The sequence below is a fragment of the Melanerpes formicivorus genome, unplaced genomic scaffold, assembly GCF_026170545.1.
Source record: "Melanerpes formicivorus ecotype bairdi unplaced genomic scaffold, bMelFor1.0.p_v2 SCAF_50, whole genome shotgun sequence".
NCBI classification, from domain to species: domain Eukaryota; kingdom Metazoa; phylum Chordata; class Aves; order Piciformes; family Picidae; genus Melanerpes; species Melanerpes formicivorus.
The window spans coordinates 1,349,780-1,638,137 of NW_027142402.1; the positions used below are offsets into that span (position 1 = coordinate 1,349,780).

The 288,358-nt window shown below is 46.3% G+C and overlaps 3 protein-coding genes across 6 annotated transcripts in view; 1 reads left to right on the top strand and 2 right to left on the bottom strand.

Annotated features, from left to right (window-relative positions):
• Positions 1–1,936: 1,936 nt before the first annotated feature.
• SIM1 (SIM bHLH transcription factor 1) lies at positions 1,937–52,763 on the bottom strand. Its single transcript, XM_068160440.1, has 12 exons — positions 52,604–52,763; positions 50,957–51,636; positions 39,594–39,676; positions 38,521–38,610; positions 38,287–38,395; positions 38,081–38,166; positions 36,759–36,958; positions 36,541–36,647; positions 35,537–35,684; positions 18,200–18,365; positions 9,529–9,934; positions 1,937–8,747 (listed from the first exon to the last, which is right to left on the bottom strand). The coding sequence occupies exons 2-12, from the start codon at positions 51,129–51,131 to the stop codon at positions 8,017–8,019; spliced, it is 2,301 nt and encodes a 766-aa protein (XP_068016541.1). The 5' UTR covers positions 51,132–51,636; positions 52,604–52,763; the 3' UTR covers positions 1,937–8,016.
• Positions 52,764–69,390: 16,627 nt separating this feature from the next.
• On the bottom strand, positions 69,391–214,120 carry ASCC3 (activating signal cointegrator 1 complex subunit 3). The gene is made up of 42 exons (XM_068160441.1): positions 214,087–214,120; positions 211,621–211,764; positions 210,776–210,926; positions 209,404–209,987; positions 199,812–199,932; positions 198,908–199,115; positions 198,013–198,154; positions 197,356–197,481; positions 189,982–190,182; positions 189,364–189,504; positions 176,664–176,828; positions 167,081–167,257; positions 165,141–165,212; positions 161,579–161,713; positions 150,378–150,569; positions 149,825–150,049; positions 146,259–146,378; positions 144,875–145,039; positions 143,931–144,017; positions 140,590–140,766; positions 137,424–137,649; positions 135,839–135,993; positions 133,997–134,095; positions 133,342–133,510; positions 130,894–131,114; positions 129,715–129,800; positions 129,326–129,492; positions 129,039–129,184; positions 128,812–128,932; positions 126,457–126,599; positions 115,442–115,579; positions 115,207–115,327; positions 111,935–112,067; positions 109,958–110,083; positions 103,614–103,725; positions 103,188–103,322; positions 87,470–87,694; positions 77,546–77,697; positions 76,780–76,930; positions 71,154–71,351; positions 69,915–70,090; positions 69,391–69,815 (listed from the first exon to the last, which is right to left on the bottom strand). The coding sequence occupies exons 2-42, from the start codon at positions 211,708–211,710 to the stop codon at positions 69,668–69,670; spliced, it is 6,627 nt and encodes a 2,208-aa protein (XP_068016542.1). The 5' UTR covers positions 211,711–211,764; positions 214,087–214,120; the 3' UTR covers positions 69,391–69,667.
• A 69,485-nt stretch (positions 214,121–283,605) lies between these two features.
• The window catches only part of GRIK2 (glutamate ionotropic receptor kainate type subunit 2), a 203,657-nt gene continuing 198,904 nt past the window's right edge, over positions 283,606–288,358 (top strand). For all 4 annotated transcript variants that reach the window (XM_068160442.1, XM_068160443.1, XM_068160447.1 and 1 more), the window contains exon 1: positions 283,606–283,677. The gene's annotated coding sequence lies outside the window, so the exon portion shown is untranslated. The remainder of the gene's footprint in view (positions 283,678–288,358) is intronic.

Sequence of the window (288,358 nt, forward strand, 5' to 3'; positions counted from 1 at the left end):
AATGCAGCTAAAGTAGTCCCTGTAGTTGGTATGCTGAGGGCATCTATCATCTTTTGTTGAGCTCTTCTGAGAAGTTCATCACCTCCATTCCCTCAGCCAATAGCTTTCTTGTAGCAGAACTAATGCCTGTGAGAAAAAAAAAGGATTGCAGAGGCCTGGGGCTGGCATTTACACCAGCTGTACAAAGAAGGCAAATGGTGAGGGGAGTGCAAGGCATGGAAACTGTAGCCAGAGAGGCATTTTCCTCGTGAAGAGGAAAACATGAGGTTCAGGATCAAGAGAGGACACTTGCTGGCCAATCTAGGTGGCAGGATTGGTGAAATCACAGGCCAGGGCTTGGGGCAGAAGGGAGGAAAGGGAAATGGAAGAGATACTGCCTGAAGGAGCCTAAATGAAAGGACTGAGGGAGGGAGAGAGACAGTGATGGGCTGTGGGCAGGGAGAGATGTGTGTAAGGAGGAGCAGGCTTGCTGATGGTTAGCACCAGCTGTTGCCAGGTATAGAGAGCCTTGCACTCTGGACCATGGTCCTTAGTGAGGCTCCTTCAATGTCCATTAAGAAACCATGCAGCCAGTCAGGCTGTGGTGGAGAGCCCCTCTGACTCACACAGGCACAGCAGTAGCAGGCTATTTGTGACCTCCTGACAGAGAAGCTGCACCAAATGAAATCCCTGATGGTCACCATATGGGGGTAGAGGAAGTTCCTGATGGTATTGCACACTTCCAGTGGCCATGGCAGCAGTTTTGCTCAGTGCAGAGCAATTTGCCAACGAGCAGATTCCCCATCTCTGCTGCTTACATGTTTTGCTCTGAATCTTGTCAATGGGAAATCTGTGAGCAGCCACTTTCATCGCTGGGAAAGCTGCTTTCTCACTCAGGCACAGCATCAGGCTGCTCTCTGACACCATCAGTCTCACCTGCAGGGAAGAACCTCAGTGAAAACGATTGAGCTGAAGGGGTTTGATAGCTCAGAAACCGGTCTAGGAAATGAGAGCTGTGACCCTGAACCCCTGAGCTCAGGAGGACTTAAACCCCAGACCAGGCTGGGGCTGCAGTGGCCAGACTGCTGCAGAGTGGCTGGGGAGAGACAAAGGCAGGCAGTAATGGTTTGAAACTAGAGCAGGGTAGATTTAGATTGGACATCAAGAAGAATTTCTTCACTATGAGGGTGGCAGAAAATTGGAGCAGGATGTGTGGGGAGGTAGTAGAAGCCCCATCCCTGGAGACATTGAAGGCCAGGCTTGATGGGGCTCTGAGCAACCTGATCTAGTTGGGGATGTCTCTGCTGACTGCAGGGGGAGTGGACTGGTGACCATTAAAGGTCCTTTCCAACCCAGTGCTTTCTATGACTGTGCCAACTGAGCTATGGAACCACACAAGCCCAGGTACCAGCAGCTCTCAGCTCTTAATGCAGTTCAGAACTTCTCACCTCTTCCTTTGTCCTAAACATTGCCTTTGCTTTCAGCAGGGTATTTTAAGCACCTAAGGTGCATCATGCTCCAAGCTGGTTTAGCTGAAGCTGAGGAGTAGATGTCCTCAAGAAACATGGAAGGTTATTCATAAAGTGGACAATTAATCTTAATTAAGCCTCTGTGAGTTGGCTCTTCCTGACAGGAGAGTAGCTGAGCAGCTCCAGACCCCATTCTTGGGTGGACTAGCAGCATATTGTCAGTGTCCTTTCCTATTTTGATAGGCTGCAGTCAAGACTCAGAGAGCATTTAGAGCCCACAGGGATTAAAATGGATTATTTTACCACGCCCCCTCCCAACCCCAAGAAGTATATTCATTCAGATTAATTCCTCAAAATAGATCCTCTATAGGACAAGCCTTTAAACTGTAGAAAACCAGACCCAAAAAAAAAAGGGGGGGAAAAAATTTGCATATTGGTAGCTATATTTTAAACCAAAAGGAGAAAAATCTTCACATAATAAATACATCTTATGCACATTAACTTCAAATTTACTTCAGAAAGCTATTTACAATATAAATAATTATAAATGGTGAACACTTTGCAGGATATGGTTGACAGAGCTAAATTGCCTCTCCTACATGACCATTCCAGAGGAAACAAACAAAACCAAGAGAAAATAGAATGAAAGAACCCAACCCAAAACTTCAGCTTACAGGTGGTTAATGCTACAAAGTCACCAGGCCCTATGCATGGCAAGGTGTGGGATCTGAAATGCTGGCAATCATCTCGGCCTCTTTAGGGCTTTTTTGCTTTCCCCCCCTCCCCTCTTTTCCATAAACACAACCCACTGCTTTAAAGCAAACATGAAATGCTTCACTATGCCTCAAGTGCCTTATTGTTATTCTTATTCCTTTTGTTAGATTTATTCTCCTTTATTTACTGAAATATTTACCTTGGGGGAGAAAAAAAAACCCAAACTAAGGAGTTACAGTGCCTTCAAAAGTCCTGTTCCTAACAGACTTGATTTCCTTAGAAATGGAAAGGTGCCAATGGTTTATAGGGTGTGAGCAAGATGATTTCTTGCATTTCTGAAGTTCCCACTGTATTGGTAGCTGGAAAGGAAGGGGGGAGGAAATGGTATTTATATATATATTTATATATTTCCATAAATGCATGCAGCCCAAACTGCAATAAATAAAACTATCTCTTCAATTGTATTTTGGCTCCTTAGAGCAACAGGAAACCTTCAGCACCCTGTGTGAGAGAGGGGAGTTAAAGAGTGAACACAGGCAGACAATAAAAGCTTTGTTTCTTCCTGTATTTGATCTTTTCCTTTCAAATAGAGCTTCAGAGATGGAGCCATAAATTACCCCTTCTGAGAGAGGGATGTGTGCCTCGCAGCACAGAGCCACGTTTAGCCACACAGCCCTTGTAGACACCAGCTGAATGCCACACTCAAGTTTAACCTCACATCATTTATTATTGTTGTTTGTTTGTTTGTTTCATTAGCAAAGGCTCTAAGGAAATGAAGTCTCACACCACTGCTCTTACCACTCAGAAAACCACTTCGGTTTTTGGTCTTAATGACAGCTTGCTCCTCAGCTACAGCTCTAGCAGGCTTTTACTAACACCAAACTGAAGGCTTACCAGAAACACTTTGGGGTTTCCTGGGGTTGGTTTGGGGATGTTTTGGTGAGGGTATTTTTGTTTTTTAGCTTCACAGTGCACACAGCTGAAATATTTAACCATCCATCCTAACTGCAGATAAAACAAAACAGGCTCTCCTCTGCACCAGTGCAGCTAGAGGAGAGCATCTTCATCCACCACCGTTCCTGGTAACAGAGGCTGCGTTTCCTTCTGCTTAGGTGTTTTAAGTAAGCTTGCAGCTCATGGAGAGACCAGAGCCTGAATCCATTTGCTGGCAGGCATTAACTACAGCCACCTTAAAAGAGACATAGCTAGGTCTAATCCTGGACCTGGGTGCTCTAATCCCCTTTGTACACAGCTCTGTCTGCAGAAGGTCTGAAACCAATGCGTCTGCCACAGCTTTGTCCCTTGACTGAAAGGTCAACTGACCTCTGGAGCAGCCAGGCTTATTGTCTGGGGTGGCTGCCCCCTTTTCCAGAAACACTATGCACCCTTTGCTTTTCCTTTTTTCCCAACTGAGGATGCTCACATAACTGAACATATGGCAGTTAACATGCTGGGGGACATCGATGAATGAGCGCTGCGCGGCCAGAGATAAAAACGAGATTCGGGTGAGAGCGATTAGAGAGCAGAATTTCACTGTGGACACACCAACAAAAGCCATTTAAAGCTTAAGAAATACTTCTGAGGCTCTTCAGTGCACTCTTCTTTCTTTCTCAAAGCATGTATAGATAACCTCTGCTACAGAAACACAGCCACCACAGCTATTACCTCCTTTAGCTTCCACACGCACATCTTGGGATAGAAATACAACAGAACTGCAGACAAACCCCAAGCTTATTGCCGCTTCCCAAGCCAGCTTTAGGGGTTTTTGTGACCCTTGCCCATACTAAGCAGTACCTCACACCACAAACATTCCCATTTGTCAAAAGGACAAAGTGCTGAGTAAGGTTCTCCTTATGATTTGATTGATTGTTTTTTTCTCTCTTCTTAGTCTTCTTTCACTTTGCTTTGCAAATCTGTCCGATTTTGTCCAGGGCCCTGAGGTGTCATTTGGTCAAAAGAAGAGAAGGGGTTTGGTCTTCTTTAAAAAAGGCAACAATAAATTAAAAATAAAATAAAATAAAATTATATGTCCCCCAAAATCAGGATGCAACAAAACAACAGTGCACCAAACCCCACAGCGCACCATCCCCTGGCCGCAGCCAGATGAGCCTTGCAAGAGCTGTGCTCACTCTGTGCTTACAGCACCTACAAACCATTCCTTTGGTGCTCCCAGCAGGACACTGCTGTCTTAGGCAAAACGATGCAGCACAGCAGTTTATGCTGTTGCTGTTCCAAAGCACTGCTTATATACCTTATCTGAGTGACAGCTTTTAGGGATGCATGTTAAAAGCATTTGGCACAGCTGCCTTTCCCCCCTCCCCAGTTTGGAAAATCTCTCACCTGATTTTGCAACAGGAAGACACAAAACAGAATGAAAAAGGAGGAAATTATGGCCTTGGAGGATACTCAATGAAAAATGTGAATTTAAATATATAGATGTAGTGAGGAAAAAACCACCACCCAAGTTTTCTACCCTATTGACAAGTACAGGCAATGAGCAGTGATGTCATAGGATGTAATTAAGGTGGCAAACCTCCCCCCATGCAGAGTCTAGGTTCACAACACCCCAAGCTTTCTGTCAGTCAAGAAGAAAATCCTGGCTGTCTAAAGAAGCAGGATGGCAAATTAGCTGGCAAAAGGCACTCACCTCCAGCAGACTGTACTAAAGTGCCAAGAAGCGCCAGATGCTGGAATTCCATGAGGGAAGAGAGCAATCAGCCTTTGCTAGTGCATGCCCAGACCTCTCTGCAGCTGAATTCTGTTCCTTGCAGTGCATTTTGCTGGCTTTTTGTGGTCATAGTGGACTGGAGCCATTGAAAAGAGGATAAATAACTGCAGCATGGGAAGTTTTATTTTGGGATCCTAGTAAATAAGGATGGGGAATTTTTATTGCATAGCACACTGGCTTTTTTCCCTAGGTGGAACCATCCAGAGTACAAGCACCCTGCATCATGCCTGTTGGGTTTAGAAACCAGGAGATTTTTCAGAAGTGCCTGGCAGATTGCAAGCACAACAGTGCCCACACTGTCATTTCCTGACTACTTGTGGCCATTAGACCACAACCAGGGAACTGCAGCTGGTCTGCAGAACTCTGTTGCCTTCTGATTAAAAGCTTGATAAGGAGAGTGCATGGTGACCCCCAGAAAAATATCCCATTCGTCCAAAGAGCCCGGGAAATGCTTCTGGAATACAAAACACTATTGACATTCAGACTTCTTTTTGTCTGTGCTAGTAGGGATCATATCAGACCAGGCACCTCTACCCTAACTTCCTTTGCAGATTGTGGTTTCATACTGTACACTGAGACTCCAAAGACAACTTCCTTCATATTATTCATAGGAATAAAGGAAATAAATATGCATCCAGAACAGGGTTTATCAAAAATACTTTCTCCTTCCTATGCTTCAGGAATATATACAATGGTTGGGCTGAAAGCAGTCAGTTTTTGGTCCATTCCTTCCTCTGAGCTCACAGCTCTCAAAGTTTTTCTTCCTCTTATTTCCCTCTCTATTGTTTTGTTTTTAATTTTCCACCCCCCCTCTCTCTCTCCCAACAAACAAAACTCCCTAGCTGCTCCTCTTTATGACCTTTGTTATTCATTTGGCAGTTAGTCAGGTAAAATTCTGGCCAAATAAATTTGTTCTCATTGTACCTTGGCTAACACTCAGTGCCCTGTCTCTCATTTCTGTCGCTAGTTCAAACAGTTTTAGGCCATTATTTCTCCCTCCTCTGGGCAGAGCTTGGTGCTCACCAGTGACACTCCCCCTTACTCTCTTCCCTTGCAAAGATGACAGACCCAGTTTATTTTAAGCTTTTATTAGAGCTTTCAGTCTCTTTATCTTTTTGCTGAGCTCTGTTCCACCTTTGCTATTCTGAGGTTTGGATAATGAAGACCAGACTGCCTTGTTCTCCCTCGTGTTCAATGTTCGTTTCACCAGGAGTGATCAAGAGAGGTTGCTCGTGGAGTAAGGTACTGCTCAGTTCAAGATTCACAATCTGCCTTGGAGGGAGCAGGGCTAGGCACAATATTCCAAGTTCAGAGAGGTAATTTCCTCTGCTTTCAAGTGCATCTCTACTTACGTGGCCTATAATGTTATTATTTAGCTTTTGCTTCTGATTAGTTTTATTTGAAAATAGATATTTTTAACCCACTCCTAACATGCTGGTTTAGATTTAGTCCCACTGATGACCCAGTCCCAGATGTCGAGCTCCCTAATGTTACAAATGAAGCTACATTTAATGTTAATCTCATTGCAGTAACCACCTCGAGCCCCACCACCTCCACTTGGTATAATGGGGAGAGGTGGTCCTGCTCCTCTTGCAGTCAGCTTGAGCACTTCGTCTGCACACCGAGAGAGGCAGGGCAGGGGTAGCAATGATGCCTCCAAGTGCCCTAGCTGACTTCTTTTAGCATGTGGTTCTTGTTTACTCTTTTCCAATCAATTAGTGTGTCCCTGGTTGTGAGATTATTAAAAATAGCAAAGCGTTTCTCTGCCTCCTTTGATGTCTCTTTGATGACTCTAGGACATGCCCTGAGACTGTCACCGTTCTTAACACGACTGAATTTCGTGCAACCCTGATTTCCCTCACTATTTCATGCGTGCACTGAGGATGGATGTTGATATCCCTAACATCTTCTGATACTCCTTCAGTTTTCTGCTTCAAGTCAGAAAGGAAGGCACAGCTCTCTCTCCAAGCCACACCTCTTGTTTTCCCATAGAAAGCTCTGTCTGAGCTACACTTACTTTACTGCAAAACATTATCAGAAGCAGGACAAACCACAAGGGAGTTGATGCCTGTTCTCATCTCTCCTCTTTTTGCACTCATGCAACTGCCTTTGCATTTTACAGCAACATTTCTGCTGGGTTCCTTCTCTGTTTCAAATTCATTCTTAACTCTTTGGCCACTTAGAGCAACTTTTCCTTATTTATAATGATTACTCTAGGGCATCCATAGCCATGGGTTTAAATGTGCTTCTCTTGGACCACTCCTAATCCCAGCCTGTTCTCCTTGTTTCTCCTGACTTTCCCCCCCGCCCTTTCACTCCATTACCCATCCTGAACATCCTTTCAGAAACAAGAGGGCAATCTCCCATCTCTACATCAAGACAGCCAAGCCCTAGCTATTTCTCAAAGCCCTGCTGAGAAAGGCTCTCTTTCTTCCAAATACAGCAGCAATAAATATTTGATCCTGCTAATTATAAGGATACTGCTCATGGGACTCCTTTTGGATCAAGCATCTGTAAGTGGCCATGCATGTGAGCACACAAGGAAATAACAGCAGGAGTAGCTCTCTTCTTTCTTCCCTTTCCTGCTTTTGCATTGGTTAGCCATGGATGCTTTACACCATGGAGCAGCACAACACACCTGGCCTTTAGGGATCACCAGACCCCCAGGAGTACACATTTTGATGTGTATTTTGAAGGAACACATCCCAGCTTCCTGCCTAAAAAGAGTGCATAGCAGTTTGGTTGGCTGGGACCTGTGGGGCGCACGCAGTTCAGGTCTGCCCTCGGCAGCCTTTCCAAACAACCCCCCCTTACACAGTGTGCACAAATTGCTCTGCCAGCCTGCTCCAAGCACTCCCTGCCTAGACCTCTTCCATCCTTCTCACCTTGCCATTCAGTTCCATTCACTCTCACCCTGCATGCCAGGGCATTGCTATTTTTTGACAGCAATGTGTGTTAACAAACTATCCCCCCCAAACCTTACAATCTCCTTTCTAGTGCACTGTGGTATATCAAATGCTGGTAATGACAAGGGCATGAAAACATAGGATATCTTCCAATTAGATCTCAAGGGTGGTTTGTGTTTTTAAAGGACAAAAGTTTTTAGAAAACAAACAAACAAAAGTGTCAGCTTCCGTTGGTGATTATGACAGATGTGCCCTTGTGTCCCTGTGCAGGGTCTTGCTGCATCCTTAAGTGAGAAGTCACATCAAAGTGTGATCCGTTACAGCCTAGCGAATAGTTCCTAATGGTTTCAGTGTCATATAGATGCTCCAGGGCATAGCCAGTCAAGGTGTAAGCGTGCTTGTCAAAGTACTGCCTGTGGGAGCTGTAGTAATTCGGAGAGGCTGCTGGGTGGTCCCCTGCGTTCTGATGAGGGGACAGGTCTGAGTGCAGGTAGTCTTTCGCCAGTACCAAACTAGACTTGGATATTCGGTCAGAGCTGGGGCTGCTTATCCTCGAGAGCGTCGTGGGGCTGTTGTCATAGTCATTTTCATGGGGGCTCATGATCTTCCCATCTCGTTGCTGGAGGTGCTCACAAGGGGGAGTGTTGGCCACCGTCGGGACGCGGCAGACGTCCCCTGCCAGCTGCTGCTGGGGGTAGCTTGCGAAACACAGAGCATGCTTCTTCCCCGTGCCATTCATGGACACCAGGGGGTCAGGGGTGGTTTTCCGCAGCTGGAGTCTGTTCTCTTCCTCTTTAATCATTTGCTGGGTGGCTCGGATCAGAGTCTCGATTTTGCTGGGCTCATGGGGGCTGCTCTGGTATTGCTCAGGCCGGTAGCGGTCGCCTGACTCGCTGGCAGAGCCAGGGTCAGGTGAGCTAACGACACTGTCCTCGTCCCAGTGTCCTCTCCCTAGGAAAAAGAGAAAGGGGACAAGTGTTCAGGTTGAAGGAGGCAAGCAACCTTGAAGAGCAAGATGATCTTCAGGTCCCTTCCAACCCAAGCCATCCTATGATTCCATCAAGTACTCTGAACTTTGTTTTACAGACAGAAAACTGAGAGGCAAGTGGCTTGTAACAAAGCCACCAGGAATGACCATGGCAGACCCCTTGCTTTTCAATGACAGCTCCTAGCTCCCAGTGCCTGCACACAGAACAAGTAGCACAGCTGAGAATACACAAAGAGGAGCTGTAAGCACCTCACCACAGACGTCCAGTGCTACCTGAGATGCTTTAGGGTAACGAAGCACCTGCACAGGCCCAGCAACTATGGAAGGAAATATTTTCAGCCCAAAGAAAGTGCTCTGACAGCAAGATTCACAGAGTGTTGTCAAAAGGGTTCATCTGTAAAAGGCCAAGGCCTGAAGCTGCCTAAATCTAAGTGAAAACAGCACAAGGGAAGCTGAAGTGCTCCTCTCCTCAACAAAGACCATGTCAGGTCTACCTCCAAAGCTACTGCAGACTGAAAGCCTGAGACTTGATACAGCCAAGAAGACAACTTTAGCAGCTGGAACTGCAGCAAAAGCAAGCACCACACTCAGATGACATTACCCATTTGCATTAATTATTCCTTCAGAAAGGGATGCAACAAACACTTCTGGCTTTGTACCTCCATGTCTGCCTCTCACACAAACAGCTGCAAGTTTACTTTCCCTGGGATGGTGCCACTCCTGCAAATCCTTCTCATCTCTTACCATGGATCCTGTGTGCTGATGTGATGTGGGGCATGCTGTTTTCATAGGCTTCTCTGCTCTCAGGTGATGCCTTGGTCAGGGGCAGTGCTGCACGGGAGCCCCACCAGCTCTCCCGTCCCGGCTGCGGCGTGCCAAGGAAATAGCGACCAGCCTCACACCTGCCTCCTTCACAGGCCTGAGTGTGGAAATGTCTGTCCTCAGCCAGCCTGGAGTGGTCCAGGGCAAAACCATAGCAGAGAGCACTGCGGTCTGAGTACTGTCTGTAGGCACAGGAGACGTCGTGGTGCTGGGAGCTTGGTCTGTCTGCGGGCTCCAGGAGCTGGGGAGAAGCTGTGTCGGTCAGGGGGCTCCCACCCCACTGGCTTTCGTGGTCCGACTCGGATCTCTCTGTGTGAAATCCAGAATACTACAAAAGAGGAGAAGCAGTGGGGAAGTTACCATGCTTGGGTGAAATCTGCAGGTGCATTAGCTCAAAAGGCAGAGGAGGGATGTGACAGGGTGGGGTTTGTGGGCATGCCCACGCCTGCACCTTCTGATTGGACTCGCAGTCCTTTTCCATACAACACTGCACAATGAGCTCACAGATTCATAGATGCATGATTTGGGTTGGAAGGGACCTTAAAGATCATCCAGTTCCAACCCCCTGCCATGGGCAGGGACACCTTTCACTAGCCCAGGTTACTCAAGGCCACATCCAGCCTGACCTTGAACACCTCCAGGGAGAGGGCATCCACAACCTCCCTGGGCAACCTGTTCCAGTATTTCACCACTCTCATTGTGAAGGACTTCCTCCTGATGTCCAACCTGGATCTGTCCTGCTGCAGTTTCAAACCCTTGCCTGTAAAGGTCCTGGGACTAGCAGCACTACAGCAGAGCAGAGTTCTGAAGTGATGGTAGTGGTAGGAAGCTAAAATCCGCAGCTCTGTTGCAGTGTTGGAACAAGGAAAATCCAGGAGCTCTTTCTCAAGAGAGGTGAGTGCTGGCCAAAGCAGGCAGGGTGGGCATCTGGCAGCCTCTCTTGAGCAAGGTCTTCCCAAGACATTAAAAAGCAACAAGCAGGCAGTTGGAAGAGCAGAGAGAATGGGAGCATGGACATTTCTTTAGAGAGGGTTCAGTTAAATGCCACAGGGTTCTAGATATTCATGAAAATGCTTCAGACTTTTAGATACTTCTGGGGAAAGAAAGGGAGGAAGAAAGAAAATGAGAGAAAGCTTATTAAACCTCCTAGGATTTAGCTCTCCCATTGTTAAATCTTTTTATTTATTGGAACTGTCAAATTCCATGGAACATCTCTAAATCAATTTCACCCACCATTACAGACAGGGATGACACCAAAGCTGTACTTGCTCACCTCTTCAGCGCTGCACACTGCTGTCACAAATCAATGCATTACAGCATGAAGCCCTGGAATTCTCCCATTCCATCACTCACCATCCCGATGCCCACTCTGCCTGTGCTTTTAGCAGGCATTAGAGCTCTCTTCTGAGAGCACAAGCTTACCTGCCTTTTCATGGCATGGAGTTGCCATGGAACTCCTCATTATCAGCCAGCATCAAGGTTTTATGGACTTAACCAATTGAAAAGTCCTGCCCAGATGTTTGACTTGCAGAAACTTAAACCATCTGTGCACCACCAGTAGTCTCCCTGGCATTTAATTGGGAGTTTCTTTAGTGCTCCAGTTTCTATTTGGGAGCACTGGTTGTTAACACCACAGACTCTGCAAAGGAAAGGAAGCAAGGGTCGTGGCTTTGAGGAGCTCAGCTGCATTTGGTTATTAGGAGTCAGAAGAACACCTTCAGGCAAAAATGTAGATATGGAGGAGGTCAATGAGTGAGTGTCACCATGATCATGATATCCCTACCATGGGCAGGGACAGCTCTCAACTAAGCTCAGCTGCTCAAGGCGTCATCCAATCTGGCCTTGAACATCCCCAGGGAGGAGGCAGCCACAGCCTCCCTGGGCAGCCTGTGCCAGAGTCTCACCACCCTCACACTGAAGAACTTCTTCCTCAGCATCAGTTAACCCTGCTCTCCTGAGCTTCAAACCATTCCCCCTTGTCCTGTCTCTAGATACCCTCAGGAATAGTCCCTCTGCAGCTCCTCTGTAGGATCCTTTCAGGTACTGGCAGGCAGCTCTAAGGTCCACCTGAAGTCTTCTCCTCTGCAGGCTGAACACTCCCAGCTCCCTCAGCCTGTCATCATAGCAGAGCTGCTCCAGCTCTTGGATCATCTTTGTGGCCTTCTCTGGACTCCTTCCAACAGCTCTGTGTCCTTCTGGGGATGCCAGAACTGAAGGTGAGGTCTCAGCAGAGCAAAGAGGCAGAATCACCCCTCTTGACCTGCTGGCCACACTCCTCTGGATGCATAGAGGGAAGATGGTTACAGAGCCACAAGAAGGTTCTTCTAAATGCCAGTAATTTGGCATACATTAACAAGAACCTTCAGGGAGCCAACACAGTGTTAGATGACCAGCTGAAATGCCTAACTCTGCTATCAACAGCTCTGATGTCTCCAGACTGCTGGGTCACAAAGATATCTTCACAAACACAAAATTTTACAGGGAAGATTAAGTTACCCATTAAAAAAAATTGGTTACCAAGGCTTTGAGTGTGAAAATGTGCAAATTTAGTTAAAATGAGACTTTTTCAGAAGGAAAACTACTTTTGTAGGCAGGTTTTAGTGGTTTTTTTTTTTGTTTGTTTGGGTTGTGGTGGTTTGGTTTGGTTGTTTTTTTACTTTTCTAGTCTTCATTTTAGAAACATCTTTAGGCCTCTCTTTGATTTGGCTTTTATAACCTAGGGGTTTTTTTAAATCTAAAAAAAATATGAAGGTTAATTGTAGGATAATTGTGAAGCATAAATATATGAAGCATAAATAATTGAAAGTTCATTGCTGATTAAAGCCCAGACTCACAGTTGTGTAATGATTGCATGAGGAGGTCAAGCCAAATGAATGCCCAATCATATCATGATGAGATTTCTGCTTTTGGCTGCCAGAGATCCTTTCAAACTGAAAATTCTTAACCTCATTTTGCTTTACCAGACATTCCTCCACGAATTCTCCGTTTCTAAAGACACCTCAGGGTGCAAGACAGCTTCTCTGGAAGGGAATTTCTGCCTATCACTGAAAAATTGCTCAGTTGTTTGTTTATTTAGTTTTAAATCACGAGCCCAGCCACGAAGGTTTCAGCTGCAGAGAGCTTCATGCACTTCAAGGCAGGGGAGACCATTCCAGAGGGCACGTGTTCGTTAGCAGAGGTGCACCACGTAATGCCACCTAATCATGTCATCAAGACCGACCATACTTCATGCCCACTCTTTGCACTTGATGTAAATGATGATTATTTGAGATCTGACCTGTAGCAGCTGCTGAGCTGGGGCCAGAAGTGAATTAAGAGAGTGAATTGCCTCTGACCCACGTTGTCTACCAAGGTTTGCTATGACTGCTTGCTCTCAGGGTACAACATGAGCAGAAAACATCTCTAATTGCCTTTAAAGCCAATCACATCCCTATTTGGCATGGTCAGGCTGCATCTCCCACCACAGCCCTGCCACTGCCCTTCTGGGAATCTGATGTTGACAGGTGGAGGCTCCAAATGCAGGCATGTGTGACATGTTGATGAGGAGAAATGAAAGGATGATCAGAGATGCTGCTGTGCTGAAATGGGAGTAGAAATCCTATCTCCCAAGTCAGAATTAGACTCCCATACATCAAGTGATGAAAGACTATAAAAAATGGAATCAGATTTAATTAAAATGATGGCCAATCAAAATTAGTGACTATATGATTGGGGTGGTTTTTTTTCCCTTCCAATTCTAGTCCTGCCTCTCCAGAAATGTTTTTCTTTCTGCTAATTTTTGCTTCCAGAGTTTATGGTTTTGGGGGGAGGGGGTTGGCCATTAGGATGACATGACAAAAGTTAACAGGAACAAGTTAAACATGATAAAAGATCTTCAGACAGGCAACATGGAAAACCCCTCCAGGGGATTCCTGCATTCTCTTCTGGCATAAACAGCAACAACAACAACAAATAAATGATCCTCCAGCTGCCACCTGGATGTTAAACCTTCACCTCTGGATACTAGGAATGCCTTTCAGAGTGCTAATCCAGTGTACCCCCACAGTGAGAGCACCCCAGTGGGATTAGCAGTGCCCTAGGAAGGGGCTATAGCCCATCACTGATAATATCTTACCACAGGTTTCTCAGCATATCTCAGTTTTGATGCACATGTGAATATCTCTGTAGAGAGGAGTCAGGCCTGATAGTTAGCTTTCTTCTATCCTTGGGCTTAGCAGCAGTGGTGGGATTGTGAGCTCTAGGTGAGTGGTTGGGCTGGCTGATCTCAAAGGTCTCTTCCAACCTTCACAGTTCTCTAAGTTAATGATATTTGCACTCCAAGACAAACTCTGGGAGGGCTGAAGGGACAAGGAAATGGGAGATGATAACATTCCATGTCTAAGGAAACCTTAATTTTTGAGAGCCCAATGAGGCATGGCAGGCTAGCAGGCAACTTTCAAGACCTGTCTGGATGCATTCCTGTGTGACCTGCCTTGGGCAGGGACTTTGGGCCGGGTGATCTTCAGAGGTCACTTCCACCCCCTACCACTCTCTGATTCAATCAATCTAAATTTTTTTGGGGTGAATTTCTTTTGCCTGGCTTTCCATTTCTACAGGTGTCTCACTGCCCTAAGCGCTCGCTGTCAGGCACAGCAACATCAGCCTGCTCCCTGCAGCACGCCAGATGTTCCAACAATAGCTGTTGGGGAGAGGGAGTTTTCTGGCAGCCTACTCAGGTTTTTATCATTAGAGACATTAAATATATAGTGAAACCCTCTCAGAGTCCTCTTTGCCATGAAAAACTTTCACTACACCACCATTAGCAGCTTTCCTCTTGATTTGTGTCCTAAGCAGGAGGGAGGGGGGAACAAAAAAAGCACACAATCACAGATGCGAGCTGCATTGTGCTGAGAACATATGCATGCTTTTAAATCACTTTTATCTTACTTTTTTACTAATGTAATCCCGAAATGTAAAATATGTTCTCTTTGCATTCGCTGTTATAGGCAGAACAGATGGTGAAAGGCTTACATTAAAGTAATACAGCATGGCCATTAAAATAATCCCCACTGCTGGTGACTCCTCACCAGAGCAGGAGTTGTGCTTTAACTGTGTAAAAAACAAGACAAAACAAAAAACAGAGAGGAGTTTGCTTTGCTTTTGAATATGCTGGGAGCTGGCAAAGCTTGGGGCTAGAGGAAGAAACGGGGAAGAAAAGAACCAAACCAAACCAACCAACAAACCAACCAACCAAAGAAACAAACCAGCCAAACCCCAACAACAGAACAAACCACCACAAACAGAAGAACAAACAACCAACCCCCCCAAAAACCTCAACCAGCCAAACCACTGAAAATAGGCTAACTAAAGTTCAGCCTAATTCATTCAGCTTCACCTCACCAGGAAGTAAAGCTACAGCCCAAAGAGAGGTGGGTTGCCAAATCAATCCAGATTGTCTGTTTAAAAGAGCTAATCAATTTACCTCCAAAAATCAGGTGTACTAATTAATATACACCTGTAAGGGCAGGGAGAGGACAAAAGGACAGGGACAAGTGGTATGTGCATTTGAAACCTCCTAGGTGCCCTTAGCTCTCAGAGATACTCTGCCCACTGTCATTATTTCACTAATAAACTTCCTGCGTCCTTCCTCCACCCAAACCCAGGCTCCTGTGTAAATGAAACCCCGCAACCTCACTTTTCAGTCCTGACTTCTCGAGTCACTGACTGGCAAGTTGCATGGGCTGGGGCCTGAGGGACATGGGCCACAGCACCTGCTGCATGCTCTTCACAGCAGCTTTTCTGAGGCTTTCAACAGTTTGTTCAGTGGTGGAGAAGGATGAGAGGGACGCAAAGCCAAGCTGCCAGCCTTGCCTGTGCTGATGTGCTACAATGAATGGCATGACCATTTCTCAAGATATTGGCAACTGGCACAGCTGCTTCATTTTGAATGATGGCAGTGAGGATGGGAAATGAAACTGGAGACTAAACACCCTAAGCTTTCAAACAACAGTCCCTGATAAAGCACCACTGCAAGTTCAGGATTCCTTCTGGTGGCAGAAGGAATCAGGAGGTCCTGGTGAAGTGTCACCTTCAGAAAACACACTGATGGGGGCAGATAACAGCTCTACAGCTGGGATCATCCTGCTGGCAAAGGAGGAATTCTGGCAGGATTGTGTAAAGGAGGACAAAGGATAACTTCAGTAAATCAAAGACAGTAATCCTGAAGATCTAATTTAGTATTATTGTAGGTATCTTTCCCAAGTCTTTAAAGCAGTTTGATCACAGTTGTTTGGTGTAGCACATTCAAGGGATAGACTCTTCTTTAAGAGCCCACAGAAATGCATGTGAACAAGGATTAAGCCACAAGAGTTGTGGCAACCTCTGGGAAAATCAGATGCCTAGAACCTGAGGATCTGAGCTCATATCTAGGAGCTTGGTTAAACACCCCCTGTGCCAAAAGTAGATGTCAGTTGACTGAAATTCCTACCCTTGGCACTTCTGAGGGGAAAAAGAAGGAAAACAAGGAAGTGATTTAGACACTTGGGCTCACCCTGAGAGGTCAGTTCAGAAAGCATTGTAGCTGCAGAGAAACCATAGCCAGCAAGGGCGTTAGCGGTTAAATATTGACCTGGGCTGCTTAAGACTACACAGCTCTTCAATCTTAAATCATCAATACATGCAGTTCTATCCCCTGAGTGCTGGCTTAAGGGCAGTGAGACTTGCATCACTGCTTAGTAGACATCATGGTCATTTCAACAGGCAGATGTATTTGAGCTAAGGTGTGGACGATGTAAGCACGCAATGGCTGTGGCACTGTCTGCAAAAGTCAGTTGCAGAAATGTATTAGGTGAGCTCCAGTTCAGAGACCAAATCAAGTGTGGTTCATTCTCCAGACAGGGACAGGTTCCTTACACATCAGACCTGAGAATGAAATCTAGGGAATTAAAAATCTGCTGACACCAATGACCACTTCCTGCTGCTTTCTCCCTTCCAAAGCTTTGTGCATCAGGAATCACTGAATGTTAGGGGTTGGAAGGGACCTCCAGAGATCACTGAGCCCACCTCCCCTGCCAAAGCAGGATCACCTAAGGCAGGTCACACAGGTCATCCAGGTGGGTTTTGAAAGTCTCCAGAAGAGACTCCATGACCCTTCTAGGCAGCCTGTTCTAGTGCTCCATCACCCTCACCATAAATAAATGTCTCTTTGTGTTGAGGTGGAACCTCCTGTGTTCCAACTTGCACCCATTTTAACTTGTGCTGTCCCTGGGTGCCACTGAACAGCGCCTGGCACCTGCATCCTGACACCCACCCCTCAGATATTGATAAGACATTGACTGGATCTCCTCTCACAGTATCACAGTATCACTTAGGTTGGAAAGGACCTCGAGGATCATCGAGTCCAACGTATCAACACAGACCCCATGACTAGACCATGGCACCAAGTGCCACATCCAATCTCCCCTTGAATGCCTCCAGGGTCGATGACTCAACCACCTCCCTGGGCAATCTGTTCCAATGACGAATGACTCGCTCGGTGAAGAATTTCCTCCTCACCTCGAGTCTAAACCTCCCCTGGTGCAGCTTGAGACTGTGTCCCCTTGTTCTGCTGCTGGTTGCCTGGGAGAAGAGGCCAACCCCTTCCTGGCTACAACCACCCTTCAGGTAGTTGTAGAGGGCAATGAGGTCACCCCTGAGCCTCCTCTTCTCCAGGCTAAACAATCCCAGCTCCCTCAGCCTCTCCTCATAGGGCTTGTGTTCAAGGCCTCTCCCCAGCCTTGTTGCCCTTCTCTGGACACTCTCAAGTGTTTCGATGTCCTTCTTAAACTGAGGAGCCCAGAACTGGACACAGGACTCAAGGTGTGGCCTAATCAAAGCAGAGTACAGGGGCACTATGACCTCCCTGCTCCTGCTGGCCACACTATTCCTAATGCAGGCCAGAATGCTATTGGCCCTCCTGGCCACCTGGGCACACTGCTGGCTCATATTCAGGTGGCTGTCGATCAGCACACCCAGGTCCCTCTCTGGGAGCTCTCCAGCCACTCCGACCCCAGCCTATAGCTCTGCATGGGATTGCCTTCTCTTCTCCAGATTAAACAAGAGAAGTTGTCTTGGTCCATTTCATCAAGTTAGCTTGCTGCTTTCCTTTCTGAAAGCTCATTCCTCCTGGCTAAGACTTCGCTATTAAGCTGCTGACAACCATCTGACAGCTTTCTAGCTAAACTGGAATCACTAAAGAGCAGATAAGCAGCAGCAAGCTTTCCCCAGTGGCAACGCTCACCACCCCCTCAAACCAAGTGTTTCAGACCCAACATTCCTGCTCACCCTCCTGTCCACTCCTCAGGAACTCTGAGCTCAGTTATTCTTGATGATGCTAATTTATTATTCATACAGAAAGCATAAACATTTCCAGCTTGGTAGAAGCAGTTTAGAGAAGCAATATTCCTGTCCCAAACTCTTGTCACCTGCTGTCCTTTATGAGTGCTATTCTACTCAAAGTCAGTCCTTCACTCACCCGTTTGCTCGGATGGACTAGCAGTCAAAACAACTCAAGGTATTCATAAGGATTGAACTTTAGAGGTGGTTTGGCTTTTTGTTTTTTTTCCAAAACAACTACCTGTGGGTATGGTGATGTCCTTGATTTTGGCTTTGTGCTTGAGAGGCGAGATTTGCTTCCTTTCCTGCTGTCTGTTATGGTTGGAGTGGAATTCGTGTACGAGAACGTCGGCTTGCTGGCGGCGACCTGATCCAGGGAGAGCTGCAGTCCTTTGTATTCAGTATCCCTACAGAAAAGGCAAAAGTAGGGAAAAGCAAACTCACTTCATATCTTAATGAGAAACATTCCTGCCTTCCTGGTGAGGGGTGGAAAGGAAAGATATTTTTAAGGAGAAAAATATATCTAACCACCCAGGGCAAAGCAGTATATCCCCTTAATGCACCGAGAGCCACCAGAGCTCCCTCAACCACAGCACCGTTTATGCTGATTGCTTTTTGCATCCAACTGTTAGCATCCTGATCTCCTTTCTTCCCTAATCAAACACAACAGGATGGAGATTTCTGACATTTCTCTTCCAGTTCTGCATTGCTAAGCAATAAATAGGACCTGCTGCCCTCAAAACTCTCTTAGCCCTACCACTATAAACTTACCAGGTGTGCATATATGTGTGTGTATGTGCTCATGCACATAACAGCCTACAGAGGTAACTGAATAAACTGAACAAAATGAATAATTTAATGGACAGCACTTCATCTTTAAGGTCTTTAATTATTTGGCAACGTTTCAGGCAAGTGGTGAAAATGTTTATGGTTTTTTTCCTGAGTTTTGTGTTTATTCCTCTGTTTGAAGTTTCTTGTACTGAAGGAGTTTAGCAGTCAAACAGCTCAACAAATGCAAATCTCGGGGCTTATTTGAGGTCTCATTTAAGGTGGTTGGTCTCCTCTGAAGTCATTGGTGTCATTTAAGGTCATTCTCACAGAGGTTTTCCACGGGGAGCAGTTGGTGAAGTTCAGTGTTAGCTCCTTTAAACTTCCTGATGGACACTCAAAAGCAAGGCAAACAGGCGGCATTCCCCACATCCTACTAAGCATAATGAGGGCATATGCATCGGGCTGCACCCCCCTGCACACATCTGCAGGTCTGCTGATACCCAGGGGAGTCAGAAATGATCTCTCCAGCTTTCATGTAGTCATACGGAACCTATTCTGACAATGATTTATTACAAGAGAGCAAAGCAAGAGTTTCTTCCTGACCTACCTACCTGGAGGAAGAGAGGAAGGATTCATGGCTTTGCTCTTCCTTTGTGTTAGTCAGCAGAGAAGTGGGAGAGCAAGGGAAGCATAATGCTTCTCTTATGCAGTCAAGGAGGCGACAGACTCGTTCACATGCTACCCCATACTCCACCTAAACCTAAAGACTCATCCTTACTGAATTATGTCAATAACAAACTGTTCACCCAGTTTTAGCAGCCAGAAGTTGCCCTGGAATCACACACACATTGGTGTAATCACACACACATTGGTGTAATCACGCCAGTTCCACATTTTTTGAGGAAGGAGCTGCACCACAACCTGAGCACATCACAGCTCAGTCCACTGGAACTCTTTCAGATGAAAGCCAGGGGCAGAAGGCTAAATTTGACAAAACACTGGAGTCAGTGAAATGTTAGTCAAAGCTAAGTGGATGAGCTGTTCACAGCCTCAGGGACATGAGGTTTCTGAACCTGCCAACCCTTTGCCTCCCTTTTTGCTGGAGAACCCATAGCTCTGCACTCCTGCCATCACCTCCCCATCCCTGGTGCATGCCACCCTGTGACACTCTGCTGTTTTCCTATGTCAGAGGAAGAGTCTTAACAAAGGAGACTAAATACCACCCCAGTGTTCAGACCACAGACTGTCACTCCAGCACTACTGTAACCAGCTGGATGAGGGCCAAGCATTCAAATCCTCAAGACCACACTGTACAATGTTTCCAGGTCATGGGAATCTAAAACACCCAAACAAAGCAGGCTGCCCAAAGCTCTGCAGGCCTTTATGTGTTGCTTCTCTAAGTCCTTGGTATCGTTGTGGTGAGGAGTCAGCCTCCCAGAACACCAAGCATTAGAATGAGCACCACAAGCTGCTCTTTGCAGCCAGTGCTTAGATGGTGACATTGTCAAAGGAGAAGAAAAGTGCCTGAAGCTCTTGCTGCTGAATGCAAAGTTTCCCCTTAGAAAACAAACCAACCAAAAAAAGAGCACATCTGTACTCTCCTTGCAGATCAAGCACCTGGACTTTTCAGCATCACCAAGGCATGATTCAATCCCATCTCCACCTTGTTGTAGCACAGCTACCCTTCAGAAGAGCCAAGATAGACACCAAAACACCAATTACCGCAGGCCAAGAGAAATGCTAGGAGGTGGATATAGAAAATAAATGAATATATGGAGAGCAGGTCCTGTGGTCTGTGTCAGAGGCAGGAGATGTTCCACCAAGACACGAAAACATTTGAGTATACCCACGTGCACTGTGAGGCAAAAGATTAGGAAGCTCCTTAGTGGCACACTAACTGCAGATGGAAATTCTGACAGATTCCTGGAGGAGTTTGTAAAGCCTCCACCAGCCATGGAACTCTAATCTCCAGGTTCCTGTTCTCAGACGCATGAATCCTCTACCACACAGTCCCACCACGTCAGTAGTGCTGCACTTTGTGTTCTACATGTAACTCAAGAAGAAGTGGTGGGTGTGAGCCTCTCCCTCCAAGGTCTTCACCTTCAGGATCCCATGAGGATCCATACAATCTACATCTATCTACATGAGACTGCTGAGAGAGAGAGAGTGATATGGCATGTGTTCAATTGCTAACAGTATGTTGCTGACAATCTACTATTTATCTCATTTTCTGATGCAACTATCATCACTATAAAACATCAGAATAACTACAGGAAATTAGCTCTTAAATGAAGAACAGATGGATCAAACTGAATCCAGACAAGACCAAAGCAGTGCTTCTTTGCAAAGGGAAACACATTGAAGACCTCCACCTTTTCATGATGGGAAACAGCCATTCTGCCCACAGTTGGATGGAGATTCTAGGTCCTCTTTGACTCCTCACAAAGCTTGAATGCACGAGCTTTGGTAGCATATGCTTCCAAAAAAAAAATGTGTTATTTCTCCTCTATCTTGTTCCTTCCCCAAATATGGGAATCTGTCCAGCATGGTCAAAACATCAGGCACCTACAGACAGTTATCATGCTTCACTGTAAGCAAAAAGAACTCAGAATACAAAGCATAAAATCCTCTTGCTACAGTATGCTGCTTCCCATTTTCTCCTCAGATCTAACTCCCAGAAGCATTTCCACACTGTGCTGTGTCTCAGGCTCTTCCAACACCCACATAAACCTTGAGCTCAGTTTTGAGTTTGGGGATTGAAAAGCCAAGAACTGGTGGCTGTACCAACTGCACTTCTCTGCACTAAAGACCTGGAAGTGCAGTACAAACACTCTTTACTAGAGGGATCTAGCTACAGCAAGCTGCAGAGGTGGTGAAGGACAGGGCTTGAAGCCAGAAAGCACAGAATCACAGCAACCAGAGGATTTCATACAATCATAGAAGGCTTTTTGTTGGAAAAGACCTCTAGGATTTGGAAGAGGAAGCCAAATCCGCTCATGGCTTGGATGGCAGCTGGATCTGCAGCACTGGTATGAAGAGTTCTCACCATTCACCTTCAGAAGACACTTTCTGCCTACTGCCGCTGCCAAAATGTGCAATGTGAGCCAGGGTGGCAGCAGCCTGTCCAGTGAAAGCTTGAGGAAGAGATAGTGACTCATAATTAGATCAAAAAAGAACAGGGAAGGAGGATCAGAGCATCACCAAAAAAAGGGATTCTTGGGAAGGAGCTCACACAAATGTGGCAGCTGGGGGTGTGGGGGTTGGAGAGCTCACCATGAAACTGAAAAAAATCAAATCTTTTCATATAGCCTTTTTGTGGGGAAAAAAATGAGGAAAGGATAAGTCAGTGTTGAGAGGAATGGAATTAGTGGCAGAGGTCTAGTGGACACAGTATGCCCCAAGACAAACTGAAAGTGTCCAGTCAAGCCAGGCTCTTCTGCAGTAAGGTCTGGGATTGCTTTAACCAAAACCTAAAAACTGAAGACTAAATGTTGCCATTAGAGAGCTAAAGGCACAAAGAGTTTCAAAGATGCTCAGAGTCCCTGCTTTAAGGCAGTGTTGGCTATGGAACAGAAGAGAGCTTAAACCCTGAGAAATGCTTTCAAACAGAAAAACAGCAGCTCATCAGGAGGTGTCCAGAGGCAGGAGCAAGATAATGGTGTCCACAAATGAAGAATAAATATCCAGATGCAAGCAAAAGTACATAAGCAGCACAACCAGACGTAAGGACAGAGATCCAGTCTATCTTACACCAACAGGCAAAAGCAGCATAAGCTTCAGAATTAAAAGAAAACCTTCAAAAGATGCTAAACATACAAAAATGTACCAAGAGTGCTCAGTTCATGGGAAATTCTGCCACAAGGAAAGAAAGAACATCTTTTGGCACCAATGCCACAACATGCCAGAGAGGAAGAAGAAGCTGTCCATGGGGCGGCTGAGAAGACACAGATAACCAAGGAAGAGAGAGAGATTTACAGTGCCTTTAGTACCATCAAAAGATGCTAAATTTAGATTCACAGAAATTCAGTTTTCCACAGAGATTCAGTTCTCATAAGCAGAGTGAAGGCATTGGACTGGAAATGAATTTCAGTTCATCCTCTCCAGCAGCAACCAGCAACCCAATTTGCAACAGGGAACAGATCATGCTTTCAGGGATCTTTCAACTGATAGCCTGAACAATATGCAGTGGTCATAACGCCACTGGAAATCCCAGCAAATGAAGAGCAGGAATGACCACCTCAACCTGAGCGCCATGCCCCCACATCAACCTTTACACATATTAATGAAGTATACACTGAAAATAGGATGATCTAAAGGGTATTTTCCAACCAAAACTATGAATCTTTGAGTCTGGATGCTATGCTAGAAGCATTAGATGATCTTACTGCAGCAGGTTCCTACCTAGAATACATTGGATTGGAAAGGACCTTCAAAAGGCATGCAGTCAGCAGACATCAACTAGATCAAGCTGCTCAGACCCCTATCAAGCCTGATCTTGAATACCTCCAGGGATGGGGCCTCCACCACCTCCCTGGGCAACCAGTTGCCATTTTCCACCACCCTCACTGCAAAGAACTCCTTCCTAGTGTCCAATCTAAATCTACCCTTCTGTAGTTTCCAACCCCTGGCCATTGTGGAAGGCATTGCTCCTGCCAAAGAAAACAAGGTGCCGCTTGAACGGCTTGCAGCATTATTTGTGTTGACCACAGGTGGTCATCTTTGCCTCTGGTTTTGCCTGAAATCTCTCTGCACTCTGCATTTTCTTTTAGCTAAAAATAAAAATCAGGAACAGTCTCTCTGCCAGAATTTCTGCCAGTCCAGCACAACACAGAGCAGAAACTGCGAGGTGAGACTGGAGGTGTTAATTCATTAAGGCTCAGTTGGCTTCGCTCAGTTGCTGCGACTCAGTGAAAAATCAGCCACAAAGGTGGTAAAAGCCTGGCACTTCCTCGTGCATGTCCGACCACAGCCCTGCAATATATCACTCTCCTGCTTTTAAACAACTTCTAACACTTCCACACTCCAGCTCGTGCAAGGCTAACAGAGCACCATTCAGCAGGCGAGTGAAAAGAGAACAGATTCTGGCTGTTTGTCATCTTCATGGCTTTCGAAGTCAGCAGATGGTGCAACAAAACAGACCATTTCCTCATCTGCTGTGTCTTCTGTTCATGTACAATGTGTCTCAGAAATGTTTACAAAGGCCTCGGTCTGCTCAGAGCCTTGTCAGGAGGAGCGTATGTGATCCCTGTAGCATCTCTCACAACTGGGCAAAATCAGGAGGTTTCGTTTAGCTGATACAGGAAGACAAATTTCAGGACAAAGTAGGGGGAAAAAAACCTGCTGAACCTCACTGCTTGTTGTGAGACTGCACTGACACTCAGCTGAGCAACCTCAGAGATACTCCCTCCCCCAGGTTTTCCAACAGTGATTGAGATGTTAGCAATCACTGAATCACACAATCATGGAATGCTTTGAGCTGGAAGGACCTTAAAGGCCACTGAACTGTTGCAGCAGGTCCAGAGCAGGGCACAAAGATGATCAGAGGGCTGGAGAACCTCTCATGTAGGGACAGGCTGAGGGGAGTTGGAGCTGTTCAGCCTGGAGAAGAGAAGGCTCCAGTGAGACCTTGGAGCAGCCTTCCAATACCTGAAGGGGCTAGAGGAGAGCTGGGGAGGGGCATTCTGCAAAGGCTTGGAGTGACAGGATGGGGGGGGGGGGGAGGATTGAAGCTGGAAGAGGGCAAATTTAGACTGCAGATTAGGAAGAAATTCTTGCCAGTGAGGGTGGTGAGACACTGGAACAGGTTGCCCAGGGAGGTCATGGATGCCTTCTCCCTGCAGGTGTTCAGGGCCAGGTTGGATGAGGCCTTGAGCAACCTGGGCTGGTGGGAGGTGTCCCTGCCCATGCCAGGGGATTAGAACTATATGATCCTCAAGATCTCTTGCAACCCAAACCATTCTATGAAGCCATGAATAATCTAGATCCTTTCCAAAACTCAAGGGAAAAGTCCCTTACAGAGCTGACCAAACTGGCAAGACCCTCCAGAAATCTTTCAAGTGGTTGCTTACCATCAGTACACTTAGGCAATGCACCTACTTGGAGCAGTGTGAGATCTGCATACTGGATCCCTTCAGTAAGACCCATGCAGTCCTTCATACACAGCAGGAGCAATGCTATCTGCTCACATCTTGCTGACTCAACATTTACAACTTCTCCAGCCATCAGACTGAGATACATAAGATCATGTTTCTGTACTTGCTTTTAAAGGCAGGACAACCCAAATCAAGAAGTTTAATTAAATGATTTGAGGCATGCAGGAAAACTGAAGGCCAAAGTTTCCTCTCTGGATCGGTTAACAGCAGCGTCTGAGGATGTCCTCTGGAAAACCACTGTCAGAGAAGCTGTGTATGTTCCTTGATTGGCTTCTCATCTCAGCATGCAGTCATTTAACAGTCAATTGGAGCTAAACAAAACATCCTGGCCTCTAGATGATCATGGTATGGTGGAGTTCTCAGCACTCCGAAGGCACAGTTTGTCATTCCCAACCACACAATTAGCCTTCTCTGGCTCCAAGAGGAGCGCTTTTCACACCGTATTTACCTTTATTTGTTAGATCAGAATATGCACCAGGGATTTATTAGTATTTGTGGATAAAATGCCCAGCATACTCTTAGGCTAACCATACATAATGACCATTTTTAATGACAGAGAGCACTAAAGAAAACCCCAATGCTTTCAACAACTGAAATCCTGCAATCTCAGTGTGATTCTCTTTGTTCATACTGGGAGTTCCTGAGAGCACCCTAGCAGCACAACTGGCTGAAAGTCATGTTCAAGGTATGTTCAGTGCTTGCCAACGTAAATGTTTAGAGTTCAGAAGTGTTTGTACATCACAGAATCTGCCTGATAAGGAGAAATCTGGATCAGAGGGACACAGCCATGGTGGTTTTGATGGCCAGAGGGTTGAGAACACCTCCTCTGAAGACATATTAAAGCTTGAGCTCCATCAGCCTTTATTAAGTGATTGTGGTGAGTTCTCTGTAACCATTTGGGGTCTCCCATGACTTTAAATTCCCCTGCACTTCCAAAATAACACTGCTGAACAAACCAAAGACCTGCTAAGGAGACTTTTAACAGTTTAATTATATTCTTTTTTCTTCCAGCTAGTCCTTCTCAACCACTCCTTGGAAAGCAGAATCACCTCAGTGCGATAGGAGTTGAATGCATGCAGCACTAATGCCACATCAGCTCACATAGCCCTGCAAGATGGTTTCTTTCTGCAGAAAGCCAGACTGACAACAGTGCAACAGAAGCTGTTCTCCAGGGGAGATTTTCCCATCTCAGCCTTCTTAACAGTTTTATGTGTTAAAAGATAGACCTTGCATACCACTGACACCTTTAAGACAACGATCTTGTGATCAAGTGGTCTGGATTGATTTCTCAACCCTCCCCCAGGCTGCTGGTGCCATTCAGCAGACTGTTGTCACAGGATTTGAGCAAGCCCTTGGCACTTGCCTGAGCTTACCCTCAAGGTGGTCAATGGGACTTTTAGCTGTAGTAGGGTCACCTTTAGCCTAGCACCCACCACTTCTGGGAATCCCTCCCTTACCCTTGCTGGATATCAGCTCTGAAAGGGAGGGTGATGATGTGTTCTTGAAGGAGACACTTCTTTGGTGAAAGATCTTTGTCAGCCTCACCTCTTAAACTTGAGCTGGGTGTTGGGAGGAGCGATCTCCTCTCTCAGTGCACGGTAGCTAACATCACTAAGCTGACTCTCAGCTGCAGCCCCCAGCTGCACATCTACCACAGATCACACAAAAAAATGCGTTTGCTGAGACCAGTTCCCCCGTCACTGCTGATGCAGAGCATGTTTTCATCCTTTCAGAATCTCCATGTATTCCACACAAATGTTTTTAACCATTTCCTATGCCATTTATCCTTCATTAAACCTCTTCTGGATAGTTAATCATTAATGATTTCTTTACAGTTGCTGTGCAAACAGCTCATTCATGCCTGTGACACATCAAATTTCACAGACATGTCCTTTAATTGGATTCATTTATTTCTAATCTGCTTAAGCCCTCACTACTGTAATGCTTGACTAAATATACATTAAACTCACTTATTTGAACTGCTAAAATAAATTCAAGATGTTTTCTATGAATAAAACTCCTTGATTGAATACATGTAATGGCATTGTTGTTGTGTACCCAACTGAGCAGAAGGCACTGGCAATAGCCCTCCAGATAGCTGTGCTTGGACAAAAGGATCTGAGAGGCTGCTGGTGACTTTTTGGCAGAGATGAGGAATTCACAGGTTTCCAAAGACTAAGGATTCCTACTGCACTTGAAAGTGTGCAATAAGGAGAAGCAAAGCGCCTCGTGGTTTTCATGTGGGATGTTGGGTGTTTTCATTTCAGCCTCCAGGCACTTTTTATTTGTCAGAGAAGAGAGCTCCATGTCAGTTCTACCCTCCCATGGCAAGCAGAAGGGCTAAAATAGCCAAGATACTTTCAAGATTTGACTCCTCTATATTTTGTAAGTAACAGTAACTGAAAAGCCAGCCCAAAATTGCATGAAAGTCCTGCTTCTGGGGGTTCAGAAGCCATAAAGACAATTATATAGCTGTGGACTCTGAGTTCTTAGGTCATATACAAGACTCTCCTCTATGGGGCTTAAGAATGGTCTTTAAAACTTAGTTCTCCAGACCCTTCCTCATATGAAACAACTCCAGAGCATCACCCCTGTGCAAATGCTGTTCTGTGCCTTCTCTCCTGTTGCTTTCTCTATCACAGAAACATGGTCTCATGTTAAGTCACACAGATATGCAGTTTCCTTTGGACTAAAGCCCCAATGCCACCCCTGTTGCTGGTTTTCACAGACTAGAAAGCACTAAGGAGTGCTGATGACCTTCCAGAAGATGACACTTCAGCTTTGCTGGGCCATCTCATTTAATCTCCACTATCAGCTAGAAAGGTGGGGTCAGATGATCCTTGGGGTCCCTTCCCACCTGGGATTCCACAAATTTACCTACTCACAGCTTAAGATCACCAGAATTATTCTGGGTGACTCTTTTGAGCTGTTGGGCTGCAGGGAGAATGATGACACCAGGCTATTTCACCCCCAGATCTAGTGTTTATTGCACCAGATATTCTACTGGGACATGCCTGGTGAAAGAGCCATTGCAGATTATGATTCTCCTCTGTGCACAAAACAATCTTTGGAAACAGCAAGAGAGAAGTATCATGCCATGCCTTTGGGTGGATTTCAGTTAACCAGAGCCTAGAGGGAGAGAGCTTTGTGCAGCAACAGCCCAGGCTAGCAGCTGCCAAACTTTGTGCAGAGACGATGGAAAGCCACAGGCTACTCAGGAACAGGCTGCCCTCAGGGCAAGAGCGTGCGTGTTCGCTCCCCAGCCCACAGCACAGATGTAAGAACCTTGAAGGTTGGATGAGTTTAAAGATCTCCACACTCTAGGTTATGTCAAAATCGCCACACAATGCTAGGGGTGCAGCCAAACTCGAGTTAGGCAGGCATTTGAGTTTCCATGGCTGCCCTGGAACTCCAGCAGATAATAGCTGTTATTTTCAACATCGCTGCCCCCCAAGATTTATACCCAGCGGTTTGTAGCTGAACAGCTGCGGCTGGTCCTGATTAGCTCCCAATTCAACACAGTAACAAATGCGTCCTTCAAGCCATCTCTCTTTGGCAAAGCCAAGGAATATTCTTGCTCCCAAAGCGTGTGCCTGAGGGCTGGTTGTTGGTTGGGTTGGGTTTTGTTTTGGCTTTTTTTCTATGTCAGATCTGAAGTCACCAGGATCCAATCATGGACTGAAAGCGATGGCTAAGCACTTCTCTGGAGCCTGCCATGTGCTCCGGTGCTTTAGTAAATCAGGACTTCTCCGATTTAATTGCACTAAGTGGATGATACCAAAAGACAACAAGAGAGGAATAAATCCTCTGACTGTGTAAAAGATCAGGAGATTGACTCCAGACTTGAGCCATCCTCAGCCCTCTGAAGGGTCAGGTGCTGTACCCTTGTTCACACAGAGAGACGCCTGCCTCCATAAATAGTGTCATCAAAGTGAAAGGAGCTGCCTCTGAAGTAACCTACTGAGTACCAACATGTGTGCTGGAGCCTGGCCCACGCTGTAAAGTACAAAAGAGAGGTGAGGGAAGGAGAATTAGGTTTTAAACAGATACTTGCCACTACTGAATGGACAAAGGAGATTTATTCGTTAACACTTAATTTAGCCCATGTCAGAACACCACGTTTCTGTGTGCACTGATCACAACTAGCAGAAGCACCACAATGTGCAGGGAAGAGCTCAGCTCAGGAGCTGCTCAGTAACTTCTCACACCTGTTGTGTCTCATAATTGCAGGCAAGCAACACAGGAGCTGCGGGAGGACTGGGATGCAGCCCAGAGCAAAGGGAGCAAACATGCAACAGATGAAGGAAGCAGAGGTAGTAAAATTGTAAACCTGCTTAAGGAAGAGCCCATTGCTGCCAGGAGAGCAGGAGCCAGCTCTGCATTCAGTCTTGTGCAGAGCACTGAGAGCCTGATCGTGTGGAAGGAATCCTCTGGTAGCAGCCCAACTCCCCTGCAAGAGCAGAATCACCTAAAGCAGAGCACACAGGGACACATCCAGGTGGGCCTCAAAAGTCTCCAGAGATGGAGACTCCACCACCTTTGCACAGCAGCACTGGACTGGAGGCTGTAGCCCAGCTGTTCCTGCTAGAAACATTGTTCACACTTAGTCCTGTCCCTATTCTTCCATACTCTGAATGGCAAACAGCAGGCTTGTGAACACCACTCCAGCAGCTGGCTGCTTCGGTCCCTTTGGGAACCAGCCCTGCTGCTCCTCTTACATGTGAACCTGCCTTGGCAGAGAGGGGGTGGACTCAGTGATCCTCAGAGGCCCCTTCCAACCCCTGCCATTCTGTGAAAGCAAGAGCTGGGGCAGTTTACCTGAAGCCATAAACTGGGACATTCTAAGGGTCAGAGTCCCTGGCAGAGGCCCTGGAGCTTTCATCAGTGGAACAAGGCAGGCAGCTGGAGAGAAGAAGTGCCTCAGCCATGGCCCCTGCTGGATGTGTCTCAATCCCAGATAAGCATTTGACAAGATCCATAACCCAGTGTTTGGGAGCAGGGAGTTTCCAAAGCCCTGGAACAGGCAGCGCTCCGAATGGAAGAAGGATGAAGCGGAAAGCATTCGAAGCCACTTCTCTTTCTTGGAATACAGACAGTTATTTGCAACCCTGACTTCCATGCAGTATGAGACTATCAGCATGCATGCATTTAAACTAATGGCTGCCTCTTTTTTGTTTCCTGTGGAGCTGAGCTGCAGTCCTTTAATCCTTACCCTGGCGAATAAAACTTGCTCGCTACGAGCAGCGACTGTGGACTCTGGCCCACGTTTTTAGTGCCTTGGCCATTACAGTCACCTGGTTTAAATACAGGCATAGAAATTTGGAGTGAATTAAACAAATGGTAGCTAGGAAAAGCCCCTACATGAACAAAGAAGAACTGCAGAAACGTATTGTGGACACCTGGAAAAGCCTGTCTCCTATTTGCAGGAAACATATAAACAATGTTCCAGGGAGACAAGTCTGCAATAAAACCTAATGGTGAACAAACAGAATACTGCCTGGGCTTGGGCAAGAGGAATCCTTTTATACTTTTTGGGTGTTGTTTTTTTTTTTCCCTTTGAGACATGTGCTTCCCAAAGCATTTTGATTAATTAAAACAATTCCTCTAGTATTTACATTGCTAATCAAATCATGTGAATGATGGGAGGCGTTCCAGTCCTGGGAAAAGCACTGTGCAGATGGAGCAGATAAACCAGGACCAGGTTCTGTGCAGGATTAAGCAAATTCCAAAGGCCACATTGATACAGAGAAATATTTGTCTTTTCCTCCTGTTTGTGAAATTTGTCTCTACTGTTCACAACTGGGTAACAAAAAATATGCATGCACATCATCCTGCTGAAGTCACTAAGCCTCCTCTCCAGTATCAAAGTTGGATGGCTAAGCTTACTCAGACAATGAGTTGCACTAATGGTATGAGCAAGGGTGTGCAGGAATCCTTCTGCAAGTAGTAGCTCCCCCAGTGCATTCACTGTTTTACACACTCCAAAGCACACCTGAGCAACAAGAGAGCACAGATCTGCCTGAGACTGAGGAGGGGACTGTGTGGCAATCCCAAATAGCTCAGCCTGAGAGACACAATCAAGAAGGATAAGCTAGGAGCTGGGGAAATGCTGTTTGTGGAGCTTCCTGTTGACTAGGAAGAGAAGGAGGTGCAACCTGATGTCCCAGAGACAGGCCAGAAAGAAGATTTCTATGAAAAGCTATGAAAATATTTCACTGAAACTGTCCAAAAAAACAATGTGGAGGGAGTTGTGGGGTTTGGTTTTTTTCCTCACATGAAACACAGATTTCCCTGAAATCTGCTTACTGTGCCAGGGAGGAGCATTTCAAAGTCTGAGCCCTCACACACAGCGACAGCACAGTGCTTGTAGAATCATTTTCAACCTAGCAGCAGTTGACAAGCCTACAAATGGCAAGAATAACGTACAGATGAAGCATGGGGGAGGGACAATTAATGGCTAATTTACTCTAAATTGCATCTACCACATCATTAAGTAAAACATTTGTCTAGGTGGCAAAAGGTTCTTTGTGAAATAATCTTTCCAACAAACTGCAGTCCATTTGTGCCAGCTACACAATGCAGTGTGAAGGGGGCAGCTGCAACTCCCTCCTACAGGTACTGCCTCCCCAGAACAGAGGTGAGCCACAATTAGGCACCTAACCCATTTCATCTGTACCTGCCACCCCTGATGCTATTCTTTCAAATGCTAAAGGACAACGAGATGGCTCTAGGCAAGCTCCCTCAGCTTTCTCTGGGGGCAAAACATTATGATATTTGCTGGTGCTCAAAAAGTCAAAGGATTTGCACTTTGTGTTCCCCATTTGTTGAAAGGCAGGTTGCTGTTTGCGGTCTAAATATAAACTTCACTGCAGTGGCTGCCCCTCTATTAATTGACTCATCCTTGAGTCCCTCTGTGTGATAAACATGCACAGCTAATAATCAATGGTATGGCAACTCTGTGTACAGAACAAATAAGGACAGAAACAAATATTCTGTGTCTGCACTCACATATGCCAAGCGGAATACAAAGGAGAGTAAATATGTCTGCTTGGAAGCTGGAGTCCTTAAAGGGCATTTGTATTAATTTTTGACAAGCTGCTCTCACACACAAAAATAACCTTTCCTCTTGTTGCTAAAATGCTGCTGCCAGCCTACCTGGTTAGTTCAGCAGATGACAAACATTTGTTCTCAAGCCTAGAATTCACTTTCTCCAAGGTTGGGATTCACGGAAGATGGAAAGGACACCTTTTTGATTTCCTTAACTGGGGGCAGGGGTCCCTTCTGCATAAACCCTCTCTCATTCTCTTTTCATCATCTGTATCACCCAGGGGAGTTGTTAAGCTACAAGATCCTCTTGCTGCCCAGCCTGCAGTGAAACTGGGGCTCCAGACCAGTTTGGTATTTATGCCAGTATCACAGTATCACCAAGGTCGGAACAGACCTCAAAGATCATCAAGCTCAACCTGTCACCACAGACCTCATGACTAGACCATGCCACTCAGTACCTGCTCCTTCACAAAACATCACAGCACTCAGGCTCTTCCCAACAGCAACAAGAAGCTTCCTATCCCACAAGCAAACCTAAAAACCTCCTGAGACCTTCCCCGAGTGAAGGAGTCCTGTGTGAGAGGACCAGAAACCCAAAAGGTCAAAAACTCAAACTGTATCTTCCAAAGCTTTTGATCCCCTTTGCCATTGCCACCCCGGTTCAGTGGAAAGCCCTCGACACTTCCTACTTTCAGATGAATCCTTGGCAAGAGGCACCCCAGCTTTCAAGCTCCACCCTGCAACCCCAAACACAGCCCTGTTGTTTCAGAAGACGAATCCCCTAGCTTGCACATCTTCTGCTTTCTCCTCAGTACCCATACCCAAGAGTCAGTAGGAGCAGTTTGAGTTTCTCATCCATAAGCACTTTTTCTCCTTGCTGGGTTTATAACACGAGAAGGCTGCAGGGAGGCAGCCTGCACCTCTGCCAGGAACCACATCTGCAGAGGCGGCTCTGCCACGCACCCGCTGCTGGGTGGGTGAAGCATGGGCGGAACCCTCCATGCACACACACACTCACACATAGCTTGGCTGCTCCTGGGTTCCTGGAATAACCCAGGAACTGCAGTGGCTATGGGGTTTATACTGGAACAAAATATATTAAACACTTGCAAATTTTGAGTGCTACAGGACATTTACTTGGCCCTCCTGGCTTGGAGCTTACCTCATATCAGAAGAAACCTTGAGTGCTGGGTTCAGTTTCAGGGCACCTCACTCCAAGAAGGACATTAAAGTGCTGGAGCAGATCAAGAGAAGGGCAGCAAAGATGGTGAAGGGTCTGGAGAACAGGGCTGGTGAGGAGCAGCTGAAGGAACTAGGGTCATTTAGTCTGCAGAAGAGAAGGCTGAGGGAGATCACCTGGATCTCTACAACTCCCTGAAAGGAGGTTGGAGCCAGGTGGGTGTTGGTCTCTTCTCTCAAGTAACAAGCAATAAGACAAGAGGGAGTGGCCTCAAGTTGGGAGGCTAGATTGAATATTACAAGACACTTCTTCCCTGAAAGGGTTCTCAAAGCCTGGAGCAGGCTGCCCAGGGAGGTGGTTGAACCATTCTAGGATCCTACTCTGGCTCCTTTCCTGCCCTCTTGCCTTTCTCTGCACTTGAGGTAATTGCACAAGAAGCACAAGGGTGCTTTACACCTAGGTGTGAAATAGTCATGCTGGGTGTGACATTCTCCAGGAGAAATGCTGAAGAGCACTTCCAGTCCTCCTACTCATCAGCCTGGCTGAAAGCAGGTTGAAACACAACCTTGTCCTCGAAATCCATGGGCACAAAGAAACTGCCCCCAACAGCAAATCAGCCAAGGAGTAAGAATTGCATTGGTTTGGTACCACTCGCGGTGGGGAAGCCACCTGCCCTGCAGTGCCAGTGTGGGTGTGCACAGTGAGACACGGAAATGAGGCCCCCACAAGAACTGAGGGGACAGGGAGACATGGGAACAGGGATTTCAAGGTGGTAAAGGGATACATGGGTGCAGGAGGACAAGAGAACGAGGAAGACATAAGGACCCCGGGGGGACACGGGGCCTCGTGGGGGCGTTTACAAAGGGACATCTGCAGTTCGCCTAAAGCAAGTGCTTGGCCTTGACGGAGAAGTGCAAACCGTGAAACATACCGAGAGGGGCTGGGGCAGGGGGAGAGGCCACAGGGACGCACGGAGCAGCTGCGGCAGCGCTGCCGATGCCTCTGCGAATCCCTGCCCTTACTGGGTGACCGCCAGAGGATGACGCCGCCGCGCTCCACATCCCCTTTTAAAGCAAATAAGAGGGATTTTCCCCCAAGGGGAATTGGCACTTTGCTCCCCACACTTTCCCAAGTGTGTGCCTTGCCCCGCAGGCGCGATAAGCCCCCGCGTTATCACTCTGCGTACCCAAGTGATTACGCCCTGGCAACGCAGGCGCCGAGCCCCGCAGCCCTTTCCCCACGCCACCAGCCGCTCCTGCACGCACCAGCAGAGCCCTTGCCTCCGACCCCAGCCGCTTCGTTCCGACAAACACCTCTTAAACTTGGCCACCAAGTCACTTGTCACACGCGTGTGCACCAAACCTGCAGCAGCCAGGTCGCGACGCTGCCGTCGCCGCGACGTTAGGAACGGGGAGGGTTGTGCCTCTCCGACCTCTCCAACACCTACATTTGCCTCCAGGATGAAACATGAGCAGCGGGACTCAGGAATATTCGGTCCCAGCATCAAGGATACTCAGTCCTAAGATCAAGAAGGTGCCACCGACGTGACAGGCACAGTGATCACAATGAAGCATCAGTGCTTCAGCCAGCTGTTGCTGGCGTGTCCAGGAGAAAGTGAAGACAAAACCAGTGACAAACAGGACAAAAGCAGTGGCAAACACCTCAAACGAGTCCGAGCGAGCTTCCCCACCCTCACTGGGTCCCTGTGCTTCGGTTTAAGCAGCAGAGGCAGAGCACAGCAATCCCCATGTGCAGGAGATACTCGAGGCATCTCAGCCGTCACTCTGATTTATTCTTTAAAACATATTAATTTTTTATTGTATTTTACTTTTTTAGGGTTGTTGTTTTTTTTAAGGTTTCATTGACCCTTCTGGTCACCAACTTTCTTTGTGGCTCACTGTAAGGATCTCTCTCTCTCTCTCTCCGAGAACAAAAAAGAAATCTCGGAGCTTTGATAGAGACTCTGGATGAAATTAAGAACTTCAAACCCCAGATTTTTGAAAAGAAAAACAGATGTCCTGTTTGTTGAGTATAAATAACTCCGTACGTGGAGAGACTTTTTTTGGTGGTTGTTGTTGTTTAACTTTTTTTTTATGCTGCTTTAGTTTGGTTTTATTTAGTTATTTTAGTTTCGATTAATAATAATTATTTTTTTTTTTAATTAAAAAAGGTTAAAAGGTGGGGACAAGAGAAGCGGCAAACTATCTGAGTGACAAGCCCCTGAATCTTTTCCCCTCTCCAAAAAGAAGGAAGAAGCAGGCAGACGGGAAACCCTTCATCTAGATGAAAGTGCTCGGTGTGCTTCCTGGCAGTCCTGGCTGGGCACTGTGGCACCGGGGGGACTCAGCACCTCTTAAGGGGGTAAAGGGTTCGTCGGGCACGGCTTGGCATGGCTCGGAACGGCTCCGTGCAACCTGGTCTGACTTACGTGAGGACGTAGTTGACGCTGACGATGCAGTGCGGGCGGGAGGAGCGGCTGTTGTGCACGATGGTGGCGTAGCTCTGCACCCAGACCCAGCCGCCGTGCTTGGCCAGGAAGCGATAGTACTTGGTGGTCACTTGGCCTTTCACCAGCACTGCGGGGGACAAAGCGGGGACCACCTCAGTGCGGCTCCCACCTCCCTTTTGATCGGCCGTGGAAAGGGCAGGATGCACCACTACCACCCCCCTCGATCCCCCAGCTCCGTGGTTGGGAGCCCCCCTCAAGCATCACACGGGGAAGCGGAGTGGACCCCCCCGTCCAAGGGCATCCCCAACCCAGAGCTGATCTCCCCCGCTCGTTAGCAAAAGCTATTCGGGGAGATTGATTAGTAGACCGTGGGGGGGTCGAGTCCCCACCACCACCCCTATCCCCACGCATCCTCATCAAGATTTAATTCTATAAATCTGGCTTTGGGGTTTATCTCTGTTAAGGAAACTTACCGGAAATTAATATCCTTTTTATTCATCTATCCATGTATTAATGTCATCATGATATCAAAATAGAATAAAGAACAGCTCTCCGAATCGGGCTCACTACTGCAGTCAAAATTAGATACACAGATAAGACTTCGTGAGACTTGGTACAAGTGGAATAAAAGTATTTGAATTTCACTGGCATGGCTTTTTTGTTCTTTCTTTCTTTTCTTTGGAGCAAGAAAATTGGAAGTGAACTGAGAGCCTGAGATTTGTGCAGGGGAATTCTTATCCTAAGCTAACGAAGGAGGGGAAAAAAAAAGCTTTTCCTTGCCTCCCCATCTCCTCCATCTCCCAGCTCAAAGCTGGGTCTGTAACGTCTTGTTTCACTAAAATTTGCAGCAGATTTTGCTTTTTCTCCTCTCCCGTGAGCTGACTTTTCCCTTTCCGACCTAAAGGTCAATACCAAGAAACCCAAAGTCCAGAGGGAGAAGGTGAGGGGTGAGGAGCAGGAGAAAAAGAACAGCATCTCCTTACACAAGTGATGTGCACATCGCAGGTGGAAGGTGTCACAGCCATGGACATGGTGGTAAAGGGTCTTCTCTATCAAGTCCTGGGGCTCGTAACCCGTTAACTCGGCTACCCTGCAAGAGACACAAGCAGCAGAGATCAGTGAGTGAGAAGACACCAGCAGAGGCCTGAGGAGGAAGATGGGAGAGGCTAGGGATTAGGTTTGGAAATAATCCCAGCTCTACCTGGAATCTAAGAATATGAGCTTCATATCCAGGCTGGCCCGAAACATGAACATATTGCTGTGGAGCTTGATCTCCGTCACGGCGCTGGGTGGCAGCGAGTGGCCCACGGCGACCAAGCCAACGTTTTGGTAGCAGCCATCGAAGGGGGACATGTCCAGGCTATACTGGCGGATCTTCAGGTACCCGCTGCAGTGAATGACCTGCCGGAGACACAGGAAGATCATGGGGGCTGCCTAGCGGAGGGTAGGGTGGGCTGTGACAGGCGAGGGGACGCCGATGTGGCCCCACCGGGTGCCCCGAAGCCGCTGTCCCTCACCACCACCCCCCGCCGGCAAAGCTGCAGTGCCGGTTTCGAGCTCCTCTCTTAGGGGTTGATTATTTTTTCCCCATACGAGAGCTCAGCGCTGATCTAAGCCCCATTAAAGTCAACGAGGTTTTGGCGGGTTTTTTCCACTGACTTAAGTCGGGTTTGGACCACCTCCTACTAACGACGCTTTTATTATTCCTCTAAAAAGGCAGGACGCGGCAGTGCCAAGCCAGTTCCAGCTTTGTAATGAGGAGTGAATGAGTGTGGAAGAGTTGACATGTGTGCCTATGTCGCATGCGTGAGCTGTGTCTATTGTATAGATGGAGCAGACGAGATCCATAGCCACAACCTATCTTTTTGGGCATTGTTTTAGGTACGCCTCCTAAACGCGTCCTTGCAGCTGACTGCTTGGTGCTTCCACCCTCCTTTCTCTATTATTAGGGTGTTTCTTCCTGGTTCAATAGGTATCCTTGCTCTACAGCACGTCCAGGTACAACACCTGAGAAGATCTTATACGTTCCCACCGCTCCCTAGCTTTGTGCAGCTGACACAAAAGCGGGGAACAGATAGGAGAGCAGGAGGCGTCCCCATCGAGAAGCTCTGATCGGAAGTATGTGACGAACCAGAGCGAAACAGCTTGCGAGAGCGGCCTCTGAAGCTGAAGAGTTACCCAATAAAGAAACAAATTAACCCAAGGCTGCAATTGTGTCACCTTGGCAGCTTCCACAAGCACCGCGGGACCGCCAGCGGTCAGTTTAAAAGTCAAAAATTAAATAAATAATGAGGAAAAGGAATCGCGGGGAGCTCGATGGCTTGGTTTTGTGGTTTGATCTCTTTAACCTGAAATTCCGAGAGAAATTCTGGCTCTGAACCACATGAAAGGACGCCAGACTGTGGCAGAGGGTTCGATCATCCCCAGCTCTGTCCCCCTTGTCACCGCGCTGCTGGAGGAGGCTGCGGGAGGGATGGGAATGGGGCTAGGGATGCAGAGGTTGCCCTGGCCGTTGGCACGCACCTTGTAGCCCCCGCAGGTCAGACCCGCGTTCCTCTTGGCCAGGACGCACTTCATCCTCAGGAAAAACGACCTCTCGATCTCGTACTCTGGGAAGGGGGAAAAGCCACAGGGGTGAGCCGCGGGCTCCGCTGCCCCTGCGTGTTGCCCTGCACGGTGCCCTCCGCGGCTGCGCAGGCCAGGAGAGGGCGGAGGGCTGGGGATATTACCCTGCACGAAATGCGAGTGATAGGGTTGATGGGCTGTGAGCACTGCGGTCATCTCGTCGTGGTCGGCGGGGTGGATGTACTCGTAAATGCTGTTGCCGGTCAGCTCTACCTGTGAGAGAGGAGGAAGCGGGAGAGGAAGGGCTTCATCGCCAGCATCGCCCCCTGCGCACCTATCCCTTGCCAGCCGCAGTGGGGGGACAGGCAAGCATGGGGTTAGCTGGACCTCCAGCGTACCTGCGACAAGCCCAGGTGCACCGAGGCGGTCTCCGAGATGTACATGATCTTGCCATCCGGAGCCACGACAAATATGAAACCGTCCAAGGTCTGCAGAAAGTGATCGAGGAGTGGGAAGTGTAAATACATCAATAGACAGGCAGATAAAATCACCCCTGAAACAGATCCATCAAGTAAGCGCTTGTCCCTCTGAGTTATTTCAGCAGACAGGCGTTCCTGTCCCGGCTGTCATTATTCAGAACGCTGGAAGAAAACGGGCAAGTCCTGGGGAGGAATCCCTGTAAAGCTCCTGGACCCAGATACTGTATTCCCATACAACCCAATTCTCAGAGGAGCCGAGCTTGAGAAGTGTCCCAGAAATCCCGAATGTTTCTATCCCGTTCCAGATGTCACTGGGGAGTTTAGCGTGTGCGTGTTTGCTAAGGAGACTTGAAGTGGGCGAGAAGGATCTAAAACTTTCGACACTGTAAATAAGGGCCGAGACAACTGGTCAGGCATGTTTCAGCAGACAGAGATGGGACTCCTGGATGCCCCGAGGGCAGAATCGGCCCCTAAAAGGCCACCCAACGTCACCAAAAATGCGTGTTGGTGGTAACCACTACTATTCCTTGATATCTCAAACTTGAGTGGCTTTTCAAATGTGCTGTACCTGAGCTACGTCCACGCTAATTTCTGTGCCTCCTGAGCCCGCCTGTCCCACCCCCAACATGTCCCTAGAGTCTTTCCCTGGCTCCACACCATCCTGAGCTTCAGCCCGTCGGCGGGACTTGTCACCTTGTTAATTAACAGTTTGCGACAAAGTCATCGTGCTCCTGTATCCTGGCACAGCGGCGTTTATTGTGCATCCCTCAATGCGAACCCTGCTGCGGACGATGCTGGGGCCAAGGAGGACCAAACCACAGCCCACGCTCAACCGAGACAGTTCCTCTTTCTGTAGTTATTTCCCCCCACACCCCTTTTTGCTACACACGTGAACAGTTAAAAATTAGTCAAGGTGGCCATTAAAAAGCTCAGAAGAGGGAATGATTTCTTTAATCATTAATACCATATGGTTGTGGTTTCCAGACCAGTACCTGCAAAAGATGGGATCCTAGCTCCCGTCCAACATTATCCAGCGGGCTGGTTCGGCTGGAGTGGCCCCAGGCTTCTCCGAGTCCTGTTTATTTAAGACCAAAAGAGAAAGAAAAAAAAAAAAAAGTGAGGAGATGAAAAATTGGCTTCTGTTTGAGACGAACTTTTTGTCAATGTTTTGCTTGTGTCCGTTCTACAACTTGTACACAGAACAATCTTTGTGGGACTCGGCAGGGTTTCGTTGCACAGAGAAGCCTCTTTTGTGGATTTTTTTAAAAGGGGGAGAAAAAACCAGAAACCCCTAACCCCCGTGAGGGAAAACCACCTAAATACCTATTTTGAGTTAACAGTGAAGTTCATTTCTAAGAGCTAATTAGGGAAGCAGCCTGCCAGATTAAAAAAGGGGCTGTGTAGTGCTCTCCTCGGCTGCTGGCAACTGGCTGCTTCAACTTGTGTGAAAGCACTTTTTCTCTTCTCGTCACCGAAGGGATCCCGGACAGTTCCGAGAGCTATTTAAAATGAAAGAAAGAGGTGCGATGGGGAAGGCTTTGATGTGGAGAGAAGGATGCGGATAGCCTGGCAGGATGGTGTCTGGGAAGGGAAAGCTCTCGGCGGTGGCCGCGCGGAGTTGCGGGATCCATCATGGCAGCACCCTGGTGGTTCCTGTCCCTGCGGAAGGCAAAGCTTGGTCACAATCTGTCAGGCTTTGGTTGGAGATGGACAAGGATGGGTTAGACCCTCTGCTCGACAGAGATCACTTTCCGGTTTGATCTGTGACATTTTCTCTCACAGAATGGTTTGGGTTGGAAAGGACCTTAAAGATCATCTAGTTCCAATCCTCCTTCCATGGGCAGGGTTATCTTCTGCTACATCAAGCTGCTCAAAGCCCCATCCAACCTGGATGGTGGAAATCCTCTCACCTGGAAGGTTTGTAATCAGCTACTTCGGGAGGGACAGAGGAGAGACCAGACGTGACCCATGCGGCTCTTCCCGAGACCCGTGTTTTAAAAGGTTTTTTTCCCCTTGTAGTGATCCTCACAAAAACCTGGCTCTGAGTCGAGTGCAGTTTGACGGCTGCCAGAAGGGACTTTGGGATAGCCCAGGAAAGTCACTGTCTGACGGCATGGACCATCCTCCCTCATACCCCACGGAGCCGAGTCTGAGGGACTCACCTCCCGCCCCACCGTGTGCTCAAGAGAGAGGGATGGTTCTGTCTGCAGGGAGGGATGATCTGCCCCCAAGGAGAGAAGTTTTGTCTCCAAAGAAGGACGATCTATCCCCCCAAGAAGAATTATCAGCCCCCAAAGAGGAATCATCTGCCTCCTAATAGCCGCCTCCAAAAAGGAATCTTTCCAGTCCTCTCTAATGTTTCCGACGCCGCCTGTTTTCCTCCTATGCAAAGTGAGGAGGAATAAAACCCAGATGGAAATTACTTCACCGGCGTAAAACTATTTCTTTACTGGCGATGCCTTTTCACAGCTTTGTTGTTGCTAAAATAATGCAAACAGGGCGGTTAAAACCTTTCACGCTTATGGCATGAAATAAGGCTCAACCTGACACGCACACACACTAAGACAGAGGGAAAAAGAAGAAAGATCCAACTCCTGATGGACGGCTGCGGTGCGGATGGCCCGGGGGAGCCGAGAGCCGAGCCGGCGAGGTCTCCTTCCTGCAGTGGCGGGGCTCAGAGAAGACAAGACCCCGTTTCCCAGCTATTCTGAGACAAACAAGCGAGGTGGCGACAGCAGGCAACCGCCGGCATCCCCGGCTATTGACCGGTTTCACCCAGGTGTTTGCCGGTCTCGACAACACCAACGATTTCCTCCGCCCGCTTCGAAAGGGGCATCCCACGGCGCCCGCCCTGCCGCCTCCCCCACCGCCGCAGGGCCGCAGCCGTGTGTCCCTCTCGTCCCCGCCTTTCTCTTTCTCTCTCCCCCCTTCCTCGGCCACTTCTTCAACCTTGTCTCTCCTACACTTCTCTCCTTTCTCTTTAACTTCCCAGCGCTACAAAGGCAGGGGCACCTCTCTGGCCTGCCCCCCACCCCGCAGCCTCAACCAGAAGCCGGCTCCTTCTCATTGATTTCTCCTCCCCAATTAACGGGGACTTTTTGTTAATTCCCTGTATTTCCCTCCTCCAAACTGATGGACCTGTGAGGGATGCACCAGAGGTCTTTACAGGTACCTTTACCTCCCAGCCAGGAACCAGCTACCAGGACAGAGGGTCACCTTACCGCCCCCCCGCCCCCGAAATCAGCGAAGAGCTGGCAAATCCTGAGCAGCTTCAAGGGAAAGTGAGAAAAGAAGTCGGCTGTATCTTTGTTTTTCCACAGTTCCTCAGAGGGCTTCCCTGCTGGGGAAGCAGCACGGCCAGTTAGAGCAGAGCGGGGGCCAAGGCAGCCCCTTGCGACGTGCCTCCCCCCCAGGAAAAAAAAATAAAAGGAACTTTGAGTGACAGGTTTCTGTATTCAGACTAAACCTGCAACTCCCCACCTATGATTTAAGTTGCTTATTAATCGAAGTTTACGACTCTAATTATTCTCCTCCTAAAAGGGAAAACAACCCGACGCCGGCAGGTTAATGAACAGCCCCTGGGCATGGCAGGTGAAGCCCCCCCATCCCCCCCAGGAGGGCGGTTCGCCACGGGGCGCTGAGCTGCGGTGCCGCTGAGCTCTGGCTGTTACTGCTGGAAAATTAAACGCTTTTACTTCTCCACCTGAAGAGGCTCGCTCTTTCTTTCATTTTCTTTTTTCTTTTCTTTCTTTCTTTTCTTTTTTTTTTAGAATGCTGTCACCAGAGCATTATTTGTCCTTCCCAGATGTTTCAGGCACTTTCAAGTCGGAGACTATTCCTATTCAGTGCCAAACCCAGCCTCTCCCAAACCGACGGGCTCTCCTGATGCCCCTCAATTGCTGTTTTTAAAGCTTAGACGAAAAAAACCCTCTCCATTAATATTCTTTCTTTACCACATACCACCCACCCACCCTAGCCCCCGCCGCCTATTCGCTTTAACATCCAATTTCCTTTTATCGAGGGGGGCAAACTGTGATTTCTTGCACTTGACCTACCGCAGAAAATTCTGCAAATTCTTTGATTGTCTATTTAAAACAAAACAAGGAAATCAGCTCTCCCTTTCGCATCAGGATTACGGTCGGAAACAAGATCTAAAGATTCTCTTGTAATTTGGAGAGCCAACAGCATAATAGGTTTGGAATAGAAACAAGCAGCTTTGTGAGGGGAAGGATAACTAAATCGGGTTTTAGGCGAAGGATTTTCCCAGCTAAAGTGGCCGAAGACAAAGGAAAACATAATCTATTTTGGAAGATTTCCAAGATATGCCACATTAACCTTTAGGAGATAAAATTTGCTTTCTTCCCTGCGCCCCCTCCCCCTCCCCAGGTCTGGTTTATCATATTTACATAAGCAGCCTTAGAAGGGATGTATCTATTAGGGATCTAAGGAGCTAGCGAGCTCACATTTCATTTGGAAATAGAGGCGAAGTTTTACTGTTGCTTAATAACTCGCTGCATTGTAGAACCATTTCCATTTAAATACCCCCCGACCCACGGATTACCTCCACGGACTGGCTGCATGGGTTTTGTAATTTCCTGAAAATGAGATTTCGATTTATAAAACAAGAAACCAATTAGTAACCAAATGAGGCGAAGTAGATCCACTAAAATTGACCTAATCCCACAGGCACCATTTAGGCCAGTTCTTGGCGAATGAATGATGAGCAACCGTCTAGCATAAGCTGAAGGCATCATCCAGCTGTGTTATTCAAGCAGCAAAAATAAACGGATCGAGCTTTTCTTTCGGAATGAGTTTGATACTCTTGACAAAATGCAGATCAGAGGCTCCTTCCTGACAATCTCCTCCACTCTAGCAGTTTTAGTATTTTTTTTTTCCCCTCCTTAAGAAGTTAAACAATTTGGGCTGCAAGAAAGTGTCCGCTATCAGGAGAGAGGAGAAAAGGAGGGGGGGAGTGAGGTAGGGAGGGGAAGAGGAAAAATATAGGAAAAAAAAAAGAAAAAAAGAAAGAGAGGGGGGAATTAAGAAAAAAAAAGAGAAAAATAATTTCAAGAGGAGGGGGAAAAAAAGAAAAATAAGAAAACAATGGAAGAGGGAAAATAAAAAAAAAAAAAGGAAGAAAAGAAAAAGAAAAAGAAAGAGATAAAAAGGAAACAAAAAATAAAAGGGGGGGGGGAGGGGGGGAGGCATTTTCGCTGTTGCTTACTTTGTGAACAATATCCTCGTTACCTAACAGGGTGCGCAGAGTCTGCGCGGATCCTGCGCGCAGCCAGCGTGCTGACTCATCGTTTCCCCCAGCACTTCCCAGTGGAAAAGCCACTTCCCTTTCCACACCAAAAAGCATCTCCATCGGTTTCATGGGTCCGCCTCACCGGCGGGTCCGTGGAAGATGTCTTCCCCCAGGCGCGGCCGCCCCTGGCGCCCTGCACACTGGTCCCCACCGCCCACCTGCCCCCCGGGACGGCTGGAGGATGTGCTGGCCCTCTCCTTCCCTTGATTGATGCGAGCCTTGATGCAGCCAATGGAGGGGTTGGGTGGGCATCGTCCCTACCCAGCGTCGACAGTGGCGCAAGAAGCATCTCTGTCCCACGGAAGTGGGGAAGAGGATCCCAAATCATTCCTAATTTGATCTAAGAAAGACGAAGGAAGAGGGGAAGAGGCAAGAGCAGGGAAATGAAATTTTAGGAGGCCCGGGCAGCTCCTTGGCCCTGGCAGATCTCTGGGTTATTTATTTCTTGCCGAGAAACTGCAGTGTAGAACCCACCTCGACCCCCTCCTTTGTCTGGCAAGAGCAAAGGGGTGGTGTGGTGTGTGTGGGGGGGGTGGTGGGAATGGGATGGCCAGAAGATACAAGCCCTTATCTGCTGTGTTGATTTGCCGGCTTTTCAAAGCGGCCACTGCGCTTCCCCAGCGGACAACCCCTCCTGGAACCCCCGCGGAACCCGCGTTCACGGGGGCGAAAACAACCGTGGCGAGGGCGATTTGAAGCCCCCCGCTACTCCTTCAAAAAAACAAAAGCACTTAGTGCTGAGCCCAGCCCGCGCTCAAGATTCTTTAGGGGCCAGGGCTGAGTGGGCAGCTCCCTCCAGCCTTTAGGGACCCCCCCTCCTAGGGACATCTCTCTGAGCCCTGCCTGGCCGCACTGCCCAGGCGAGACACAGGCACGAGGGTGGGGGGGGGCTAGGGCCGGCAGAGCCGGATGGATGCGGGCTTGGGGCCGGGGCTTCCCTGGCGGAGTTTTGTTCTGTCGCTGAGGGCAGGAAGAGGCTCAGGGGGCTAGCCTGGGGCCACTGGGGCAGCAGCGGAGTCTTTGGCTGAGCCGGCTCCAAGGAATTCCACCGCCGTTACGCTTCTAGACGCTTCCTAAAACGCCCCCGTCCCCCCCTCTCTCCTGGGCTCGCCCCGATCCCGGGCCGTCTCGCTTTTGTTCCGGTGCGTTTGGTTTTTGCCTTTTTAACAGCCGCTCTCTGTCCATTCAAGGTGGAGGAGCGCAGCTCGCCCGGGATGTTGACCCCGCAAAGCACCTCCGCACCCGCTGCTCGCCCCTCCTGTGCCTACCCCTGAGGCAGACCGGTCCCCATGGAGCTAGGGAGACTGAGAAGGGATTGGGGCCCCCTCTCCCCTCCCTGCCTCTCAACCTGCTCGGCGAAGCCGCTTTTAAAGCTTGAAGGAGGGCCACAGGCATTTCACCTCCTCCCTGGGCAGCTGGTTAGAGTAGCACCTTCCCTATCGCCCCTTCCTGGCACTACTGCTGCGGGAAGAAGTGGGGCACGGAGGGTTGTGTGGGAAGAGGGAGCAGCTCGGTCCCCATCTTCAAGGTGGGTGTATTCTGTTCCCATCTTCAAGACGGGTCGTTTTCCCTCGCTGCCTAGGGAAAATTGACAAATAGAAGCCCCGGAACGGCAGGAACAGGAGCTGCACGTCCCGATCACCGCCAAACGAAAAGGCAACTGGACGTTGTACGGAGGAATTAGCTTGATTCGATTAACCATGTAATTAAATCGCCTACCGCCAGCGCTCCGCGTTGCCATCTCCCAGCGCCCGACGTGGCTGATTTCTCAGTTAATTTAGCAAGCAGTGGTTAATGATGGCTCCAAATCTCAGCCAAATGAGGCTTCTGTGAAAGAGTGGGTCGCCAGCGGAGGGTTCAGGTTAAATGGAATAAGATATTTAAAAATAAGTAAAAATATGAAGATAAGGGGGGGTGGGGATGAAGCGCTGCTCACTTCTAACTGCCTGCGGAGGCCATTAGCAAGGGTTTGTAAAGATTTATTATCTCGGTAAATCACATGCGTTCCCTCGAAGCAGGGAGAAGTTAACATCCCGCTTTCTTGATACCAAAATAATAATAGGGAGGGAAAGTCCTGTCGTCTAAACAGCCTAAACAAACAACCCTATTAAGAAAATGGTAGCGGAAATAATGCCGGGATTGAAGGAAATCCCAGCGTTTTTGGCACACGCGGGATAACGGGATTGCGCTCTGAAATGCAAACAAACGGAACCGTGGTCAGATTGGAGAGAGGAGGGGGGGAAAACACCCAACAAAACAAAGCAAAGCAAGACAGAAAACAGGCTGAAAAATCAAGGGAAATCTCGAGCGCGACTAATTCTTCGCTTCTACAGAAGACGCAGGTTTAAATCTCCCTATTCTGAGGAAACTGGGAAGGAATTAGACCAACGCACTTGGAACACACGCTTCAAAACTATCCTCCAGCATGACCACCGTTCTATGCTACTCAAAAGGAAGAGGAAGTTTCGAAAGAAATTACGATTTCCACCCCCCCGCCAGCACCCCATCTCACTTAGCATTCTTTCTAACACATAAATCTCCTTTTCCAACGATCACGTTAGTAGTTCGGTTGTACGCTTCGCGTTTTAAGTTCACATCAAAACCGGAATTAAACAGAGAGTAAACTGCAGCTTAAATGAGAAAAACTTCTGTAAGAAAATAAACACTGAAACCTAATGCTCAATCATTTCCCTCGCCAGTAAGAAAAACAGCATTAAATCACCTAGCCACGTGGGAAACGGATTCCTTTTTTCCCCTTTTCTTTCTTTCTTTCTTCCCCCCCCCCCCCCCCTCCCCCCGTTGATCTCTTCCCCCCCCCCTTTAAAATAAAACAAGGTTAAGGGTTTGGATATTGAAATGTTAACCATCCTGATTCGGCGAAGTTTATGTAAACAGAGCCTCCTCTGCTTTTTGTCTCGAAAAAAATCAAGCCCTTCTGGGTGCCGAAATGATCAATCCCCACTAGCACAGGGACTACGAACCCTCCTGTTCCCTTCTCTGCTCACGGAAAGAGAACAGGACCCTTAAAATAGTCCTACTGGAAAAAAAAGGGAAAGGGGCAAAAGCTCGCAAAAAAACCCAATCAACCAAACCAACCAACAACGCAACAAACAAACCCCCCCCAAAAAATCCAACCCAAACACCAGAAAAAGTACCCAAAACCCGCCACCAAAATCCAACCCCACAAAAAACCCCAACCCCCCAAAAAACCCCACCCCAACCAACCAAAAAAACCTCCAAGAAAACAAACACCAAGAACAACAACAACCAAAACCCCCCAAAACAAACCCACACAACCAAAACTCTGCTCATTGTGCCACTTGGGGCTTTGTTTGTGTCTTTGTTTTGAGGATTTTTTGTTTGTTTGCATTTTGTTTTGTGCCGTTTTCAATTTTGCTTTTTGCTTTGTTGTTGGTTTTGCGTTTGGGGTATTTTTTTGGGGGGTGGGGTGTTTTAGGGTTGGGTTTCCCCCCCCCCCCCCCCCCCTTCATTTTGGATACTGTGGAGGGTCAGGGAAGAATTACCTCGCTAGTTACAGTGATCAGATTGTTTTTGAAGGAAGCTCTTTGACTTCTGATTTATTTATAGATTACATATATATATGTAGATAGATAGATATATATATGCTTCGTTTCTTGCTATTAATTATTTCATGTTAAAGCGCAATTGTAGGATTTGTTTTTAAATTACCATTAACTGAGGCTTTAATTTATCAGGAAGTTCTGCTTTTAAAAGAAAACAAAATCTCCTTAAAGAAATAATATCTTCTTTACTGCCCCCAACGATCCTCAGCCTTTCCCAAAGCAGGCTGCTAGGTTTTCTCCTCCCGAGACAGAAGAGTTTTAGCACTGAAATAATACGAACTACCTAAGCCGCTCAACACTTCTTGCCCTTGACAGATTTAATCTTCCGGGGACCCAGTAAAGTGAAATCAGGGCTAGAGAGAACAGCCCAGGCAGTTCAACAGCTTGTAAGTATTACACAGCCGTTAAGAGAAGGAGCTCGCTTGGAGGGGGGTGGGGGGGGAAGGCTCTGCTCGGTTTATCCATTTTATTTGGTAGCACTGATTTGTGTTTAGATTTCTGGATGTGAGATGGAAACGGTACCAAGATTATTTGTTGTGCGGCTCTCCTGGCATTTTACTCCTAGAAAACTCTCTTGTTTCCAAACCGGAGTCGGAATCTACCGGCCTCCTCTCTCCCAGATGAACCCTTCAGACCTAAAAATAAAAGCACACAGAGAAAGGCGCCCTGATTCTTTCTGCCTGTCCCCCTGTCCTCCGCCCCGCGTGTAGATCTTCCTGTCCGTGAGCGCTCACAAGCAGTCCCCCAACCAGACACTCTCCGGGCAGCTGGAAATTCGCTCTGGTGCCGGGAAGAGGGATGAGTTAAACACTAGAAGGGCAACAGCGCTTCTCTATCCTGGCTCCTCCAGCATCTCTTCGAGTGGATGACAGGACGCCGCCGTGCTGCCGAGCCTCCTGCTGCCCACCTCCAGCTCTGTGCCCAAACCATGGAGCCTGTCACCATGCTCGTATTGCTCTCCTCCCCAGAGAAAAACAAGCAAACGAACACCCCCACCCCCGCCGCAACCCTCCCTCCAGTAAATCTATCCAGCACCGCTGTCCTGCCTTTCAGAGCGGCTTTTCCTTTGGGGACATAGTTTCCCCGGCTCCCACTACCTGCCCTCTCTTCCCAGCGAAGCAATGACTCCTTTTATTCTGGCTGGGGCCACAGAGGGACCAAGCTCCCCACCCCCCTTCCCGGGAACAACCCCAAAGGGCCGACGCATAAAGACATCTGCACGGGGACCCTCAGCCCCGCTCCTGGAGCCTCCGCCGCTCCCCGAGGTTGCGGGGAGAAACCCCAGGGTCGGGTTCCGCACGGCAGCAGCGCCAGGACGCCTCTCGTGAGCGAGTGGGTCGTGATTAATCGCGACATCGGGTAACCCGCCGCTCTGGTGCCAGGCCGGGGTGCGCTCTCTCTCCACCTCGGAGGTGCGTGGGAAGGGGATCCCGGCAGGGCCACGGCCCTACGCAGGGTGCGCGGCCCCGAGGGCTGGGGCCGCAGCAAGTTTGGGAGGGTCGAGCCCTTTTGGTGCCTGCTCGCTGCCATTCTGTTTAATTCGCAGTTTGGCTTTAATGAGGCTGCCAAGGCTCAGCCGCCCCCTCGGTCTCCGTGCTCGAATTAGCATCGGCGGCGGGCGGCAGCGGCCCCGGCCCTGGCGCACTTGGCCGCAGGGTTCCCCAGGGCATTCAAACATCCAGCGCGGCCACCGAGGAACGGGGATCAGCTATTCTTCTCTTCTCGTGATTACTCACAGCCTACAAGCAACACCATATGCTTCTTCTGATCAAACAACCCGCTACATAGGCAGCAGTAATTGACGAGACCTGCTGGAAATCACGCAGAAAGGTAGCCCACTGAGACCGCAGGAGTTGACAAATCATTGCTAATAATCCTTTTAGGAACATCACGGGCATCGGAGTTTGCCATAGCTTTATTTTTATAAAGTATGCGCAGACAATATAAAGGACAATTGAAAGTGTCCCGCATAATGATCTTCAAGGTGGCAGAGCGCAATGAAGTGGCTTGATGACCTTTAATTGTTATTAGCATTAATTTTCTAAAGGATTCATTTGTTCCTTTCCTCAGCTCTATGTGACTGGGAGGTATGGAAGGTTGTTTAAACAAACTATTGCAAGATACGCTAGACTAAAAATTACTGCCGGGGACTCCAAGTATAAACCTTCTTACACGACCGTGGTGGGTACCTCGAGTCCAAAGGAGCCTCCGGTTGCATAATTCACTTTTTAAAAGTGGAATCAGGACCGGCGGTTACCAGACTCGATCAGGTTGAAAACCAAAACCAAAAACCATCAACAAACCCAAACGACAGAACGAGCGGTCCCAAGCCCAAAGCAAAACCAAGGCAGGCCGTTGTAGCCACTCTTGATTTGTACAACACAGACAGGCAGACCGACCCAGCTCGAGGTACAGACACGGGAGGCGCAGGGGGAAGCGGCTCTGTTACTGTCTTATCTGAACACCTTCCAACAAAAGACACGGCATTTGTTTTTTTACTGGAGGGGTGTGGGACGAAAATATAAACAACAACAACAAAAGCTTTTAATGCTTTTTCTCTCCTCTCTTAATCGAATTGACCTAAATAAAAGATTCACGAAGTGGGTTTGATGTTTTGTTTTGTTTCCCTCCCCCTTCCCCTCATAAAAGCAACAAAGTGAGAACGCAGAACAACTTTATCCCGACCCTCATAACTTTCTGTGCTGTTTGTTTTTCTTGGCAGCCACTCTAGAAGCCCCAAGACACTGAGTTTAAATCCTAATTCTGCTCCAAAGCAGAACACGAGGTAGGACACAGCTATTGCTGGACAGGCAGGGCAGTGGAAGTCAATCCCAAGTTGATTGACCATGGAAGAGAATCAGGCCCAGACTCGGCGCAGTACAAAGCGATTGCTAAAAATTTCCGAGGTCGCTTGAGGCCCCCAAACCGCCCCAGGGATGCTCAGGGCGAGCCCCACGGCATTGGCGATGCGGTTGGGTGCCGTATTTATTTAGGCTCTGTGTGTGTGTGCGGGCAGGCGTGTGCCCTACCTGTACACCGCACCTTCGCTCCACACTTGAACTAAGCCTTGAGGACTTTGCATAGACTTATGTAAATATTTACCCATATATTAACTCCCCCCATAGCCCGACTATAAATAGGGGTGAATCGCCCCCTCTTTCTCCACACACGTGCTTGGCGGGGCAAGCACATCTTACTGGGGGAGACTGGGCTGGGTGGGGGGGAAGCAAACCCTTGTTTGCTTTAGCAAGGCTCAGTGCCTTCAAGTGTTGACAAAAGCACCTTAAGTCCGCAGACAAACCTGCCGGCAAAGTATTTACGCCAGAGAAAAGTGAGAGCGGAGAGCGCCCTGCCTCCGAGCACACCACTCCACGCCATTTACCTCTGGGCTTTTTTTAAGTAAAAACGACAAGAAACACCTAAATGGGAATAGAAGTAGAGGCCGACGAGCATTCCCACCTACCTTCTGGAAAAACCACCCTCATTTTTAAATAGCTGGTGGTGAGTCTGATTATGGATGCTTTGTCCAGCTGCGAGGTGATAGCGGAGGGCAGGGGTAGTAACTTAGCCAGTTCATAAAATTCGCTGTTTTCTTTCTCCCGTCTAGTCCGGGCGGCATTTTTGGACTTCTCTTTCATGATGTTTTTTTCCCCCCTTTCTTCCTACAATTTAAACTCCAGAGACTCATCCAAAGGCGGAAGGGAAACTTTCAGCTGCGTTTCATCTCTCCGGAGCATCAGGCTGTTATTCTGAGCGCGGCCATTGCTCTCACGCCGTTCAGCTGTGCAGAATGCAAACAAAAATTGAAGACCAGAGAGGTGTTCTTAGGAAAAAAATAATAATTAAAATAATTCTCTGAAAGCAGAGTCAATCGGACGGAGAAAGGCATTTATCCATTGCAGCTCAGAAACTCCAAGCAATTGCAGGGGAAAAAAAAATATATATCTAAAATTAAAAAGCTAGAAGCTTGCGGCACCACACAGCAACCAAAGGAGGTGTTTCTGGCCTTTTTTTCCTACTCATGGCGGGCAGCAAAGCTCCTCGGCAGAGCCTCATCATAATCCCGTTTCTTCCCGTGATCCGCTGTCAATCCGAGCCCCGAAACGCGGCTTCCCAGGGCGCTGGGTGACTTCCCGGGAGTCTCTGTGAAGACAACAGCAAGTCCTGGGATGAGAGAGCCGGGACACAACGAGGAGCTGCGGGAAATAATAACCAGCAGCCAAGGCTCCAGCTGGGGTAGGTTGTGTTTGCTCCCACCAGAGAGGAAAGGGGGAAAATAAAAAGAAAAAAAAACCAAACAGCCCCCCAAAAAGTCTCTTTTCCCCTCCAGCGCAGCGCGGAGCAGCCTGCCCCGCACCCTCCGCCCACAGCTCTCATACCCCCAGCCCAGGTGTGGGCTGCATGGGCCAGAAGGAAACCAGTCCCCGGCTGCCGGCAGAGGCGGAGGAGTTACCGGCTGCTCTCGGTGCTGCGCCGGCCCCTTCGCCCCGCGCTCCCCCAGGCTCGACTCTCCCCGGCCCCGCATCAGGGCAAGCGTTTCCTAACCCAGAGTAGTTCTGCTTTTTCTTTATTTTTACCCCTTCCTCCCCCTTTTTACTCACCCCTTCTTCCCCCCTTATTTTTCTTTTCCTTTTTTATTTGTTTGTTATGCTTCTTTTGTGTGTGTGTGTGTCTGTTTTGTTGCCATTCTTTTGTCTTTCTTTTCCTCCCCTTTCTTCCTTTCCTCCCCTGTCTTTGTTTCTTTTTTTCCCCTCTATCTATTCCCCTCCCCTATTTTTTTTTTCTTCTTCTTCTCTCTCTCTCTCTCTTTTTTTTTTTCCCCTTTTATTTTTACTCTTCTCTGTTCTGCTTCCCTCACTCCCCACCTGGAATCGACGAGCGGTGGGAGGGTGATGTTCTGCCTATCCCAACTGCACCCCAGCCAGGAGAACCATGCTCTGCTCACCCTTACCCCACACCCGAAACCCCCTCCATAACATCACATTTTCCCTAACCAAACTATATTTTTTCCCCTCTTTTTTTTCCACCGGCCTTGTCCCCCGCATCCCTGAGGATCCTCGCTGAGGCGGGCAGTTTGTGGGTGGGTTGTGATCTGCTGGTTTGTACCTACCTTGAGTCCCTGAGCCCGGCAGCCTGCGGAGAGCTCTCCCGGGGTGAGGAGCCCAACTCTTTAATTGGCTCATTAATGGCACGGGGAAAAGTTTGCGCCTGTCACTGCTCCTGACACCGACGGCAGACAGACATTGCCGCCTCCCCAGCCCCTTTATCGGCTCCCAGGCTCTCCCTCTCTCGCATAACGGGGGGGTGGGGTAAGTAGGGGTGGGGGGGGTGGCGGTGGGGGGGCGCGCTCGCTATTAATGAAGAATCCCTAATTTGCGGCTGAGAAATGCCTAATAACTTCTTGATGGCTAAAAGCCCTTTTAGTACAACTTCATTTCTGCCCTAGCCCCCCCCCCCACCCTCCACACCCCCCCTTATCGTAGCCCCTCCGGCCAAGCCCTCCCTTAATGCCACTCATGGACCCACCTCGCTTCCTATTGGCTACCACCACCCAGCGCACGGCAGTTCATTGGTGGAGGTACCATGACGTCACGACAGACCGGGCACGGCCCCCGCCCCTCTTTCTCCCTCTTTCCCCCGAGGGGGAGGTCGCGATGTCCCTCCCCGCTCCCCTCGGTGCGTACTGGCCCGCTCCACTTTATTGTTATTTATTTGGGGTTTTGGGGGCCATCGCCATCCAAGCGACTCTCCGGACTCCCCTGGGGGCTGTGGGTTGTGAGGATCGGCTGTTTTGTTGTCCCCCCGCCCAACCCCCCGAGGGAAATTAACTGCCCCCGAGAAAGTGGTCGTTTTTAGGAGAAATAAGCTGCAGCCGCGTCCCCTGTCACACCCTTTCACCTCTCCCTTAAGGGGGTACGGTTCAGCCCAGGGGTGATGCGCTGTGGGACAACGTGAGCCGACTTGCAGGGTGTCGTGGGGAGAAGAAGGGAGAATAAAAAACATCAACAAATCTTCTTGTTACACTCTGGAAAAAACCCACAATCAATCCTTCAAACAGACCAAAAAAGAACAAAAATTACCCCAAACTCAATCCTCCTGCAAGAGGAGACAGAGGTACTTTCAAACTGCCCGCAAAGTCGATGTGGAACGAGGTGGTGGCAGGGTCTTTCATTCACGTTGAGTGGGACTACTCCTGATGTCCCTAGTCCCCTGGCAACAAAAAATCCCCAACCACCCCAAAAAAACAAACCCAACAGAAGCAGCTCTTAAAACTGCTTGCTCCTAAAAAGAGTGGATGGAGAACACCTGGCGGGGTGGTGGAGTCTCCCCTGAAACCATAAGGGACCCTCAAAAGCCTGAAATCATTGCCAAACCACTCCGTGAGAGAGTTCAGCTAAAATAGTTGCTTAAAACGAGATTGTGCTGGCGATGCAGCCGTCGGGATACTTCGAGGAAGAAGAAATGATGTAGGTTTTAGAAAGAAAAATGTGGGGAGAAAAAAAAAAAAGAAAGAAAGAAATCCCAAACCACTAAAATAGCCTTGGAAGCGCAATGTCCCTTTTGCTCCACGGAGGGCTGCAGCTTTGCTGCTTATCACCTTAAATCTCCCTTCGCTTAACGGCTTTCCCTGTGTTCATTTGGGTAAATAAAGGAAGGATGGAAGGAGAGGCGTTCAACAACTCCTCTGGGTGTCCAGGCGCCTACGAGCAGCAGAGAAATGAATCCACCTAGCCTCAAATGTTCTTTTGATTGTTTTGTTTACCGAGGCGACCCGTTGTTAGACAGGAGCACGAGTCATTCAGTGAAGGTGTGGAAGGAAGGAAGGTAAGAGGGAACGAAAGATGGAAAGGAAAAAAAGGAAGGAAGGAGAAAAGGAAGGAAAGAAAGGAGGAAGGAAGGAAAGAAAGGAGGAAGGAAGGAAAGAAAGGAGGAAAGAAGGAAAGAAAGGAGGAAAGAAGGAGATAAAGAAGGAAAAAAAGGAGGAAATATGAAAGTAGAAGAGAAAGAAGGAAAGAAAGGAGGAAAGAAAAAAAGGAAGGAAGGAGAGAAAGAAGAAAAGAAAGAGAGAGATAAAGAACGAAAACATAATAACCACCCCTCTCCCCTCCTCTGTTATGCTGTTTAAACGATCGCTTTGTCAAAAAATGTTTCCTGCGCCTTACTGCCATCAGGTGTAAAGTGGGTTTAGGAGGGGAGAAGAAGAGAAAAAAAGGAGAAAAGAAAACACCCAGCATCTTCCTTCTGGTTTTCATTTGAGGTAATTCTCTCTCTAAACGCCCCTGACGTCTGTCGCAGGGTATTTAGACATATGGGCAACAACTGGCCTAACGCAGTCAGGTAGCTCACGAGTTATTTGTCACCGTGAGCCGCAGGGAATGTCCTTTATAACACCCTCGGGTTGGGAAAAATAAAGAAACCAGTAGGATACATTCTCCTAATTTAGAGCAGGGAAGGTGGGTGAGCATCCCCCTGACCAAGCCCACACAGCCCCGCTGAAGGCGGCAGCTCTCCCGCTCTACCGGGACTCGGTCTGCTTCCCGCTGGGTGTCAGCGGCCGTCCTGGTTCCCACAGTGGCAGGAGCCCGGGGAGCTTGGACTCGACGAGCCCCCCGTGTAGATTTTTGATATGTGAATGCCACGGTAGATAGTGCCCAAGGTGTGGAGGGAGCAGAGCACGGAAGGCGATTATTCACCTTGCCAAGTTGTACCGACCGTGGGGAAAGTCCCTGCGCTACGGAGTGACTGGCGTGGGGTCAGGGGACATTTCCCAGCAGTTCTCCAGAGGCAGTTCCCGAATGATGGGGGGATTTGGGGGCCGTTTCAGAGACGTAAACCTTGATTTCTGTCCTGAAAATACGCTACTTCTTACAGCGGAGATGAGAGCTGCACTGCCCTGCTGCAGGGACCGAGCAAGGCAGCCCACAGCAGATAAATCCGTGGTCTTTCTACCCACTGTCACTCGCCGTGGGTGCAGCGAGGCCACCACCACACACCACTGAGGCTGCTCGGTGCCGGGTTGGGGGTACACGGTGCTGTTTAAGACACAAAGTGGAGGCACAGCCACGGGCTGACCCCACCGCAGTTACTCCGCCGTCGGAGAAGGCTTTACAACAGCGAGAGTGCTGCCGGCGCCTTGGGGACACCTGCGAGCGGAGTGGCTGAGCCCTGGGAGGTGCAGGGGGGAGTCCCTCGTGTCCTCCCCATGCCTTATCTGAAGCAGGGACGGAGCGGCTCGGCGGCACCGCGGGCCGGGTCACCGAGGAAGGGGGCCGGGAGACCTCCTTCACAGAATTCGGACGTATCCATTTTTGCTTGAGAATACTCTGGAAAACAGAGAAAATTGGGCAAACTGAATAAACGGGTGCAGCAGCCCGATTAGATTGCAAAAGACGCGCAATAACATGGGCTCTCCGAAGAAAGGTGGGGTGAAAACAAAGCGTTTCACAGACAGGTTTCCAAGTCCCTGTAGCAGAAAAACTTGTGTGAGCAGGCACATTCTGCAGCCTGTAGTGCAGAGTGTGTGTGCGTGCGGAGAAAGGGCTGGGGGGTGGAGAGAACTGTGTAAATCAAAACAGGGATGGGGGAGAAGAAATCAAAACCCCACCGGGTCACTTCCCTGTAAGACAAGACCGATCCAGTTTCTCCTGCGGCACATTCTGGCGCACTCTGAGATTATTAAATGATTTTTAACTCTTAACGTTTGCTAACCCCCTCCTCAAAAACAAAGTGGCCTTTTCTTAGGCAGAGAGAAAAATCTTCTCAAGCATAAGCAGCTTACACGCCGCTTTCTTGAGGGCGTTGTGAGAAGGTAACTATTAGCGAATTAGCCACCAGAGTCAGTTCCATGATTGCGTAAAAAACCCCACATCAGCCTGGTGTTAGGAAGGGACAGGCAGGCACGCCAAACCCATCCCCCCTCCCCCGGCTCTGTGCCGGCGCCACGCCACGACCCGACCTCGCAAGGACCCGCGGGCTCAAGCGAGCGCACCGGCGCCGCACCGCTTCCCACGGGATGCCTTCCCCTCGGGCAGAGGGGCACAGCTTTGCGGGTGCTCAGGCTCCTGCACACCCAGACCGCTTTTTGAAGAGACCAGGAACTCCCAGACACAGGCACTCGGGTACCCTCTGGTGAATTGGAGTGTGATGTGAATTTCCATCCGTGCCCTCATCAAGGCTTTATTGACATAAATATAGATGGCAAATGCTCTTTGAGACCATTCAGAAGCAATTAATATGTTTTAACTGATCTAGATCTTAACCTCCAAGATTCAAGCCATGCTCTAGGTACTTCATTCCTGCTCTTTTGCTAATGTCATTAGGAGCGGGACGAGGGGAGAGCCGATTCTCTGACTACACCCAGGAAATAGTTAAGAGACCCTGGGATGGTAGCTCTCAGATCCAAGCGATTCCGAATGCACCTCTTAAAAATATTCACAGAAACATCGCGAAATTAGAGCACTCCAGCACCACCACGGCTGCTCCCCCTTGCCACTGACTCTTTGAAAGGCTTTTTGGCACTGTATATGTAGACTTTTTAAAGAGATGCTCCGTAGGAGGGACACACACTCACGGACACACACTCACACACTCACACACTCACTCACACACACACATCTCTTGACCACACACTCATTTCAGTTTTATTGTTTTTGGCATAAATGGAAGGAGATGATTTATATTCATTTCCCCAGTGGAGTCAGAGGTCAGTAACTTTTAGCCCTTATCTTAGTGGAGACACTCCTGCTAATGATCACAGGTCAAGCCTCCTTGCTGTTGCGTGGAGCAGGGCATGGAAACACAAGCTAAATATGAAAGAAAGCTTAGCACTCCCCCATCCCAACAGCTACTTTATGATCAGGAGCAATTACCCCCCAGGCACATTTTTTCCCCCCTTCTGCATTCCCAAAGGAGCCTGATGGACTGAAGTGAGCTGAGATGCCCTCAGAAGGGATGTTTGGGAGGGATGTGGGACTGGGAATCGACTTTGAAGAAGCTAGAAACTTCAAAAAGTGTTTCCTGCCCTCCCTGTATCTCCACAGACATCTTGCTCAGCCCTGGCATTCATTTCTGCTGCATGATTTGTTTCATTTTTCCTCTCTTGTTCTGGGATGGTGCTGCCCCGGGTCTGTCCCCCCCTCCCCCAGCCACACTGGTGCCTGTTGCTGGGGATGTGGCTTTGGGCACCTCCACCCTGCATCCTTGCTGTCTCCCACGGGGTCTCCTCCACACAGGGGCTGCTACTCTGGCACCAGTTGTGTGCTTTCCCCCAACAAAACCGAGCCCCTGCCTCAGGCATTTCAGGGGGAGGCTTCCTGGGGACACCACACCCAGCCCCACCCTGACCCCTCAGCCTTGGGCTGGACACTCCTCATGTTGTCTCCATGTCCCAATGAGTGCCCCCTCACCCGGAGTGCAGCCCCCAGGCTGGGGATGAATGAAGCAGGGAGAGGGGGATTGTACTTCTCCTTCCTCTATTTTTTCTGTATTCATCTGCCTGGGGTTGGACCTGCCCTCCTCACTGACCCAGCAATGTGGCCTCCTGGCCAAGAGGGCCAATGGTTCCCTGTAGTGCCTGAAGAAGAGTGTGGTCAGCAGGTCAAGGGAGGTTCTCCTATCCATCTACTCTGCCCTGTAGTATTGTCTCCAGTTCTGGGCTCCCCAGTTCCAGAGTGACAAGGAACTATTGAAATAATCCAGTGAGGGCTACAAAAATGCTGAGGAAACTCCAGCATCTCTCTTATGAGGAGAGGCTGAGAGACCTCTGTAGCCTGGAGAAGAGCAGCCTGAGAAGAGATCTCAGTGCTGATCAATTGCTAAAGGGATGATGGGGAAGACTTTTATGTTATTTCTTTTGCTTGGACTTTCCCAGTTGGATTTCACTCTCCCTGTCCCAAACCAAGAGTGTCCCAGCAAGGGCTGTGCCCTGGTACAGGCTGGTGGCAGGGAAGCAAAATAAGCTGCCTCAAAAGTTCTCAAACACTGGAACAGGCTTCCCAGGGAGGTGTTTGAATCCCCGACCCTGGAGCTGCTTATAAGACACAGAGATGCGGTGCTGATGGGCACCATGGGTTAGCACCAGACTTGGTAGAGCTAGATGAGCTTAAAGGGCTTTTCCAGCTGAAAGAAACCTGTGATTCTATGATCTATGCTTCATGATCCTATGTTTCATGGAAGGAGGAACCTCCCTGGGAGGCAGTTCTCCTCCAGCCCTCGGGTAGCACCTGAGGTCTGTGCTCACGTGCGCTGGTGGAGCTGGAGCTGCGTCAGGCTTCCTCCAGCCCCTTGCCATCACGGAAATCTCCTTTCTGGAGGCCTGGCTTTCATTAGCAAAGAAGTTACTTCATTAGTCGGGGGAAAATCTGTCAGCAGAAGTCTGTTTAAATTTCAGCACCCCAAAGAATAATGCCCAAAGTAGTAAGATCCATTCTTACCATCAACCTGGGAATGCAGAGGTTGCAGACAGACTTGCAGCACTGCTTTGTTTCAGTGGAGGAAAGCAGCTCAACCCACCTCGAGGACACCCTTTGCCTCAAAATTACACAAGCTGTTTCAGCTGAAATCAATAGCAAGAGGAACCACCCTCCTCTGCTGCTCTGAAACTCTGCCTTCAGCCTCCCCTCACCTCAGAGAAGAGCTTCATCAGACTCAAAAATGAGGGACGCAGGGTGTGAGGCTGTCTGGCAGCTCCAGAGCTGGTGCCTGTTGTGTAGCTCTGTTGTAAGGCAAGGTGGGAAGTGTTCCCTGTGTGGATTTTACTTGGAGCTTTACCTGTTTTAGTCTCACCCCTGTTTGTGGTTACAAGTCTAATTATCTTTATGAGATACCTTTAATTAGCTTTAACAATATAATAGTTAATAATGATCTTTAATCACAATTATGCACTGAGCTGGGGGCAATCCCTCTGTCACTGAACAGCTCTGGGTGCTCTGCAAGCTCACAGATACTCTCCTCTGCCTTCCCCATGTGATTAATAGATGCAGAAAGAAATTCTTTACACTGAAGATTGTGAGACACTGGCACAGGCTGCCCAGGAAGGCTGTGGGTGTCCCCTCTCTGGAGGTGTTCAAGGCCAGGCTGGATGAGGTCTTGAGCAACCTGGGCTGGTGGGAGGTGCCCCTGCCCATGGCAGGGGGCTGGCACTAGATGATCTTTAAGATCCCTTCCAACCCAAACCATGCTATGATGCTGTTTGCAGCTGCCCTCTGAACTGGCTTTGTGACCGTTTCCTTCACAAGTGATGCCAAGCAGATGATGTCTCCACTCTGGGATCTGCTGCCTACATTGGAAGGGGCAGACAGGGAAACAACCCCAGGCTTGTAGGACTGAACCCAGATTTAACCTATTTCAGGCTATAGTAAAGGGGTGTGGGGGTGTTTCCCAAGGCAATTCAGGCTCTATTCAAGTGGTTGCTTAGGGGTGGGGGCATTTCCCCAGGCTTGGCATATGCCCCTGATTCACTTTTATTGTATTTAAGTTTTGCCTCACTATTGAAAAGTTTTCTCTAACCCCTGGATTCTGACTATTCTTCACTGATGGTGGGACTCCGTTTACATAATGCCACAGCTGGCTGGAACCAGCTGAAGCCAGAGCCTATTAAAAGGACATTTTCCTTGCAGTGCCTCTCCTGAGGAGTGTCCACTGCTTGCAGCTGAAGGGAGGAAGCTCCAGGGCTTGCTTGCTCTGTGTAATTCCCAGCAGACTTAGCTGGTAAATGAGCAAGAATTGTCACTGCTTTGCTCCTGTAATAGCTTGGTGATGTTAATGCCACGGTTTTGGAATGTGCCAAAACCTTGGGATGTACCAGAGTCTGGTTTGAATTTTGGCTTCAGCACAAAGTGCTCCTGGCGCATAGCTCAACACAGCACAGCCACTTGCATGCTACAGAGCTGCCTCCGATTTCCTAGCAGGAGAGTTGGAGGGATAGAAACGAGGGTCAGAAGTTTGGTAAGATGATGGAGCTGCCGGAGCTCGGGCATAGCTCAGCTGCTAAAGGGCAGGAGTGGAAGGGATTATAAAGGCTCAGGCTCCCTGCACTGGAAGCTTGCTTGCTACTTCTCCATGCAGGAGAGTTGCACAGGAAGCTCTGATGGCCTTGAGGGGCTGGGGGGCTCCACAGGGCCACAAGAATCCATCTAACCCAGATCAGTGAACGAGGCTAGGACCATACAATGCAAGCTCTTGGAGGCAAGGGCTGTGTTTATCTCCATACAGTGTCGATCACAATGGGATCCTATTTCTGTTTAGAGCTTCCAGATGCAATGCTAGTCAAGGTTTATAATAAACAATAATATTAATAATGAGTATTAACGTGCCAAGCTGCAAATCACTGACATAGTTGTCTAATATTGCTGGTTGCTTTCCAGCATTGTCCTCCAGCAGAACATTGTATGCAGAAGAATGGGAGCCCCATAATCAGCATGTCAGGAGGCTGAAGGCATGGCCACTCGGTTTGGTTTGGTTTTATTTTGCTTTGTTTTATTTTATTTTATTTTATTTTATTTTATTTTATTTTATTTTATTTTATTTTATTTTATTTTATTTTATTTTATTCTGTTTTGTTTTGTTTTATTTCTGTTTTATTTTGTTTTATTTTTTGTTTTATGTTGTTTTATGATGTTTTATTTAATCTTATTTTATTTCATCTTATTTCATCTTATCTTAATTCATCTTATTCCATCTTATCTTGTTCTATTCTGTTTTGTTTTATTTTGTTTTTTGCTTCTGTGAAGTCCACCTCCTGAAGCTGACATCCCCAGAAGCCGAGTTCCTCCTGGCCTCCTGAACCCAGCGTCCAGCACGCAGATGGTGTGCCAGGGCAGCAGTGATGAGCAACTGGTATGGAGATGTGAAAAGTTTAAGCGTAATGGGAGGATAATTTGGGGGAAATGCAAACAGTGGCTACCAGGTATGACATTTATTCTCCCTTGTGGGAAGGCAGCTGAAAAGGCAGACTTGAGCCATAATTTGTTTTCCCTGCTTTGCTGAATCTATAAAAAGCCTACAATGATTCTGCCCCCGCCCTCCGCTCCCCCCTCCCGGTGCTGCTGACCGCAGTAACGCAGCTCCCTGCCCCAGCAGAAATCCAGCTGGAAATTTAGGTTTTAATTTCGCCTCTGATTGCAGGCAGAGGAGAAACTTTACCCTAAAATAACATAATAACATCTCCTCTGCAGCCAGCTCCTTTTGTGCTGCTGAAAGAAATAATAATGAGAAAGTATTCCAGCAGGAGGAGCTGGTTTAGAGGCAAATGGATTCCATGGCAACTCCTGACTCCACATGACACCTAATAACCAGCAGTGATCTTGGAAATTGGCTGTGGTAGCTTCTGCCCCAGATCTGAGCTGCTTTAGAGGGTTTCCCCCTCGGTTTAAAGCACACACAACAATCCCCCCTCCCCCAAAGCCTTTGGGCGAGCAGTGTGGGTGTGCTGCCTTGGGATTGTTGTTTGCTTGTTTGGTAGCGTTTTGTGATTGATTTTGTTGTGCTGTTCCGTGGCCTGGGGAGGTTTTTTCTGGAGTGTTTGTTTTGGTAATATAGATCCATGGCTTCCTTTTACTATAGATCCAGTGCTTCACAAAGGATAGCTCCAACAATTAGTTGAATATAAATACCAAAAGTATTCAAATATAGCTCCGAGAATTACTCAAAGATAGAGCCAAGAATTATTCAAAGATAGATCCAAGAATTCATTATAGATCCAAAAGTTATTCAAATATAGATCCAAGAATTACTTAAAGATAGATCCAAGAATTAATTACAGATCCAAGAACTGTTTAACTATAAATCCAAAAAGTATTCAGCTATAGGTCCAAGAATTATTCAAAGATAGATCCCATAATTGATTATGGATCCAAAAGTTATTCAAATATAGGTCCAAGAATTATTCAAAGATAGATCCCATAATTGATTATAGATCCAAGAATTGTTTAAATATAAATCCAAAAGTTATTCAAATATAGCTCCAAGAATTATTTAAAGATAGCTCCAAGAATCATTCAAAGATAGATCCAATAATTGATTGTAGATCCAAAAGTTACTCAAATATAGCTACAAGAATTATTCAAAGATGGATCCAATAATTGATTATAGATCCAAGAATTGTTTAAATATAAATCCAAAAAGTATTCCGATACAGCTCCAAGAATTATTCAAAGATAGATCCAATAATTGATTATGGAGCCAAGAATTATTGAAATATAAATCCCAAAGTTATTCAACTATAGATCCAAGAATTATTCAAAGATAGATCCAAGAATTATTCAAAGATAGATCCAAGAATTAATTATAGATCCAAAAATTATCCAAATATAGATCCAAGAATTATTCAAAGATAGATCCAAGAATTATTCAAAGATAGATCCAAGAATTGATTATAGCTCCAAGAATTATTCAAGCATAAATCCAAAAAAAATTATCCAAAGATAGCTCCAAGAACTATTCCAAGACAGCTCCAAGAATTCATTATAGGTCCAAGAATTATTTCAATGTAGAGCTAATATTATTCTTTTAAGTATAGATCCAGCAATAATAAAAAGGAATAGATGCAATAATTGATTAAGTACAGGTCCAACACTTAAAAAAAAAAAATGTATATAGATGCAAGAATTATCCAAATATAGATCCAATAATTGATTTATTTTTTCAATACAGAGCCAATATTTTAAAAATATAGATCCAATAATTGATTTCTTTTTTTCAATACAGAGCCAATATTTTAAAAATATAGATCCAATAATTGATTTCTTTTTTTCAATACAGAGCCAGTATTTTAAAAATATAGATCCAACAGCTTAAAAAAAAATATAAATCCAATAATTTAAAGGATACAGATCCCATATTAAAAAAAATGAATCCAATAATTTCAAGAATATAGATCCCATATGTAAAAAACAGATCAATCAAATAATTATTTAAAGGTTGAGCTACTATTTTTTTTTACAATATGGCTCCAACCATTTCAAAAGCACAGAGCCATTTCTTTTTTAGACTCTAAATCCAACAATTATTCAAACACAGCTCAAATCATGATTAAAAGTGCAGATCTAGTTTGGAAAACACAGATCCAACCACTTTTGCTGTTGGGTTTTTCTTTTGCCTATAGATCCAAGAATTGATTATATTTTTTTAAATGGAGATGCATAATTTTTAAAAACCTAAATCCAAGGAAATTTTTATTTAATAGAGGCCTAAGATTATTTTTTTTAACCTCCTGGCAAATGAATTCACTTTTGGTGATGGGGTTTTAGATCTTGGCATGGTCAGAGCATTAACTGTCTCATGGGGGGTGGGGGTGTTGCAAATCAGTTTGGTCAGTTCTGGATCTGGTGGAGTCACCACCCCTGGAAGTGTTTAAATATATCCCACACTTTATCTATCTATCTATCTATCTATCTATCTATCCATCCATCCATCCATCCATCCATCCATCCATCCATCTATCTATCTATCTATCTATCTATCTATCTATCTATCTATCTATCTATCTATCTATCTATCTATCTAATCTATCCATCTAATCTATCTAATCTATCCATCTATCTATCATCCATCCATCTATCTATCCATCTATCTATCTAATCTATCTATCTATCCATCCATCCATCTAATCTATCTAATCTATCTATCTATCTATCTATCTATCTATCTATCTATCTATCTATCTATCTATCTATCTATCTATCTATCTATCTATCTATCTATCTATCTATCCATCCATCCATCCATCTAATCTATCTATCTATCTATCTATCTATCTATCTATCTATCTATCTATCTATCTATCTATCTATCTATCTATCTATCCATCCATCCACCTACCTACCTACCTACCTACCTACCTACCTACCTACCTACCTACCTACCTACCTACCTAGTTGGTTAGTTAGTTATTTGCAATACAGGTCCATGAAGTGAAACGAAGAGAACAAAGAGGGGTAATGGAATGAAGCTCTTGGAGGTGGGGAGATTGAGGCTGGAGGTGAGGAGGAAGTTCTTCCCCATGAGAGTGGTGAAGCTCTGGAATGGGTTGTCCAGGGAGGTGGCTGGGGCCCTGTCCCTGGAGGTGTTTAAGCCCAGGCTGGATGAGGCTCTGGCCAGGCTGATGTAGTGTGGGGTGTCCCTGCCCATGGCAGGGGGGTTGGAACTAGCTGATCCTTGTGGTCCCTTCCAACCCTGACTGACACTGTGATGCTATGATAATATGAAATGATTTTGCCCCAAGGAAGTGCTTAGGGCAGGCTGTTTTTCAAACAAAAAATAGGACTTTATTTTGAGTAAGTCCTTCCAGAAAGAAGCTAAATGGTTTGGGACTGCCTGGATCTGTTCAAGGAAGCGCTGCGCAGCGTCAGAACACTGCAAGTGCCTCTGTGTGTGATGAGATATCCACATTCAGCGCCTGGAAACCCAACACAGGAGGATGCAGCTGAACCGGGGCAGCAGCTTGGTTCTCACAGTGCTGAATGCTCCAGGGCAATCCCATGGGGGGCAGCTGGAGGGTAAGCCAGTCCTATGGGTGTCCTGCCTGCAGTCAGTTTGACTGATTTATGGTCTGAAGAATGTGGATTTTTATCCTCCTGTGCCATGACCCAATAATGTGGTGCATGTGTGGGGCCTGACAACTGCTGCTGTTTGGGTGTGGAATACTGGAACTTGCTATTTTATACCTAAAGTGAAAGGAATCTGTTCTTAAGCTGTCACGTGCCAAGCAACCTTTGCCTGGGACAGTTCCAGCAGTGCTTCACCACCAACTGACCCTGGAGATGAACTTTTCTGCAGGCACTTGGTGGCCTGGCTGGTTTCGCAGTCAGCTCTTCTTTAACTGGTTCCTTGAGGGTCTCAGATGGTAGAAGGGCATAGTCTAGGCTTGGGGGAAAGAACGAATCTGTGTGTGATCAGCTGAAAGCTGATTCAGGTCTGTGTGGTTTCATCTGTTGGAGTGAAAAAAGGAAGAGAGTGTGGCTGAAAACCACCCCCTGGTTTCATGATTGCTTGGCTGGGCACAAGTGTGCTCACAGCCCAAGTTCTAAGGTGGAGGGCTCTGGGGCAGTCTGATCTCCTTGCTGGGTGTTACTGCCAGTGTGTGCACTGACATATCCATACCTCTTGAAGGTGCCAGACACCCTTTCACTTCTCACCCAGGGCAAGGAGTGCTTTTCATCTCCTCCTGTCCATGCAGACAAGATTGCTCCTGAAAACCAAGGCTTGCTGTGCTTCAGGAGGAGACAGGTCTGGTGCTTTCTTGTTTAAAAATCACCTGCATTCCACTATCCCATCTGCTGCCATACAAAATTCCCTCCCCTCTTCTTTCTTCCCTTTTCTTTCTGACCACATTTCCCCTTAATGTGCCCTCCCCACCAGGCAGGGACATGCTTTTGTGGAAGCTGAGCCTTTGTGCCAAAATAATTCGATGCAATGAAAGCAGATGAGATTGCTTAATCAAACCAAAGAGAGCTGCTGCCTCACAGCACCCCTGCCTGCCTGACTCAAAGCCCTGCCCCTCCTCAGAGATGGGATTCCTACCCTGCTTTTCTCATTAGGGATAGTTTTTTGTCATCTCATTTCATCCCATTAGCAATTTTTCATGGCTGTGAGACCTCAGTTTGTTCCTCTAAAGTCAATGGTTCCCAAGAATTAAATGACTCTGGGACATTACCTCCTCATCCAACACAAGAAAATACAATTTATCCCCGAATTAGAGATGTGATAAACCCTGCAGTTGTTAATCTCCGAGTCCTGGGGCTGAGTGAAGGATTAGGTGATATTAATGTTACTGTCTCTTCACCAAATCCTCTGAAAGTAACAGCAGAAACTAAATCAGACCTGCTAATAACATATGTTGGGGATGCATTTCATCCTCTGGCCTCTGTAGCAAAAGGGCAATTCAGCACCAGAAAAGAAGCTTCAGTGTCACTTAATGTGGGGGTTTCTTTCCAGGCTCTGTGTGTTTCCTCAGCACCACCCACTTCTGGCAAGGTTTTCTCTGCCTTGGTTACATTAATCCAGCTGCTCCCCAAGACTTCCAGCCAAGCAGGTAGGCACAGTGTGTTTGTCAAGTGAGGAAACCAAGCACTTAGTCTTCTTGTCAGCACCCTTCTGGTGAGACTGTTCCCTTCTCATGCCATGTTTGCAAAGAACAGAACATTCTAGCAACCCTGACTCTCTACTTCTGAAAAACCCAATCCCTTAAAGGTAGGGTTTGGGTCTTTAAGGTCAGCCTGGTCCTGGGAAAGTCTTGGCCAAAGTTCAGTTTAGTTGAGTTGCATGTCACCAACTCTGCTGTGTGTGGCTCTTCTGCAAGGAGGGCTCCCTGCCTTCTGCTTGAGGATTTTATGGGGAGTCCTGGCAGGACAAGATTCTGCTGCAGGGCAAAAGCCTAAAGCATGAACTGGGTGTTGCTTGTTAGGCTCTGTATTGCCGAGGAGAGGTTTGAGCAGAGGTGGTGGTTGTAGTTTTCTAGGCATAGAGAGGGGCAGAGGAAAGGCTGATGGCTTGGAGAGGCCTGGATGCCAATGGCACTGGGGCAGTATGGAGCTCATTAGAGATCTGAGACACATTGTAAACATTTAATTGCAGGGTGGCGTCATCACTGAGGAGAATCCTTTTCTATAGAGCTTGCTGCTTCTGCCTAGATGGAATCCTCTGCAGGCTCATCTTGCACAAGCAGCACAATTGCTTCCCAGAGAAGTTCCTTTCATGTAGAAGTTCCCTCTGCAGGCTTCGTGAACGCAGCTTAACCTCTTACTGCTACCAGGGTGTGACACGAATGACAAACTTGGTTAGCTCCTTCCTGAGCTCTTAGCAGATTGCTTCAGGCAAACATGCAGCCAGGTTTCTGCGGCTGTGAATCCTGGCGCAGCCTGCTCTGAGAAGGGGGTTTTAAAGAGACAGGTGGGAATCAAAGACAGCTGATGGAGTAGGGGTAGGGTGCGAGTAGAAAGGGAGTGACCCTTCTCGGCAGCAGCCCTCCTCACCTCTTGTCCTGAGGCAGGAGATTTCTCCCTTCTTATAAAACAGATTGTTTGACCACTTCTCCTGCCTTACAAAATGGCATGGACTTGACTAGCCAGTTAAGCTTGAGTGTGTGAACACCCACCCTGTGATACCAGCACGCCTGTCTGGGTGTAGCAGAAGTGATGGCACAGGCCCTGGGGGTGACTTGCTGTCCTCTGGTGTGGCAACTCCAACGTCTTTGAGTTTAAAGTGCATTAGATGCAGCTTTAGTTCAGAGCTTTAGGCTGTGGAGAGAAAAAGTATTGAAACCACCTATTGCATTACCTTACAGTGCAGGCTAAAAGAGCATCCAAACCACACCACAGAGAGGTGAGCTTTAAAAACTCCTTCTGTGACCTCCTCTACTCCCTGCCAAGTCCTGCTGTGACACCATCCTCAGGGTAAGGTTCACAGAATGGTTTGGGTTGGAAAGGATCTTGAAGATCATCCAGTCCCAACCCTCTGCCATGGGCAGGGACACCTCTCACCAGCCCAATTTGCTCAAGGCCTCATCCAACCTGGCTCTGAGTACATCCAAGGAGGGGGCAGCCACAACCTCCCTTTCAGGTGGAAAGGGCAGTGTCACACAGCAACTTAAAGCCATCTTGGTACACAAGGTGCGCACAGGTTCTCTTTCTCTTTCCAAGTTTTGGATGAAGTTTCACCCTTGAGCAGGCAAGAACCAACTGCAGCTGCTCCCAGAAGGGAAGAACCAGCACCCAAGCAGGCAGCTGGCAAACTGGAATGAGAACCTGCATGTGCTGTGCATTTGCTCCTTTCCCCATGCTGGTGATAATGACATCCTCAAAGCATTTATCTCTGGGCTCTTTTGTTTTGACTCTCTGTGTTTGATTTTCATACTTTTGTCAGACAGCTCTTCTCACTTCCCACCATTAGCTACTGCTGGATTGAAGATATTGATTGCTCCTCCTAAGCAGCTGTTTCAAATGCAGCAGAATTCCTTCCCTTGGATTTTTCTGATAAACACTGATTCTAATCAATTTACTCAAATTCCTTCTATATTACTCCAGACTTTTATCTTCCTGAATCCAATACTTTTGTAGAGGGGGGGAACAAAAGAGCTTCCAATAGGTTATTGAGAAATTTCAGTAAAGTCTCTCTCTAAACAATTAACAGAGATTAAAGACAAGATTGCCAAACCACAGCACAAATGCTACACATGCCACCACAGAAACTCCAGGTCTGCTGTCCCCAGCATGAGGAGGACACAGAGCTGCTGGAGAGAGTCCAGAGGAGGCCACACAGATGATCCAAGGGCTGGAGCAGCTCTGCTGTGGGGACAGGCTGAGGGAGCTGGGGGTGTTCAACCTCAAGAAGACTCCAGGGGAACATTAGAGCTGCCTGCCAGTACCTGAAGGGATCCTGCAGGAAGGCTGCACAGAGACTTTTCCTGAGGGTGTCTAGGGACAGGACAAGGGGGAATGGATTGATGCTGAGGGACAGCAGGGTTAGGCTGGAGCTGAGGAAGAAGTTCTTCAGTAGGAGAATGGTGAGACCCTGGCACAGGCTGCCCAGGGAGGCTGTGGCTGCCTCCTCCTTGGGGGTGCTCAAGGCCAGGCTGGATCTTGAAAAAGATTTCTTGTCTGTGTGGAATTTTCCCTTCAGATGAAGACATTCAACATGCAGAACATGAGGAGGATTTTGTTACTCTGCACCTCACATTGTACACTGAAAATTCGAATGCAAACCCTCCTTATGGGCATGCTTTAGTTGAACCTGGAGCAGAACTCACCCTTCAGTATTTGCAGCATTTCTTTGATGGAATTTCACATTTTTTCCCCCCTATAAATTAAAAAAGTTGATTCTTTAAACTCCATTACTGCACAGGCTGCAGAGCACTTTTCCAAATGAAGACTATGGCCCCAAGAGTGCAGGAACTACAACATCTTTGTATTTATTTATATATTTATTGTGATGTCTCAAAATTCCATTCCCAAGGTGACTTCTGAAAGAAGAAAGATGAAACAAGAAAAGTCAAATCCTCACAAAGGAGTAAGGCCACTGTGGCTAACTCTGCCTGCCCACAGTCACTACAGCAGTCACTTTCAACTTCCCAGCTGTCTTGAGGTTTGAAGTTGGTTCCACTAAGGCATTTGTTTTCTTTCAGGTGCCCAGATGTCTCAGCTGCAAGGCCAGTTCTTTGGAGTGGACTTTTCAGGTGGCCTTACTCCAGAGCCAGGTGACTCAGAGCATCTGACACCTCTGCTGTGGCCTGTGCTGAAGTCCTGGCTGGTACAACGTTCAGGTAAATATCATACTGCTGGTCCAGGCCAAGGTAGCTGTCACTCATGAGATACAAGGTGTAGATACACCTAAAACACAGAAAGCAAAGCCATTAGTTTGGGAGTTGAGGGCTTGGCTGCTTGGCTAAAACACTGATGAAGAGAACATCATTTGAAACTCGGCCTTACTTTCCAGGGGTCTCTGGGGTGTAGAAAGCAACAGACACAGTGCTTCGGTTTCTGACGTAGCCGGTTCTCTTCAGGGCAATGAGCTCTCTCTTGTCCACCTCTCCCAAGACCAGAAACCATCCTTCATCTTTAACCTTGGGGAACCGAGGAGCCACTGCTTTGCTGTCTTGCTTTCCCTGTTGGGGAAAAGACACAGCTGAGTAAAACCAGACACCACCTCCCCCAAATGTCATCCTTCCTTGCACTGAAAACCACCTCAGTGCCTTGTTGTCAATGGCTATGTGAGACTGGAATGTTCTGTCTCTGCAGAAGGGTTAATTGTAAACCTAGTGTCTTTAAATGAAGCTAAACAGTATTGTTCAAGATTAATATAAAGACAGAAACAGCACTTGAAGTCTTTACTTGAGGCTGATGCAGGAAAGGCAAGATTACTTCAGTGATTCTTTAAGACAGTGACTTTACTGCTGAAAGCTGAAGGCATTATGACACAGACTCCATCAGCATTCACTCAGTGTTCTGGAGGTGAAAAGCTTTTGCCTAAGATTTATACAGAAGGGAAAAAAAGCACCACCACAGCAATGGAGCTTCAGAAACAGTTTGATCCAGCTGGTTCTTACAAAAGAGGGATCAGACTCCAGGAGAGGTTTATCAAACAGCAATCACTGCACGAAACGCTCCTGCTCCCTTCTTTTCCATGGCTTCTGCTTAGGGGAAGTCTCTGTTGGTAACTGGCACAACAAACAGAATGACTAAAACTGACCTAAATAGTGCTGATAAAACTGATTCATGGGTTCACAGAATGGTTTGGGGGTTGGAAAGGACTATAAAGATCATCCAGTTCCCACATCTCATGCTAGCCCAGGTTGCTCAAGGCCTCATCCAACCTGCCCTTGAGCACCTCTGGTGAGTTCTTTAGTACTGCCTGTGATTTATCATCTGTGCTCACAGGACCCACACAGATGAACTCTGTGAGTTTCTGGTTTGTAAAAAAGGAGGTATTTTTCTCCCCCCTTGACTTGAACTGCTCTAGGATTTCACCTCAAGAGTCTATTTACTACCCTGTTGCAGCCTGAAATACTATTTGCTTCCTCACCAATGCAGAAAAGGCTTTGAGAGTGTTGCTGATTTACATAATACTTCAAGCATAAACCCCTGCTATGCTGCATGAAGCATTATTGATACTGTAAAGGGATTATCAGAAACTTGTGCACTTAGGAAGGGAATGAGAAATGAATCTACCTGATAGCCCAGCTGGGTTCTCTGCAGGCTGATCTGGAGCACGTACTCCTGGTCGGCGTGCAGCCTGAGCCACCTCTTGTCGTCTGCTGCCGAGGAAGGGACAGGCAGCTCGCTCTCTGCCTGAGCCTGCTCATTCCAGCAGCCCTTAATGCTCAGCCTGACGTTCAGGATTGGCAAACGACACAAGAAATTCCAAGCCTGTGGAAGCAGCAAACCAAACAATGACAAACCCATCCCAGATCCCTCTGGCTTACCGGACAGGTCTCTGCCGCCACTGCCGCTGCCACAGCCACAACTCCCCGTGCCCTCGACGTATTTATTCTACAGGAGTAAGGTTTTTATCATCTATTAGAATATCATATCTGGAGCTGTAGGACTCTCAATCACAGGCATAAAATACTTTTCATTAACCTCTTACTCTCCTTCCTTCTAAGCCAATAAAACAAACATGAAGCTCCTCAAGCACGCTGCAGATTGCCCTGCTAAGATTACTGCTGTATGAGCACAGGAACAGTTCCTCCCCGCTCCCCATGAAAGTATTTTTTTCCCTATAAGCCACTTAAAAACTTGTATAATTAAGTTTTAAATTAAACTTCCTTAGCATAATCCATAAAGAAGAAGTCGCTGCAGTGCTAATTAACAATGGGCAAACCTCAGAGAGTTCAGAGGATCAGTTCAGATAATTAACCAAAAGTTCAGCTGCACATCCAGAGTTATCCCCAGGTTTTTTCTCTTTAAGGTTCTCCAGCCCTGATCTTCACAATCCCTGCCTCTCACAGTCCTCCCGAGGAATCTGAAGGCTCTCTGGTGTCTCATGAACTGCAACAGCTCAGAAGCCCTCAGCTTTCACTCATCCTTGTGTGGAGAACTGTTTGTTGTTAGAGGCATAGGGCTGCAGCCAGAGGAGTGTGGCCAGCAGGACAAGAGAGGGGATTTTGCCCCTTGGCTCTGCTCTGCTGAGACCTCAACTCCAATCTTGCCTCCAGTTCTGGTGTCCCCAGCGTGAGAAGGACACAGAGCTGTTGGAGCAAGTCCAGAGGAAGGCCACAAAGATGACCTAAGGGCTGGAGCACCTCTGCTGTGGTCCATGGTTTCTGTAGTGGAACAGGACACTCTCTTCAACCTTAACAAAGCATCCTGCAAATGCAGCTCCTGTGTCTCTCATTTTGGTCTGCCAGACAAGGGAAAGCAGCAGTTTTATCTGGAAAAAGATTAAACCAGATTTTCTTTTTGGGTGCTAGTCCAACCAGCTTGTGTTTCTGCAAAATCCCTTTGCACTTGTGCTCCATGTGCCTCCCATGGCTTTTTCTGGGCTAGAAGATCCGGAGCCCCAGTAAAAGCTCAGTCTGTGCTGCGGTGACAGCACCACGGTGACTCATGCTGATGGGGACACCTAGTCAGGGACACAGCAGCCAGGGTGAGCAGACCTGAGACCATACTGCCACAGGAAAAAGGTGGAGCTGTCCCTCTCTCCAGCACTCTCCCCACCAGCTAGCTGTCCCCCTCCCCATCCCCAATGTGTTTGCACTACCATGCTGTGGTTGTGCAGCCAGCTGGGTCAGCTTGCTAGTCATTTGGTGACAGCATGAACAGAGACCAGCTTAAAAGCTGCTTGTGGGAGCAAGTTCTGTAATCCTGTCAGTACTCTGAGCCAGCATGAACCCTCCATGCCACTGAGAGCTGTGGTCCAGCCTCCTCCCCACAGGTCATCTTCACTGTCAGAGAGGGGCTTGATAGGATCACTCCTTCCCACCTCCTTGCCAGAGCCAGCCCCAGGGCTCATGCAGCTGTGCAGGGAGCTAGGTCAGGAGAGGTGAAGGTGGCAGGGAGAGGGCAGGGCTGCCCGTTCTGGCAGCAGTGCTGATTGAGGCCAGGTTAAAATGGCTGCTTGCCAGAGCCTGGCTGGAGCAAAGGAGAAAACCCATCGAGGCTAAAAACTACTCTCTCTTTCCCCTCTTGTGTGTGCTGCATGAGCAGCTGTGTCTGCTCAATGGAGAAGGTGGGGAGGGCCAGCTGTGAGCCCTCAGGAGCTGCAGGGTAAAAGCAGGGGATGCTGATGAAGGGCACTGCTGCTCTTAGTAGTGCTTTGGCTGAGAAAGGACAGGAAAACTAAGAGAAAATAACCAGCTAGAACGTCAAAAGAGCTCTCTTTGTCCAAACTCCAACAGGGAAAGGGGGAGGAGAAAAGGCAGCACCTTGAAGGAGGAGAAAACCCACAGTAATTAATTGGCTGTTGCCAAGGATTTTGCTACAGAGAACACTACTGAAACCACATCCAGCAGATCACACCAGCTGAGACCACCTGAGTAGCAACACCTCAGCTGGCAGAGGCTTTACTGTTGCATGGCAAGGTTTTTAAGATGAAACTTACTGCAGGAACTGTACAGACCTTACTGTGTGAGGCCCTTGGTGCACAGAAGCAGTGCACTGAGCTCAGCAGGGGCACCCCCGTGGAGAGCCACTCAGTGACCACCCTTTTGCTTATTCTGCAGATATTTACCTGGCAAACTCTTGGGTGTACAACCTTGGAGGACAAGGACAACGTTACAATGATGCTAGAATAAAGCTGAACTTCAGCAGAGATCAGAAGGTATTAACTCCTTCAGTGGTGTTACCTGCCACTGCTGAGACTGCATGCTAGAGCCCCAACATGTTCTGTTTGTCACAGGCTGTCATGTCCTCGGGTAAGCAAAGTCACTCTGAGTAGCTGTCTGGTTTAGATAAGCAAAGAGTTGTGAAATGTCACTCTCTAGGCTTTGTGCATTTGAAAGCTAAAGACAAAATTTACCACTGCTTGATCACTGATACAGTGTGGACAGCAGGCTGCATTTTTTGTCATCCAAGCAACCTGGAGAATCTGAAGAGATGCTTTCCTCACAGAGAGGAAAAGGCAAGCCAGAGCAGCTGCAAGTGAAAGGGAAGCAGCCAGGAGCACAAGACACTTCCAGAGCAAAGGCAGCCAATACCACAGCAGGGGCAATATTATCTCCTAGTATTGAGGTTTCTCTTTATTTCTTTCAATCAGATGAGTATCAGCTTAGTGTTTTAAAAGGTGCCTAATGCCTAAGTGACTTAGAAACTGGAAAGATCTGTTAAAGAGATGTGACTCAGAATGAATCACTGAGAGAAACACAGAGCTTAGGCCGAAGACCAGAGGTACAGTCTAAATAGCTCTTGAATTTCAGGGAGGTTTAGGATTGTAACTAACCCTGGGAAAGTTCAACTCAGGCTCCCACATCACTTAGATATTTCTTGGCTATTTTACTGTTTTGTTTGGGGTTTTTTTGTTGCTGTACAGGATGCTGACACAAGCCCACATCACCTCCTTTTAAAGATATCAACCATCCCCTTTTAAACATACCACCATGCCCAAAGTCTGCATGCACATACATTTGACACATATATGTATTTACCTACCACAGGCAGAGATTCAAACCACAATCACATGAGAAATTCTCCCTGAACCCTCTGATAACATCATTAGCATTTTTGCCAATAATCTGTCTCTCTAGGACTTAGCCTAATATTCCAAATCCAGGAGCAGCTTCAAGAGCTGCTATTTAAAAATTAATTACCAATCTGCTCAGAAGACAATTTCCTTCTTTCCAAATGTGGCCTTTTCTTCCTTTTCCAGCCTGCCTCAAATTGATGTAAAGCTCAGGCATCTGATTTTAGCAGTTCCATGGCAGGTTTAAGAGAGAGGTTCAATACACTGTGAGTGAGAAGGAAAAGGTTTGGTAGGAAAAGGATGGGTTTGGCGATTTAGTGGTGCTCTTACCACTGAATTTGACTTTGGTCAGGTTGGGTGCCACAACACTAGGCTTAAACTCTGTAAGATTTTGTCCTTGAAAGAAAATACATCATTAAAGGTGAGGATTTTTTTCCTGGTGTGCACTGGAAGATTTTCTGCGTGAAGACACTCAACAGGCCACCTCAATCTGAACTGTAACTCTCTGCAAGGGGTTAGAATATTCATAGGGGGGTTTTTCCCCCACCCTGAAAAGAAAAACCAATGCCATAAAGAATATGAAACATTGGCACCAAGATTTCCCATCTGCAATGGTGTCAGTGCTGTGGCTTTGCCTTTCCCAACTGAGGGAAACCAAACTTTGTGCTTCGCTGCTGCTGAGATTCTGCTTCCCCGTCTTCTCTGCGCCTGTATTTACAAACAGATCTATGGAGGCAGAGAGTCCCTGGCAGTGTGAATGTACACAGCACATACACACAAGCTATTTTGGAAGAAACTGCTAAGACATTTCAATACCAGCCAAACATATTTATCTGAGGATTAATCTTCATCTATTGAATCAGACGAGAACACTGCCATGCATACAATTATTTAATTAGCAGCCAAATCCTCTGCCAGTCAGCAGCCGTTCCAGGCATACTGATGGGGCAGGAGATGCAAATCTCACAGTAGTACTGCTTTTTCTCATTACTACTGCAATTAGCACTTAAATTGATGCTTTAAACATACTAATTTCTGGAATAATTCAGGATTTGTATGTTACCTGGAATCGCCTCACTGCGGAGACGCCACCAGATTGCTACGCAAATTGAAGCACTTTTGAGCCAAATAACCATCATCATATCAGACAGAGCCAATTTGCATTTGCTTTTAAAGATAACAGAATGGCAATTTATGCAAATAAATTAACTAAGTTTACTTCTGAGTTCTCCCTGAACTAATTATGACAACGTTCTAATTTTTTTTCCCTCGCAGCTAGAAGTTGGACAGGAATCAATGTGCACTGTGGCAGGAATCTGCTGTCAGAGGAAGCCTTCTTTTGATGTCAACACACCCTCTCAATTCAGAATTTTGATGGTAATGTAGTTGCAAATGCAGATGTCTCTTAGCAGACATTTCAGCACTTTTCTGGCTGTTTGCAGACCGGTGAATGGTTTAGCTGAGGCTGAACAGTCAAACAGGGGACATATTGTTGTCCCTTTAAATATTCAGATCAAAAAACCACCCCCCAGCCCCATCTGAAATATGGCTTTTGGAGCTTTCCATCTTTGCTACATTTATTTGACATCAAGAGGCTTAGCACGTGGTGAAGGCTGTGGAACAGAGCTGTGCCTTGCTGGGAATGGCTGGAAAAGCAAATTGGAAAGAAGGCTCCGGCAGCATCAACACTTGGGAGCAGCAGCACTGTGTTTCTCCTCCCCCTGCCCTTTTTTTTGGGGTTGTTTCAAACAGACAATGAGTGCTGGGTCTTTGGCTAATGGTGTCTCAGAAAAACTGGTGTTTGACAGAGCACTTCAGCAAGCAGCTATGATGACATTTGCAATGCATGGATTCCTCCTGCTAGGAAAAGGTGGATAACACTCAGCAGATTGGATGACCCAGAGAAGCGTCTTTAGAGCAAAGAGATGTGGTAAAATCAGCCCTAAACCAGACTCTGGTACTGCTTAGTAGGGAATAAGTGAAAACAATATTCAGAAAGCAGGCAGAGAAGGACCTTTGCAAAGCCAGCAGCACCTGGAAATTAGAGCAATGAATGTGTTGCACTTTATACAGAACATCAGATGGTATTTGCTGAAGGGAAATGAGGAGAGGATTTCTTTCCCCAGCCACTCTTCCTTTCCAATCCCATTGATAATGACCAGGGATAGGAAGTATTACCTGTGAAATGTGTGCTGCTTGCAACTCGCTGCCCACAATGGAGGCAAAAACATTTTCCCTTCCTTCACAGGCAGCCATTAGTTCGGGAAGACACTCGATAGGTCCTTGGTAACCTCCGTGCACACTCTTCCTTTTGCCTTGGCTCCACTTCCTGACACAGACAGCAAAACATATGCACAGGGGGGGAAAGCAAACATTTGTTTTCAGTTGTTTTGGTGCTAAAACTTGATAGTGGTTTCTGTTACTATGTCTGGGTAGCATTAATGCATCATCCAAGCATCTAGAGAGCTTGGCATTACCTATGACACTAAGATGGATACTAATGTGTTTTAAAATGGGTTAAAACAAAGAGAAAATGAATACACAGAGTTGGAGTTGTTAGGACTTGGAACCCTTCCTCTTGTTCATTTGTCTGGAATCTTGAGTCTCAAAATTACCTCTGGAGGTTAATTAATCAATGAATATTGAAAACAAACCCAGAAACTCCCTTTGGGAGAGCATCACTGTGGAGAATTTGATTCAAGGTGAGACTCAATAAAGCTCTGGGCATCCTGATCCAGTTGAGGATGTCCCTGCTGGCTGCAGGGGGGCTTGGTCTAGATGACCTTTGGAGGTCTCTTCCCACCCAGACCATTCTATGATTCTGAGAAGAATGAGTTCTGCTCCTGGTGCACCAATAAACATCCTCAGGCACACCAGTGACACTCAGACACACTCAGCAGTCAGAAGGGGGATGGCATTGCAAAGGCTTAGGAGAGTTACCTACCGGAAAAGGTAGAGGTGGTGCAGTTCTACATTGGGCAAAGTGAGCAGGGAAGAGTCATGGATCCACCTGCCCTGAACCACCATCTGCACCAGGGTGGTGATGTTGAGGGCGGTCACCAGCCAGCCATGGTGTGCTGCAACATCCAGCATTGCCTGGTCAAAGGAGACACACACAGACAGAGAGCAGGTAAGCTTCACTGTGGATCTGGATCACAGAGTGCCAGGCTGGCAGGGACCCCCCAGGGTCATCTGGTTCAACCTTACACACACAAGTGACAGCATTTACTTACTTCATGCTTAATGTACAGCAGTGACTAGGCTTTTGATTTAGGAATCTACTTCAGTCTCTACTGATGGCAGTAGGCACCTTTGGAATCAACCTTGAGAAAACATGGGTTAAATCCTGCAGCATCATCAACTCCCACCCTTGAAGAGGGAATCTGCACCACACTTTTGAGGCTGAGAGCAGGAAGTGGGATTTTGTTTTCCTTACAAATAATGTCTCTTTTACCTAATCTAACTCAGAATGAAAGGAATAAATCTCAGTGTACACTGTCAAGGAAGGAGTTACCATTAACTGCAGGACTGGTTTGACAGAACTGCAGAGCTACTCCAAAATCTTTCAACCACCACATTTGCTCAAAAAATTAATACCAATGGCACTTACCAGCAGCAGTTATTGGTATTTTAACCCAAACACTAAATCAAACTCCTCAATCTTAATGAGAATTTCTGAGGATTTCTTCAATGCTGATACCTACCTTGAAATCTTGAAGAAAGAAGAAAACAAACCAGCTAACAGTTTACCTAGGGTGAGTAAGGACAGGCAGAAATAATGTGGATTTCACCCTGTGCATTGTTAACAGTTGGCTGTTCTGGACTGAGGGATGCTTGGCTGCCTCTTCTTAGGCATCTCCATCCTGAATCTGGAAATCTTTCCCAAAGTACTTAAAACCCCCAAGCAAACCATCCCCCCTATCCAGCTGCACATCAACCCATCATCCTGCCTTCCATGCCCCGTGAGGCTGTGTTGCATTTTCACTCACCCTGGTTTTGCCAGCACAAGTAAAAGATGCACTCTAAGAACTGCTGCCATAGAGACCTAAAACTGCAAAATTCCCTGGGGATTGAGCATTGCAAGAGGCCCAACTGACCTGAGAAAAACAACTGCTCTGCTTTTTTATTTCCTGACTGGACTTAGGTTCTGTTTGGTTAATCAGAACTTAGGAGCTCTTCCAAAGGAGCAAGCACTAAATGAGCTTTTGGCTTCACCTATGATTATCAAGGCAGTTTTTGTGAGTATATAGCACAGCTTTCATCCTGCCTGGACCACGTTAAAATAATTATTGTGGTTTATAGAAGCAGAGAACAAGAGGACACAGTCTCAGGCTGCGCCAGGGGAGGTTCAGGTTGGATGTTAGGAAGAAGTTCTATACAGAAAGAGTGATTGCGCTATGGAATGGGTTGCCCGGGGAGGTGGTGGAGTCGCCGTCATTGAAGGTGTTCAGAAGGAGACTTGATGGGGTGCTTGGTGCCATGGGTTAGCTGTTTGGGTGGGTTGATGGGTTGGACACGATGATCTTGAAGGTCTCTTCCAACCTGGTTTGGTTTATTCTAATAAAGGTTTATTCTAATATCAGCTGGTGAAGAAAATGATGCTCTAATATTAGCTGTCTTGCTCATTTCCCTGTCTAACACCATTGCAATCACAATCAGCTGAGGGGTCTTGTATGACAATGCTCCAATCCAGTCAAAAGCCACGAGTTTAAAAGTGGCTTGCCAGGTGGGAAATAAAGAATTTGATTAAAAACACTAGAAAATGATTTTGAAAGAAGGTTAAGGAAAGAGGCTGCTATGCTGAACAGCTCCAAGACTTTCAATACCATCTTCTGGGTATTAGGAGAGTTGCATTTGGATTTTAGGACTAGGCTGAAGATGTTTCCAGGGAGATTTTCCTTTTAAAGACAAATGCTATTGTTTGATACTTCCTCAGGCAGCAGGTACCTGCGTGGCTTGAACTTATTTTCCAGCCAGTGGTGTAATGAGGAGAAGCTGTCTATGGAAGTCTTTACATTTAATCAAATGTTTTACAGACAAACAAAAGGCAGCATTTACTTAAGGCAAACTAAACAGTGAAATCTTCTTTAAACAAAGGAGTTGTTTACACACCCAGAGCTATTTCAATTAAATCACACTGATTCTGGAGAAATACTGAGTTTTAAAGACACAAGGTAGTTCCAGTCCTGGCCCAGCCACACAGTTTATTTTAGCAGTTTACAAAGCAATTCCAACAGGTTTGATTCCAGGTCGGGGTGACGAGATCAGAGGCGCTTAGCAAAATATTTAACGTCTTAGCCTGCATAGCACAAATGTTGTCTCATTTCTCAGCGGCGGTGGATAAAGTGCCTCCCAGCTCATAAGGAGCAGGACTTAACATTTAACTTGCCTGGTTTGAGGGAAGGGCCATGGTGCCCTGAAACACTCTAAGAACATTCCCAGTGACCCTCAAAGTCAGCACCTCACAGCACACCACCAATGGTTTTTCCTTCCCTGCCTTTTCACTTTGGGTCACCAAGATGATTTCCAGGTATGGTTATTTTTTTGTCCCTAGTAGAAAATTAAGTCAGGTCAGACATCACATCTGAAAGGAGCAGCTTTGTGGCCTTATCTTTTTGCCTACTAGGAAACAAAATTAGGTTAAAAAAAATATCCCATTTGAAAGGAGCAGCTTGGTGGCCTCAAGATTTCCGTGCTGGTTCACAGGAGTTTTGGTCAGATAAAGAGGGAACTCTTCTCAGCATGTAGAGTGAAGTGCCTCTTTCAAACTTCCCAGGTGAGTCCCTCTTTACCTGCTCCCACACTTTAGAACACATGGAAGCCTGCACACAGGCTACAGCCCATGTCTCTGGGTGTGCTTCTGAGACAATGGGGAATCCTTTACTCCACTAAATGACTCTTGTCCTTTCCTTCCTGCTGCGCTGATACAGCCTGAAGCATCATTTTCCTCAGTGTTGAGTGTATCTGAGGAATAATGGCTGACAGCTACCCTGCCTGTCCCATGAGCAGCAAGAAGAACCAGGAAGTTTTCTTTCCAGCCAGCATGAAGCAGTGGTATTGTCACAAAATGCTTCTGAAGATGCATGCATAACACTCTTCTCATTGTTGTCTTTCTTTTCCTGTTTTCAAATCTGTTTCCCTACCCCCACCCCTCTTTTAACAGAGGTTTGAAAAGGGGAAAGGAAGAGAGAGAGGAGGTAAGAGACAGATAAATCTAACCCAAGCTACACAGTGAAATTAACTGGAGGATCCTTTCACACAGAAAATCTCCTAGAAATTGATAGAGGCCTCCAGACAGATATCCTGTAGGGAGTGAGGAAAGCCTGTGTGTGTGAGACTCTGTGTTCCACATTGTTAGAATGAATCCACATGGCAAATCCTCTTTTCCTCCTTATTTTCTGCTTCTTCACCCATAGAATTTATTCACAGCATCTCTATCTGGATGTGAAATCCAAGACAGTGACATTGTGAAGAAGTCAGAACAATGGTGAAGTTGGCTGGTTTCAGCTGCTGCCTTGGAAACCTGCACACGTTTCGTTTTCCCCTAAGTGTAAAACACACAGAGGCTTGAGACTTAAACGGTCACTCAGATTCCTCTGAATACTCAAGGTAACAAACTGAGTCACTCCATTACCTCCAAACCAGCTACATGAAAAGGAGCAGCTAAATAAAGAACCCAAAATGTGAAAGGAAAGTGTGCAAGCATTTAAGTCAGCTGCTGATTACTGTTTACTCCCTCCAGTTTCTCCACTTGTTTGGTGTGTGGTTGTTTTTCAGCACAAACCAGCACAGTTTTCAGAAACTGGTGGCTTTTTAACTTTCACCTTGCAAAGAGGGAAGCAATTTCTAGACATTGTGTAGTACAAATAGGTACAAATTGGTTATCTACCTTTCCAGCCTCGGAATTTCATGGCAACACAGGGTAAGTTTCATCACAGAGGAAAAATTAAGAGGACAGCGAGGAGAGAGGCTTTTACTTACAGAAAAACCCCCAAACCACCCAACACTTTCTGCAGCACCTTCATCTGGGTGACTGAGGGCTGGTACATTAATGTGCACAGCCCTTCTAAGCAGGATGACATTCACCTCAGACTTGAAAGTTCAGTTCATGTAAATCCAGCTAAACTAACAGAAGCCTTATCCTGCAGGGATGCTTTGAGGAAGGCAGTAGGCATTTAGAAAACCTTCAGAGGTTGTTATTTCAGAGTTACATCAGCAAAAAAGAGCTAAGGTTGGTTGGGTTTTGCACCTGAATTTATGGTGCATTGTACTCCAACAGGAAATAATCTAAACATCCCCACTCTTGTCTTTGCTGCATCCTAAGGGCTGCTGTCTGGCACTAGACTTCATTTCTGGTGAGACCTCACCTGGAGCACTGCATCCAGCTCTGGAGCCCTCAATACAGGAAGGACATGGACCTGGTGGAGCAGGTCCAGAGGAGAGCCATGAAGATGATCAGGGGCTTGGAGCAGCTCTGCTACAAGGACAGACTGAGGGAGCTGGGGGTGTTCAGCCTGGAGAAGAGGAGGCTCTGGGAAGACCTAATAGCAGCCTGCCAGTACCTGAAGGGGCTATAAGAAGGCTGCAGAGGGACTGTTCCCAAAGGCCTGCAGTGAGAGGATGAGTGGCAGTGCCTGCAAACCAGTGCAGAGCAGATTTAGACTTGATGTGATGAACAAGCTCTGCACCATGAAAGTACTGACAAACATTTATAGCCAGCAATAAGCCAAATGAATGCACTTCCCCCATGCCCCTGAAAAGTGTGCCTATAGAACATTAACTCTTCCTTGCAGATGCTTCAAATGTAAGAAGCCTTCCAGTGTGAAACATTGTGCTCCACATGTGACTCAAGATCACACTAATGCAAGGAAAATAGTTTTCCAGACGTTAAAGCAAGCCATGGAGCAGATTTCATGTTTTCATATGCATCACCACTATGATCCTTCACTTCTGTACCCCAGAAACAACAGACTTGGCAAGTTGGGATCTACATGGAGAAGCCTTACAGAGGGGTTTAGGGTCTGTTATGTGTTGGCAAAGCAGGTATCCAGATGACCTTTAAGGTCCCTTCCAACCCAAACCATCCTATGAATCCACAGAACCTTTGCACTTCAGAGCTCTGGTCCAAGGTTACTTTTTGGAACTGGGGATTGTTTCTATTTGGGGAGGGGGAGGAGTTTTCAGATCAATTAAATGAGGCTCATACAAGCTGTATAGTCTCAGCCTACAGACCACATCCACTCCCCCTTATACTTTATCAGAGATATAGTGAATAAGATGCCATTAATCCTACTGGGGAGGCACTGCCCTCTGTGTCCCCCTTCCCTTCCCCTCTTTTTTCTGTACAAGCATATTCAGCTCCCTTTTCCATATGCTCTGCTACCCACTATGGGAGACTAATTCTTCATTCTCCCATCATCATAAAGGTCTCACTGATGTATGCAAATGATGACCTTCCTAGCTGCTTTGTAAGATTCCTATCCCTGTGCTCATCCTTTAGCCTCCATAGTAACATTATTAGTACGACCAGAACCAGGGGAAGGACAAAACTGTCTGCATTTAGTGGAGTGCAGCCCTTGGGTTCTTGCTGAGATAAAAAAAGGGGGAAAAAAGGAAGATAAATAAACAGTATTACAGAGATAAAAGCAGCTATGGAATGTGATACCAGCAGTGTAACCTTGGCAGGGCATAACCCAACAGGTTCAGAACTTCTTGAGTCCCAACATCCAATTTATTTTCAGATCATCAGTTAATAAATTGCTGTTCTCCCCCAGTGCTAGTCAGCTGCAAACATAGCAAAATGCTATGGATAAAAATCTCCTGGGAAGAAATCTCAGTCTCCTACCATAAACAATGTCTTAAAGCTGGCATTGGATCCAAGCCTCACAGAAACCTACCAAACCCGTGAAAAGCAGGCAGCACCTTTCCCATGGTGAAGCTGCCCTCTTTCAAGTCAGTTTCAAAGCAGCAGTGCAATATTTTGTCAATAATTAGAAATGTTTGAGTGCATTCACAAGAATCCTTTTCAATGGCAACAGTTCTTCCCAGTAACTTTCTCCTGAACTTTTAGCCCCATAAGGTTAGCATTCAGGAAGCTCAGCTGCTGTCTAACAAACTTAATTAATCAAAAAGTCATTTCCGAGCTGTAACTATGAGTAAAAGTGCTTCAAGTGTGCTAGCAAGCCTACAAGTTAATCAAAATGCTAATGCAGTACAAATTAAAGTTGTGATTAACATTTCACAGTAGCTGCTTAAGTGAATTGATCACACAAATGGGTTAAGCATTACTCATTTCCTCCAGCCCCAACTGGGAAAAGGTTTGTCATGGGTGGGGGAGGGATTACGTCTAAGCAGCTCCGAGTCACCATTAACCTGCCACCAAGATGCTCACTGGTACCTGGAGCAAGCAACCCCCCAACACCAGTGCCACAGAGGTGCCCCTCCCTTCTCCCCCCCACATCCCTACAAAACACAAGCAGTGAGTGATTCCAAGACGCCCAGGCAGCTTCACAACAAAGCCAACCACTGCTGGTTGGTACTGGAAATGAGGGCTGGACAGGGGGCTGGAGCAGCTCTCCTGTGAAGACAGGCTGAGAGCATTGGGGCTGGTCAGCCTGGAGGAGAGAAGGCTCTGGGGAGACCTTAGAGCTGCATTTCAGTATCTGAAGGGGACCTGCAGGAAGGCTTGGGAGGGACTGCTCAGAAGGGCCTGTGGGGGTAGGACAAAGGGCAATGGTTGGAAACTGGAGCAGGGCAGGTTTAGGTTGGACATCAGGAGAAGTTGTTCACAATGAGTGGTGAAATGCTGGAACAGGTTACTCAGTGATGTGTTGGAGGCCTCAAGCCTGGAGACATTCAAGATGAGAATGGATGTGGCTCTGCAGCACAGTTGGACCTTTGAGGCTCCCTTCCAACCCAAAACTTAGATTCTGTGGAGGAGGAACATGATGGGAAAGGCAGAGCTGTCAGTGATAGCAGCATGAGGTCCTTGCCGGAGGGATGTGCACATTCCTTGTGCAAGCCAGGCTTTGGAATCTGCCTTCATGTCCATCTTCTCTCAGTGCACAGCCACCCTACTGAGATGTGTTTAACACCTCCATGGGTAAACACTCCTCCAAGGTTAAGGCTGAGTTCCACAGCAGTTCTACTCCTGGCAATACTAAAATATTTTATCAACGATTATCCCACAAGTGGAGGCTTGTGGCCAATCCCAGTGCAAAGCCAGCCACTGCCACATGAGTGCTGAGCAGAGGCTGCCCTGCTGGATCCGAGACGGGCAGCATTACTGCCTCAATTATCCATTTCAATTAATGCAAATACAGGCCACAGTCTTAGGGCTGCAGAGGAAGAACTGAGCACTGAATACACAGTCACCAAATATGAAGCTTGACAAGAGAGGTAGAAAAGAGATTAGACTGAGTCTGCTGCATACAATTCTTAAGTCAGAGGTAGGGAAAAGGGTGTGGCCTTGGCAAGCATTACAGCCTGCAAAAATAGCAGAGAAAGCATGTCATTAGAATTCTTATTGTTTCACATGTTCTTCTGGGAGAAGTGGAGGAGTGTTTGGGTTTTGAGCAGCTCCTGGAGTGCTCAGCACCATCTTACTGACACCTCTCTCTCTTTCCTCAGTAAAAGTGATCAGAGAATGGGTTGGGTCGGAAGGGACCTGCTCATGCAGAGTGCCAGGCTGCCAGAGAACGTGCACCCTGCTGTAGTTGTGTTAGAGGTGACAGAGGCACTGGCACAGGCTGCCCAGGGAGGTGGTGGATGCTTCCTCCCCTCCCTGGAGGTGTTCAGGGCCAGGCTGGATGAGGCCTCGAGCAGCCTGGGCTGGTGGGAGGTGTCTCTGTCCACGGTAGGGGGTTGGAACTGGATGCTCATAAAAGTCCCTTCCAACCCAAACCATTCTATGAATCTATGAAAAAACAGAGGAGTGGAGAAGTCTGTGATGAACAGAAACTAGAGATGGCAAATTTGCTCTGCAGGGCAGCTGGGATGGAGCCCTGCTGTACACACTGAGATACAACCCCTTGTAAAAGCTCTCTTGCTTTCTTGTACCAGATGAGCAGTGCTGACAGGGGAAGGCTGTCACCCACACACCTGCCAGCAAAGCTAACAGTTTGTGTTCAGGTCACAGTTTGCAGGCTAGCTCTACACCCTCAACAGCTGAAGTACTTTGTAGGCAAATAAACAAAAGTTCAACACAAGTCAAACCCCAGCTCCTGCCTCCCTGCTGAACTCCCCCTTGGGTGGTGCATGCTCCTGCCCAAGAGAACATCTCCCACTGAACACCTTCAGCATGGATCCTTCCATGCTTCAGTTCCTTTTCTCACAACTAACATCTCTCTTTCTTTTTTTTCCTTTTCCACCTCTGTTGACCCAGAGTTCATCAGCAGGTCAGGGCTAAGGGAAAAGGTAACAACCAGGATGGAAAGTGTAACCCTGCCCATTGCTTAGATTCTGGGAACTTTAACCTCCCTTTGGAGAGCGTGACTAATAAGATGGAACAAATATTCTCCCAAGAGATGTAAACCATGCACCAGCTTCAAAATACAGAATTGCTGGCATGGTTCTTCCCTTTTTTTTTGTTTAGTTTAAAGAGGAACTTTCAATTATTTGAAGTTGACTGCATCTAAAGTTGTGTGGTGGTTAACTGAAGGCTTACCAAGGCACAGTACGCAATGGGATTCTTCTTGACTCCCAACTGTTGAATATTTTAGTGGGTTTATTATTTCCTGAGTGATTATTGTTTCTGAAACACCTATTATATAGTAAGAGGATTCAAAAAGTCCACTTCTTAGCAAAGCAGAATAAATATTGAGCAAAATATTTACTGAAAAAGCCTTCAGTTTACATTTCTTTCCAGATCTGTAATTACCCCCTCAATGCATTTTCCCCCCACTCATGTTTGGCAGTGACCACAGTGCTTTTGGGTGCTGTAAAAATAGAAGTACCCATGGGAGACAGGTTCCTGGGGGGCAGCACAACAGTCTGCAGGCAACACATCCATGCAGGAATGACTTGGGTACAACATGCCAAGCTACAGAGACAGAAAGCTGTTGTGTGTGAAAGCAGTGGCAATCCCTATGGCAACACAGTACCTCCAACCAGTCCACCAGTCTTTTACCCTAAGTTTGTATACCTCCACTTCTGTAAAGAGGACATCTTTACAGACTCATACTACTGTTTGGGTTGGAAAAGAACTCCAAGATCACCCAGTCCAACCATCCACCCAATGTCACCATGGTCACTGAACCATGTCCCCAAGTGATATGTCCCCACATCTCTTGAACACCTCCAGGGATGGGGATTCCATCACCTCCCTGGGCAGCCTGTTCCAGTGCCTGACCACTCTTGCAGCAAAGAAATTCTTCCTCATCTCCAACCTAACCCTCCCCTGGCACAATTTCAGGCCATTTCCTCTCACCCTGTCATCTGATACTAGACAGAAGAGCCCAACCCCCTCTTGGATTCAACCTCCTCTCAGGGAGTTGTAGAGAGCAATGAGGTCTCTCCTCAGCCTCCTCTTTTCACACTCAACACCACTGGGTCCCTCAGCTGCTCCTCCCCAGCCCTGTTCTCCAGACCCTTCCCCAGCCTTGTTGCCCTTCTCTGGAAATGCTGCAGACCCTCAACATCTTTCTTGTGGTGAGGGGCCCAAAAGTCCCTTAAACATAGAGGAATCACCTCCCTAAACACTGAGGAATCTTTTCCCTAAACACAGGGGAATCACCTCCCTAAACACAGGGGAATCACCTCCCTACCCCAGTGCTATCACACTGTGTGGTACCAGCAAGAAACGCCCAGGGTTTTCTACATACAAAATATCACTAAAGCAAGAGTTAGGCCTGGAAAAGCAGCACTGTACCTGACATATTCTAATTGCTTGGTCCAGCACTGTCTTTGTATCAGTTGCATAATCTGGACAAGGCAGCATGGCACGGCTGAAGTGGGCTTGCAGCAGGAGATGTGTTTTTGTGTGAGAGCTGTCAAAGGAATGGGGATTGACTTCAATGGGGAGATGCTTTGCCAGTTCGCTGTTCATCTGATCCTCGTTGTGTCTCACAGGCAGATCTGCATACTCCTCAGCATTCTTTAAAAAACACCAAAACAAACAAAAAGAAGTGAACCACTGCAATGAAGGACAGGATAATCAGTATTTCTCACTGAGGCATGAAGAGGATATGCATTTCACTGACACATGGCAGATTTCACTGTTAAAACAGCAGCATGTTTAGGAAGTGTCCTCATTTGTGAGAATCAGGTGTGAGAAGAGCAAGAGCTAGTCAAATACTCACAAATATTCACACAACCATAGCTCATTTTTCACTCTCCCCCCCCAGCTGATTTGAACATTAGAGAAAAAGAACCTAAAAGCAGTGAAATAAACCAATTAATTGGATGACCTCAGTCTTTGAGATGACCTTCTAGAGGCACCCTGCCCTGGCTGGCTCACAAAACCGCTGCAAGGTTGGCTATAAAAAGAGTCAAGAATTTACATTTTCTGTTGTCAGGGTTTCTTCTTTTTGCATTCAAAACACAGAGGGTTTGAGGCAGCTCAGGTAGGGCTCTCTTCAAACACACTCCCAGTGTGTGAGCAGTCAGTGTGCAAGCAGTGGACGATCAGCGATCAAAGCAAGGAGCAAAGGTGTAAGTAGGTGCTGAAAAGTGTCCTCTGTGCTCCCGAGTGGGACTAAACACCATGCACTGCAAATGAAACTAAGAACTTCCTCCCTGCTGCAAAAAGGAGCTGCACACCAATAGGCAATCTAAATAGAGCAGCTATGAGCAGACGTCCTTGGGGCCGAGAAGAAGAAATCCTGTTCTAGTAGCCAGAACGAGAACTGTTCTAGCAGCCAGAGCAGAGATGCTCATTCTCTGCCAGGGAGATCACTGCCTCCGAGAGAAGGAAAATTCAACAGAAGCATCCTGAGGACTTTAATTTGAGCTGAAGAGTCAATTCTGTGCCTTAACTGGTAATTTTTTCCCCTCCACAAATTCCTCTTGTGTGTGCATGCTCACCTATTCTTGTGTGCCATGAGAATGGTCTTTCTTACAGAGCTTCTCCAAGCAAAACAATTCTGTGATTCTAAAATGTCCAAGTAAAATAAGAGTTTAATACTGTGTGACATCATTTCCAGCTGTAACTTAAGCAAGTGCATTTCTCTGTGTCATGAACTAAAAATGCATTTGGGTAGCCAGAAGGGCAATCTCTTCTGAACCATGGGCTCAGTAGAGACTGTTAAATTAAAGTGTGCAGGGGTTTATATTCTTCTGAAACTACAGATCCAATATTATGCATTTTAGTCTTCAACCTCCAGTCAGGCTTCCTGCAAATCCACATTAATTAAATGCCCACCACAGCAACCAGCACAGAGTGATGTAAAGCACAATGGCAATTTCAGAACACCCAATGGAACTCACAAAGTGTGTACCAGCTCCTTAATCTCCTAATGCATAAAACCTGCTTTGGCAATTCCTAAACTCAGCTATTTAGCTGGCTTGCACCCCCTGGGAAACTGGCAGCACTGCATTTGCTCTTTTCTGAAAGAAAGAGAGGGAAAGAAAGAGAGGGAAAGAAAGGAAAGAGAGGGAAAGAAAGGAAAGAGGGGGAAAGAAAGGAAAGAGGGGGAAAGAAAGGAAAGAGGGGGAAAGAAAGGAAAGAGAGGAAAGAAGGGAAAGAAAGGGAAAGAAAGGGAAAGAAAGGGAAAGAAAGGGAAAGAAAGGGAAAGAAAGGGAAAGAAAGGGAAAGAAAGGGAAAGAAAGGGAAAGAAAGGGAATGAAAGGGAAAGAAAGGGAAAGAAAGGGAAAGAAAGGGAAAGAAAGGGAAAGAAAGGGAAAGAAAGGGAAAGAAAGGGAAAGAAAGGGAAAGAAAGGGAAAGAAAAAGACAGAAAGAAAAAGACAGAAAGAAAAAGACAGAAAAAGAAAGAAAAAGAAAGAAAGAAAGAAAGAAAAAAAAGAAAGCAAACCAGTACCTAATTTGTGATATATATGTAAAATATATACATATAAAAAAATCACATATAAATGGCAATTTTAGGACAGCCAATGGCACTTGCAAGGTGCTGTATCTCAGCTATTTTAGTTGGTTTTCTCCCCTTTGAAAACTGCCAGCACAAAATTTTCTCTTCTCTCCAAAGAAGAAGCAAGCAAACCAGCACCTAAGGTGTGATAGAGCTGTAAAAGAAAAGACAACAACCGGAGAACTGAAGATTTTGGAAAGAAAAAATCAAGATGCCATTAATTTATTTCCTATCCTGGCTGCAGATTAGAAGGGAAGCCTGGCTACAGACAACTGCTGCTTAATCCTGGATGCCTCTCCGAGATCTCTTGTGAAAACCGTGGCCATTTATTCTCTGAACCTGAGGTCACAATCTCTTTAAGCCCTATAGAAGGCTGCATGTTTGCTTCACTCTTTTTATTTAACTGCCTTCTCCTTCAAAGATATTTTAAAGAATATTTACCCAGGAGATTTTTGACTTGGTTTTGCTTGGCAGTTTAAAGTAGCAGCAAGAAGAAGGATCAAGCCAAGTCACTCCAGCCCGATCGGCGCTCCCGAAACTGTGTTTTCTCTAATTCTTCCCCAGCACGTTTTATTTACCTCCCAGCCACTCTGCAGATTCTAAACAACTTGCCTTACTTAATTTCCTGTTTGTGATCATTGACTGTAAGTAAGTGAGGTTCATTTTCTTATCTGCATCATGTAGGTAATTAAAGGAAATTGAGAATGGGTAGTGAAGCTTTTATACAACTGAGAATGAAGCTGAATGGAGGGCACTGGGGTCAGCAGAGTCCATTATATTTTTATGTGAGAGGCCAGCATGTCTGCCCTGTCCTTGTTTGCTTAGTGTAGGCTGGACAGACTACTAACTGCAAATCTGTTTCTCTGATTTGCCCAGCTGTCCTTGAATAAAGACATCTTCCATTGCAAAATGTTAAATGACAGTGATTGACAACTCTGTGATGAACTCTGCTTGTAACCCCCTGCTACTGTTTTCAGGTTGCACAAGAAAAGACAGAATACAGAAACATCCTTTGTGAGCACCTCAAATGGGCCCTGCTGTTCACTCAATATTTTTTCAGTTTAGTTTTACTTTCCATTGTGAAGCTCAATCTGTCCTGCAAGGGCTACAGCCTCAACTCTTCCTCACAAGATATAGTACATGTTGTTTTTAGTGCACTGCATGTGAATCCCATCCTTAGTTCCATGGCTGAGGAGGCAGATCAAATTACCTATCAATCATTAATCTTCATGCTGAAGTCAAGAAACTTCACACAAACTTTACAGTTAACCCCCACAGCACTGCTGTGCATTTCTCACTTGCCCCTCTCCAGTCAGGACTACTGTAGCCTGGGACACGTTCACAAGCACCCACAGGGTTAAGTGTAACCATGGAGTACACCAGGAGCTAACCAGGGATGTTATGCACTTGGCAGTCATCTCATCCCTCTCTTTCCTGCAGGTCAGTGATGGACTTTTCCAGGAGTGCCTTCTTTTGAGGCCAGAGACTGCAGCACTGTTTCCAGGGTGTCAGAGTCCTCTCAAACCTCCTGTTCACCCCCTATATGCTGCAGGGTCATGCAGGAGACAGTGACTTGCTTTGGCAGGGAGAAATATCACAGGCAGACCTGCATAAACTCCACAGCTGTATTTTACAAGGCCAAAGGGCTGCTCTGATAATTGAATTCTGTCTCCTGAATAACACCAGCCACAGAATCACCTCAGGAGTCCTGTCTGCAGCACGGCGTTCCAGACGGGCAGCTCATCATCACCCTTTATTTGAATTGTTCCAATTATTCCCAAAGTAAACAGCTCATCCCATTTTAAACTATGTATTTTGCAGTCCTCTGGTGCTGTGAGGCATTTGAGGAGTCAGAAAGAACTAAAATTTAAATGAGGTATCCATCATGCTGAGGACTATGCTCTGCAGTGACCACAGGGCTTAAAAATACTCCAAGGCTTTCTTTCTACTCACAAAAGGTTTGGCTGAAATTACTGCTCTATGGTGAGATAGAGAAACCCACACCACAGGTAAATCCTCTGAAGCATTTAAAATCTCAACTACACCTAGCTAGCTGTGTAGAAAAGAGAAGAGGATACTCCTGGAGCAAGACAGAAATGAGACCAAGTGAAACAAACTTGAGTATTTTCAGCTCAGCTCAGTCCCGGGAACAGTGAAACTCCCGAAGTTAATGAGTTCTAGACCTTAAAGAGCAGCTGATTAATTTGTAACAATGAGGGTCCAACACAAACCAAAAATAGTTTCTCACATTCCAGGGCTGAGGCTTTTCCTTAGCACTGTTGTTACTCAAACTACCTCAGAACTGACTGCTCCCTGTCTTTGCAAACCCAGACACATCACATTTCCAGCTTAAACCTGCAGGCTGCTTCGCTCTGAGCTCCTGATGTAGAAAGAAACAAGTCTCACAAAAACTGATAGCAGAATTAACAGTTGTTAAGCTAAAGCACAAGAAAATCTTGCCATGAAAGAGTAGTAAAAATAACTACCAGAGTCATAAAAAAAGGAGAAGAGGTGAAGCTCATTTTTAGCTAATAAAAACATCCTCTTTGCCTGAGCCTTGGTTTAAGTTACGTGGACTCGAGGGGCTCTGTGTGCATGTTAAAGGACTGCTGCGGTAGTTTCAGGCTATGCCTTTGAAAGACATTAGTTCACAGAATGAAAAATCAAAAAGGAGCTGCAATAAAGAAATGTGGTTGGGTTTTGTGGGTTTTTTTGTTGGTGGTGTTTGGTTTTGTGGGGTTTTTCACCAGCTCTTCTGCCATTACCACTGTGTTCTGCAGTAAATGTTACTTCTCTGCTATCAGAAGTTCAAAGGTATGCCAATATGAAACTGATTTCCAAGTGAAGATAGCATATTGTGATCTTTAAGTAGCTGGGCAGGCAAACACAAGCTCAACAAAACATTATGCACTGGGCTTTTGTCTTTGTTCCACTGTACAAAGCTCCACAGAGGCTTTTAGTGCAGCCTCCTGACCTGCCACTTCCAGACTGCTGTGGTGTGCACGAAGCAGATGGACTCCAAGTGTGCAGGAGACAGGGACACCTCCCACCAGCCCAGGATGCTGAAGGCCTCATCCATGATGGCCTTGAACACCTCCAGGGAGGGGATATCCACAACCTGCTTGCGCAACTTGTGCCAATCTCTCACCACTCTTGCTGGAAACAATATCTTCCTAATCTCCAGTCTCAATCTGCCCTCCTCAAGCTTCAATCCACTCCTCCTCATCCTGTCACTACAAGACCTTGTAAAAAGTCCCTTCCCAGCTTTCTTGTAGGTCCCCTTCAGGTACTGGGAGGCTGTTATCTATCTCCATTCATGTGCTGCCAAAGGTCTCCTTGATAACTCTATTAGAAGGAACATGAACAAATTGCTGAAGCAAAGCTCACAAGTTTCTTTGGCCACGCTCTTCCCAGGAACACAAGCCCCTATCATGTGACACAATAATGACACAAGCATACATTATGAAAATTAAATCAACCAGCATATTTGGCCTATATTTTACCATCACATTCTCAAGTTTGGGTTTGATTTGCAAGGAAGGACATTAAATTTACCCAGCTGTATCCTGGCAGGCAGCTGGAACACAAGCAAGCTCACATTAATCTTCAGAAAACAGATAAATGTGAGGGGGAAAAAATAATGTGCTTGAAAATAAAAAGGGAAAGAAGAACAAAACCCCCAAACTGACCACAGACTTTAAAGTTGCTTTTCAGCTCATCTGAAAAAGTAAATTGAAAACTGGAACTGGTAAAGTACTTGCTAGAATTACTGCTCTGAAAATGATAGCTGTGGTAGTGATTCCATTATAAACTCCTATTTTAAGGAGGTTATTGGTAGCCTATAAATGGAGATGCTTTGGTCTCACTTTTATTGGACATAATTCAATCTTCCAAAGTTTAAAATGTTTTGGTGTTTCTTTTACTCTTAGACATAAAAGGTCCAGGACAGAATCCCAGTTAAAGACAGTTGTAAACAGATATTACTAGTTATAGGTTTTAAGAATAAACACAATCCATGTTTTCAAGATCCACATTACAGACTAAAAGAAGCAGAACCCAGCTTAGGGAGCTGCTGCATAAGATGAGGATATTTAGCTTGGGAGCCCTCTCACAGCCAGCAGACACTTGCACAAAGACCTTTCTCACTCTGTCAAAATACCCTTTTAAAACAAACTTCACAGAAGTGATGTTCCAGATTTTTAGGGCAGCCTGCCAGCCTCTTCTAAGCCACAGAGCAGGCTGAAGTTTTGCAGAGATCTACAGGAGTGGCTGATATGAGGCAAAAGAAGAAACCCCAGATTGTCAGGATTAGAACACATTTACTGCATGACACTGGAGTCCATCACAGAGACCATTCCTGCAGAAGCCACTTGCCTTCATACACCTTGGAACAGCTCTCCCTGTCTCCCTCACGTGTTTGTGGCAGTGCAGTCACCCAGCATGGTGGACTCTGTGATCTTGGAGCTCTTTTCCAACCTTAATGATTCTGTGATTCTGTATCAGAGCCAACCCTGTAGAGCAGCTCCTTTCCCATGGGGCCTTCCCCTCCCTTCCTTTCAGGGCTGGTGGCAGGCAGGGAGGAAAGGCAGGAAGCACAGCCCTGTGCCAGCCCCTGGGCTGCAGGGCATGGATGAGTCAGGACCACAGTCTTTGGACAGTGAAAATGGGTCTTCCTCTGTGGCACTGGTGCCTTGCACTGGGACTCTGCCTGCCCTGACTCTCCACTTCAGCTTGGGTGCTGGGAAAATGATCCTGCCACTGCCCTGGTGCTGTGTGGGGGTGCTCTCCACTCTCTGCTCTTGGTCAAATGACAAGAGGATGATAGGTATGTGCAGGGTGGAGAGCAGCAGCCAAGGGGTGAGGGCTGCTCAGTGTCCTTCTGAAACAAATATTCACATTTATGTTCACTCTCTAATTGCAGCACTTTTATAGCTCAAAGATATATGTTTAAAAAAAAAAAGAAATAAAGAAATAGAAAAAGAAAAGAAAAAGGGAAAATCTGGAAAAGGGGAAAAAAAAGACAGAAAGAGAATAAAAGCAGGGCTCTGTCTCTAGTTTTAAGACTTACCAGAGCAGGCACCTGAAGTTTCCAGGTGAGCTGAAGAGATGAAGTGGTGAAGCCAGCAAGATGCAAGGATGTAAATCCTTTATTTAAAAATGAGATAAAATTGACTTCTAACTCTGTCAGGATTGAGAATGGACACACACCAGCAATGGGACCTACGAACACAGCTGATGGCAACATCCAAGTCAGGAGTTCTTACAGGTCCTGCAAAGTCCTCGGGTCAGCGAGCAGAGAACTCAGACCTAAATGTATGCTCAGACTTCTCACTTGAGACAGACAAGGGCTTGATTTTTGCTTTTAAATAGCTGCATATGATAACCACCTCCAACTGTACCATTACAGGCATCATAAAAAGCACAAGGCAGGGCAATGAAACAGTTGAGTGATCACTTAAAAACACCCTGGGGGGTTTAGATTTCACAAGTTCACCTCTTACTTAAAACATCCAAACAACAAACTACTGATGACATTCCTGATGACCAGAGGTCAGGAGTCTGAAAGACCTTTGCCACTGTGCACAGAGCAAGAGGAGGTCAGCAATATTAGCTACCAGTGGCAGAGTGACCTGGCAGATCTGGCAACTTCTGAAGTGCTGCTTAAAGTTAAATTGCAGACCTCTGGAGTTGCTAAAATGCAAGCAAGCTAGCACATGCACGAGGGAGGATGATAGAAAAGACCAAGAGTTTGACATGGAGAAAGAGCTCTGCAGACTTTGATACTAACTTGAAAGACAATTTCCCCTTTATTTTCCTCGAGTTTCCCCAGCACAGGTTTCAGTGCTCAGGAAGATGCAGTGACAGAGAGCCACCAGCACTGTGATTGGTTTACCACATGGTAAGTGACAGACTTCCAGGACTGTTCTGTTTCAGAATCCCTTCCTTTGTAAACTGCATACTCTACTCAAGCATATTCAAAGAAGGAATGAATTCATTATTTGAAGCCTTAACTAGCACAACCCATATTTCATTAACTTTATGATCACAATCATATCTCAGTGCTCCACTTTTGGCCAGTCCTAATAAAAACCATCCCCACAAGACATTCATTTCCCCCCCAGATGGGAAGGGACTTCCACAGCATTAAGGCTGTACAACTTTCACAGAGGTGGCTTTAGTTCGTTCTCAGGTTAAGTTAAATTATTGATTCTAAGTGAGGCTGTCATGCTTGCACAATTTGAGGGAAAATAAATGCAAAAGGAGGCTGAAGTAGGACAAAAATAAGAGCAAACATCTGTAACTGGTATCCCATATGCATTATTCACCTAGAAGAAGTTACTTTGACCACAGCAAATAAATATAAATGGAATGGGATAAATTGCATTTATAAAGTGAATTACAGTGCTGTGAGAGAATTACTGCATTTTCTCACTGGCAAGGGCAGACTGAGGATTTTCACCTCTCCAGGATGTCTGACTGCTCCTATTACACTCCACGACAACACTTTGAGTCCACACATTCTGAATGCATTATCATCACTCCTCTTTACAAATCCTTAACACCTTGATGGGGCAGGGACCCACAACCCTCTGCTCCTTTGATCTCCAGTCCTATCAGGCTGCAAGAGTTGGGGTTGTCCAGCCTGAGGAAGAGAAGGCTGCAGGGAGATCTTAGAGCAGACTTCCAGTACCTGAAGGGGGCTACAGGAGAGCTGGGGAGGAACTTGGCAAAGGCTTGGGGATGAGAAGGAATGGCTTAGAGCTGGAAGAGGGAAGACTGAGATTGGAGATGAGGAAGAAATTCTTTACAGTGAGGGAGGGGAGACACTGGAACAGGCTGCCCAGGGAGGTTGCAGATGTCCCCTCCCTCGAGGTGTTCATAGATGATCTTTAAGGTCCCTTCCAACCCAAACCATTCCACAAATATATGAATATTACAGGCAAGATTTAAACCCAGCTGGGTTTGGCTGTACTGAAAATGATTGTGCTGCACTCATACAAAGCTTTCCAGTGCAGGGAGTCAGTAATGTGCTAACACCAAACTGGGAACATCTCTCTGAGTGGCCATTCAAAAGTCTGACTGTCATGAGAAATCTCCTTCAGGGCCACTTGGATATTTGTCCACATTTGAAGCTGAGCTTGGCTGGATCAGCTGCTCAGCTGCTGATTGAGATGATGATAGCAATAAAAGCTGGAATAGCAAATCTTGGCACACAGCTTTCCCTGGGAAAGCGATCAGTCATTTTCCACCCTTGGCTTTCCTCCTCCACTGGGATCTTCCAGTGCAGAGCCCAGACCCAGAGAAGAAGTGAACAGATCTCTGCATTAAGTTATTGCTTCTTTGCATGCAGACAGGAGTCAGAGCCACCAATTCCTCACGTGAGACGGAGCCCATGCACACTGGGGATGTCAGTGCAAGCTCTAACAGCTCTGTGCTGGAAAACAGATCTCAGATTTGGTGACCTGTGGCAGCTCCCCTAGCAGGGAGCCACAAATCCAAACCACTGCATTTTTGTACCAGATTAAATTCTGGATCTAGACTGCACTATGACCAGAGACAGAAGAGGATAGAAGGCTGGCAGGCACGAATACCTGTCATCATGTGGTGAAGTGCCTAGCAGCCTCTGAGCAAGACAGGCTCAAGCCCAGAATAACAGAACAACAAAATGAACTGGCAGGAAGAGATGGGAAACTTGGAAGGTGCCTACACACACAATGTCTTCTCAGCAAGCCAATGCTACTGGTCTCACTCTGAGAACTTTTAAATGAAAATAGTTTAATGTAATAATAAAATAAAAGACAAGCCACAACTCTAAGAGGAAGTGACAGCTGCTGCAAGGAAATTTCTGTAAGGGTAGCTCCCTGCTGATAAAAACTGGCACATCTCCACTCCCTTCAGTGTAACTGTGTGGATTAGCATGGCCTGACAAAGCTGACACCACGTTTTGAAGAGCTCAGGAGCTACAAGGGAATGCAGAGGTGGAAGACACTGAGAATTACCAGGGTGGGGAGGAGAGGTAACCACTGAGGAAACAAAAAAGTCAGTAAGAGGAAAGCCATGGGAAGCCTTTTAAACAAATAAATGATCTGTCAGTGTTTTGGTGTGTTTGATTTGAGGAAGTTCTATCAACACTTCTGTCCTGCATGACCAGAGGTCTGGTACAGTGAGGAACATGGCAAAATTGTCCTTGTGCCACACTTGACCTTACCAGAACATCCCATCATGTGTGGGACATACTGGTGCAGATGTAGCGCTTGCAAAAGGCAAGAGGTAATTTTTCTCAGTGATGTTCACTGCACACAAGGGTGGGAGGATGCTGCAAAGTCAGAGTTCCTCCACAGTTAGCCCAGGTCTCTCCTACCTGCAAAGAGAGGCACTCAGCTAAAGCACCTGGTAAAGAGCTGAGTTAAAAAAGAAAGAAGTGGAAAGAGAACTGATGATTAAGAGAGCTGCAGATATTTTGCCTTGGGTGTAAAGTTTTAAGAACTTCTTTTAAAAGACAAAGAAAGGAGAGATTTTCAGGACCAGATGTCTAGCAAGATCCCATTTGGATTTGAGCTACTTAAATTTGCAATCATGTATTTATACATCTAACAGAGCTTCTGTTTCCCCTAGAATCTGAAAATTAACTAGCTTTGTAGCATCTTTCTTGATCTGCCACCCGTGCCCTGAGGATTAGAGACTCCACCTGAGCTTGTTTTACAAGCATAACAGAAAAAATTAATCTCTGCTGGCAGTGATCCCACTGGGATACTGATGAATAATGATATCCCTCTCTTGCTGCCCTCTCAGTCCACTAGAAAAGCCACTCTAACCCAGCAACGTGGAAACCGTTGAAACCATTCCAGCTGTGGATTAGCAGGCAGTCAAGCATCCATCTGTTCTGTGTGAATCAGGAGAAAGCAAACATGCATTCTTACAGCTAAAGAAGCAGTGCAAATTAGCATCCTCTATGACTGCAGATAGTAACTACTGAGGCAATCATACACAAAAGTAAAAAGAAGCTATTGTCTATTGCTCGTGCTCTTTGCGTTCGCTCGCTGCCTTCGGCAAAGGATAAAGCAGTTGGAATTCTTCTCATTAACCTGCAGAATATTGGGATTTAGCTATGGTTAAGAGAAAATTTCTTAATATCATATCCATCAGTTGCACTTACAAACATTTTGGAGGCAGAGATGCTTACAGATGCTAAACAAATCGGAGCAAATGCAGCAGCATGCCTTCAGCTTGACAGGAGAAGGATTCCACAGACCTCTTGTGAGAGGTTTTTTAGCCATTTTCTCACCCTCTAAGGTGAGAAGAATAGACCTGAGCTCTTCTTTCTGAAAACCAGCAGTCTGAATAACCTCTGCTGGCTTGCTAGTCTTTGCCACTGCAAGGCAGAGAGGAGAGGCAGTGGGAAGTTGGCAAGAGGGCAGCACAATCAAATTGGCGATGCCTGATTTGACTCTGCCATGGGAAACAGGAGAATGATCTACTGCAACTTCAGGAGAGCTGCCCTCAAGCAGCATCCCAGATAAAATCACTTAGAAAAGTGCCTAATTTGATAGTTCTCACAGACAATTCCAACACTTTGCTGGATGCCTGGATGCCTGGCTGCCACTCATGCAGAAGAGAAGCTAATCTGCCGCTGTTTGTTCTCTCAAAGCAAGCTGACTGCGCTATCCCAAATTCACAACTATCCATATCAACTTCTGCAAGTGCTAAGGAAAGTTTTTGCCTTCAGACAGCAAGAACCCACCCATCTGTAATTTCTTCTGCCATTATGGCTACCTAAGTGTGAAATCAAGCAGCACCTTGTAAATACCAGGCAAATAATAGGAGCTTGGCTGAAAAGCTCAGCTGTGATAATACAGAACAGGAGCAGTTAAAATAAAATGCAACCTTCTCAAGCTAGGCAGGTTCCAATAGGAAAGGAAAAAGGAAAGAAAAGAATGAGACAAAGGAAGAATCTAAATGTAAATAGGAAAATACAAGTGTCAGATACTTCATTAAGGACTGAGCAGTAATCCTCTTACGTCCTACTATGCTAAAGGAACAATATCTGCTGGACAGCAGTCCTGTATGATGGAATTATTGCAGCCAAACCAATCCTTGGCCTGAAATTCCCATTTCAGCCAAAGCAGCAGCTACAAAATGCCATCCTCTTTCTTAATTATTCTGAGCAATAACTTCTTTGCTGACAGAGAAAAATGTTTGTGGCAGTGAGGCTGAGCTGGTGTCCCTCAGTGAACTGGGTTCTGTGCAAATTCAGCAGCAGTGTCACTGGCATGGAATGGTTCAGGTTGGAAGGGACCTTCAAGATCATCCAGCTCCTGTGCAACCTGCACTTGAGTCTATGGGCCTGTCCTGGCATTGGGGCTGGACTCAACAATCTCAGAGGTCCCTTCCAAACCCTAGATCCTGTGACATGATCTCCAGGGATGGGGACCCAACCACCTTCCTGGGCAACCCTTTCCTCTGTTCCACTACACTCATGGTGCAGAACTTACTCCTAACATCCAACCTAAATCTGCTCTTCTCTAGTAGATTAAAACCCCTTAATCCAAACCTCTATTTCTGAGCTCTTGAATGCATTTTGGCCTTTTTTCTGGTTTTGTTTCAAACCTTTGCTCCTTTTCCAGTGACACATTGACAATTTGGCAAAAACTTGGCTCTCCCCCATTTCAAACCCACAGCAGCACTGTTTCCTTTGTGAACATCACTCATGTCTGCCTTCCTTTTGTACATCAGACAACTTGTGAATGTCTGAAGGTTTGCAAGACTATGAACAAAGCCAACAGCAGCACCAGCAAGACGTGCCACATCCACAACCCCCTGCAGCTGCATGTGAGAAACGTTTTGGACACTAAAACAAGAGAGCTGAAAACTCAAACTGTTAAACCTGAGTGCTCCAAACTGAGTGCTCAGCAGAACAATCCCAATTATAATGATGTTTTGCAAGGCTAACAGGTCCTTTTGTAACTGCAGCTACAGCCTTCGGTTCCAGCATCATTAAGAGATTCTTCAAATTACTTTTTAAATATCCTTTTCCCTCAGGATTTTCACTTATACCTAATTAGACTACTTACCCCATGCCATGCAATTCCCCATGGCCAAAACTGCTAAATGCTTCACTGAGAAGGAGGAGGGCACCAGTGGAGCAAGGCAGATGCAATGTCATTGGTTAACAATAGAGGTGTGAAGCAACTGCCATAATTAGAAAACTCATTAATTCACAGTGTTTAAGGGGAAGGAAAAAAACCACCTCCTTGGCAATAACTCTGTTGAAAAGGCAGTTCTTTTCAACACTGCATCAGACTGGAAGGAAAAAAACCAAACCCACTTTGAATTTACACCTTAAACAAGGCAGAATAACAATTCCACAATTAGGAGAACCAAAGTCTGCATGGAAAGGAAGGCAAAGCTGTCAGCTATAATGGCATCCAGCATTCATGCATCCTTTCCATCCCTCACACTGACAAGTGACACATTTTGACACTTATATGATCTATTTTGAGTCTCATTCCTCTCAAGACTGTAAATGGACAAGTTCCATGACTGTATTTCCAGGGAAGGACAAAAAAAGAAATAATACAAAATAAAAAATCAGAAGGAATTAAATTAAGATTAATGAATTCTGAGTGCCACAATTCTGCCCAGCAGTAGGTTTTGCTTACAACACCAATATTTGCCACTTACCTTTGTGCCTCCTGGATGTAAGATGTTTAAACAGATTGAAATAGAGAAGCCCTGCTGCAAAACAGACAGCACCAAGTTCTGCTCCCACCATTCATCTTTTGCTTTATTTCAGACTGGAGATTAGGAAGAAATTCTTCCCAGTGAGGGTGGGGAGACATTGGAACAGGTTGCCCAGGGAGGTTGTGGATGACCTTTCCCTGAAGGTGCTCAAGCCCAGGCTGGATGAGGCCTTGAGCAACCTGGGCTGGTGGGAGGTGTTCCTGCTCATGAGAGCTGGCTGGAAGGGGATGATCTTTCAGGTCCCTTCCAACCCAAACCATTCCATGAATCTATGAATCTTGCAGGAGCTGCCCACTAGCTTAGTGCCATGAAAGGTCCCTCATCTCTGCTAATGCTGTTCTCAAACCTTTCCTCTCCACATTTCTGTGAAAAAAACCATAATCAAAAAATCTGAAGTTTCCAGGTGAAGCAAAATGTCTCTAAAGAGAAAAGGTTTTAAAGAGAGAGAGCAGCTGGGGTAAAGCTCCCACCTTGAATGCTCACCACGACAGTATTTAACTTCTGGTCACTTGTGGGTGTTTCTTTTGAAAGTGTCAATTGTTTCACCCACAGCACATCGAGGAATTGTCATTAATTACCATTTGGAGCTCAGCTGAAGACACTGAATTGCATTTCATGCAATTTGCAATGTTTCCTGACAACAGGACAACAGATCCTGCAGGGTCAGTGATAGCAATTCCCCTCTTTAGGTTATCTAACACTTTCCATTATCACAGATTACTGTGGTCTTTATTTCTGAGCTCTAACACTCTGAGTGTCTGCAGCAGGCCATTTAAATTTATCAGAGAGAAAGTCTCTGTGCTAGAGAAGTGGCTTTGCTGCTGTCACAAAATGCTGATCAGGTTTTCCTCAGATGCAAACTGTTCTACAGAAGCATTTGTATTCTGTATTTCTATTTTTCTCCTCAGAGAAATTTTGGCAGCATATCAAAACTCTAATGAATTCAAAAGCCACACAATAAACACTGGAAGATGGGGCTCTGGATGCTGAAATTAACACTTGAAAAGAACAAAATCATGTTCCTGTATCATGTGTGTGATACAACAGAAGCTAGAGTAACAAGAAATGAGTTTTCCTGGATAATATTCAGGCACTTCTTGGTATCAGATCCAGGGGTACAAGTGGAATTAGACCATCTGGAAAAGGAAGACTTTGTAGCTCTAGTTACTTAAGTACTTAAAAAGGAAAAACAGGGTAAAGCTTGCTTCTTCCATGATGAAAATCCAACTGCATTGTTCCATTGTTCTAACTCTGAGCTCAGATTCATGCCCTTAAATCTTTTGCCTTGCCTTGCCCTTCCCTACTTAACAGCCACCAGACCAACTCTTTGAGCTGGGGTGATTGCAGGTTAGGACTTCAGGGACTGTGAGGTGGCTTGGAGAAGGAAAAGAAGGCATTTTAGGAAATGAGCCTTCCCTGTGTCTCCCTCACATCTTGAAAAGCTCCTGCATCTTCCAGATCATCCCAGTGCAAAGTGATGGCCCTGCCACAGATGTAGGATGTTGATTTGCTGTCACTGCTCTGATACTTGACTGCTTGTACCTAACTTACTTAGAAAAAAACCCCAAACAAATATCAGATTTATATAGACCCTGAGCATTATAAAGGGACAGCAGAAGAGAAGCAAGTTGTTGTACTGATAGATGAAACACATGAAACATCAAAACTGCTTCAGGCACAGTACTCAAAGCAACAAAACATGAAATTCCAGGTCGGGGAGGAAAGGCTTCTGTCCATTTCAGGGCTTTTCATTAAAGGGCTTTCCCAACTGAAACAATTGCATGATTGTATGTTTCAGCTGAGGAACTACCAACACTTACTGTCAGAATTAAGAGCAATTCTTCAATGCTGCTTTCAGGTTTCAACTGATCTTTGAACATGCCAATAGTTGGATGCTTCAGGTAGTAATAGGAAGCGATGCGGCCGTACGTCAGGGGTTCAATGCTGCGGCTGTCCTGGTAGAAGAGGAATCAAATGAATCAAATGTACACAGTTCCTACATGGGCTGATGGAAGTCATTCAACAAAACTGTAAAATGTCTTAAGACTACTTTATAAGAGAGCAAAAACTATTTAGCAGCACCATTTAGCTGCAATCCCAATGAAACTCAGGTTTCAGCACAGGTCCTACAAATAACTCTGAGGGCAAACTCTCTAACACCTCAGATCTGGAGTGTGAGTCTTGCTGCTCCCAGCTTTCAGGAGCTTGTATCTTACTAGGTCTTGTAAGGCACAGATGAGTCTTACCTCCCCAATTTCAATGCAGTAGGAGCATTCCAAATCATAGAGGGATTTCTCAACGAGGCTTGAGAGGTACTTATTCATCGTGTCGTGGCTCACATCATCCAAGTTATAGTAACTAGAGAAATTGAAACCAAATGCATTTACTTTTTACAGTCTGAAGATGTTTAACAATAACATCTTGTAGGAAAAGGCTGCTGTAGTGTACACAGATCCTTGGAACAGCAAATATCCCCATTCAGCAATTAAACACAACTATTCCCTTATACAGCCTAATGAGAAATTGATGATTTGTGGGAGCAGCCAAGATAATGCAAGCCTGTGCATATGGAAAGCTGGCAAAGTAGCTATTAATAGAAAGGTTGAGACAAAGAGGACTGCACTGCCTAGATTCAGTTAGAGGGACAATTTCCCCTGGTTCCACATTTTCCAAAGGTGTGCTTGCAGAGTGATATTCATCTGAAGGATTTTATAGCTCTGCTGCAGGGTGAGGGGAAGAGCTGGAAACAAAACAAGAACTTTTGACAACCAGTTTGGTTGTTGATGCTATATTTGGGCAGATGAATCCTGTTCTCTGCTTGAAGCTCTGTTTGATTTATTGTCATGTGTCTGTCAGCAAATTTCATGAGATTGAGTTGCATTTTGCATGTCACTACTGTTTTATTAACAGAATCTGATTTGTGTTGTTATTTTCTTAAGCAGGGCATTTGGACATTTATCTTTTTGAGCAGCAACAGCACAGCTGAAAAAAGCCTGCATGCTTACGAGCAATCCCCAGATTTCCCCCCCTTTGTCATTCAGCCCAAATGATGAGGTTAATTCTCTGATCTTTGGATGTTCACTAATAATGGGGTAAATCACACAATGGCTCAGGTTGGAAGGGACCTCAGAGATCATATCCTCCAACCTCCCCACCATGGGCAGGGACACCTCTCAACGAGATTTTGTTGCCCAAAACCTCATCCAACCTGGCCTTGAACATCCCCAGGGAGGAGGTAGCCACAGCCTCCCTGGGCAGCCTGTGCCAGAGTCTCACCACCCTCCTGCTGAAGAACTCCTTCCTCAGCTCCAGTCTAACCCTGCTCTCCCCCAGCTTAATCCATTCCCCCTTGTCCTGTCTCTAGATGCCCTCAGGAAAAGCCTCTGTGCAGCCTTCCTGCAGGATCCCTTCAGGTCCTGGCAGGCAGCTCTGAGGTCCCCCTGGACCTTCTCTTCTCCAGGCTGAACACCCTCCTGCTGCTCCCTCAGCCTGTGCTCATAGCAGAGCTGCTCCAGGCCTTGGATCATCTTTGTGACCTCCTCTGGACTCCAACAGCTCTGTGCCCTTCTTATGCTGGGACCTAAAACTCTGCTGTCATGAGAAAAAGATTTAAAAAGGTCTATTCTGATGAGAGGAACCAGCTACAGTAGACACAATGGCGGTGGTGTGTTCAACTCCCTGATATTTTAGATGGGTTCATGCTGATCTCAAATATCACAGGCCCAGCTATTGTCCAACCCCTCCAAGAAATCTCTGTATTGACTAAAATGCTTTGTATCACCAGACTTAAGGAAAGGACAGCTGTCTGCAGCAAGAGCACTCTAACATGGTTCCCAATGCACCTTACATTTCATCAGTTCCCTTGCAAGTTTCCTGAGGTAACGCAGTAATGGCAAAAAAAAAAGATCAATATTTCCATCTGCACCTTTTTAGCTGCCTGCCATCTTATCAGCAAACACGTTTGGCTTCTGCTTATTAGCAGAAATTACCTGGTAACATTTATTTACCTTCTGAAAATAACTCAGCAAATTAACTCCACAACTCGTTGGAAGGCTGTGAGAAGATTTTGCTGGTTTATACATCAAAGCCACTAATGAGTCATTAGGATTTTTCTCTAAATTGAATGGAACTCTCCTGAAATGATGATAATTGAGGCACTTTGTTGTCATGGCATTCAGACCCTAGCATTTCAGCACTGCTGTTTGCAGTACCACAACACCGAGGATGAAGGGAGCTTGAGACAAAGGAAGAGGTACGGGCAACACTGACTTTCTTCTTGGAGGCTGCCACTGAAGAGTAATTCAAGCAGCCTGGATCTAGTTTGTAGCATTTCACACTGAAGGTGTGGTCACAAAAGTCATTAGCATGCCTTTTAAAAACGATGGGAAGTTTAATGCCTTTAGAAACCTTTACCTTGCTGATGTTTATCACTTCAGTACCAGCCCCAGTCAAAAAACTCATCACTTTTATCCAGCTGGTTTAGCCCTGTGCTATTAGAGATGCTCAGCTAATCACAGCGAGGAAAGGGCATGTAAAAATACAACTGGTGATTGAAACTGTAATTGATGACTGAAAACATGATTGATGATTGAAAACATGATTTATATTGTCTTGAAAATGGAACTGGTATTGTATTGAAAATATGACTGAAAAGAGAATTGATATTGCATTGAATAGATAATTGATATTGCATTGAAAAGAGATTGATATTGCATTGAAATGAGAATTGATATTGCATTGAAAAGAGATTGATATTGCATTGAAAAGAGAATTGATATTGCATTGAAAAGAGAATTAGTGATTGAAAATATGATTGGTGATTGAAAATATGGAACTGATATTGCATTGAAAAGAGAATTGATATTGCATTGAAAAGAGAATTGATATTGCATTGAAAAGAGAATTAGTGATTGAAAATATGGAACTGATATTGCATTGAAAAGAGAATTGATATTGCATTGAAAAGAGATTGATATTGCATTGAAAAGAGATTGATATTGCATTGAAAAGAGAATTAGTGATTGAAAATATGATTGGTGATTGAATATATAGAACTGATATTGCATTGAAAAGAGAATTGATATTGCATTGAAAAGAGATTGATATTGCATTGAAAAGAGAATTAGTGATTGAAAATATGATTGGTGATTGAAAATATGGAACTGATATTGCATTGAAAACAGACTTGGTGATTGAAAATACTGGTGATTGAAAATATGGAATTGATATTGCATTGAAAAGAGAATTGATAGTGTATTAAAAGTAGAATTAGTGATTGAAAATATTGGTGATTGAAAACATGGAATTGATATTGCCTTGAATATAGACTTGGTGATTGAAAATAGAATTGATATTGCATTGAAAATAGAATTGATAGTGTATTAAAAATATGATTGGTGATTGAAAATGGAATTGATGATTGAAAATATGGAGTTGATGATTGAAAATGGAATTGATACTGTATTGAAAATGGAATTGATATTGCTTTAAAAATAGCATTGATAAAATAGAATACAAATGTAAAGCCTAATGGATGAGAGCATCAGGCTGAGTTAATTTAATCAGCATTTATGTTACATTGCTCTCTCACCCCAGAAAACTTTGTAAGACTGACAGCAAGAGACAAAACCACCCCTTAATAATTCTGAGAGTGAATCCCTAAACCCAGAGCAAACTGATGCTCTGAGGGTGCCTGTTCACACACACTGACACACAGCTATCAGTGAGGGGAAGTTTACATTTGCTGAGTCCTGCTCTTTTTATTTTTACCAGAGTTGTAAATATCTAATTGCAAATTAAACAATATTAATGAAAAATAAATAAATAGAAAGCCCCCTTCCATGGTTTGCAATCTTGAGTGGAGTGGCAGCAGTGTGTTTTAACTACTATCTATAATGGCAGAAATACAATTTTGAGCACACCCACAGGAGCTTCTGGGTTGCTCAGTATATATTCCACTACCCCTCCCCTTAATAAAACAGCAAAGCTGTTCATCTAGAAAGCCTCTGCTAAAATCATTAGTGACAACAGAGCTGTCAGGACATCAGGCAGCATTGTGAATGCAGAGGCATAAATGGAAGCAGAATTTTGCATGGTGGTATGCTTCAAGGATAAAAACTGCCTGGGAGAGCTTCATAGAGGAACTCACACATTACCTAACTATTTAATTACAGATAAAGAATAAAAACAATGCAGTTTCATGCTCACTGCATTGAATCATCTAGTCATTATTTCCCCTCTGCTCTAAACAGACAGCCTCCCTTTCTACCAGCACACCATTTCATTTATTTCACAGTGAAGCCCAGTTTCACAATAATTGACTTGTCAGAAGCTCTAATTTATGAGGCTGGGCTCTGTCAGCCTTCTCCTATATTGGACTCAACCTGCACACAAGCAGGGTTGAATATTTACAATGCTGTTAACAGGTGCTGAGTTGTTTAATGATTCTAATAGCCAGAAGCGTACTGAGAAGCCAGCGGGATCACAATTACAGGCTGTTTGAACACAACAATTACTCGTCCCCTGAGAGGTGTGAAAGTCAAAGGCAGTTTTATCCTAACAGCATCTAGCACATGGGCTAGACAGGCTAACTTCCATTAGTAGTCCGTTGGGAAAAGGCAATAACAAACCCCCAGGTACCATAAAAATTTACAAAGTATGTAAAATTTAAATAATCCTGCAACCACAAAAACCCAGCCCCCAGCCCCCAGCCCCCAGCCCCATCCCTGAAGGAACTTGGACTGGCTTTTAAATGATGTGTTCATTTCAAACCCCAAACCTTGCAGAGCTTAGCAAGAACAACAGAACTGTGAAACATGAACTTATTTCTCCAGCCCAAGCAGCTCCTTTCTGCAAGCTAAGGAAGTGTGGAATTTCCTCAGCTGAGGACGACAGAGGGACGTGCAGGGACATAAAATGTAGATGAAGTTACCCCAAACATTTAGGATTTAATGTGAGTGGTGGCAATCATTTCCTGTTTAGCTTATGTAAACCTGACCTGAGATCTCGCTGGGAAATTTGTCATCAGCCTGGAAATGGTCCTGCTATAACTGTCAGTGCTGTGGAGTCATTTGTAACAGCACCACGGGTTTTATGTGCAGATTATACGGTGGCAACAGTGACACATGCCATGAAAATGGGGGGCAAGGGGGACAGAGTCAGCCAAAAATATTAAAGGGGAAAAAACCTCCAACTTGCTAGCCAGAAGGGCTTTGGAAACAAAGGCACAAAAAAGGATGAATTGACAGCATCCACCTGCTGGCAGGAAATGTGCTCTCTGAGACTTTACAGTCCTGAAAGCAGAATTAGCTTATGAACAAGTATGGGGGAAGCACAGGTAGCGACTCATGAAACAGGTTGCCCAGGGCGGTGCTTGGGGCCTCACCCCTGGAGATATTCAAAGTGGGGCTCAACAGGGCCCTGGGCAGCCTGATCTAGTTGAGGATACCCCCTGTTTACTGCAGAAGTGGTTGGACTAGATGACCTTCAGAGGTCCCTTCCAAGCCAGAACATTCTATGATTCTAAATCACTGCACTGCAGTCACCAATCACGTTTGCTGTCCTCAGCTAGTAGCCTTCAGCAGCTGCCATCTCCTAATGGTACCATGGAAATGGTACTGAGTTATGGTACAGCTGATGGACCAGAGACCCATGGACCAATGACCAACTCTTACATCTTACAGCATCTTACAGCTACCTGAAAAGGAGGTTGCATTGAGGTGGTCTCTTCTCCCCAGTATCAGGTGATAGGATGAGAGGCAATGGCCTGAAATTGTGCCAGGGGAGGGTTTGGTTGGAGATTAGAAAAATTTCCTTGCTTCAAGAGTGGTCAGAGATTGGGACAGGCTGCCCAGGGAGGTGGTGGGGTCCCCATGCCCGGAGGTGCTCAAGAAGCTGTAGATGTGGTGCTTCAGGACAGAGTTCAGTGGCCATGGTGGTTGGGTTATGGTGGGACTCGATGACCGTACAGGTCTTGTCTGACCTCAATGATTCCATGATCTACCCAAAGTAACGCTGGGGCAAAGGCAGGCTGCATTGCTGGAACTGCTCAGGATGATCTGCATCCCAGCTGGAGCTAGGCAGGATGATAACAATCACTGAAAATATTGCACACATGGCTTCACCAGGATAGCCTAATGGAGTAAACTTCATCACAGAGGAACAGCTGAGAGCTATTCTCTCATTTATTAGAAAAAGCCAAATCTTTATAGATTTCCTATAGAAAACTGAGCAGAACATAACAATGTGGTAGCTAAAAAACTAAAAAAAGGAACATATTATAACTACAATACCTAAAGGAATGTGATAATCTGGAGCTCCATTTTAGGGGTGCTGATGGAGCCCTCTCTTAAGGCTGGTTTCTGGTTGTAACTCAACTGTAAAGTTATCTGCCAAGAAAGGCATTTGTGTTTAGAGAAACAAACCTACCAAACAAATGTGCACACAAGTCCTGTTCCATGTGTGGGCCAGAAATGCTCCTGTGCTGGAGCCTGCTAAATATGCCAGGCTCCAAGAGCAGTGGGATCACCTTTGGACCAGCTCTACTCTCCAGGTACCTTTAGATGAAACTGCAGTTATCGTTTATACTCACGTTGGGTTCATGATAAGCCGACGGAAGAAGTAAGTCCAGGTGATATAATCCATTGCATCCTGCTTAGAAGTGATCGTTCCAGCAGCTATTTCGGCATTCAAGTGGTCAGCCAGCACTTCTAACAAGCTGGAGAACAGGAAACAAGAGGATTTGGCTGATATTTACAATCACAAAGACAGGTAATATATTCTGGAGAGTGAAGCATTAAAAGGTTTATTACTTTTAATCTGAAAATAGTCATCTTTTGTTAAAAGGGGAGAGGGGAGGAAGGGGGAATGTAATTGGGGGGTCAGTCATCTTCTTTACATGGTAGTGGAATGAAGCTCAAATCACTTTTTGATTGGAGCAAGAATGCACAAGCTGAAGTCATCCATGGAATGCACTCAGATGGAGCTACTCAGTGGTAACCTCTGCCTGCTATATGTTGACCATATGATCGTGCTGGGCGAGTGCAACCGAGAATCATATGGAAAGGCAAACAGGAAATGAAACAGTGGCAATAGCTTAGCTAATACTTGACAAATACTTCAGGGCTATTAAAATGACATCAAAACTGCTTCCCCCAGATTTTGCCTCACCTTCAACCCCAAACAGTCACCTCACCCAGAAAGATCTCAGCTCAGACACACAGAAGAATGAAAGCAGTTTAAAGTGATTCTTCCCAAGTGAAATGCTCTTTAGTGTCATTAAATGGAACAAAGACTTCCATTAGGATATCTAATGAGATCATGCCTGGCTAGAGTTCAGTCAGGGAATGGCAAATATCCTTAAGGATCAACCTAACTTTTCTTGGTATTTTCTTTTTCTATTGTTCTTGCCCTGTTGCTAAAAAAGTAAAGAGTAATTCTGTATGAGTAGCTCTTTTACTGCTCTGCACCAGTGATTGCAGGGTTCTGAAGGCAAGAACTGCAGATGTTCCACTCAGGTTGTCTGTCAGAAACTGGAGAGAGATCACTCAACAGAGATTTCCTAAGGAAGTGCTTTCTCTGTTGCTTCTAAGGTGCCATATCTCAGACACACAGTCAGGGAGAGCACAAGGCCTGGTACAGGAGTTGGGTACTCAAGTCTTACAACTCATACACAGACAATGGCTTTTAGCAACAACCTTTAATTAAAGATGAAGTTCAACTGTACAAATTGGAAATCCTACCCAAAGCTGACAAATCTGCTCTTTGGGAGAACAGATGGGAAAGCATTTCTAAGACTAAAACCTCTTCATAACTCCCCAAACAGTTTGTCTTTGAAGCTCTGGATCCTCTTACTTTGAATACTTGATCACAAGAGAGACCAAAACAACTCTGAGTTAGTTGGGTCACAACCTACATAGAACTTAATGAGATTGCTATAAATAAGGGCATCTGCATCTGAACATTCATCAAACAGTCTTTGTTTATAGAGAAAGATGGAATATATCAAACTACACACACAAAATGAACTACTGGAAACACAGCATCACAGAATTGGTAGGAAGGGGCCTCTAGAGGCACAGAACATTTCCAGCATGCCAAGCAGGAACAAGATGTGATTACTGCTGTTCTGCTGAGGACAGGATTTCTCTATTTAGCAATGAAGAGAGAGATTTCCCAGTCTGGGCCAGTGCCACACGGTCTCAATGCAGCATCAGCACCTGCAGGTATCATCAGCACTTGGGGAGGGACTTTTCACAAGGGCTTGTTTTGATAGGATGAAGGGGAATGGATTGAAGTTCGAGGAGGACAGATTTAGACTGGGAATTAGAAAGAAATTCTTTGCAGTGAGGCTGGGGAGGCACTGGAACAGGTTGCCCAGGGAGGCTGTGGTGTCCTCTCCCTGGAGGTGCTCGAGGCCAGGTTGGATGAAGCCTTGAGCAACCTGGGCTGGTGGGAGGTGTCCCTGTCCATGGGAGGGAGTTTAGAACTGGATGATCCTGAAGCTCCCTTCCAACCCACCCCATTCCCTGACTCTATGATTTTAATCACACTGCTCTCTTGACTTTACCTGGATTCCACTGGGAAGGGTTCATACAGGAACTTTTTGTAGAAGTCTTTCTTAATGTCATGGACCAGAATGACAGCTTTGCCTTGGTCATCAAACTGTGGTCTGCCAGCACGTCCCATCATCTGAAGCACATCTGCCCAAGAGACAATAACATAGCAACCCTTTCTTTGCTTGAATGTACAAATTGATATCTTTAGGACTGTATGAAGTGCAGCACAGGAGCTGGGGATTTCTTTGCCCTCCTGTGCCCTGTTTGCTTTAACACATCTCATTCTATTCTATCTCCCATACATTGATGAGGAACTTCTTCCCAGCAGAGACCATCTTCCTGCACACTTGAAGACCACCCACCACAACAGAATCTAAGCTTCCACCTCAGATAAATGTCCTCTACTCTCCTTCCTTTCCACATCCATCCCTCATTTGATCACATGGAATTAAAGACGATGAGAAAGGGAACTCCTGAAGCCTACAATGGCAATGGTTATTTCCCAGTGTTCAAGTATTTGACTTCACAATAGCAAAAGTTTCTTTAATGAGCTTTTCTGCTCTGTATGGTTTCCTTGGCCTTGAATATTTCTGAGAGGAAGACAAATCCTAATATATTTAGAGATAAAATGTAAAAGGGAAATGGAACACCACAACAGGTTGCCCAGGGAGCTAGTTGAGGCCCCATCCCTGGGGATATCCAAGGTGAGGCTGGACAAGGCTGTGAGCAAGCAGCTCTAGTGGAGGACATCCCTGCTGACTGCAGGGCGCTGGACTGGATGACCTTTGGAGGCCCTTTACAACCCAAACCATTCTGTGAATCTGTTTGACATTTGGAAAACAATGGGCTTCAGAATCAACATGCTTTTGGTCCAAGCTTCCTCAGGGAAGGAAAAGCCAGAGGCTGTAGGATGGACACAGCAGCAGCCCATAACAGGAGAAAGAGCCCAGGGTCCATAAACAGTTTTTAGTAACACATTTTCACTTCTACAGCCATGAGCTCTACAGACAGCACTGCTTTCTATCAGCTTATTCCTTTTGTTAATTGAGGAGAAAGATGCAAATGCAGCATGAAGCCAGCCTGAAGATGCTGTTAGTGGCAGGTGTGTGCACAGGAGGGTGTGCACTTGCTGTTCTAGTGTGGTGAATTCAATTGTGCACAATACCACAGAGGAAATGGATTTACCAAAAAGCCTCAGGAACTGATTTTTGCCAACCTCCACTGTGTCATTATCCAAACCCAGTGTTTTCTTTACTGAGTTTAAGTTGCTTGGCTGCTTTTAATCACTGGACTAAACTTCTGAAACGCTCAGTAAGGTCCAGCTGGCTGACTGAACGTCTGGTCACTGAGAAAAGGCCCTCCTCAAACCCTCCAGCTTCACTCAGAGAAGAGCTTGGACTCATTTTGAAATTACTGAACACTTCAGAATGATTCATTCTGCCCTCAGCTGCTTCCTTGGAGCCAAGTGCATTCCTGACACAGAAAGGTAACTTCAGCAGGAAGAAGCCATGGCAGAGGAGCGCAGGAACAACTGGAGGGCAGCGTTAAGGACATCAGGCATTGTGAAATTTTGGAGCTCTTTCAGAAAGAAATTCATTACATTGTCATTTTATTGCTGCTGCAAAACTGTGCTACCTATCCAGAGAACTTCCAGATGCAGAAATATTCTCTAGAAAGTTAAAAATAAAGATGCTGTAAGCAAGCCTCACCACATGTGCCTCCATGAAGCAAGGCCGCTGCATTCTCTGTTGCAGCGCAGACAACAAAACCTTAAATGCTTCCCCCACAGATGGTGCTGTTCCATCCACCCCCTCCCCCTCCCTATCTGACTGAAAATTCAGGAATTGGACAATCCCCCAGTGTCCAAGTCACCTGAATTCATAATGCACACTAAGCAGTGAAAGTAAAAGCATTCCCTAAAGCCTTTGGGAGTGCTTTTGCAACAGATTTCTAAAGCCTGCCCCAAGCCAGGACAGTCTTCAACAGCTTTGAGTTTCTGATTTCTACATTGTCTCTACTACTGATCTAAATTTTCTCTCTCAGTGATCTCTGACTGTCCCACAGATTCAACCTCACATTTAAAACTTCAGTTGATTTCTTTCCTCATCACTTTTCCCCAGGCAGTAATGAAGTCAGTTGTTCCTCCAGATGGGACGAGCGAGATCCTACTTCTCTGTCCTAAGCTTACATCAGCCCAAGCCTGTCACAAAACGTAAGTCTGTGTGGCTAAGCTTCCCAGGTCACTCCAGAATCTTTGGGCTGGAAAACGATCTCAAGTTCCCTGCAGAGCACTAACCACTAAATGAAGCCCTCTGATGGGTTATTGGGAGGAGTAACCCCTGCAGTATTTTCAGGTTTAGCTTTTGCTCATCAGTTAAGTTTCTCTTGCTGGAAGAACAGTGCATGGTGTAAAAGAGGTGAGCTCTTGATCTACACCACCAATACCACCTCGATCATTCTAGGTGGATCCCCATCTCTAGCATAGTATAGGATCATTTATTATAAACCTCCTCTTGTGAAGAGAAAGGAAAAACAGAACAGGAAACCTGGAACAAATTTAGCTTGCCCTCATTCTTCAAGCTCAGTACCATCCAGACAAATATTCTCCCTGTCTGAACTCTGAGAGAAGCTCTTCCAGGGCTCACTTTCCTACGCTTGGTAAAAACATTGCAGAGCAGTTTGAGAAGTGGATTTTCCTGGAGCGGGAAAGAGATAAAAATCCACATCAAGCCAGAAATCCAAATATTGGGTTTAGCTGCTTACTCCTGAAGTGTCACTTACTTGAAGTATCACTTAGACCACCGAAGACAGCAGAGCAGCGAAGGTGTTTTGGTTATTGTTATTTATGTTCTCATACATGTGTGACTCAGCTGCCGCACTTCAAACCAGGGCTGAGCTTACTGTTAAAAAGAGGTTTCTCTTTTGAAAAGCCTCCAAAACCAAACCAACAAATAAACAGAACGATTTGCATGCATGAAAACTTCCTCTTCTACAATTAACTAGGTAGCTAAATACGACTTTAGGTTGCCCCTTTTGGATGGCAGCCATCAAGGGAGCCGAGCAGGAAAAAAGATTTCCAGGACAGAAAGATTTTTGTCATCGCATAAAAGCTTCAGAGTTCTACAACTCGCTCTGAGTGAAGAAAGCCTCTCCTCAGCACCCCTAAGCCTCTCCTTCAAAGAGGTATTTTTAGTGATCACTTACTAAACAATTCAGATCATTTGCATATGCTTGAAGCAGACTTCAGCAGATGAGCATTTCCACAAGGCCCGCCCGTGAGTACCTGTGATGGGATAATCCACGTAGCGCCTTGTTTTCCCGTCGTAGTATTCTGTCCCTTTAACAATCACTAAATGGGCCGGAAAATTTACACCCCAAGCTAAGGTGCTGGTGGCAATAAGAACCTAAAACAGAAAGAAATATTAATGAGGGAGATGCAGCAACAACAACAACAAAAACCCCAACTTCTAAAATGCCCTGGGAAGCTCCGTAGGGCAGGATTCCAGGAGCAAACCTACCTGGATTTTGCAGTTCACAAAGAGCTCTTCCACCGTTTTCCTGTCCCTTTCATGCAGGCCTGCGTGGTGCATGCCTATTCCAAAAGCCAGGGTCAGCTTCAGATTGGAATCTCTGACAGTCACTATAATGTCATTCATCTGCAACAGGAAGAAGAGTTGCACGTTCTAAAGCAGACTGCTCAGAAATGCGAAGCTTTAAGGAGGGTCGGGTTTAGCTTTTGAGCTGCTTTTAGTTTTTAGCTAAAGGCTTGGCTTTAGCTTTCCAACTTTTTAGCTAAAGGGCTGGGTTTATTTTTTGTAACTTTTTAGCTAAAGGGCTGCTTTTAGCTTTTTTCTTCTTTTAGCTCAAGGGTTGTTTTCAGCTTTATAGCCTTTTTACTTCTAGCTAAAGGCTTGTTTTTACCCCCTTCCCCCCCTATTTTTTCTTTCTGTAAAGCAAAGATAATTTCTCAGTGCTGTTTTTGCAAGCACCAAACCAGTTTTCAGTCTCTGAACAGTCTGGTTTTAGGCTTAAAAAAAAGAAATAGGGGGCAACCCCCCCAAAAAAAATGCCCTCAAACAACAGCAACAAAATGAAATAGTAAATTAATGAGGGGAGCAGAGAGTGCACAGACAGGACTTTATTGACACACCAAGCAGTGCAAGACAAGGAAATGAAAACGCTGGAAATATCTTGACAGGTCTGGCAACTGCTGTGCATTCTGCTCCGTGTTTGTTTAATGCAATCCCCAGTATCAAAGGGGCTAGAAGTGGTACAGAAACAGCAAATCCTTGCAACCAGCAACACAATAACAGCCATGAACAAGAAGCCGGGCTAATGCCGGTGAAAAGGCGGGCAGGGCTCTTCAGCTGCAGGACTCTGCAGTAATTATGCAAGCTAAGCAGTTGCTTATTCACAGGCTTCAATACCAATTAATCTGATTTTTTTTGTTTATTTTTGAGTGTAAGTTTGTAGCTTGCAGACTCAAACCCTGCAGTGAAACCCCAGGTACAGTACGTGCCTTCATGCAGAACTTTTAGAAGCCCAGACATACAGCTACTTTTAAATTACTGCTATTACTCCCCCCCCCCCCCCCCCCAATCTCATGTTGGTGGCTACTCAGAATGATTTCAATTACTATAACTGTAACTCTATTTCTTGCCTATATTTTCAAGTAGTAAATTCCATAATATGCTCAACTATGTCTGCAGACAGCCTCTGTGAAAATCTCCTCACTAACAATGACCGAGAGCTTTGTAACTCCTGCCTCGTTTGCTGCCTTTACCTCGTTCTGTGGTTTTATTTCTAAGGCCATTTGTTATTTTATGTGATTTTAATATCATTATAGCCTGGAACTTCCAAAACCTCATCTCTTATTAATGGTTTCCTGGTGCCACCAGCAGTGGCATAATGATATTGCATATATGTGGGCAGCATCATTCATGGTTAACCCAGGAGTTACAGCCAAGTGTGGAGAAAAGAGGTAGTAGAGAAGAAGTTACTCGTGGTGACTGAAGAACGGGGACTGGGCACTTAGTCTCTTCTTGGACTCAGTGTCTCCAAGTACTGAGACACAAAACCTCCATGAGTGCTGTGGTATCTTCACTCCAAGGTGTTGCACTTCCAATGTTCAGAATTCTTCTCTTCTCTAAATGCTTCCCTGGGTTTTATCATTCTCAGACCTTCATGTTACTAAAATTATTCACATATCTAAACCCAAGGGACATCAATCACTGCTATTATATACATTAAAAACCCCACAATCCCTAACAGGGACAGAAGAGCCAGAGAATGTAATAGCCCACAGGACTTAAGAAATCAACAAACCACCAAAGAAGGGTGAGAAATTTTGCAGATCAAACAATTTTGTCAGGTTAAGCAAGTCACAAAGCATCAAAACAGGTCAATTTCTGAAGCAGTATTGACTAACAGAACCAGGACTGAGGGAAGTAAGGGAAAACACGGGAAAAAATACATTGCTCAAGCTCTGGGTTGGTCCAATCAATTTCATCTGCCAATGCAAGCTCCTAGGCTTCGTTTCCCCTCCCAACACAGTCACCTGGATGTTCCCCTGTTAGAGGATATGGGAAGTTTGTTGTACAACCTGAGAAAGGTTGCTTACAGAAGAAGAGAGTGAGAGGGACTAGATCACACTGAAAGGAAACAGAAAGAAAAAGCCACCAGTGAACTGAGAAGTGAAGAGGGGAGAGAAGCCTCTTTAGGAAAGGGAAAGAAGAGGGGCAGATAAGTAGAAGAAAGTAAAGAACTGAATGAAAGGAGGATATGTTAGAGGATAAAGTTTATCTATCTAGATGCGATCAGCAAACCTTTGATTTCTCTAATCACCATGCAGACATGTGACTGCAGTGTAGACAACATGAATTATAACCCATCTGAAATTCTTTTTGCTTCTAAGGCAAAAAATCCTCCAAACCACCAAAGCCCAGCTTGCCAAAAGCTCAGAACCTCTGCACTGTTTTCTGTGCAATGATGACCAGCAGCACACAGCACTAACTGTGCTTTTGAACCTATCGATGCCTTTTGTGCTATGGATTTATGAAGTGGTACTAGCACTGTGCAGTGCTGCAAGAGGCACTTGGAGAAACAAGAGTTACATTTGTATGGTTGACAGGGAGTGAAGGTGAAACAATAGGAAATGGCAAGGGGAAAATACCAGAAAAATAAAGAAAAAGTGCTGAGAGAGACACTTTGAGAAAGGAGAGTTAAAACTCTGCATCTGAAAGGGAGTTGAGGTGGAAAAGCAGGAAATGGCACTGGGGAAAATAGCAGGAAAATAAATGGAAAAAAAAGGAATGCATTTAGATTTTAACTCAATTTCTGCACCCAAAAGTTGATGAAAGATATTTATCACTGAACTAATATTTCTCCTCCCCACCAACTTTATGACACAAGGTTTGATGCAAAGGAACAAGCCACTTGCTAGTTACACCCCTGATGTAAAGGAACAAGCCACTTGCAATGCCATTTGTTTCCTTATTGAGATGAGCAGAATTTGCTGTGGGGAAGATAATGAATCTCAACTCCTTTTTCCTCTGGAAATTAGCTGCTTCGGATTAGTCTCTAGCAATTAGGCTGCTCCTTCAGCACAGGCAGTTTTACACTGGTGCTTAATTTCACTACAGAACCTAAGCTCAAATGTTTTGCCGTACAGTTGCCAGCATTACAAAAACACCCAACCAACCAACAACCCCAACCATCCTAAATTCACCCTGCTGGGGATTTATTCCAGCATGTTCTTCTTGCTTTTACAATCAGTGGTGGTTATTTCCCCCCCCACACCCCTGACTTGTATTACAGCAGTGCCTGTGGTGCTGTTAGTCGTACCTGCAAGGCAGTGTAATTTACCACAGGCAAACTACAGAACCCTTAGCAGGAGAGCTGGCACACGTGCTATAATCCTGTCATTTTAGCAGCAGGGACTCCCTGTCATTTTTAGCTGACCCCTTGCTTTCCCATAGATCAATGTAATAAACACAACTCTCTTACCCATAGGCACAAACCAAGGCTTGAAATTCTCATGGCAATTTACTAGAAAAAAAGCCCCAAAACACCAACAGCCAACAACCACCACTGCCAACTGTGTTATGTCAGGGCAATGGAAGAAGAGGAGCACCTTCTGTTAACGAATAATGGCACAATTAATAGGTTTATTAAGCAGAAACAGACACACCAGCATGAGGAGAACACAACTGTAATGCTTCTGCGTTGTTAGAACTTCACTGCTCTTTATCCTGATAAAAAAGCTGCAATGTTAACTCCTGAGAGGGGAAAGAAAGAGATTTTAAGAGCATATGAGGGTAAAGAAAGAGATTTTAAGACCACATGAGGGTAAAGAAAAAATACTTTAAAATCATAAGAGGGTATAGAATAGCTATTTTAAGATCGAAAGAGGGTAAAGGAAAGATATTTTAAGAGCATAAAGGGGTAAAGAAAAGAGATTTTGAGATCATGAGAGGGCAAAGAAAAGGTATTTAAAGATCATAAACGGGTAAAGGAAACATTTTATGTTAAAAACAGAAAAGAAAAAACCTCTTTTATCTTCAGGACAGAAAGAATTATGTATTTTACCTTAAGATCACGAGGGGAAAACTCTGAAGATCGTAAAAAGGGAAAGAAAAAAAACCAAAATTCTATCTTAAGATCATAGACAGGTAAAGAAAATCTATTTCATTTTGAGACCATAGACAGGTAAAGAAAATCTATTTCATTTTGAGACCATAAACAGGTAGGGAAAATCCCATTTTACCTTAAGATCATAAAAAGATAAGAAAATCTACTTTAAGATCCTGCAAAGGTAAAGAAAACCTATTTTAAGCTCCTGAGAAAGTAAAGAAAATCTATTTTAAGATGATAAAAAGCTAAAGAAAATCTCTTTTCTGCACAGAACAGAAAAAGGAGATTAAAAATAACCCAAAGAAATACACAGCCCTAACCCCCACCCCCTCCAACACAACCCTGATGCAGGGAGCTTAATGCAAGGCAGGGTTTTTGCCCTGGACTCCCAGCCAGGCAGGACTGGGTCCATGCAGAAAAGGTTTTGCTAAAGGTGGTTTATTTTTTTATCATTTATTTTTTATTGACACCCCCCAAATAAAAAAACAATCTCCTCCCCTGTGTTTCCCTAAGGTTAGGTTGGTTAGGAATAAATCTTGATTTAAAAACCAAACCAGCGAAACAACAAAACCGCAGCTCTGGAAAGCAGTCTGGGACCCCAAGAGCACTGCAAAATATTTATTGCAGAAAATACTATTAGTATTAACAAAAAGAAAAGGTGGTTTCTTTGGTTTCTTTCTATATTTTCTGTTCTCATCTCTGAAGGAGACAGATTTTCCTCCAGCTAGTAAGTAGCCATTTTCTTTGTTCCTGCACACATGTAAACTGTTGAACCATTTACTTTAAGCTAATAGAACTTTTTTCCCCCCTTTTTGTATTTTAAATTTATTATACTTAAAAAGCTTTTGTAGAAAGATAGGATTCCATTTAAGTAGATACATTACCCTGTGCCTGAAATACATTCCAGTCAGAGTATAATTCAGCAAGTTGATGACAATGCTGGCTCCAAAAGAAAGGAGGAGACCAGATTGGACAAGAATGAGCTAACAGATTGTGCAGCCCAATTCTGTCCCTTTGAGTGTGATATATTGTTTCAAGATGCTAAAAACCCCTACTTTCTCAAAGCATATCTGTTGGGCTGGTTTTCCCATTTTCACAGAATCCTCATTATTAGGACTCTGTACTCTTTTCAAAGCACGTCAGACTCAGACCATATGCCACTGAATAATGCTTATCAATTGTCTCCAATGCCCAATAGAAGAAAGATGTTGCCAAACAAAAGGATCGGGAAAGTTATGAAGTCTAGGACAAAAATAATTACATCTTTCACATCTGCTGCAGATGTGAAGTGAAATAAAACCAGCTCCTTCTTATAACTAAATGTTCATTTATTTATATATATATATATATATATATATATATATAGATATATTTTAATTGCACTCTATTGGGCCATAAAAACAGCATCTCGTAGAAGGAAGTTGAACTTCTAGAGTGAGGGAAGCAAATAGGAATCATTCTTGGGCCACCTTAGTTTTGGTCTTGGGCAGCTTCCTGATCTTTAAAGGCAAAGAGAAAAAAAAATATACATCACCTTACAGAATTATTTTGGTCCTTGGGTACCTTCCTGAGGGTTAAAGGGAGGGAAAAAAAATGCTTATAAAATTGCTTTCGTTCTTGGGTACCTTCCTGAGGGTTAAAGGTAAGAAGAAAACTGCTTATAAAATTACTTCTGTTCTTGGGTACCTTCCTGATCTTTAAAGGTAGGAAGAAAAATGCTTATAAAATTACTTTTGTTCTTGGGTACCTTCCTGAGGGTTAAAGGTAGGAAGAAAAATGCTTATAAAATTACTTTTGTTCTTGGGTACCTTCCTGAGGGTTAAAGGTAGGAAGAAAACTGCTTATAAAATTACTTCTGTTCTTGGGTACCTTCCTGAGGGTTAAAGGTAGGAAGAAAAATGCTTATAAAATTACTTTTGTTCTTTGGTACCTTCCTGATCTTTAAAGGCAGAAAATAAAAATTCATCTTACAGAGTTATTTTAAAAATCATCTTAAAAAAGAAAAAAGGTTTTTGTTCCTGGGTACCTCTGTGATGTTTAAAGGCATAAAAAAAAACCCCTACCATATTATACACTGATTTTTGTCCCTGGGTACCTTTGTGGTGTTTAAAGGCAGAAAACCCCCCCACCATATTATACACTGATTTTTGTGCCTGGGTTTGTACCCTCCTAGATCTCTAAAGGTTAAAAATAAAATATCACCTTATAAAATTACTTTTGTTCTTGGGTACCTTCCTGAACTTTAAAGGCATTAAAAAACACCCCATCATCTCATAAAATGATTTTTGTCCCTGGGTACCTTTGTGATGTTTAAAGGCAGAAAACCCCCCACCATATTACACACTGATTTCTGTCCCTGGATACCTTTGTGATGCTTAAAGGCAGAAAACCCCCCACCATATTACACAATGATTTCCGTCCCTGGGTACCTTTGTGATGTTTAAAGGCAGGGGGGAAAAATAAAAATCATCTTACAGAGTTATTTTTGTTCTTGGGCACCTCCCTGATCTTTAAAGGCAGAAAAAAAGATAATCAGAAGAGTTATTTTTGTTCTTGAGTACCTTCAGGATCTTTCAAAGCAAAACCAAACAACAAAGGAAAGAGTCTTGCAGTACTATTTTAGCTCTTGGGCATCTTCCTGGTCTTGAAAGGCAAAACCAAAATCATCGTATAAAATTATTTCCGATGCAGAGTGGAATCTATCCTCAGACTCCTGAACTTCCCCATGTGACCAAGATGCCCAAAACACCTCAGACAAGACTGCTCAAGGAACATTTGAAAATCCAATCTTCTCCTAAAGACAGCAATATTGGTAACACAGACCAGATTCTGCTGGGCCTGGTTTATAGCACGGCATTACCTCAGAACAATAACGTGGAGGTAATAGGTTATGTGATTTAAAGGTTAGAGAGGGAAAGGTAAGCTTTGGGCTTTCCAGGAATTCTTGGGATTCTTATTTTTTAATTATGATTTGATAATTTAAATGTTTTGCACATTTTTGGTGTTGTGGTTGCTTGATTTTATTTGCTTGCCTGGCATTTGGTTTTGATGTGTATGTTTTGGTTGGTTGGTTGGTTGGTTTGGCTTTGGTTGGGTTTTTGGGTTGGGGATTTTTTTGGTGTTTTTTTGGGGGTGGGGTGGGTATAGTTTTGTATTTTGTTTTGGTTTTGTTTGCTTTGTTCTTCAGCAAAGCAGACCCCATCTACATGGCAAAAGGTAATTCAGATTCGTGAATGTGTCTACATATTTCCACAGGGCATGCAAACACAGACACAAACCCAGCAGCAGCTCACACATCTTATAAACCTTCACAGCTCTAAAATTCCAGAATCAAGAAGGGCCTGATCCTAGTGGAGGGTCATAGAATGGCTCAGGTTGGAAGGGACCTCAGAGATCATCTCCTCCAACCTCCACACCATGGGCAGCGACACCTCTCAACTAGACTCAGCTGCTCAAGACCTCTTTCAGCCTGGCCTTAAACACCCCCAGGCAGGAGGCAGCCACAGCCTCCCTGGGCAGCCTGTGCCAGAGTCTCACCACCCTCATACTGAAGAAATTCTTCCCCAGCTCCAGTCTAACCCTGCTCTGCCTCAACTTCAAACCATTCCTCCTTGTCCAGTCTCTAGACACCCTCAGGATGTCTCTCTGCAGCCTTTCTGCAGGATCCCTTCAGGTCCTGGCAGGCAGCTCTAAGGTCCCCCTGGAGCCTTCTCTTCTCCAGGCTGAACACCCCCAGCTCCCACAGCCTGTCCTCATAGCAGAGGCACTCCAGTCCTTGGATCATCTTTGTGGCCTCCTCTGGACTTGCTCCAGCAGCACTGTGTGCTCCTTCTTCTGGGGACACGGACTGAACTGGACATGGCCTTGAGTTCAGTGGAAGGTGGCTGTTGCCTGGGATGGATGCTGTTGAACATGCCAGTAGGTATGTTTGTGCTAAAGGACTTCAGTTATTTCTAGAGGTTTAGTAAAGAATAGCCTTAACAAGATGCAGCTGGGGAAATGATGTACAAAGCAGAATGCAAACCCCCTTGTGGTTGAAGTTCAAGCTGGGTAGATGGGTACAGCTCTGCTCTGGCCCTGCACTGCAGAAATATAAACAAAATAATGCAAGCATCTGGCCAGAGAATGGATTTCTTTCAAAACCTCTCAACAACCCCAAGAAGAAAACACCCTGCCTGGCTGCTGGTGAGAACTGCACTCCAACTTCAAACAGTAAGCAAGAAATACTACTTTGTACTTTTGTTTTAGGTCAGAGAAGAAAAAGCAGGAAAAACATTAGAGAAAAATGAATAAACTGAAAACTCGATTCTAATAAATTATGTTGTAAAAAGCCTGCAACATCTGCTGCCACCACAGATGGAGATGCACTTTCTGAAGGGGAAGGACTGGTTCCTCTTTAGCTCCTAATGCAGAGCTGATCTTACCAAGCTTTCCATCACAAACTGGTGGCACTCTCTGTTTCCAAAAGGATAATCTCAGCTGTTGTCCCTTTCAACAAGCTGAGTAATGGGAGCTTGAATGTGACAGGCCTGGCTGACAGCTCCAGAGGAGAATTTAAGCTAGAAAGTCTAGATTTAAAAATCATCTCATGATTATACAAAACTCAGGGCAAGCATAGAGGTGTTTGGGGGTTCATTCCCTTTTTCATTTGCCTGTTATCTGACAGGTTGGATGAGGCCTTGAGCAACATGCTCCAGTGGGAAGTGTCCCTGCTCATGGCAGGGCAGGTGGAACTAGATGATCTTCAAGGTCCCTTCCAACTTAAACCATTCTGTGAATGAATCTGTGAATACTGTGAAGAGAAAGAGTCTGGGACTTCGTCAACAGAACCCTTCACATGCTGCAAAGGAGAGCCTGCTTTGGCACTGCTGCTACAGGGAGAAGGTCTACAGAGAAGAAGAAGGAAGCTAAGATGATGACACAGCTGATTAGCAGGCAACAAAGATCCAGTACTGGTCTGTCCCACCAGATCCAGTACTGGTCTGTCCCACCAGATCCAGTACTGGTCTGTCCCACCTGATCCAGTACTGGTCTCTCCCACCAGATCCAGTACTGGTCTGTCCCACCAGATCCAGTACTGGTCTCTCCCACCAGATCCAGTACTGGTCTGTCCCACCAGATCCAGTACTGGTCTGTCCCACCAGATCCAGTACTGGTCTCTCCCACAGTGCAATCACACCCCCACAATGCTTGAGTCTTTCTGTTACCAGCACAGTGAAGTTGCCATCCTGGGTAAGAGAGAAGAATCCCTTTCAGTGCCTGCAAGAACCTGTGCCTACCTCAGTGTCAGCCTTCCAGATGTTTTCCTGGATGGCACTGCTTACAGCAGTTTAAAGAAGCCTCATGAAGTGTGCCCACATGAAAGCTGACACAAACATAGACTAACATTTGTCCCTCATGTACCAAACTCACTCACACCAGGAAACAAAACAACCCAGTGGATTCTCAAAGGAATCTGATGTCAGCCAGAATTAGTATCACACACATAGGGCTGAATGAAGGGGGAAGAAAGGCCTGCTGTGGAGCTTGGGAATTCTGTGCATGCTCATTTGTGCAAAATCTCTCAGATCTCAGCAAACTCCACAATTAACAATCACAAATATTTTGAAAATAAAGTCACTTTTCTCTGTGTTCCCCCCGAAGGAAGACTGGCTGGCAAAAAAAGCACCATGCAAAACTGTCAGGCAACAAGAAATATTGCTTAAAGGCAACAAAAAATATTGCTTAAAGACAACAACAATTTTGTTCTCCTAAGTGGTCCCTTTTTATCCCATATGGAATTAAGAAACACTGGAAGTAGTTGGGTATTTAAGACAGGGAATACCTGGAGGGATTTTAGCAGGGAATACCTACTAAGTGCTTGCTACTAAAGGAATTATTCACTACTTTTAGTACTTTAAAATGCTGCAGCAATATGGAAAGGATTTTGTCTATTTCACTTGGTCCAAGGCTAACATTAATATCACCTGAAGACAATATTTTTATTCTTTTAAGAAATCATTGTGGGTCAGGCATTCATAGAATCAGGGAATGGTTTGGGTTGAAAGGGACCTCCAAGATCATCCAGTTCCAACCCCCCTGACACGGGCAGGGACACCTCCCACCAGCCCAGGTTGCTCAAGACCTTGTCCAACCACAGCCTCCCTGGGCAACCTGTTCCAATGTCTCGCCACCCTCACTGGAAAGAATTTCATCCTAAACCTTCAGTCTAAATCTGCCCTTCTCAAGCTTCAAACCAATCCCTTCTCATCCTATCACTACAATCCCTTGCAAAATTCCCTCCTCAGCTCTCCTGTAGCCTCTTTCAGCTACTGGAAGGCTGCTCCAAGGTCTCCCTGGAGCCTTCTCTTCTCCATGCTGAACAGCCCCAACTCTCCCAGCCTGTCCCCACAGGGGAGGTTCTCCAGCCCTCTGATCGTCTTGGTGGCCTCCTCTGGACCCACTCCAGCAGTTCCCTGTTCCTCTTAGCTCAGCAGCAGACACTGTGTATGCAGCACTACTGCAGCTTTGTACCCCGTTTCAATGTCAAATGAAACTCAGGCTAATCAAGCTCATTTAAAACACAAAACTACAAACTGCTCCCATAATTACCTAAAGAAACCTCCACTTGAAGCTGTGAGTGCTTCAAACACAACTGTGTTCTGCATAATAGTGGTAAGAGACAACAACTTGGGCCTTAATCCTCAGTCTTCCACATTTACATAATGAGAATGGAGTAACTTGGTAGGTCCAAATGTTCAGCTTGTTAATTCAAACACAAATGGTATGCAAATCTTATTAAACTAATAAATGCAAAGTCTGCTTGTCCTTGCTGCCTCCTCTTTCAAAGCCTTCACAGGTTACAAACAAACATCAATAAAGCAGAAGCAAAGCAGAAATCATGCAGGTAAAATGCCTCTACCTCTCTCTCATCCATCTTCAGCCACTGTTTGGGATCATCCTCGGTGGCCAGGAAAGCGATCAGGTCCAAGGCAGTCAGCCTGGTCTGGCGTCTGGAGGAGACAAAGATGAGGACAGGCTTGGCTGGAGAGTGGCTCCTAATGGCTGTTGAGGAAAAGAGAACCTGGGAATTAGGCCTCTTAAAGACAAAAATTAGAGTTTTTCTTGCAGCTCCTAGAGAGCTGACAGACCTCTCAGCAGGGGTCTGTATAGCTATGCATAGAGTCCTAGCATGGGTTGAGTTGGAAGGGACCTTAAAGATCATCCAGTTCCAACCCCCTGCAATGGGCAGGGACACCTCCCACTAGAGAAGGCTGCTCAAGGTCCCATCCAATCTGGCTTCAATCCCCTCCAGGAGGGTAGATCCACAACCTCCCTGGGCAACCTGTTCCAGTGTCTCACTGAAGGGAATATGAGTCCCAAACCACCTGTGGTTAATCTTTCAAAAGGACGACAGTAGAAGGAGGTTAAATGACATAATGTGGATCACAACAGACAACTGAGGGGAGCCAGACAGCTTCTCTGAAGCAAGGAACATCTAACTATGCTTAGCTGAGTGCCAACTAATTTCCCTTACTACTTCAGGGATCATTGCCAGCACATCAAGAGAAGCAGTTAGGGAAAAGAACCTCCACCAAAACACCACAAACCCGGACAAGCTTTCTAGACTTCAGAGCTTGTGAATTCCTCTACCTCAGCCTAGTAAGTTATGTTTTTTCTACCCTATTGGGATATGCTGTCCCAAGGTAAGATTCATCAAGGTCCAGAACTTGCTTTCTGCCTAACCCAGAGCTCAGACACTGCCTGCAAAGCATCACTTCCATCTACCAGAACCTGAAAAGGCACAAAAAGGCAGGAAGTGACTTTTCAAGAGCTGTTGTGAATGTGGGGATGAAGGTACAAAAGCACTTTGTTTCTGTTGTTTATTAATTAGTCTGACACAATCGAACCAATTATGGTTTAGTACTTGGAAAACAAGCATTTTCTTGCTCAGCCCATGTTTGAAAAGCTTGAGAGTGGAGAAAAAAGTGTTCTGGTCTCAGGAGTAAGTACTGCAATGGAAATGCTCCAACAACCTTGACTGTATCACAACGAACAAGTGGGGGGGGGGAAAGGCCCTCAGTAAATCAGCTGTGTACAGATTCCCCAGCATCAACCACCACTAGGACCAGAAACAGGTGTCTGCAGAACTTCAGATGCTCTCAACCTCTTCTAATCCATTTGTGTGTTTTCTCATTTCATTCTCATTCCAGTGATTAAATTCCTGCCTGGTCCATTTCGGACAACTCCACTGCCACACACTGTCCCCTAGCTCACGATGACTGCCCCAGCCTGAGCTCCTGCATGTCCACACACCACAGAGTCGTGGAATTACTGAGAAAGGATAAGCCATGTGCATTTAGACCATGTGCCAATGTATCTATAGATTTTGAAAGGCCCAGCATCTAATGGATTTTTGTTTCTTCAGGAACAGGTGTGGCAAAGCAGCCCGAGGCAGATTTATTGTTCATTAGTGTTTTTGTACAATGCTCTTGCCGAGGTGTAAATAATCTTGAGCTGTCGAGATGGGTCTCTAGTCCACAATCAATACTTTGGCTTCTGTCATAAGGCTAATTAAAGCAGCTAAAAAGTCACCTCACAAATGGCACCTCACAATCGACAGCGCTTCACAGGGCAGAATTTATCTGGGAGGTTATTTTTAATGGGGATAATAAATATTCCTTATGTAACCAAAACAGAACACGCTCCAACAACATACCAGAGGCTTTCCTAAATCCATCCTGCTTGCCAGGTTGGTTAAGAATAAAGAATTGGAAGCAGAAGCATATCTGGATGCACTACAAATTTGGAATTTTATGGTTATTGCTTTCAAAGTAGAATTATAGGAGGCTAGCCTGCCTTGCAACTTCTGTTCACAATTCTTTTTCCTGCTTACACCCAGTGGCCCACATGAAAATGCCACAGCAGATCAGTGATAGGGATGGCTTTAGTTTAGTGCTTTCTACATCTCAAACATTTCTGCTCAAAGATTTCTTTAGGGTGTCAAACTCTAACAGAAAACACATTTTATTGCCCCTTCATTAGCACTAATTTCACTCTTCTGCTCTAAACCCACTACATTCCTCAGCTCCATGATACATTTGCAACACACTTTCTGCTTCAGACATAGCTTTGGGCCATCAGCAGAGCAGATTCCTCCTATATGCACCAAGAGGAACACGTGGTGTAAATGTGCTGCAGATGAGCTCTGTAGCGTGCTCAAAGCCTCTTTTTTGGTCAGTCCCAGAAGGGAAAGGCCCAGGAGCTGGTTGCTTACCCTGGAACGCAGGTTTGTTCATGCTGGCCATGCGGGGACAGTAATGCTGGCCAGGGAAGCCCTGGATGTGCACCTCCAGGGGAACAGGGCGCACGGAGGGTCGGAAGTTGAACAGCCCCATCTAGGAGAAAACATTTGCTGCAGGTTTAACCTTGAATTTGCTCACAAACTGCTGCTCTGGGTTAGTGCAGCACTTACATGCCCATCTTCTCAAACATTCTTCCTACCTGATTAATATTTAGCCAGTCAGCAAGGTCTCTGGCATTGGCTAAAGCAGTGGATAAACCAACAACTCTCACAGGCTTCTCCGTGTGAGATGAAATGAAGTTGGTTCGAGAGACGATGACTTCCAACACTGGGCCTCTCTCATCCCCTAGTAAATGAAAAATCCATGGAAAAAAACCAGAGAGAAAGAAAAGGTTCAGATGTCTAAAAGCATACTCATGTCCCAAGTACCAGCACACTGCTTCCAACTCTGCAACAATCATAAGCAGAACCAACAGAACACGCTCACCTAGCAGATGGATCTCATCGATGATAAGAATGGAAACCTTCTGGACATAGCTTCTGTTCTGCCAGCTTCTGCTGACACCATCCCACTTCTCTGGGGTAGTAACAATCAGGTCAGCTTGGGCAATAGCTCTCATATCTGGAGTCACATCTCCTGTCAACTCTACAACCCTGTAATCAAGAAAGATCTCAGCTTTATAAGGCTCTAGAGCATCAACACTTTCAAACTTCAACTGCTGAGCATTAACTCTTGGAGAAGAAAGAGAATGAAACAAACCCACGTTGGTTCTGGGCAAATGCTTCCCAGAGGATTGTCTGAAGTAAATAAACCCGCCTCTGCCTTCCTAGCGAGTACCACAGACACACCAAGCACCAGTCCTTAGCAAAACTTACTTTTTACCGAGTTTTTCTTCAATCCTAACTTTCCAGTCCTCAATCCTCTCCCGAACGAGGGCTTTCAAGGGTGCGATGTACACAGCCTGCCAGAGAAATGTCACCAAGCCAGGAGTTAAACCTTAATTAATTTAGAGTTAAACCTTAATTAATTTAGACAACGACTATGTTCCATGACTTTGTCCTTAGGTACCTTTCAATAAAGATTGCTTGTTTTGAGTTCTTTAAATGACCTACAACAGGGCTCTCTTTCAGACAGAGTTAAGATTTGAAAAGACTTCTTTGTTTCCTGAACCACTGAAGAAGCAAATCAATAAATATCAATTTATTGAACTGGACCTATTTATCACACCATGTAAATATCAACATTGATCATAGATTTAGATAAAGAATACAAAGTTAAATAGTATAAAATGTATAGGAATATAAAATTAAATTAACATAGAAATAAATTAGCATAGAAATAAATTAACATAGAAATAAATTGACATAGAAATAAAGTTGCATGAAAATAAATTTACATAAAATAAATTTACATAAAAATAAATTTATATAGACATTATATAATGTCATTAATTTTATAACATTTGCAGAACAGAAACAATTACAATTTCAAGTAAGAAGCAGAATTTTCAAATACTCCTCAGAATTTCACAGAATCATCAGCGTTTCAAATTCTAACATCCCAGAACAGAAACAATCAGAATTTCAGAGAATCATCAGGATTTTCAAACACTGATCAGCAGTTCAAATTCTAATAATCAGGATCTTCAAATCCTAATCAGGATTTTCAAATCCTAATCAGGATTTCAAATCCCAGACCAGAAAGAATCAGACCTTCAAACAAGAGCAATTAATTGCAGTTTCTTTGTTTAAACGAGACAGAGCCTCTCTCTCTCTGTGCTGGTTGCACTCACTGCTGCTAGGAGAAGGAGACTGAAGCAAGGCATTCAGGTCAGTACAGGAGAGGAGATCCAGGATGCTTCTGTGGCATGCTTTTAGATTTAACTCTCATTGCACACAGAGTAACAGATGAAGCTGAAATAAAGCCCCAATGCACAGAGTGCAGGACCGTTCTGTATCCAGACAGGTACCAAGTGGGGAAAGCACAGCTGAGCTCCCCACGGCTTTTGTCTTGCTGAACACAAGATGCTTCCAGTAACAACCTATGTTACCAACCTTTGATGTGGGATACTTGTTAAACACTCTAAAGATGGCAAGTTCAGCTGCAACTGTTTTCCCAGAACCTGTAGGTGCTCCAAGGAGGACGTTGCAGTCAGTGTGATAAAGTGTATGAAATATCTGGGTCTGGATAGGGTTGAAGTGGGTGAATTTGTACAGGGCTTCGTATTCTGGGTGTCCCAAGGCTGTGATAGGCAAAGGCTGAAGATCTAGAAGCTCTGAAAACACAAAATAATCAGAAGTGCATAACAAGAACTGCCAGGACATAACATTTACTATGCAGATAAAGGTATTAGATAGTTACTATGAAGATGAGATACAGTCTTCAGTGGAGAGGAACTCACATCTAGCTGAGGATGCCCCCTGCTTACTGCAGAGGGGGTTGGACCCACTTCAGAGGTCCCTTCCAACCCAGACCATTCTATGATTCTACACTGCAAATTGTTTCACTTAATTCCTGCTATGACACAGAGTCCACCTTTGGGTCACTGTTAACTTTGATAGGACTAACAGAACAATTGTACATCTCAGAAGTATTTCTGCAAGCACTGCTGTCAGTGTTCTGACAGTGAGGAACCAGCCACTTGCAGAAATTCAGCTCTTTTCTGAAAGCTGTTTCCTTTTTACCCAGTTGCAGCAAGTCCTACGCTCACTCTATTAGATTAGAAGTATGTTCAGCTTCTTATGAGAACAGAATGTGGGGCTGGAAGACAGCAGAGTCTCTGCATTTCAGATTCAAGCATAAAATCTGTTTAAGAAGGAAGGATTCTTTGGAGTTTCTGAGTTGATGGAGTAATACAAATCAGATGAGTCCAACTAAATTTTGCATCTAGTCCTTTAAACATGTAATTGAAGACACCATCTTAATAAACAAACAAACAGCCTTTCAATATAGGCTCCTCAATGCATCTCCAGGGCATCTGCTATCCAAACAAATGGAGATTGTGGAATTTGGAAGATGATATATATAACCAGATTGGATTTGGAATCCTACCAAATTAAGGAGACTGCAGTGATTCTGCTATGCAGATGCTTGCTTTGAAGTTTGGTGATTTTTTTGGGGGGTTCTTTTTTTGGTGTGTGTGTGTATGTGGCTGGAGGACTCATTGCCTTTTCAGGGTGCTTCACATGAAGGTATGATATGGGAACCATAAAATCTACTGAGGCAATGATGCCTAATATTCTTCACATGCTTTTCACTGATACCTTATGGCTGTTTTATCCTTCCCACTCAAACTGTGATTTCTTGGGCTCTGTTGAGGAGAAAGAAGGGCTTTTTTGGTGGGGTTTTGCCTAGCAGAGCCTCTACGTACTTCATTGTTGAGTGGAAACCAGATGGGAATTGAAATCAATTACCATAAATCCTAGAGGCTCCATAACTGGTGATGTGTAAATATCTTTCTGTTTCTTCTGAATAGTAGTCAGTGATCAGTCAATTAGATAAAAAGGTTACACATGCTCTTCCAGACAGCCTAGGTACAGTGTAACAATAGCTAAACACTTCACAAACACATGTGAATTTATGCATGCCAGAGGACAACACCGTGTGAGGAGGGAGGCTTTCTGAGAGCACCCCCTCCACAGGCTGCTGGCTGAGCCAAATGTAATTACAGAGGAAAGGTTTTACAATGACATCAGGCACAATGAATGTGTAAAGCAATTTATGGATCCAGAAATAAGAAAGAAAAAAAAGAGGCAGCAAAACACAAACATATGGCTCCTGTGCCAAGTGCTACAAGGGGAGCAGGGAGGGGGAAGGCCAGGACTCGATCAGCAGTGCTGGGTTGAAAGTGATGATGTTTGGGAGTGGAATGGTGCTTGCTAGGATGGATTTATTTCAGTGAAAATAGTAAAATGGTTCATTGAGAAGCTGGAGCGTGCCAGAGAGGGGCAACCAAGTTGGTGAAGGGTCTGGAGAACAGGGCTGGTGAGGAGCAGCTGAGGGAACTGAGGGTGTTTAGTGTGGAGAAGAGGAGGCTGAGGGAGACCTCATTGCTCTCTACAGCTCCCTAAGAGGAGGCTGGAGTGAGATGGGGGTTGGTCTCTTCTCCCTAGTGTCAGGTGATAGAAGGAGAGGAAATGGCCTTGAACACCTCCAGGTGGGGGGCACCCACAACCTCCCTGGGCAACCTGTTCCAGTGTCTCACCACCCTCACTCTAAAGAATTTCTTCCTAATCTCCAGTCTCCATCTGCCCTCCTTAAGATTCAACCCTTGCCTCTCATCCTATCACTACAAGCCCTTGTGAAAAAAAATCCCTTCTCAGCTTTCTGGCAGGCCCCTTTTGTAGAGAGCTTTAAAGTCAGTGAAGAAATGGTCTCAGTAATACAAACACATCAATGCTTTTTGGTGATGAAGCAGTGGTTAAGAGATCTGTTGCACTATCATAAGGAAAAATCAATATGAACAAGATGAATGAAACCCAAATGACCCCATTGGGAGTTACCTGTGTGGGGTGGATGTCTCTCTGGAAGAATCAAGTGTTGAAAATTTATGATGCATACAGCCTCTGCTCCTAACCATCTATCAGAGACAGCTCGGATGTAATATTGAGAAGGGAGAGGTTCAAAAATTGGGATTGTGAACACCAGCTGCTGAGGCTCTTTAGTAATGACCTAAGGCAAATGTGTAGAGAAGAATTACTGCACAGACAAATCAGTACCTTGAAACAGCAGAGGCTGCCTCCACAAGCATTACCAAGAGAAAGCAATCAACAATGTGTTCAACTCCACCTGCAAAATTTCCATGCCTTTATGAAATATTTCACCACTGGGAATGGGTTTTGTTTGCATGGGCTTCAAACAGTAAGAACGAAGCTGGCTCTTCAACTTTTTTTCTTTAGCAAATAAAACTAGTACAGTATTGTGTTGTGTTGGCTTTTTTCTCACTTGGAAATAACTGTTCCACCAAAGGAGGAGGAAAAGGGACAGCTGAGATTAGAGAACATCTCTGTGGAAGTCCAAGCTTCCTACGTACATCTGAAACCGAAAGCTGTCTTTCTGACCTGAAAAGCTGCCTAGGTCAAAAGACTTTGACTTTCAAACCTGCATCCACCAACTCCAGTTTTGTGTTGCTGGGAGATTCTGAACAAACCCCATTACCTGCTTTTTCTGAATGATGAAGTACTCTGAATGATAAATGTGATCATTAGCAGGGTCTTCTACCCAGATCCACCAGGGCTCTCCAACAGTGCCATGTACCTTGAAGGGGAGAGAAAAGCTTTGTTACAGATTCAATGAGCTCCCCTAGATGTGTGGGGATGTCTGACAACTTTCTGAATGATGTAGGCTTACAAAGGAATACAGGAACAGAGTAACCAGAGGTAAGAGCAGTATAGCACTTGCAATGAGATCAGTCTGCTCAGAGGTTATGTTCCAAGAAGAATCTGGTTAAAGCTGCTTACAAAGAGACTGAGCTCCCAGAATTTTCTCCAGGCTCCAAAAAAAGGATTCCTCCTTTTTATCCTTTTTTTTCCTCCTTGTACTTCAGTCTTTGGGTCCTGTACAGAGCAGAATCTTTTGCTATCCCCTGCTCATTCTTCATTCTCTTAGGAAAAAATGGACACTGAATTGTGACTTTCCTCTTGTCACTTCTTCTCCTCCAGAAAGACAGAGTAAGTGGATTCTGAAGGCTGGAATGTAGGTGTTGCTACAGGTGAAGTCAGAAAAGCACAGACAGAGCTGTCTCTGGTGATTCCCATACCATCTGGCAACACTTTATTCCATCCTAGATTTTTGTTTGCTTTCTTGTCTGTCCTGTTTTGCAGAGCCAGCCAGAAAGTATAGCTAGGTGAGATGCTCTGTAAAGAGCTTTGTTCCTTGCATGCTGGGAAACATAGAGTCCATTCAAATCTTTCTCTAATAAATCCAGGTAGGAACCAAAAGTTAACTTTCTGTATTTTGATTGTTAATCTCCTGATCATAAGTTTCACTGGGTAAAACTTCCAAAACAAAAGCAAAACCCTTTAGGCAGGGGAATGTAGATTCTCAAATCATCTGGAAAAGAGCTCTAATTGAGTTGTGGTTAAGGTGTATTTGTCACCTAAAGGATTAAAAAATGAATTTCTGAAGACAGGAACAGATACTCCACATCCACAGCCACACCCACACCCACATCCACACCCACATCCACATCCACATCCACACCCACACCCACCTCTCAGCATAACTCATCTGAAGTGTAAATCTAAGTGTTAAAACAGAAAGCCGTGCCTGCCTGGTGGAATCTCTCTGCCTCCTTCCTGCAGGAAGCTTCAGAAGTAGCAGCAACAACACAATGCCCCCACGTGGAGACCTGGATTTCATTTGGGTTTATCTCCCATCTCTTTCTGATGAACAGATTCCAGCTCACAGGGCATGGGGTCGTTCGCAATGTGCAGCTCACACAGCTCCTTTCACATGCATTTGCACCATAAACCAGAGATGAGTTTAATCCCAAACACATCACAGTTTGTCTGCTCAGACAAGACCCAACAGAAAATAGGCACTGATGTTGGGAATGTACAGCTGTAAAGCCATTGAGCAAGAGCAAGGGGACTTGGCATACATCAGCTGCACGTGAAGGCTTTGATTCCTGCGTTTGACATTCAGCCCTAGCTCTGAGAGCCAGCTGGGTCTTCCTGTTTCTTGTTTCTCCTTTTTGGGCATACAACTCAAATCTGTGTGTGACTACAACTACCCTTCAGGGGAAGCACTTGCTTCAAGATGTTCTAAAGAGTGCAGCCCTGTCACAATTCATGGGAACAAAAAGATGATTTTTGGAGTTCCGCCTCCTATGCAAGTTGGACAAGGTCATTCTGGGCCTGGTAGCAAATCTGCTTTCTAGCTAAAATAAACACTGCCCCCCGCCCCATCCAAACAGCTCCAGACTCCCTGTGATCAGCTCCTTCACTGAAGCTAAATCAATGCTTCCTGACCTTCCTCCACCTCCTTGATTTCCTTTACCTGATCATTCCAGGTGAAGTCGGGAGAGATGTTCAGCCGCACTCGGAGCACCGTGCGGGTGATTGGCTGAATGGTTGCTTCCATGATGATGGAGGGGATTTGATGGACACACTGCTTCACCTTTAACCCAATCTTCACATGATGCAGCATATGACCTGCCAACAAAACATCAGCTGCTAACACATTTGCATTTCCAGGAACAAAAACCCCAACAGAAGGCTGACTTTCAGAGCGGCTGCGGAGCGCAGCGCTGGTGCTTGCTTGTTTTGCTCTCAGGTGTGTAAATGTCTAACTCTGCTGACCTGGCATGTCTGAGTATTTTGTAATACTTAACTGGAATTAGCAATTTAGAGCAGAGAAAAATCAGTAGTAACCCCCCTGCTGGCTAGAACTAAGGGTTTAGAACAACCATTAAGAATTCACACTGAATACACACTCTGTGGAGTTGGTTCCCTTTCCCTTCCTGACTGTTTGCCCAGGCTCTTACCAAGCCACCCAGCTCTTTTTTAAAGCATGAATATTGACCTTTTCCTTCCTCAAGGGCACACTTCTGAACTCCCACAATGCCTCCCTCTCCAATTCCTTCTCCAGTTCCTCCTTCTCCAATTCCTTCTAAAATTCCTCCTTCTACAATTTCTCCTCCAATTCCTTCTACAATTTCTCCTTCTACAATTCTTTCTCCTTCAGTTCCTTGCTCTCCAACTCCTCCTACACTTCCTTCCTCTCCATTTCCTTCTCCAATTGATCCTGCTGCAATTCCTCCTCCTCCAAATTCTTTCTCCAATTCTTTCTTCTACAATTTCTCCTCCAATTCCTTCTCCTAGAGTTCCTTGTTCACCAATTTCTCCTCCAATTCCTCCTTCTCCAATTCCTGTGTAGTGACTCAAAGCAGACAGAACCCTTTTTATAACACTGCATAAACCTGTTATGAACTCAAAAATGAGCTTAGAAACGAGCTCAGCTATGAGGTTAAGAGCTTAAGAATGTGTGCACCTCCTGAACACCTCACAGCAGCTCTGATCTCTCAGAACATGTCAGGGTGTAGCTGAGACAAAGGGAAAATTACATGTGGCAGTGGTTTTTGACTTGCTGTCACAGTCATGGTAACTAAGGCAATAAAGTGCTCACTGTTGAAAGTTGCTGGCATTTTTTATGCTAGCATTATGTGATTCCTGTGCACACCTTCCCATTCAAACAAAACCCCAAAGGAGGGAAAAAAGAGAAGAAATCCTAGGATTTGCATGCTGTGCAAAGGGAAAAGGTGACACAAACCTTTTCTTGCTATTGCATGAAATTCAGGAGCCAAACACCTTGAAATTGCTAATTATTGTATTTTCTATATTCCCTGGAGATGAGGAAGAAATTCTATCCAGTGAGGGTGGGGAGACACTGCAACAGGTTGCCCAGGCAGGTTGTGGATGTCCCCTCCCTGGGGGTGTTCAAGGCCAGGCTAGATGAGGCCCTGAGCAAGCTGGGCTGGTGGGAGGTGTGACCAGAGTGGGTGTGTGAGTGAATGTGAGACTCACTTCTACCTTGCCCAGGGATTCCTCACAGTTTAAGCAGAGCAGCACTGCTGACTTCTCACCTATTTCATCTTTTCTCATGTCCTTCATCTTGTCTATGGTGAGATTCTTCTCCTCCAGCTTCGAGAGGACCGATGGTGGCAGCACAGAGAACTGCCTCAAAGGGCTGACCCAGCCCCACAGCCTCTTGTCGATGACTTTGCTGAGGTTGAGGAGCCGATAGGTCATGGCAGGCCAGCGCTTCCTGAGGGCGATCTCGAAGAGAGCCCGAACAATGCGAGCTGCGTTCTGCAGGGGGAAAAGAAGCAAGCAGGAATGCTGCCACTCCCTCAAGCATGCCTTGCAAAATGAAAAGGATCCCATTGCCTCTCGTCTTGACAAACCAGCACAACAGATTTTTCTCTCACATTTCTTTCAAACACCCTTACCAAGCAGTTTGTTTCCATCCCTTCTCTAGTGGCAGAACTACCTCCGGACTGCCTGCAGAAAGGATGGTAGGAAACCAGCAGCAAATGAAGCTGTAGTGGCAGCTCTGCCATGGAATTTTCATCATGGTGACAGCAACATCAGGGAGTTCTACATTTATTGTGTCTTCTCACGTGCAGTGAGTGACAGGACATGAGGAAACAGGATCAAGTTGTGCCAAGGGAGGTGCAGGTTGGATACTGGGAAAGATTTCTTCTCAGCAAGGGTTCTCAGGCACTGGAACAGGCTGCCCAGGGAGGTGGTGGAGTCACCATCCCTGGAGGTACATAAAAAACACATGGATGTGGTGCTGAGGGAAGTGGTTCAGTGCTAGTGACTTAGCAGAGCAGTGGGATTGTGAGCTCTAGGGGAGTGGTTGGACTTGATGATCTCAGGGGTCTCTTCCAACCTCAAGAGTCCTGTGGTTCTAGGATTCAATCCCTTCTGAAACAAATGCATTTGCTGTACTTAACATCTCCCCCTTCTCCCCCTCTAGAACACACACCTGCAGCCTCTGTTTACGTGGGAAGCCAAGGTTTAATCTTTCCCCTCAGCTATGCTCCCACAACAGCATCCCATTTATCCCTGAATTCCACAGCATTTGCACAGAAGTTTCACAGCAGTGACTGTTTTGAACATGTTACTATCTTCTGAGACCAGCATCCAAGCAAACTGCATGAATCTGCTTTGGAAAATTCATCACAGAATGGTTCTGGTTAGAACAGAGCTTTAAGGTCATTGAGTCCAGCCATTAACCCAGCTCTGCCAGGTCACTACTAAACCATGGCCCTCAGCACCACATCTCCACGGCTTTGAAAAGCCTCCAGTGATAGGGACTCCACCACTGCCCTGGGCAGCTTGGGCCAGGCCTGGACAGCCCTCAAGGGAAAGAAACTGTTGCTCATGTCCAACCTGAACCTCCCTGGAGCATCTTGAGGCCATTTCAGTTATTAACATAAGCCTGAATGAGGTCAGCCCTATCCAGAAAACCTAAGTTACAATACTCCTGTTATAAAGTGATCAAGATCCACTATGAAATTGTGGGGGGTTGATGTGTTTTTGGTGGTATTTATGTTTTAACTCTGCCTGGATTAGCAGTTCTGTTCCTGATTCATTGAACAGAATGCAATCATCCTCTGCTTGGCTCTGCAATGCCAACAGGAACAAGAAAATAGAAGATGATTTAGTTGTGATAGGAAGCATATGTCCCTGAAGAAGCACATTTCTTTGACTTGTACAAGATGAATTGTTTTCTTAATAGTCACTATCCAATTAAAAAGAGAAAATCACAATCTGTACCACCAGTTCCACATGTACAGTTTGTGAAGATCTGAGAAGAAGGCCATGTTGCCTCACTAAAAGCTGAGGCAGACAAATAAAAGCAATTCTCTTGAAAGCAGAGATTAAAAGAATCACACTGAAAATGATCTTGCTGTGCAAGTACCACAGTGTTTTTTATGATGTGCATAATGATTGCAGAATTCCCTCCTTTCTACCCAGGCACGCTATGAAATGCAAACACTTCTCCAGAAGATGAGGTTAGGATGAAAATCTTGCTGGAGCATCTCCATGCTTTGGAATATTTAACTCTCAGCTGTAGCAGCAGCTCAATGCAATTTCACAATCCTTGCTTTCCAAGAGAAAGAATTTGGGAAGGGTGAGACAAAAATGATTCAGTGCTGCACATTCTTCTGTTGTTTTCTTTTCTTTTCAAAATCAGAAAAAAGAAGGAAAAATCCCCAAACCAGACACAAAGCAACCAACCAAACCAACCCCCCAAACACATGAAAAAGAGAAAAAGGGGGAAAACAAAGAGGGAAGCATAGGACAGGCTAAGTCTAGCAACAGGCCAAGGGGAAATGGTTTGTAGCTGAGGGGCAGCAGGGTTAGACTGGAGCTTGAGGAGAAGTTCTTCAGTGTGAGGGTGGTGAGACTCTGCAACAGGTTGCTCAGGAAGGTTGTGGATGCCTCCTCCCTGGAGTTGTTCAAGGCCAGGCTGGATGAGGCCTTGAGCAAGCTGGGCTGGTGGGAGGTGTCCCTGCAATGGCAGGGGGTTGGAACTGGATGACCTTTCCAGTTTCCTTCAAACCCAAACCATTCTAAGATGCATGAACTAAACATTCTATGCAACTATCAGCCACTCAGGTAGCAAATCAAGCCAACAAACCTCTCCATCTGTAAATGTGCATGATCATGCCTAGCAATAATAGCCCATCTTTGTGGTGTAAAGCAAGGGTTTGTGAGTAAACCAGGAATTAGTTAAGTGAATAACACACAAATTAGTGAAGTGATTAAAAGAGAAATCAGTTCTGTGAACAAAACACAAATTATTCATGTGACCAAGACACAGACTTGTGTTTTGCAGGATGAAGTATGAAAGTACACAAACCCATAAAACCCAGAGTGCAACAGTTTTCCAGATAATTTAGAAGCTATGATCAACTTTTCTGTGCACTCAGAGTTAATCAACATAACAGTGTTAATAAAAATACATGTAATGAATAGGAATAAATATAACAGGGGGCAACACAACCCAAAAGGACATTTACCATTAACAAAAACTGCAGCAGGTAGGATTTTGCAAGCCTTTTCTAACAGAACATGATGCCACACACATGCACACACACAAGGCTCTTATTTCTAACTGTATGTGAATTAAAATCGATATTAAAACCCCTGCAGATCAAAGCCTGCTTACAAAACATCTTGGAGTATGAAGACAGCAGAAGGCAGCAACAGCTATGTAAAAGCCACCAGCTTTACCTGTGCAACATATGCAGAGTCTGAAATAAGGGAGAAGCTGTCCATCTCCCCTCTGCTAATGTATGTCTGAAGGAGGATATTAATCTTTCCATAATTGTTTTCCACACCTCCTGGAGCAGGAAGTTCACAGAAATCATTCAGCAAGGTATCCAGTTCTTCTATTTCTTCTTCTCTCACCTACAACACAATTATACATTATGAAGAGGCTGCAGCAATTTGATCACAATTTGGGACACTGACATCAAATCTCCCTTCTAACACAGCTGCAGTACTTGAAAATGGAGTCTCTTGTTTTAAGGGGGGAAAAAATAAAGGGAGGGAAAAAAGCCTCCAAGCCACATCTTCCATGGTGTAGCTAATAGATGATAATTGAAACTATCTCAACAGGCACACAATTACATTTTATTATTCATCACCATCTATTAAGGTTGCCATTGACACACCAAAATTTGATATGCCACAAAAATTGAATCTTCTGACCCTACCATCCTTCATCTGATGAGATTTCATTTTTTATTTGACCAGAGTAAAACCTCTGTCCATCTGGATTAAGGCAATCTTGAATTAACATTAAATGTGCTCATTACAGTTCCACAGTTTGCATGTGGCATAATGCAGTTTTAACTCAAAACTCTGAAGTACTCTGATTCCTGATATTAAAATTTTCATTGTTAATAAGATTAAGTCTTAATATGAGTAAAGAAATATTCATATCTCTGGTTTGAATAATGCATAACATTTCCCATCCTAACTGATGACCCTCACATGGCAAACCCAGCATAAATCTACATATTCTTTGATTTACTGATGGTCTGAGAGAGTAAAATTTATTTAAAGAGGGTAAATGTTTGGTCCCTGCAGGGAGCCAGCTGAAAGGAATTTTCATGTGGACCTGACTACCTGACATACAAAAGACCCTAAGACAACTGGGTGAAAATCCCCAACTCTCCAGCTACTGCTCCTACAGGAAAGAAGAAGATGAAGGACACAACCCTGGTTTCAGGGGAATATTTTGCTCTGCTTACAGCAGCATTTTGGATATTTTTTTCCCGCTCTTGCATAGCACAGAAGAGGTCAAACCCTGATCTGGATTTCACAGAATAGAATCAAAGAACCACTAAGGCTGGAAAAGACCTTTAAGATTGAGTCCAACTGTGACTTAGCTATCTCAAAACAGAATTTCTGAAGGCATTGTGGAGCCATGATTCACATTTACAGTCTGTAGGCTCACATTTACAATTTGAAGGTTCACATTTACAACCTGTGGGTTCATATTTACTATTTTTAGGTTCATATTTACAACCTGCAGGTTCATATTTACTATTTTTAGGTTCATATTTACAACCTGTGGGTTCATATTTACTATTTTTAGGGTCACATTTACAACCTGTGGGTTCATATTTACTATTTTTAGCTTCACATTTACAACCTGTGGGTTCATATTTACTATTTTTAGGGTCACATTTACAACCTGTGGGCTCATATTTAAGAATGTGTAGCTTCATATTTACAAGTTTCAACTTCCCATTTGCAGTTTGTATCACAGAGAGGTGAAGCCTGAATTACCCTTGTGAAAAACAGTTACTAGTGTTAACATTCAGAGCAGCCCAGCAAATGAACCACAAAGAACCAGGGATGATTGTGCACTGATGCCCCACCACAAACATCTGAGAAAGCAAACCAGAACTGTGCTTTAGTCAAGGAACTGCTAACATTAAATAGAGAAACATATCCCACCATATTTTCCATATGCTTTCCTTTTAAGCATTTAATTACACTAAATTTAGACCTAGCAAAGCAACAGCATTATCATAAAAATCCTTCCAAAATGGAAAACCTTGCATGTGTCACTGTGCAACCTCACTGCTTCTTATCTTCTGTGAAAGAAGAGATTACAGCAAAGTGGGATTTCTCCATTAGGTAAAGGGATGGAAGTGCCCAGCCAGCGGGAGCAAATCTGTCAGGATGTAGATGGAGAGAGATTCACACTGCCAGCTCACAGAGCCAGGTGAACAAGAGCCAACTCTGCTCTGGAAGTTGTGTAATTGTGGTAAAATGGCAATGAGCCCAAGCTAATAAAGCCTGGGGAGTCTGGCTCACACCTCTATGAGATGGCAGCCTGGGCAAACAAGCTCCTGCTGGCTCGCAGTGCACGCACTGCCGTGTGCCCTGCCCGCACGGAGGTTGGAACTGAAGCGAGCACGAGAGTGCAGGAATCTTCCAGCCTGCATGACAGAACCTGTTGCAACTTTCGGGATTTCCAAGTTGAAAACAGATCACCAGAACTGATCACTCTGCTCATCTTTCTAGATCTCAAAGCTGAACATTATTTATCAAATCAGAATGTAATTGATCTTTGCAGCTGGCCTGGATGATCTTTGGAAACTGAAACTGTTCTATGGCTCTACGATTCTACCCTTCTGCTAATCCTTCTGGATTCCAAAGCTGAAAAGAATTTATCCTTCTGCTAATCCTTCTAGATTTCAAAGCTGAAAAGAATTGATTAGAATGTATTAAATCAGAATTTAATTTAATTTGACAGTTGGACTCAATGATCCTGGAGCCCTTTTCCAACTGAAACAATCCTATGGTTCTCTGATTCTATTATTCTGCTAATCCTTCTAGATTTCATAGCTGAAAGTGATTTATCCTTTTAGATTTCCAAATTGAAAAGAATTCATCCTTCTGCTAATCTTTCCAGATCTCCAAGCTGAAAACAATTTATCAGAATTCATTGAATCAGAATGTAATTTAATGTGACAGTTGGACTTGGTGACCTTTAGAGGTCTTGTCCCACCGAAACAATCCTATGGCTCTCTGATTCTATCCTTTTGTTAATCTTTCTAGATTTCCAAGTTGGAAATAATTGATCAGAATTTATCCTTCTGCTGGTGTCATTTTGTTCCTGGCACCAAGTATGTCACAGAATCAACTGCAGCGAGTCCTGCTGCGTTTCTGCTACAGCAAATTGCTCGGCGAGACAGCTAACAATGGTTTAAACTTCAAACAGGAAAAAACCGCTGCATGCCTGGCTGCACCAATCTAATGGACACTCATCTTCACCTGGTAATAATTGAGGAGATGGAAAGTTCTTAAAAGCATTTAAAAGGAATTCATAGAGATCCATAACTAGTTATTAAATGTGCACTGCAGTTCAGGCTGAGCTACACATAAATCTGAGGGAGTGCATATTACAGCTCTGGGCAATTATGGCTGCTGAGGGAACATTGTCTAATAGTGCATCATATTTAACAGAAATGGAGCCTGTGGTCACTGTTTGTGTAGAATTAAAGAAGTGTTTAGTTCTGAGACATTCTTTGTGTGAAAGGATAAAACTTTACCTTTATCTGTTCAAATTCTTCGGCTTTCGATACTATAGCGAAGATATCACCTTCTGTTTTATGAGCATCAAACAATTCATTGAAGGTCTAGTAAAAACAAAACCAATTGACACAGAAAATAAATGCAACAACAGCACAAAAGAAAGAAATGTGAATCAAGATTTTAGAGGGCATGTAAGCTTCACATGTAGTTAAGATACTGAAAGGCCAGAGCACTGCACTTAAACAGGAATGATTTCCACAGTGACTTCTCAGCCCCTGCAGAAAACCAGTTCCCTGAAAGCTGGGCATCTCAAAACCAAGAGCCATGCACTCTACAGCCCTTTCACAAACAGCTTAGGACATATGTGAGTGACCAAATATGTGGCACTCACGAGACACAGTGACAGTAAGCAGCCCAAAATTCTGAATGCTGAGTCTTCGCCTTTTATTCAAGATAAATGCTTATTTCCTACAAGAGGCAGGTTTGAAGATCAATGTGTGCATCAAATCAAGCTTCCAATACCCCTAAGCTTTGTGCTCTCCTTACAGCACAATCTGATCACAGTGCCAAAAGCTGTTTAAGGTTGGGAACCTGCTAGGATTTTCAGGCAGAAAAACTTATCTGTTATCAGACTCCGTGGTTGAACATGCTAACATGCACCAATGGCTGCACACACTGCTGAGGGCAAAATGTTTTTATAACACACCTAAAGGAAGGCAGAGACTACAGAAATCTCCAGTCTCACTCACACCAATCCTAAGCATTGCTTTGTGCATCCCTTCTTTTCCCCATTTCCTCTCCCCTGTTCCGGCAAACACGATTTGAAACGATACTGAACAAATCAGCTTCGTATTCTGCAATATCTTAGAACTATTTTAGGTCTGGATTCAAAAAGAAGGCCAAAAAAAATATTAAAAGAAAGAGAAAAAATCAATCCCAGAAGCAGAAGATGCTATTTTACCTCAATAGTGTTGTATTTAATATAGTAGTGGCTGGCAGTTCTGCCTAGATCCGTCGAAGCAAAGAAGCCGGTTCGCTCTTCAAAGCGAATCATGCGGGCTTTGTCCAGCTTTCTGCCAACTTCAATTACCAGCTGCTCTCGGTGCTTTTCTAGACTTGGGTCCATCTAGACATGAAACACACATTTATTTGTACAAAAGAAAGAAAGGAAGGGGAAAAACAAAGGTCTTAAATAAATTGTTTTACTGAGGTAATGCAGCCAGGCCAAGCTGGCAATCGAGTAAAACGAAGGTGAAGCTATTAAGTCAAGCCTTTGCTGAGGTCTCACTAAACAGTAGTTAAATTGACATTAATGACCACAAATGGGCTGTACAGGACTTCCTCTGTGTGGACAGCCTTGACCTTTTGTGCCCTAAAATAACTTTGGAATGTGGTGGGTGTCCATGGAGAGGGGAAAGGAGAATGAGTTTGCACCTTCTCGGCCCCACTGAGCAGCTGGGAAGAGCAACCCAGGAGGGCTATGCAGATAGATGGATTCTGGATGGGTAACACTGACTGCCAGCCAGGACACAGAGAGAATCTGGCACACTGCAACATTACCAAGGAACAATAAGATAGCAGTTATGAAAATGGGATACCTACAGCCAGAACAGAAGGAACAGAATGGCCTAAGTGAGACAATCTGTGGTTATGCCCTCATCTGGCATGATCCCATCCATACACTGCCTGTAACACATGGACTTGGAAATGTGAAACTGGCTGATCTAGAAACCAAGGGGCTGGCATGGTTTGGCTCCTACAGGAATGGCTAACACTCCACACTGATACAATTTGCTACTGCCTTAACACATAAAATAGACATGTCTGTGATCAGCACATCACATCACAGGTACAGAGCAGGTCAGTGGCAGGGACAGACAAATGTTGGCAGCCTCCACTTTCTCTGCAGGTGAAGAAATCATCCCCCCAAAAAAAAAACAGCCAAGGGGAGGGGAAGCAACTCTGAAACATCCTAAACCAAAGCCTGCTAGGGGCAGAGGGAAAGCAAGCAGCTCAAGAACGCTTTATTTTATCATTGATATCCAGCCTACAAACCTGAAACACTGACAGCAGGCCAAGCCACAGCACCTGACAATGAATGTTGGCCTTTGGAGGGCAACTCAGGCAGCTGAAATGGATTTGCATGTGAACAGAAGGAGCCTCTTAATTCAGTGTTAAAAACACTGCGCTGCAGAAAAAATACCTTCCTCTTTCCAAGCACTTTACAAGAATTGCTGATGTCAGGTTAAGTAGAAATAGCAAATATTTATCCTCACATCAGGGAAGGATTAGAGCCCCAGAACAGGTTCCAGGTTGTTTTTTTTTTCCCCCAATGCATTTTGTACCTGATAAGCTTTGTGACTGATGCCATACACTAATGGATTTGCTCTCATCCGTACGTAGAGATAAGTGTAACTTATCCACTTTACTGCTTCTTCCACGTTAGTGACTGTGCCAAGAGCAATCTGCAAAGAGGAAAAGAGGCAAAATTCAGTGTAGATGTCACAGCTGAAAACATCTGGAGTTCAGAGCATTAGGATTAGGTCAAAGAAAGTGGCAGGATGTTCCCAGCTTTTAGTGTAATCACAGGATGGCAACTTGAAGCATTCACACACCTTCAGCTTATGGACAGCTACCAGCATGGGTGTGTTCTGTGACATGAGATCAGAGATACCTACCCCACTTGTGCCTTTCACCATTAACAGGTGACACTGAGCAATTCTGTTGTTAAAAAAACCCCAGATGACACTACGTAATTCTTTAGCAAATGTGCTCAGGGTAATTCAAAGAGGAGCACAATAAAGATGAATTCACCTAGGGAAAAAGAAGAATTGACCTCGGGAAGAGGAGGAATTGACCTAGGGAAGAGGAAAAATTGACCTAGGGAAGAGGAAAAATTGACCTAGGGAAGAGGAAGAACTGACCTAGGGAAGAGGAGGAATTGACCTAGGGAAGAGGAAGAACTGGCCTAGGGAAGAGGAAAAATTCACCTAGGGAAAAGGAAGAACTGACCTAGGTAAAAGGAAAAATTGACCTAGGGAAAGAGAAAAATTCACCCAGGGAAAAGGAAGAACTGACCTAGAGAAAAAGAAGAATTCACCTGGGAATTCACCTGTACCAAATTTTCATTCCTGAGGCCAATGAATTCTGCTAATTAAAAGGAAACCCAAAGCACAGGATTTGTTTTCACAATCATGACAACAGAAAACACTGAGGACAGTGAAGTGCTGTAACGAAAAGCAAAACCCCCGAGCAAACAGACAGATGCTTTTCCCACAATCAGGAAAAGATAGCATTTTTCTTGCTGAGCATGGTGAAATCTAAGAATCAAAAGAAAAAAAACCCCAAACATTCCAATATTTATTTTCACAAGCATGAGAATGTAAAGCTCTCATTACTGAGGACAGTGAAGCCTGCTCATTGAAAGGCCAAACCCTCTCCAGCTTCGATTTTCACACTCATGTAAATAAACTTTTATTACTGAGGGTGGTGAAGTCCAACAACTAAAACAACAACAAACAAACCCCACCCCCATATCTTTTGGCCTCTTTTGCTCAAATACCTAATTATCTTACCTACACATTATTTCCTCAGTTACAAGTGCACTAAGGGGAGGGAAACAGAAACGTGACTGTGAGCTCCAGCTCGAGCTCTGTGCCTGCAATCTAAGCCCGTGCCTGCCTTCCTCCCCCAGCTGTGATCAACGTTCCCCAGGAATAATGCAGGGACAAAAACGCCACCAAGGCAACTTCTAAACCGTTGCTGCCATCTAGTGCTGAGCGACCCTTCTGCTGGGTTGGCTGAAAACTGAACCTGCGGTGGAACACCACCAGCGGCAGAAATGAGCTTTATTAACAGTGATTATGGAATGAATGAGTTAGCAACGCCAGGAGAGGAGCTCTCTGGAGCCCTATGAGAGACAGCAGTCATAAAAGTCCCGAAACAGACAAGGGGAGGGTGCAGCAAAAGAACACTTCTACATTTCTCAGTGCTTCCTCAGCTGAGTGGTAAGTCACATCCAGAGGCTAGTTAGTGGTCAGTGGGCTGATGTCCAGATGGAGATGGGTGACAAGTGGTGTCCCTCAGGGGTCTGTACTGGGACCAGGGCAGGTCAGTATCTCCATCACTGGTATTGATGGTGGGACTGAGAGCACCATCAGCAAGTCTGCAGATGCCACCAAGCTGAGGGGTGCTGTCAATATGCTAGAGGGATGGATGTCACCCAGAAGGATCTGGACAGGCTGGAGAGGTGAGCTGAGGAGAACCTCATGAGGTTCAATAAAGCAGAGTCCTGCGACTAGGTCAGGGCAGCAATCCTTGGTATCAGTCCAGGCTGGGGGATGATGACATTGAGAACAGCCCTGCAGGAAAGGACTTGGGGTGCTGTGGGGCGAGAAGCTGGACAGGAGTCAGCAATGGGCAACCTGGGGCTCAGAAGGCCATCAAAAGCAGCATGGCCAGAGATGGAGAGAGGGAATTCTGCCCCTCTGCTCTGCTGAGACCTCACCTGGAGTACTGTGTCCAGTTCTGGGACCCCCAACACAGGAAGCACACGGACCTGATGAAGAGTGCTCAGAGGAAGGCCATTACCTGTTCACTCCAAAGAATTTGTCTACCATCTGGACACAGCAGAAGGTGGTGAAGGGAGAAGGGATGAGGTTGGTGGTCTCATGTAGGTCAAGCCAAGCCCCAGGGTCCCTAGACACCCAGGGAGAACACTTCAGTTCCCTCCAGCTTGCACTTTGCTCCCTACCCAGATGAACTGCTCACTCACAGTGTTTTGGAAGGGCTTTGAAGGAGTTCTCTTCTAAGAACCACGACAGATGCCCACTCTTTGAAGGCAAAAATAGAGTTGTCCAAACTAAACCAGTCAGCACCTTTTACATCCCTGGCTTCATACCAAAATCCTAAGCAAAGGCAAGGAGAGAAACACACCCTGGGGAGGGTGCACCTAATGTCCAGCACCACAAACCCTCCCAGTTTCTAAGCTCTCAGGGGAAAGCTGTCCCAGCAACAAGCTGGGGTCCAGCTGTGGATGTCAGGGAGGGCTCTACCAGGTGGAAGCAATTAGGAAGGAATGGTGACCTGCATTGTGTGAGCTATTGCTGATAGTTCCCAGAGAAGTTGAAGTTTATGGGCTAATCAACCCACATCCCCTGCTGCTTATCTTTCTTTCTGTATTGCCAGAAGATACAGCCATGGGTATTTCCTGTTTGCCACCTGGGCTTCTCTCAACTACAGCACCATAACCAGCACTTAATTTTACTCCTTTTGACATTCTGTTACACTCAGAGGCACAATTTCAGCAGGAAAGGGCACCTCCATGCCTCTGTTGATCATCACTGACCATTTAGCTTTCTTCTGCTCATTTTCAGATCCTTATGAAAAAAAAACCCCAAACAACCCAAAGATCAAAACCAACTCAGCAGGAGAGAATCCTCAGTGGACTGAAGTGCCTTAATTTTGGTGCCAGCTCAATGAAGCTGGGTGTATTTCAGCTTCTCCCACTCTGCAGCTTCCTGAGAACAGATGCACTGGGACATCAAGGCCAGCCTGCTGTCTCTGAAATAGGAAATGCTGAGGAGCAGAAGGTGGCTCTGAGAAGCCGGCACCATACGGATTTCTCCCAAGTTTTTCAACTGCAGCATCTCAGAGTCTTTAGTGGAAGGCATTGCCTTGGCATCTGACACCTTTCAAAGGATGTTTATTCCATTTTTGTGCAGTTTTTCACCTACTCTACCTTTTCCCTCACTGTAAAGCACTTCTTCCTCATACCCAGTCTCAAGCCACCCACAGACCACCAATGAAGTTCTCCTTTTAGACATTTCAGGTGTGACCATATTGCATTCTGGTTTCAAGTCACCCTAATTCTTCAAAGTTTGCTAGCTTCTGTAGATGGATCAGAGCTTACCTCTGCATTTAGGTTGTCAGCAAGGCTTTCCAGGAACTGGCTTTCGATTGGGTTCTGCTGAGTGAGGAGAGTCAGGTAGTGGCTGAGTTTGTCGTGCGTGGTGATGATGATGCCTTCTCCAAACTTGTCAAACTGAGGCCGTCCAGCTCGCCCAAATATCTGCATGACATCTAAAATTCCAAGGTCAACAAAGGAGCCTCTTTTTGCAGCATATATTTGTGTTCCCTGGTTGAGGAAAAGTTAATAAAAATTAACATAAACACACATGAATATAATCCTGATGAGCTGAACACCGAAATTAGGCAAATACAGCATGATTTCAGAAGTGTACTTTAACTAATCCTTTCATAATCTTTGATATATTTAAATCTTTACTATACAAACTAGGCTCCCACAGGAGAGAATCAGTTTAATGAGATATAAATAACATTTTGAGTCCCTCAGGCATTTCCCCCCCAGGCCCAAACCCTGCAATGAAGAGCTTGCTATCGATGCTCCTTTCCAGGTTTCTTTCAAGACGCACACCCGAGTGCAGCGCTCCCGAAGCTCTTACCTTAATCACAACAGCATGAGCAGGAAGATTGACCCCCCAGGCCAGTGTAGCTGTGCAAACCAAGACTTTGATGTGGCCATTAGAAAACAAGTTCTCCACCAAGCTCCTGTCTTGCCGCAGCATTCCTGCGTGATGGATGCTGAATCCGTCTGGGAACAGCTCACGCAGCTGCTTGTTTCTGGATCTCTGTACCTGCAATGGACAAGCACAACAACTCCATTAACTTCTAAACACAGCATGAGAACCTCTGCTCACAAAATCACAGGTCCTTCTCACTACAGGAAAGAAATTGGGTTGATGGAATGTGGCCAGAGAAGGAAGCTGGGAAAGGGTCTGCAGAACAGGGCTGGTGAGGAGCAGCTGAGGGAGCTGGGAGTAAAGGAGGCTGCAGGGAGACCTCATTGCCTTCGCAACTCCCTCCAAGGAGGCTGGAGCCAGGTGGGAATTGGTCTCTTCTCCCTCGTATCAGGTGATAGAAGGAGAACAAATGGCCTGAAATGGTGCCAGGGGAGGGTTAGACTGGAGATAAGGAACAATTTCTTTGCTACAAGAGTTCTGAGGTCCCCCTGGATTCTTCCCTTCTCCAGGTGAACAACCCCAGCTCCCTCTGCCTGTCCTCACAGCAGAGCTGCTCCAGCCCTTTAGCTTTGCTAGCAGAGAGTCTCTACTTTTCCATAGACTACAAAAGAGAGAAACACCTTATTTTTCTGACTATCACTCTATTCTTATCTCTGCATAGTAGAGAGAATTCATGAATGTAAATACAGACAATTAATTATAAATGAGCGATGGTAATTTGCATAACAATCCTCAGCATCACCATTACTACTACTACTATTATTATTATTCACGTTTACTACTACCTGACACACTGGAGCTGAAAGCTGATTTAAAGGATACAGAGTGGGTAAAGCAAAGCAAAATCTGGTTCCCAGCACTGGCATGGTGCCAAACGTGCACAATAAATCTCTGCAAACACCGAGGTAAACAGGGAGATGGGAATGCAATTATGAAAGGAGGACATGGAAAGAAAAATGCTGTAGGAAACCCACATTTCTCAACTTCACAATGATCCAGCTTCTCAAGACCTGATCTTCCCTGCTTTAGCAGTTGTTATTTGCTATTAATTTAGAGGAAATCAAGCCCAGCTTTTAACCACAGATGCTATTTAGGCCAGTTTAATTAACTGCTGCAGTGCTTCGAGAGGAATAAACCAGAGAGCGAGGAAGTGGCAGTGCCCTTCGTGGAGCTTCGCTCTTTATGAGCTGGCAAATTTTTCACACACAGCACAAATGCAGTCAGAGTTTATCAGCAGATCTCACAGAAGACAGGCATGGGGAAAACTCCCTTCAGCCACAAGTCTGAGCATAGCAGCAGCAGAAGTTTGGATTGATCTCGCTCACATTCCGAAGGTGGTCTGGGCATCTGACAACACAGTTAGCTTTTGTCTTCAATGAAGCTGCCTAGAAGGCAACCATCAGAAGCATCACTTTTCCAGTAGATTTTCTCTCTGCTCTGCCTCAGCTTCAAACCATTCCCCCTTGTCCCGTCTCCAGACACCCTCATGAAAAGTCCTTCAGCAGCCTTCCTGGAGGATCCCTTCAGGTATTGGAAGGCAGCTCTAAGGTCCCTCCATATTTCAGTGCTGGAAGACAGCTCACAGCACATCCTCTAGGGGCAATGTATCTGCAAAGAAGCCTCAGCACTTCTGCCAACGAATTGCACAGGTGCTCTCGTGAGTCTGGATTGCAATGGCTGCAGAGACACAAACCCAACAACCTGGGGATAAGGGAAATGGAACTGTAAAGTCTTCTTGTTCCATTACAGACTAAAAGGCTTGGCTTCAACTGGATATGAAGTGTCACTGCTCAGGTGTGCTGAGAAGTTGTTACTCTGAGGTCCAGCCCTGGTCTCCTGAGTAGAATTGATTTTCTTTCCCCTCCCCTATCGCTCAGGAGGGCTGTGGATTGATGATCTCTGCTTACATTTGTGTGTGCATCTAAACTGGTATGTCTTAAATCCAGTCCTGCTTTCTCTGGCTGCCACCTATGTTTCTCCTTTAACTGTCTTGAATTTCATGCAGCTCTTGATTAAGACCCATTAAAGATGTCACAATTAGATGCAGAAAAATGTCAAGCTTAATTTTAATGAGGAGTGAGGGCATACACGGCAGAAAAGATTTAATCAAGCATTAGGCTATTTCAGCTAAAGACTTAAAAACCCTTAACACCTTTCCCTACCCTTTCCTTGAAGCTGCTCTCACAAAGCTACCTCCACTCACAGACCACAAGCTGCTGCTTTTGGCTGAAGTACTACTACTATGTGAAACAAACAATGAGATTTTAAACAGGGTTATAGTTGAGGTTTTTGTTTGTTTTTTAAATCTAAACCCCAAATAAAATAAGACCAATAGGAAACAGCTACCAATAAATTACTTCTTGACAAGTGAAACATCAGTGTTTGTCTCCTTTAGTCTCTGCTTGACACACTCATCTAGAACAGACCAGCTCTGGAACCCTCAGATTGCATTGGGTTGGAAGGGACCTTCAAAGGTCATCTTGTCCAACCCCCTGCAGTCATCAGGGACACCTCCAGCTAGATTGGGTTGCCCAGGCACACATCCAGTCTGATCTTGGATCTTTCCAGGGACGGGGCCTCACCCCCATCCCTAGGCAGCCTGTCCCAGTACTTCACCACTCTCACTGTGCAGAACTTCCTCCTGGTGTCCAACCTAAATCTCCCCTGCTCCAGTTTGAAGATGAGCAGTTTCACCAACCAGAAACTGAGTGTGAAGAAGCACAGATTGGAGTCTAAGAGGATAAAAAAGGCACACATTTGTGCAGTGATGGTTTTAACTGAGGACTTTCCTCTTATCAATTAGAACTTTTATTTGTATTATTCAGCTTGCACTCTCTGCATAATAACCAAGCCATCAGCAGCTGTTTCCAGGACAGGGATGAAGTGGCATGGTATGTGCTAGCAGGAAGATTGAATTATTATTTTATTACAGAAGCAAAGCACTAACTCTGAAAGAAATGTCCCCTGTGGGACTTAAAAGCTGCCTGCACTGCTGTGATGAACAGATCTTCAATAATCACTCCTTATCTTGTAGTACCTTTCACACTGCTTAAAAAAGAGCATTCTTTAAAGTGAAGGTGGTGAGACACTGCAGTAGGCTGCCCAGGGAGGTTGTGGGTGCCCCCTCTCTGGAGGTGTTCAAGGCCAGGCTGGATGAGACCTTGAGCAGCCTGGGCTGGTAGAAGGTGTCCCTGCCCATGGCTGAAGGGTTGAGACCAGATGGTCTTTGAGGTCTCTTCCAGCCCAAACCATTCTGTTAACCTATATATCTATAAAATGGAAAATTGTTAGTACTTACTACACAGGTAGCAATACACTAGATCCTGTACAAACAACTTGTTTTGAAGCTCTTCTGTGAAGCTGTAAATCAGACACTTTTCAGAAGAGCCCCAGCAGTTCAACACCTTGGCTTCAGGCAGTGCTTCTCTGCCCTCACATCACCTCCCTGGGAACAGCAGCATTACCTTCACTGTCTGTTCATCCTGCAGCTGGTTCCTGAGAAGGACCCAAAGACAACCCAGATCTCTCCTCAACCAAGATGACTTTCATGTCCTAGCAGATCATTTCTGGGTGGATGCAGGCTGGCCAGGATGCTGTTCTACATAATGAGTATGCACGCTCATGCTTTACATCTTCACTCTGGTAATGCATGTGGCTCTTAACTTTGGAGAGTTATCCTGCAGCAATATCTCTGCCCAACACTTACTCTTTTGCTGGGTTATAATTAGTAGGTACCTGGCAAGACTGTATTTGAAGAAGGTAATTCTAGCAAACAAATGTGAATCAGTTTGAATTTCTCCTGGAAGAGTCAATAATCTAATTGTCTCCCTCTGGAGATTTAAGTTCATTGTATTAAAGTTAGAATTGTTTAAACCTATGAGTTATTGATCTGATCAATTTACTGGAATCACCTCAGTAAGTTCTGTAAAGTGCTCTAAAAATCCCTCTGAAGGAGAAAGGAAGGAGAGCAGAGTGCCTGCTTTGCTTAGATGTCTTCCTCCATGGGTGTGAAGAGAACAATTCTTGGAGTGCAGTCATCCGGAGGACATAATTCAGGACTAATTTTCCCTTTCCTAGTGCTGGTTTTCTTCTGAACTGTCTTCTCTCTGTGTGTATGCAGATTTCTATTGACTGAGGTTTTTCTGTGCAATTAATTAGTAACAAACTCTCTGTAATATATTTACAGAGATCTGAGGAAAAAAGTATTGCATTGATGTTACTTCATCCATCTGCTTTGTCTGGGGGTTGTAAACCTGTTAGGAATCTATCCTAACTGAGGAGCTTGCTGTTGTGGAGGCATTGCAATTCAGGTGCCTCTGCTTTAAAGCAGGCTAAATAAGTTCTTTGTTGAGCTGACTTGAAATGTCTACCCCCCAGAGCAGAGAGATCTCAGAGGGAATGTAAGAAAATACCCCACACATCAAACACACCCTGGAGAACAGATCAGCTGGATGGGAAGAAGCAAGGAGCTTGTTGCTGTCTCACTTCGTGCAGCGCAGAGCAGGTGAGACCAGAGCTGCTGTGCTGCTTCCACAGCTCCTCTCCAGCCCTGCTTCATTTCCATTTTTCATACTCTGTGTACTTATCATGTACACATTAGTGCTAATGACTGTTCAAAAGTGTTAGATGCCACACTGTGAGCTTCATTTTCTTTAATCTTTTAATTATATTAACAGTCTTTCCTCTGCAGAATTAATCATCATATCTGTTCAAATCGTTACATCCTCCTCCATGCATTTCCTCTCCTCAAAAATGTTTTTCATCTCACAACTCTGCCTTCAAGAGCAGCTTAACCTCAAGAGGATTTGCAGAATTCTCTACCTCAGAGCTGAACTCCTGTCTGTAAGGATGCATTTGTTGAAGTGGTTGGACTTGACAATCTTAAAGGTCTTTTCCAACCTTAATGATTCTCTGATGCTATAGCATCAGGACATGGTCTAGTGGTCATGGAGGTGCTGGGTAGAAGGTTGGGCTTGATGATCTTACAGGTCTCTTCCAGTCTTAATGATTCTATGTTTCTGTAAGTCAGGACATGCTCTAGTGGTCATGGAGGTGTTGGGCAGAAGGTTGGGCTTGTGGATCTAAGAGGAAAGCAAATAGCAAACTGCCAACACCTGCCTTAAAATTAGCACTATCTCTATAATTCACCACTTGAAGTATTGATGTTTTAAACCTGACTACCTCTATAGTGTTTGAAATCACAAAACCCCCTGAAGTTGAAGTAAAACACATAAAACCTCAAGTTTTTCCCCTGCTTTAAGAATGAAAGCTAATGCCATGGCAAATAGTTCTCTAACTACCACTGCAAGCACTTCCAAGACACATAAAAGCAGAGCCCTGGAGCTGGCAGCCCAGAGGGGGTGTGAAGCCTCCTTACTACACATATCATTTATCTGTCCTGCATTGTATACTATCATCCATTAATGTATGCAAGAGGAAAGGAAGAAACAAGAGAGTAAGGAAACATCATCTCAGAAATGTCATAAGAGTGCAAGGAAGCCACCTGTCAGGTGAAGAAGAGAGCTGCACTCCAGGCTAGGTGTCTGGAAGCAGAGTGCATTTGTGTGTTTACTTTCCATTCTCAACCTTCAAAATGCTCTGAAGGGAAACAATGAACAAGGGCCTTTCACCTACCATAAAATCAACACCACACATCTGCATTAAAAAGTAAAGCCACAGGGTGGCTCTCAATACCCAGCATTGAACACTAGAAAGCTGAAAAGGAAATCAAAACTACTCTCAGCTAGCTGGATTTGCTTACATTTGCAAACCCCCTTGTCTTGGACAGCTCCCACCAGCCCGGGTTGCTCATGGCCTCACCCAGCCTGGCCTTGAACATCTCCAGGGAGAGGGCATCCACAGCCTCCCTGGGCAGCCTGTGCCAGTGTCTCCCCAGCCTCACTGGAAAGAATCCTGTATTCTTCAGATATATTGATCATTTATCCTGTTTCACCTATCCTGAGCATCACCTTGATACGCAACAGTGCTTAGCTTTGTGCTGTTTATCACTGCAGAGCTGCCTCATGAATGTTTGTTCTACTGCCAGAAGCTGCACTGTGTCAGTAAGAGGACTCCTAGGAGAAAAATGGGTCAGCAAACCTTTCTGCAGTTTTCTTTCTAGGATGGCTTAGGTTTTCTTCTAGAAGGATCTCTGAGGTTGCAAATACAGCTGACAGGAGTGCTGACAGTTTTGTTGCAGGAGCTACAAAGAGGCACTTTATGCTTTTGTACACAACTTTTAATCAGAGTTATTCAGGTTAAAATTGGTAGTGGAAAATTGGTAATGGATTTCAGCACTGTAAATGTAAGATTTAATGCCTTCCCTTACTAATCCTCCATGGAAATGCTCTGATAAACTGCAGGATAATACATTGCTTATAGCATCCCCTTTTCATTGCTGACAAAGTTTCCTATTAAAGACTAAATGTGCTTAGTAAGATCACTTGGAGCTCTTGTCATCTTTATAATATGATTAAGTTTCTTGCCTTCAATGAAGTCTCCTGCAGCCTGCTGCAAGGCAGTGCAAGATTTGCACTCAATCACTTCAGACCTTAAGGTAAATACAGCTCTTTAAAGTGTCCTCTGTACCTGTGCTGGGAAGTATAGGACCACAAATTCAAAGTTGTGTCTTCGAGGTTGTAAAGGAAGAAGATCTTGTGGAGGGTTTTAGAGTGGCTGGGCAATGCAGGCCACCACAGCACACCCTTTGTAGGTGCCTTTCCTGCAGTAAAATTCAGGACAAAACCTGCAGTTCAGTTGCCCTGTAGAATACATTGATGTGCTTTTTGATATCTTGCCTTCTGAACATGTTTCCTGTGCTCCCCAAGGAGTCCTGTGAATTTATGAACCCAGTAAATGGGGAGGAAATACTCAGACTGTGGAGTTTTTTTTTAAATGGAAGGTTTTGACCTGGCATGATTGAAAAATAAATGTGCACAAACACCTGATTTGATAGAAAACATCACTGCCATAGGGGAAACTGCCCCACAGCCTCAGCCTTTGATTAGGACAAGGGGCCATGGATTTGAGCTGGAAGAGGGGAGACTGAAACTGGAGATTAGGAGGAAATTCTTCAGAGCAAGGGTGGGGAGACACTGGAACAGGTTGCCCAGGGAGGCTGTGGATGCCTCCTCCCTGGAGATGTTCAAGGCCAGGCTGGATGAGGTCTTGAGCAGCTGGGGCTCGAGGGAGGTGTTCCTGCTCATGGTAGGGGGTTGGAGCTGAGTGATCTTCAAGGTCCCTTCTAACCCAAACCATTCTATGATTCAAGGATCATCCTATGATTCTATAGAAGCATTCTATGATTCAAATAATTCTATGGCTCTAGGATGAAGCCCATAAATGAAAGGAAAACAGCCCATTTTTGTTTTCTCAGGACAGCAGCAGACTGTTACTTATCACATCAGAGCTTGAGAGACAGGCCAGTGAATCTGAAATCATAGAATGGTTTGGGTTGGAAGGGACCTCCATAGGTCATCCAGTCCAAACCCACTGCAGTCAGCAGGGACATCCTTCACTCGATCAGGTTGCTCAGAGACTTGTTCAGTCTGACCTTGTGTATCTCCAGGGACAGGGCCTCAACCACCTCCCTGGGCAATGTGTTCCAGTGCTCCACCACCCTCATGGTAAAGAATTTGTTCCTAACATGCAATCTAAATCCTAGGATCAGCAAGTGACAGACACTTGATAACAGCCTTCAACCTACCCCATCTCTCTCTTACATTCTGATTCCCAATAGAAAGCCAGCCCATGCCAGCACACCATGTGCAGCAGTGCACACAGCTACAAACACAACACAGAGCTACACTTCTGAAGCTGGCAGTTACAATTTCCGGAGTGATCCTTAGAAAAGAAGCTATTGTAATAGCAGAAATATGCATCAAGCTTCACATACTTTCCCCTTTTACAGGTCTGGAGAAGTAAAAGCAAAAATAGACCAACAAAAAGCAGTGTTTCTGGCAGCTTCTGATTTCATTTGAGGCTGAGGTTAACCCTAACCTACAGGAATTCTGCTAAAAAGCCTGAAAGCAACTTTTTGTCATAGTATCTGTCAGGGTTGGAAGGGACCACAAGGATCATCTACCTCCAACCCCCCTGCCATGGGCAGGGACCCCCACACTACATCAGGCTGCCCAGAGCCTCAGCCAGCCTGCTCTTAAACACCTCCAGGGATGGGACCTCAACCACCTCCCTGGACAACCCATTCCAGGGCTTCACCACTCTCATGGGGAAGAACTTCCTCCTCACCTCCAGCCTGAATCTCCCCACCTCCAGCTTCATTCCATTCCCCCTAGTCCTGTCACTACCTGAGATCCTGAGCAGTCCCTCCCCAGCCTTCTTGTAGCCCCCTTCAGATCCTGGAAGGCCACAATTAGGTCACCTCAGAGCCTTCTCTTCTGCAGACTGAACAGCCCCAACTCCTTCAGTCTGTCCTCACAGGAGAGGTGCTCCAGCCCTCTGCTCATCCTTGTCTGTTGTGCACAAGATATTTCTCTGCCAATAAACCCATTTAAATAACTCTTAAATTCCCCAGCTCATTAAAACTGTAGGATCCCTCTGTACAGAGCACAGCCTCCTCTAACCTATCAATTGCTAGGCCCACATCATCTCATCAGGGTGGTCTCTGACCTTTTGAAGCAGGACTCCTGTAAGAAAAGATCCCAGGGGAGAAACTCCACGAGCTTCAATCCTTGCTCCCAGAGATAATTAGCAAAGCTTTTGCAGAAACAAAACCAGTCATTAAAAAACCCCAAATTGCAAAACTATAGCAATGACAAAGCAAAGAGGGCACTTCAATAGGTGTCTGACATCCAACAGAGCCCTAATGCATTTGAATATATGGCCTCATTCCATTGGGAGAGGGGTCTGAAGGGCAGCTCAAATATTAGAGGTGTCACTGGGAAAACAAAAACATAAAATGAGCATTTGCTCTGGGATAATTAAATGTCAAAGAAATGACTACCCAGCAAATATTTGATGAATGTCCCCTACATAAAAATAAAATAAAATAAATATCATTTCTATTCATTAGCAAAAACACAGAAATAAAATAGAAGGGACAGGTAATGAAAGAGGATTAGTAAAAGCAGCTCTCCCAATTTACAGGCCAGCAAAGAACACAATGCTTTTAACTGCTCTGGGTTTTCATTCCCTCCTGTGTGCTCCAGCAGCTTTCCCATAGCCTTGCTGTGTCTGGACTGGGAGGTGGTTTGTTTGGCCTTTCCTCATGCCTGCCTTTCTGTTATTCATTCTTTCTTTCTTTTAGTTATATTGCATTGTTATTTTGGTTGGATTTTACTCAGTATTTTATTTTGTTCATGTGATTTTATTTTATTCTTTATTTATTCCTCTTTTCCTGTTTGTTTGGGCATTGCTTATCTTCTGGAGCACCTCTGCTGGGAGGACAGGCTGAGGGAACTAGGGTTGCTCAGCCGGGAGAAGAACTCTGAGGGGGACCTTAGAGCTGCCTTCCAGTAGCTGAAGGGATCCTGAAGGAAGGCTGCAGAGGGACTTTTCATAAGGGTGTCTAGAGACAGGACAAGGGGGAATGGTTTGAAGCTGAGGGAGAGGAGGGCTAGACTGGATCTTGGGAAGAATTTCTTCAGTATGAGGATGGTGAGACTCTGGAATAGGCTGCCCAGGGAGGTCGTGGCTGCCTTCTCCCTGGGGGTGTTCAAGGCCAGGCTGGATGAGACCCTGAGCAACCCTGGCTACCCATGACAGGGAGGTTGGGAGTAGATGATCTCTGAGGTCTCTTCCAACTTGAGCCCCTCTGTGCTGATTCTCTAAGTCACAGACTGGATTTCTGATGTTTCTAAACAACTTCTTCATCCATCACAGCAAACACTGCACAGAGAATACAAAACACTGACTGGTTTACATTATCAAGATTATTCTCTGCCAGGCATTGCTAACTTCCACGTCAGAGGAGATGGCAAAACTCAAATGGGCTTCAGTCTGAGAATTTTGGGACCTGTGCCAGTAAATATCCCTTCACAGGAGATAGCTCTCCTCAGACAGACATGATGTTGCATTATGAAGCTTAAATTAATCACTCTGCATCACCCAGCATTGATCTAATGCAGTTAGACTTCTGTCAGAAATGTCACTTGTGTGTAAGGGCAGTGGGAATCGAAGTACTATGCAAGATGAATTGCACTTATTAAGGAGATTAAAATTAGGCATCAATGGGCAAAGAAATCAAGTGTATCTATAGACTTCAACTTGGCAGAATGCCTAATGATGCTCTCCAGAGATCCAGTCTGATCCATGGGTATTTCCCATTTGTACTGGTGACCCAAAATGTAGTATGGTCATGGTGATTAAAGGTGCAGTTTGGAAAGCACAAGCACTCTGAAGGAAGAGGGAATGCAAGGACAGATCAGTTCCACAGTGCCATGAGGCTCACCTACAGGTTGAGCTTTGAGGTATCTGGGAACAAAGAACCCAGGCTGTGTTTTGAGAATGGATTTCAAAACTAACCCTGCAAAGCTCTTAGCAGTCAGGTGTTTGATCAGGTTACTCTTCAATTTACTGCTTAAGATGTACCTGATTTATAATAAGGCATAAGAACTGCTGTGCCAGGTCAGACTGAAAGTCTGCCTATGGAGTAGTCTCTTTGAACAGCAAATCAGAATCCCAGAATCCCAGGCTGGAAAGGATGCTAAGGATCATCTGGTCCAACTTTCCCAGGTGACACTGGAGCTGAAACAAGCTAGCCCAGCACTCTGTCAAGCTGAGGCTTCAAACTGCCCAGTGGAGGGGAATCCATCACTTCCCTTGGGAGAGAAGTCCAACATTTGATTGTTCTCACAGGGAAACATTTCCTTCTGGTGCCCAGTGGGAATCTCCCCGGCAGTAACTTGTCCCCATCACCCCTTGTCTTCATGTGACTCCTTACAAAAAGAGAGTCTCCACCTTCTTGGTAGCTACCCTTTCTGTACTGGTCCAAGATGGCCTTTGAGGGTCCCTTCCAAAGCAATGCAGTCTGTGAAAAAGCAGGCCTGCCAGCAGCAGCCTTCTGCCAGTAGCTCCCAGGAAGACATCTACACACGTCTTGGGCTGTCTCATAAACACATCAACTCTGGGATTGCAAAGACTGCCAGTGGCAATGCTTCACTTACCTGCTTCTCAGCTTGTCCATAATCTGATCCTTGGGCTGACAAGAAGTGACAGATGTGACCATTGTTTTTGGCTTTTTCTCGAAGACTCATAGCAGTTTTCACTGTGGCATTTCTAGCATGAACAAACACCATCACCTTCAGAGAGAAAGGAAGGAAGAGGGCTGCTGAGAAACAACAAAAGTCTTAACCAAATCATGAAAACAATTACCAAATATTCCCCATAGGAATGGAAAAGAAGTAGTTAGTGGATGACACAATGATGGAAACTCCTGTGGCTTCAGGGGAGCTGAAAGTTGGTCCTTTTGTAATTCTTTAGCCTTTAAAAGAGGGGACAGCTGCTGGCAATGAGTAACAGTCCTCACAAAGCAAGGACATAACCACTGATGTAAACAGTTGTGCTCCTTCAGACATCCTAAGTGATCTGGAAAACAAGTAGCGAGGTGCTGAGTTTCCCGATGGTACAACTTGGCTGTGTGAGACAAAACTGCCTGTAGAGAACCTCAGGAGGATACTGCAGACACAAACCACTGGCCAGGGAGGAGAAGAATGAAATCAAGCACCAACTAATGCAAAACACACATGGGGAGAGAAATTTTAAGCTAAGGGATATGCCCACTCCCTGGAGGCGTTCAAGGCCAGGTTGGATGAGGCCTTGAGCAACCTGGGCTAGTGGGAGGTGTCCCTGGACAGGGCAGGGGGTTGGAACTGGATGATCTCTAAGGTCCCTTCTAATGCAAAGCATTCTGTGATTCTGGGTGTCAAACCATAGGGCACCTTAGAAACACTGTGGGCATCTCCCTGAAAATATCAACTAAGAGCTGAGCTCTTTGGAAATACAGCTGGGTGTCACCCATCCAACCCCACTGGCACCTGATGATGCTTACTACCATCATATGTGGGATGTGAAGCAGGAGACAGCAATGAGAGGTTAATATCTATTACTGAGGCATTCAAACAGGCTGCCCAGGGAAGTGGTGGAGTCACCATCTCTAGAGGTGTTCAAAAATGAGTAGATGTGGCACTTTGGGACATGGTTTAGTGGTCATGCAGGTGTTGGGTAGAAGGTTGGACTTGATCTTAGAGGTCTTTTCCAACCTTACTGATTCTGTGATTCTTTTAGATCTGTACCTGAAACAATTTAAACTGATACCAAGATTCCCTGGGAGGTGTAGAAAGGGCAAAGTGTTTAAACACCACTCAGATGCAGTGCAGTAAGAGTTCTGAATCTGTCAACCACATGCTGCTGGAGAAGGTACACCATGGGAAAGACTGCACTGTCCCCCTAAGCACTTTGTGCCGCCCAGGATTTGCTTTGGCTTTGGCCAAAGTGTGCTATAAACATCATTTCACACAGGAAAAATACCAGGACAGGTTTCATTACCAAGGTACTCAGCTGCTGAGAGAGGTCTGAAGAAAATACTGTTTTATTAAATCTTATCTTATGGCTCAGCCACAAAGGCATTGTCAACACTTGCAGTAACTAAGCTTATTAAACTTTTATCTTCACACAGCTCCTGCAACTAAATAACAGCTGGAAAAGTGATAATAAAGAAATTTAATCTATCATTTTTACAGATGAAATTAATATCTGTCAAATTCTCTCCTGACAAGTTCATATAATAGAGTTAACAGAGCTGCTCAGTGCTCCTTTCTGGGTTTAAGAGAGTAAGGAAATCAAGATGACACTTCTCAGCACTGCAAAGTTCAAGGCAATTACTGCAAACAGAGAACAATCACAGACAAAGTGAATGCTTTATGTGCAATACACAGCACAGAGCCAGTTCTGACTAGAGAAGCCCAGGTGTAATCTCTTTCTGTCTGATTTGTGACATCAAACCCTCCAGACTGAAAGTATTAAAAAATTCTGTTGCAGGAGCTGACAGAAAACCTCCTAATGAAGATCCACCTTGGTAGTAACCCTGCAGAAAGAGCACCCTGACCTAAAACACACCTGGAAACCTCTGGGACATTTTCTGACCTTGCTTCCTTTGTCAAGACAAGAAGTTTCAATAAGAAAACCCTAGGGAGCTCATCAGGGCAAGCCAGCTACCACTGTACCTTTCCTCAAGTTACACAAGAGGAGAACGGTGCTAGAAGACAAATGTTCTAGTTTCACTTGCACTTGGCAATTCAAAGTGAAGCCTACAAATGAGATCTCTCATTAGTTTGAGCAGATGGATTGAAATTAAAGGCTGAATCACCAACTCTTAATTTCCCAGTAGCCAGGAAGAGCTTGAAGTCTTGCAGGGGATGGCTGTTGAAAAATCAACATAAAAAAACTTGTCTCCATCTGTCAAAACAAAAGCCTGGAGAATGCAACTGCCTCCTACCAGCCTTGGTCTTGAAAACTGAAGACACAGGGACATCAGTAAGAGACAGGAACAGGTAACCTCGGTCAAGCTTCATGCTGGACCCTGTCCTATGGCAGGAACACATCAGCAGGACTTCCACAGAGTGAATGATTTGGTTCTGGTGTGGTAAATTCTTTGAAACTCAGTTAACAGAACAGCAGATGAGTAGTGTTGAGTTTAATTTACTGAGACATTCCAAAGACTCAGGTTAAAGAATCTGAGCCTGAGGGCTGCCCTCATTCATGTTGATAAAGATGTGCAGGGCAGTGTTGTTGGGAGGATGGAGCCAGGCTCTGCTCAGGGATGTCCAAGGACAGGACAAGGGACACTGGAGGCAAGCTGGAGCAGAGGAGGTGCCACGGGAACACCAAGAGAATCTTAGTCTCTGTGAGGGTGCCAGAGCCCTGGAGCAGGCTGCCCAGAGAGGCTGTGGAGTCTCCCCTGCAGACTTGCATAATCTGCCTGGATGTGTTCCTGTGTCACCTGCCCTGGGCGATCCTGCTCTGGCAGGGGGGTCGGACTGGATGATCTCCAGAGGTCCCTTCCAAGCTCTGATGTTCTGTGGCTCAGGAGCACCATGATAACAGTCATAAACTCTTCAGACTTAAGGGCACTATCATAGAGAAGGGGAATATCGGACTTGAAAATTCACTGCAGAAACCATTATTGTAAAGCAAAACAAAGAATTACTTCTTTTCAGAAGAAAACAGAGCACAAACCCCAGGGTATTTCAAGGGACAGATGCTGAGGTCTTGTGTACCAGGTCTTGAACACTTGTCTTAATCCTTGCCCTTCACCTCTAACAGAGGACACTAGGATTTGAAAGGTATGGGAAAGGCTAAGAACAATAACTGAGGGCTGCCTTTTGTTCTTGTTTTAACCAACAAATGTAATGTCTCTAAAGCAGTGACCTACTTTACCTTGTCCTTTAAGATAAGATATATAAATACACACTCATTACCCTAGGAGAGGGATAAGGTAGCAGGACTTTTCACCTCAGCTAGAAGCTCACATTCTTTAGCCTGTTCAGGCTTTTTTGCATGCTGTTTCCACAAAGTGTTTTCAAGAGCAGAGATGACCTCTGAAGTGCCAGATCTCCACAGAAAACATAATTCATTCTAATAAAAAAAACCCTTACTACATCATTATGATGATCAAAACTAATTGCTTTGTATGTGTCCTGAATGCAAAGCCAAGCAGAAAACAAATACCTGGTGCCCAGCCATTATTTGCTTCAGCACATTTTCATAGCAAACTTCATCCATGTGATTCAGCTGCTGCACCTGAAAAGCAAACAGACTTCCTATTAAAGGCATTTCTGCTCCCTATGGATTTTCTACTACAGATCAGGTAACCTACTGTGATCCAAGCAAGCAAAATGTGATGATGCAATGAAATTTACAGCATGTTGATCCCCATTCCTAACAATATCCTTTGGATGCTCTGAAATTCACAAAGATAACAGGAAAATCAGTATCAGAGAATGGCATAGGCTGGAAGGGACCTTCAAGATCATCCACAGTTCAAACCCCTTGCCATGGGCAGGGACACCTCCCACTAGCCCAGGTAGCTCAAGGCCTCATCCAGCCTGGCCTTGAACACTTTGAAATGGAGCATTTCCTTGTTTCCTACCACAGAGTGGAAACAAATGAAAACTCCAAGTCAAACAATCAGGAAAAGAGTCCAGAAACAGCAGCAGCAAAATACCAGTGAAGGTACTTGAAACAATTAATGAAGGTTAAAATATGCAAATCATGGTAAGCACCATATGGCAAACTATTCTTGTGTGTGTGTGGAGTTGAAATGGCTCCCCACAGTTGTAAAATAAGTTTCCTTTCCTGCACTGCAGATGGAATGAGCTACTTAAAGAACTCAGTAAGAGAGGCAAGATCCATTTTTGCCACAAAAAAAGCTCTTATTGATTAAGCTATGAATATAACTTTTGATTGAGGGTGTTTTGATTTCTGTTAAACCACAGCAGAGTTAAGGTTTTCCTACAAGTTAAGCTGCATCAACTTTAAGAAACAGCCAGTGAGATGCACAGGAAATCTTCTGGCAAAGTGTTTGCATTCATTCCTGTGTTTGAAGAATTGCAGTTTGCATGTCAAGTGGCACTGCACTTAGGACTGTTAGCCAGAACATTATACCCAAGCATGGCCTTAATGCCCCCCAGAGCACAAAGAATAAGGAAGTTTATTTAAGGACTGCTTTCATGGGTTTCTAGCAAATGTGCACTTATGATGGTTAATGGCTTAGCATGATAAGGTTTTAATCAATAATTTATTTCCAGCTGGCACTGATGCATGGCATGTTAATATCTCCATAGAACCAGACTCCATGATTGAGAAATCAGAAGGCAATTCTTGACAGGGAGACACTGCAACAGGCTGCCCAGGGAGGTTGTGGATGTCCCCTCCCTGGAGATATTCAAGGCCAGGTTGGATGAGGCCTTGAGCAACCTGGGCTGATGGGGAGGTGTCTCTGCCCCATGGCAGGGGCCTTGGAATTGGATGATCTTTAAGTTCCCTTCCAGTCCAAACCATTCTAGGATTCTAGGATCAAGTCCCTAAGTTAGGGAAAAAAGTCCATTGTCTTTTTCTCAGGACAGCAGCAGACTGTTACTTAGCACCTTAGTGCTGGAACCATCAGAGCTTGAGAGACAGGCCAACAAATCTGAAATCATGGAATGGTTTGGGCTGGAAAGGACCTCCACAGCTCATCTAGTCCTGTCCAACCCAAAGCATTCTAGGAGTCTATGTATACTTGAGTATTTTTTTCATAAGATGCTTCCTGCACCCTCCCAGGCAACCAAGAAGCAGCACTCTTTCTAGCCAAATGGAAAACTGGAATGGGAAAGGCAGAATAATCAGCTCCTGCAGTGAGGGACTGCTGCTGAGGGCAATGATTTCATCAAGCACAATGGAGGAAATGTAAAGGGAGAAACCACTGCAGGAACTGCAACAAAGCTCATTTACAGCTACTGCCAACTGAGGACCACACGAGTCCTGGAGCACCTCTCACCTCTGTATCTTCACCCAGCAGAACACAGGCTCCATGGAACACCTGCAGCATAACAAACCAGCAGCCCCTACTCATGCAGACATGAAGCATGATCAGAGCAAGCAGCACCCCTTGCTTCATCATTCTTTACCTTATTGGTTGTCTTAATTCCTATGAAGGTTTGGCCCAGCGGGACGGGTCGGAAGCGGCCGTCGAAGTAGAAGAGCCCAATGTAGGGGTTGACATGCAGAAATGTGGCTACATCAAGATAATTGGGTAAGGTAGCTGAAAGGCCCAAAATCCTAATCATGCTCTGTGTGGACTCAACCTATTGAAAAAACAACAACAACAAACAGGCAACTTGTAAACGACCCAAGTGTCACAAGGCAACAAATCAAGGCCAGAGCTCTAAAGCCCCCCTTCAAAGCAGTACTGTGCAAGCAGCAGCTAATAGCTCCCACAAAAGAACAATAGGTGTCAGTGATTATCCTGCACTGAAAAAAGCAAATCTGCCTTAATTCATCTTCCCCTTTCATCCTGCTTTTGCCCTCCCAGAGGTGAGCAGTCCTTAACTGCCATGGAGAACAATGGCAGGGAAAGTGGCTTTGTGGAGAAGGGACAGTCCAATTTACAGGCAAAAGTGGGACAGATGACCTGGTATCATTCCTTCCTTAGTCCAAATCACACCACTCTCATGACAAGAAGAATGTACTTTGTGTCATTCCCCAGCCTTGGATCAACCTTCTCCCAAGTCTTTTACACAGCCTGTTCTAGTTCCCTGTAAGATCTCTTTTTCTTCTCTTTGTTTCATCAAATCCCTCACATTTGCATCACAGGATCACAACATGCTGAGGGGTTGGAAGGGACCTCCAGAGATTGAGTCCAACCCCCCTGCCAAGCAGGACACCTTAGGGCAGGTCACACACACCTCCCCATTCAGCAAGGGACAGAAATCACAGAATCATTTAGGCTGGAAAATACCTTCCTGATGACTGAGCTCACCAAGGAAATGCTCTGCTCAATATTCTAGGAACTCTCAGGTAATTTTCCAAAAGAATGAGACAAACCAAAAGATCTGAAAGAGAAAACTACCCAAGAACTTTCCCATCTCCCCTGGAATAGGAAGAGCTGTGCAGGCTGGTTCACAACTTTCTTCCTAGCATAATTATTTAGAAGCAAAGTCCATCAAAAGGCTTTTTAGATGCTGTAACTGAAGCCATTTACAAGGTTCTCCAGCTCTGTATGAACATGTCACAATGAGCAGGGCTGGTAGCTCCTGCCTGGCCAAGTCCTATCTGATACAGCACAGAGTTTACATGAAAACTAGATTTTGAATCCCTGAGGTGCTTGAGTTAAAAGGAAAGGAAGTGGCACCTAATTAAAACATGACTTTCAAAAGAGGATTGAAAAGGATGAAGTGTGTCCAGTTCTGTGGCCTCCAGGACAGCAAGGGCATGGATCTGCTGGAGTGGGTCAAGAGGAGGCCATGAAGATGATCAGAGGGCTGGAGAAGCTCCCCTGTGGGGACAGGCTGGGAGAGTTCAGCCTGGAGAAGAGTATGTTTTTATAAGATGCTTCATGCAACCTCACAGGCAGCCTGTCCCAGTGTGCTACCCACACGGGAAAGAATCTCTTCCTCATCTCCAGTCTCAATCTCCCCTCTTCTAGCTCTAAGTCATTGCTTGCCCCTCAGCCTGTCACTACAAACCCTTATTAAAAGTCTCTCCCCAGCACTCTTGTAGTCCCCTTCAGGTACTGGAAGGCTCTAAGGGTCTCCCTGGAGCCTTCTCTTCTCCAGGCTGAAGTTCCTCAGACATTTTGGATGAGAAAGGTTCCTGTCTCCATTCTCCATCCCTGGCTGGTGGTAGGCAGCTAAAAGTGTTCCCTTCACTCACTCCTGCCAAACCATCTCAAACATTGCACCTTCAGATGGCTTTAACTACCTCAGTAAAAATATAAGCACCCTGTGAAACATTGAAGGCTTTCTTTGGAAAGCTGAACTGTCACAGTATTTGCACATCACATCCTTAGAAGGCTTTACTATACTTTATTGATTTGATGTTACACTGGCAGAACTAAAATTGCCATAATTATGTTTAATTGACATATCTAATTAGTCTATCTAATTCAGACTCACTCATGATGGCATGTGGAGAATTGACAGCATGTTCAGCATCCACGCTTGCAGCACACAATTAGCACACCATGAAATTCCATGGATGCAGATAAAATAAACAGGAGAGAGCTATCCAGGAGGATTTCCACACTCCAGCATCATCTGAGTTTGCACTGAAAGTGGTAAAGTATCAGGTGTGGGAAAAGGATCTTCACCTTTACTCTGCTCAGCTGAGACTTCACCTCCAATCCTGCCTCCAGTCCCCGGCATAAGAAGGACACAGAGCTGCTGGAGTGAGTCCAGAGGAGGCCACAAAGATGCTCCAAGGGCTGGAGCAGCTCTGCTGTGAGGACAGGCTGAGGGAGCTGGGGGTGTTCAGCCTAGGGAAGACTCCAGGGGGACCTCAGAGCTGCCTTCCAGTACCTGAAGGGATCCTGCAGGAAGGCTGCAGAGAGACTTCCTGAGGCAGACTACAGACAGGCCAAGGGGCAATGGTTGAAGCTGAGGGAGAGCAGGGTTAGACTGGAGCTGAGGAAGAAGTTCTTCAGCATGAAGGTGGTGAGACTCTGAAACAGGTTGCCCATGGAGGCTCCTCTCTGGGGGTGTTCAAGGCCAGGCTGGATGAGGCTTTGAACACCTGATTCTAGTTGAGAGGTGTCCCTGGGCATGCTGGGAAGGTTGGGGTAGATGATCCCTGAGACCCCTTCCAACCTGGGCCACTCTAGGACTCTGTGATCAGGTATGGGAGGTGCCTTTCTGGGTCATGAATTGATCACAGCAGGATCATTTTCTTCCAAGTATGTTTTAAGATGTGCACATCATCTCCTGACACTGCAGCTGCCACTGGGGAGCACACAGAACATGCACACAGCCACTCTTCTTTCTGACTTCTAAAGTTCTCCCTGAACTTTGTGATCTTGGCAGTCTTCCCATTTCCATGTATTAAAATATCACATTCACAGCATGAATTACAATCAGGCTGGAAAGCATAGCCCTGATTGTTCAACTCCAGCACACAATTAAGTGAAGCAGACAAGTTTACATATCCTAATCTTTGAAGAATTATATCCCCTGGTCAGAAGTGAATCTCATACTCAGATAACCCAGGGTCACTTCAAGACAACCTCTACAGCCTGTATGCCCTTCAAATGTGCACTGAAGGCAAGAGCATAGAAGCATTTTGCTTAGAAATGACCTTTAAGATCATTGAGTCCAACCTTCAGCCTAACACCACCATGGCCATTAAACCATGGCCCAAAGTGCCATGGCCACAGATTCACTAACTGCATCAGGCTGGAAGGGATTCACATCAGTTATTTGATGGGGACAGGCTGAGAGAGTTGGGGCTGCTCAGCCTGGAGAAGAGAAGGCTCCAGGGAGACCTTAGAGCAGCCTTCCAGTACCTGGAGTGGGCTACAAGAAAGCCAGAAGAGGACTTTTTAGAAAGGCTTCTAGTGATACAAAAAGAGGGAATGAATTGAAGCTTAAGGAGGACAGATTTAGATTGGAGATGAGGAAGACATTCTGTCCAGTGAGGGTGGTGAGACACTGGCACAGGTTGCCCAGGGAGGCTGTGGATGTTCCCTCCCCTGGAGGTGTTCAAGGTCAGGCTGGATAAGACTTTGAGCACCCTGTGCTGGTGGGGGGTGTCCCTGCCCATGGCTGGGGGTTGGAACTGGATGATCTCTAAAGGTGACTTCCAACCCAAACCTTCTCTGAATGAACCTGTGAAACTTGTTGACTAAGAAAAGAATTCCAAAGCTGTCAATCAGGTGATCATTTCCTCATCTTAGGAGGGAGAAATGGCCAAGCCCAGGCAGATGAGCAAGCCAGAGGTAGCCAGGCAAAATGCAATTACCAGCAGGGTAGTGAAGATCCTACACAGGACGTTATCTGCACCTCCAACGCTGCACAGAGTGCTTTTGTTACCAGGCAACCATCTAGTTAAGTAATTTTATAAATGAGTTTTGCTTGCTTCCAATGAACCTTGAAAATCCTCTGATCTCAGCCCTGCATTTAGAGCATATTTAAAAATCTAGAGGTACTGAAAAAGCCCCAAAGTCCCCATGCAGAAAGCACTATTAGAAGCCATATTCTTTCCCCTCAGCTAAATACTAAGCTTGCAATCCTGTCCCTTAAGAAATGACAGCCTGAATCTACCTGTGAAGAGAGCACAATGCCCTGCACAGTGCCATGCCAGTCCTTCAGTGACAGAATGCTTCTGCATGCTGTGCTTGCCCTTGTGTACCCAAACTAAGAGCCCCAGAAGAAAAATGGACTCTGCTGCAAATCAGCTTAACTGCTTTGCTGTGTTGTGAAGGAACATAAAGTGCATGGCAATGGCTGTCACCTTTCAGACTCCAGGGATCTATCATGCAAAAGCAAAAGGAGATTGACCTGTTGGAGAGTAGTTTAGGGGAAAGGGAACTGGGGGTGCTGGTGGACAAGAGGTTGCCCTTGAGCCAGCAACTTGCCCTTGCGGCCAAGGTGGCCAAGGGCATTCTGGGGTGGATTAGGTGGTGTGTGGTGAGTAGGTTGAGAGAGGTTCTCATTCCCTTCTACTCTGCCCTGGTGATGTCACATCTGGAATATTGTATCTGGTTCTGGGCCCCTCAGTTCAAGAAAGACTACTTGAGAGAGTCCAGCTAAGAGCCATAAAGCTGCTGCAGGCAGTGGAACATCTCCCTGTGAGGACAGGCTAGGAGCAGAGGAGCCTGAGGGCTGCCCTCATTCCTGCTGACAAAGATACACAGGGCAGTATTGGGAGGATGGAGCTAGGCTCTGCTCCAAGGACAGGACAAGGGGCACTGGGGGCAAGCTGGAGCAGGGGAGGTGCCACAGGAACAGAAGGGAAAACTCTGTCTCTGTGAGGGTGCTGGGGCCCTGGAGCAGGCTGCCCAGAGAGATTGTGGAGTCTCCTGCTCTGGACACATTGCAAACCCACCTGGGTGTGTTCCTGTGTGACCTGCCCTGGGTGATCCTGCCCTGGCAGCGGGGTTGGACCCAGTAATTTCCAGAGGCCCCCAGCACAATTTCAGGTCATTTCCTCTCTTCCCATCACCTGATAGGAGGGAGAGGAGTCCAGCCCCCCAAGGCATCAGACATATGGCTGCAGAACATATTGTTTAAAAATAACAGCCCAGAGCAGCAAGCAAACCTGGATTAGATTCCTCACAGGCTGATGAACTGACAGATTTTAAAGAGAATGCATAATTGAAAAACAGCAATTAAAAAGAGATGCCTCTAATTGCTTTCTAAGCCTATCTCCTAATGTCATCCCTCATATGCAGTAAATAAAACATCACCAGTAACAAGAATAGCAGGTGATTGGCAGAATTAATACCCCTGATGAGTGCCTCAGCCATACAGATACATCTAGCTTGATGGTCTCATTCAAACTGAATTTCTTTTAATTTAGCAGCTTCTAAAAGAGGCCACAGCTGCAAACCCAAACACTCTGCTCAGGAAACATGCTGACAGCAACAAGTGAATCCTGCAGCAGCCATACCAAGGTTTGTCTGAGGACTCAATCCCAGCGTGGTGGGGGGTGGAAGGGACCTCTGGAAATCAGCCAGTCCAGCCCCTCTGCTACAGCAGGGTCACCCAGAGCAGGTTGCACAGGATGATGCCCAGGTGGGTTTGGAATCTTTGCTGAGAAGGAGAGTCCACAACATCCCTGGGCAGTCACGAGGAAAGCAAGCTGAGAACTCCTCCACCATCTCATGGCCACTGCAGCCAAGGCTGTCTTTGATCTTCACACCCACACCCTACCCCTCCTTGTTGGTGAGCATGGGGTACAGCAAAGCACCTCTGCACCTTGGCTGCTCTGTTGCCTGGAGGAGGAAGTTCTCATCAGTGCATCCTTGTCCTGTTGTATTGCCCCACCTGTTATGTACCTAACAGCTTTGTTACCTGACACCAAACTGCAAAGCAACCAAAACCTAAATGTGAAGAGCAAGACAGTGCTGAGGGCAGTGTTTGTATGCCTAAGAGGGCAGCTTCAGCTCTCCAGAACATGAAAAATCGTTCACTATGGATTTCCTTTTAATTCATCATTCCCATGGGTGGGAGAAGGTATCAAACATCAGGTATCCCTCAATAGTCAGCATGCTTCTGGAGGGAAAAAATGCCTGTAAGCAGCAAAGAAGTCATCTAAATCACTGAATAATTGTGACAAAATAATTCAGTGTCCTTTAAAACCAGTGATTCCTCCCCCCTCCCCTTCAAGCTAATAAGCTCAGTAGGTGTTACAGCAGTGTGGAAAGTTTGATTAAAAAGTTTAAGCCTTTCAGTTTTACAACTGCATTATGCTCCAGCCTAAAACTGGAGACATCAAAGCTAGAAATTGGATTCAAAGAAGCTGTTTGATGTTATACCTACAACATATAACAGAGCTCAAAGCCATTTCCCCCCCAAATGTTTAGCAAAGCCAATTTCAATCTCTTGCAAACCCATTCTCTGAAATTTGCAAAGTGCAAACATGCACAAATGTGCAGCTCACAGCTCATACTGCTGGGAGTCAGACTGTCAGCAGCCCCAAGGCTCCTTCCAGGCCTTAGAAAAACACCCCAAGTCCAAATGCACATGGCCAAGGCTCACAGTATGTGCTGGGACTCAGGAAAGTAGAAGTCAAATACTCTGAAATGCAAAGCCAGGGCAGAGCTGCCAGTGCAGAAGGATATTCACAGAACCAGTGTGCTAGGGGTTGGAAGTGACCTCTGGAGATCATCCAGTCCAACTCCCCTGCCCTCTCCATCAGCTTCAAGCCATTCCCCCTTGGCCTGTCTCCAGACACCCTCAGGAAAAGTCTCTCTGCAGCCTTCCTGCAGGATCCTCTCAGGTATTGGAAAGCAGCTCTGAGGTCCCCCTGGAGTCTTTTCCTCTCCAGGCTGAACAGCCCCAGCTCCCCCAGCCTGTCCTCACAGCAGAGCTGCTTGGATCATCTTTGTGGCCTCCTCTAGACTCTCCCCAACAGCTCTGTGTCCTTCTTATGCTGGGGACACCAGAACTGGAGGCAGGATTGGAGGTGAGATCTCACACACAAGAAGCAGCAGCAATGAGAAACACAATCTGAAGGGCTGAAGATGCTTAATGCTTCCTACAGAATGGCTGAAGTCAGGAGGACATTCTCCAGGGCTGGGCTGAACATTCTGGGTTTAGTTCCTGCTCCAGGGACATTTATGGCTTTGTATTCAAATGCATAACCCAGAGCTATGGGCAAGGACCAGAACCAGAGAAATGCAACCCAGCTCTTCTTTCCCTTTTCCAAGGCATCATCAGAACATCATCAGATGTGGTACTTCTACACTTAAAACATCTGTAACAGCATTTTCACTAAGCTCAGTGAAATACTTCTGAAGTCAGAAAATTGATGTTAGCTTTTTTTCTTAGTCACCAGATCAAAGTGTCAGTAATTTCCTCACCAGCTCTGGATGTACACTGCAAACTCCACTGAGCTCTGCTTGCAGGCTCGGATGCTGCAGTCTAACATCTTTAAATCCAAACCCCTCCCTGTTGAAGAGGTGGAAGAGTTGCACAAACCATCTCCTGTTCCTCTCTTCCCAGGCTGTCTGGGAGGCTTGCAATTCAAAACAGTTTTGTCTGGAATATTGCACAATTCTAAGTAGTTCCACAAACAGGTTTCAGAGAATCACAGAATGGCAGCGGTTGGAAGGGATCTCTGGAGATCACTGAGTCCAACTCCCCTGCCAGAGCAGGGTCACCCAGGAACACATCCAGGGGGGTCCTGGAAGTCTTCAGAGAAGGAGATTCCACAGCCTCTCTGGGCAGCCTGCTCCAGGGCTCAGCACCCTCACACTAAAGCAGTGTCTCCTTATGTTGAAGTGGAACCTCCTGGGCTCCAGCTTGTAGCTCTTGCTCCTTGTCCTGTCCCTGGGCACCACCAAACAGAACCTGGTACCTTCATCCTGACACCCACCCTTCAGGTATTTATAGACATTGATCAGATGCCTTCTCAGCCCTCTCTTCCCCAGACTACACAGCCACAAGTCTCTCAGCCTTTCTTCATAGCAGAGATGCTCAAGTGCCCCCAGTCATCCATGTGGCTCTCCACTGGACTCTCTCCAGCAGGTCCCAGCCTCTTTTAAATTGAGGAGCCCAATACTGGACACAGTATTCCAGGTGTGGTCTCACCAGAATGAGGCCTTGAGCATTGTGGTCTAGTGGAAGGGGGGTGGGGGTGAGTGTTGGAACTGGATGATCTTTGAAGTCCCTTCCAACCCAACCCATTCTATGAATGAATCTGTGAATGAATTTCAGGAAGCACAACCCAAACACCAAAACAGGGCTGAGCACTTGCAGAGGAAGAACTGTGAACCATCTCTGCCCAGTTTTCTCTTCTGTTTAACTGTGAGGGTTCTCTCAGTGTACTTTTATACTGTATTTTTTCCCTCTCTTCAAGTGAGGATTCACAGTGGTCTCCAGGACTGCCTTTCTTCTCAGCTCAGAATAAATAAGGTCTTCAGAAAGGCAGTGAGATAGTTAATGTCAACTAATCTCACAACTGTCTCACTTAAGGAAGGGTTGCAAATGGGTAGCTTTAGTTCCAGATGAATTAAGCTTCAGCTTGGTAGGTAAAACAAACCTTGAAATCCTGGAAGATTAAAGCACCCTGGAGAGCTATTCTTCAAGTGAGTGTTGAAGCAAGACACTGCTCTATTACAATAAATGCACTAAGGGCAGCATTCAGTACCCAAGATGTAATTGCTTCAGGTTTTATATTCCTTAAGTTACCTGCACAGGCTTGATAGACACAAAAGGAAAGGATCCATGGGAGATTTGTGTCCAAATGAAGCAGAAATGATGCCAGTGAGTGATGCAGGGCAGGTAACAAGGCTCTAGACATCTATTTCAACCATCTGAAGCCTACAAAACTTCACATTAAAATGTGAATGAATCTTGAAACCTAACATGAAGACAATGGCCATCATGGTCCCTGCTAAAACCTCAGATGCTTCACTTTATTTTGAAGAAGCCTCAGGAAAACAAAGTTTTCCAAACCATCTAAGAAAGAAAACCCAGTATCAAGCAAGTCAGTATTAATAGAGGTTGGGCACTATCTTAAGTGCCCTTGAAGTAATCTAAGCTCCACAAAGCTCTACTCTCCATTAAATAATGAAGTTGAGCTGCTTCTAGGAAATTACTACTTAGGTTGGGTGTTGATCCAAGAACTTGACACTTTCTGTACTGGATTACAGCAGGCATCCACTCTGATGTGTTCCTGGAGGAGCTACAGTCAGATACTTCTGCCAATAGCTGAAGGGATCCTCCAGGAAGGCTGCAGAGGGATTTCTCATGAGGGTGCCTAGAGACAGGCCAAGGGGGAATGGTTTGGAGCTGAGGGAGAGCAGGGTTAGACTGGAGCTGAGGACGAGGTTCTTCAGTACCTTTCTGCCCAAGGAGGTTGTGGCTGCCTCCTCCCCAGGGGTGTTCAAGGCCAGGCTGGGTGAGGCAGGGAGGCTGGAGCAGATGATCTCTGAGGTCCCTTCCAACCTAACCCATTCTGTGCTTTCATTGGCCAAGCATTTCTCCATTCACACTCAAATCTCTCCATTCTTGACCAAACCAGATGATTCTCAGGGCTTCTTTTAGCTCTTACCTGACGTAAGGTCCTTGCTACTATACTTTCAAGCACAGGTCCTCTGTCTTCGTGCAACAGATGAACTTCATCCAGAATCAAGAGTTTTACCAGCTGAGAGAGGGCTACATCACCAACACTTTTCCTTGTCACTACATCCCATTTCTCTGGAGTAGTCACAAGCATCTGGTAGAGCAAAAATTAACAAGAAAAGGAGACATTAAGCATTCATAAAGAGATATCTGGATTCAAATGTATAAACCCCAGCATTTCCACATTCAGCAGAGTAAATGCAAGGTCAAAGCCATCTTAAGTCTCACCTATTTTGTATGTGAGGCAGTCTGCTGCATCTCCATGTGCTGGGTGATCAGCAGTATGAGCTAGCATGGAAAGACCAGCTACTAACTTCAGGCCATTCTGCATCACTTGAGTTCATTTTCCACATTGAAACCATCAAGCAGCTATGGAAAATCACCTCCTCGCCCATGGGGACAGAAAGAGCCAGCAGAGACTTGTAAAACCTTCATGAGAACTGCTAGTCCAAGCTTGAGCAAGAGCATTTCTCCCCAGCAGAGCACCCAGTTGCCTTCAGCACCACCAGCTTGTTAAGAACTGGATGAGGCCTTGAGCAGCTGAGTCAAGCTGAGGTGTCCCTAGCCACGGTGGGGAGTTTGGAGCAGCAGGTCCCTTCCCACCTGGGCTATGCTATGAGTCTAATTACTCCTGAAGAGACTTGGTGGTAGCACAGAAAGAGCTGTTCCAGCCCTGCCATGTTTCAAACTTCAGCACATGAAAGCCTGCCTGTGTCACTGATATGGTGCTGGGGGGGAGGTGTTTCTATCCTTTGCTAAAATATTACTGTGGGAGCATTTTGGTAGCAAATACAGATAGGATTTTTTTTGGTCAAATGCTTGTAACAAAATAGCAGGTGGAAAAAAATGCCTGACCATAATTCATGAACTGAATTGTAACACCACTACAGATGCAACTGTTAGCACCTTAGAAATGAGCCCTGTCAAGCACCAAAATAAAGAATTAGCAGCTGTCCTTCCACAGAGCCTTAATTAGCAAACAGTGAGGAAATGTATTTAGCAGTGCACATTAAGGCTCCAAGGTGTGAAATACTACAAGTGCAAGCTACTCAGCTCACTTGCTGAAGCTAAGCTGGCACTGTGCAGACTGCAGGCTTGGGGGTTTGTTTTCTTTCCACATGCCACTCCTGTTATCAGGATCTCTATTTCCAATGGGATCATTAAATTTTCTCTTTCTGAATGATGCCTAAATATCCATTCCAATGGTCTTTCACTTTCATCTTCTTTTAAAGCAGCAATGTTACTCCAAGTAATGACCTGAATTAAAAAGCTAGGCTTGATATACTGTCTCATTTAGCAAGACCAGAGACCTCCAGAGAATGTCTTTGCCAGGAAATATGATTGGGTTCTCTGTTTGTTTGTGCAGACAGAAATTACAGTCAAGGGGGAAAAAAAACATCCTCAAAAAAAAGCCCCAAACAAAGCCTCAAACAAATCAGCTCTGCAGACTCAGACCATAAAATGCATTCCAATACATAAAGTGCTAATTAAAAGTATCAGTTAAAAAGCAAATGTTGACCAACAGCAAATGGTAACAAAGCTACTGATTAGTTTTGCTTTGTTTTGCACTTCAAGTACTAACCAAAGCAGTGTTAGGACACATCTCATCATGAGCTTTAAATGAGGTAGTGGCATTTCTGGAAGAGAAGGCTCCAGGGCAGACCTTAGAGCAGCCTTCCAGTAGCTGAAGAGGGCTACAGGAGAGCTGGGGAGGGACTTTTCACAAGGGCTTGTGGTGATAAAACAAGAGGAATGAGTTGAAGCTTGAGGAGGACAGATTGAGACTGGAGATTAGGAAGAAGTTCTCTATAGAGTGAGGGTGGTGAGACACTGGAACAGGCTGCCCAGAGAGACTGTGGATTCCTCCTCCCTGGAGATGTTCAAGGCCAGGCTGGATGAGGTCTTGAGCAACCTGGGCTGGTGGGAGGTATCCCTGCCCATGGTAGGAGGGTTGGAACTGGATGATCTTTAAGGTCCCTTGAACACCTCCAGGGAGGGGACAGCCACAGCCTCCCTGGGCAGCCTCTTCCAGTGTCTCCCCACCCTCACTCTAAAGAGTTTCTCCATAATCTCCAATCTAAATCTCCCCTCCTTAAGCTTCAATCCATGCCCTCTTGTCCTATCACTCTCAGCCCTTGTAAAGTCCCTCCCCAGCCTTCTTGTAGGCCCCCTCAGGTACTAGAAGGCTGTTCTAAGGTCTCCCCAGAGCCTTCTCTTGTCCAGGTTCAACAACCCCAACTCTCCAAGCCTATCCCCATATTGGAGTTTCTCCAGCCCTCTGATCATCCTTGTGGCCTCCTCTGGACCTGCTCCAGCAGCTCCATGGCCTTTTTGTGCTGGGGGCCCCAGAACTGGAACATGAACTGGGATGACAGGCTAAAGGGACTGCTGTTCCATTTGGGGTCACATCATTCTGCTTACGAAGAAGCAGAGCAGTTGGCTGTGAATCACCAGGTTAGGCAATTGAATTCTCCCTGCTCCATTATCTTAAAAGTGGATCCTCACAATGGTCTCTTAAACACCTGTTCCAGCTTTTTTTTTGGAAGGTGAGGCATCATTAGCCAAGCAGGCATGCATGGCAAACCCCAAACATCTCCTCACTGGAGGCTTTTGCTTTAGCAGACCTGGCAGTAACCTAACTGGTGGGACTGACAATTGGCTTATTTAAGTTTGCATATTACGATGAAGTCAACAAGCCCAAACATGCCTGTGGCAATTGCTCCTCAGACAGATTTCTCTAAGTTTTTATTCCTGACACAAATGAAAAAAAGAAAAGAGAGACTTCAGCTATTACTTAAATAACAGACTTCTGAGTGCCTTGATGAAATGATTACAAAGGCAAGGCAGTGCTGGATTTCTTACAGCAGAGATTTTCATGGAGGGTCCTGAGAAGAAAAATGAAGCATTTCCAACAAACAGTGGGAACCAAAGATTGAAAACTTGTCTGCTGTAATCAGCCCCATTCAGAAAGCAGGACCTGCTGCCAGGGGGCTGTGCAGCAAAAGAACTCCAACAAACTGATCAGGAGTAAAGGCTCCTCTGGAGCTGCAACACTGCTCGCATCAGAGCTGAAGTGCAAATCAAAGCCTCCCAGTCTTTCAGGCCCTAGAATTAGCCACTAACACAGCTCCAGAGGACAAGCTGAGCTGATGAATTACAAGTCCTGAGCAGAAAAGAAACAAAGATGGCAAAAGCTGCACAAAATTCTGAGGGAGCAAAGCAGGGGATGCAGGACACAAAACATTTAGAGAGAATCTCTTCCAGGTGGACGATAGAGCAGCTGCTTCACCTCCCAAAAACGTCACTCACCTTCAGCTTCCTAGGTCAGAAGTGTGAAAATCCACACAGTGCTACCCACAGTGTGCTTCCAAAGACTTCATCTCTAAGTTTGAAGTCATATTCCTGCCTGCACTGGGCACTAATATCACACAAGTGTTTCAGATGGAAAAGCTCTCCAAGGTCATCCAGTCCAACCAGCAACCCAACCCCACCATGGCCACTAAACCTTGGCCCCAGCTGCCATGGCCACAGGGTTCTTGAACACCTCCAGGGATGGGGACTCCACCACCTCCCTGGGCAGCCTCTGCCAGGCCCTGACCACTCCTGCAGCAATGAAATTTTTCTGCATCTCCAACCTAGCCCTTCCCTGGCACAATTTCAGGCCATTGCCTCTCCTTCCATCACCTGAGACTAGGGAGAAGAGACCAACACCTCTCTCCAACCTCCTTTCAAGGAGCCTCAGCCTGCTTTTCTCCAGACTAAGCAATCCCAGGTCCCTCAGCTGCTCCTCAAGCCTTGCTCTCATCAGCTCTGTTGCTCTGAAATATTTCTAGAAGGAAATGACAGAATAATCTTGAGATTGTAACAAACAAATCCAGAGGCCTCTGCATGAGGGAAATATTGCAGCTGGCAATGTTCACAATGATAAAGCTTGTTTGTTGTGGCAAGTACCCCAAATTATCTCCCCAAAGCTTGATCGACTCCACAGGCATTTCATGACCACAAATGTGGTCCTCAAATTCACTGTAAGAGCTTTAGCTGTGCAGGACCAGAGACAGAAGACTGCAGACAGCTACAGCCATCCAGCCAGAGCAGCCTGGCAGGCAGCACGTTCTGCAGCCCCACAGGAGAGCTGCTGCTGTGGCACAGTTGGGAAATATTTCCTTTCTAATCAGTGATGCTTTGGAGCTTCTCACAAATTTTAATATTAGATACCTGGTAGCACCCCCCATGAGGGACACTTTACCACTTGGGCACTCTCTGAGGCAAAACTTCATCAAAACAAGTCACTTGCATAATGCTGGGTTTATTCCTCTTTTTATTGCACTCTTCCTCTGCCTGATTTATTCAGGCGCTTCCCCAACCCTCCTGTGAGCTGGAGCTCAAGCAGGGAGTGCAGTAAAAGCACAGGGAAAGGAAACCAGAGGGCAGCCATTCAAAACAAGGATTTGAGGCAGGCAGGGAGGGAGGGAGGGAGGGAGCAATAAAGAGTGAATGCAAATATTTTGGTTTCCATAAAGGAGAGAGAGCCACCTGATGCTGGGCTCTACACAGCCACAACAGAAGTCTGCCTCCAGTAACAGAGAGTCCTCACAACACAGAGGTAAGCAGGTGAGCAGCCTGCCCACTTTGGGTGAGCATTTGTGGTGTAATGCACACCAGTACAAGATCTCATGGATAGACAGACAGACAAATACAAGCATCTCAGAAACACTCATAGGTTCATAGAATGGTTTGGGTTGGAAGGAAGATAAAGATAATCCAGTTCCAAACCCCCTGCCATGGCCAGGGAACACCTTCCACTAGACCAGATTGCTCCAGGTCTCATCCAACCTGGCCTTGAACACCACCAAGGCTTTAAGTTCAGACATTAAGGTTTAAAGTCTGATGCCTTCAGCACAGAACTGCAAGTCCCAGAGACCACAAACTTTATTTCCAAGTTCCAACACTGCATTTAAACCTTAGTACAACACTCTGACAGGGACAAAATAAACTGGAATCAAACCCAGTACAACCAGCCAGGCTGATGAATTGGGCAGGATCCCTGCTCCTTGCTGCTGAGAAAGCACTGAAGTGGTTTATTTCTTACTGAAAGAACATAAAAAGCTTTAGGTCTGGAGTAGCCACATGAATCCAGGGAGAAGCTACAGAGAACAGTAAACATTAGGATCAGAGGAGCTGCACTGAGGAGCTCTCTGAGAAGAGCACTTGCTCTGTGGAATTGTTTTTCTTCTAGGAATAAAGTGTGTTTGGAGGCAGTGCAAACCTTATTTTAACAACTGCAGTGGGGAGGAACAGCTTGCAGGCTTTGTCAGATTTAGCTCTCCTATTGTAAAATATATAATGAGCCACTCAGCCTTGGAGTTTAAATAATGATCCAAGCCTTTCAAAGGAGTTTGATCCAAAACATTACCCTCTCTCCCTCTCTGCTGTTAATCAGCTCACTAATTAGTTATCCTAACCCCTGATACACTGCTGTCAGCTCTGATTGATGCCAATAGCTCCCTTAATCAGATCTGACAACTTCCAACAAGTGCTGGTCTCTTGAGACACTGCATCCAGCCTGCTTCTGCTCAAGTCTTCCTAGGGTGAGCTTGCATTTCCTTCTCCCTCAGCCCCTTTTATTCATACAGCAGAACAACAACAAACCAGGAGCGCAGAGCAGATTTGGGTGGTTTCAAACATCTTTGTAGAGCAATATTTGGGCTAAAGCTGAGAGCTTGTTCACTGGATAAGAACTGTTGCTTGGTTAGTTGCTTGCCCTGTGGGTTTGTTTGTTTTCTTTTTCATAGAATGGGTTGAGTTGGAAGGGACCTCAAAGCTCATCCAGTTCCAACCCCCCTGCCACGGGCAGGGACACCTCCCACCAGCCCAGGATGCTCAAGACCTCATTCAACCTGGCCCTGAACACCCCCAGGCAGGGGACATCCACAACCCCCCTGGGTAACCTGTTCCTGGCTCTCAGCAGAATGTTGGAAAAGTTTCTGTAATGCTCCATACCTGAAGCTCTGCTGTTAACTGCAGGCAGATGCAGCAAGATTATTTGCCATATTAAGTGTGAAATTGAAGCAGAATGGTTTTCTTGTTCCACAAATAGCCCCAACAAACGTTGGACAACCTAAAAATATTCTCTAACATGCAAAACAACAGCCTGGAGGATACAAATCCCAAATTGCTCTTGGGTTGTCAGTAATTTCCTTGCACTTTGAAGTGACCAGAAGCAGTTAAATATGAGAAAAAACAGACAAAGGCAGCAGAGGTAAAGGTTCCCTGAGCAACCTGTCCTCAACTTGACTCAACTAAGCTATCTTTTGGCTGTGGAATATTCACTCAGCAGGCACAGCTGTTATTCTGCAATTTTTACATCTAAATCAAAGATAATTTGACTTCTGAGTACCTTTAAATTGTACTCTGGGAGAAGAGTCTAACTTAATGCATCATTTGCATTAACTATGAAAGGCTGCTTTTTTATCCTGTAAAATTTACTGGGCTTAGAGGGGGGGAAAGGAAAAGAGTATTTGGAAGCACAAAACAGTTGCTCAGTAATTTTGCAGCCACATGGACTCCTTTTTGCACAGAGCCTTTTTCAGCTCTAAAAGACCATTAAAGCCAACAAAAGTACATCATCTTCCCAACTTCTTCAGGGATAAAAGAGTAATGCTAACAGACACTCTGGAAAATCAGATCCCTGCAAGTTTTGCTAAGGATTACATCCTCAGTGCTCCAAAAAAGCCTCAGAGACAAACCCTAACAACAACAGCAGCAAGAAGAATTTAATAAAGCTAATATTGTAATCACTATTTAACAACAGTTACTAATACTTTAATAGTAATAATTTAACAGGAATGCCTTCATTATTCAGCTGCAGTTAGTCCACAGCATGAAGTGCCTCAGTTTCAGGATCTTTGTTATTAATTGAGGAACTTCAGCTGAGGAACTTTTTAATGAATCTTCACATCAGCTCCTGGGCTTTGGCTCCCCTACCCCTGGCCCCTCATGCTCAAACAGCCACTGGTCTCCTGCTCCTGGAGCCACCTCTCCCATGGTTTTTTGGGCTGCTTCTCACAATCACTTCTGCAATATTCTACTGCAATGAGTTGAGAGAAATCCCCAATCAACAAGGAAAAATCCCCAATCCACAAGGAGAAATCACTAATCCACAAGGAGAAATCCTCAATCCACAAGGAGAAATCCTCTATCCACAAGGAAAAATCACTAATCAACAAGGAGAAATCCTCAATCAACAAGGAAAAAATCCTCAATCAACAAGGAAAAAATCCCCAATCAACAAGGAATTTTCTCCTCTGTAAAACCATACACAGGGGGGGAAAAGTCATCTTCTCAGTCCCAGGCATTTTCAGTGTAATTTCAATAGCCAACAGGCAGAAGGATTCTCACTAAATCTCTTTCACACACATCAAACAGTGACTTAATATTATTTTTTAGCAAATACTTCTCCAAAAAGTCTTTGCAATGGCATCCTTGCAGATCATTTCTTAAGGAGAATGAGCAGAAACACTGCTTGAGGAGACTGACTGGGAAGTGACTGAACTGGATCTCCCAGTTTTCAGCGAGTAACTTCTCTTGTGTGGCTGGAAGTTCCACTTGGAACGTTAAGAGCCCTCCTTGATTCACCTGCAGGTGACACTGTTGGTCTTAGCCATGCAAGCAAAGAGCTGCAGCATTCCTCTCCAGACAGTCAGCTGCAATCTGGATCAATGGTGTATCCAAAAGACAATTAGTTTCCTTTTAATTGTACACAAGGACTGTCCAAGTTCCCTGCAACACCACAGCTCTGCAGACAGTGATTAATGCAAGAGCACTGGGTACAGACATATTGAAAGTGAATTTATTCTGATAAAGCTTCAAGTGAAGGGAAAAATGGGTGCTGGAAGGGGGCCAAAACAAAGTCTGTCCTGAGAGCAAGGGCTCTGCATCCAAGCTCAGAAGTTGTATACTTTCATATACACATTTTAAAGCAGGACCAGGGCAGTGATTGTCCTCCTCTGCTCAGCCCTGGTGAGGCCTCACCTTGACTGCTGGGTTCAGTTTTGGGCCTCTTATACCAAGAAGGGCTGGAGTGTGGCCAGAGAAGGGCAACAAAGATGGTGAAGGGTCTGCAGAACAGGGCTGGTGAGGACCAGCTGAGGGACCTGGGGTTGCTTAGCCTGGAGAAGAAGAGTCTGAAGGGAGACCTCATGGCTCTCTACAACTCCCTGAAATGAGGATGGAGCCAGGCTGGGTTGGTTTCTTCTCTCTAGGAACAAGTGATAGGATGAGAGGATGCTGCCTCAAGCTGCACCAGGGGAGGTTTAGGTTGGACATTAGAAGAAACTTCTTCCCTGAAAGGGTTCTCAGAGCCTGGCACAGACTACCCAGGGAGATGGTTGAATCCCCATCCCTGGAGGTGTTTCAAAGAGGCAGAGAGGTGGTGCTGAGGGCCATGGCTTAGCCCCAGCCTTGGCAGAGTTAGAGAATGGTAGGGCTGGATGCTCTGAAAGGGTTTTTCCAACTCATAGGTGCTGAAGTACAATACCAAAGACATATATTTAAACCAACAAAACCCACAAAAAACCCACCCAAAGCAAAACCAGTCTCAATTTTGGTGTCAAAAGAGTTTAGAAAACCTTGTAGGAGACAGAGCTATGTCAGACATGAAGATAATTACACCCAATAATAAATGGGAACACACACTCAAGAATGCAATTACCAACACCCCCCTCCCCTCCCCACATATCCTTTAGCTACAGAACACACAGAGCATTGTTTTTCCATGGTGCTCAAAATGACTGTAATTTCATCTGGCATAATTTCAACTCCATTTCCCTGCTAAAACAAAAGTTAACTCTCCCCTTCCAATCCAATCCAAGTAAAGATTTTAGCTGAGGGAGTCAAAACACCAAAGAACATCAGTCAGTGCCACATTTCATCACAGTGTGTGGCACAAAGGTGATCCAGGGGCTGGGGCACCTCTGCTGTGAGGACAAGCTGAAGGAGCTGGGGGTGCTCAGCCTGGAGAAGACTCCAGGGAGGCTGAAGAGAGACTTTTCCTGAGGGTGTCTAGAGACAGGACAAGGGGCAATGGTTTGAAGCTGAGGGAGAGCAGGGTTAGACTGGAGCTGAGGAAGAAGTTCTTCAGCAGGAGGGTGGTGAGACTCTGAAACAGGCTGCCCAGGGAGGCTGTGGATACCTCCTCCCTGGGGGTGTTCAAGGCCAGGTTGGATGAAGCCTTGACCAGCTGGGTCTAGCTGAGAGGTGTCCCTGCCCATGGTGTGGAGGTTGGAGTAGATGATCTCTGAGGTCCCTTCCAACCTGAGCCGCTCTATGATCACCAAGTAGGTTAGTCAAAGGCTGCGCTAAAACTCTACAGCTTATGCAATAACAAACGTGTAGGTGTAGCAGAATAAGCTGCTGTGTCTGTCTGAAATAGAAAGGATGCCAAACAAAATGCAAATCAATGCCTCTGAGAAGCAATTCTAATTTCTGAAGCCTGATCTGAGGAGAATCAAGATGGATTCTGCCACAGAATTAGAGAACAATCGAGGTTACAGGCAGCACCTCCACTTTCTCCTAAAGAACTAAGACTTTTTAATTCCACTTGCTGTTTGAGGATGTAAAAGTACTTTCCCCCCAGTGGAATCTTAGCTGTCACAGGCAGATCTATTAATGGGAGAGCAGTAAATGAGAAGGGTTTCCAAGAGCCCCACTCTTGGGACTGGAAGGCTGATGTCAAAAATCAAGAAGTACAATGCTGAAGGCACAGATGAAGAACAGCAGCCTAAGAAAGCAATGTCGCTGTGCCAGCAACAAGAAGGGGGTTTATACCTCATTTAAAGGAAGAAAGACTCATTTTAAATGGTGCCTGCCTTGAGAAGGAAGTTTCTTTCAGCAGGGCTGCACTACTGAGGAACATTCTGGAAGTTCTGTTGGCAAGAGGGAAGCACATCCCTTTCTTTTTTATCTTCTGGATTAATTTTGATGGCCTCTTGATAAACTGCACACGTGTGAGAGGAGAGGCACGTGGAGAGCAGAATATAACACACTGACAATTAACAGAATGCATACATTTCCATTTCTGTTGGAAGAAAAAGCAGCAGGAATCCACCTCACTGCTTGCTTTTCCCTAGAAGCACCTCCATACCTTATTAAAGTGCAGGAAATGAGAAAGAGGGGATCAGAGAAAGGAAGTTGTAGATGAAACAGGAGGCACCTCAGAGTTTGCAGCCCTTCTACTGCTTCCAGTGGTTCCAGACTTGATTAGTCTTACATTGCAGATAAGAACTTCAGAAAAAAAGCATTATTCCATTTTATTAGTGTCAGATCCCACTGGGGAATAAAGCCTTCATGACTTAATATCAGAGTCTATCAGCTGCCAGAACCTATCAGAGTGATCATCCATACTGCTCAGAGGTCCTGATGCCATTTGCCATTCTCACAGCTACTTGCCCTCTGCAGCTCCGATGCTTTTGTGCTCTGTGCTTCACTTCTCACTGCTGCCTTGCCATCACAAGTACAATTAATCAGCTAATCTTTGAGATGTCAAAACACATTCAGTCCTTCAGGCTATTTCCTCTCCCCAAGAAACCATTCTGTTCAGTAACCAGACAAATGTAGCTGCCACTACAAATGCAGCTTACACAAATTCTCTTTTCAACTCACAAGCCTGGCCTTTTCAAAGCCACTCCTGGATTACTCATGCTCCTCAATAAGAGTTGCCCCTTTGTTCTAAACTACTTTTATTTCCAGCATAAATAGCTGTTAAAAGGAAAAACAACTAGCTAATAACATCTGCAGTAAGCTAACAAAAAGTTTCTCTTGGATATAAGAGAGCAAAAACCAAACAAACAAAATGAATGAAAGCAGTAGCTTCATTTACAGAAACCAAAATACCCCAAACTAAAGCTACCTGTGGTGGGTTGGGAGTGGTGGCTGCCAGATGGCCACCTAGTCAGGGGCTCACTTCATCTTCTCAGCTGGACAGGGGGAGAGAGGAGCCAGGCAAAGGAGGAAGAGCAAGGAGGAAGGAGAACCTCATGGGTAAGACTGAGAGGTATTTACCAAGCACTGTCACAGGCAAAGCAGATTTGACTTAGGGAAAAGGAATTTGATTTACTGCAAATTAAAGCCAGAGGACAACAGTGAGGAATCAAAGAGAACAGCTAAAAAGTGTTCCCTCCTAGAAAGAAATGTCTGTGTCTGTGATGGCTGAGAGGCACAGCCTTGCACTTCAGTCAATGTGTAAAGCCATTTTGTGGGCCTTAAAATACTTTGGGACTATGGAAAGACTACAGAACCCCCAGTATTGTATTTGAAATTAACAAGCCTGCTTGCTGTACAACCAGGGGTTTGAGCAACAAGAAATGGGAACACAAATGGAAACCCTTTCCTCTGTTAAAACAAAGAAATCTGTGTTCCAGAGGAGTCACCATGCAAATATTCCACAACTCTGAAGTGGCAGAGCCAGGACTATTCCAACCAGGTAGTTTGATTCATTTCCCACCTTATTTGTTTAAAAGACAGTAAGTTTCCTTCCCCTGCTCTCTGAATCCCTTTAACTCCAAGAAGATGAGAAGGAAGGAACAGAGATCTACGAAGGTTTGCAGCTTGGGGAAATCAGCCTGCTTTCAAAATTTCACTACATTTGTTTTCCACTGTGACACACTTTCAGTCACACAGAAAGCAGTGATAATCTGCCCTTAACACCAAGATCTATCTGCAGCAAGCAAGGCTCCTGACAGGCTGGCAGCCTTCAAGGCAAAGCATGAGACACAGGTCTAATAAAAGAAATGGGGCTTACATAGAATCATGGAATGGTTTGGGCTGGAAGGGACCTCCAAAGGTCATCCAGCCAACCTCCCCTGCACTCAGCAGGGACATCCTCCACTAGATCAGCTTGCTCAGAGCCTTGTCCAGCCTCACCTGGAATAGCTCTAGGCATGGGGCCTCAGCTACCTCCCTGGGCAACCTGCTCCAGTGTTCCACCACTCTTATGGCACAGATCTTGTTTTTCACATCCAATCTAAATCTGCTCTGCTCTCATTTCAAACCACTGCCTCTCATCCTGTCCCTGCAGGCCTTTGCCAACAGTCCCTCTGCAGCCTTCTTGTAGACCCCTTGAGGTACTGGAAGGCCACTATTAGATCTGCAAGTCTGAGGCACAAAATAAATCAAACACATGACAGAAAAGTTCAAAATGCCAGTCTCCCTTCCCTGTGCTGATGTGAGTAAGTCCTGTTGACAAGGACTGCAGTGCAACACACTGTGGACAGCTGCTGAGGCACTGGTTTAAGGGTGAGGAATAGTCACAGTAGCAAAAGGAAAGAAACTTTCCTCAGAAATTCAGTATCTTTAGCAGGATGACTTTCTGAAAGCTGCTTCTGAAGTTCAGGAATAGGTGAAGGAAATCTTGATAGATATCTAGCTGGAGGTGTCCCTTCTGACTGCAGAGGGGGTGGACAAGATGACCTCTGAGGGTCCCTTCCAACCCGATGCATTCTCTGTGTGTATGACTCCAGGACTCAGCTGCTTCACCAATTCTTTCACAAGGAGTTGGAATGAAAACCCAGTGGGGTGCCTCTGAAGGGGTTTGGAGCCACCCCCAGAGCAGGATGTGAAGCTGTCAGGCATACCTGTGTCCTGAGGATCTCCCCTTTGGACAGCTGCATGTCACCAGTCAGCTCTTTCACCGTGATGCCGAGCGGCTCCAGGCGCTTGCTGAAGTAATTTGTCATTTCGGCTGCCAGAGCCTTCATGGGAGCAACGTAGACAATCTGCAGCGAAAGGACACCTGCTTGATAAATGAGCAGACTCCAGCACGTCCTCTGCTTCATGGCAACCATTACAAATCACAATTTATTGTGAAATATGATGCCAGGCTCTTACAGGGGGAAAAATCTTAATAGTGATGTATGAAAAGTCGTTACCTTTGGTGGCTAAGTGTGCAGCTGCTTAAAGGACAAGGGACTTGGGGTTTGTTCTGTGCAGCCTCATCATGTTGAAAATTGCTTCTTCATGGAAGCTAAATGTGGTTTCATAGCTTTTGACTCACATAATAAGATTTTTTTAGGACACAAAGAAGAATTGCTTTAACAATAATGAAGCAAATCAAAACTAGCCCTTGTCTTTGACTTGGCAAAACCTAACAGCCTTGAGAAGCTCCTGACTTCACATTCCATGGAGAACACATCATGAGGTTTACCTTCCCAGTTAAAAAACAAGAGCTGTTAGTAGGTTCATTGAACTCTTACCTTAAACTCATCCTTTTTGATCCTGCCCTGCTGGAGGTGCTGGCGGATTTCATGCAGCACAGTCAGCATGGCGATGTTGGTCTTGCCTGCACCGGTGGGGGCACAGATGAGCATGTTCTCATTGGTGTTGTAGGCAGTCTCAAAGACTATGGATTGGATCCTGTTCAGTCTTTTCATGCCTTTGAAAACAAGCTGTCCAACCTGTTAAAACAAAGAACATGCAGAGGGCAGGTCTAGACTGGAGATTAGAAAGAGACTCTTTACGGTGAGGGTGATGAGACACTGGAGCAGCTTGCCCAGGGAGGTTGTGGAGTCTCCTTCTCTAGAGACATTCAAAGCCTGTCCCAGCTGATCTTGCTCTGGCAGGTGTGGGGGCTTCTGGACTGGATGATCTTTGGAGCCTGTGATCCCCTGAGGACAACACCCCCAAGTATATCTAACACAAATGCTTCCCATTCTTCTCATCACATTTCTTCCCTTCCTCAAGTGGCTGAATTTGAGGATTTACCCAGAGTTGTCACTCTCACTGTTCCTTCCCAGTTCATTCTGTTTCCAAGACTGCAGGGACAAAGCTGATTTGTTTATACCACAGATTGTGTTCCCATCATGTTTACTTGGTGTATCATCTCAAAGATCATTTCATCTTCAGGACTGAGATTATTACAAAGTGCAAATAGGCTTCCTGAAGGCCTGCAGGTTACCTCAGGTGCTATCAGGGTTCAATCAGCCATTTTTATGGCCTCCTCAGTCATTTTAGGCTTCCAATTTGCCTGTTCCTTCATTTTTGAGGTTTCTTGATAGGTCTTTGAGAATTGTTCTATTTCTCCTTTTCCCTCCCATTCCATCTAATTGGTTTTTAGGAGCTATTAGAAACACACAAAGTTCACACTGATAAATACTGTTTACAAGGCTTATAATCAAGGTTTTCTGGAGAGACACTCACCAGCAGGACTGCTGATTACAGAACTGCACTAACCAAACCCTGCTCCACAAAAGGGACAGTCTCCAAAGCAGCAGCTTTTAAACAAGAGCACTCTGACAAATGGATCACAAAACCTGCTTCTTGAAACTTGCCATCTGCACAAATTACCTCCTTTGGAAGCTGGAAAGGATTTCCCCCCCCTCTGGTATGTTAATGTCAGTCAAGGCATGAATCACAGAACCCCAAAATGCCAGGCTGGAGGGGACCCCAAGGATCCCCTGCTCCAAACTTCCCAGGTGACACTGGAGCTGAAATGAGCTGGCCCAGCTCCCTGGCAAGCTGAGGCTTCAAACTGCCCAATGCAGGAGACTCCACTGCTTCCCCTGGGAGATGACTCCAATGTCCAGCTGTGTTCATGAGGAAACACTGTCTCACAGTATCACAGTATCACAGTATCACTTAGGTTGGAAAGGACCTCGAGGATCATCGAGTCCAACCTGACACCGCAGACCCCATGACTAGACCATGGCACCAAGTGCCACGTCCAATCTCCCCTTGAACGCCTCCAGGGTCGATACAGTCTCCTGGAGTCCAATGGGAATCTCCCAGCAGCAACCTGTCCCCATCCCCTCTTGTCTTTTCCATGAGATTCTTTGTAGAAAGGGAATCTCCATCCTCGGGCAGCCACCCTTGATGTACTGCACCACTCCAGACCGATTCTTTTGCAGCTAAACGTGTGAAATCCCTCCTTAAAGGACCAGTAGCCACTGGATGGCAGAATCTGGTTTTCACTGGTGGTGAAAGAGATGCAACATCCTTCAGCTTCCTATTCAACAGCTGATTTGTCCCTAGAGCTCCACACAAAGCAGAGGAGGTTTGAGCAGGACAGAGTCTGGCTGCTATTCCCAACACACTTTCATGCCTCAGATGGTGCCAGGCTTATGTGAGCATGAGCCACTCTGAAACCTGGCATTCTGTGACTATAAAACCACCAGAAAATAATTTTTCTGTTCTCTTAGGAGCAGGATTGGAGAAGATAATTTCCTACCTACCCCAAAGACTCAAATGTTGTCTTTCAAAGGGCATCTTTATGTTTTAAGCAAAGGCTTACAGCAAGTAAAGGAAAAAGTGCAGGATGTTTGGATCTGCTCCATTTAGCAGCAAATCCTGTCAGTGAGATTTCATTGGACTTAGGGGGACAATTTCTGTAGGAACAAGGATATGAAAATTACACAAGCATACCAAACAGAGCTCAGCATTGGCTTTGGGCCATCATCAGCTTTACAGTGCCTACAAGGAAGTACAAATGGTGCCTAATCTACAGAGTAGTACCTGAAGAGTTATGTGCTGTAAAGGAAGCTTGGAGTAAAACACCTCAGGCAGAGGCAAGTAACGAAAGGCAGCAGAGAACCAGCAGTTGGTTTCCTCTGCTCTGCTGAGACCTCACCTCCAGTACTGTGACCAGCTCTGGTGTCCCCAGCAGAAGCACACAGAACTGTTGGAATGAGTCCAGAGGAGGCCACAAAATGATCCGAGGCTGGAGCAGCTCTGCTGTGAGGATAGGCTGAGGGAGCTGGGGGTGTTCAACCTGGAGCAGAAAAGACTCCAGGGGGACCTTAGAGATGCCTTTCAATAGCTGAAGGGATCCTGACAGAAGGCTGGAGAGGGACTTTCCATGAAGGTGTCTAGAGACAGGACAAGATGGAATGGTTTGAAGCTGAGGGAGGGCAGGGTTAGCCTGGAGCTGAGGAAGAAGTTCTTCAGTAGGAGGGTGGTGAGACTCTGGAACAGACTGCCCAGGAGGCTGTGGATACCTCCTTCCTGGGGGTGTTCAAGGCCAGGCTGGATGAGGCTTTGAGCAGCTGAGTCTATTTGAGAGGTGTCCCTGTGCATGGTGGGCAGGTTGGAGGAGATGATCTCAGAGGTCCCTTCCAACCTGAGCCATTCTAGCATTCCTGTCTTATGGAGAGTACTGAAACTGGTACTAATTGATTTGTGCAAAACATTTGAGTGAGAGCTAATGTTTTCCACGTTCCAGCACCTCAGAATCAGCAGAGACATCTCCCACCTCTGGAAATTCTCTCTTGGAGATTCCATTTCTTGAAAAACAAACCCCAATTTTGGGTCTAGAATATAGTTGTAATCAGAATTTAAAGCACTGCTCTGTGTTTCTCTTTACATTGAAGACTGCTCATTCCTAAGAAGGAAAGCTTGCCTTTAGGTGTGCTGTCAAAGGACAGCAGATTACTGCATCCTCCTTCCCCACTCTGAAATCCCACTGAGAAATGGCTATCCCCTGAACAGGAGGCAGCAGAAGCACACTATTCAGTCTCCAGCCTTAATTATAAAAATGACTAAAACCACATTAAGTTGTTCTCATTAAAAACTTTACAGAGCTCTGCATGTGCTTTCTGCCCCAAATGTCTCTCTCTTCAGTCAATGACACAAATCTGTCTCCCCAAAGAATGAAAAATTAACATTTCAGAAGTTGCCTCCTCACTTTCAATATTTCACTTACTATGATCATTTAATGAGGTCAACAAACACAACAGCTGCAAAGTCACCAGGCAGATCTAATTGGATTTCAAATACTACAGTGATTAAGCACAAGAGGAAAGAGGAAAAAAAATGCTGTGAACCAGAAAGCTGAATTGCTGTGAGCTACCTGCAGCTGCACTGGGCCACAACAGCTCTGCCCAAGATGCTTCTTGGGCTTTTTATTGGTCATTGGTTTTATTTGACCAAAATCAAAGCACAAATAAAAGCCACTGAACAGGCCTGAGGGCGCTGAGACACTGGAACAGGTTGCCCAGAGAGGCTGTGGCTGCCTCCTCCCTGGGGGCGTTCAAGGCCAGGCTGGATGAGGCCTTGAGCAGCTGAGTCTAGTTGAGAGGTGTCCCTGGGCATGATGGGGAGGTTGGAGCTGATGATCTCAGAGGTCCCTTCCAACCTGAGCCAACCTATGATACCTAACCTGCTGTAGGAAAATAAGAGTTAGGTGATGATGAACTTGTGTGATAAGGTCACCAACCTGTGGGGACAAGAAAGACTTGAGCAAGGACAGAGAAAGCACAGCACTGTTAAAAGCTATTCACATTTCCTTTGTGACTTCTGCTTTTAAAGCATGTTTCTGTGTGTACTTCACCAGCCACAATGAATCACATCCACTGCAATGAAACCCAACATACACTCTCACAACCCCCCCGAGATCCATTTCTCAAACTATCCAAAGAAAGCCTGGAAACTTGCTCTTCAGTAGTGTCCTCTCTTCCACAACAACTGCAGCCTTCAGTAAAACAGCCTGCACAGTAGCTGAGACTTCTGGCTGCCCTGTCTGGGTTTGTTGTGTTAAAACAACCCCCAGAATTAGCCAGGAGAATGAGAATCCTTCACAGACTCCTATGGCTCAGTACTGCAAGAAAAAAACCTCTAACAACTCAGGTTTGGTTCCCCCCCCCACTTCTTTAAGTATTCAGAAAGAGTTCCACTGGTTGAATCTTGACACAAATTAAAACCCTGCCAGGTAAATGCAGGTACTTTGTTAGATTACTTCTAGCTAGAGGCAGATGTGGCTATTCCCACAGTGGCTCAGCAGGTGCTCTTCAGCAGCTGGTGCCCTTTACTGGTTTGCCTTTGTAAGCATTCCCACCAGACTTCCAACCATTTCTGAGGCAGCACTACACAATATACACATGCTTGGCAGCTGTGTGGGAAATGAAACAGGCTGAGGTTTCATTCCAATCAGATGCAGTCAATTTTAACTCATGTTAATATCACAAAGTGCATTTCCCTAATCATATTTACTGTCTGAAGGAGAAGGAGCAACCAAAACCCCAAAGAACTGTAAGAGTATGCAACTTTGTGACAGCAGCTACTCCTACTTCTCAGCAGCCTTTGCTAAGCACATCATACACGGCCATGCCACTTGGAAGCAGAGAACAGAGGAAATGAAGGTCTCTGCAGTCAGTAGTACAGAGATGCCCACCAATGCTTTGGCTTGGAAGATCATCTACTGCCAACCCCCTGCCATGGGCAGGGACACCTCCCACCAGCCCAGCTTGCTCAAGGCCTCATCCAACCTGGCCTTGAACACCTCCAGGGAAGGGACATCCACAGCCTCCCTGGGCAACCTGTGCCAGTGTCTCCCCACTCTCGCTCTGAAGAACTTCTTCCTCATCTCCAGTCTCAATCTGCCCTCCTCAAGCTTCAGTCCATTCCCTTTCATCCTATCACTATAAAAAAGTCCCTTCCCCTGCCCTCCTGTCGCTCCTTCAGGTACTGGAAGGCTGCCCTAAGTTCTCCCTGGAGCCTTCTCTTCAGGCTGAACAGCCCCAGCTCTCAGCATGTCCCCAGAGGGGAGGTTCTCCAGCCCTCTGTCACCTTGGTGGCCTCCTCTGGACCCTCTCCAGCAGTTCCATGTCCTGTTTGTGCTGGGGTACCAGAACCAGACTGAGTGCTCCAGGTGGGGTCTCACCAGAGCTTAGGGGCAGAATGCCCTCCCTGTCCTGCTGCTCTCACTGCTTTTGATGCAGCCCAGGGCATGGTTGCCTTCTGGGCTGCAAGCAACCATCACCAGCTCATGGTGAGTTCTTCATCATTACCTTGACCTGGGGCTATTTTCCTTGCCTGAAGTTGGGGCTAATGAGTACAGAACTTGCAGATTTCCCTCAGAGCAACTTCCCAGCCTGCTTCCTTGGATGGCTGGCAAGATTTCATTACAATTAACAATACTTCTTTTTACAAACTGTTCAATTCCCTCCAGCTTTCAACTGCAGTTTGGCAAACATGCCACTGAAACATGGACTGAGATCAGCTGAGGGATAAATGGTGCAAGAGTCTGGATGTGAAAAGGGTAATTTGTGCAATAATATCCATGCTTCTGTACAGGAGGCTTGTCCTGTACCATTCCAAAAGCAAGAAAACATTACAGGGGGAAAGAAAAAAAAAGAGAGAATATTGATTTTGCAATCATTCCTTCACACAATGCAGAGGGAGGCAAAAAACCCCTCCTTACTGAGATCATTAAGTAGTGTTAGGAAAAGGAAATAAAAATAACATGAAAGTAATAAATCCTACTCAGAGCATCCACTTGAGGTAAAAAGCTGAAGCAATTTTTCAGCAGCAGCAATTTATTAGACAAAAACCTGTTTTCACAGTCTTGAAGAGGAACTTGCCCTGCCCTGAGTTTATGACTCTAAAGGTCCATTTATTTGGGAAGAAGGCTGGCACACCCCCACCTTTATTGTAGGTTTCACTAATGGTCACACAGGATGTCAAGCAGCCAAAGCCAATAAATCTGAGTTTGTGCTGACTCCATTTTTCACATTCTCCTTATTGAAATGATCCAGGTTCTGAGGAATCTCAACTGATACTTAAAAACACTTCAAGTGAAAGGTAATTCAGCTTTCCTCAGCCTGATTGAAAAGAGATCTTTCCAGCCCTAATGATTCAGTGACCCACAGCACTGAACCTGGCTTGGTTCCATACAGTCACAGGATGGTTTGGGTTGGAAGGCAACTTTAAAGGTTGTCTGGTCCAATCCCCCTGCAGTCAGCAGGGGCATCTTCAACTGGAGCAGGATGCTCAAACCTGTGAATAACCTAACCTGGAATGGTTCCAGGGATGGGGCACCTCCCACCTCGCTGGGCAACCCAGACCAGGGTCTCACTACCCTCTAGGTTAAATCTCCCCTCTGAGTTTAAGCCATCACCTCTTGTCCTGTCACAACAGATCCTGCTCAAAGGTCAGCTTCATTCTCAGCCCCTTTAAATCCTGAAAGGCCACCAGAAGGCTTCCCTGAGGCCTTTTGCTGTCCAGGCTCAACAATTCCAACTCTCTCAGCCCAGGCTCACAGCAGATAGCTTCTAGCCCTCCCACCATCACTGTGGCCTCCTCTGGACCTGCTCCAGCTCTATGTCTTCCTTGGCTAGCCATGAAGTGGAACCATACTGAGTTATGGTGTCTCCATCCTCAGCTCCAGAGCTGCCCAGACACTGCAGCAGCTCTGCTCTTCCTCACCACATGCCCCCTTTCAGCCTGGACTGTAAGAGATTGTTTCAGCTTCAACTCCTTTCCCCAGGCCTGACCATCAATGGAAGTGTCAGTGAGGATCTGTTACTGTGTGCTGGAGCCCTGGAGCAGGCTGCCCAGAGAGACTGTGGAATCTTCTCCTCCAGAGAGATTCCAAACCCACCTGGACACTGTGATCCTGGCCAAGCTGCTCTGGGCATCTCTGCTTTAGCAAGGGGGTTGGCTTGGATGATCTACCTAAGACATTATGAAAGGGATTGGATCACTGAACTACATCCCCCAACAAATCATCTCAACACCAGCAGTGAGGAAGCTCAGCAGCTGCATTTACACATCACACCAATTACTGGCAATCTTTTTCAGGTAAGTTTTTGTGATACAAAGGCAAAACTAATTTCATGTCTTGGAAATGCTTCACTCACCTCATCTAAGTCTTTAATGTAAACAACCTTCTCTTCAATACCAATAGGCATTGGCTCACTGTGGGGGATCTTCACTTCTTCATACATTTTGTTGTTTTCTCTCTGAACTGCCTCTGGTAAGAACACCTAGAACAGTATCAAGGGGAAAAAATAATTCCAAGTGTGAAAACACAACCTGTCATTATGCAGAACCCACTCTGAACAGTGCTTTAGCACCTTCCTGCAAAAACAGGAATCCAAGATTCTCACAGATTCTTTTTTTAGGTAGCAGTGAACCCCAAACAATCAGGTTTTTTACTCAGAAAATAGTCCCAGCCAGACATAAATCAGATAAAGCCATGTAACAAATTTCCAAAGCCATTCAGTTCAGAATTTCACAAAGCATTCATTTTGTTCAAGTAAATCCAACAGCTCCAAAGAGAAAAAACCCAGGCTTTTCATTCAATCATCCTAGAAATAACAAATCCATTAGCTGGGAAAGGGTCAAAACCACACCAGAACACATGAAAGTGTTTAAAACCCTCTGCAAGGAAGCCCTGCTTCAAACTCTGGGTGTGGGTAAGGAGGAGAAGCATCTCTAAGGGAGCCAAGGGAGCCCTGCTGCATGTTGCTCCCTGGGCAAGATGGGTCCCGAAGGGTCATGCAGCAAGCACCTACCTTTGCACCCCCAATGAATGCAGATGTTTTCATGGCTTCAGCTCTGGAATCATAAACATGTGGATAATGGATCTTTCCAAAGTCCACCTCTCTTGGCCTGGCCAGGACAGGCATGCTTCGAGCGTTCAGCAGCGCCAGCTCTCTGGGAGGGAAACAAGAGCCAAACAACTGCACTGATTCTGCCCAGGCAGAATGTGGCTGCTTGAAGTCACAGCAAGAGTTATGGAAGTTCAAAGGAAAAATGCATTGCCTAAAATACTCAACAAAGGAATTTTACAGTGTTAGCCTCTGGCATCAGTTGAACCAAGTCCTCACAACCCACCGCCTGCAGAGCAATCAGGAGTGCAGTCGCGTAAGGGCAAGGCTTCCCCAAGTGCAGTGTAGCCTCTCTGTAAGCAGCACACCAAGATCAGTATTCACAGTCAGAGACCAGCCTCACTGCTTTCCTCAGTAGGAAACACAAGAGTTTGTTTGCTTCTTATCCTCTCCCTTCCCTACTCCTCCCACTACCTTTAGCTGACAGCATGGAAACCAGCACCCATTAATCCTGAGGGGGAAAAGCCAGAAAGATGGTTCTGAAAGATTTAGTACAGACCTCATCAATCCTAAGCAAGTGGTGTGTGTCTGGGAAGTAAGAAAGATAGCCTGCCCCTCTAATCTGCATCTCCAGCCCACAGAGAGGAGATCAAGAGGATTCTCATTAAGCAGATCATTGCTTGTTTTCCCTGAGAATTAGGTTTTCATATCAAAAAAGAGAACTTCTGCTCTTGTAGCAGCGCGTGGCCTGAAGGCAGAATCACCTCACCAGCAAGGCAAGCTAAGGAAAACAAACCATTAGGGTACCTTGAAGTAGGGATTACAGCAGAAGCATTTCTCAGCTGGGGGCCTCTGTTACCTTTGCATCCGCAGCTCTTTGGGATCAAAGTTCATTAATCCTTCTCCAGAAGCTTCTCCATCTTCCCCAGCCTGCTTCTCTTTCCTGGCGTTTCTCTTCTCTTCCCGACGATACTGTTTCAGTAGCAGCTTTTCCTGTTCAGACTGAATTGTCACTTGACAACCGTAGTTGGGCTTGGTGTTCTCTCCTAGGAGCCTCTTGCACTGTTCTGCAACAGGACAACAGGCAGGCAACTTCACAACTACTGCATGCCAGCTTTGCTCTCCCTGCTTTGCTTCTAAAGGTTTGGATTTTGTGGGGGAATGGTTGGTTGGTTGTTTTTTGGGAAGGGAAGGAAGTGGCCTTGTGTTTAAAGACAGTTTAGCTCTGTGTAGAGGACTGTGCAGCAGCTGGCCTGAAGAGATCTAAATGCTGCTGTTCCAGAGGCTGGATGTTTAAAGTCAACATCATAAAGCAAGCAAAACATCTTCATCTCAAAGCAAGAGGATGGGCTAGCAGCAACAGGAAGGGCTCTGTCTCCTTTCTGTGCTTCTGACTTCCCTAGAGGAACCACCACTGCTGTCTCCTCTTGCACAGAGACATGCTGGTGTGAAAGCAGTCTGGGCAGGCTGGATTTCCAAACACTTAACAGTCAGTGTGTGTTTACCAGACAAGATGACTGTAGTGGAAGCAACCTCACAATGTAAATTCCCTAAACAACTGGGAAAAGAAACCCTGCTCTACATGACCACGAGGATGCTTTCCCTTCAGCAGGAGATCTTTGTTTAAGCCCAGAGCAATCTCTCTCCATTCACTCCTGATCTTTTTGACTTGCTTTTTAAACAGCCATTGACAGTACTGTTGTTTGAACAGTTAGAAAACTACCTTTCATGTGATTGGGAATAAAAACTTTGTAGTTCCTTACCTTGAAGAGCCTGAAACCTGTTATCATTTGGACAAGTCAAAGATCTTTCCAGAATCAGAGATCTGTTCTGCAGAAGTTTCTCTATGAGCTCAAACCCTTCAGGACCCAGCAATTCAAACAACTACAAAGAAAACAAAGTCCTAAGTTATTACTCATCTTAACATAAATCTATAAGCAGGGCTGCAATATTCCCAGCCCTGGCAGCAGCACACATGCTGACAATGAGTTTGATGACATTAATGAACTTCCACTCCAAGTAATTCAACCCCAAAGCTCTCACTGCTGGCATTCATCCTGATCCTCCCTTACTAAGAGGGGAAAGTTTTCAGGAAGTTTTAAAAATAAATGTGTGAATGATGTCTACCAAGTGAAGCTCTGCTGCTCTCAGAGACTCTGCTTGAAAATGCAGTGCTTCTGCAGACCAAATTTTATCTGTCTGTCTTCACGGCCATTTGCCTAACTGTGCTGCAAATTTATTCCTCCACAACCCAAGCAGCTAAATCAGGAGAACCAATGCTGTCTCACAAAGCAGATCAAGACAGGCCAGTGAGCAGACAGAGCTGGCTGCATTTTCACAGCCATGGCCTACAAAAAAGAAACAAAGAGAAAAATGACAGCTGTAGAATACAGCAGGAATCAGGAGAAACCATGAAGAGGGCACCAGTATCAACTCCAGCCTGTGCCATTCATGCAGGTGATGGACACCAGCACAGAATTCCCTACCAAGAGGCACTCACTATAAGTGCAGCATATCAGATTTGATATGTTGTTCTATACTCTGGCCTGAAAAGTCAACAACCAAGACCCTGACAGCAGGCAATGGAATGAGGTGAACGTGCACAGCTGCTGTCTTATGAAGTTCTAATGAGATAAACTAGGCAGCAGGCAGGAGCTGGAGAGGCTGGGTGTCAGTCAGCAGCTTCTTGAACACCAGCCAAATAATGACACCCCTTAGAGTCAGGACAGATTGTATCCCAACGGCAACCCTGGCTGCCTCCAACAACAAAGGTCTCAGATGACTTCAGCTAGTACCATAAAGACAGAGATGAGGGTGATGTATGGCCACTCATATTTGTATGGATGAGTTCTACATTTGATTTTATAGCCATGGTCTTCATATCTGGAAGGAAGTGTAATGAGCAATCAGTCCAGGAATGGAGGACAAGATGGGTCATGCTGTATTAGAAAGGGGAGGCAAGCTCCCCACGCTGCCTGGCAGAGCAGGGAACAAGAAAGCTGAACCCCAACAGATGTGTGGCACAGTAAATGTTTTTATCAAGCAAAGCTTAGCCATAAAAAGTAAATCTTGAGGGTTGAACTCCCACTTAAAGACTTTCCTCTGAACGTTAAATAGCTGACACTCCCTTCTTAACTCTGTAAGGCACAATTTATCAGGAGCCTTGGAGGTCCTTGGTGTGACCTCAGTTAGGAGGTACAGACCTGGGAACATTACTTTGACATCACAAATCCAGCATCACAAGGGGCTCTTCTAGGAGGTGGGAAGGGATCACACAAACCAAACATCCTGGTTTGCAAACCCAATCAAAAGCACAAGAGGAACAGCCTTTGGGCCTCGCTTGGGCCTTACTACGAAGTACTGCTCTGCTGAAGTTAGAGAATCACAGGATTGTTTTGGTTGGCAAAGCTCTCTAAGATCTTGGAGTCCAAGCATCAACCCAACACCACCATGGCCACTAAACCACATCCTGAGGTTTCCCAAGGAAACCAAATCCCTCTGAGTGTATAGCACTGTGTGAGCCAACAAACTCCTTTTGAGTACATTTTGAACACCTTTAAGCCTCGTCAGTAACTTCCAGAGTTGACAGAGAGACAAGATGTTTGGGGGCAGCAAAGACCAAACTAAATGACTGCTCTATGGGCCTCCTGCTCTGTCTTCTGCACAGATGAAGCATGAGCGCAGTGGCACTGCCTCACACCAGTGAGCCCTCCAAGAGCACCGCTGTAAAGTCCTCTTTGGCCAGGAAAGTCACCCATGATGAGATGACTTGGAGGAAAGTGATTTTGTGCCTAAGTAAGGAGTGATCCTTCAGCTTTAAGCTGCCATCTGCCCAATTTGTAGCTCCTTAAGTGGATGTGAAAAGAACTTCTCAGCATCAGAGTTCTACCAGGCCCAGAGTGGCTTGCTCCAGAAGAAGACCTCATTAAGTTCAATAATATATTGAAGCTCATTCAGAAGTTACCATGAAGAGATCAAGCCTTGTACCACCTCAAAGACACAACAAAACTAAGAGAAGGAGTTGACAGGAAAGAGGAAAAGTTACTGACAGGAAGGAGAGCAAGAAGCTCTTAGCCCTGGGATGAAGCCAAGCATCTCTTGACTCTCACTGCAGCTCTTTCATCATTCCTTAAGTTCTGCCCTCAAAAAGCAGCACTGAAATGCTATTCAGTTTGGTGCCTTCTGAAGGGAGACAGCATGGCTCTGTTTGCACAAAAAGACAAAGCTTATCATCTGTGGGGTTTCAACAGTCCCTGGCCATCAACAAAGCTGTGTACTTCGGAGTTTGAAAAAGGCCACGAGGGAAAAAAAATAAAGAAGAAAACTGCCTGAGAAATAACAGAATTATTGCCTCTGTAAGAGAGGGAGGCAGATAAGCTCCATGGTCAAGAATAATGAGATGTGGGCTTTGTATTGGGGGGAAAAAAAAGAGCAGATGAGCTTGAAAAGCCAGCCCCATGCCAGGTTAGAAGCTTTGATGAGAAGATAAAGATAAAACACCACAGGGGTGATCCATGTATGCCTCTGCTTCCCAAAATGAGAACTGCTTTCAGGTACTAAGTAATGGGGAATAAGTTTTGTGATATGCTAATTTGTTAGGGCTAAAGAGTCCTTTTATTGCACAAAAGGAAAGGCTCTTTGACTCTTGAAACCAAAGCTGTTCCAGGAGCCAAGCTGCTTCGCCATGAGGATGCCTGCGAGGCCAAGGGCAGGCGCACGTGCGGAGCCCAGCACTAACGGCAGACTCTGCTCTGCTGAGACCTCACCTGGAGCACTGCAGCCAGCTCTGCAGCCCTCAGCACAGGAAGGACACACACCTGATGGAGCAGGTCCAGAGGAGGGGCACAAAGATGATCAGAGGGCTGGAACAGCCCCTGAGGGATCTGAGGTTCTTCAGCCTGGAGAAGAGAAGGCTCCAGAGAGACCTAATAGTGGCCTGGAATCTAAAAGTTAACTGGAAGTCCTGGTGGGACTTTTCCTAGGTACAGACAATATTGCCCAGACCTCTCTTTCATGTTGTCAGTCACTGCTGTCCCCTCTGAGTGCCTTTTCCTGCAAGCCACAGCCTGCTGATGCATTACTCCCACTCTAAATATGTTTGTAGTGCTTCTTACTGTTCCTTGCTTGTGTCCAGCCAGACTGGCACTTCCCATATTTCATGTCCTCACTTTTCCCTGCTTCCTTTCACAGCATGCATCCTATACAATGGACCTCCTGGGAGCCCTTTCTCAATTATTTTTAGCACCTCCTATATATAGGAATGATGAAGTCACCTTCTGAAACTGCTTCCCCTGACATTGGACAGTCTACATAAATACTGCCCTCAAGATCAGCTGTGCAGTGTAGCTGGGACACAAAGTATCTGGCAGTGCTTACAGTGAGTCTTGAGAGTCTTCCTGATGGGACAAGCACATGGAGATGTTGATGTCTTGGAAATGCATTCCATCAGAGCTTGCACTGGGGCTCCCAGAGCACCTTGAGTTCTGCTTCAGAAGCATTAGAAATGCTGCAGCTGGGAGTCCTATGCCTGAAGAGCAGCAACTTAGACAGAAAACTCAAGGTTTTCACAGGACCACAGGATGGTAGGGGTTGGAAGGAATCTCTGAGGATCATTGAGTCCAACCCTGCTGCCAAAGCAGGTTCAGCTAGAGAAGGTCCAACAGGAACATGTCCAGGCAGGTTTTGAATGAATCCAGAGAAGGAGACTGCACCACCTCCCTGGGCAGCCTGTTCTAGTGCTCTGCTGCCTTCAAAGTAAAGAAGTTCCTCCCCATGTTTAGATGGAACTTCCTGTGCTCAAGTTCATACCCATTACCTCTTGTCCTTTTGCTTGGACAGGGAGGAGTGAACCTTCTGGGAGCAAAGCAGCATGTGCAACTAGACTGATGTGCCGAGCTGGAGCCAAGGCAGAGCTTCCAAGAGCAGACCACTGGTGTTTGGGAGAAGCAGAGCATTTGCAAAGCCCAACACCCAGCATTCTACAAAGCAGCAAGAAGCTGATGCTTTACAGCATATTTTGCCTAAGGAAAGCAAAGTACACAGCTAATTTCACACCTGCCCACTGCACTTCTCTGAAGGAGAAGGTCAGCTGGTAACTAGGGGAATGGCTGTGGCATATGCAAACAAGCTCCACTTGCCCTCCGAGCCAAGCAAAAGTGTTAGTTAAATATTGAGCCAGAGCCAACCGTGCTGTGCACAGATAATGAAGCCTGTTTCTCAAAAGCATCTCTGTTGGATCCTGCACAGTGTCAGAGGAATGATCTCAAAGCCAGCACCTGAGCACCAGGCAAGCCTGCACAAAAAGGAAACGGTGCAGCACTTCTCACAGCCAGTTTCATAATGTGAACTGTGAAGAGTTCATAGCTCTTTACATAACTCACATGTTCAGAATGCTCAGGGAATCATTCTCAATGCAGACCTAAGAACCATTCAACTGAATTAAAGGTTTAGAAATGCAAGCTAAGGGTTTCTCAGGCCATCAAATTTTTGGCCAGTCAGAACACAGAGCTTTTGTTTGCAAAATGCAACACACAAGTTCTGGCTGCTTGTGAGAGCAAGGAGCAAGCAGGAAGAAGGCTGTCTACAGTTTGCTGTTTGCAGAGAAGTCACTAGCAGGAAACTAAATCCACACACACTTGCTTAGCCTTGTTCTGCAGTAATGTGATCTGGTGCAATGCTCTTCCATCGATTTCCTTGGAGTGTGCAGTCTGTGGGAGTTGAAAAATCCTTTTGTAGCTGGTTTGCATTATCAACTCTAAACTATGCTCTTGCTGAAGTGTGTTTCAATGTCATTTCACAATGTTACATTCATTTCAGCTTGCACACTGGGAGAAATGTAAATGTCCACATAAATAATGTTAGGCTTTTAAAGGGTATTGGAAATGCAGCCCTGCAAATGAAGGCTGCTTGGATTTTCTCTTAAAAGAATAATGATCATTACAGAGCCCTCTTTAATGCAGGAAACTAAACAAATGATTTATCTGAAAAACAAATGCCCATTATTCAGAGATACTTAAGGAGACCAATTTAACACATCTGAAATCAAAGTCACTTTAAAACCTAACCAAGATAGCTTGCAACAGGAGGATTGCTTATTTCCTGCACTCCATAATTCATTCAACTTCACAAAAGGTTAAACGAGGACAAGTGTGAAGGTCTTGCACCTGGGTAAACATAATCAAGGAGCACAGCACAGGATGGGATTTACCTCACTGGGCAGCAGCTCTGTGGAAAGGGACCTGGGGATGCTGGTGGACAACAGGCTCCATATGAGCAAACAGTGTGCTGCTGTGGCAAGGAAAGCCAGCAGGGTGTTGGGCTGCACCAACAAGGGCATCACCATCAGGGATAAAGAAGTCAGAAAGTCATTCTACTCAGTGCTTGTCAGACCACCCCTGGAATACTGTGTTCAGTTTTGGCCTCTGCTATGCAAAAACAACGAAGGAAAGACCCTAAAGTCCTGGGACATATCCAGGGAAGAGCAATGAAGCTGGGGAGGGCTTTGGAGGGTGTTGTATGAGGAAGGGGCTGAGGGAGCTGGGGAGTGTTTAGCCTGGAGAAGGCTGAGGGGAGATCTTATTGGTCTCTACAACTCCCTGAAAGGAGGCTGGAGTGAGGCTGGTGTTGGTCTCTTCTCCCAAGTAACCAGTGGTAGGATGAGAGGAAATGGGAGGTTAGATTGGACATTACAGTCTTACCTACAGACCTGCTACTTTAATTCATTTCAATGTGAAAATGAATCTTTGATCATAGATAAATTAAGACAAAAACCAAAACAACAAACTATTCTTCTGGGATATAAGGACAAGGTGATTAAAGAGAAAGCAACAGGGGTATAAAAATGAGCACACTGAAGCTACAAACAAAACTCACAGCTTGACTGCAAGATAATCTTTCATAAACCTTTCAAAACTGACCCATGAAATGGTAGGTCAGGGAGCACACAGATAGCAGTGGAACAACACTGTGGATAAGAAAAAGAGAAACATGATTGGGGAAGAGTTAAAAGGAGATGGCTTTGAGGAAAAAATACCAAAAAGACAGGCAGGTAACTGGAAAATGACCTACTAATGATACATCACTTGGTAGAACACTTCATTAATCCAGGAAATGAATAAATAGAAGCTGTCTCACATCTGGACTTCATTTAAAACATTGCAATTTTCCACATGAGGACTTGGGATGAGCATTAAGAATTAAAAGTTGGTGAGGAGCTGCCTGAAGGGGAAATGAAAGGCAGTGCTGAAAAGGCATGGCATCATCTGGGGAAAAAAAAGGTACAGGCACTGCTCTTTGATGCTCATTTTTTAAACTGGTTCAAAAGAGGACGACTGTAGCACAAGGAAAGTGATCAGAAACCCAGCCCTGATTACAGCCAGCCAGCAGGTGACAAGGGTTCATTTTAGCCACTCAGGCAACAAGGCTCAAGAGAGATCTTCAAGGGAGAAGCTGGGACAGATTTTCCCACATGCTTTCATCACTGAAGTCTTCCTCAGTGTAAGATGTTGTGCCCCTGACAGAAAAGGTCTTTCCCAGATTCTTTAAAGTTTGTATAGATTTTCTTGTCCTTTACTTTTCAGTACTCTTCTGCAGAAGGGCTGGCAGCAGACTCAGAAGGGCCTCCTGCCAGTTTGTTGAATTGACAAATGAGTGAAGCTCCCCTGCTGCTTGATCCCAGGAGCACTAACAGGTTCAACCAACAAAGCACATTGGCAGATATCTGTGGTGGGATTAGGATGGGGCAACAGAAATAATGTAGGTGAACTCAAGTAGAAATAAAAAATCACTATATTGGCACACCAGTGACAAAGGCAGCTGAAGTTACAGGCTGAAGCCTGGGAGCCACCAGAGCTCCAGAGAGCAGAGCCTGGGGAAATGCCTGTCTGAAAGCCTGTTGCTCTGTCAATCAGAGACACACAAACATCCTGCTGAAAACACCCCAACAAACCCTACCTAATGAAACCACAAAAGAATCTGTTGCTAGATAAAGTATTCTCAAGAATCATCTATTAATAGATACTCACTTACATTCTGAAATAAACAACAGAAGAACTGCATTTCAGTGACAAAGCTGCAACCTTCTGAGCCTAAAGATTACAGACCCCTCCACAGCATACAGGACTAGGTGCTGCCCATTAAGCTGATGAATATTCACCACCCTGAGCTGTTCTGATTAGAGGTCTCCAGTTATTTTAGCTCTATGTGAGACTTTTTCCTTCATTGTTGTGATAAAGGGAAACTGCACCACTGCATTAGTGTGAAAACAGAGATTCCCTGGGGGTGTTCAAGGCCAGGCTGGATGAGGCCTTGAGCAGCCCAGTCTAGTTGAGAGGTGTCCCTGCCCATGGCAGGGAGGTTGGGGTAGAAGATCTCTGAGGTCCCTTCCAACCTGAGCCATTCTGGGATTCTATGAGAGGTATCTCCAAAATAAAATGCAGGGAAGTTTTGCAGATATACAGGAGCTTCCAAAAGAAACCTTCTGAGGACAACATGCTGTAACCAAACAGGGACTGAAGTCCTCCAGCTTCCTCCTAGTCACCCTGGGAGGGCTTAGACAGCAAAGTTGCTAAAATGCTCTCAGCTGCCTCAAATCTTCATTTCAAAATTTCCATATACTAGAAACTGAGTGATTCAACTGAGGAGTGCTCTGTATGCTAAGTTTTGATAGAAAACAATAGGAAAGCACAATGGTGGCCGGGCAGAGGCCATATTTTGTCATCAGCTTTTTCCTCCTGTTATTAAATAACGGCCTTGCTGCTGCATCGCTGCCACCTCCTGCTTAGCAACGAGCCTGACACACAGTGAGGAGCAGGCTCCTTGTAGCTGTCATTTAGCTTTGCTAGACTTCATGTCCCCAAAGAAAAGCACATGTCCAAAACACTCAAAAATAAGTTATAACTCCCATCTCACTCCAAGCATAAGAATCAATTTTCCTCTAATTAAGAGTCACCAGTGATGTGCCACATAAACAAACTGCCCCACAGGAAGCATGGAATGTTCTCAAGCAGTGAAAGCAAAGAATAAAGTCATTTCTTCTACCTCACCAGCCACTTTAAACAGGAGTTACACAGTGCTGAAGGAAGAAGCTCATTTCAATTCCTTGCAGAATTCACTCAGCAGATAAAAACCTAAGCGGCATACCCGTGTGTGCCTGGGCAGGCACCACAGAGAAGGCAGCATGGCACTCCTGAAGGACTCTAAACAAGCTCATAAGCTTAATACAGTCTGGAATCCTAGAATGAGGTGGGTTGGAAGGGACCTTAAAGATCATCTATATCAAATACCCACACCATGGGCAGGGACACTTTCTACTAGCCCAGGCTGCTCAAGGTTGCACCCAACCTGGCCTTGAACACTTCCAGGGAGAGGACACCCACAGCCTCCCTGGGCAGCCTGTTCCAGTGTCTCCCCACCCTCACTGTCAACAATTTCTTCCTAATCTCCAGTCTAAATCTGCCCTCCTCAAGCTTCAATCCATTCTCCCTCATCCTGTTACAATGTTAAGATATGATAATCTTCATGAGCTTTGCTTAAGACTTGAACTGAACTGGTTTAGAGAAGAGAAGCCCACTTGCCAGCATCCTCACCATCGGCATGCTCTTTGCTAAGCAGGCAGCAGCATCCTCCTGAACAGGAGACTAGCCACAGCCTTTTAGCATATGAAAAAGTACTTTGACAGACCTGGATTTTTATTTACAAAGAATGATCCTTTCCCAGCAGTTCTTGTTTATAAAGACAAAAAAGAATTTCCTAGAGCAGAGAGCCTTCAGCATGTCTGCAGCACCTCAGCTGAGGCAAGGCTTTCAGTATGCATAATCAATCACCTACTTGTTATGCCATCTCATATGGCAATTCTATGACCTAGTTCTAGAAATGGGTTCTCTTCAGGTTTAAAAGCACCATCTGCTCTTAATGATGCCACCAGCAAAACTGCTGTAATAAATAACAAAAAGGTAAAACACACTCCCTAAGCGATGGTAAAATCCCAAGCCCAGAAGAAATATTCAAGTCATGAGGAGACTTACAGAGCACCACACAAATGCCAGTTAACTTTTAACAGGAGGTCATCAGGTTCCAATTAATTTTACCCTCTCCTTGGCCCCCATGTTGTGCAACAAGCAAGGAGTTAATAAGATCAGGCAAGGCAACATGGGGGTCAAAATAAGGAGAATGGGGAGGGAAAAAAATCAGGACCAGGAGTTCTTAAAAATCCAAACCAAGATACAAGACAGTATTGCTATAGAGAAAATAGCTCAAAGAACAGCCAAACAGAACAGGAATAGGGCTTCAGCAACTCCACCATTATGCAGATCTCAAGAGGGAGTGTGGTTACTGTGTCTCTTGTGTCTACTGTACCTCATTCTGAAGCTCATCACCACTTTTGCTGGAAGACAGCATCTCGTACAAAGTACAGCAGAGGTCTTCTGTTGTTGGCCCTCCAGGGGTACCCCCTTGAGATTCATTCAGGTACTTTCCTACTTCATACCACAGAAAAGAATCATCTACTTTTCCCTCAGGCTTGGGCTCAGCTTTGCCATCACAGTAATTCTGCAAGTGATTCAGCTGGTTAGTCAGAAACTTGTTATAATCTAAGCTTATGATCTTCTGTGCGTCGGGCTCGCCGTTCAGAGGCAGCTCCTCGGAGTGATCCAAGTCGTGCATGTCAAAGGAAAACACCACGTTTTTACCAAAGAGGACTCTCTCATCACCACTTTGCTCTTCAGCCATCTGTATGAGGGCTGCAAGCTGCTCCTCGCTGAAGTGAGAAGCGATCCGACACGTGGCACTGCAAGCTGTGGTAGCAGACGACGATGGGAAGGGCCCAAACATCTGCTTGATCGCCTTGGTCTCCTCATGGCCGACACATTCCTTGTTGTGAAACGTCTTGAAGAGAAAAACCGCTCCGCTCTCAATCGCTTCTTGTCCGTTTTCAGCTCCAACTGTTAACAAAACCAAAGCCAAATGTGACTTTATATGCTTGAACTTCATTCAAACTTCTCCTCCCTTGCCTAGAGCAGAACTGGGTTCAGTTTCTTGCTGTGAGCCTCATCACCAGAGATATGAGAAGACCACCATAACAACAAGCAGTAACTGTTGCAAGCTACTGGATTAGAGCAGCTACATGGTAACGAAGCACCTGCCTTCATCATCCTTTTTCCTACCAGAAATTCATATTAAGGATTACCAATGCTTGCTTGTTTTCCTGAGTTAGAGCAAAAACTTGCCTGAGGTCTTCCACTCACAGCAGGATATTTATGAGCTTTTTAAGAGGTAACAAATTTCCACTTTGTCTCACTGCTTGTTCATTGCCTCATCTGAATATTCATAACAGACTAAACATACAGAACTCAGCTGGGAATTACTACACATCCTTGCACTGACTCCCAGTAGAATTACTACAGAATTTATGCTGGCTACAAAAATGAAAGCAAATAAATACATGAATTTAGATTTAGAGCTACCCCTCAAAAAAATGATAACCAGATTATGCAAATAAAATATAGATTATTAGAGGGGGAAAAAGAATGATTTGTCTCATGCAAACATTCACCAAAGGTACTCAGGGCCAAGATAGGCAAAGCCACCAGATGGTGAACCAGAGTGTCACTGTGAAACTGAACTGTGAACGTCGTCAAGCACCAACTGAACAAACCCAGTCAGGATGCTGGGTGTGGTGCTGGGTGGCAGTGGTGCTGGTTTGTTGCACTACCAGAGAATGAAAACCTACCTATTTGTTTTGCAGCTTGTAATATAGCTTTGAGATCACCATTTACAGCTTGGTGCTCCTTCTTGTCCAGGTGGTCCTCAACAAACTTCATTATCTTCTTCCAAGTAAGCTCAGACTTCAGCAACTGCTCATGGAGTTTTAATCTTTTAGTCTGAAACCACAAAACAGTTTTGTTTGGGTTTTTTAATTGCCAATGACTACAAGGAAGCTTCCTGAAAAATTAAACATCAGATAAAGCACCTCTTTCCAACTGCATTCAGCCAGTATGAACTAACACCTGCAAGCAGCTTTCCCTGGGAGATGGTTCCAATGCCTGACTGTTCTCATGGGGAAACATTTTCCCAGAGGAGAGCCACAAGGATGATCCAAGGGCTGGAGCACCTCTGCTGTGAGGATAGGCTGAGGGAGCTGGGGGTGTTCAGCCTGGAGAAAAGAAGGCTCCAGGGAGACCTTAGAGTTGCTTCCAATAGCTGAAGTTTGCTACGGGAAGGTGGCAGAGGGACTTTTGATAAGGGTGTCTAGTGACAAGGAGAATGGTTTGAAGCTGAGGGAGAGCAGGTTTAGAGTGCGTCTGAGGAAGAAGCAGTACTTCAGCAGAAGGGTAGTGAGACTCTGGAATGGGTTGCCCAGAGAGGCTGTGGATGGCTCCTCTTCCTGGGGGTGTTCAAGGCCATGTTGGATGAGGGCTTGAGCAGCTGAGTCTAGTTGAGAGGTGACCCTGCCCAGCCTTGATTACCTACTGTTAGAAAATAGCAAAGCAAAGCAAGAGAGCAAACAACTCCTACTATGCACCCTCTTCCCCCCAGCTTGGCAATTAAGCTTTGGGAAAGAAAAAAGCTCTTTACCTTTAAGTCAGCCAATTCCTCACTGTAATCCTCATGCTTAGTGACATTTGAAAAGGAGCGTAAAGCACCTGTAAGGCGAGGCAAGGCCATCTGGTACTCATTCAGTGATCCATAGGATGAGAAACCAAATCCCAGTGTAAGCACCTAGATGAGAACATAAACAACAAGGCTTTGTTAATGCTTGAATACAAACTCATGTCACAAACTTGAAAGACCTTTTTGAGCAGGCAGAACTTGCCTGGCGCTTCAGCTAAACAAGTTGACAGAAATTCACAGAAGGAAAGTGAAAGGCACAGAGCAGAGGCAAAGCCTGGTGACTTGCAGAGCTCACTCAGCAGGGGCTCTCTTCTGACCACTGAAATTTACCAGCAAGGAGGCAAAGTGGCAATTAGAATCAGAATTGTTTTGGTTGGAGAAGACCTTTAAGATCATCAAGTCCAAGCATTCTCTACCTAGGCTGGGGCTAAACCATGTGTCTCAGTACCACATCTCTGCCTCTTTGAAACCACTCCAGGGATGGGGATTCAAATCCCTCCCCGGGCAGCCTGTGAGAACCCCTTCAGGGATGAAGTTCCTTCTGATGTCTGACCTAAACCTCCCCTGGTGCAACTTGAGGCCACATCCTCTTATCCTAGAGGAGAATTATCCCTTTAGCATCAACAACCCAAGGGTATCCTAGTGAAATCCATGGAACTAAACTTTTTAGTTAGCTTTAGTTTATCAGAGGCCTCTCAATGCCTCTCTCAAAGTTGCATCAACAGAGGTTGCAAACAACCCCACTTGGTTCATCTTACTCCCTCCCAGAAAAGTTTGTCACCAAAGCAAAAGCAGGAAGGAGATGTACAGAGGGTAAATAGGGAAATAAGGGGAGGATGAAAAAGAGGGGAGTCAGGGAAGGGAAGGAAAGAAAACCTTTCAGCTAACAGCAGCTAAGTACCACGTGTTGCATCTCACCAAGGACAGCTGAGAGGACATGACAGGGCTGGGGCAAAAACGTGATCGTACAAACTGATGAGTAACTCTGTAACTGCTGTGCAAAGGCCATCGACCCCTGCAGAGGGTAGTGAGAGAGTCTCCCTAACACCCTGCTGTGAACAGCAAGCACACTGAAGGACAAAACCTCCAGTGCTAACCACTGGCCACAGAGCTAGCACTGCCAGCCTCTTTCCAGCTCAGCTTCAAGAGGCAAAATAATTGCTCCTAACTCTTGCTAAAGATCCACAATAAAGCTTTAATGGAATAAACAGGAGCTTACTACTCAGCAGCTACCTGTGGATGAAAATGTGTGCAGTAACCAGCAAGAACAGTAGGCTTCCCATCACAGAAAACAGCTAAGAGAAGCTTTAATCTTTCTTTTTCCCCTGAGCTCTAATGGGAAAGCAAGAACAGAAAACAAACTTTATTTCTCCACTGTGTATACTCTGCTTGAAAAATAACTTCTGCACAGATTAAGTTAAACCTTTGACCATTAACCAACCCATAATGACAAGCAACCTTCCCAGACTCAGAGTCACAGAACCCCAGGATGGAAGGGACCTCGAGGATCGCCTGCTCCAGCCCTTCTTGGCAGAGGCATGGTCTAGACAAGCTGGCCCAGCACCTGCTCAGCTGAGTCCTAAGTGTCCGGTGCTGGAAACTCCACCACTTCCCTTGGCAGTTGGTTCCACTCGCTTAAGAAAGTCAGGATAAATTAAAATAGCTTTAATTAACTGAAATACCTCTGGCCAGAGGTGTACTGCTGGGGTACCCAAAGCTGGGAGGCCAGTGGGGCTCCCAGAATCAGATGCTTTCAGGACAGGAAATAACCTGAGCGTGGCTCAGGAGCTCGCTGCACAACCAAGCTCAGGGTTTGCTGCTTTACTCTCTTTTGAGAAACGTTAATTATGTTTGGCACACAGAAGAAAAAGTCCTGTTTCATCTCATCCTGTTTTCTCATTCGTTTCTGGTCCTTTATGTTTATTAATGCCAGCAGCAAGCACCACGAGAGGTTCAGGCCGTGGCAGTACTGCTGCTAATCCCGCTCCAATAAACACACTTGAGGCCAGCATCAGAAACAGAACAACGAAACCAGGCCTTTATTAGCGATCTGTGCCATCCACCGAGCTGCGCGCTGGACCTCGGGCCCAGCCCGCCGGGCCCCGGCCGAGCCCGGGGAAGGGAAAGGGCTGCCTGGCACCGGCCAGCGGGCTCGCTGCCTCGAAACAGCCGAGCTCCGTCCGCGCTCCGTCCCTCACGCCCGCACACCGGCGAGAGCCAGCTGGGACGCGGCAGTCCCACGCCTCACCGAGGGGACCGGACAGCAGCTCTACGCCAGCCGCGGGAAAGAACAGCGCTGCCCCCCCTCTCCCGGAGCGCCACCGAGGCCGCTCTTCCGCCGCCGGCACCCCTCACGGCGCGGCGAGACCCTGCCTCCCGCCCCGCGTCCCGCAACCGCCCGACCCCCGCCCGCCCAGCACGGCCGCGCACCTGCCTTCCGGCCGGCGGTCCCGCTGCCGCAACGAGCCGGCGCGGCACGACACTGCCGCAAAGCGAGCAGCCGAGGGGCGGGGCCAGCGCGCGGGGCTGCTGCTCTGCGCTCCTCTGCCTCGCCGGGTTCCGCACTGCCGTGCCCATGGCACTGTGCTTTGCCAGGCTGCTCCTCTGCCTCGCCGGGTTCCGCACTGCCCTGCCTATGGCACTGTGCTTTGCCAGGCTGCTCCTCTGCCTCGCCGGGTTCCACACTGCCATGCCCATGGCACTGTGCTTTGCCAGGCTGCTCCTCTGCCTCGCCGGGCTCCGCACTGCCGTGCCCATGGCACTGTGCTTTGCCAGGCTGCTCCTCTGCCTCGCCGGGTTCCACACTGCCGTGCCCATGGCACTGTGCTTTGCCAGGCTGCTCCTCTGCCTCGCCGGGTTCCGCACTGCCCTGCCCATGGCACTGTGCTTTGCCAGGCTGCTCCTCTGCCTCGCCGGGTTCCACACTGCCATGCCCATGGCACTGTGCTTTGCCAGGCTGCTCCTCTGCCTCGCCGGGCTCCGCACTGCCGTGCCCATGGCACTGTGCTTTGCCAGGCTGCTCCTCTGCCTCGCCGGGTTCCGCACTGCCCTGCCTATGGCACTGTGCTTTGCCAGGCTGCTCCTCTGCCTCGCCGGGTTCCGCACTGCCCTGCCTATGGCACTATGCTTTGCCAGGCTGCTCCTCTGCCTCGCCGGGTTCCGCACTGCCCTGCCTATGGCACTGTGCTTTGCCAGGCTGCTCCTCTGCCTCGCCGGGTTCCACACTGCCATGCCCATGGCACTGTGCTTTGCCAGGCTGCTCCTCTGCCTCGCCGGGCTCCGCACTGCCGTGCCCATGGCACTATGCTTTGCCAGGCTGCTCCTCTGCCTCGCCGGGTTCCGCACTGCCCTGCCTATGGCACTGTGCTTTGCCAGGCTGCTCCTCTGCCTCGCCGGGTTCCACACTGCCCTGTCTATGGCACTGTGCTTTGCCATGCTGCTCCTCTGCCTCGCCGGGTTCCGCACTGCCCTGCCTATGGCACTGTGCTTTGCCAGGCTGCTCCTCTGCCTCGCCGGGTTCCGCACTGCCCTGCCTATGGCACTGTGCTTTGCCAGGCTGCTCCTCTGCCTCGCCGGGTTCCGCACTGCCGTGCCTATGGCACTGTGCTTTGCTAGGCTGCTCCTCTGCCTCGCCGGGTTCCACACTGCCCTGTCTATGGCACTGTGCTTTGCCATGCTGCTCCTCTGCCTCGTCGGGTTCCACACTGCCGTGCCCATGGCACTGTGCTTTGCCAGGCTGCTCCTCTGCCTCGCCGGGTTCCACACTGCCGTGCCCATGGCACTGTGCTTTGCCAGGCTGCTCCTCTGCCTCGCCGGGTTCCACACTGCCGTGCCTATGGCACTGTGCTTTGCCATGCTGCTCCTCTGCCTCGCCGGGTTCCACACTGCCGTGCCCATGGCACTGTGCTTTGCCAGGCTGCTCCTCTGCCTCGCCGGGTTCCACACTGCCCTGCCTATGGCACTGTGCTTTGCCATGCTGCTCCTCTGCCTCGCCGGGTTCCACACTGCCGTGCCCATGGCACTGTGCTTTGCCAGGCTGCTCCTCTGCCTCGCCGGGTTCCACACTGCCCTGCCTATGGCACTGTGCTTTGCCAGGCTGCTCCTCTGCCTCGCCGGGTTCCACACTGCCGTGCCTATGGCACTGTGCTTTGCCAGGCTGCTCCTCTGCCTCGCCGGGTTCCACACTGCCGTGCCCATGGCACTGTGCTTTGCCAGGCTGCTCCTCTGCCTCGCCGGGTTCCACACTGCCGTGCCCATGGCACTGTGCTTTGCCAGGCTGCTCCTCTGCCTCGCCGGGTTCCACACTGCCCTGCCTATGGCACTGTGCTTTGCCAGGCTGCTCCTCTGCCTCGCCGGGTTCCACACTGCCCTGCCTATGGCACTGTGCTTTGCCAGGCTGCTCCTCTGCCTCGCCGGGTTCCACACTGCCATGCCCATGGCACTGTGCTTTGCCAGGCTGCTCCTCTGCCTCGCCGGGCTCCGCACTGCCGTGCCCATGGCACTATGCTTTGCCAGGCTGCTCCTCTGCCTCGCCGGGTTCCGCACTGCCCTGCCTATGGCACTGTGCTTTGCTAGGCTGCTCCTCTGCCTCGCCGGGTTCCGCACTGCCGTGCCCATGGCACTGTGCTTTGCCAGGCTGCTCCTCTGCCTCGCCGGGTTCCGCACTGCCGTGCCTATGGCACTGTGCTTTGCTAGGCTGCTCCTCTGCCTCGCCGGGTTCCACACTGCCCTGTCTATGGCACTGTGCTTTGCCATGCTGCTCCTCTGCCTCGTCGGGTTCCACACTGCCGTGCCCATGGCACTGTGCTTTGCCAGGCTGCTCCTCTGCCTCGCCGGGTTCCACACTGCCGTGCCCATGGCACTGTGCTTTGCCAGGCTGCTCCTCTGCCTCGCCGGGTTCCACACTGCCGTGCCTATGGCACTGTGCTTTGCCATGCTGCTCCTCTGCCTCGCCGGGTTCCACACTGCCGTGCCCATGGCACTGTGCTTTGCCAGGCTGCTCCTCTGCCTCGCCGGGTTCCACACTGCCCTGCCTATGGCACTGTGCTTTGCCATGCTGCTCCTCTGCCTCGCCGGGTTCCACACTGCCGTGCCCATGGCACTGTGCTTTGCCAGGCTGCTCCTCTGCCTCGCCGGGTTCCACACTGCCCTGCCTATGGCACTGTGCTTTGCCAGGCTGCTCCTCTGCCTCGCCGGGTTCCACACTGCCGTGCCTATGGCACTGTGCTTTGCCAGGCTGCTCCTCTGCCTCGCCGGGTTCCACACTGCCGTGCCCATGGCACTGTGCTTTGCCAGGCTGCTCCTCTGCCTCGCCGGGTTCCACACTGCCGTGCCCATGGCACTGTGCTTTGCCAGGCTGCTCCTCTGCCTCGCCGGGTTCCACACTGCCCTGCCTATGGCACTGTGCTTTGCCATGCTGCTCCTCTGCCTCGTCGGGTTCCACACTGCCGTGCCCATGGCACTGTGCTTTGCCATGCTGCTCCTCTGCCTCGCCGGGTTCCACACTGCCCTGCCTATGGCACTGTGCTTTGCCAGGCTGCTCCTCTGCCTCGCCGGGTTCCACACTGCCCTGCCTATGGCACTGTGCTTTGCCAGGCTGCTCCTCCGCCTCGCCGGGTTCCACACTGCCGTGCCCACCCATGGCAGTGCCTCTGCCTGCCCCACTCATCCCGAGAAGGACATTGAGGGGCTAGCACGGGTCCAGAGAAGGGCAACAAAGCTGGGGAAGGATCTGGAGAACAGGGCTGGCGAGGAGCAGCTGAGGGAACTGGACATTCTAGTCTGGAGAAGAGGCTGAGAGAAGACCTCATTGCTCCTTACAGCTCTCTGGAAGGAGGTTGGAGCCAGGGGGAGGTTGATCTCCCTAAACACAAGTGACAGGAAACGGCCCCGGGTTACACCAGGGAATGTTTAGGTTGGACGTTAGAAAAAACATCTTCACTGAAAGGGTTCTTGGAAGATTGGAACAGGCTTCCTAGGGAGGTGGCTGAATCCCTCTCACTCATGATGGTGTTTGAAAAGAGATGATGAGAGGGCAGAGAATCCCCCAGATCCTGATAATTGGTAAGGGATGATGCACATGGAAATTAGTACCATGGCATTCACCTGGAGCTATGCACCTCAGGAAGCTTCACTTGTGTTGAAGTGAGACAGAAGACAAAAGCTCTGATAATCTTCTTGGAGTCAGTTCCAATAGCACTGAAAAGGCAGAAGATACCAGAGGGGACTACTGCTTGCATGGCTGGTTTGAAAGGGAGGGTTTCAGTGTGTCAAACACTCATCCCAAGAGCTGGTTGGGTTTGTAAATGCCACAGCTTACTTATCACAGAAAGAAAAAGATGATAATCTTCTCAGCTGGAGGTTAGCTGGAACCACTATGAGGCTATTAACACACAAGTGAAAAAGGAAACTTAATATGAATGCAAATGGGGTGTAAACACCAGCTCAGGATGTTGTGATCAAGGACAAGAGATGTGGAAAGAATGCATTTTGCAATTGCTTGAAGGCAATGAGCAAGAGGAATTGGAACTTCTCAGTGATTAGAAGAGATTTGATGTGACTGGTGCTCCTAAAAGCTGGTGAGTTTGTCTGTGTGACCAGGACATTCAAACCAGTGGCTGTTACTCACTTTAGGAGAACAAGGTAGACAAAAAGAGGTAAAAGAGGATACTGAAAAACCATCACTGCACTAACAAGCATGGTCCAGGAGAGTGAAGAACAGCATGAATGGAAAGGAAGACAGGTTATTGTCAGGAATGCTGTGAGCATTGAATGGGTTGGGTTGCAAGGGACCTTTAAGATCCAACCTCCCTGCCATGGGCAGGGATATCTCCCACCAGCCCAGGTTGCTCAAGGCCTCATCCAGCCTGGCCTGGGACACCCCCAGCCTCCCTGGGCAACCTGTTCAGTGTCTCCCCACCCTCCCTGCCAAGGATTTCTTCCCAATCTCCAGTCCATTCTCAGAAACATGCAGCCCTTAAGAACAAACAAACAAAAAGAGATCTTTTCATTCTTCCATGCTAAGACAAATCTCCAGGCAGGCCAAGACTAGTCCAGACAAAGCTTGACCCTTCCTGATCCCTGTGTTACTAACTTCACTCCAAGCCTGTGGCCTGTTTCAAGCAATGGCAGCTCTGTGTTGTCCGGGCTACAGTCACGTGCAAGAAATTGCACAGCAGAGTTACTTACCAGGCAATATTGGGATCTTTATTCCCTATGATTTCCATATTTCCCATTAGGTTGTGTTTGACTGAGTCTAGTAATCTTTAATTTTGAAGTAAATGACAGTGTTTGGTTCTTCAGTGGGAAGAGCAGGTGTAAGGGAGAGGTGGTGCTCCTCAAGCGCTGGAGAGATTGCTGCCTTTTGTCTGGGAAGGCTTTCTTCTGCCACAAGCAAGCAAGCAAACAAAAATGGGAAAGGATTTTTTTTGGAGTGTGTTGTCTGCTATCACCATGGCAACATTAAAAACTCCTCATTAAGTTTAGTTCTGTGCAAACAGATAAAAAGCAATGCTGTTACCTAATGACTTGGCTGAAGTCAGCAAACCATGATTTTAGATCATCTAAAGAGAAAATTACCCTGAAATGTCTGCAAGTCAGTTGTCTGGGATTGCAGGGCTCTTACTGAGGGCTTCCAAACATCCACTGCTTTTTCACACAGGAGCCACATCTCCTAACAGGCTTCTCTGGTTTGTGTCTGTGTGCAGCCAAGGTGTTGGGTTTGACCATTAGGATCGGAACAGTTGGGGTTGGAAGGGACCTTCAGAGACCACCAAGTCCACCCCCTGCCAAAGCAGGACCATGCAGGGCAGGTCACACAGGAACACATCCAGATAGGGCTTCACATTTGCCAGAGAAGGAGACTGCACAGCCTCTTTGGGCAGCCTGCTCCAGGGCTCCAGCACCCCCACATGCTGAGGTGGAACTTCCTGAGTTGCAGTTTGTACCCATTACCCCTTGGCCTGTCACAGGACATTGCTGAGAAGAGCCTGGCCCCTTCTTCATATCCACCCTAGCCTTGACCACCCCCAGAGAGGAGCCATCCACAGCCTCCCTGGGCAGCCTATTCCAGAGTCTCACCCTCATACTGAAGAACTTCTCCCTCAGCTCCAGTCTAGCCCTGCTCTGCCTCAGAATCAAACCATTCCCCCTTGCCCTGTCTCCAGACACCCTCATGAAAAGTCTCTGTGCAGCCTTCCTGCAGGATCCCTTCAGCTGTTGGAAGGGGAAGGTAGCTCTAAGGTGCCCCTGGAGTCTTCTCTAGGCTGAACCCCCCCAGCTCCCTCAGCCTGTCCTCACAGCAGAGCTCAACATAGAATCCACTTCCTTTTGCCATTCTGCAGCTCAGTTTTGCTTTTATTATGCATTCAGATTTTAGGTTCCTAATTTTCTTTCCAGCTTACTTTATTCAGTACAGGGAAAATCAGGTAGGAATTCCATTCTCAGGCAGTTTTTGCTGAAGAATAAGGTCATTAAGTGGAGATGCTGCCCCCTTACCATCTCTGAATGTCTCTGAATATTCTTTTAGGAGGTTTTAACTAATTTATTTATTCTAATCCCCTGTCATGTGATAAATCACAGCTTGTCTCCTTGCCTTGGCATGCAGAAAGCTTTGGTGGATGTATGAAATGCTCAGCAGTTGTTACTTTCCATCCTTCCTTTTCTTTTCTGACCATGAACCTGCTTTCCCCCTGCTCCCCCCCCAGCTCACATTCCTTTTCATTGCCAACATTCATCAGAGATTCTCAGTGACACAGACTCTCTACCTGTTGCAGCAGTCAGGGGGATTGAGTGGCTGGATACATTTTCATCTTCAATAGCAGGATTGTCATCATTAGAATCCCAGATCTTCATCAGGAGCCTTTGTGGTGTGACTGCTACAGATGTTCATTGCTCTTGCTTTGTTTCTGCCACAGCATGCCCCCCTCCCTTTCCTGCACAATAACCAAGCTGTCAGCAGAAACTTTCCAACATGACACACCTCAGTGCAGCAATCTCCTTTCAAATGCTTCCTGACATCTCAGTAACAAAACTCCTCTCTGCACACTGCTGAGTGTCAGTCAGAAGCACTGGAAGTGTGATCGCCATCCCCATGATGATTGTGCTTGTCCCAGCAGGCTGAGGGAGGGGATTCTGCCCCTCTGCTCTGCTTTGCTCTCATGAGACCCCACATGCAGCATTGCATCCAGCTCTGGTGCTGCCAGCATGAGAAGGGCATGGAAGAGCTGGAGCAGGAGGCCATGAAGATGATCAGAGGGCCTCCTCTACAACACCCCCAGCTCCCTCAGCCTGTCCTCACAGCAGAGCTGCTCCAGCTCTTGGATCATCTTTGTGGCCTCCTCTGGACTCACTCCAACAGCTCTGTGCCCTTCTGCTGCTGGGGAAACCAGAACTGGATGCAGTATTGGAGGTGAGGTCTCAGCAGAGTAGAGTAAAGGGGCAGAATCCCCTCTCTTGCCCCGCTGGCCACACTCCCCTGGCTGCAGCCCAGGAATGGTTTGTTTCACTTTAAACAATAATTATTTTAGCACATGGTGGTTCCCATTCCAGTTTTGACTCTCTCTTGTTTTTTGCCTCCCTCCACATCTCCCACAAGAAGTTTCCTTTTCCTCAACTGCATGGAAAGCAAAGTCAGATGTCTGAGCACGTGGGTTCCGACTGAGGGAGCAGAAGCCTCTCCTGGAGAAAGAAGGGAAAAGAGCAGAGAAAAAGAACTATTTTTATCCTGTCTTGGTTTGGGTTTTTTTTTCCAGCTTGATTACTATTTTCACTTACAAGGCAAATACAGCAATCAGTTTAAGCTGTGATTCTTCTGCTCAGACTATCTTATTATCCTTGTATCATCCTGCCCTTGCTCTCCTGATCCCAGCTCTCCCAGGTCTTGAAGGAGGGAGATACAGTCAATAAAATGTAAATAACAAAATAGCTGTAGTAATGCTTCAAAGGAGTTTTCTCTCCCTACTTACATCTCAGTTTCAAGCACAAGAGAGGCAGGACTGGTGGCACATGGCTCTGCAGAACACTGGGATGTGAAGATTTTGCTTTTCCAGTGGAGTAGAATTGATGATGCAAGACACAAGCCATTAAAGTGAGTAGTTAGAGATTCAAGCTTCTTGCAAATGGAAAACTAAACTGAGTCACAGATTGCATTGGGTTGGAAGGGACCCTCAAAGCTCATCTTGTCCAACCCCCCTGCAGTCGGCAGGGACACCTCCAACCAGAGCAGGCTGCCCAGTGCCACAGCAAGTCTGATCTTGGATGTCTGCAGGGATGGGGCCTCAGCCACATCCCTGGGCAGCCACTTCCAGTATTTCACTGTTGTAAAGATCTTCCTCCTGATGTCCAAGGGTCATGGGAGCACTTATTAAGGCAGCAAAAAAGGAGTTTGGTGACAGATGGATCAGTGAGTGGGCAATGATAGATGTTTACCCATGCCTTTTCTCTGGACTCTCAACAACACCCCCCCAAAAAGATTCCTCCAGTTAGTTGGGATTCCTCCAGTGATTCCAAGGCCCATCCATGTATTCCTGCATCCCTCCTGGAGCAGCAGTGAACTTGCTGCAGATTCAGTGACACTGAAGGGGGCAGAACAGCCATGAATGATCTACCTCTGCTTCTGACCTGAGCTAGCAAAGCAGAGTTCTGCTCCTGTGCTGCCTCTGGCCTGCAGCATCCCTGATGTCTGTCCTGAATACTGACAGGTGACAGCAGACACTGATTGCTTCTTTCTTGATGAGCTTGCTTAGAGAAGATTAGGTGCTGGCAGTAGTTGATGAAGTTCTCAGTGTTTGCTAAAGATTTATTTAGTCCTAGAGAGACTCTTGCATGTTTTAGGATGAGTGATCAATTTTCTGTCAAAGGAGGTGTTGGTCATCTGCCTAGTGGGAGGCTCATGTTTCCCTGGCATTTGAACAGGGTCCTCAGGGCTCCTGTGGCCAGTTGCTGTGTCTGTCAAGTTGAATGGAATCACTGATGTGGCTTTGTCCTCCTCACCCCTCTGCTGAAGTTGAGCTGACACCCAGCACGGTGTCAGGATTTGCAGAGCTGCCTTAATGAGCAGCTCTGGTTTAATTGTGGCACTGTGCTGCAGGAAGTGTGTGGCTCATGCCTGCAGCAGCCACACAGCCCAGAGGCAAGCTAAGTGTGGAGGCCAGAGATGCTCCTAGCTCTGCATTTCAATCCACAGAAACACTGCAAATGCAAAGTGAAGTCTCTGAAGAGATGATCACAGGAGGGTTCCCTGAGTTTGTACTTCTAATGTTCAAGAGCAAGGAGCTGGTGTAGCAAGCACAAAAGCCACTCCCCCAGCTGCTTTTGGATTTCCTTGGTGCAGCTTCAGTTTATGCACCTTTTGCTCATTCAAAACTGAAATTGCACCTCTTGGCTTTGGTGGGAAGCTCAGGTTGGCTCAGAGGATCTTTTGTCCACATGATTTATGGCTGCTTTAATTTTTCCAAAGAAGCTGCTTCAACAAAACTGGATGGGGGGAAACTGACTTCATTCCTCTGAAAATGATGACATTATTGGCTGAGTACAGGAGGCAAATGCTCTGCCTGCCTTTGTTATTTGTTGATGTGCTCATTTCATGGGACCATGCATTCATAGAATGGGTTGGGTTGGAAAGGACCTTGAAGATCATCCAGTTTCAACCTCCTGCCATGGGCAGGGACACCTCCCACCAGCCCAAGTTGCTCAAGGCCTCATCCAGCCTGGTGTTGAACACCTCCAGGGAGGGGACATCCACAGCCTTCCTGGGCAGCCTGTTCTAGTGTCTCCCCACCCTCACTGTCAAGGATTTGTTCCCAGTGTCTAATCTACATGTTCCTGGGTTTGGTCAGCAAACCATTCTCTGCTGCTGCTGCTGCAATGATTTCCAAGAGTTTCTGCTAGCAGGAGACTTAGGAAAGTGCTGTCCACTCCCCACAGAAATGATCATCATTTGGGGCAAGAAGCAGACCTGTGCCACATGGAGAGGGTTGTCCTTCCTAGATAACTTTATCAGAGCATGCCCATGGCTTGCCCCTCCCTTCCCTCTGATGAGAGCTGCTGCAGTTTTGACAGGGAAGTGCCACACTGTGTGCAGTGAATGCATTTCACACCCCGGCTGTTATCTGAAGCAGCTCTGGCAGCACTGCAGTTTATCATCCCTCATGGCATGGAGCTGCTGCAATACCTGCTGCAGACCTTCCCTTTCTTTTCTGTCCCCTGCACCCCAGCAGCACATCCTCTGCCTGCCTTCCTCTTGACCTTGCACTATGCTTAAGGTGTGGGACACATCCAAGGTCCGTCTGCACTGGACACCAGCACACCGCTGGCCATGGTTCTGGACTCGTGCTGCCCACAGCCAGTGCCCTCGCCAAGCAGTCGGTGTGGGTGCAGGCAGGAAGGGGTGGCTGTCATTTTTCATTCTCTGCTAGAACTGCTTTGAGATTTGTAGCCTTTACTGTCTCTTTTTTTTTTACTGTTTAGCTTCTGAGTGTTTGTTGACTGAGTGCTCACTGCCATTTAATACAAACTAGACATAAAAGAGCCATCTCAGGCAAGAAAAAACAGCTTCAGGGCGAGGTAGCTCTTTCCCAAGTGAACTTGTATGTCATACAATTACTTCTAGACAGATTTTTTTTCCCTAAATATTATGAAATGATCTGAAATAATTACAAAAATCAGTGATGGCAAACCAGTGCCATTTGCCAAGGCAGGGAATTGCTTTTTAAATGGATGTTCAGTATGGTACCTTGGTCCCTACAGGCTACGAGCACTGAGCTGAAACTAATGACAGTGAGTTACCAATGGCTTCACCTGACAAGTGAAGAGCTACTGAATGGTGTGCTAGAATTGGAACCAGGGAGATTCATCATTTCAGCTGTCCTTTGCATTCACAGTGAGGGTTGGTTGGTTGGTTCAGTTTGGAGGGCAGTGTGTTCAAAGAGGGAAGAAAACAGATTCACAGACTGCTTCGGGTTGGAAGGGACCCTCAAAGGGCATCTTGTCCAACCCTCTTGCAGTCAGCAAGGACACCTCCAGCTAAATCAGGCTGCCCAGGGCCACAGGACACTGCCCAGTGACAGGACAAGGGATAATGGGCACAAGCTTGAAGATCAGAAGTTCCATCTAGACATGAGAAGGAACTTCTTTAATTCAAGGGTGATGGAGCCCTGGGACAGGCTGCCCAGAGAGGTGATGGAAGTCTCCATCTCTGGAGGCATTCCAAACCCTCCTGGATGTGTTCTTGTGTGACCTGCCCTAGGTGATCCTGCCCTGGCAGGGGGGTTGGACTGGATGATCTCCAGAGGTGCCTTCCACCCCCTGCCATTCTGTGATCCTGTGATTTGCAGCTCTGCCAATGCCTTCTGTTTGTGAGTCACTTAAGCTCTGTGTCTTGAGTCTCACTTGCTGTTAAACAGAGATAATGATATTTGTCTTCTTGTGTAAATGACCCTGCTGGGCACAGAACAGAGCTAAACAGCCCTGCCATGAACATGAGTACAAGGTATAAAAATGATAGAAAACAATGGCTGGCAAATGAAAAGCAGCTCTGGGAATGAATCCAAAGGGATGACAAAGGCATGAATGCACACAAGCACAGGGAAGATGCAAGTGACCATCTCTAGTAGAGGAGTGAGAGTGGAACTGGCTTACTAGAGCTGGTTTGAGCAAGGTGTGTAGTGATAGGAAGGGAAAATTCAGGCTTGTGGTTGCCCACAGAATTGTCCTCTGATGGTTTCCACATGAAGCTCTGAACTTCTGCTTGTGCTGTGTGCCCCTGCATAAAGAAAACCCATCAGGCAGCTCCCCAGTATCCTATCCCCAGTTCAGAAAGAGAGGGTTTCCCATGAACTGCAGGAGCTACAGGGCAGGGAGGTGGTTGGGTCACCATCCCTGGATGTTTCATAGTTTCATAGTTTCATAGTTTCATTCAGGGTTGGAAGGGACCACAAGGATCATCTAGTTCCAACCCCCCTGCCATGGGCAGGGACACCCCACACTAGATCAGGCTGGACAGAGCCTCATCCAGCCTGCTCTTAAATACCCCCAGGGACGGGGCCTCGACCACCTCCCTGGACAACCCATTCCAGGGTTTCACCACTCTCATGGTGAAGAACCTCCTCCTCACATCCAGCCTGAATCTCCCCACCTCCAGCTTCATTCCATTCCCCCTAGTCCTATCACTACCTGATATCCTGAGAAGTCCTTCCCCAGCCTTCCTGTAGGCCCCCTTCAGATACTGGAAGGCCACAATTAGGTCACCTGGGAGCCTTCTCTTCTGCAGACTGAACAGCCCCAACTCCTTCAGTCTGCCCTCATAGGAGAGGTGCTCCAGCCCTCTGATCATCCTCGTGGCCCTTCTCTGGACACGTTCCAGCACCTCCACATCCCTCTTGTAATAGGGGCTCCAGAACTGGACACAGTACTCCAGGTGGGGTCTCACCAGGGCTGAGTAGAGGGGGAGGATCACCTCCCTCGACCTGCTAGCCACACTTCTCCTGATGCAGCCCAGGATCTGATTGGCTTTGCGGGCTGCAAGTGCACACTGAGAGCTCATGTTGAGCTTTTTGTCCACCAGCACCCCCAAGTCTCTCTCCTCAGGGCTATCCTCCAGCCAGTCACTGCCCAGCCTGTATTTGTGCCTGGGATTGCCTCGACCCAGATGCAGGACCCTGCACTTGCTCTTATTGAACTTCATGAGGTTGGCCTGTGCCCACCTCTCCAGCCTGTCCAGGTCCCTCTGGATGGCCTCCCTTCCCTCCAGCGTGTCTGCTGCACCACACAGCTTGGTGTCATCAGCAAACTTGCTGAGGGTGCACTCAATGCCACTGTCCATGTCCCCCACAAAGATGTTGAATAAGACAGGTCCCAGGACTGATCCCTGAGGGACTCCACTTGTCACTGGCCTCCACTGGGACATGGAGCCATTGACAGCCACTCTTTGGGTGCGGCCATCAAGCCAGTTCCTTATCCATCTAGTGGTCCACCAATCAAACCCATGTGTCACCAGTTTGGACACCAGGATGTGGTGCGGGACAGTGTCGAAGGCTTTGCTCAGGCCCAGGTAAACGACATCAGTTGCTCGCCCCTCAGCTATTAATTTTGTCACCTGCTCATAGAAGGCCACCAGGTTGGTCAGGCAGGATTTGCCCTTGGCAAAGCCATGCTGACTGTTCCCAATCACCTCTTCACTATTCTTTTGAGCGAGTAGTGACTCCAGGAGGATCTGTTCCATGATCTTTCCAGGCACAGAGGTGAGACTGACTGGCCTGTAGTTCCCTGGTTCCTCCTTCTTGCCCTTTTTGAAGATGGGGGCAATGTTTCCCCTTTTCCAGTCTGTGGGGACTGCCCCAGACTGCCAGGACTTTTGAAATATAATAGAGAGGGGTTTAGCAACCTCATCTGCCAGTTCTCTCAGCACCCGTGGGTGTATCCCGTCGGGTCCCATGGACTTGAACACTTTCAGGTTCTTCAGATGATCACGAACCTGATCTGCACTTACAATGGGCAGTTCTTCCTCCCCGTCCCTGGCTTTGACTTCCATAACATCAGGAGTGTGGCTAGAGGCCCTTGCAGTGAAGACTGAGGTAAAGAAGTTATTAAGTACCTCAGCCTTTTCCTCATCACAGGTGACCATGTCACCATTTTCTTTTCTGAGGGGGCCCACACCTTCCCTAGTCTTCTTTTTCCCATTAATATACCTGTAAAAGTTCTTAGTATTCCCTTTAATCTCCCTGGCTAGATTCAACTCAAACTCTGCTTTGGCTTTCCTGACCAGGACTCTTGCTGCTCGGGCAGCTTCCTTGTATTCCCCCTGTTCTACCTGTCCTTCCCTCCACTTCCTGTAGAGTTTCCTTTTAAGTAATAGTGTGTCCAGTAGCTCCTTGCCCATCCAGGCAGGCCTCCTAGCATTCTTACCTTATTCTTATGTGTTGAAAGGTCGTTTAGATGTGGTACTTAGCCATAGGTTTCAGTGGTGAGCTGGCCAGAACAGGGTTAATGGTTGATGATCTGCAGGCTCTTTTCCAGGCTGAGTGATTCCATGGTGCTGGTGCCTCACTAGGTGGCACTCGTACTTCTGAATCCATGAATCCATAGCAAAGTAAATCCCAGCCATCCATTCCAGGGGGTTTGCATTGAATAAAGCACTGGGTTTTGGAAGGAAGACATTACTCACAGTCCTCAAAGAGTGATTTAGATATCAAGGCATTCTGGAGGAGCACTTGGGAATCTGCAAGACCATTTTCCTTTCACTCTCACACCCTCCCCCCCCAGCCTGGCAGCTTTCAAACCTTTCATAATTACCAAGGAGTTCAGAGTGCAGAGCCCTACTTTTAAGCCTGGGTAGCAGGCTTCAAAGAAAGGCAACCTGACTACCAGAGGTGAGTAACCTGGCTGTGAAGGGAAGCATTTTGCATGTGGGAAGTCTGACCTCCTTGCCCAGCTGAGTTAGACAGGGCCTAGACAATTTAAGCTTTGATAAATCTAGACAATAAGCTGAATTTCTGTATCCTTCCAGAGTGGGGCACCTCTGGGCTGTAGAAATTGCCTCCTTTGCTCTTTTGTGGGCTAAAAGCTCTGCTGGCCAAAGCCTTGAGCAAAAGGTTCAGCTTTGCCCTTCCAAATCAAACCCTTCTGTGTGTCTATGAGACACACATTCAGTTGGTAGCATTTAAGTCATTTCAGTGGAAGACTGCAGCTGAACAAACCCCTTTGCTTCTTTGCTCTAAATCTGCCTCCCAAATAATATTAGATATTAGATCAGGTTGAACTCTCCTGGGCAGCCCCTCTTTTATTCTCTTGCAGAGCTCCTTGCATAACTAGGCCAGAGAGACTTCTCTGGTGAGTGTTACCAGCAGAGCAGGTCTTGAACTCAAGGAAAGCCCAGGAATTGTAAAATAGTTTTCACACATATCAGACACCACAATGAGAATCTCTGCAGAGCCCTGAACAAGATTTTATCTTGTGAGTTTTGACTCCTTGTGCTCACTGGTGAGCTTTAAATGCAGCAGGGGTTGGGGCTGCTTCCCTGCCTGGAATGATGTTCCGTGACTGACTCTGTGCTACTGCCTCACCCTGGGCTTCTTAATTGCTTTGGTTTGGTTGGTTGTTGTGGGGTTTTCCCCCCCTCAATAACCTATCAGGGAGTAACAATATTCATGTGCCAAAAGGAAATCCTCACAGAAAAATGATCCTGACCTTCACATTCTCTCCCTCATCCTCTTATAGAGCTTTGATCAGTGGCCAAATAAGCACTGTTGACAAGTTGATCTTTCAGTTATTATCAGTGCACATCTGAGTTAACAACCCATTAAGCAATTCACACATCCCAGAGCCCTGAGTGCTAACTCATGCAGATGTTACAACTGGCCATGGGCTGACCTTGGTTTATCTGCCAGGCTCAGGCCTGCTTGTGCTAATAACAGTTCAGAATATTGAAGAACACAACAATAGCACTCGGGAAACAAAGGGAACAGACCTTACTTAATTAAAGCATTTGTTATTGGGAACTAGTTCCTTCTTTAGCTGGATCTCAAACTGTCCCTGGAGCCATCCCACTGTGCGGAAAAAAAAGCTTTCCCTTCTCTGTGAGGAGTCCTTTAAGCCATGTTTTGAAGTCAGCTGGGGAAGAAGAGAAAAAATTGTCTAACTTGTAATGCAATGTGGTAATTGGGATGTCACTTGTGCTAGGATTTATGAGGAATAAGGAACCAAGCAGAGCTCATGGTTGTGTTATGTCACCATGTAAGGCTGCAGATTGCTTGGAAATGCTGGGTGCAGGTCTGCTGAAAATAGCCTGCACTTGGAGTCTGACTGACAGGCAGCTGGCCTCAACTGTTGTGACCTGTCCACAGAAGAGGGAAAGCACCTGTGAGCCTCTTGAGAGTTCTCTCCCATTCTCCAGCAATTTCTGCCACAAGAAATGGTTGGCCCTGGAGTATTGTGACCACTTCTGGGCTCCCCAGTTCAAGAGGGACAGGGACACCCTGGAGAGTGTCCAACAGAGGCTATCAGGATGATGGAGGAACTGGAACATCTGTGTGATGAGGAAAGGCTGAGAGCCCTTGGGCTGTTGAGCTTTGAACACCTCCAGGGAGGGGACAGCCACAGCCTCCCTGGGCAGCCTGTGCCAGGCTCTCACCACCCTCACTGGAAAAAAATTCTTCCCAACCTCCAGTCTCAGTCTCCCCTCTTCCAGCTTCAGTCCATTCCCCTTCATCCTATCACTCCAAACCCTTGTCAGAAGTCCCTCCTGGCTCTCCTGTAGCCCCTCCAGGTGCTCAGAAGTCTAAAATGTGAACACTGCTAGCAGGTTATTTCTTGAGTAGAGACACAAAGACCTGTGTGAATATTTCACAGGCTTAGGGTGTGACTTCTTATGTTTTTGATCAGAGACTCTCAGCTGTGTCAGAGCATTGAGGAAAACTTTCTGAAGTGCTGAGGGAATCTAAGGAATATCCATTGTTTTCAAAGGATAATCTTTGCAGGTTGCCTTTGAAGTGAGGAAAACAGAATGAAGCTTCTAAGTAGGTACTCTGTAGAAACCACAGCAGTTAAAATCACCTGGAAACACTTTTCCTGCCTGAGAAGCAGGTGGATGCAGGGGGTTAGACTGAAAAAGTGTATTTGGGTGTTAAAACAAATGCACAAGTCTGTAGTTTCACAGCCACCATGAGGAAATAAATGAGAGTCTCTTCAGAGATGTTCAGGTTTGGGCTGGAGCCCCTTCCCCATGGGGACAGGCTGAGAGAGTTGGGGAAGAGAAGGCTCTGGGGGGACCTTAGAGCAGCCTTCCAGTACCTACAGGAGAGCTGGGGAGGGACTTTTTGTAGACATACAGTGAGAGGGGATAGACTGAAGCTTGAGGAGGGCAGATTTAGACTGGAGATGAAGAAGAAATTCTTGAGAGTGAGGGTGGGGAGACACTGGAATAGTTGCCCAGGGAGGTCATGGATGCCCTCTCCCTGGAGGTGTTCAAGGCCAGGTTGGATGAGGTTAAAATGTTTGCCCTGCTTTTCAGAATCATTCATTTTAGTTCTTGGAGCAATAATAACAACAATAAATCTCCCCAGAAGGAGATGTTCCTAATTTCCTAACAAAAAAAGTGTTATCAGAGATAGCTGAATTCAGTTGCCAGTTTCTGCTAACATTAGCTAATGGAATGATGGGCAGAAAGGAGCTGGGGCAGAAAGGAGCTGGGGCAGAAAAGAGCTGGAGCAGAAAGGAGCTGCGACAGAAAAGAGCTGGAGCAGAAAGGAGCTGGGACAGAAAAGAGCTGGGCTGTATCCTTCCAGCTCTAGATCCAGCAGAAACTGGCTCCTGGAAGGGGTTAGGTGTTCAAGACCTGTTTGCTGTTGATCCCCAGGCAGCTTACCAATCCCACTAACTATATTATGATATAAAACTCTATTCCTAGCTGACAAATCTGAGATGTTAGGCAGGTCACCAGTGTGAAATAAGAAAACACTGCCACAGTGAAACTTGCTCATCCTTCAGCAAAGCATGAAAAAAGTCAGAAATGAGAAATAAGCTGAGGCCCTCCTGCCTGCCAGCCCTCTGCACATTCCCCTGATGGGAGGGGAGGATGTCTTTTGTGTTCAGGGGCACAGCAAGTCATGTGTTTGTGCTGTGTTTTCACACAGCTCCTGGAGTCACTCTTTTTTCCCCATTTCATTTTGGAAGTAAATATTGTGACAGGCAGTTATTTCTGTCAGGATTGCACATTTGCAAGCAGAATGAGCAGATGTATATGTCACAGATGATTGAATGGGTAACTGTCCTGGAGGATTTGAGTAAGAGCTTAGGAACAGAGCAGCAGAAAAGGCATGGAAGGTGGCTGAGATGAAAGATGAAGTCTCTGCTCTTTCCTCTCTGTGTACCTTGGAGCTGCTACTTGCAGGGTATTTAGGGTGTGTCGTAGGTATCTGCTCTGCACCAGGACTGCCTTAGGAATCTGCTTTCAGAGATCCATTTTCTCTCACTGGCAGACCAGAGGTGGTGGTAGAATAGCAAAGTCACCACACTAGAGAACAAAACCGTGGCTCTCAGCTTCTGAAAAGATCTGTGTGCTCTGAAGTGGCCAAGAGCTGTTATCTGCTGACTGGTAAGGCTGAGCAGTAACCACATTTTCACATGAAACCTGTGCTCGAGGTGGGATTGGGAACCTGCTTCCCTTCCTGTCAAACCCTTTGGAGGGAATAGACCTTCCCTGTGCAGTTGTGTCACTGAAGAGGGAGACATACAAAGCAGTGTCTGGGGGATCATGGGGGATAGATGAAATCCTCCAAACCTTTTTGGCTTCTTGGTGCAGACACAGTAGCAAAGACTTGGCTTTGTGCTGTCACTTCCCAAGCTCTCCAGAGAGATGCACACCAGAGCGAAGAGAAGTTCTCGGCCACCAGCAGCAGGCTACAGGCAGCCAAATGCCTGCAGCTGCTCAGCTGCTGCTCCACCTGTCAGCCTCTTTGTGGATGGAGCAAAAGTTGTCAGTTCAGCATGAAAAGAAAAAGGCAGAGCTGGCCGGATACCAAAATGATTGCTTCTGAACACTGATGAGCTGTGCAGGAATCACTGTTTTGTTTCTAATGAGACACAGAGGTTCCCTGTTTGACTTTTCATCTTCCCCTTGACTCAAACCCAAGGCTTCCTTGAGACAGAAGATCCACTGGTTCTTTGTAGGTGTGAGAACAGATTTCTGATTCATTCTGGAGGTTGCTGCACCAATTCAGTCTCTCTCTAGTTTGCCTGGATGCTGAAGTGATACCAGGTTTGTCATTTCAGCCTGAACAGACATCAGGAAAAAGCAATCAAAATAAAGTCTTAAGAAGAGGAGGAGAAGGGAGGAAGGAAAATGTCTTTCTCATGCAGATGTCAGCATCCCAACAGCAACAGTCTTGGAATCTCTTGTGCAACCATTGCCATCTGGCATTTATTACTTCCTTTACAATCCCTGATCAGTGTGACACAAGGATGTCTGTGCTGTGCAGAGCTGTGGAGGGAAGAGATGTGAAAGACATGCTTTAGAGTGAGGGTGGTGAGACATGGGAACAGGTTGCCCAGGGAGGTTTTGGATGCCCTCTCCTTGGAGCTGTTCAAGGCCAGGTTGGATGAGGTCTTGAGCAACCTGGGCTGGTGGGAGGGGCATTGGAACTGGATGATCTTTGAAGTCACTTCCAACCCAAACCATTCTGTGAATCCATGGTTCTAAAAGACATTAGGAAACGGCACTGATGAGCATATTCCTCTTTAACCCCCTTTGCATCTTGCTTCACCGTTCAGTCACAGACACTGGAGCAACCCCAAATGTTTCATCCTTTTTAATGCCTAATATTTGTCTTTGTCCCATGGGAACAAACAGAACAGATGGTGACTGACAGGAAGCCATAGGCTGGTATGGCTGTGGGAAAAAAGGGTGGTGTTTTGTTCAGGACATTCATGAGCTATATACTCTGCCCCCTCACAGAAGTGCCCTGGCTTCCCCCCATCCCCCCCAGCTCTCTGTCCCATATTTCAATGCATGTCAGAAGTTTCTCTGAAATTGCAGTCAGCTATTCCTGTAAGAACTGTACCGGGAAGAGAGCTCTTGCTACAGCTCAGCGCAGAATGCTGTTATTGCTCAATGTCTCCTTCTAAATAAATGATATTGGCTGGATACATCTTCTTTGTATCAGCTGCTTTGTGTGAGTCAGAACAAAAGTCCTGCAGCTCTCACAAATTGTGGTCATTTGAAGCACCAGTGTAAAATCAATGGCCAGTGCTTCACAGCTTCTCCCTGCCCCCCCAGGACGCTGCTGTGTTTGGAGCTCTGCCTTTGGGAGCTGCCTTCCCTTTCTCACTGCCTCCTCGAATTTTGCTTTGATTATATGCATCTCTTTTCAAGCAGTTTATGTTTTCTGCCCTTTATTTTCCAGGGCTGACAGTCTCTTCTGAAACTTTCAAACAAACAACCAAGCTTCTTGTCGTTGCCCCTGGGAACACAGTTCACCAGTTTGGGTTTAGCACTGTAGATCAATGACATCAGCCAGTGTTCCCAGTGCTGACAGGCTGCCTATACACAGTCATTCAGGGGCCTTGATGTCTTCTGCTGGCCCCTACGCTTACAACTGGTCTTGACACATCCCTTGAAGATGTTTTTTTGTGTGTGTGTAGATGTAAGCTCCCAGTTCCTTCAAACAAAGCACAGTGTGTGTTCTCCTGCAGCTTGAATCTCTGGGCTTCTAACAAAACCTGCCTCTAGGAAAAGGAGGGATGACTCTGCTGTGTTGCTCTGACCTGGAGGCTTCCCTTCAGGTTACCTGAGGAAAGAGGTTCACTTCATAACCCCTCAGCTCTCTAAACAACATTTCCCTGAGGTTGGGCTGTCCTCTGTCTGGGGTGTCTGCAAGGTGCAGTTTCAAAGCAGCTCTTGATGTCAACATGAAGTTGCAGCCCTACCTGGGAAAGCAACTTTGGATAAAGGCTTCAAGGCATGAATGATGACATGCCTGTCCCTCAGACATGTTGTTTATCAGCTGACATAAAAGCAGCTCATTAACACCACTCTTAAAATTGATTTCAGAGCAGGGCTGCAAAACTGGAGTGGCAATTTAATTAATGTTATGGAAACAGCTGGGCTGCTAGAAATAGAAACAGGGGGGCACCATAACTCATCTGCTGTAGCTGATGCACAGACTTAGTGCAACAGCTGTACAGGTGAAAAGAATCCTGATAACAATTGGGAAGAAGTTCTTCAGTTTAGGATGAAGTTCTCCAGTAGGAGGGTGGTGAGACTCTGGCACAGGCTGCCCAGGGAGGCTGTGGCTGCCTCCTCCCTGGGGTTGTTCAAGGCCAGGCTGAATGAGGCCTTGAGCAGCTAAATCTAGTTGAGAGGTGTCTGTGAGAGGTGTCCCTGCCCTTGGTGGGGAGGTTGGAGTTGATGATCTCAGAGGTCCCTTCCAACCAGAACCATGCTACGAATCTCTGCATCTGTGAACAGAGGGAGGGAAGGCAGGGATGAGCTTGCCTGGGATGAGTGGCACTGAAGTTCATTAGTAAAGCTGCAGCTTTTGCTTTGCTGCAGGAAACAGATCCTAGAGCATGAGTTATAAGTTCAGGTAGAATCTACAGAGGATCCTCTCTGTATAGACACATAGTATACATTAGAGTGTCCAGAACTATGGAGAACTCTTTATGGATCTAAAATTGATCCATTCTCTGGGTTTGCAGAGCATAATCTTCTGGTGATGCCCAAGAATGAAAATGTTTTTAAATCATGGCAGGAATCAAGTTGTTGTCTATTCTAGAATAATGTCAGGCTTTGCCTCCAGATTCCTTTGTTTAGCTTTGCCTTGTTTTGCAAACATGGAAACAAACAAAAACTCATCCAGATGCAATTTGTCCTAAGTATCACTTCATAATGATACTGACTGCTGTCTTCAGTCTCTAATCATTATCACTTATGACTTCTTGTGATGACAAGACACTAAGCTTCTGCCTTCAAACGAGAAGCAAAGAGGTACCTGTGAAAATTGATCAGGGTGGAAAAAGAAAGCTTTGTAATTAGCTCTGGTTGTATTCTAGACACTAAGTGCTTTGGTCCCGTTAATTTACTTCCCTGCTCAAACCCCATCTCTTATTGTCTTTGATGGAATTCTTCAGCTGAGATTTATAATTGGAGAGACAGCTGATTCCTTAGACTAAATAAGGATTGATTATTATTGGTGGTTCATTTGATTTAGCACCGATTCAATACTGAGAGTCACTGCCCTGATGTATTTCTAGCTTAATATTTATAGAGAGCAGGGCTGGACGGGACTTCAAAAGGTCATCTGGTTCATCACCCTGTACCAAGGCAGGGACACTCTGCCCATGTCATTAACTTGGCTTTGGTGCAGTATTTTCTTCCTTCTTCAGTGTTAAAACCTGTACAACTTGCATTCCATCCCAGTGCTTGCGATACGCCACATCGATTCCACCTTCTGGTTTCAAGCAGTCAGTCTTAAACCGAAACTTGCCCTCCTGCCCTTCTGATCTTCACTCAGAGTCCTGGCTCCTCCTGCTAATCGTAGGAGGACTTTTTTCCATGGAATTTAGCTGAACAATCTGGGATTTGGGCTGAAATTCCATGGCAGAGCCCACGAGGGTAATGCTGCAGCGAGAAGTGTGGTGCACAGTGTTTTGCAGGGTTAGGCTGACTGCAGGGCTAAAGGATGGCAGCCTGACTTTGTTTTTACTATGTAGTTATGAACAACTTGCAAAGTTCCTCTTCCTCCAGGCAGAATTTTACTTTGGATATGTTTAAGGACAGATACAAATGGGAAAGAATTTATTTTGGAGAGGAATCTTCTTTTCTTTTCCCTCAAATATTTTAAGAGCCAAATGCATTTCACTGCTGAGTTGAGAGCACCCAATTCAAGCCAGGGCTGCTGCATGTGCAACACATGGTTTAATGGCCATGGTGGTCTTAGGCTGAAGGTTGGACTCAATGATCTTAAAGGTCTCTTGCAACCAGAACAATGCTATGATGATAATGATTCTGTGATTGCAGAGGTCCCATTCCAAGCTGGAGGCTTTGCTGCCATACATGCACCCTCTGCATAGTGTGCTGGGTGATGAATCGTGCTCTGACACAGCTTTTGGAGAGGATGCAATCAAGTTCCTGGTGAAAGAGGGACTAGATAAACCTGGTACCTTTCCTAAGTTGCAACAGCACTGTGCCAGGTTCCATTAGATGCTGCAGTATATTTACTCTGAGGATAGCTTATTTATTACCAGAGTCATCCTTCACCCTTTTGCTATTTTGAGAACAAAGCAGGAGGGGAAGGGGGGGGGGGGAGTATATAATTACCATATTTGCTTAAAATAGAGCCTGCTTCTCTTCCTGAAACTGCTGGACACAAAGTGTTCTCTCTTGCAGCTGCTGTAAACAATATTTATGAACTGAATGACTGAGGCACTCCATCAGTGGCCAGGTGAAGATCTCTGGGGAGGGGGAAAAGATTTCATGCTCTGCTGAGATCAGCACAGGGACTTCCCAGGTTTGTACTAGTGCTGCAAAAGCCTTTCTAAGATTGTTTTTAAAGCATATCTGAACATTCATATGAATCCAGGAAAAATCCCAGGTAAGCTCTGCCCCAATAGGAAATGTATTTTTTAATGGTGTAGATCATACAGCAGAGTTTAAGAAATGTGTTGATGACCTCTAGAGAGCTGGCCAACCAGCACAGGTTGGTTCAATAGTCATACCTAAACATTTATAGGAATAAAGAAAAAGCAGGTAGGCCAAACATGCTTCTTTTGGAAGCAGGAGGCTCTCTCCAGGACTCCAGCCTGGTTCTGCATGGCCTTCTTTCCCCTGTGACACAGGCTCAGATCTGTACAGCAAACCACAGCTGTTCTCCATTCTGAACTTGTCCTCCTTCCAAGCCTTTCACTGAAACTCTTCTCCAAGTTGTCTCATTCTGAAAGGTGCCACAAGCTGAATTGTTTAATGAACTCTCAAGAACAGTCTCTGATGGTGGCAGACAGATAAGAGATTATTTTTTAAGCAATTAATGCTATCATTCCAGCCCTAACGATCTGCATCATTCTCAGCACGCCTGAAGACCAGCGGCCATCTAGGATTTAAATAACTTCAACCAGAGTTAATAAAATGACTTTATTTTCCAATCCCAACAGTCATATACATTACAGAGCACCCTGCTTTAATCCAGTTATCCTTAACATTTGTCTTCATGCAACGCCTGCAGTTGTGTTTTAGCTACCAGCTTTGCCATGCAGCACAAAGCAATCCCAGGTGCAGCGTTCCAGCCACGGGCAGGGAAATGTCACTGACTTGTTGGGTCTCTTTGTTTTCCCACCTCACATTCAGATGCTCTTCAGGGAAAAGCTATCACAACCACTGATATTTTGGGAGACAAATGCTGTAATGATGAAGCTACAAAACATAGCAACTTAAAATCTTTAACTGTGAAGGGGATAGGGAGGACATGATCGAATTCAAGCCTAGAACAGGCTGAGTCAATCAACATTGCCTTGAGTGGGAAGTGTCCCTGCCCATGGCAGGGCAGCTGGAACTGGATGATCTCTAAGGTCCTCTCCAAGCCGTTCTGCGATCTGATGCCCTGTGCTCACTTAACCTGTAGGCACCAAGCGCAACACGTGGGCGAAGTGCCGTTGGGTTTTGCTTTAGTTTATCAGGGCGCTCTCAATGCCTCTTCTCTCTCTCGCTCTTCCACCAACAGAGGTTCCAAACGACCCCAGCTGGTTCATCTTACTCCTTTCCAGGGAAGCTTGTCACTAAAGGAAAAGCAGGAGGTGTTCGGCGGGCAAATAGGGATGTGCTGCTCCAAAGGAAATTAAGGGAGGATGACAAGTAGTGAAGCCAGGGAAGGAAAAAAAACCAGCTGCGAGCTAACAGCAACGGAGTAAAACATGTTGCATCTCAGCAAGGATGGCCGAAAGGACAGGTCAAGCACTTGGGCAAAAATAACTGACTTGCAATCGCACAAACAGGGCACGGACCCGTGGAACTGCTGTGCTAAGTCCATGGACCCCACGCCTGCGGGAGCCAGCTGGAGCCCGGCATCCCCACTGCTCACCCAGGGGCAGGACCGCAGCTCCGCAGAGCGCAAACCTCTCCCGGTGTGCCGGAGCGCCGCCAGCAGCAGCCGCCGCCAGCAGCAGCCGCCGCCAGCAGCAGCCCCGGCGAGCCCCTGCCTCCCAGCCGGCCGAGCACGACCAGCGGGGCTAGCACCTGCCGTACGGCCAGCAGCAGCCCCCGGCGAGCCCCTGCGTCCCAGCCGGCCAAGCACGACCAGCGGGGCTAGCACCTGCCGTACGGCCAGCAGCAGCCCCGGCGAGCCCCTGCGTCCCAGCCGGCCGAGCACAACCAGCAGGGCTAGCACCTGCCGTACGGCCAGCAGCAGCCCCCGGCGAGCCCCTGCCTCCCAGCCGGCCGAGCACGACCAGCGGGGCTAGCACCTGCCGTACGGCCAGCAGCAGCCCCCGGCGAGCCCCTGCCTCCCAGCCGGCCGAGCACAACCAGCAGGGCTAGCACCTGCCGTACGGCCAGCCGCCGCCGCGAACTGCCGGCGCGGCACGACGCTGCCGTAAAGTGAGCAGGCGAGCGGCGCTGCGGCGCCGGCCAAGCGCGGCCGCGGTGGCCATGGCAACGCTGCTGTAGCTGCTGCGCCTCGCCGGGCTGTGAGCTCCCCTGCCCATGGCACCGCTGCTGCCTGACCCCGCAGCCCAAGAAGGACGCCGAGGGCTGCTGGAGCGGGTCCAGAGAAGGGCAACAAAGCTGGGGAAGGGCCGAGCAGCGTGGCGGTCAGGGTGGGATAAGGGGTTTTCGCGTGCAGAGCAGTGGGTGCTCACAGGACTGACCCCTCGTTTGTGGTCACGGCTAGCACTGCCAGCAGGTGAATTAATACCTGCTAATAAAATGTCACCCGTGGGCCGTTGAGTCGATTCTTTCGTTTCCTGTTAGTTCCTGAACCCCAGTGCTGACACGTGAAGCGTGCATGTTGCAGTGACTGGAAGTCCACTCCAGATTCAGCAAAGAACTGGACAAGTAATTAGAGTGACCTTGCCTTTACTTCGGCAACAGAAACGCGATGAAATCGCTGTGCTGCAAGAGATTCAACAGATTCAGCCTCTGCTGAAGCTGTTGAGGTGAACCTGACAGACGTCCTCGGCTGCTGTTGAGCTGTGCTGCGAGGAGAGTGTCAAAGCTAAGCTGCTCGCTGCAGATGCCACTGTGCCCAGCACCAGGAGGAGAATTTTAAATCAGTGTTATTATGGGAGGATAATGCAGCTTCCTCAGCAAACACCCCAGATCTCTATTGCTCGTGATTACAAAGTAATCATATTGTGCACGGTCACAACTGCAGTGCTGGCAGCAGCCAGCGCGCGGGAGCTGCTGGCATTCACCTAAGCTGTAATTCTTTACAGCAGCCTTATTCTCCTGGATTTTGATACTTTATTTACAAGTTAGCGTGGTGGATTGACCTTATCTGGACACCAAGTGCCCACCAAAATCTGCTCTGTCACTGCTTTCCTCAGCTGGGCAGAGAAAATGCAACAAAAGGCTGTTAGGTTGAGATAAAGGCAAAGAGATCACTCAGCAGTTGCCATCGTGGGCAAAACAGACTCGGCTTGAGGAAATGAATGTTTATTTGTTACTAACCAAATGAGAGTAGGATAATGAGAAATAAACCCAAACCTTAAACCTTTCCCCCACCCCTCCATTCTCCCTGGGTTCAATTTCCCCATGAGTTCTCTACTTCCTTCCCCCAGGTGGCACAGGAGGACAGGGAGTGGGGGCTGCAATCAGTTGATCTCAGTCTGTCTCTGCCACTTCTCCCTCTTCAAGGGGAGGAAGGACTTGTCACATTCTTTCCCTGGTCCAGCACGGGGTCTATCCCATGAACTTCTCCAATTTGAGTGCTTCCCACAGGCTGCAGCTCTTCACAACCTGCTCCAGTATGGGTCCCTTCCCTAGCCAGTGTTTGACCACCCTCATGCTATAGAAATGCTTCCAAATCCCCGGTCTGAACCTCCCCTGCACAACTTTGAACCATTCCCATGCACTGTATCACTGAATCCCAGGGAGAAGAAAGCAGCACTTCTTCCCTCTCTCCTCAGTGGTTCACTGCTTACCCACTCTGCTGACACTGTGGATCTAGGCAAAGGAGGAAAAAGAAACTCAGAATGTTGTACAAGTTTTTATTAAAAGCTTTGCTTGGGTTCTTTCTAGAGGACTATGAAGCAGCTGAATAAACCCCAAATGTTGTTACTGAAAGGGCTGCTGACACAAGATGGGGTAGTGCTTGGGATTCATGTCGTGTACACTGCAGGGGATGAGGAGGAGCTTGTTCCTAGCCGAGCAAAGCGGAGGCACCAGAGACATGAGAAAGTAATTTCTGGCTAGGACTTTCTAAGTCCTGCTTTGTCACTAACTTGGAGAATGACTTCAGGCAAATCATTTCAAAAGCTATTAAAAATAATCACGACATCCCAACATATCCAATCAGACAGAGACGCCAACATCTGCCCTCTCTGGAAAGGGGACTGTCAATAGAAGGGAAAGACAGAGTGAAGCTGGGAGACACTCAGAAGGATGCTCTGAGGACACTGAAGGACAGAGTCATCCCAGTATGAGATGAGAAGTACAGAATCATAGAAACATTAAGGTTGGAGAAGACCTCTAAGATCATCAAGTCTCCAACCTTCTACCCAACACCTCCACGGGCTGTGTCCTGGAGTGCCACATCTACACCTTATTGAACACCTCCAGGGATGGTGACTCCACCACCTCGCTGGGCAGCCTGTTCCAAAGCCCCACTAGACATCTTCTTCAGAATGGATGAAGTGACTGTGCTCACTTCTGACTTAAGGCAGTTGGCATAAGGTGGTCAATAAATGCAGTTTTGAGGAGGAAGTCTTTGTTATGGACACCACAGCTCTTCACCTATTCATTCAGAAGATGCTTCTAAGTGCTTCTATTGAAAAAGATGCTGAGATGCTCCTGCTGAGATTATGTCTTTGTGCCTCATAAAGGATTCAGGAGAATTGTCCAGGTGTCCTTTAATGCACATGATAAGCATGATTATCCTTTTGAGGCAATCATCTTCCCCCTTCACCCTTTTGAAGACTATTCAGGGAGCCAATTACTGGCATTGGAGACAATTGTTATATGAGCAGAAAGGCCCTTTGGCAGAGTGGTCTTGTTTAAAATGTTCATACTTAGTTTGAAGGTGCTCTTCTGGTCACACTGCTCACATGTTTTTGTTAGGTTCTGTGGTGAAAAGCTTGTCTGCACACACAGAAAGGAGCCCAGAAAGAGTGAGGCTGGCAGGGCTACTGGGATTGTGGGCTTGGAGAACAATCTGCCCAGATCCCTGCCAGGAGAACCTCAGCCATGGGCCAGGCTGGCTCCTGAGCACCTTTCAGACCACGGAGGTCACTTGCACAGGGGTGTGGGACGTGTCTTAGGGTGCAGGGGGGAAAGGCTTTTGGGGTTGTGTGAGAGTGAAACCAGGATGTTTAGGGGAGGAAAGAAGACAGGGAAGGAAATGAATCAAGGGATTTAGGGAGGAGAAGTCCCAGGGCAATAGAGGATGGCAGGGGCCAGCTGCAGGTAAGCAGGGTTGGCACACTGGGCTGGCCATGCCCTGTGCCTGGTCAACACAGCCTGTCCTATCCAGGCTGCTGCATTTGCTCCCTCCTGCCCTGGCTTTCTGTTTGTCTTCTATTCTGGGTTTTATAATCAATCACAGGACAATGAATGATCCCAGCTCACACTGGTGACAAAGCTGCTTCAGGGACTGTGGTCCCTGTCTGCCTTTTGCACTCTGGCACTGGATTCTGTGTTCCTTGTGTGAGGATTGCATGGGTAAAAAGAGTCCAAAATTGCTGTAAATTACTAAGAATTCTGTTTACTACTTTGCAAGAACATCATCCTTAAACAGCTCAGTGAAAGCATGGTGCTGCTCTGTGTGGTTGGACTCTCCAACAGGTTGCCCAGGGAGGTTGTGGAAGCCTCCTCCCTGGGGATGTTCAAGGCCAGGATGGTCGAGACCTTGAGCAGCCAAGTCTGGTTGAGAGGTGTCCTTGCCCATGGTGGAGAGGTTGGAGTCAATGATCTCTGAGGTCCCTTCCAACCTGAGCCATTCTGTGATTCTAGGATTAATAGTTAGCATATTCAGAGGTATTTTGACCTTGAGGGGATGGTTGGTATTTTCATCTTCATAGCTGAGATGTTCTCCTTCTGTTAAAAGCAGTCCATGGTGCCAGAACCACTTTTAAGAAGTACTAACTTGTCTACCACATGGTGAGAAAATAGGCACTCTGGAAAAGCTTTTCAGCTTTGAAGCATTGCATTCCCTTTGCCTGGAATGTTTCTACAGACTCTTAGGACTAGGGAGGTGTTGAGTCCCAGCCAATTAGGAGCAGCTACATTTTTTCCCCATTTACAGCCTCAGGTAATTGCTGATGGGACTAAAACTGACCAGCAGCACTGTGTGTCTTTCTGCTGCATTAGTGACTCAGTCACCTGCAGTGTCTCCCACACTGTTTGTGGGAAGTTAGTTTAGGGAGGTGATGAAATGGGTTCTGTTGTGTTTAGTGGACTCTGGAAAGCTGCAGACTTCAGTGCATGGTCATGGATTTTCTTTAGAAACACTTCCCACAATGGTGTAAGACCTGCTGCTGCTGCTGGTCATTCTGCCAGGGAGAGCCAGCTGAGGGATATCTATCAAGAATATGAGATCAAGCTCCTCAGAGATGCTTCCATGCAAGCCTTCTGCTGCACATTTCTTTCTCAGGTGGGAGACAAAAATCTAAAGGTTTTGCTGTTATCAGCCAAGATGTCTGGGTATCTCCAACACTTCTGGGAGTGGAACATTTCATTGCTTATGTTAATCACAGAACCACGGAGTGCTGGAGGTTGGAAGGGACCTTGAAAGCTCATCCAGCCCAACCCTCCTGCCAGAGCAGGTCACCCAGGAATGCATCCAGGTGGATTTTGAATGTCTCCTGAAAAGGAGACTCCACAACCTCTTTGGGCTGCCTGCTCCAGGGCTCACCATGACAGTTTCTGCTTATGTTCCTGTGGCACCTCCCCTGCTTGCCCCCAGTGCCCCTTGTCCTGTCATTGGACATCCCTGATCAGAGCCTGGCTCTGTCGTCCCCACACTGCCCTGCACGTCTTTATCAGCAGGAGTGAGGGCAGCCCTCAGGCTCCTCTGCTCCAGGCTATAGAGCCCCAGCTCCCTCAGCCTGTCCTCACAGGGAGATGTTTCTCTCTTTTCATCATCTTTGTGGTTCTGTGCTGGACTCTCTCAAGCAGCTCTCCAACAGATCAGCCCCCAGGCTATGCTGGTCCATGTTGTTGTTCTTTCCCAGGTACAATCTTTGGTAGAATTTCCTCCTTGTGCTACCTCCTTCTGCCAGTGGCCAAGTCTGTTGTATAATGAATTAGCTATTTGACCATGTTATGGCCAAAATCCTGTTATGGACAGCAAGGAGCTATGCCTATGCTAGGGCAAGAATTTGCTCTTAGTATCTCTGAAATCCAAAAGAGTCCAAGAAGACACAAACCCCCTGAACTTCTAGGCTGGTTTGGGTTGTAAGGAGTCTTCAAAGTCCTGTTCTGATGTAAACCTCCTATGTTTATGGGTCTGGTTTCTTACAAACCCAGGATAAGGAGGAAATGACAAGATCATTGCTTTTTGTCACGTTTTACACTCCATTTCCTTACATTTTGTGCTCTTCCAGCTAATGAAGAGCTGAAAATTAAAACTATAGTAAAAAGGGAGAAAAAAAGGTATTGCTGTTATCCTAAGCAAATAAACCAATGTGGTATATGGTACAGAGAGTGCAATTGTCAATACAAAGAGGTGAAAATGTGCAACAAGTATTGAAAGGTTGGCTGCTGACAGCAGTCAGCCATTAATTCATTTGCAGCAGAGGCAATGTGCTGGCTCACGATGAAAAGACTCTATTCAGATGCTGTTTAAATATCATATTAGCATAAATTAAGGGGTTTGGGGAAGCTCTAAATACATTTACACTGTTCAAGCATCCCTTCCTTCCTTCCTTTTCAAAGCAATTTTGTCCAGTCTCTTCTGTTGCTTGCATGAACATGCCCTGGAGGAAAGGCAAAGTTGTCTAAAATCCAGAAGGATCTGGAGGAAGAACAGATCCGAATGCAGTCACAAAATGAAAAGTGTGCTGAAACAGTTCATATTGGAGAGGGGAAATTGGTCAGATCTGGAGAGAGGATGACAAAAAGACTCCCCTTTGGCAAGGAAGTAAATCAGGTTTTGGAAATGCCGTGGCACTCAGCTCTCTACCTTTGGCAGACTTGGACCACATTGAGATTCCAAGCTCCACTTTCCCATCCATGACTGATGTTTGTTTGTTTGTTTTTCCCTTCCCCTGAACGATGCTATTAAGTCTTCTGGACCATTTAATCCAAAGCATAGCCACAACTGTGCAGTCTCTCCAAGGACAAGCTTCCTACACTGGCAGTGCCAGAGAGCCTCTGCTCACGGAGGATCACATTCCGTCAGGGTGTAGAACACCTCGGGCTGGGTCCCGTTTAAGTGTGGCTGTTTACAGGAGGCTGAATTTGATCAAGTCTCTAGCAAACAACTAAATAATTCAGTCCAGTGGCAGCCTTATTTCCCATGACTTGTACATCTGTCTTGATTGTGACTCTAGCTGTTTTCCCAGGAAGGCAGCTTTGCTTTGATGAAATGTGTCTGCAAACCCGGTTTTTAATACATTCAGCTTTTGCATTTGTTTGTCATCCAGCTCAGATGTTTTGCCATCTCTACAGAACCTCTTTGTTTTAGATGTGGTTCGCTAATCAATTCAGTCCAGTGGAACCAGGACTGCTTCACTTGGAAATGACAGCTGCTTGGGGCAGGAGAAGAGTGTCTTGTCCTCTCCTCCTGGTGTCATGGAGGGTGTCTCTCTGATGGATGGCCCTGGGAAGAGGAACAAAAGAAAGAGATTGATACACTGAGAGTCCTGCAGCCCCACTTTAGAGAAATACTGTAGGACTTCTTTGTGTGGCCACACAGAGCAGAACTGTTTAGGCTCCATTACATCATGCTGGGCTGCATTGTGGAGTGAAGTGATTACAATGTGATTGGAGCAGCTGATATATTTCGAATCACTTGACAAAAGGGGAAGTGTAGAGGGGGAAAAATGGATATAGAATGGATATGTTAGGGTGGCAGGAGTGATCAGAACAAATTGTGAATGTAATTGTCTTTGATTGCTGTCCCCTTGTAAATGTGAAAGCTTTGTAATAGCAGTTTGATTTGGGTGCATGATGGTGTAGAAATTCTCTCAGTTTTAATTTGTCAGGAACTGTACAGCAAACAATAGTGGAAGACCATGGTGATACCACAAGGGGAGCAGATTATGGTTACTTGTGTGAATTTGAAGCCCTTTTTGCTGTTCCACTTTGTTTCATTGATAGTAACAGTTTCTAATCAAATGGGATAATAAAGCTAGCATCAATAGAGGGGTTTCATCCCCATTTAATGGGGGGATCAATCTTCCCTACCCTCATTCTCCAGCTCCTCTGGGCCAAATGCAACTCTTCCTACCACATTGCAAAGTCTTGGATCTCTTCCAGCCTTAATGCAAGCAGCCTAGAGATGATGGCGTTTATTTTGATGGATTGTGTCCGCAGGGATACAGACAAGGATGAAATGTCAGGGCTACTATTTTTTTCAGCCTGCTAAGAATCTCTGAAACTCCCATGCAGAACCAACTCCTGAGCTCTTGATGTGACTTAGCACAGGTATCTGAAGTTAGGTAAAGTCAAATCACTCACAGTTACCCAATAAAACTTGCTGGAGCATAATGAGAATCTCTTCTCTCACACTGTACAGCTAATTCTGGCTCCTCTCTGACTGAACGTGTACCTGAGGCCACTGGGAGGCCTCTAATGATCAAAGTGAAGAGAAGAGAAAAGGCTAAGGTGACTGTTCAATGGGGTGAGAGATGGAGAGGTGCTTTGTAAATCAGGATTACAGACAGCCTGCTTTTCTTCTCTGGCCTTTTTAACACGGGCTGGAGCTCTGCACAGGTCTGTAAATGCATATGGCAGGGGAAAGGTGGCAACACAGTGATGGAGAAAAGGCTGCTCTGTGCTTTTGGGCGAGGCATAGACTTACAGAGTGGTGGGAAGGGACCTTTAAGATCATCCAGTTTCAACCCCCTGCCATGGGCAGGGACACCTCACACCAGTCCAGGTTGCTCAAAGCCTCATCCAGCCTGGCCTGGAGCACCTCCAGGGAGGGAGTATCCACAGCCTCCCTGTGGCAGCCTGTTCCAATGTCTCACCACGCTCACTAGAAAGAATTTCTTCCTAATCTCCAGTGTAAATCTGCCCTCTTCCAGCTCAAAGCCATTGCCCCTCATCCTATCACTCCAAGCCCTTGTGAAAATTCCCTCCCCAGCTCTCCTGTAGCCCCTTCAGCTACTGGAAGACTGCTTTAAGGTCTCCCTGGAGCCTTCTCTTTTCCAGGCTGAACAGCCACAACTCTCCCAGCCTGCCTCCATAGGGCAGGCTCTCCAGCTCTCTCATCATTTTCATGGCCTCCTCTGGACCTGCTCCAGCAGCTCCATGTCCCTCTTGTGCTGGGGTCCTGGACACAGTACTGCAGGTCCTCAGTTAAATAATGAAGACAGCAAAGTCAAAATGTTGATGATGAACTTGTGTAGAGCACATTGCTGGCTCATGGTCATCCCATCATTCACCAGGACTCCCAGGTCCTGGTGGACACAGTTGTGGTGCTGTCTAAGGCTCCATCTTTAAGAAGCTAGTAGTATTTTACGAGTAGGTCAGTTTTACAGCCCTCCTGGAAGGTGAATTTCCGTGGTAGTTTGGTGTCAGTTTGCAGCCACATACATCAGCATCTGGGAATACAAAGAACACTGCATCCAGGAATATCTATTTTGTATATTCATGTAGCTATTAATATCTTTAACTGCCTCACCCCCCACACCTCCATCCCACTTTGTTTCCCATTTTCTCTCTAATACTCCATCTGGAGCTCTCTTTTGCTGTCGCTCATTATCCAATCTCTGAAATGGTATAAATCGTCCTGGGGTTTGATTCATGGGCAGTTCACCAGCACAGGGATCTTGGAAAGCTGAAAAACAAAGGAAATTTGTGCAAGGAGTATCAGCAAGGAGCAAACTGAGCCAGGTTAGAACAAAACTCAGGTGCCATTTGGGTATTTAACATTATGACTCATGGTGACAAATTTATCCGTGCTATCATTTTCAGCCTTATCAGTGACTCAAACGAGCTGTGATGGATGTGCATTTCCATATTCTGATTTTGTCATGCTGCAGGGTGACACCTTGGTGTTATTATTCCAATGCATGTTGCTTATGGAGCACATTTTGCAGAGCATCAAGCTGTTAACACACACACACACACACACACACACACACACACAGAGGGTAATGAAGATCAGCTCCTCTCCCAAATGCCTGCTTCTCAATGGCTACTTCTGACACTTGTTGCTCTCCATAGTTAAAAGAGGGTTGAAATAATATCAGAAACTCAACATAATTCTTACCTGGCACTGCTGAGGAAGCCTCTTTGCTTTCTATTGAAGGTGGCCGAAGGAGAAGAGAGAGCTGAGATTTGCTGTCACATCGAGGACCCTCAGGAGGAAGGCAAACCGGACCCGGTTCTGGCTCTGCTGTGGAATGCTGGCATGGGGTAAGTTCACCAGAGAGGAAATCAGCAAATAAGTGGAGATCCTCATCTGTCAAAGACAGTGTGTGACAAACTGCTATCAGCAGCGAGCAGAGCCTAAAGAAAATGACCTCATTTGGCAATGAGGAGTTGTCTAAGTGTTCAGAAGCTAAAATGTCATTGTTTGTGGGGCTTCTCCTAAGCTCCATTTCTACATGCACTCAAGTCCAGAGCCAAAACCTGACTGACTTTAATGGGAGCAGAATTAGGCTCCTATTGAATTTTTGGAACAATGCTAACATTGCTGTCAGCAAGATGATGAGTTCTGCCCTCGTGCTTTCCCCTGACATCTGCCTGTTTCAAGGTATAAATGAGCTAGCACATGAGGCACACTTGAGGAAGGTTTTACATCTGCCTCTGCTAAGCAGCCAGGAGAGATGGTGTAAAACATTGGAAGCTTGACAAACCCTAGAGCTTTTAGAAGTTAGACTGCAAATGTTTTCAGTTTAGCCTCATTAAAATGGGAGTAATAGTAAAGGGAAGGCCCCTTGGAAAGATTTCTTTTTGATCCAAGACTGCAAGAAGTCAGAAGTGCTTCCTCTGAATACCCATAAACAGTTTGAGGTTCAGTTTTATCCCTACACAGTGAAACAAAGAGCAAAAAGAGATTAGAGGGAGAAAGGTTTGAAGCTGAGGGAGAGCAGGGATAGACTGGATCTCAGGAAGAACTTCTTCAGTATGAGGGTGGTGAGACTCTGGGACAAGCTGCCCAGGGAGGCTGTGGCTGCCTCCTCCCTAGGGGTGTTCAAGGCCAGGTTGGATGAGGCCTTGAGCAGCCAAGCCTGGCTGCTGATGGTGTGGAGGTTGGAGTAAATGATCTCTGAGGTCACTTCCAACCTAAGCCATTCTAGGATTCTGTGATTTATTCGTTGACTAGACAAAGCTGTCTTCTAAAACAATGGGTTAAATGTGTGTGCCCATTTGTTTTCCACTTCACAGTCCTTCTGCAGTTGCTGTGTGACTCCTGTTTCCACTCTTCTGAGCCTTTACTTTTTGTATCTGCTTCTGGTGGTTTGTATGCAGACACAATCCTTCTGTGTCCTGCACTGGTTGGGTAATGTGGAGCAGATGTCTGTTCTGGTTTTGCCACTGTACAAATCAATATATTTTCTTAAATGGAAAAGAAGAGGGGGAAAAAAAAAAGGTCACCCTAGATGTTAGGGACAAACTGAATTTGTCTAGGCTGAAATATAAATGCAAAGCCCACAAGCTCTTTCCCTGAGTGACCAGACAAGGCTTCCTCTTTAAAAATGCCAAGAGATTTAGCTCCAACAACTTTATGGCTCATTACATTACTTCAACAACTCATTCCAGACTTTCCAAAGGTAATCCATCTTGAGTGCAACCGAGAAGAAGCTAGTTTTGAAACTGGATTGGGCTTTGGTTTTATTCTCATCAATATGAGCAGCTCTATGTCCTCAACATGCAAGATGCTTCTATGAGAAGGGAGCAGGAGCTTGGTTCTTAGCTATTGCTTTAAGACCCAGCAGTGCAGAGGTGCCAAGTGCTTCTTGTAAAGTGCCAAACTTCTGGCTCTTCAGTGAGCAGGAATTGAGAGCTTTGGTTATCTCACAGTATGGACTGAGCAGCTCTCAGGCCGTGGGATGAAGTTCTTCCAGAATCCCTACTGCTCCAGACTGCGCTCTGGCTGAAATATCAGTAGATATAATGTAGCATTTTCTTCCCAAGATGAGTTTCTATTTCCATGGTAGCAGACAGTTTGGACAGAATTCAAGCAAGGGTGGTTTTTTGTGGGTTGTTGTGGGTTGTTGTTTTTTTTTTCCTTAGCAAAAGGATTAATGAAAGCATAGGATCAGATTGCAGCATCTCTGCTCTGCTTCTTACCCAAAGCTGTGGTACGTGGTAGCTCTTGCCAAGAAGATCAAAAATGGACATGATGGAGATGTAGTGGAAAGGCACTAGAGGTGAAGAAGTGAAATACCTTGCCTGGGATCTTTCAACTGCAGGATCTCTGGGCCATAACAAGTGCTTCTTGCTGCTTTATTCTGTTGTTGGGTTAGTCTTGGTTGTTCTATTATTATTCCAATAGCCTTAAAGCATTGTCTCTGTAAAGATGATGCAAGGCACATACTACCTGGAACTGAAATAAGTTACCCAGGGAGGTGGTGGAGTTGCCAAGCCTGGAGGTGTTCAAGAAACATGTGGACACAGCACTCTGGGGACACGGTTTAATGGCCATGCTGGTGTTAGTCAATGGTTGGACTTCATGGTATGGGAGGTCTTTTCCAGCCCAAACAATGTTGTGATTCTCTGATTCTACTATTAACAGTGTTCCTCTCTCAGATCATTGAGTCCAACCATCACCCCAACATCACTGTGGCCACTAAACCATGGGGACATGGCACTTGGGGACGTGGTTGAGTGGCCCTGGTGTTGTTAGGTTGATATTTGGACTCCATGATCTTCGAGGGCTTTGCCAACCCAAACTATTCTATGATTCTATGAGTACCAGGAGCTAGTTCCTGATTGCAGCATCTCTGTTAGTGGCAAATGTAAAATAAATGTCTGGAAGATTGTGATGTGATTTCCCCCCCCCAGCCTTCATAACCAATCAGAACCTTTTCAGTCAATTTAAAAATGAACAAAACCTGATTCATTACCTGAATAAAGTGGCTGCAGAAATTATGGATATGAAAGAAATAAAGAGCCCTACAATGTTGTTTATGTCGTTGCTCCTCTGAGTGCCTTTGGAAATGGTTTGCTTTGATTTAAAATGCATGGCTTGGGTTATAAAACACCTCTGTACAAACAGACTGAGAGCCTTGGGAAGTATATCACAGAACTTATTTCTGTGTTTTGGGCTGGGAAACAACATTTGCATTCATTAGAGAGGCAAAGATTGAGCAGAATAAATTCAAGGACTGTTAAGCTAACCATATGCAATCTGCAGCTACTGATGCTAATAAGGAAAAGAGCTGCTGAGGCTTTCTGTGCTTTATTTTACTATTTTTACATATTTTACTTTCCTGGCCTTATGGAGCATTAATAAGATCATATCTGCAATCTTCCTGGACCATTGGATTGGCTGCATAGTCAGGAGGCAGGTGATGATGTGTGGCATGAATTAGGATTTTGCAGTTATAGAATGAATGCTGAGGCTACAAATGAGGAACTGAGGAGTTTCTGTGTTGTTTGTCTGGTCTAAAATCTAATAGAATCAGAGCATGGCTCAGGCTGGGAGAGACCTCAGAGCTCATCTACTCCAACCTCCCTACCATGGGCAGGGACACCTCTCTAGATTTGGCTGCTCAAGGCCTTATCCAGCAATGCCTTGAACACTCCCAGGGAGCAGGCAGCCACAACCTCCCTGGGCAGCCTGTGCCAGAATCTCCCCACCCTTGCTGTAGAGAAGGTTCTTGTGAGTAGCCTGCTAAAAGCACACAAAGGGTAAAAGTGTAATGTTAGAACAACCTGAATTTTAGTCACTCAAGAAAGACCAAGGAGCTGTTCTTGTCACTGCTGAGGGCACACACAGCAGATTTCCTTCTTCTCTGGAGGTATACCTTTCCTGCTCTGCCAGGGGGGTTGGACTAGATCATCTTTTGAGGCCCCTTCCAGCCCCTGAAATTCTGTGATTCTGTGATTCACTTGATGATCTCAAAGGCCCTTGCTAACCTGGTTAATTCTGTGAAGAGCCATGAGCAGCCAGCACTACTGCCTGCTCCCTTCTATGGCGGTAGGATGACCTCTGTAGAGTTATTTGCTATTCCATTTACCAAAAGCTCTCTCTTGTAGTAGTAACTTTGTTGTGGTTTCTCTCTTTTTTTTTTTCCAGGCCATATATTCTTGGCAGTGATGTTTCCCCCTGTGTATGTGTATACACACACACACACACACATATCTACACACACACACATCTACACACACATAGCTATACTAATGATTTTTCCTCTGGTCAGCGCTCGCTGCAGTTGTCAGCAGTCCCACTGAAACTCCTGCACTCTTTTTCTCCCTTGTGAAAATGTTCCATGTCCTTCTGCCTCCCCTCTCGTGGTGCTTTCTAGACTGTTGTCTCATAGCTCACTCTGCATGCAGTCATAGCTGCTGTGGACGTTTGGCAATCCACTTCACCAGGCCTTGGCCATAAATCATGCATTTCTAGACTTCTGCACATGCCAATTAACCCAACTGACCTCAAACCCCTTTCCAATTGGTAAGAAGTTGCCTTCTAGAGCAGCACTTTGTACTTTGCACCTGATCCAGGGTTTTTTTTGTAATCCAGCAGCCTATTTTAAACTCTCACTCTTTACCTCAGCCTCTAATCTCTGGTTTGGAACCTTGTCAAATGCTTTTGAAAACCCGAGTGTATTCCACCCACTGAATTTCCCTTGTCTCTTACAAGGGCAGTATCTTCAAAGAGCTCCCACAGGCTAGATAAGCATGACAGCTCCCTGCCAGAGTCCTTGCTAGTTACCCTTAACCAGGCAGTGCTTCTCCAGGTGTTGTCCCCACTGCAAAGGTTTGTGTGAAATAGGCTACTGGATTTTCCTCACGAAGTGCTGTCTCCACTCGGCTCTTAAGCCATTTCTGATCACTTCAAACTTCAGTCTGCAGCTTCCCTTGGCTTTGGTTACTGCTCTTTTCCTTCTGACTGGCATATATGCTGTGCCAGGATTTTTCTGCTCACAGTTTAGATATTATTATGAATAGATAATTACTGCTTGGTTTGTATCTGGTCTCATCTGATCTGTTACTGTGAGCTGTGGTTGGCACTTCAAGAGAAACTGGCAAAGGTGAGTTGCTGCTAGGACAAGCTGCAAAGAGAATCTGTGATCAGGGTGCCCTAGAAATGGCAGACAGTGCTTGGATTCATGTCTGCTCAGTTTTGGACCTCAGTTTTTGACAGCTCCTAAATTCACACTGAGTGATGTCAGGAGTGTTTGAAAAACATTTATCCTTTATGTGAGGGATAACTCCCTCCCTCCCTCCCTTCCTTCCTTCCTTCCTAATTCCTCATTCCTAATTCCTTTCCATGGGCAAGGATACCTTCCACTAGACTCAGCTGCTCAGGGCCTCATCCAGCCTGGCCTTGAACACCTTCAGGGAAGGAGCAGCCACAACCTCCCTGGGCAACCTGTTCCAGTGTCTCACCACCCTCACTGTCAAGAATTTCTTCCTAATCTCCAGTCTCAATCTCCCCTCTTCCAGCTCAAAGCCATTGTCCCTTGTCCTGTCACTCCCAGCCCTTGTCAGTAGTCCCTCCCCAGCTCTCCTGTATCCCTCTTCAGGTACTGGAAGGCTGCTCCAAGGTCTCTGTGGAGTCTTCTCTTCTCCAGGCTGAACAGCCTCAACTCTCCCAGTCTGTCCCCATAGGGGAGTTTCTCCAGCCCTGTGATCTCTGATGATCTCAGAGGCCTTTCCAACCACAATGATTCTCTAATTCAGCAGGTAGATGTTGGATTTTTTCCCCCTCTTCCTTCATTTTAGGAAACCAAAGAGCAGTGATGAGTTTTTCTCTCAGAGCGAGCCCCTATCTAATTCCAGCTGTGTGTAGGACCTGCCAGGCACAGAAAGACAACTGCAGCTGGAGAGCAGTCAGGAAAACTGCATCCAGGACATAAAGATCTGATTTCACATAATATGGGAAACAAAACACAGCAGAGCTACAGGAGAAAGTGTCAGTGAAAGCTGTGCTTTGAGTCTGCAGTCTTGCAGAGAAGGAAAGTTTTGCCTCAAGGATTACAGGCTCAGGCTTTCAATCTTCATTGCCTGAGATGAGTGCCTGATATTAAGCATTGTGCTCTTCAGCATCTGTCTGTAATGAGATGCATTAAGGAGAGTGTCATTCTTGATATTCTGCCACAGCTCCAAATTGCTTATTCTCCACCAGCCTGCATTACAAATGTGCTGCTTTGCCTCAAGTAACATATAGACATGTATCTCTCTAGATATATCCATATCCTGCTCTTTAGAAACTTCTCCATTAGTGTGTGTGGTTTACAGACTTGATGCTCCCAATTATGAGATGAGTATATAACAATCTGCATGGGCTGTTGAGGGAACAATCAAGCTGCTGTCATGTTTGCCAGATAAGCACAAAAGGAGAGATTCTTCCAAAGGGGCTCATATTTCTGTTTGGAATTCTAACAGCCCCAAAGGAATCAGGACCTGATAAACCCTGGCAGCTATCTTTAGTCTCTTATGTAACAACCTACTGGAAACTTCTAGCTCATCAGTTGTCTTGCACTGCCTTTTCTGGAGATGTTGAAATCAAGCTGGTATGTACATTGGAAAAATTGAGTAGGTTTACTTGCTGGTGGGTCTGGGCTTGGAGCTGAGCAGGCTGTGAGCATCCTGAGGGACATGGAATAGGGCTGGTGGGTCTGGGCTTGGAGCTGAGCAGGCTGTGAGCATCCTGAGGGACATAGAATAGGGCTGGTGGATCTGGGCTTGGAGCTGAGCAGGCTGTGAACATCCCAAGGGACATGGAATAGAGCTGGTGGGTCTGGGCTTGGAGCTGAGCAGGCTGTGAGCATCCTGAGGGACATAGAATAGGGCTGGTGGGTCTGGGCTTGGAGCTGAGCTGGCTGTGAGCATCCTGAGGGACATGGAATAGGGCTGGTGGGTCTGGGCTTGGAGCTGAGCAGGCTGTGAGTGTCCTGAGGGACATGGAATAGAGCTGGTGGGTCTGGGCTTGGAGCTGAGCAGGCTGTGAGCATCCTGAGGGACATGGAATAGGGCTGGTGGGTCTGGGCTTGGAGCTGAGCAGGCTGTGAGCATCCTGAGGGACAATGGAACAGGGCTGGTGGGTCTGGGCTTGGAGCTGAGCAGGCTGTGAGCATCCTGAGGGACAATGGAACAGGGCTGGTTGGTGACAAAGTTGCTTGGAGAAGGCATGAAGAGAGTCATTTATTAAATACAGTTTGAAGTTGTTCCCCATTTACTCTTTTCAGTGCCAAAGCTTGCAGGATGCTGGGCTTATTTGTGATTCTTGTCTCACCTGTGACAGTCACCTCAAAGAGAACATTTATGAGACTGCAACATCAGCATCCTGCTTGTAATGAACATTTGCAGAGCAATTGAAATGTGGTTGATGAGTGGTGCTGCAAAATATGAAAGCTGTTTGCTGTGGGGTGTCACCCAGCATCCTTGGAGCCTCAGAGCAGTGTTCTTACCAACCATGCCTTGCCTTTCTTAATGCCACTCTCCCTTCAGAGGGCCATAGACAAAACAGTGTCACAGGAGCAACTCCTTTCCCCCCATCCATTTGCAGATTGTGGCTTTTCAGCACCACTGATGCATTCAAGGCCAGGCTGGATGGGGCTTTGAGCAACCTGATCTAGTTGGGGATTGTCCTTGCTCACTTCAGGGGGGCTTGGACTAGATACCTTTTAAAAGTCCCCTCCAACTTGGTGCATTCTATGAGCCATGGAACTGTAGAGAGCTATTTCCAGAAGCCAGCCAGAGGTGCAGCCAGTTCCACAGACATCAAGATCCCTGATACACAATTTTCAGGTCAATCCCTTGATACCTGATCAATTCTCTCTGTGACAAAGTGCAGATATTCTTCTGGGCACAAACAGTTGTATCAAACACAGTCAACTGCAATGGGTTTTTTTGGGGGGGGGGGGCGCAAAACTATGGCTAGGTGACCATTTCCCATGGGGCTTGTTAATTCTGCAGAAGTCCTTACAAAAGATGTCTCTGGGAAATGAAGAAAAATGTTAGAAAGTGAGTGTTGTTTTTTCCTAAGGAAATGCAATAAGGGAAACTTTTGACAAATGGTTTGTGTGTTGCAACCTGAACGGTGTGCTCTGTGAGGCACACAGCCCCAGGCTCCTGTAATGCACTCCCTCTCTTACTGGAAGAGATCTTCATTAGCAACAAGATAAATTGTTCAAAGTTGGGGTGGTGAGAGAAGGGGGAAAAGAGGAAGGAGTGCTGAAGTTGTTCAGCAGCAGTGTTTCCAACCTGAACTATTCCTGATTGTAATTTCAATTTAAGCAAACAAACCCAACCCAACCCAAACCAACCAGGGAAAGGAAATTCTGCTCAGGACCTCTCCAGCTGGACAATGCTGTGATACAATCTAAAAGAAACAATACCATCAGATTTGCAATTACTCTATGTCACTGCAGTAGAAGTGACAAGGAGGGCATCAGACTGCTGGAGCAGGTCCAGAGGAGGCCATGAAGATGATTAGAAGGTTGGAGCACCTTCCCTCTGGGGACAGGCTGGGAGAGTTGGGGAGAGGAAAAGGCTCCAGAGAGACCTTAGAGCAGCTTTCCAGCGCCTGAAGGGGCTCCAGGAGAGATGGACAGGGACTTCTGACATGGGTTTGGAGTGATTGGATGAAGGGGAATGGACTGAAGCTGGAAGAGGAGAGACTGAGACTGGAGATTGGAAAGAAATGCTTTCCAGTGAGGGTGATGAGACTCAGGAAGAGGTTGCCCAGGACTGTGGTTGTCCCCTCCCTAGAGGTGTTCAAGGCCAGGTTGGCTGAAGCCCTGAGCAAGCTGGGCTGGTGGGAGGTGTCCCTGCCCACTGCCCTTTAAGCCCCTTTCAACCCAAATGATTGGGTGATTGATTAGCCATTTGCTCTCTTGTAGTGGGTTTTGGAAAGGACTGCATTTGGGCAGCAGCAGATAAAGCCTCCTGCTTTGCTCACAGCTAGGTATTAGCCTTGTGGGAGCAGCAGAGCCTGCTTTGGGAAGTTTCTAACTTCCAAATTCTTGTAGAATTATCATTATTTTTTTTAATACTTTTTTTTTCTCCCCCCAGACCTTCATGCCAACCATCTGTTAAAGCCTCTCTGCAGAAGTAGCCATCTGTTAAGTACTGAATCTTCCGTGGTGCTGTGCTTGTGTATGTTTTTTTCCCAGGAAGATTTCAGTTTTCTCTTTCTGCTGGTATTTTACCAACAAAGATGAACAAGTGCATTATTCTTACCATGAGAACTCTTGCAGCATGCAAATGGGGAACTTCACAGATCAGCCACACGTCCCATCAGAGCATTAGTGCTGTAGCCACTATCTGATTCGAAACATCAGCTCGATCTCTGCTACCTTGCACTTCCACAGCTCAGGATTAACAAACAGCTTCCCAGCTCTGCCTGCATTCTGCTCACATCAACACTGGTAGAGCTAATGGAGTCATGGAATCACAGAATGTCAGGGGTTGGAAGGGCCCTCTGGAGATCTTCAAGTCCAACTGCCCTGCCAAAGCAGGGTCACCCAGGAATGCATCCAGACAGCTCTTGAAAGTCTGCAGAGAAGGAGACTCCACAGCCTCTCTGGGCAGCCTGCTGCAGGGCTGTGGCAGACTCCCATCAAAGGAGTTTTTCCTTGTGTCAAGGTGGAACTTTCTGTGTTCCAGTTTCTACCACAGGACATTGCTGAAAACAGCCTGGCCCCTTCTTGACACCCACCCTTCAGATATCTGCAAACTTCAATGAGGTCTCCTCTCAGTCTTCTCCAGGCCAAACAGCCCCAGGTCTCTCAGCCTTTCCTCATCAGACACCTTCCAGTCCCTTCAGCATCCTTGCAGCCTCCATTGGACACTCCAGTAGAAGCTGTGCCTACCCATGGCAGGGGGTTTGGAACTGGGTGATCTTTAAGGTCAAATCCAAACCATTCTGTGATGCTCTGATGGTGAGCTCAGATCAATCCCTGTTGCCCACACTGTAAAGCAAAGCCAGGCTGGGGCTCCTAAAGCAGCTGCTCAGAATTCAGTGTTGTGTGGTGTGCCTTGACAACTTGTCAGCAGGGCATTTGTGTTCTACTCCTGGTGCTGAATTCTTTCAGCAAACGTTACACTGCTGTCAGAGATTTTCCCAGTGCGAGCAGCAGGGCTGCTGCATATGTGCCTGGCCTTTGGGCTGCTCCCCATCCACAGGAGGTGACCTCTCCTCCTCAGTGAGGATTTATGGAGAGGTCCTGTCCCTGCAGAGGGTCTCTCTGTTTCTTCAGAGAGACTTATGCATGCTCAAAGGATTGCTGAGCACCTGTTGTGCAAGGTTATGTAGGGGTGGTCCCTCTGACCTTCTCCATTAACCCCAAGCTGAGTGTTTAATGAACTACTGTTTTTGGCTTATCTCACACAAATCAGGTAAAGGGCTCATCTAGTCCCCCCCCAGCCATTTCTTCTGTGGAGCCAAGTGCTAGATCCCTACAGTGAGCATGTGCATTCTGAACCTGCTTGATGAAAAGCAGAAGTCTGCCCTCTCAGCTGCTCACTGCAGACTTTTGCTCTGCTCATTGCCAAGGCAAGAGGATGTAGCACTCCCCACAGGGTGGCTAAGCCTGGCTGTTGGGGAAAGTGTTCAGAGGAAGACAGGCTGAAAGAATTGAGGCTGTTTGGCCTGGAGAAGAGAAGGCTCTGGGGAGACCTTAGAGCTGCGTTTCAGTATCTGAAGGTCACCTACAGGAAGGTTAGGAAGGGACTGTTTAGAAGGGCTTGGCGTGATGGGATGAGGGACAGCGGTTTGAAACTGGAGCAGGGCAGATTGAAGTTGGACATCAGGAGGAAGTTCTGCTCACTGAGAGTGGTGAAACACTGGAACAGGCTGCCCAGGGATGTGGTTGAGGTCCCATCCCTGAAGACATTCAAGATCAGACTTGTTCTGGCCCTGGGCAGCCTGCTCTAGTTAGAGATGACTCTGCTGCCTGGACAAGATGCCCTTTGAGAGTCCCTTCCAACTCAACACAATCTGTGGACTGTTCAGATGCTCTCAGAGACCAGAGTCAATGCCTTTCTCACCAAGATTGTGACTGCAGAGATAGTAAAGGTTGGGGCTGAATTTCTTGGTTAAAAGCCCCACAGCCTTATTGAATTCCTGCAACATCAGAAATGTGTTACCAGCTCTGGAGATGATAACCTTGACTGATTGATTGACTCCTTGCCTGCCAATGGCCAGCAGAGGAGAGAACAAAGGGACAATCTTCAAGCCTGGTACACCTGAAATTTCATGTGTGTCACTCCCAAACTCACTGATGGATTTGTCACCTTGGTGGCAACAGTTGTTCTGCTCCAGGTATCCTTGAGTAGCCCTTTGTGGTCATGATGATTGATAAGTCTCTTGGATCAATGCTATGAAATGTTGGTAATAGATACTGTAATATGTTTCAGTGATGGATCTGGCTGAAGCCAGATGCATAGTAATGGTATGTTTTGAAGCCCTGTTTTGAACTCATTATCCTTCTGATCTCTGAAGGTCTGATTATAAAGGACTCTTATTTCCATGATAAATAGGTGCTAAATTATTCCTGGCTTCCCTTACTCCTGGTATCCACTCTGGGTAATTCAGGATGAATGAACAAGAGATTTACTGGTTATTACTGGTGTTCTTGCTCAGAGCATTACAGGCAGCTAGCATGATAGTGGGGATCATTTGCCAGAGAAAAGAGCACCAGACAATGAGGAGAAGGCAAGAGAACACAGATGCCTCTGCCTGAGGACCAGAAGGTGAGGGTTTATCGTGAAGTTGATAGTTGGGAGGGATGAAGACAGCTGATCTGTGAGGTGCTGTGTGTCTTGGAGCTGTCATTTTGGAGCACACAGCTGCTGGCTGATGGAGGGGCTGAATTTAACTGGGCCTGACCTGGATCTCAGGCTTTGCTGGATGGAGCTGATGGTTGGACTTGATCCTAGAGGGTTTTTTGCAGCTGAAACAACGATTCTATGAGTCCCACAGGGTGACAAAGGTTGAAGACAGAAAGAGGAAGAAAAGCAGCATGTTCATTCTGTAATGGAAACATGGTGGTTTCCTGCAATACTTTCAGAGACTTAATGCATCTCCCACAAAACAGAGACCCTTCCTTCATCTCAGGACAGCAAATTAGAGAGCTCACATGATACTGCACCACCAGTTTTTCTTGCCTCTGTACAAAAGGAATATCCCCAAGACAAATGTCCCAGCTGTCAAGATTCCCTCTTGCCTCTTTTCCTACAGGCATTGAACTCAGGCACTGTTTTTATGGACATGGCACTTCAGGATATGGCTTAATAGCCGTGGTGGTCTTAGGTTGAAGGGTGGACTTGATGATCTTAATCACACAATCATGGAATGTCAGGGGTTGGAAGGGACCCTGCAGTGATCATTGAGTCTGACCCCCCTGCCAAAGTAGGATCACCTAGGGCAGGGCACACAGGAACACATCCAGCTGGGTCTTGAAAGCCTCCAGAGGAGACTCCACAACCTCTCTGAGCAGCCTGCTTCAGTGCTCTGTCACCCTCACACCAAAGTGTCTCCTCATGTTGGGGTGGAACCTCCTGGGCTCCAGCTTGTACCTGTTGTTCCTTGTCCTATCACTGGGCACCACTGCAGAGAGCCTGGGACCTTCATCCTGACCCCCACCCCTCAGGGATTGATACATATTGATCAGATCCCCGCTCAGTCTTCTCTCCAGACTGAACAGCCCCAGGGCTCTCAATCTTTCTTCACAGCAGAGATGTTCCAGTCCCTTCCTCATCCTCACAGGTCTGTGTTGGCCTCTCTCCAGCAGATCCCTGTCTCTCTGGAGCTGGGGAGCCCAGAACTGGAGACAGAATTCCAGGTGCCAACTGGAACAATTCCCTGATGCTGCGTGGATCTCTCCTAAACAACACAGCTGTTGGCTTCTTCTTGCTGATGTATTTCTCTGATGGTCTGCAGCACAGGTGTGTCCCTCAGGTGCTCTGAGTGTCTCTGAGCATTCTGCATTGTTACCTGGAGACTGTTTTTCACCCTGCTACTCAAACTTACTTCCTACTATTTTGTTGTCTGGCTCAGTGCAACAAAACTTCTTGGAATGCTTCTGTCTGGGCATTTCTTTCCTTAGAGAAGGGATACTATCACTTTATGTTCTAGCTGAAACTAATTGGGCTTGCTGCCAAAATGTTTTCCTCTTAATTAAGCCTGACTGTTTGATGAGATAATGGATAGAGTATTCCATGCATGCCCAGAAAGGCAGAGCGAGCCTCACAATCTGCCACCACGTAATTCAGCGTGGCCTCCTCCTACATCCTGAGGATTCCTTCAATGATTCCTTGGTTTATCATGCAGATGAGATAAGGACATCATTTTAGGGATTCTTGGTGGTTCTCAGTGGCCTGACAACCATAGATGATTGTCTTTGCATAATCACCCTGCAGCATTCCTGCACAATAAAGATTATTCAGATGGTTGTCTCTCAGCACCAGTTTCTGGTCACCTGTTGGGGGGGTGTCACAGGGCTTTTACCTCAGCTGGGCAAGAGGAAACTGCACAGAATCATTGAATTGTTTTGTTTGGGAGAGATCTTTCAGACCATCAAATCCAACCATTAACCCAGCACTGCCAGGCTGCCACTGGTCCATGTCCCTCTGCACCACATCTGCACAGCTTCTAAACCCCTCCAGGGACAGGGACTCCACCACTGCCCTGGGCAGCCTGGGCTTGACAACCCTTTTGGGGAAGAAATTGTTCCTCATGGCCAACCTAAACCTCTCTTGGTGCATTTCCTCTTGTCCTACCACTTGTTACTAGGGAGAAGAGACTGGCTTCCACTTGGCTCCAACCTCCTTTCAGGACCCTTTCAAACAAATTAAACCACAATTCTCCCCAGGCTTATCAAGAAGTAGCTAAGTAATAAGTAGAAGACTGCATGAGTTTCTCAGGCCAGACAATTGCTTCCTCAGACCTACAGAGGGAAAGAGGCACAAAGTGCCACCGCATTTTCTCCTCCTGCTGCTACCCTGACAACCGGAGCTGTGTGTCTCCAGAGCTGCTGCCTCCTCAGGTACCCCACTTCAGGTACCCCACTTCAGGTACCCCACTTCAGGTACCCCACTTCAGGTGCCTGTGGGATTGTAGTGGGTTGAGAGAGAAGGCCTGGCTCCTCTAGCACTTCAATCCATATAAACCAGACTAGCATGGGTACATCATTTATTTATTTTGAAGTAGTCCTGCTTTGTTGTGAATGCAAAGGCCTGGGGAATGCTCATGGCAGGCCAGGGACACAACAGTTGCCTCTGGGGCTGGGGACAGTAATTTTTCAGCCTGTGTGGCAGCAGCTGGAAGAAGATTGTGACTTTGCTAATGATATGACTGTAAAAACTCAGCTCTAGGTTAGTTGAATGCATAAATGCATTCATGTGTACAGATTAAAGTCCTTGTGAAGCCTGTGGATGGTTGGCCCTTAGGCTGTGACCAGGACTTGCAGTGTCAAAACTGTACAGTGGGGATATCCTAATTGGAGCTGCAGTGGTCAGAGGGAATTAGCTTGATAGAAGTCCTCTCACAGAGATTTTTGGCTGATGTTCCTCAACTCTGCTGAGCTAAAGAAGGGTGAAGAGAGCATGAAGCTCCAAAGAGAAAGAGCCCTCTAATAATTCCAGCTGCTTCAGCCTGTCCCCCTGTGTTAGGGGATGTGGCTGCAGCCATGTAGCTGCTCCAAGCAGGAAAGTGTCTGCTTTGGTTCCTTAGGACAAGGGATGCTGCAACATTTCACTGTGGTTGGTCTCACAGAAGTGAAAGTTAGATTATTCAGAAAATAAATTAGGCACAGTGAGGAGAACTGCTGCCTGGAGTGAAATTATTCCTGGGCAGACTATCAGGTCTGCGTGCTTCCCAAAGAGCAATGTCCAGGCACCTCGTGGGTCTCCTTTGGCAAAAGGACTCCTGCAGCATGCAGAGTGCTAGGTGGGATTTTGGGGGATGACCTTCAGAGGTGGAAAACATCATGAAAAATCATCTTGCCTTCAAAGCTCAACACAGAATGCAGACTTCAGTACCTCTGAAGAAGCTGAGCCAAACCCCTGGCCTGTGGTGCAGTGCTGTTTGCACAGCTCCAAAGCACAGCTTCCTCAGCAAGAGCAGAGTGTTCTCAATTCCTTTCTTCCTCATGGGCAAGTATCTCATTGAAATACTCAGTCTGGCAGGAGAGTTGATGTTGATCAGGACTCTGCACTGTACATTGTGTCAGACAAATCTGGGCAGTTTGGCTAGGGTGGGTCTTTGTCAGCTCCTTCTGAATTCCTGAAGCTGCCTTTCTTCTGGTACCTTTCCTAAACTCCCTTTTCCAGCCTTCCTGAGCACAGCAGTGATGCTTGGGTAACACTTCTGCTTACCAAAGTGCCTCCCCCAGAAGGGTTGACTTACATGAAGTGATGCAGAGCGATGTCCTTGTTGCAGGACCTAATGATTGTGACAAAGATGTGGCTTTCACGGATTTTGATGCGTCGAGCTGGACTCAGTTGCTGCTTTAACAAGGTGTGTGACAAGAAATATCTGAGTGCTGCTGATGGAGTCACCCAGATTGCCATGCCCCTGTTTTACATTTATCTAGGCTGCTCACTATCATCCAACTCCTGCAGGCAAGGGGAAAATTTGAGGTTTTGCCATCAAAGCCTCAGTGGTGGTAGATTGGATCCTGTATCGTATTTGCTTGAGTGGTATTGATCTTCCACTTTCTATTTCATTAGCTAGAACTCCTTACTCATGAAGGCTCTGAATTTAATGATAAGCCTAATACAGCCCTCACTGATTTGCTGTTATTTTGTGAGCAAGAATCTTTTTGTTATTTTAAAAATGCCCCAAAGCAAGGGAGAGAGAGAGAAAATTAACAATCACAACAGCAGATCTTGGTGACATAAAGGCAGAGTTTTTCACTGCATAATCATCCATTTGTCATCTGCAGTGCCACTGGAGATTCGTGTTAATTATGCTCATTCATCTGAACCAGCCACAGGGGAAGTTCTCTAAACAGCTGAAGGCAGTCTGGCTGCAGAAGACACTCCTGCACTTTCTATCTGCACACTGAGCTGCTCACTTCGCTTGCTGCTCCTTGAGCAGTCGAAGGACTAACGCCTGCAAAATCAAATGGTCACCTAAACAGAGTGACCAGGCAGATAGACAAGGAAAGCTTGAGGAGGGCAGACTGAGACTGGAGATTAGGAAGAAATACTTGACAGTGAGGGTGGGGAGACACTGGCACAGGCTGCCCAGGGAGGCTGTGGATGCCTCCTCCCTGGAGGTGTTCAAGGCCAGGTTGGATGTGGCCTTGAGCAACCTGGGCTGGTGGGAGGAGTCCCTGCCCATGGCAGGGGGTTTGGAACTGGATGGTCTTTAAGATCCCTTCCAACCCAAAGCATTCCATGTATGTATGAAACAATGCCAAAATCTAGAAGTGCTTTCAGTTCACAAGGTCTGAGATAAAAATAATCTGTACCTGTAAATCAACATCAATATCCTTCTAAAACCCTGAAGGAGTTTTCAAGTTGTGTTGTGGAATGCCCCAAAGGCAACCAGTTCCAAGTGCCTTAGTCTCAATTTCAAAGCAATGTAAGAGATGATCTTTGATTGCATTGTCATCTTCTCTTTTCTTTCCCACAAGCTGGTGTTTGCTGAGAGCTTAGTGTGGATGTTATTGTTTATATAAACAAAGCAATGATTTTATCCTGGTTGAAATGGGTGGACTGGTTTGCCTGCAATTTCATTTATAAACCCCAACATCATCACATGCATCTGTGAGACGGGAAATGCCATCCTCACACCTAGGAAAGCTGGAAGCAAGATTTTGTGAGGCAAACCACGAAACACTGAGCAATCTCCAGAGTGAGACAGAGCTTAGGCAGCCTTGTGAATGCTCAGAGATCTGTGGTGACAAATCAATGCCATTTGTGAGACCTTCGCTTGTTCCTTTTGTGCATGGTTGTGTGGGGAGCAAAACCGAAATAAATGGTAAGGGAGATCACCTGAATTAGCAGGAATCACCTTGCTGCAACAAAAAACAACCCTTTCTTTCAAACAAGAAGGCCTCTCCACTGGGCAGTTTGAAGCCTCAGCTTGCCAGGTGCTGAGCCAGCTCATTTCACCTCTACTGTCACCTAGAAAGGTTGGAGCAGGTGATCCTTGGGGTCCCTTCCAACCTGGCATTCTGGGGTTCTATGATATCAAATCCATGTTTGCCTTGTAACTAAATAGAGTGTTCTGAGGAGCCACATGGTGTGGCTGGAGGCGGTCGAGTGGAGTGGCCGTGGCACTTTGGGACATGGTTTGGTGGGGTTGGGTTGATGGTTGGACTCAGTGATCTTGGAGGTCTTCTCCAACCACAACAATGATCAGACAAGACAAAATAATTGACATGTGTGTGCATGTGAGAAACTCCAGCAGCAGCTAAACCACTGCAGACAGAGTCACAGAATTGCCTAGATTAGAAAAGACCTTGAAGAGAGAGTCAAATCTTAAGACAATGACTTGCAACCCTGCAGACAACCCAGAAACTCTTACATACTTCGAGTTTTTATCATCCTGGCAGATGTCAATACAATACTGATGGTACTTAAAGAAGCAGGGGGGGGAAAATGTTGTCAGAAGGAAAAATGTGTCTTCAAACCTTTTTTCACATGCCTGACAGGTTGTGTTTGATCTTCCTGATAAAACTGTCCTCACATGAGAGCTGCTGTCTTGCCTTGTACATCAAGGACATCATCCACAGAAGTGTGCTTTTTCTGTCTCATGAAAGATTGTGGGGAAAAAATAAATGCTGCTGAAATATTATGGAACGAGGCAGTGTCCCAGAAGAGGAAGCCCAGCCCCACCACGCTGTGAGCCAAACCAGCCTCCTGGAGACAAGGCAGCTGCTCTGGTGCTGCCTGATGGCTGCCTGCCTGTCCAAGCCTTGCACTCCAGGTCTGAACACTCTGCTGTCTGAACTCACCATCTCTGTGAGGGTGCCAGAGCACTGAGTGCTGTGCCAGTAAAAAGCAGATGACATCTTCACAAGAGAGAGCCACGATCTTCGGGCCAAGCCCAAGGATAAATGCAATCAGTTTATGGATGATGAACAGTTTGGCAAAAGGTGATGCTGGGCAAGGCAGAGAGTGTGCTCTGGGCAAAGTCAAGTGTCTTTGCAGATAGCATAGCTTCTCTGTAGATGTTTTATGCAAAAGAAAACATCTCTGTTGCTCTCCTTTGTCCAAAATTCTCCTTAATTGTTTCACTGGATGCCACGGTTTCACCATGGCCAGCAGCTCAGCCCCACACAGCCACCCAGAGGACTGAAGGTGAGAATCAGGCTGTCCAGAGAAACTGTGGAATCTCTCCTTCCCTGGAAACTTTCAAGATCAGTCTGGATGCATTCCTGTGTGACCTGCCCTAGGGGATCCTTCCTTGGCAGGGGCATTGGCCTCGATGCTCTCCAGAGGTGCCTTCCAGCCCCTAGCATTCTGTGATCTCCGTGAGGCAGGATCTGGCAATTTATCCTGGATATGAGCAGCTTTGTGCCTTCAACACACCGAAGGGCACAAATACAGACAGAGCTGACAAGAAAGGAAAAAAAAAGATGGTGTTTTTTTTCTACCTGTGTGGAATTTTAATCTCCTCAACATCTCTCTTACAAGTTGCAGAAGAATCTCATCTCCTTTGTTAACTCAACAGTTCTCCTTTTGCACACAACTCCACCACTTCCAACGCAGAGACTCGAGGGGGTGTGTTTCAATTCATATTGACGTGGGACTGGCAGCTGCAAGTCTGTCACTGGCTTTAATGGGAATTGATTAGCTCCTCCTGGCACTTCTGCAAGTGAAATTCAATGGCTTGAATATGTGCAGAAAATGATCATAAACATGATGCAAGTGTAGCAGAAAGGAGTTCATCTTTTAATCGGAGTCAGTGTTTGTGGAAATGAATATACCACACTTGCTGCAGCCTGGAGAGGATGGGGGGGGTGGAAGTTAATAAAGCAGTTAGGATGTTAAAGATGGACTTCGAGTACTGGGAGGGAACACCACTGAATATCTGGGCAAACACCTCACCATTTGGTAGCTGTGGTTGTTTGCTGGGTCTTGGTGACTGTTGAAGGATGGTGCCTTGTCCACTCTCTCCATTGGCTCTTATTGTGCTCCTTGGGTCAGACTCAAAACCTCCCTCTGCCACTGGCATGGAGCTGTGCTGGAGTTTGTTGCCTGGCCACAGAAGGGAGGCTTTTGGACTGCACAGATACTCTGGGCTCAATTATCTTAATTTGTTCTGCTGGCAAGTGAACTGATAAGAGCTGTTAATTCCTTATTTGATAGATTCTGTGTTACATGGTGTGCTGTGCTGGCTAGAATTGCCCCTCTGCAGCAATTTGGGGCACTTCTCAAACGACTGAGAGAGAGTTCCTCCTCTCATCTTCTTAACCCAAATACCCATTCCTTTCTACCAGTGTTCACCTGGGTGTAAATAGCAGGGGGGGGGCATGGCATGACTCACAACCATCAGGATTCATTACTTAAATCCCTTTGTGTACTTTCAGAGTGCAGTGTCATTTCCAAAATGCTTTATGGCTTTTTATTTTTCTTGATGCTTGCAGACACAAAGGGGAAAAGAAAGAGGAGAAAAGAAAAGAGCTTAGCCAATTCAAATTAAAGTGAGAGATCACATAAAAAGAAAGTTTAACATTTAGCACTATCAAAAGACCAGATCTTGCAATTCTTTCTGCACTCCTCAGGATTATTTTCTCTGAGTAAGATTTAAGGAAAAAGCTTCTTAATTTTCCCCTGAGCCATTACCAGTGTAAACAGCCCAACTCCATGGCTTGGGAGCTCGCTCTCTCTCTCCTTTTTTCCTTCCTTTCCCTCCAAAATATCTTGGCACTGTATATTCCTTCCCCTTTTGTTTGTTTTTATCTCAGAAAACACTGCCAGGCTGAAGCTATACTCACACTTACCGAGCACCTAACAATTGCACTGGGAGTGAAAGCTTCCCTCTGCCAGCAGCCCTGGGAGGCCTCAATGATGCCTGAGCAGTGATTTTCCATAGTTTTGAAGGTTGATGTTCAGCACAGTAATAGAATCATGGAATGCTTTGGGTTAGAAGGGACCTTAAGGACCACCTAGTTCCAACTCCCCTGCCATGGGGGACACTTTGCACTTGCCCAGGTTGCTTAAGGCCTTGAACAGCTCCAGGGAGGGGTTGTCCATGACTTCTCTGGACAACCTGTTCCAGTGTCTCCCCATCCTCACTGGAAAGAATTTCTCCCTAATCTCCAGTCTCAATCTGTCCTCCTCAAACTCCAATCCATGCCCTCTCTTTTTCCCACTACAACCCAGCACCATTTTGAGCTGGATGTGTACTGTGCTGCCAGCAAGAGCACGGAGTCCGTGTGCCTCCAAAGGAAGGAATTAGTTGTTAACTAATTTAATCTAATTGTAGCTTTGTTGGGCCAAAATACAAAACTGACAACTCAGCTTTTGTCCTGAGTCTTTTACATTTTCACCCCTACTGAGCAAGAGGCTAATTAAAAGCTTTTAACTGCTCATTCTATGTGCTGCTAAGTGATGTTGCAGAGTTGATCAGGACTCAGTTATCACTTAATTAGATCCTAAAAACCCCAACCCCCCAAAAGCAACAGAAATGCCTTTTTGTTTTCCCTCTCCTTTTTTTTTGCCACATGCCTTGAAAATTGCTTTAACTGCTAATTTCCTTAAGTGGGCCCCCTGCAAATCAGAAATGCAGAATTGTTTTCTTATAAGATCCATGGTCTGGTTTAATGATTTTAAAAGACAAACGAAAATATACACAATAAAATTTGAAACAAAGTGGCCTGTGAAACACAACTGAGAATCTTCTGTCTTGTTTGCATCTGTTGGCTGGAGAGCTGAGGATGGGTAGAGTTGGGCTTGGATTTTGGTTTGCTTGGTTTACTTCTCTGTATGTTTTTTTGTTTGGTTTGTTGTAGTTTTTGAGGGTTGCTTTTGGGGTGTGTGCTTACAGAATCACAGAATGGCTCAGGTTGGAAGGAACCTCAGGGATCATCTACTCCAATCTCCCTACCACAGGCAGGGACAATTCTCAACTAGACTCAGCTGCTCAAGGTCTCATCCAGCCTGGCCTTGAACACCCCAAAGGAGGAGGCAGCCACAGCCTCCCTGGGCAGCCTGTTCCAGAGCCTCACCACTCTCCTGCTGAAGACCTTCCTAAGAACACCTCTAGGGCTGGACATCCACAGCCTCCCTGGGCAGCCTGTGCCAGAGCCTCACCGCCCTCCTGCTGAAGACCTTCCTAAGAACACCTCTAGGGCTGGACATCCACAGCCTCCCTGAGCAGCCTGTGCCAGTGTCTCACCACCCTCACTGTACAGAATTTCCTTTTAATCTCCAGTCTCAATTTCTCTCCCCAAGCTTCAATCCATTCCCTCTCATCCTATCACTACAAGCCCTTGTCAAAAGTCCTCCTTGCCTCTCCTCTCGTTTCTGTTTCTCTTGTGATTTTGCTGTGCCTTGCTCAGCTTGCCTTTCCCCATCCAGCAGCAATCTTGTGCCTGCAGCTTCAGCCTGACATTGTCATGCTCAGGTATGGCCCTGCCTCATCCCTGCTTTCTCTATATCCCCTCTCCCCTCTGACATCTTTCAGCGAGCACTTCTTCATGACGTTTCCTTGCGCTGCCTGGTGATGACAGCCTCTTCTCTGTCACTTCCCTTCTTCTCTTATCTAGGCTCCAGATTGATTTTGGACACAGGCCAATGACAAAGTTGAAACCCAGAGATGCTTCATAAATTTCTTTGCCTATTTACACTTAGATATAATTCAGCTTTCCCACTGGGTCAGTGGAACTGGCACTGATATGTTAGCAGCGAGCAACACAGGTTGACTTGCTGTCAAAGCAGTCATAAGGGTGAGTTTACAGAGCTGGGAGCTGTGAGGAAAACATCTTTTTCACTTGACACTTAAGAAGAGCTAAGTTGGAGTGGTTGAGGTAATGAACAGCAAACCTCCACAAGATGCCATTTTTAGAGCTGCTTTCCCAAATAAAAGTCTGCTTTAAAAATCCATGGCTCTGTTATTGTCTGCATTTAGCCTCATCTCTCTCCAAGGTAATTTTACAGCTCCAATAAAGCACTTCCCAGCATGTAACATCACTGCTCAAGTGGAGCTGTTACTTTTTTATTTTTCAAGTGGAGCTGAGTGATTAGTAAAGGACCAGGAGCTGCCTCATCTCTAGTAAATGGTACCACATGCCTCACACGGCTGCCTCTGACAGCTACATTATCTGGCAAGCCAGCTGTAGGTACAGGTAGAGTTATGTAAACACTTTGTCCCCAGTTGGATTCATGGAGATTTGGAGCAGTCTCTGGAAGGTTTTTTGATCATTGTCCTCGCTGTGAGTCACTTAAACATCCACCTGTCTGGTTGTGAGTCAGATTCAGTGGCTGTACAGTTCTGTGCATGCTGAACATGCTAGCTGTGCCACTCCTGGTATGAGCTGGTCACCTCTTACTCCATCCCTGGCTTGCCCATTTTTCCTGACCCTAGCCGTGACACCTTTCTCCAGAAAGATTTGTCCTTCATTTCTATCTTTTTGTGGCTCAAGGTTCAGAAGAGCTGGCTGCTGAATTGGACTCAGGTGTGCTTTAAACCACAGGCTTGGCTCAGTGCAGCTGACCTTTCCTTATTAACACTTCAGCAGACAGACAGCACGCCGCGAGCCATGGGCACTGCCATGCTTGTCCTTCTGGAACTGCTCCTCTGGGCAATACCTGGATCTCACTCCTGGAGGCTGGATTCTGCACTCACTCCATCCATTAAAAAAACAATCTATCAACATAAAGCTGTCAAAAGCCATGCTAGCTTTGCAGATTCTCTGGCATTATTGGTAGAGCTACTCATAATATCTCTGCACTGTGTGAATCATTGAATGATTCAAGGTTTAGTTCTGCAAGAGGTGTGGAAGAGGCAATAGCCTTTTCCAAAAGTTGTGTATGAAGAGCTGACCTGAGCTTTAGATCTGTAGCATATTGTAGCTTCCTGAGAAGCCCAGGAGTTCCATCAGCTGCTAGAACAGGTGCTCCAAGCACATGAAAGTCGTGGTCATGGGTGAAACAGAAGAAAGTCAATTTTCAAAGGATGTGCATAGTACAAAGGACTCAGGTTGGTCTGTATGTGCCACCAGTACCCCAAGGTCTGCAGTGGTTCTGAGCATGACTAATCACAGGCAGAGGTGTGCACTGATTAAACACATCACTGGGGGAGCATCTGGAGGCTGGATGAAACCCTTGAAGCTATTTCCTTGGCTGTTACTTGTCAGTGGCAAATTATTGGAAATGAAGAAGATTTGATTGCAGTTGGAAACTGATTTTTTGTGGATGGAGCTGGCAGGGAGGAAAGCAAGACAGACAAACACACCCAGGCTGGCTGTGACTCCCCTGGGGGCACAGTGCCTGTCACTACCCTTGGTGAAGGCAGCACCACACAGGTGGTTTCTCTGCTAACACCAGTGAAACGAGCCTGGAAGCTGCCATGCATAGCACTAGCGTTTGGTTCCATGTGTGATCCTCCTATAAACCCAGCAACAGGAGGTCTCTGCTCCTTGCTTTTATTACTGGTGATTGGATTCAACCATTTCTGTTCATCTGTCAAGGCACGAGCCATGCAAGCAGGCAGCCTGACACAGGCTTAATTCTGAATGTGAGACACAATAGATATGCAAATTAGACTTAAATTCTTTTTGCTGCAAGCATGTGGACATCCCCAAAGCAGAACTTGGCCTTCACAGGTGACATTTGTGAAGGTAATGCCAGACATTCCCTGCCACGTCTTCATGAAATTGTTTGGGGACTGTTAATTACATCCCTCTAATGCTTTGCCTCCTGGTTCACCTGCAGGATCAAAGTTCTCTTCATCTCCTTAGATAGCTGATAATTAGAAAGATAAACAGAATACCTCTGCTCATCACCCTCCCACCCCTGTCAACTCTTCTGCCACTTGTTAGCCCTCTGCCTCGGAATCAGGGCTTCTCAGCATCAAACACGAATGCCAAATGCCTTCGTGCAAACTTATCTGCAGAAGATCATTAAGCACCACTGCCAAGAGATGAAAGTGAAGGTGAGACCACGACATCAGAGTAATTCCACTGATGTCCCTCGCTGAGAGCACCTAGTGACCAAAGGCTCAGCCGTTCCAAATGCTCAGTGGAAAATAATTGCTCACCCTTTGTGAAAGGATTCATCTCGGTATCCTCATTATAATGCTTTGGAAAGCAATATCCAAGAGGATCATATTCATATACATTTAATCTTTGTTTTATAAGTTGATAAAATATGAAACTGAACTATAAAGACATTAAAAATTAGCATATTTATTGCAGTTTTTATGAGACATGCTGCTGCAAAACACATCAAATCCTCTAGGATAAATCTACAGCTGCTGCTGTCTCGATAACTGTTGAATTTACAATGGTGGAATATTTACCCAGGCTCTTCTTGGAAAGGAATAGCTGAAGAGTTGAGTTGTTTTGTATGAGATGCACTCTGTCATTTGCTGCTGGGAGCTACTGGTGCAGTGCATCAGTGTGAGAGTAAAATATGTGTGTGCCTGGGAGAGAGCTACATTTCAGAAGGGCAATACCTAGTTCCTATCATTCATTTCCCCCTTCAGTGTAGGCTTTGCCAGCAAGCAGACTTGATTGTTTTTAATTGCCCCCAAGCATCAAACAATTTGCTGCTCATCTACAATGTCAACCATACCTTCAAACGTGCACTTTGGGATGGTTTGTTTTCCTTTCCCCCTTCAGTCTCTTTATTGGTTTAAACAAAAGGACATTGCTGAAGGGTCTGGAGAACAGGGCTGGTGAGGAGCTGCTGAGGGACCTGGGGGTGTTTAGTCTGGAGAAGAGGAGGCTGAAGGCAGACCTCATTGCTCTCTACAGCTCCCTGAAAGGAGGTTGCAGTGAGGTGGGGATTGGTCTCTTCTCCCTAGTATCAGGTGATAGAATGAGAGGAAATGGCCTGAAACTGTGCCAGGGAAATGGAAATAAAACCCAAAACCTGACCTCATTTCCTTCATATCAAAATATCTAATGGATCAGAGAGCTGAGGCTCAATTTATGTCCACCAGCATTTCCTAAAGTATATCAAATATTCTTCTTAACCTTTTGCAAGGCAAGAAAGTGGACCAAAATAATAAAAGAGATGGGCTTTGTTGGTGGGAACAATGGCCAGAGGAAGCTGGGTGAGAGCCATGTGAAGATTAAGTAAAGAGGAGGAGAGCAGGTTTCTGTAGAGAGTGACCACTTGGCATCTGATGGCTATGAAACATTATTGCAGCTTTGGCTCTTCTCTGGTGTGTGAGACTAGGAAATAAAGGGTAATCACTTGCAGGGCTATTCACCTTGGGTTTGCATTAAAGCTTGAAACCAAAGTTCAAGCAAGCCTTTAAAATTTCCAATGCGTCTTGCCGCTGAACCTCTACACCCCAGGACTTTGCCAATAACTAATCTTGACAGAGCTATTATAAAGAGGGGAACCATACCAGATTTGTTTACACAGCTCCTCTTTGATCTACTGACTTTGAATGTAATTATCATCTCAGAATTAATATCTTGTCACTGGCTATATGGCTCTCACACTCTGGCTTTCTCTTGTCTAATGAACCCAGTGTGCTTCTCAGAAGCTTCCCTTCCACATGGGAAGTCCAAAGGGACCTCCTCCTTGTTCTTTTCTATTAATTTGAATTCTTTATCAATTGAACTTGCATAATTACTGTGCCTCTGCATTCACAACATCAGATCTCCAATACTGTCCACTTAGTCAGATTTTCCACTGTGGCTTCTGTGTGCTTGTTAGCACTGAACACAGAATACCAAACCCATGCTGACCTGTGTGCGTAGTGCTCCCAAACTAGCTGCCTGTCTTCCCACTTTATGTAGAATCACAGCTGGAGCCCATTATGAGAAGAGAATGGTTCATAATTGCACCAAATGCACATGCTGCCTCTCCTTCAGATTTATTTCTGCTGGTGTTCTTGAGCTTGGGGTGTTTCATCAGCTGCTTTGCTCCAACCATGCGAAAGACTTGATGCAATTTTGTTTTTCACAAGAATTGAGTCTCACCTACAGGTGGACTGTGCCTGCAGAAGGTAAAAAAATCATGGAATCATAGCATCACAGAATGCCAGGTTGGAATGGGCCCCAAGGATCACCTGCTCCAACCTTTCTAGGTGATAGTGGAGGTGAAATGAGCTGGGACAGCCCCCTGGCAAGCTGAGGCTTCAAACTGCCCAGTGCAGGAGACTCCACTGCTTCCCCTGGGAGATGATTCCAGTGTCCAGCTGTGCTCATGGGGAAATATTTTGTTCTTCAGTCCAGAAGACATTCAATAATATTAGTAAATAATATTAAATAGTAATATCTGGGTAAATAATATTAGATAATAATGTCTGGGTAAATAGTATAAGAATTTGGAGAAACAATATTAAATGATGCTATCTGGATCAATAATATCAGAATTTGGAGATAGTAATATTAGATACTAATATCTGGATAAATATTATCAGCGTTTGGATAAATATTTCAAGAACAGATTGAGGAGCTGCTTGTTTTTCTTACCTGTGCCAGCATTTCATCTTTCCTAGGAGGCTTAAAAACCCAGGAATCGAGGTCTGAACTGCTCTTAGCTCATTTTAACTTTGAGTTTGTGCCTCAAGCCTAATATCTGATATTCAGAGTCCAGAGTGAGGTGCTTGTATTGAAGGTCAGCTCAGATGTGACAGAGCTGTGTGGTCCCAGACCTGACTGCTGCGAGAGCTGTGAGAATGCACTTCAGGGGGCTCCTGCCCTTGGCCTGGGAGCTACATGAAGCCTGAGAACCTTACTCAAGGCTCTGACATTGTCTTCTGGGCTGTTACCAAGAGCATTTGTGATTCTTCCTCTGCAAGAGCCTTTCTGAGTGAAACTTCGATCTGCATGACTACATCTGGTTTGTTGATCACACTTTTCTTTCTTCATTTCCCTCTGTCTGCCTCTTTTGTTTTCTTTTAAATTTGATTCCAGCTGTATTGTAATTTGAGAAACTGAATCCACAGCTTGCTGCTGAGCAGCAATTTCAGCTTGCTTGTGTTTTCTTTCTTTAAATCCTGCCTTTGTTTCAGTTCTCTCTCTCTTGTCTCATATTCATATGGTATTTAGATGGTTGGTCTTTTGTTTTTTTCATGCCTCCTTGGCATTAGTGAAAGCTTTGTGGATCTTCTCTGTATTCTCACCTCATCTATGTGCAGTTAAATGATTTGAGGATAGAATATGAATGGAGATCAGCACCTGTTTTTATACTGACGTCTCTCAAGGTTTGACATCACATTTCCATCTGAGGATTAACTTAGGGCAATGTTGAGAAGTTCAGTACCTGAGATTTTAACTTGCTGATGATTTGGCTTTGAGGTTTAGTCTTGAAGTCCACCTGGAGCTCACTGAATAAGTTCTATGTACATATACATCTACATTTATTAGGGATTCCTCAGCTTTTGCACATCTGACCCGCCTGTTATTAGAGAGACATTGCAGCAGTCCTTTAGCCACTCTTGTTTACCACAGCAATGAAATGTTTCTCTCTGTGTGTCAAGAATGATTCATAACATACTTGCAGATGAGATATGAGAGGTTGGTTTTAGTTAAAAAAATAAACCTAAGAAAAAAGCTAACAAAGTAGCTGTGAGCAGAGATGTTCTGAGGTTCAGCTGTTTACACCACCCAGGAGATGTTTCTCCAAGCTGAAGTCATCAGTATTCTGTCCACTTGCCTCCCACCTCCTTACAGTTTCATGGGCCATTTGCCTGATTATCCACTATAGATTCCGGACAGCTTGGGAAATCCTCACAACAAAACAGTTTTGAACATTATTAAATATAATAATAAATCATCTGCTGTTGAAATGCTTCAGCAGGATGGGGACTGGGGCAGTCCAAGGATGATGCTGGAGTGCGAGCGGCATTGCCACAGAGCAGTTACCCTGGCACAGCCGAAGTTCTAAGGCTCACTTAAAGGTAAAAGAAACCAGAAAGTGCCATGAGATAGGGAGGAGATTTGTTCAGCCTGCACACGATCTTGTCAGGTGTTCTTTGAACCTAAGAATCTGTTTTCAAAGAGGCTTTGTCAGTGCTAAAGCACCATCAGACACAGGCAACTGATCAGTATGGCTTTAAAACACTTGAAGAGAGAAAGCTCCAGCAAGGTGGCTATTCAGTCAAGCAGGTTCCCTTTGTATCACCTGTAGACAGGTTCTCTAGATGCAGTCAAACTTGAAGGTACAGGTGACCATTTCTGTTGGAGATGTTGTGAACAGAATGAAACAATAGGAGGTCAGATTCCCTGGTAGTGATTTCTCCTCTGAGAGAAAATCATAGATTCATAGAATGGTTTGGGTTGGAAGGGACCTTAAAGATCATCAAGCTCCAACCCCCTGCCATGGGCAGGGACACCTCCCACCAGTCCAGGCTGCTCAAGGCCTCATCCAGCCTGGCCCTGAACACCTCCAGGAAGGGGGGATCTGAAAGACCTGTTAGGTCTGATGGACCTGAATGATTCATCTGAGTGTTACTGCTTGCTGGAAGGAAAAGTGTCTGCAGAAGAAATAAAATGAAGTGATTTTAGCACAGCACTTTGCACTCCAGTCCTTAAACATTCCTGGGCTTAAGGTTATTTATCTCGTGCAGGAAGGTTTGACAGACATTTCAGCTAAAGTGTATCTTGCTGTTTACATTCATACCGCTATTGTAGCTGTAATCTCTGCAATCAATCAATCAGCTGTCATTAAGACAATCCAAGCACCCTTGCAAAGTGCCAAAATAAATTCTGAAGAAAACAGAACCTGGAACTTCTGTGGCATTCAGAGTGCTCCTTACTTTCTGTCCACAGCTGCTTGGGTAATTTCTCCTTAGACATCTCCATTGCTGGACTAAAGAGTCTGTCATTGAGCTGAGGCAGTGTGGTGCTGTTCTGCTGTGCCTGTGTGCTTGCAAACATGAAACAAGAAGTGATCTTGTACTGCCACAAAGCTGGGTGACAAAGCTGAGTATACTTTCCAGTGAGACTGCCACTGTGACCTTAGCAAAAGCAGTTGTGGTCAGGACAAACCAGGAGAGTTTTATGTATTCAGAGGTTCATAGAATGGTTTAGGTTGGAAGGGACCTTAAAGATCATTCAGTTCCATCCCCCTGCCATGGGCAGGGACACCTTCCACTAGCTCTGGTTGCTCAAGGCCTCATCCAACCTGGCCTTGAACACCTCCAGGGTGTTCTTTGGCAATCACTACCAAGACCATAAGGAAAAGGAGATGACCTATAGTACAGAGCTGAGTGATTGTGGTGGCACTCATATGAAAAGAGTTATTTTCTCTACCCTGTTCCAGGATCCAACTGGGAATAGAATTTCCCTCTTGCACACTGCCCTTTTCAACCTGTGAAGGAAGCAGAGCTGTCCTGTCTCACACACGTTGTATGCACACACGTTTATTGCTCTATAAAATCACAGAATCAAAGGATGTAGGATCAGGAAACCAACCCAAACCATCTCTCATTCCAGTATTTAAATTTCAATTTAATATTAAATCCTCCCACTTCCTTAATAATTCAGCAAAAAGTAGAACTCTTTGTTGCAGTCAGTCTGTACTTGAAGACCTATTTTCAGTTGCCTCATCCTACAGCAGCTGAGTAAATGGGTCGGATGCAACTCACTGTAAGAAAGCCTGCTCATTCCTGACTGACAGTAAAGGAGTCTAGACAACTATTTTGGATGCTGCTGTCTATATTTGGAGGGAGAGGTCCTGTTCCAGAAGTTTGGTTCAAATTGATTTACAAAAGCTGAAGCACTGTGAAGGAGTGAGGCTGTTTTGACTGTGCACGTTGGGATGTGGCTGTGGTGGGCAGTGTGGTGGTGATGAGCCTCTGATTGCCACTCTCAGAATTACTCAACTATGAGCAAGTTCTAAAGTTGGAAGTACAGGGATGTGCTTACATTTTAACAAGGGGTTTGGCCACTGGCAGCCAAAATATCTGAGGACTGGTGCACTAACAAACCTTCAGAGGAGTGAGGCCATCTTGATGGGACTCAGCCACTTAAATTTGGGTGCTCAAAAGTTGAAACTTCACAGGATCAGAGTCACTATGGTTGGAAAAGACCTTTCAGATCATCCAGTTCAACCATTAGCTAACTCTACCAGGGCCACTACTACACCATACCCTTGAGCACCCCATCTAGACGGCTATTAAACACCCCCAGTGATGGCCATTCACCCACTTCCCTGGGCAGCCTGTTGTGGTATCTGAGAACAGAAGATTTTCCTAATGTCCAGCTTACACCTCCAAGACCCTTCACCAGCTGCATTGCCCTTCTCTGAGCACAATCCAGTACCTCAATGTCCTTCTTGGAGTGAGGACCCCAAAACTGAACCCTAGGTGTGGCCTCACCAGTGCTGAGGACAGAGGGACTACCACCCCTCTAGTCCTGCTGGTCACACCCTTGCTGATGAAATTTGAGGAGGGCTTATGTTCTCTGATCAGGTGTGATTCAAATGGGTATCTAAAAAGTGATACTTGTGTTCCACTGGCTTAAAGAGGAGATGACTCTGTAGCCATTGCTGTAAGGAATTTTGCTTTGTTTTAAACTCCTGGCATTTTTTTTTCCCCCTCCTCCCATTCTCAAAGTGGCTGAAAAATTCTTAGAGTATATTGAACATCAGAAGCTGAACAGAAATGCACATCAGGACAATGGTGGATGTGCACCTCTCTGAAACACTGCTGTCATGAGAAATGTCTCCTTCTAACCTCTTACCTGCTTTGGGGCTGTCAGTGAAATCTCTTCCCTGGCATGTGTTTTCAAGCCCACAGATAAAACACAAAGTTTCCCAGCTCTCATTATGGAAAACAAGTAACTCCTCCTCATCTGTCTTTGAAGACAACCCAGCCTGAGGTACATTACTAAAATTTATTACTTATTTCTTATTACTTCCTTATTACTGTCTCACAGAATAAGAGGAAACCTTCATTTAATCAAACTCTTTGTGGGCTGATATATTAGCTGTTTATCTCCTGAGATTTAGGGATAAATTTGGAAGGAGACACAGCATTAGTTTAGTGTGCATTTGTCTCTGTTCCCCTAGGAATATTTATTCACAATCTGCATCTTTAGCGTTTAAAAGCCAGGGACTAAGATATGAAAGGCCACTTACAGAAAGCAGGATGCCCAGAGAGGCTGTGGAGTCTTCTTCTCTGGAGTCATTCCAGACCTGCCTGGACGTGGTGGTGCTGGGCAACCTGCTGTGGGTGCCCCTGATTTAGCAGAGGGGTTGGACTGAATGATCTCCAGAGATCCCTTCCAACTCCCACCATGCTGGGGTTCTGTGATAGTACTGCCTACAAGATCTATGTGCAGACAAGTAAGAGACACCAGCTGCCCAGCTGGGCAGGTCCTCATGCTAGTTACAGCTCAGATTTCAGATATCATCTGAGTGATTTAATCCAAGCTTATTCTGCTCCTGTGGGTGTCACAGACCAATTGATTAGAGAGGTGCAAGACACCATTTACCTGCCATGGAGAAGTCTACCTGGAATTGTTAGCTCCACTCTTTATGCCTGTGAGACCTGGGGGGAGGGCGGGGGGGGGGGGGGGGAACTACTGCTCAAAGTTCCCAATTTCATGTAATCATCTGACTCACAGTGCTATCTACTGTAAAGTGTAGGGAGTTACATGGAAATGGGCTTATAATTCAGGCAAATGTTCTCATATCTGCCTAGAAGTGGGAACCTAGGGGTTACTGGGTCTGTCCAGGTGTGTTGCAGCTATTTAAGCTGCAGTCACGTGTATTAGGAGTTACTGTCAGCAGGAGCTTGCTTTCACTTGATTTTCTGTGTGCTTTGGCTCAATTCCCTCCACAATAACTTTCAGAATTTCCCCTGTCCTTTTTGGCTTTTTTTTGGTGGTTGTTGTTTTCCAGTTGTAGAAGACTTGTTAATAAAACATGAAAGATGAGAATGCCATCAATTCTAGCTCTTCCTTCTTGGAGTCGTGTCAAGTCTGAAAGAAGAAACAAAACCAGCAAAGCATTTGACTTCAAATTAGGTCTTGATCTGATGGGCTTGCCTCCTCCTTCTCCCTGCTCGTTATAAATTCATCCTGTTGAGATAAGAATTTCCATTTGATTTAGATATTCTTCTTGAAGGACTTCTTAAAGGGAATGCTCAGTTCAGAGAAGAGGTGCAGCTCTTCTCTTTTGCATCAAGAGATACCAGGCTAGTGCCTGTTAACCTGCTAGGGGAGAAAAATGCACACTGGAAGTGGAAGGACTCTGTGGTTTGTTCTGGTTAGTCTCAGGAGAGTGGAAAGTTTCTCAGCTTCTTTTTAGGCTGGACCTTGATTTTGGTAAAGGATGACTAAGCCTGGTCCTCAAGGTCTTCTCAAGACCTCAGTGCTCATCATTTATAGACACAGGAACAGGCCAAACCAGGAGTAATGTTCTAACTAATGAGAAGATTGCAGGCAGTGGGGTTTAAAATGCTATCCTGCAGTTGTGTCTGCATTACACACAGTGATCAGGAACACCAAACTCTTCTAAATTGTCTAAGAATAGTTTGGGTGGTTCCTTTCATCTTCAGAGAGACTTCAGTCCTTCTGGCAGTAGTCCCAGCACCAGGTCTTCTCTCAGCTTTCTAGCAATTTCAGTAAGTCTAAAATATTTCATTTCCTTTCTGACACTTCCCTTCAGTTCCTCCTTTCCTCCCAGCCAGGGGCCTGTCAACTCGGGAACACTTTCTGGTTTCTCTCATCCTTCCTGATTTTTAGCTTCTGTTTCAGGTTCAAGTTCTGCACTTCACAGCCCTGGCTTCACCATCTCCTGCTCGCCCTGCCCTTTCTCTCACAATAGCATGTCCAACAGCCTTCATTCTCACAATGGCTTTAAAATCCCAGCTTCAGCAATCTCAAACAATGAAAAATAAGCCCTGCCTTGTCCCTTCCACTTCTAGAAAATGTTCATGGACCACGGATTTTTCAACAATCTATTGCAATTAAACTATCAAGATAATGACCAGGGCTGTCCAAAGCCAGGACATTAAGCAGGCTTCATCACTGAAATGTCATCGTTATTTCTCAGCTCACGTATGGGTACTAACCATACTCTCCAGAGAGAGAGGGTCCTTGGACAGCTTTAAATGGTCTCTCTAAGTCAGATCCTCATTAGAGAAGGTATTTAAGATACCTCCAAGTTGTGCTGACTCAGTGATTAAGCTGCTCTCCCAGAAGCTAAGGCTTTTGTTCTGCTAAAAGCTCAGACTGAAATGAAACTTGCTGCTTCTTCCCAGCAAGGGAACGAGACAGCAAAGAAACTAAGGAAGGCAAGGTGCTGGTAAAGGCTTCACATGTGAAAAGCAGAGGATAACTCAGAGTTCATTTGTACATATCATTTGTGCCTCCATTATTTCAGTTGCAGTTATCATTGATGAAGTTGATCTTTCTTCTGGTTTACGATGTAATGCCAGGGGGTGTGACTTTCTAGCTATGTGAAATACACAGTGTAGAGGAATTTGCCCCGGGGATTAGTTTCACCTACTGGAAGTGGTTTTTCCACAGCTGACAATCTGCTTAGGTTTGAATAGTGGAGCAGTTTCCTTGCCTCCCCTGAAATGGGCCCAATCCAATTTGTCTGGTAATAATGAGTCCCTAAATATCCCAAGGGATACTTGTTGACAACAGCACTGCTGACACTGGGAACCTCTTTCCTGCCTGAGGGAGGACCTGATGCTGCATAACCTGTTGTTTACTGAGGAAGCATTGGAGGTTCCAGTACTGGACAGAAATGTAATCCAAGCAACAGGAGGGAAGACTGTATCCATGTAGTGGGGGTAAATGGTTGCATGAGGCTATTACAGAACCTATCTGCAGTAGTAGAACCAGGCTGGGGACTCACGTGCCTCCCACACACCCTTTTTCCCCCCCTGCCTTGTTTCCTTTCCTCTTAGAAAGACACCTTTGGGCCAGAGATTCTTGTGTTTGCCTTGTTCTCTGTTGGTGCTCTGAAGAGAAAACTCTGTGCTGTCACTGCAGCTAAACGCTGTCACAGAGTCTTAGAATGGTTTGAGTTGGAAGGGACCTCAGTTCCAACCCCCCTGCCATGGGCAGGGACACCTTCCACTAGCCCACGCTGCTCAAGGCCTCATCCAACCTGGCCTTGAACACCTCCACACACAGGGAATCCCCTCCCTGGGAAGCCTGAGGGTGACAAGAGAGGAGCTGCTTGCACACTTCTGCTTGTAAACTTTGCACATTCATGCTTGTGAACTTTTTGCACACCTGTGCTTGTGAGTTGCTTGCACACTTGTGAACAAACTGTTTGCCCACCTGTGCCCTGTTTGCATACCTGTGTTTGTTTGCCCATCTCACCTCAGTCCCTCCCCACCCTTTCCTGTCCGCAGTGTTAATCCTTTTCTCCTCCCGGAGATGTTGGCGAGCCCTTGGTCACCCCGGTGGTGGTTCCCTCCATTCCTTCCCTTCCTGCAGCAACCCACCCCTCGCCTCTCTCCGAGCCCAGCTTTCTGCTCCGTCTCCCAGCAGCCGCCCGCGTACTCCCGGTGCGGTGCCTTCCCCCCAGTCCCTCCTCAGGTGGACACCGAGCGCTTGGCGTTACCGGCGTTGGGCTATTCCCGGAGCTGTCTCCGTGCCAGCTTCAGGCCAATTAACTGCCTAATGAATGTGCTGCCGGCCATGGCAGAGCGCTGCGGGGAATCAGAGCTGAGCTCTGAGGGGCCGATTAAGCTGCAAGTCACAGCGGGCAGAGCCCAATCGCGACATGCCCGTCGCGGTCTGTGCCGCCTGCGCTCGGCTCCACAAAGGCATCATTGACTATTTATTGCCACCGCACAACAACTCCGCTGTTCGCTTCATCACAGCAGCTTCTCAGTCACCAACCCCCCTTCCCAGCCCTATCTCTGTTAGCCCCCCCAGCCCTATTTCTTCCAGATTCCCCCCCCCCCCCTCGCCCCCCGGCCTCCCATAACCAGGGCTCCCCAGTCTGGGCAGCCCCTGAGCATCCTTTGCGGGGTGCGGGTAGCGCTGCCCCGCTGATGCGGGAACGGGAAATTTCCGGGAGGGAAAAGCGAAGGGACGAGGATTCTCCTGTCAAAGCTGCAGAGCCTGTCTGCTCGGGGAGGAAACCTCGGGAAGGCTGCGTGGCGGGTGGTGGTGGTGAGGCGGTGGGAAATCTTGCCCAGGTTCTAAGCAAGTCAGAGCCAAACAAAATGGGGAGGAGCGGAGAAGAGGCGGATGCCTGTGCGGGGGAGAGAGGGGAAAGCCAGGGGAGGGGGCTGCATTTCATACCTCGGCTCGTATGGGAGGTCTTGGGGATCAGAGCCCCCCCACGCAGCGCTGCTGCTTAGGAGCGGGACTTGGGGGGACAGAGGTGGTCGCGGCTCCTACGGAGCGGGCTCTCCCTCCTCGCCCGCCCTCACAAGAGGTTTCTCCACCCTTCTAGACCTTTTTCCAGCCTGGATGGGGTGGGGGGGAAAGTATTGGAGCTCCTTGTCCGCAAGTGCCGGGAATGAGCGCGGCCAGGCGGACTCAGCGTGAGGAAGGAGCCGGGAAGCACCCACGGGGCCAAGCGGGGAAGGGCGGGGGTCGCTGAGCGACTGCTTTCAGGAGGCAGAGCCCAGCCCTCCACTCCCGAATTCCCTTCCGTGTTTCCAAAACCGGCTCGGAGACCCTGTGTAGGAGGTCGGACTTGGAACGGTGGCCAGCGGCGTGGAAAGAGGGTTTCGGCTCCTTTAAAGGACGCTGTGCAACGCTCCCGACGGGAGGCGGATCTCCCTCCTTCCCTCCATCCCTCCTTCCATCCCTTCCTCCATCCCACCCCCCTTCCCTCCCTCCCTCGCTGAGCCGCCGCCGCTGTCAGTGGTGTCCGGACGGCGGCTGCAGCGCAGCCGGGGCAGTCCCCGGCGTCCTGCCACCGCCCTTCCTCTCCTCCCCCCTCCCACCCACTCCCCCAGCCTCCGCCTTCCTCCCCCTCCGCCTTCCTCACCCTCCCAGCTTCCCCGCCCGCAGCTCAAGGTAGGAGGTTGTCCTGGGGTCTCCGGCTAGCCGCCACGGCCGGAGGGGTTTGCATGCAAGTGAGGGGCTGCGGGAGATGGCGGCGGGGGGGAGGGGGAAGGCGGGAGTGGGGGGGGAGGATGCACCGTGTCCGCGTCTTGGTGAGAGCAGCAGACGGCGATTTGCCTTCTCCCGGTGTCCCAGGGCTGCTGCCGCCCGGGTCTGTGGCAGACCTGTCGCCTTCTTCCCCGCCTTGCTCCCCACCACCAGAGCTGTCTCTGTCCCCACGCTGCAGGTGGAGGGGTGGGAAGCAGGGGCGAGAGGCCAGGGCAGCGAAGATTTCCTACTCTCGATGCCCCCCGCCCGGCGTTAGGGGTAGTCCCGAACTGCCCTCGGCAGCCGGAGCGCTGCCCCCAAAACGGCAGCCTTGAGGATGTGCCTCTCGCTCTCCTGCGGGAGAAATGGTCTCGAACTTCGCTGGAGTTGTAGGTGGACAACGGTCTCTACTCCCGTGAGGTCTTCTGCTCCCGGCAGCCGCAGCCAGCCCCCACTTCGGCTTGGCAGCGCTCCTGCCCTTTATTTCTGAACAAACCAAGCATTCTTTGGGGGAGCCTCCAGCCCTGGGGCACTGACACTGTGCAGAGGAAGAGACATCCCTGCCTGCGGAGCGGAGGCAAGAGCCCTGTGTGCCCTGGGAAGCAACGGAAACATGATAACGAAAACCTGTCCTCACGCTCTGCTTAGAAACTTTTTTGGGGTAGAGTATGGAAATCATTAAACATCTTCCTTCCCCTCCCCAGATCCTTCACAGCTTCCCTAGCCCCAAAACAAACTGAAGGGGCGAAGGGCTCTCTGTAGGTAATGTCACAAATGTTTGCTCTTGCTGCTTGTAACCTGATGCGAGAGTGCGTTGCTGTGGTGCTCAGAAGTGCCCGAACGAGTAAGTCCATTGCATACTCAGTTCGCTAATTAAAAGACACGACTTTCCATTAGCTAAAAATTAATTAACATCTTAAAATATCATTAATCATCGACGCAGCAGAGACTGGGTTGTAAATTTGGACTGAGCTCTTACCAGGCAGAGGAGAACCTCTGGTTTTCAGAGCCGGGGGGAGTGACGTGGGAGCGGCCGCAGTGTGCTTTTAAATGATAATATCAACAGTGATTGGAACGCTTTGGCAAAGGGCTCAAAAGGGAGGACTTGTTACTGCCTGGTCAGCAAAGCTGCAGTGCTTCTTTCTGGAGATCTGGGGATGCTGGTCAGGTGTTGCAGCGAGCTACGGCTCTCCTCGCAGCAGATTGCAACAGCAGCAGGACCGTCGTGGCATGTGAAGCTGAACCTTTGCAAGGATTCACCCCACAATTATCCGAGGAGCAAAGCTCTGGGGACTGCCCGTTATACACACACTACCTTGGTATCAGTCGTGGTGGGAAGGGGACAGAACGGTAGATTAAGTGGTACTTAAAAAAATCTCTGATGATCAGTTCTTGGAGACACAGCTATGACCTGAAAATGAAAGTCGTTGCCTTTTTAAAGCAATATGGTAAAACTATACATCCCAGTAGGTGGCAGCTAGCTGGGTTCACTTTTATTATGGTAATAGCACATAAAAATAAGATCTTGGGGGGGAAGCACCTGATACAATAAGGTAATTAGAATCACATCTCTCCCCTTTCCAAATGAAACATCATGTACATAAGATCACCATTTATACTTGACACATACCTAAAGGTGTGGGAGGCTTTTATTACCCAGAGAAGATTTAAAGGCCTCAGATTGTCTATTCTTCTTTCCCTGTCTACAGCTGGAGTACTATTTTTCATATCAGCTTCACTTGAACGTTGCCCTTGTGCATTAAAGACGTGTTACCACCACGTCTACAACAGAGGAGCAAAATATAACCCAAATCAAAATGTGTATCCAAAGAACATTTCCCAGTTGCAGATCACAGGAGTGTGGAGGGTCATTCCAGAATGACCTTAATCTGAAAAGAACTGTGTGACAGTGGTGAGAAGCCCCCAGAGCACAAGATCAGCTTCTCCAGTTTAACATTTTATTAGGCATTTCCAAGCTGTTGAACTGTACATCTCACAGGGAAGGAAATGTGAAAGGCATTAAGACCATTCACCTGCTTTATATTGAAATAATTCTGGAGGGCAGAAAAAGTATCTTTGTTAAAGGTTAGCCTTCCTCTTCCCTTCCTCCCCCCGAAGGAGAAATGAAGCTAAAGTCCAATTAACAGAAAAGGAGTCTGGAGTGGTGCAATCTGAGGGTTCAGTTAATTCTATGGTCTATAAGTGATCTTCAGTGAGCCCTAAACCTCTGATGTCTCACAAGATTTGCTTTTTGATGAGAAACTGATATTCTCGAGAAAATAATTCTAGATTAACTACAATTTCCCTTCAAGGTGGGAGCTCAGGTGTGGCAGAAGAAGGTGGCAGGGGGAGGGATGTTAACACAGAGCACTGGGAGACATCTGATGGCAGATGAGGAGGAGAGCGCTGCTCCTGCTGAGCCCATAAACGCCACAGAGCAGCTGGCCGGCTACCGCGACCGAGGGTGGTGTATGCGTCCTTAAGGGAGCCGATGAAAGATTCCAATTTCCTTTCTGTGCTGTTCAGGAACTGGAAGGGCTAAACCCAGCCTTAGGCCGCCAGAGGTGGCCGCTGGCGGCGGGCTGGAGCCAAGAGCTCTCCGTGGTGCTGAAGTGCCGGGGCCGGACTCTGTCCGCGGTACCGAGGTCGGCGGTGACCCCGGGGGGTGTCGGCATGACGGGAATGGAGCTAGGCTTGATCCTGGGCAGGGGTCGCATTGCTAAATAGGTGGTAGCGTTTAGCACTGCTAAACATGGAATAGTGAGAGGAGTCAATCTCAAGTTTGATGATTTGGTGGGTTAGGAGCTGTGCTGAGATGACAGGTAGCTGTGGGGTTTTGTTTCAAGAAGACCTTAGGAAATCAGACTGAGTTGCTCTGTCCAAAGTTTATCTCTTTTTCTAGTGCGATGAATTTGGCCATGAATATCATATTTTCAGAACTGCTTACCAAAACTAACCTAAAAAACCCCGAACAAACAGACAAAAACCACAACAAAACCCCCCAAACCCAAACAAACCCACACCACACACAAAAAGAGCCCCAAACCACTGAGACAGGAAGCTATATCTGAAGATTCACAAAAAGAGTATCTCAGTGGCCTTTATTTCAGCAACAGCAAGGAAAAGAGGAGGGAAGCAAAGAAGGTTGGAAGTTTACAGTATTCATGTGGGTCGGTTTTATTTCTCCTGGGACTAAGACAAAATACAACTGAGTAGAGAGAATAAAAGCAATGGGAAATACAAGGAGAAGCTTCTCTTTGCATGTTTCCTGTGAGATATTCCAAGTGTGAACTGAAGGAGTCGCTAGATATCCTTGCTTTTAGCACTAGGTGTTCTTTTTAAAGTGCTCCACTAGTCAAATCGTCTGATTGAATTCCCTGCTAGACTGCAGAACTAGCCATTCAGGATACTTATTTTTGACACTGCGGTTATGCCTCCATCTTAAAAGGGGGAAAAGAATTGATTATGTTTAATAATCCCCCAGCAGAATGTACACTTCTTCTCACCATCATTTTACAGGGGTTTAAGTAAATGAGTGCAGGGGAGATCAGAGAGCCATCGTGATAAAAAGTTAGGGACAGAGAGCACCAACATTGCAGGTTACAGTTGAAATGCTGCTCTTAATTATTTGCATGTCTGCCTGACACAGGTGTCAGTCAAACAAGCTGTAACTCACCTCTGATTGCTTCCACTCTGCGTTCTCATTATCCTGGCACCACTGGTATTTATTTCTGTAACGTCAGGTTTATTCTGTGTTCGTCTGGATGTATCTGTGGCGGAAGCCTCTCAGTGATATTTTCTCTAGTAAGAAAAGGCAGAGAGGGAGAGAAAGGAGGCAAAAGATGTCTGTAGGCAGAACGTAGCATAATTCATTTTCCTGGTAGGGAATCAAGGAATTGCCTTTTAATGTTTGGAATAAAGCTTAAGGAGGGTCAGTGAAAGCTTCTCTTAGATTTCAAAGTCTGGCAGTCCTTGTTCAAGATATTTTAATGGATGCGGGCACACAACTAATTGTATTTCCAAGGGAAATCCACAGCAGTCCACAGAATGAGTTTATCTTCTTCAGAACACCTGGCCAAAAGACAGAAGTCTGTGCCTGCATTTGCAGATATAAAGTCAGTATCCCATTATCAACCTGGGAAGTGCTATTGTTCTCACTGAGGACTCCAAAATGACAAACTACAGGGAGTCCAGGGAGGAACAGCAATATTTCCATAATACTCGAGTGAAGGGGAAAGAGAGTGCAGAGCAAGAGAGTGGCAGAATAAAGTGCAAAGCACAAAACTAGTGCATCTCCGAGGTACTGCCTGGTGAGCAGCGCTGCAATTCCGAGCGAGTTGAGTGGAACAGGTCTCTGCATTCAACAAGGCTCTGCCTGCGCTGTGATTCCTCTGGATCTTGCAAAAGCAGGCTGGTGCTCCGGGATCACTGGGTCTGGAGCAAGTTCCTAAGGACAGGCAGGGTACAAGCCCGTGTGGTTAATTATTCCAAGCATTACCGTGAGTGACAGTGAATGTAAATATATGGAGTTCTTTTTATTCTGATTATTATTTTTAGCCGAAATGTCCCTCTGCTAACCCGCAGGACTTTATTGTCAGCCTTGTCT

What these genes read in the sequence shown, in the direction of transcription:
- SIM1 (XM_068160440.1), bottom strand. Translation starts at nt 51,131, where the DNA reads ATGAAAGAGAAGTCCAAAAATGCCGCCCGGACTAGACGGGAGAAAGAA. An exon ending in GCGATGTGCACATCACTTGT is followed by an intron (nt 35,685 to 36,540) that starts GTAAGGAGATGC and finishes TGTCCCCCGCAG; the next exon opens with TGCTGGTGAAAGGCCAAGTG. An exon ending in GGACATCACCATACCCACAG is followed by an intron (nt 9,935 to 18,199) that starts GTAGTTGTTTTG and finishes CCTCTTTTGTAG; the next exon opens with TATTCTGGATTTCACACAGA.
- ASCC3 (XM_068160441.1), bottom strand. Translation starts at nt 211,710, where the DNA reads ATGGCCTTGCCTCGCCTTACAGGTGCTTTACGCTCCTTTTCAAATGTC. An exon ending in ACATTAAAGACTTAGATGAG is followed by an intron (nt 190,183 to 197,355) that starts GTGAGTGAAGCA and finishes TTGTTTTAACAG; the next exon opens with GTTGGACAGCTTGTTTTCAA. An exon ending in CTCATGCTGTTGTGATTAAG is followed by an intron (nt 150,050 to 150,377) that starts GTAAGAGCTTCG and finishes TTCCTCAACCAG; the next exon opens with GGAACACAAATATATGCTGC.